The sequence below is a fragment of the Callithrix jacchus genome, chromosome 20 (assembly GCF_049354715.1).
Source record: "Callithrix jacchus isolate 240 chromosome 20, calJac240_pri, whole genome shotgun sequence".
In the NCBI taxonomy this organism is placed as follows: domain Eukaryota; kingdom Metazoa; phylum Chordata; class Mammalia; order Primates; family Cebidae; genus Callithrix; species Callithrix jacchus.
Genome location: NC_133521.1, coordinates 35,284,525 through 35,548,354, shown reverse-complemented (window position 1 = coordinate 35,548,354; position 263,830 = coordinate 35,284,525). Strand labels below are relative to the sequence as shown.

Below are 263,830 nucleotides of genomic sequence, written 5' to 3'. Positions count from 1 at the left end.
AGGAAGAGAAAGAAAGAAAAGAAAAAGAAAGAGAGAAAGAAAGAACGAACTTCAAAAGTGTAGCAAGCTCTCTTTAAAAGGAAAAAAAAGAACATTTATTTAGGAAGCATCTAAAATGTGCCAGGATTCTATTTCACATTTGCTGTACATACTGTAATCATAAAATATAATTATGATGATGGCTTTCTGCCCATTCCAGGGTGTTAAGAGCAAAATGAAGAATAGATATGACCCTTTGTTCTCTCCATTCAGAATTTCCTCCTCTTAGACTTCCACATGGCTGGCTCTTTCTCATCCTTTAGTTGGCTGCTTAAATATCATACTCAGAGAGGTCTCTGACCACAGACTTTCAGTCCTCTCCCATTCCCATCCTAACTACAAACTTCCTTGATACCTGCTAACATTTTCTATTTTCTTTATGGAAAGCATTTATAGTGAGAAGTATTTGCTCCTTCTTTCTTGTTCTGTTCCTACTGCTATAGCATAAGATCCCATCTTGTATATTCAGTGTTTCACTGACTAGCACAGTTTGTGATCTGAAACCAAAATAAGTTCTAGGTCAAAACACTTAAAATTTCATCAGAAAGTCTCATGTGCCAAACCGCTGTGTTCCCACAGGACATCTTGAGTCGTAGCAGCCTGCTGAAATTGAACACACCCCTACCCCAGATTTATAATCCCCATGCCATTTCCTGCTTTCCCATTCTTTTCTTGATGCTACTGCTATTTTATCATTTTTCAGGTTTACAAAAATTTTCCTAGAGTTTTCCTAAGTCACTGAATACTGCTGTGATCATTTTGTCTCACATTTGGAAACATATTTTCCAGGTTACAAATGTTTTTACATTTCCCACTGCTTTTGCTCATTACACATACCTGAGAGGTACCATTACTACCATTTTTATGAACAAGGTCAATGACAATCAAATAAAGAATTTTTCCCAAGGTCCCATACCTAGTAAGTGGCAGAACCAGGATGCTAACATGTCCTTTGACGTCTGCTGGTGCTGGTAAAACTATGCACCAGCTGCTTCTAGTGAAAAGGCAGGCCCCTCCCATTTCTCTCCACAGTCATAACATTAGAGTACACCACTATTATTTTATACTTCTGCTGCTATAAGTGTGGCTGCCACAAAAGTACTCAGTGTGTTCTCTTTTTGAAAATCACTTCCACTTACCACAACACTAAACTCCATTGTTGTTATTACAGTCCCACATAGTTACTACTCCCCAAGTTTCTTTCTTAACCTAAAATGTTCATTGTAGATCTATACTGGACAATCAAAATATATAAACATACTAAAATCCCAGCATTATCTTTTCAAGTTCCAATTTCAACAAAGGCCTAGGCAGGTGGATCACTTGAGGTCAGAAGTTGAAGACCAGACTGGCCAACATGGTGAAACCCCATCTCTACTAAAAACACAAAAATTAACCAGGTGTGGTGGTGGACACCTACAATCCCAGCTACTTGGGAGGCTGAGGCATGAGAATCACTTGAACCCGGGAGGCAGAGGTTGCAGGGAGCCGAGATAGTCATGCATTCCTGTGTGAGCAGCAGAGTGAGGCTCTGTTTAAAAAAAAAAAAATAGACTGCACCCTTCATATGCATTTTTAAATTATTACTCTTTCACAAACAAAATTTTAAATAACTGCTTAATCATTACTTCTACCCTTCACCAACAATTGTAAGAAATTTAGTTACCTTCCTGAGTTCTTGTCAAAATCATGCTGAGAAAGTATTTTTGTCAGTCTGCATGATGGGTTTCCTGAAGCAGAGAGCCAGATTCCTAACTCTCTTGCTCTTTCCTCATGGGTAATGAAGACCATCTTCCGCCAAGCCTTCAACACCTACAAGATGGACACGGACCGCAAGCAAGGGACACTGCAGTACCTGTGTGCAGTGCAGCCCAGCAGAAGGCTCTCTGAGATCTGGCTCTCCCACAGACTGGCCACTGCCACCTATATCCAGGGCAAAGGCAAGGTGCTTGTTGTGTATACAATTTTTCTTTCGGTGCTGCAAAGAAGAATTAGTAATGGGACAAAGGATTTCCCAGCACAGCGATTCTTTTTACTTCCTGCAGAAAGGGCACTCCCACTAGCAATCTTGCCCCAAGAGTACAACGAACTAACAAGAGCAGACATATTTATTTCTCGTGCATTTGGGGTTATCCTTACTGTTGTGTCTGATCTCTGTGGGCTGGAGCCAGACCTCACAATGGAAACTAAAATCTGATTGGCTAACAACTTGAAACTTTTCTAAACAGGTCAAAGCCATGGGGAGAAAAAAAAAAAAAAAAAAAGTTCAAATAAGAAAGCGGCATAGGCTGTGAGCTGGGACATGCCTATGAGCACATCCAGCACAGATATCTTGATTAAAGTTCTAAGACGAGGAGGGACTCAAGATGGCATGGTGAGAATGACCCAGGATTGAAGCTCTCGGTGAACGCACAGAGGGTGAGTCAGGGCCGCATTTCCAGACGGATCTTTGTTGCCCACAGAATGGGGAAATTCCCAGGTATAAAAGAGACGCGGGACACCAGGCAGAGGTTTTGGCTGGTGCAGCCGGCAGTCGGCAGCCAGTGCAGCCGGCGGCTGGTGCTGTAGCACAGCGGCGCTCCACAGCACTCCGCACAAAGCACACTGGTCTGGGTGCCCTGTTTAACCAGCAATCTGAGACTTGAGAGGGCAGATTGGCATATCTATCTGACTGAACGGGACTTGGACAGTGAGCCAGGCCAGGAGATTCCAGGGAAACAGCATTTGGGGTAGTGCAGTGGGACAAACAAAACGGCGATTCCAAACGCTCCAGGTGGAGAGTTTCACTGCGGGCACAGCTGAACCCAGGATGGTGCAGCTTGGTGGGGGAGGGGCATCTGCCATTACCAAGGCAACCTGCCCCTACTGAGGAACACACCCATTGTTGATGCAGCCTGCCATTGCCAAGGCAACCCACCATAACAGAGAGACTCCGCCACAGGGCATAGCCCATGGCAGCAGGGCGGAGATCGCAGCAGCAGGGCAGAGCCTGCAGCAACAAGGTGAACCTCACACCAGCAGGGCGGAGCCTCGGCAGGCAAATAGTGATGAGACTGCCTCATAGCTGGGCAGGACAGCACAACGGACACTCACAAAGAAAGCCCCAAATCCCCAAGACAGAGCATCTGAGAAAAAAAGTGTTTTTTTTTAAATGAGTTCTGCTGCAGCAGAATTAAACGTAGCAGCCTAACAGCCCTGAATGAACAACAGAGCTCACAGCTCAGCACTTGAGCTCCTATAAAGTACAGACTGTCCCCTCAAGCAGCTCCCTGACCCCTCTATATCCAAAAGACTGACATTTGGCAGACATCATTCTGGGACAAAGATAGCAGAAAAAGAAACTGGTAGCATACCTCACTGTTCCACGGCTGCTATAGGTGCACCCTAGACAAGCAGGCCTGGAGTGGACCTCAGCAGTCATACAGTAGAGGGGCTAGACTGGTGGAAGGAAAACCAAGTAACAGAAATACTTCATCAACAATCTGGGCATCCACTCAGAGACCCAATCGAAAAGTCAGCAACTACTCAGACGACAAGTGGATAAATCCACAAAGATGGGAAGAAACCAGCACAAAAAGGAGGGAAACACCTGAAACCAGAACACCTCGTCTCCTAGAAAGGAGGGAACAAAGCTGGATGGAGAATGACTGTGACGAAATGACGGAATTAGACTTCAGAAGGTGGATAATGAGAAACTTTTGTGAGCTAAAAGAACATGTTTTAAATCAATGCAAAGAAACTAAGAACCTTGAAAAAAGATTTGAAAAAAGATTCAAGGAAATGATAACAAGAATGGATAACTTAGAGAGGAATATGAATGAATTAAAGGAGCTGAAAAACACAATACGAGAACTTCGCGAAGCATGCACAAGTTTTAACAGCCAAACTGACCAAGCAGAAGAAAGAATATCAGAAGTCAAAGATCAACTCAATGAAATAAAACGAGAAACCAAGATTAGAGAAAAAAGCGCAAAAAGGAATAAACAAAGTCTCCAAGAAATGTGGGACTATGTGAAGAGATTTAACCTACGTTTCATAGGTGTACCAGAATGTGATGAAGAGAATGAATCCAAGCTGGAAAATACTCTTCAGGACATTATCCAGGAAAATTTCCCCCAACTAGCAAGACAGGCCAACACTCAAATGCAGGAAATACAAAGAACACCACAAAGATATTCTGCAAGAAGAGCAACCCCAAGGCACATAATCGTCAGATTCAACAAGATTGAAATAAAGGAGAAAATACTAAGGGCAGCCAGAGAGAAAGGTCGGGTAACCAACAAAGGGAAACCCATGAGACTCACAGCAGATCTCTTGGCAGAAACACTACAAGCCAGAAGAGAGTGGGGGCCAATATTCAACATCCTTAAAGAAAAGAATTTTCAACCCAGAATTTCATATCCAGCCAAACTGAGCTTCATAAGTGAAGGAAAAATAAAATCCTTTGCAAACAAGCAAGTACTCAGAGAGTTTGTCACCACCAGGCCTGCTTTACAAGAGCTCCTAAAAGAGGCACTACACATAGAAAGGAACAACCAGTACCAGCCATTCCAAATTCACACTAAATGCTAAAGAGCATCAACATAATGAAGAATCTACAACAACTAACGGGCAAAGCGGCCAGCTAGCATCAAAATGGCAGTATCAAATTCACACATAACAATATTAACCCTAAATGTTAATGGACTAAATGCACCAATCAAAAGGCACAGACTGGCAAATTGGATAAAAATCCAAAACCCATCAGTGTGCTGTATCCAGGAAACCCATCTCACATGCAAGGATACACAAAGGCTCAAAATAAAGGGATGGAGGAAGATTTACCAAGCAAATGGAGAGCAAAAAAAAGCAGGAGTTGCAATTCTCATCTCTGATAAAATAGACTTTAAAGCAACAAAGATCAAAAGAGACAAAGAAGACCATTACATAATGGTGAAAGGATTGATACAACAAGAAGAGCTAACGATCCGAAACATATATGGACCCAACACAGGAGCACCCAGATACATAAGGCAAGTTCTTAATGACTTACAAAGAGACTTAGACTCCCACACAATAATAGTGGGAGACTTTAACACTCCACTGTCAATATTAGACAGATCAACCAGACAGAAAATCAACAAGGATATCCAGGGCTTGAACTCAGACCTGGAGCAAGCAAACCTGATAGACATTTACAGAACTCTCCACCCCAAATCCACAGAATATACATTCTTCTCAGCACCACATCACACCTACTCAAAAATTGACCACATAATTGGAAGTAAAGCACTACTCAACAAATGCAAAACAACTGAAATCATAACAAACAGCCTCTCAGACCATAGTGCAATCAAGTTAGAACTCAGAATCCAGAAACCAACCCAGAACCGCACAGCTTCATGGAAACTGAACAACTGGCTCTTGAATGTTGACTGGGTAAACAACGAAATGAAGGCAGAAATAAAGAAGTTCTTCGAAACCAATGAGAATGAAGACACAACATGCCAGAACCTCTGGGACACATTTAAAGCAGTCTCTAGAGGAAAGTATATAGCAATAAGTGCCCATATGAGGAGAATGGAGAGATCCAAAATTGACACCCTATCGTCAAAACTGAAAGAGCTAGAGGAGCAAGATCAAAAAAACTCAAAACCCAGCAGAAGACAAGAAATAACTAAGATCAGAGCTGAACTGAAGGAGATTGAGATACGAAAAACCCTTCAAAAAAATCAATAAATCCAAGAGCTGGTTTTTTGAAAAGATCAACAAAATAGACAGACCGCTAGCCAGATTGATTAAAAATAAAAGAGAGAACAACCAAATAGATGCAATAAAAAATGATAAAGGGGAAATCACCACAGATTCCACAGAAATTCAAACCATCATCAGAGAATATTACAAACAACTCTATGCACATAAACTATTAAACCTGGAAGAAATGGATAAATTCCTGGACTCCTGTGTCCTCCCAAGCCTTAACCAGGAGGAAGGTGAAACTATGAATAGACCAATAACAAGGTCAGAAGTCGAGGCAGCAATTAAGAGCCTACCACACAAAAAAAGCCCAGGTCCAGATGGGTTCACAGCCGAATTCTACCAGATACACAAAGAGGAGCTGGTACCATTCCTTCTAAAACTATTTCAAACAACCCAAAGAGAGGGAATACTTCCCAAATCATTTTACGAGACCAACATCATCCTCATACCAAAACCCGGCAGAGACCCAACAAGAAAACTTCAGGCCAATATCCATGATGAACATAGATGCAAAAATCTTCAATAAAATATTGGCAAGCCGAATGCAACAGCAAATCAAAAAACTTATTCACCATGATCAAGTAGGATTCATCCCGGGGATGCAAGGCTGGTTCAACATACGCAAGTCTATAAACATAATTCACCACATAAACAGAACCAAAAACAAAACCACATGATTATCTCAATTGACGCAGAGAAGGCATTTGACAAAATACAGCAGCCCTTTATGCTAAAATCCCTCAATAAACTCGGTATCGATGGAACGTATCTCAAAGTAATAAAAGCTATTTATGACAAACCAACAGCCAATATCATACTGAATGGGCAAAAACTGGAAGCATTCCCTTTGAAATCCGGCACTAGACAAGGATGCCCTCTTTCACCACTCCTATTCAATATAGTTCTGGAAGTTCTAGCCAGAGCAATCAGGCAAGAAAAAGAAATAAAGGGTATTCAAATAGGAAAGGTGGAAGCCAAATTGTCTCTATTTGCAGACGACGTGATAGTATATCTAGAAGACCCCATCGCCTCAGCCCAAAAACTCCTGAAACTGATAAGCAACTTCAGCAAAGTCTCAGGATATAAAATCAATGTGAAAAAATCACAAGCATTCGTCTACACCAATAACAGACTTAAAGAAAGCCAAATCAAGAACGAACTGCCATTCACAATTACTACAAAGAGAATAAAATACCTTGGAATACAACTCACAAGGAACGTAAGGGACCTCCTCAAGGAGAACTACAAACCACTGCTCAATGAAATCAGAGAGGACACAAACAGATGGAGAAACATTCCATGTTCATGGTTAGGAAGAATTAATATCGTGAAAATGGCTATAGTGCCCAAAGTAATTTACATAATCAATGCTATCCCCATCAAGCTACCATTGACTTTCTTCACAGAACTGGAAAAAACCACCATGAACTTCATATGGAACCAAAAGAGAGCTCAGATAGCCAAGTCAATTCTAAGCAAAAAGAACACAGCGGGGGCATCACACTACCGGATTTCAAACTATACTACAAGGCTACAGTAATCAAAACAGCATGGTACTGGTACCAAAACAGAGATATAGACCAATGGAACAAAACAGAGGCACCGGAGGCAACACAACATATCTACAACTATACAATCTTTGATAAACCTGACAAAAACAAGCAAGGCGGAAAGGATTCCCTGTTTAACAAATGGTGTTGGGAAAACTGGCTAGCCATGTGCAGAAAGCAGAAACTGGACCCCTTCCTGACACCTCACACTAAAATTAACTCCAGATGGATTAAAGACTTAAACATAAGACCTGGCACCATAAAAACCCTAGAAGGAAATCTAGGCAAAACTATCCAGGACATAGGAGTAGGCAAGGACTTTATGAACAAAACACCAAAAGCATTGGCAACAAAAGCCAAAATAGACAAATGGGACCTAATGAAACTCCATAGCTTCTGCACAGCAAAAGAAACAGTAACTAGAGTGGATCGGCAACCAACAGAATGGGAAAAAATGTTTGCAGTTTACCCATCTAACAAAGGGCTGATATCCAGAATTTACAAAGAACTCAAACGGATTTACAGGAAAAAAACAAACAAGCCCATTCAAAAGTGGGCAAATGATATGAACAGACACTTTACGAAAGAAGACATATATGAGGCCAACAATCATATGAAAAAATGCTCATCGTCACTGGTCATCAGAGAGATGCAAATCAAAACCACATTGAGATACCATCTCACGCCAGTTAGAATGGCGATCATTAAAAAATCTGGAGACAACAGATGCTGGAGAGGATGTGGAGAAAAAGGAACACTTTTACACTGTTGGTGGGAGTGTAAATTAGTTCAACCATTGTGGAAGACAGTGTGGCGATTCCTCAAGGCCTTAGAAATAGAAATTCCATTTGAACCAGCAATCCCATTACTGGGTATATATCCAAAGGACTATAAATCGTTCTACTATAAGGACACATGCACACGAATGTTCATTGCAACACTGTTTACAATAGCGAAGACCTGGAATCAACCCAAATGCCCATTGATGATAGACTGGATTGGGAAAATGTGGCACATATACACCATGGAATATTATGCAGCAATCAGAATTGATGAGTTCGTGTTGTTTGTAGGGACATGGATGAATCTGGAGAACATCATTCTCAGCAAACTGTCACAAGAACAGAAAATGAAATACCGCATATTCTCACTCATAGGTGGGTGAGGAAAAATGAGAACACATGGACACAGGGAGAGGAGTACTAAACACTGGGGTCTATTGGGGGGAAAAGGGGAGGGCCAGCCTGGGGGGAGGTGGGGAGGGATAGCCTGGGGAGAAATGCCAAAGGTGGGTGAAGGGGAGAAAGGAAGCAAAACACACTGCCATGTGTGTACCTATGCAACTGTCTTGCATGTTCTGCACATGTACCCCAAAACCTAAAATGCAATAAAAAATTAAAAAAATAAAAAATTAAAAATAAATAAATAAATAAAAGCACACACACACACGCGCGCACACACACACACACACACACAAAATGCTAAGACATAGAATGTACTACGTGCCTGTAAGCATGTCTAACAGCTACGTAGTATAGGGCTTTTAGCAACAAGGCAAGAAGGCTTTTGAAGAAAATGTTTAAAACAAACTATTATTTCTAACACTTATGAATTTTTCTTAACCAAGAAAGGAAACATTAAAGAGGAACTTTTCTACTTCCCACAGCAGTGACTGTGGAGAGGGAAGTAACCCAAGTCCTCAGCTTCAACACAGGTGAGGCACCGTGCAGGTCAGCTTCCAAATAGCTGTCTAGAATGTGCACCTGGTGGTCTAGAATAGCTCCTGAATAGTTGACTGGGAGTGGGTTGGGGAAATGACAGGAGCAGACACACGTGTTAGACAAGCAGGTTCAAGGGACTGTCTGTCTTCCTGGGTAGATTATAAATTCTTCTAGAGCAGAGTTTTTAGAGGCAGTAAGACGTAATGGTGTCTGCCACTTGCTGCTCCTCAATTCTAAACCTTTCTCTGCCTGTGTTTCCTCATCTATATGATGGGGATATTAATAGTATATTCATGGCCGGGCACAGTGGCCCATGACTGTAATCCCAGCACTTTGGGAGGCAGAGGCAGGTATATCAGGAGGTCAGGAGATGGAGACCATCCTGGCTTACATGGTGAAACCCAGTCTCTACTAAAAACACAAAAGATTGGCTGGGTGTGGTGGCATGTGCCTGTAGTCCCAGCTACTCGGGAGGCTGAGGCAAGAGAATTGCTTGAACCTGGGAGGCAGAGGTTGCAGTGAACCGAGATCACGCCACTGTTCTCCAGCCTGGGTGACAGTGACTCCATCTCAAAACAAACCAACAAACCATCAAAAAGAAATAACAGGAGAAATAGTAATGTCTCAGCAAGAGGGAGTGTGGCTGGTTCCTGGAATAAACTGGAGTAGAACAGTCTTTCCTCAGTACCTGCATATAACTGTCATTTCATTCATACTGGTAGATGAACTGGCTTCCAAGGCCAACACTCTTTTACTCTGTTTGCTCCTCAACCAAAAAAATCAAAAGTCCTCCAGACCCACTTTAATGCCAGCTGAAAAATAAACGTACATGTGCAAACCGAGATAAGGCATTAACAGGCAGACCTATTGAAATAAACATATTGAAATAAATAGGAGAATGTTTTATAATTCATTTTTTCTGTTATTGAAGCAAATATTGAACTTTCACTGCTTACATTAATTTTAGCTTAATGGTTTAAAATATTCTGGCTTCTGCAATTTACACTGTAAATTTCTCCTATGTGTTTGCTTCCCTGTATGAAGCAATGTTACAGTAAAGCTAAAGTCACCATTCAAGACATTACTGACAGGCTGGATATGTGGAGAGACTAATGAGTGGACCAAAAAGTTGAGGGGCGGATCAGGTAGTAATGGACAGCTGGACAGATGCAGAGAAACAGAGGGATGGGGAGATGAACTCATAAAGCTGTGAATGCTGGATTAAGAAGAGGCTACATTGCATAGTAGTTAAAGGTTCAAATACCAGCTCTGACGTTTACTGGGTCGCCCTGGGCAAGTTACTTAATCCCTCCATGTCTCCATTTGTTCGTAAAAATAAAGGCAATGTGGCCGTGCATGGTGGCTCATGTCTGCAGTTCCAGCACTTTGGGGAGGCTGACATGGGAGGATTGCTTGAGGCCAGGAGTGTGAGACTGGCCTGGGAAACATGGAAAGACCCTATCTCTACAAAAAAGTTAGCCAGGCATGGATTTTATAGATAGGCTGGAGGAGGCAGAGTCTGATTTAGATAGGGCCCACAGATAGGTTGCACCAGGTGTGATGTTTACATATTGCATAGGGAAGGTTGGCCACCCCACCCTAATCTTATTATGCAAATAGACTTTTCACTTGGCCAGGGTCATGTCGTCTGCTCTCTACTGCACACCTGGTTGAAAAGGAAAAAAGATGGAGCTACCATGTTGAAGATGCCTAGTCCCAGATAGCCTTTCCTATTGGCACAGCTGCCAGCGTTCACTTGTACAAGCTTCTAGCTTGCTTGTCTGTTTTTCTAGCTCAAAAGAAAATGATTTGGGGGCTGCTTTTCATGAAAAGGAAAACCTTACCAAGGTTTCCTGTATCCTCTCTGCCTAAATAATTTTTCTTTCTTTCTTTTTCTTGTAAGGCATATACAAGGAGACAGAACAATAGAAAAATTGAAGATGTAAACTGGCCTCTTTAGGAACTTGTCTATTTTTCTTTCTAATGATTTTTAGGAAGGTCAGACAAAAACTTAGTTTAGGTTTGGTGACACGAAACTTTAGCATGAGTGACTCTTCTGGTTTTTAATCAATTCTGTTGGGGCCTAGTGCAGGAGCTTAGTTAAAAACAATGGCCTCACAATTTTTATCTAACGGAAGTACCCTTCATATTATTCTAACAGAATGCAGGTCCGTGATGCTTGCCATTTGCAGAATTCAATTAACAAAAGCAAGCTGTAATACAAAGAAAGTGACTTTATTAACCAAAACTATTGAAGGGGAAGCACAGGATTCCTATCCAAAGTAACTCCTTCAGCTGTGGTTGAGGGGGAAGGCAGGTGTTTTGAAAAGCGATACCTTGATAGGGAAGGCATGCAAGAATTGGGCTGAGTACAATATCCATGTGTCTTGTTCTGGTGGCCATCTTGAGTCCCAGTCCACTTGGACATTAGGCTGACATCATCTCAACAATGGCCAGGTTGTTAATTCGCCACCTTGAAGCCATCTCTGGAACTTTGCAACTGGGTCTCCAGGCTTGGTCTGTCTGTTTCAAGATTAGCTCCTAGAACTTCTAAGAAGACACATAATTAGAAACTAGCATACAGTTAGATAAATGTGAAGAGTGTATATACAGTTATAATGTGAAGGATGTGGAGTCTCTTTTAAAAATAAGAAAAGGCTTCTGCAGTTTCCCTGAAGGTTGTATCTTGAAACCCAAGAGAAAGGAAAAATAAAAATGTTTAATGCATCTTCAGGCTAAGTTGGCTGACTATATTATGTCTATTTCACCAAATACCTTTTCCTGCACTATTTACTGATCCATCTGATTCATTTTAATACCTAAGCCCTTATACTACAGTAGTTAATATTTTCATCAATATTATCCAATGCTTGGTACAGAATAGAAAACTTAATAGAAAGTAACGACTGTCATTGTTACTATTGGGACGGTCATTATAATGTAAAAAGACTTCAAACTGTAGACAAGATTGAATGACAAACAAGAGGCTGTCTTTATACCAATATTTGAGTCTCCAGAGTCACCATATTACAATCAGGAGAATTAAAACATGATCTGTAATTGCTCAGTAATGAGTTTATCACTTATAAAATACTCACCCATAAAACATATCTTCGTTATTGACAGTAACTTCTGATTTATCCCTGACCATTATCAATATCTTTTTGATTGACTTGATAGTCAACATCTAGCAATACAATGCAAGTCCAATCAATGTAAATAGATTGCAAAGCAGAAGCGCAACTCTCTCCAAAAGTGTGGGCTCTCATAAAATCAGTTCCGGTGATGTCAGAGAACTGTTTCAATTACAGGCAAAGGAACTCACAGAAATAAACTAGTTAGCAATCGAGTTAAATAAAGGACAATGATGGACATGTAAAAAATATATATTTGAATTGAAGAGTTGGAAAAAAGCCACTGTTAAAAATTCATGAAGTTTTTTTTTTTTTTCCCAATGGGGGATGGTGTCTTGCTCTGTTGCCCAGGCTGGAGTGTAGTGGCATGAACTCAGCTCCCTGAAACCTCTGCCTCTCAGTTTCAAGTGATTCTCCTGCCTTGGCCTCCCAATTAGCTGGGACTACAAGCTTGTGCCACCACACCCGGTGGATTTTTTGTATTTTTAGTAGAGAAGGTGTTTCACCAGGTTAGCCAGGATGGTCTTGATCTCTTGACCTTGTAATCTGCCTGCCTCAGCCTCTCAAAGTGCTGGCATTATAGGCTGATGAAGTTCTTGACTATGCCTTTGCAAACAGGACCCTCTTTATGATGTTAATGTTCAAGTCACCCATGAATGGTGAGGTCTGTAATGCTGTCACACAATTTTGTAGAGAAAATTAACCATCTCTTCAAAAAACTTACATTTTATTCATTTTTTATTCTACAATTCAGTTAAGTTGCTATTATGAACTACATTTGGATAAATATAAAATGAGCTTATTCTCATAATTTATAGCTACAGCTTTTCTTCTATTTATAACAAAACATTGGTTACCTTTTAATAGGTTGTACGGCCTTTCTTTGAGAGAACAAGTAATTTTGCCATAATGAAGATCTCTAGTATGTTAAAATGATGGTGCTGCCAGGCCTGGTGGCTCGAGTCTCTAATCCCAGCACTTTGGGAGGCGAAAGTGGGTGGATTATTTGAGGTCAGGAGTTTGAGACCAGCCTGGCCAACATGGCGAAATGCCATCTCTACTAAAACGATACAAAAATTAGCCAGGCATGCTGGTAGTGAATGTGTGTAATCCCAGCTACTTGTGGGGATGAGGCAGGAGGATCATTTGAACCCAGAAGAGGGAGGTTGCAGTAAGCTGAGATCACACCACTGCACTCCAGCCTGGGTGACAGTCAGACTCCATTTCAGTAAAATAAAATGATTATGAAGATTGTCTAGAAATGTGGTTGATGCTCTGTAATATGATGCCAAGTGTCAAACAGCGGGCGCCAAAGACTAGTAAAGATAATTATAGTCATGTAAATATATATATATGCATTTGGACAAGAGCTAAAGACAAAATTTAAAATGCATGTTAGTGTGGAGGAATTAAAGATAATTTCCTTCCTTCTTTTCTTATCTCCCCCCAATATATTTTATTCTTAATAATTTTTGGCCAACTAAACAATAAGCTCAGAAAAATAATCCAATATGCATTTGGTCATTTAGTCTGGAATCTTAGTAATGCTGCATGTTAAGGACATCCCTGACTTAATGTTCAAAGGGTATAAAAGACAGCCTCCAATGACCCTACCCCCTGGGATTCATGCCCTTGAAATGCCCTCTTCTTGCATGTGGGCTGGACTGACTGACACTCTCCTTGTGTAAAGAACAGGGATAAGAAATGGAATAGCACCTCCAAGATTAGGTCATAAAAAGTCTGCAGCGTGTACTCAGGAGGCTGAGGCAGGAGAATTGTGAATTGCTTGAACCCAGGAGGTAGAGGTTGCACTGAGCCAAGACCATGCCACTACACTCAAGCCTGAGCTATAAGAGCAAAACTTTGTCTGAAGAAAAAAAAATGTCTGTGGCTTCCGTCTTGGGTACTCCACCTCTCTGGCTCTTTGCTCACTCACTCTGAAAGAAGCCAGGGGTCACACAGTGAGCTGTTCTACAGAGAGGCACATGGAGCAAGGAACTTATATCTTCTGCCAAGAGTCACATAAGTGAGCTTGGAAACTGAGTCACACCCTGCACATTCATGTACACAAGGATTCAGTTAAGCCTTGAGATGACTACATCCCTTGCCAACACCTTAATTGCCACCTTGTGAGAGACCCAAAGTCAGAAGCAATCAGCTCAGCCTTCCTGGATCCCTGACAATTCTATTTTCTTAACTGACATACTAAGCACATACAACTTTAATTGACCCCCACAAAAAAAGTACCAAATGTACAAGTGAAAAAAATCCAGTTTGTAAGAAGAAAAGTTCCTCTCCAAAGTTTCCTTTCTTGTTAAAGAATAAATCGTGTTAGAAATAATAGTTGGTTTTAAGACTTTCTTCATAGCCTTCTTGCTTTTTGCTAATAACTCTTTAAGCCCTATCCTATGTAGCTGTTACACATGCTCAGACACCTAGTACATTCTATGTCCTTGTACTTTAACCAAGATATTGATGCTATTACTTTTCTAAGTCTTTTTGCAAGCAACTTCCTGTCCCTTCCTTATTTAGACTTCCTCTTTTCCTTTTGTTCTCCATTGCCTTTACCTATTCAAGAAAGTTTTAAGTTATTAGCCAATCAGGTTCAGTTTTAGATTGTGAAGTCTGGCTCCAACCAACAGAGATCAGACACAGCAGTAAGGATGACCCCAAATGCATAAAAGATAAGTATGTCTGCTTTTCCTTTGTTTGTTGTACTCTTGTGGCAAGATGGCTAACAGGAGCACCCTGCCTGCAGAAAGTAAAATTGTCTTGCTAAGAGGTCCTTTGTCTCAGTGCCCATTGTTCTTGCAGCACAGAGCATCTGTTTCCAACACAGTTCATACAAGCTTAATATCAGCTGTTTTTATATACAGCTGTATTCTTGCAAAAAAGCTATCCTATATGTATATACAAAAGTTGTTTACATAGGTCTGTACAGAGATAATGGAAAGGCAAAGAAAATGGACATCATAAATGCCGTTTTAAGCTACTAATTTGTGGGGGCCATTTGTTATACAGCAATCAATAGCACATATAGAAATTTATATTCAAATCTCTGGAAGTTTGTCCTTTATGAGGACATGATAATTTACTTGATTTACTATTATTGTGCTTATAAACATTTTTAATATCTCTGATTGAGAGTTACAGACTGCTTTTTTGGAAACAAATAAAAGAAGTTGGAGTGTATAGAGGAAAGGATTATTATTAGCCAAATGATTAGGGTGACCTCTAGGAGCTGAAAAAGGCCAGGAAGGCCGGGCGCAATGGCTCATGCCTGTATTCTCAGCACTTTGGAGGTTGAGGCAGGTGGATCACCTGAGGTCAGGAGTTCATTACCAGCCTGGCTAACATGGTGAAACCCATTTCTACTAAAAATACAAAAATTTACTGGACATGGTGGCACACATCTGTAATCTTAGCTGCTCAGGAAGGCTGAGACACGAGGATTGCTTGAACCCAGAAAGCGGAGGTTGCAGTGAGCCAAGATTGCACCACTGCACCCCAGCCTGGGTGACAGAGTGAGACTCCATCTAAAAAATGAAAAGGAGAGGGGAAAAAAAAGGCAAGGAAACAAACTCTCCCCTCAGAATTTCAGAAGGAACCAATTCTACTGACACCTTGATTTTAGTCCAAGGCGACTGACTTTGGATGTCTGACCTCCCACACCATAAGATAATAACTTTGTGTTGTATTAACCCACAGAGTTTGCAGCCATTTGTGACAGCAGTGATGGGAAACAAATAAAGCTGATTGAGCTTTAACAGTACAACTGTTTCCTCATCTGTAAAATGAGGATCTTAACAGTGTCTGCCTCCCAGAGCTGAGGAGAGGGAGTCAATATGTATGTAGTTTATAGACGGGTCCTGCACCAGCTCTGAGAGCGTGAACTCCATTTCAGGCCTTTTTCTAGTCATTGGGCTATGGACTTTATCCAGCTGTGTCCTGCAGGAAAAATTAGCCCTCCAGAAAATTATTGCAGTGACCATTTTCTCATTCCTGCCAGGGATGACACAGTGATGGTACCCTAGATACGTAGGGAAGCAGCTCATTCATTTCATGCTCAGGAGCATAAGAGTTAAAGAATGAGGAAAGAAACATGAAAAGTGGCTTAACAATCAAAACCAGGCTTATTCTCCAAAACTGAAGAACTCTCCCACCACCTCAGCAGGAACTAGCCAGAAAGAACATGTTGCCCCTCGTCCTTTTTTATAACTATAGGGACTGGATTGACAGAGTAGGAGCATCGTGCGTCACCATCTTGGACAAACATCACCATTCTAATTTTCCCATGATTAAAAAAAAAAAAAAAAAGCCGGCCGGGCGCAGTGGCTCACGCCTGTAATCCCAGCACTTTGGGAGGCCGAGGCAGGTGGATCACGAGGTCAAGAGATCTAGACCATCCTGGTCAACATGGTGAAACCCCGTCTTTACTAAAAATACAAAAATTGGGCACGGTGGCGCGTGCCTGTAATCCCAGCTACTCAGGAGGCTAAGCCAGGAGAATTGCCTGAACCCAGGAGGCAGAGGTTTCAGTGAGCCAAGATAGCGCCATTGCACTCCAGCCTGGGTAACAAGAGCGAAACTCCATCTCAAAAAAAAAAAATCCAGCCCCCAAACATCAGCCTAATGGCTAAATGTCAACATAACCGGAACGATTCGAACCTTAAGATAAATGTTTCTCCAACCAGAAACATGCCAACCCAGAGATAGCCTCCCCTCTTACCAGAGACATTGCTACTCCGCAATAAACTTTTCATAGACACATTCTGAACCTACTAGAAAGTCTCTGCTTCCTAAACCCTTAAGTATCCTTAGTCTGTAAAAGAGAATGCTCCTGACTGAAATAGGCTGGAAGCTCCATCTATTTTGGAGAATAAACCTGTCTTTGCCTGTTAAGCCGCTTTTCGCGTTTCTATCGTCTTTCTCTAACTCTTACAAGGGCTATTTATTGGGGGTTATTTTCTCAGGGAAACCATTTGAGAGGTGTTGCATAGAAAATGTGGAGGTGACGAATGTGCCTTGTTCTAATTAGTTCACAGTTAAATAGATACAGGTGGAGTATTTATAATCTGAAACGCTTGGGACAGGAAGTGTTTCGCATTTTTTTTTATTTTGGAATATTTGGGTATATATAATGAGATAACTTGGGGATGGGACCCAAGACTAAACATGAAATATATTTATGTCTCATATACACTTTACACACATGGCCTGAAGCTAATTTTATAAAATAAATATGTGCATGAAATATATGATCCATCATAGGAGGTCAGCTATGGAGTTTTTCACTTGTGGCATTGTGTTGGCACTCAGAAAGTTTTAGATTTTGGAGCATTTTGGATGTGGGGATGCTCAACCTGTAACAAAACTAACGGAAAAGTTTGATTAAAAAAAAAAAAAAATGAAGGCCAGGTGAGGTGGCTATGCCTGTAATCTCAGCACTTTGGGAGGTTAAAGTAGAATCGCTCAGACCCAAGAGTTTGAGTGCAACCTGGACAGCTAATGATGCTTCTATTTCTATTAAAAGAACAAAAAAAGATTTCCAAATTGCCGGGACCCCAAGGCTTATGGAGGTGGGGCGATGGGAGTGGAGCCCACTTTGCAAGCTCCAGGGGAGGGGTCTGATAAATTGAAAAATGACTTTTACATTAAGATGTTTAACTGAAATCAGCAGGGGGTAAAGGACAACTTTTCCCCACCCACAAGTCCTATGGTATATGAAGGCTGGTTTCATAAAATTTTGAATAAAGGAGAAGGAGTTAAGGGTACTTCAGTGGGATATGCTACAGCAAGGAGATTAATGTTGCTTTCCAATTGTTCCTGAAAACCTTGACTTCAGAATAGTTAAGAAGAATACTTAGAAGAAAGAATACTTATGAGAAAGACGGTAGCGTAGAATTACGAACTAATTCATTATAAACAGCTACAGCGAATTTCGCTACAGAAGAAAATGCAAATTTGCAGCAAGTTCAGTAAGGGCAAGGGGAGTTGAAGGAAACAGAAAATACTTGCCATTTTGTTTCTTTGACTTATTTTTTGGCTGGCTGTACCTGAGAAAATGAGTTTCTCTCTTTCTTTCCTCTCCCTTTGTCTGCGTGTGCACCTTTACCTTGGAAGGAAAAAAGAACTTGTCCAAATTTCCTAACTTGTAGAATAGAAATAATTGTCACCTTGGAAGATCATTAGGATAATTTAGAACAAAAACTTCACAATCCTAGTAGTAGGTAGACAATACAGGGTTTGTTTTACCTTTCGCTTCTCAAGTTTTCTTTCCTGAAGCTTAAAAATTGCCCTAACTTAAAAAGCTGTGTCAGCTACACCGTAATACTGAGCAGTAGAAAATTACCTAGTAGCAATGTTGGGGGAAAAGACTATATCCAAGAACACCAGAAAAGTCAGTAAGCTTACTCCCAATGTCTGGCCATGGGAGATCGAAGCAGAAGACTTACTTGAAGTGGGTTTCTCTGATACTGTCTTTTCCTTTTTCTGAGGCGGAGTCTAGCTCCGGAGTGCAGTGGTGCAGTGTGGGTTTACTGCAATCTCCACCTCTCAGGTGCAAGCAATTCTCCTGCCTCAGCCTCCCGAGAGGGTAGGATTGCAGGTGCTTGACACCATGCCCTGCTAATTTTTTGTTTTTTTTTTTAGTAGAGACGGTTCTCACTATCTTGGCCAGAATGATCGTGCTCTCTTGACCTCGTGATCCGCCCACCTCGGCTTCCCAAAGTGCTGGAATTACAGGGGTGTGCCAATGCAACCGGCCAATGCTAAAAAGTGTACTTATATTTTATTCAATGTGATCATGAAAAAGCAGGATTTGCATCACCTGAGTAGCTAGTTAGAAATACAAATTTTAAATTAGCTAGGCGTGGTGGTGTGTGCTGGTAGTCTCAGATACTTGGAAGGCTGAAGTGGGAGAACTGCTTGAACCTGGGAGGTCGAGGCTGTAGTGAACCAAGATTCTCTACTATGTTAGGTTTTCCTGTTTCTTTTGTTGACAAAGATTATTTCCTGGACCAAACTTGAATCGGACTTCTCTAAACCCTTTCTCCTTAAGCCCTGACTTTTGGGCTTCCATTTTCTTCTCTGCATTGTCCAATTTTGGCCGGAATCCTGCTACGTCAGTTTGCCAGAATCCCCCATCCTGGTTATCTGATCTGGTCCTTCCTCCTCCACTATCTCCAGGAGATACCTATCCTGATCTGCTTTCAGCAAAAATTCTGTTAAGTAGTTTAGGCAGAATACTCTTGCCATAAATGTTGACTTTTTCCTTTTTTTCCTTCTGAGATGAAGTCTCACTCCATTGCCCAGGCCAGAGTGCAGTAGTGCGATCTTGGCTCAGTGCAACCTCTGCTTCCCTGGTTTAAGCAATTCTTGTGCATCAGCCTCCCAACTGGCTGGGATCATAAGTGTGTGCCACCATGCCTGGCTACCTTTTGTATTTTTAATAGACGTGAGGTTTCACCATGTTGGCTAGGCTAGTCTGGAACTCCTGACCTCAAGTAATCCACCCTCTTCAGCCTCCCAAAGTGCTGGGATTACAGGTGTGAGCCACTGTGCTTGGCTGACCCTAGATGTTTTCGGTTAGTAATTTCTCATTCACTGACTCCCTCACCCTTAGGAAGTCAAGGGATAGATCTTTGACTATAAATTCGCACCTGTTTTTTTGTATTTGGAGTGGAGGTCAGTTTTCTTGACTACAGAACCCCATTGCAGTGGTTCCCATACCTATTGCAATGGTTCTATCTAACATCTGCTTTCATGTTCTTTAAGTGTCTTGAGGAATTTTTTTCAACACATACTGTAGCTTTTAAAAGGAAGTAACTGCACAGTCCACAGTTGACTGTGGGGTTGTGTGACCTTGAGAGTGAAATAAGGACATAAATTAACTAGAATTACTATAGGTATTTTTAAATATACTTTTATTTCCCTTACAACTCCTTCAGCATAACAAAGGATTAAGTGTTTTTGAATGGAAGAATAGAGACATTTTAAAAGAAGCACTCATAAAAGAGCAATCTTTGTACTCTGAAACACTGCAGAACAGAATTTTAAAATGTAGTTACCCTTGATGGCAGTGTGTTACACTGACGAAACTAACAATGATCTTTGGAAGTTGAGTATGCATTTATAGGATCTGTTTACTAAAATGAGGACATTTATTAAGAATTACCAATTATGGCTGGGCACTGTGGCTCATGCCTGTAATCCCAGCACTTCTGGAGGCCGAGGCGGGTGGATTACTTGAGGTCAGGAGATCGAGACCATCTTGACCAACATGGTGAAACTCTCCCATGTCTACTAAAAATACAATAACTAGCTGGTTGTGGTGGCCATGCCTGTAGTCCTAGCTACTTGGGAGGCTGAGGCAGGAGAATCACTTGAACGCAGGCGGAGGTCGCGGTGAGCCGAGATTGCACTGTTGCACTCCAGCCTGGACAACAGAAGCGAAACTGTCTCAAAATAAAATTATCAAACCAATATCTTTTTTGTCATATTAGAAGTTTTACTAAAACTCAAATAGTGACTGATGAAGGTTTTTTGTCTATGTATAAATTATGCAACAGAGCAAGCATACATAAGAGCAGAGGGAGAAAAATAGAATCCAGGAAATACACAGAATTTTAGCTGAGCAATACTTTATGACTGACATGCAGCATGGATCATTAAATGCAAGTGAGGAGAGCCCCAGTTTCCCTTGACAATAACAGAAGGAAACAAAGGCAGTCTTCTGGGCTTCCATGTAGACCCAAGTTAGCAATCTATGGTGTGTAGGTCAAATCTGCCAGCTGCCTGTTTTAGTAAAGCTTTATTGGAACAGTCATATTTATTTGCTGACATATTATCTATGTTTGCGTCAGCACTGCAATTCCCTCTTGGAAGGAGATGGTCTCTACTGCTTAAGAAATACATGGAATGTAACCAGACCCTTTATGATCTGAGGATTAGAGAAAAGCTGTGCAATTCTTTTATGTGGATTTGCTGAGAGGGCTGGGCTCTGACCTGGAGCGTGGAACTAGAATGAGTAGGATTCCCGGGGCTGACTGGCCTCTTGGTTGGCGACACTGAATGGGAACTGAAAGAATTGCACCCAGTATTGCAGCTGCAGGTGTCCCCAGAGCAGCTCAGTGCTCAAGGAGTGAGTGTGCCTTCCCTGCAGGAGCCCATGCTGGGGTCTGCCCAGGTTCGCCTAGTCCTTGTGGGAGCTAAGTTCCTTCAATCTGGCTGCCTGTTTCTGAATATATCATGGGCCAGCAAGAAGCAGGGGGAGAAATAGGATGCTCACACCTTATCTCCCTCTGCTAGGGCTGTATCAGTTTAGTGAATCACTTTTTCTTCCGGAAGTAAAGATAGAAACAGATCCTTTTTCCTTCAAAATGAATAATGCTGAGGACTCAGCCTTATGTGGTCAAACACATGCAACCTTGAATGCCGCTTTTCCTCATCAGACCCATCAGGGAAGAAAGAAGATCCCTAGCCAAAGATGAGAGTAGCTCAGAGAATGGTATACACAACACGGGTAGAGGAGAAAGGGCTGAACTGCTGTGACAGCCTGCAGGTGTCTCTGAAGTGTTTCCCAACTCTGGGACATCAATGGGGTGCCAAACAATTCAATTCAGTTCTGGTACTACCCAAAATTACTGCAGACTACACAGGTCAAGGGCTAAGTCACTTAAATATGCCCCACTTAGACACTAGCTGCAAAATGGGGTGCCCAAGCTACCCACACTTAGGCCCAGTCAGATTCAAATTTGGGGGGGTTTCCATGATCTCTTCCCCTCCCCCAGATCATGACTCTTAAAAACTCAGGAAAATACTTACATTTGCTAGTTTATGATAAAGGATATTCGGGAACAGCTAATGGGAAGAGATGCATAGGGCAGGACATGGAGTTGGGAACATGTGGAGTTTTCATGTTATCTCCATGTGCCTTACCCCCTCAACATCTCAATGTGTTAACTAACATGGAAGCTCTCCCAGTCTCTTGTAAGACAAGGTCTTGCTTGTCACCTAGGTTGGAGTGCAATGGTGCAATCTTAGCTCACTGTAGCCTCGAACTCCTGGGCTGAAGCCATCCTCCTGCCTTGGCCTCCCAAAGTGCGGCAATTACAGGTGTGAGCCACTACACCCAACCCAAATCTTACTATTTAGGCATTTTAATAGAGGTGTTATTATCTTGGTGGAATTGATTTAAATTATGGCCATAGATAAATAGACTCAAATCGACTCAGTCTCTGGTCCTTCTCTCTTCCCCAGAGGGATCAGTACTTCCATGAGGTGTGAGTTCCTGACAGCCTGAACTCTTACCACAACGTCACACAATCAGATTTGGACTGCCCGGGAATAAGTAAACCATTTATCCTTTACAGACATCCTGCTAAAGACCAATGACACCCAAACAGTTCAAAAACAGAATTGGTCCCTGGACTCAAAATCCCATATATGGTTGACTTTTGTGTTGATTGTCTATAGACGTTAGCTACCTTAGGGGACTGTCTAGAGACCAAAGAAAATCTAGTCTCTACAGTGCTCACATTGAAGGTGATGGAGACTCCCAGAGACCATTGTCTTGAGGACTTCTATCAAGAAAAAAGCTTAAGCCAGACTAACAACCTTGTTTTCTTTGGGCTATGTAAACATCTATAGTTTCCATACAGCTAGTGAGGCTAGAAACGTGACACTTCAAAAGATGTTTCATTTAAAGTGGGTGAGCGAAGTAACTGAGCTTTGCAATGAGAGCTTTGGCTCTTTTGTCCTGCTCGTGAATGGCTAATGTACATGCCATCTCTGTTCAGACAACACCTAATGTGTGTGAGATGATGGATTGGTTTCTGGATAAAGGATAATGGATTTGATCAATTTCATTTGAAATGATCAATGTTTTGTCTAAAGATGAAGCTTTTCTGGGTTAGTGCCAAGGCATGTTCATTGCATTACACAAATTGATTAGAGAAGTCTTAGTCCCTCACACTTGCTATGCTGACAATTCAGCCTGTCAGGGTGCCATTGTGCAGTCGGGTGGGAAGATCACCTTGGCCATATGTCCTGGAGGCCACCTGGCTGAGAGCTCTCTGTACGCAGGTTTCCAGAGGCAAAACTGACTGGTCTATGGGCCATTAATGAGCTGCTAATCAACCTTCCATCTTATAATGGAGTGGATGAATGAAATGAAATAGGAAATATCCTCTTCTAGGCATAGTGGCTCACACCTGATCCCAGCACTTTGGGAGGCTGAGGCAGGAGGGTCACCTGAGGCTAGGAATCGTAGGCCAGCCTGGGCAGTACAGCAAGACCTCATCTCTATAAAACTAAAAGCAGATGCTGTGGCATATACCTGTGGTCTCAGCTACTTTGGAGGCCGAGGTGGGAGGATCATTGAGCCTGGATGGATGGTCAAGGCTTCTGTGGGTGACAAAGTGAGACTCTGACTCAATAATACAGAAGACAGCATGGCAAGCATATAAATCTTGGTATTTTGGGAGTCTTGATCTCCTTAGAAGGACACAGCTGAGTCTTCAAAATCGATGCAATTGAACCTTTTGCACCTGTTACCAGAAGTCCATAATGTGTTGAGGAACATCTGTTAAGGCTACGAGGTTTAGACTGAGAGCTTAAATGGATTAAAAGACGGGATTCTAAACTGGAGTTTACAAGACCCCTAACATTGTGTGAAGTAGTTTGTGTGTCTATGTCTGTACCTCATGGAGGACAGCTCAAGCTTCCCTGATGGGCTTTGTATTATTCCACAAAACAGAATTAGTACAAAAACCTCCCCTTTTCCACTCATATCTCCACTTCTTGATTTTTTTCCTGATTATGTTAACAACTGCTCTTGGGTTGATACCTACTATCAGTCAGAGGATTCTAGTGCTACGCATGGGTGGAAAAAATGAAAAATCCCAATCCACGTTATTGTTGCGGCACCAGTGGGAGTAAGACCTGGGGCTCAGGGTGTAGGTCGCAGGCTTTGTGGGTTAGGTGGAGTCCACAGAACCCGGGAGGCAGAGGTTGCAGTGGGCCAAGATGGTGCCACTGCACTCCAGCCTGGGCAACAGAACAGACTCCATCTCAGAAAAAGTAAAATAAAACGAATGCAATCTGTAACCTCAATGGGTCTACAGTCACTTTGGGGCCTAAATTAAAGAGAAAGCAGGTGCAGTGTCTCACGCCCTGTATTCTCAGCACTTTGGGAGGCAAAGGCAGGCAGATAAGCTGAGGTCAGGAGGTTGAGACTAGTCTGGCCAACAGGGTGAAACCCTGTCTCTACTAAAAATACAAAAATTAGCTGAGTGTGATGGTGGGCACCTGTAATCCCAGCTACTTGGAAGGTTGAGGCAGGAAAATCACTTAACCCAGGAGCCAGAGGTTGCTGTGAGCCAAGATTGCTACTGCAGTCCAGCCAGAGCAACAAGAGCAAAAATCTGTGTCAAAGATAAATAACAAAAAGAGAAAGCAAAGACTTTTTAAGTGGGTTTTTGTGTGTGTGTGTGTGTGTGTGTGTGCCAGGCTCTTAGAAACATACATTCCCCTATTAGTCTCTGAGCAGTCTGAGGTTATGATCATCCACCTCCTCCACCAAGTTTTTTTTTTAACCAGAACATGAAAGCTTATCCTTGATGATGTAGAAACTAAGTGCTAAAGACAGAGATGGGGGAACAACACACCCTGGGGGCTGTTGGGGGTTTCAGTGGGAGGAGAGAGTATCAGGTTAAATAGCTAATGCATTCGGGACATAATAACTAAGTGATGTGTTGACAGGTTCAGCAAACCACACATTTACTTATGTTACCTGCATGTCCAGCACTTCTAGCCCAGAACTTAAAATATAGGTAAAATGATAAAGCATATTTAATAAACGCCATGTACGTCCTTGTTCTTCATACTGGGAGGTTCTTAAGGAATTCTCCGTAAACCCTGGAAAGTCCTTCTAACTTTAACCGAGAGAGGAGGACTGTCAGCATCCCAGGGGTGGAAATATCAGAGGGGGATGAGTAAGAGGGAGCTGAGCAAGGACCCTCTACTTTTTCCCTCCTGCCAGCCATTCTGCTTATTTTAGAAAAAAAGGTTAATTCTGACTAGCATGGTAGAATTTTCAGAATTGAGAGATTTGAGTGGAGTAATACACTAGAATTTCCTTTGTTCTGGAAAGGAAACCGAAACCTGAGAGAAACGGACTCTCAATGTCATCCATACAATTTGTGACTAATGTGTCCCTTTCCAGTCTGACCTCATGTTGACGTGCTTCTAAAGCATCTTTGTCTTGCTGCCTCTTATTTCTAGAATGTCAAAGCATGATCAGGGCTTGTGACTGAATAATTTGCTGTGGAGTAACACATGCTGTGTTTGAATAAAATTTCCACCTTCTGAGTGTATCTTTACCTATTGGATTACACTGAAAGCACTACAAAAGGGTCTGGATGGGGAGAGCTCAGGGAAAGGTCATCCCAAAACTCAGGGCTAGGAAGGAGACCAGTGCTAACTGAACATCTCCTTTGGGCAAAGCCCTGCATTTCACACATCCACATCTCATTCCATTTAATCTTCAGTAATCCTCTGAGCTTGGTACAAGCACACACAATTTGCGGAGGAGGATAAGTTTCTGAGAAGTTAAGACATTTACCTAATCTCACCTGGTCCCTAATTATTGATGGAACCCATATGTGAACTCAATTGGCCAATTTCTACTCTTTGTCCTCTACAGCGGGCTCCCTGCCAGAGTTTGTCATGGAAGATCAGCACACAGGTAAGTTGATCTGAGGATCTGATCTCCAGGGATCTTCCCCCCCCACCCCCCCACCCCGCTATTTCTGTTCCCCTTGGAGGATTCAGCAGATGCCTAGAGTTGGAGAATAATGGGAGGGAGTCATGGTCTTCACATTTGGGAAAATGAGCTTACATGAAATGATGCAAAGGACAAAAATAGTTGACCAGGCACGGTGACTCACACCTGTAATCTCACCACTTTGGGAGGCCGAGCCGGGTGGATCCCCTGAAGTCAGGAGTTCAAGACCAGCTGAAACTCCGTCTCTACTGAAAATACAAAAATTAGCTGGGTGTGGTGGCAGGGACCTGTAGTCCCCACTACTTGGGAAGCTGAGACAGAAGTGATGGAACCTGGGAGGCGGAGTCAAGATTGTGCCACTGCACTCCAGCCTGGGTGATGCAGTGAGACGCCATCTTAAAAAACAAAAGAAAACAAAGAAGTCGGCATTCAATTCATTGCATACATCTGTGCGTTGGCGAAGGGATCTATCAACATTACTATTTAATTCTCCCAATAACCCAGAAAGTTAAGTACCCTAACAATTCCCACCTGTAGATAAGCTAAGCGCTCGTTAACTTGTACCAGTCTGGTAGCTAACTAAGTAAAGGGTCCTTAATTCATACCCGGGTCTGAGTTCTGAGCCTTACCTGGTCGTATTGCATCTGGTGTTGAGAGTGATTATTCTGCTCCCATCAAGTGGTAGGTCACAGAAATCTTTTATTTATGGGCAGTTCAGGCAAGTAAATTTTATTGTCTAATGACACAGCTCTTTTTGTTTAGAGCTGTCAATGTGAGATAACCTCCCATTCTGCTATGTTGGTAGTTACTCATTTACACAGGCATGCTGTTCATTTAATTGTTCAACCTTTTGACCACCATAAAGTTAATCTGATTAAAAAATTCTTCATATAGAAAATTGCTAATAAATACCAAAAGCGCTAGGTCAACAAAGCCAGGCATGCTTGATTAAATATCCATGGAGCTTATGAAATGTCTGCGTAGGTCTGGCGTTTGTAAAGAGACATTTAAGATGCTGGCACAATCTTTGCTGTCATTGGGCTATTGCTAACATATCAGTCTTATCTTGACCATCAACTTTGACTTTTCCCCTGGAAAAACAACTTAAGCTTTCTACATTTGCTACATTTCTGACACCATACAGAATTCATGCATTTTAAGACATACGCTTTTGCAGAAAATGAGACTTTTAAGAGGCTAAAATGATATGAATACTGCATATTTTAAAATCTCTAAAGCAACATAAACCTTCCAAAGGGGACAGGGAAAAGAAGGCTTCAAAGCAGGAGGAATGTACATTAAACGTGAAAGGGGATTTCCTGTCTCTGAGATTGCAGGACAATGTTTGCCAAGAATGTCTTTCTTTGAAGATGCCTGTGAAGAGAGTCGGTTTCTTCTCTGCAGTAGTTTTGGATGCAGGGAAAGAGTCTTTTGAATTTTTACATTTTCATTTCGTATATTCTTAAATCTATTGACTGAGGTCTTTGGCGGTGTTGTATGAATTGTCAGGCAAAAGCAACTTGGTGAAAAATATCTGAAAAAACTGAAAGGAGAAAGTATGAAGTTGTTCTGCTTCTGGTGAGAATTCCCCAATGCAATTTCCACATGTGAATACTACGTTGTGTTCCACTGTTCTGAGGTTGAGTATCCAGTCATATCGACTCCCTGTATTTGAAGTTGTTCTGCTTCTGGTGAGAATTCCCCAATGCAATTTCCACATGTGAATACTACGTTGTGTTCCACTGTTCTGAGGTTGAGTACCCAGTCATATCGACTCCCTGTATTATAATTTGGGATGAAAGCTGGTCTCTGGGTAACAGATGCATTTTACTGGCAAATGCAAAAGTTAAGATGAGTCCTTCGCTTCATGTAACTTTTCTGTCCTCAACCCCCTTTACTTGAATTTGTGAAGGGGGCACTCTAGCTGTTGAAAAACCTTTCTAATAAGGTGGGCTGAAATTTAATGGAAATCTTGCATTACTGAAATACAAGCTCTGAAGTCAGTAGGATGTGTCTAACAAGTACCAAAGTATTAGAATAAGTTAGTGCATTGAAGTCCAGTTACACAGATAAAATATGGTTCTTGATTTAAAAGTAATATATGCTCCTCGTACCAAGTGTGAAATAAGGAAAAAAAAATCACCCCCATTATCATGTCATCCAGAGGGAACCTATGAACCATTTAATGCAGTTCCCTTCAATCATCTGTGTTTAATGGCTGCCTGTCTCAAAATGTGGAATAGTGCCTGATATGCCAGAAACTGAAATGATCTTGTCCATATACTACAAATATTATGTGTTTCATTTGACCAGAGTTTGTTTTGCTTTTGATTACTGTGAAACTTACTGAAGTTACAGCTGGAAGCAACGTTAACCCGTTTTGCGACTTACTCCCGCTTGGTACTTGATTTTTGGGGGGATGTTTTGTCTTTGACTTGGAGAATCTGCTCTTTAGACTTATCTACGTAAATATGAGAGCTTGCATTACTAAAGCTAATAGAATAATTCAGTGACATCGTTAGTTTTAATAGGTAAAACACAACCTAAAGGGCACTGGCCCTGGACTTAGGCACATCTGGAGCCCAGTCCTGGCTCTGCGATTTCAAACCTGTGCAGCCTTAAGCAAATCGCCCAACTCAAATCTCTATGATCCTTAATTTCCTCATCACTAAAATGACGGTAAAAACCCACATCATATGATTATTGTGAGATAAAAATATGAATATTCAAAGAAAATCACCAGATAAACTTGAGTCGTCACACAGTGTGACAGAATTCTTCTAAAAAATCAACGCTTATCATGCCATGTAAGTTTTTCTAAGTGAAAAAGCCATACTGTTAAAACGTTAAATGGTACCCAGCCTTTTATTTTTCCTACAAATGATACTGTGCTAAAAGACAAACCTAAAATGAAGAGTGTTCACTTTTTGAAGGGAAACTCTAGGGCTGATTCAGGTTGTTTGTTCTAGTTAAATCTATACCTTGGAAAATTACTGTCATTTTAATTTCCTTCCCATTGTTCTTTGAGTACTCAAAGTTCTTACAGCCACCTGATATTTCATTTTTGAGCAAGTGCTTCTAAAATTATGAAGGTGTCTTTTATCTCTACTTCTTAGAAATCAGTTTGCAGCTGGTAGTAATTTTAATTTGCCAAGCACCTCTTATGAGCAACAGACTTTCAATGCCCTTCTACCTATGTTATCTAATGGTTGCAAAAATTTGAATGAAGCAGGAATATGATTCCAGTTTCTACATGTTCTTCTATTTTTATTTTTGAGATGGCTGGAGTGCAGTGGCATGACCTTGGCTCACTGCGACCTCTGCCCTGTCCCCTTGGCTTGAGCAATTCTCCTGCCTCAGCCTCCCAAGTAGCTGGGATTACAGGTGGCTAATTTTTGTATTTTTAGTACAGATGGGATTTCACCATGTTGGCTAGGCTGGTCTTGAGCTTCTGACCTCGTGATCCACCAGCTTCAACCTCTCAAAGTGCTGGGATTACAGACATGAGCCACCATGCCCCGTTCTTTTGTCATGTTCATCCTGTCAATGTTTTATGTTCCTTTACCATGTTGACCTTCAGTTGACATTTTGTCATATTTTCAGAAATGATGCGGTTTCTCTGCTTATTATATATGTTACCTATCTAGATATAAGCTTTGTGAGAACAGAAGTCCTGTCTGAGTTTAGCTCATCTGTATCTCCAAAAGCTAGCACAGGGTAGGACTCAGCTCAGTCAGACACTTGCTGAAGAAATTGCAAGAATGGAAGCTCGCTTCTCCCACAACATCCCCTATTATTACCGGAAATTAACCCATTAGTCTCATCAGGAAATAAAATGCTAGAGCAATAGTTCTTGGCTGGGTGATTTTTTTGCTTCCCGAGGTGACATTTGGCAATATCTGGAGATACTTTTGGTTGTCACGATTGGGACACGCTAGCAGCATGCAATGGGCAGAGGCCAGGAAGGTTGCTAAACATCATATAATGCACAGGACAGCCCCAACCTACTCCACCTGCTGACAAAGAGTCACCAGATCCTAAATGTCAACAGTGCCAAGCTTGAGAAACTGCTAGAGAGAGTGAATGACGTCGGTTTGCTCGTTTTAAAGTTTTCATTTGGGTAATTTGAAATGATCTCAAACATACAGAAAAAGTTGCAAGAAAAATACAAAAAATGACCTTCACCCAGATTCTCCTGTTGATATAGTACCTTATTACATTATCCTTTTCTCCATATACATCTAATTCTTTTTTCTTTTTTTTTTTTGAGATGGAGTTTCGCTCTTGTTACCCAGGCTGGAGTGCAATGGCGCCATCTCGGCTCACCGCAACCTCCGCCTCCTGGGTTCAGGCAATTCTCCTGCCTCAGCCTCCTGAGTAGCTGGGATTACAGGCACGCGCCACCATGCCCAGCTAATTTTTTGTATTTTTAGTAGAGACGGGGTTTCACCATGTTGACCAGGATGGTCTCGATCTCTTGACCTCATGATTCACCCCCCTTGGCCTCCCAAAGTGCTGGGATTACAGGCTTGAGCCACCGCGCCCGGCCCTATTTTTTCTTCTTGAAGTACTTAAGGGCAAGTTACAGACATGATGTCCTGTTACCTCTATGTAAATCAGTGTGTACTTACACAGCACAGTTATCAAAATTACAATGACCCAATAACACCTTAGTCATATTTCACATATTATCCCAATTGTGTGTCAAGCAAGTGTTTTAATCCTGTTGGACTTGGGATGAGTCTGGAGCTGGAGTCCCTGGCTCTAATCCATCTCAATGTTACTTAATAAGAATTAAAGCTTTAGGCCAAGCACGGTGGCTCACACCTGGAATCTCAGCACTTTGGGAGGCCGAGGTGAGCAGATCCCCAAGGTCAGAAGTTTGAGAACGACTTGGTTAACATGGCGAAACCCCATCTCTACTAAAAACACAAAAAATTAGCTGGTCATGGTGGTGCATGACTGTAATCCCAGATACTCGAGGCTGAAGCAGGAGAATGACTTGAAACTGGGAGGTGGAGGTTGCAGTGAGATCACGCCATTGCACTCCAGCCGGGGTGACAGAGGTGGGACTCTGTCCCAAAAGAAACCTTTTAAATAAAATATCCTGGAACCTAACACTGATATTGAACTCCTGCAATTCACCACCATTGTTTGGTTGAGTTTGGCCATTGGATATCACTCTGAGTGATACCTTAGACATGGCGTCTGGACCTGTCTATCAGTGGAATTTTGTGCAGTGAGGATGGTACCATAACTCCTTCTGCCTTCCAGCTGGAGTGTCGCATCCTGCTCCAGCACCAGACACATCCCTGACAAATGCAAAGCTTTGCAATAATGGCTTCTATCAGGAACTAGTATCTCCCAAATTGAGGATTCTTCACTCAGCATTAACCTGAACAATAACAGAAATCCTTCAAAGGGCTTTTTAGGTTAAGTGCTCCCTAGTGACAGCGTAATCTGCCACTCTCTTTCTCTCTGCCTTGCTTCCATAATCTTTCTTGATATTTCAAATGAATTCTGCCTGCAATCCATGGACCAACTTTCAATAGTAAAGGTTTGTAAGTGAATATTCTTCATCAGATATTAGGTATTTGTTAGAAATTATTTAGGGCATAAGATTTCATAAGACTTACTGGATGTTGTTTTGTTACTTCCCTTTTTAATTTTCCTTTGATTCTGCTGCCGCACAGTTTTCTTCTTCCATCCTAAGGAGACCAGTGTTAGAGGCACGTTTCAGGTGCTACATACATGATGGCTATTATTAGTGATGTGTTGCTACAACTGTAGCTAATGGATTAGTTCCCTGGGGCTGCTGTGACAAATGACCGCATACTGGGTGGCTTCAAAATAAGACAGTAGCTGGACGTGGTGGCTCACAGCACTTTGGGAGGTAATCCCAGCACTTTGCGAGGCCAAGGCAGGGGGATCACGAGATTGAGATTTTGAGACCAGCCTGGCTAACATGGTGAAACACTGTCTCTACTAAAAATACAAAAAAAAAAAAAAAAAAAAAAGCCAGGACTGGTGGCGAATGCCTGTGATCCCAGGTACATGGGAGGCTGAGGCAGAATCACTTGAACCTGGGAGGTGGAGGTTGCAGTGAGCCTCAAACGGGCCACTGCACTCCAGCCTTGCCACAGAGTGAGACTCCGACTCAAACAGAAAGAAAAAGACGTGTATTCTGCTGTGGTTTAGGAGTCCAGAAGTCCAAAATCAACATGTTGGGAGTGCTGGCTCCTTATGGAGGCTCTGAGAATCAATTCCATGCCTCTTTCCTGGCTTCTGGTAGTTGCTGGTGATCCCTGAGGTGCCTTGGCTTGGTGTTGTATCACCCTAGCCTCTGCTCCATTGCTACCTGCCTTTCTTCTCCGTGTGTACATCTGAGTCTCTTCCTACAAGAACATCAATTTTTGGACTTAGAGTCCATGCTAATCCAGTATGACCTGATTTTAACATGTTTTATTTGTGTCATAGCCCCTCAAATCCCCGTTGAAGTCCTGATCCCTGTACCTCAAAATGTGCCTGAACAGTCCTGGGCTGCATACCGACATTTCAGTCAGTGACGGACCACATCCACGACTGTGGTTCCGTAAGATAATACCATATTTTTACTGTACCTTTCCTGCATTTAGGTAAGGTTAGAACACAAATACTTGACAATGTGTCACAATTGCCTGCAGAAGTCAGTACAGCAACCCACTCTACAGGTTTGTAGCTTAGGAGCACTAGGCTATACCACATGGCCTAGGTGTGCAGTACGCAATACCACCTAGGTTTGTGTAAGTCCACTCTGATGTTTGCACAGAGAAAATTGCCTAATGTCACATTGCTTAGAACATAACCCCGTGGTTAAGTGATCCATGGCTGTGTTTGGAGACTAGGGCCTTAAAAGAGATATTTAGGGTGAACGAGTTCATAGGGCAAGATCCTAACCCAATATAACTTATGCCTTTATTTTAATTTTCATTTTTTTGAATCAGAGTTTTGCTCTGTCACCCAGCCTGGAGTGCAGTGGTGTGATCTCGGCTCACTGCAACCTCTGCCTCCCGGGTTCAAGCAATTCTCCTGCCTCAGCCTCCTGAGTAGTTAGCACTACCGGTGCATGCCACCACATCCGGCTAATTTTTGTATTTTTAGTAAACATAGATTTTTACCATGTTAGCCAGGATGGTCTTGATCTCCTTACCTCGTGATCCACCCGCCTCGCTCTCCTGAAGTGCTGGGAATACAGGTGTGAGCCCCTGCGCCTGGCCCAACTTAGGCCCTTATAAGAAGAGTTGAAGACACAGACACACATAGAAAAGACTGTGAAGATAGCAGAAGATGGCCAGCTACAGGCTGACACTTTGATCTTGGACTTACAGACTCCAAAATATACTTTATATTTCTGTTTAAACCACCTGCTCTGTGGTATGGTGCTAGGAAAGTCCCAGCAAACTAATTCAGTCTGCAAAGACCCTATTTCTGGCTGGGTGTGGTGGTTCGTGCCTGTAATCCCAGCACTTCGGGAGGTTTAGATGGGAGGATTCCCTTTGAGTTCAGGAGTTTGAGGCATTGTAGTGAGTTCTTGTCTCTACAAAACCTTGAAAATGAGCTGAGCCCTGGAAGTTGAGGCTGCATTGAGCTGTGATCATGCCGCTACACTCCAGCCTGGTCACAAAGTAAGATTCTGCCTCTAAAAAGAAGACCCTATTCCCTAATAAGCTTGCATTTGGACGTTCTGGATGGAAATGAATTTTGGGGTCCCTACTAAACCCACTATACACAGTACAAGTGAAACAGTGTACTGAGAAATAAGGCTAGAGAGATAGTGTAAGACTAGATTATGGACAACCTTGAATGCCAGGATCAGCGTGTCTGGCCTTCTTTTCTAGGTGTACCAAAATCTGCCAAACTGAGGATGAACATGTGAAAAGCTTGGAGAGGAACCACAATGAGTAGATATGGAAGGCTTGTTGTAATTTCTAGATCATCTACTCCTCCTCTCAAAGAGCATCCATGGTGTGAAAGAGTTAGGGAACTGGCGACCTTGAATTGGTGGGAAAGGCTTTCAGCGTGCTCATAACCCCAAGGAGCAATGACTGTGTTCTCCTGTGCCAATCCTGATTACCATGTGCTGGCTGCTGGGATTCCTCCCCTGAAAAGGACTGTTGGGATGAATTAGGGATGTCTGTTGTGGCCAAGGGAGGGGGAAATTGGGGCTGCTATGGTTTGAACGTTTGTTCCTTCCAAAACACTTGTTGAAATTCAGTGTCCATTGTAACAGTATGGAAGGTGGCACCTTTAAGAGATGATTAGGCTGTGAGAGGTCTGCCCTTATGAATGAGATTAATGCCTTTATAAAAGGGCAAGTCCAGCCCCCTACTTGAGCTATCTCTTATGCCCTTTCTTGTCCTCCTTACATATTAAGCCTCTACCTAAATGTCAGATAATTCTCTGGAAATACGATAAACAAAAACCAGTTCTAGTTCTGACCTCTTGGAGTTTATAGTATAATAAGAGAAACATAAACATAAAATCACATGTGAAAATTCAAACAAGCAGGAGGTATTGGTCCTGTGGGAATTTACAAGGGGATTTGATTCTGGCAGAGCCTGTTACTTAAAAACTTTCTATTAACAGAATCCTCATTTTACTTGGGGTGCCAAATATACAATAAAATATTTCCTTTTCCAGCCTTTCATGGGGTTAGGGCATCCATAGAGCAGAGTTCTAACCAACGAAACAAACTGCAGCCTGCTGGAGAGTATTGGTTATAACAGGGGCAAACCAGGCTGCTGATGCTATTCCATGTCTCTTCTTACCTTGACTGTAGATGTGTGTCTGGAGTTGCAGCAAATAACAGGATTACAAGAAAAGGCCAGCAGAATTGCAGAAATATCAGTCCTGGCCTTCATGATTATTTTGAAACAAAGCATGCTGCAACTGCTCGCTTTGGGACTTCTTGTGATATCATAAAAATTGCTATTTGCTTAATCCAGTGTTAGTCATATCTTTATTTACTTGCAGTCAAGTGCATTCTTTTTTTTTTTTTTTTTTTGTACTTTAAGTTCTGGGGTACATACACAGAACATGTAGGTTTATTTCATAGGTATACATGTGCTATGGTGGTTGGCTGCATCCATCACTCTGTCACTTACCTTAGGTATTTCTCCTGATGCTGTCTCCCTAGCCCCCCACCCCCTGACAGTCCCTGGCATGTGATGTTCCCCTCCCTGTGTCCATGTGTTCTTCCTTTTCAACTCCCACTCACGAGTGAGAACATACGATGTTTGGTTTACTGTTCTTGTTAGTTTGCTGAGAATGATGGTTTCCAGCTTCATCCGTATCCCTGCAAAGGACATGAACTCATCCTTTTTTGCCACTGCATAGTATTCCATGGAGTATATATGCCACATTTTCTTTGTCCATTCTATCACTGGGCATTTGGATTGGTTCCAATTCTTTGCTGTTGTAAACAGTGCCACAATAAACATGTGTGCATGTGTCTTTATGATAGAATGATTTATGATTCTTTGGGTATATACCCAGTAATGGGATAGCTGGGTCAAATGTTTTTTCTAGCTCTAGATCCTTGAGGAATCACCACACTGTTTTCCATACTGGTTGAACTAATTTACACTCCCACCAATAGTGTAAAAGCATTCCTCTTTCTCCACATCCTCTCCAGCATCTGTTGACTTTTAAATGATCACTATTCTAACTGGCATGAGATGGTATCTCAATGCGGTTTTGATTTGCATTTCTCTAATGACCAATGATAATGAGCTTTTTTTATCATGTGTTTTTTGGCCACATAAATGTCATCTTTTGAGAAGTGCCTGTTCATATCCTTCACCCACTCTTTAATGTTTTTTTTCCCCCTGTAAATTTAAGTTGTTTATAGATTTTGGATATTAGCCCTTTGTCAGATGGGTAGAAGGGAAAATTTTCTCAATTCTGTATGTTGCCTATTCACCCTGATGACAGTTTCTTTTGCTGTGCAGAAGCTCTTTAATTAGATCCCATTTTTCTATTTTGGCTTTTGTTGCCATTGCTTTTGGTGATTTTGCCATGAAGTCTTTGCCTATGCCTATGTCCTGAATGATATTTCCTGGATTTTCTTCCAGGGTTTTTATGGTGTTAGATCTTATGTTTAAATCTTTAATCCATCTTGAGTTAATTTTTGTATGAGGTGTAAGGAAGAGATCCAGTTTCAGCTTTCTGCACATGGCTAGCCAGTTTTCCCAACATCATTTATTAAATAGGGAATCCTTTACCCTTTGCTTGTTTTTGTCAGGTTTGTCAAAGATCAGATGTTTGTAGGTGTGTGGTGTTATTTCTGAGGGCTCTGTTCGGTTCCATTGGCCTATCTCTGTTTTGGTATTAGTACCATGCTGTTTTGATTACAGTAGTCATGTAGTATAGTTTGGAGTCAGATAGTATAATGCCTCCAGCTTTGTTTTTTTGCTTAGAATTGTCTTGGCTATGCAGGATCTTTTTTGGTTCCATATGAAGTTTAAGGTGTTTTTTTCCAATTCTGTGAAGAAAGTCAATGGTAGCTTGATAGGTATAGCATTGAATCTATTAATTACTTTGGGCAGTGTGGACATTTTCACAATATTGATGGTTCCTAATGATGAGCATGGAATGTTTTTCCATTTGTTTGTGTCCTCTCTGATTTCCTTGAGCAGCAGTTTGTAGTTCTTGGAGTTCCTTCACATCCCTTGTAAGATGTATTCCTAGGTATTAACTCTCTTTGTAGCAATTGTGAATGAGAGTTCACTCATGATTGGGCTCTCTGTTTGTCTGTTACTGGTGTATAGGAGTGCTTGTGTGTTTTGCACATTGATTTTGTATCCTGAAATTTTACTGAAGATGCTTACCAGCTTAAGAAGATTTTGGGCTGAGACAATGGGGTCTTCTAAATATACAATCATGATGTCTGCAAATAGAGACAATTTGACTTCCTCTTTTCCTAATTGAATATGCTTTATTTCTTTTTCTTGCCTGATTGCCTTGGCCAGAACTTCCAATACTATGTTTAATAGGAGTGATGAGAGAGGGTATCCTTGTATTGTGCTGGTTTTCAAAGGCAATTCTCCAGTTTTTGCCCTTTCAGTATGATACTGGCTGTGAGTTTGTCATAAATAGCTCTTATTTTGGGATACATTCCATTGATATCTAGTTTACTGAGCGTATTTAGCATGAAGGGATGTTGAATTTTTGTTGAATGCCTTCTCTGAATCTATTGAGATGATCACGTGGTTTTTGTCATTGGTTCTTTTTATGTGATGGATTACATTTATTGATTTGCATATGTTGAACCAGCCCTGCATCCCAGGGATGAAGCTGACATGCCCCAGAGACGAAATTTTAGGGGTTTCATTTGTTAGATGTCCTTTTTTGGTGATATTATGGAAGTTCTTGCTAACCTGAGAAAAAAACACTTAATATTTCTATTTCTTATTTTATTACCGTCTTTTGAGATGGAGCTTCACTATGTTGCCTGGGCTAGAGTGCAGTGGCTATTCACAGGTGCAACTGTCGTACTGTCACCTCAAACTCCTGGCCTCCTATCTTCCAGAAGATGTCAGTTACACTCAAAGTTACATCACCTGACACTTACATGATACAATGGTGTCTTCCTCTGACCATGACCTTGTGGGGGAGACATTGCTAATTGCTTATATTGTTCTTTCTACCAGGCTTCAGGATGCTTCTGTGTACTGTAGTCCAGACAGCTTTTATTGAGGTGTAAGAGTTGGCCAGAGGCTGGGAGCATCGGTTCACGCCTGTAATCCTTGGAAGGCTGAGGCGAGATTGTCTGAGCCCAGGAGTTCTAGACCAGCCTGGGCAACATGGCAAGACCCCTGTCTCTACAAAAATAGAAGAAAATTGGCTTGGTGTCACATGCCTGTGGTCCCAGCTACTTAGGAGTCTGTGGTGAGACGATTACTTGAATTCAGGAGGTTGAGGCTGCAATGAGTCATGTTTATGTGTTTGTGCCATTGCACTCCAGCCTGGGTGACAGAGCAAGGCCCTGCCTCAAAAAAAAAAATTGACCTGAAAATTAAAAATGATTTATCATTCCTGCCTGAAGATCAGTTGTTCGTCAGATAGTACCCAACAGGCAACAGAGACGAAAGAGAAGTGTAGGTTAGGGACTCTCGTGGGTGTGGCCTTCGATTGGTGTTGACCAAGTAACAAAGTGAAGGTCATGAGTTAGACCCAGGAACAAACCAGGTAATCTCTTAATCCATTCCTTCCGCTTTTGCTCTTTCCCACAATCTGCACATTGTCTTGCTAATGGATCTTGATGTTAGCTAACCCTTATCTTGATATAACTAATCTTCATCTATTCCTTTGAGTTAACTTATTCTCTTGGACTTGTTAGGGCACTTTGTGAAGGATTGTTTTACCTAATGAATCATCTTCAAATGTTGGTTGTCCTTTTTTTTTTTTTTTAAGAGATAGGGTCTCATTCTGTTGTCCAGGCTGGAATGAAGTGGTACAATCATAGCTCATTGTAGCCTCGAACTCCTGGGCTCAAGCAATCCCTCTGCCTCAGCCCCCTGCAAGTAGCTGGGACCACAGGCATGTGCCACCACACCTGGCTAGTTTAAAACAATTTTTTTTGTAGAGACTGTCTTGCTGTGTTACCCAGGCTGGTCTTGGGCTCCCAGCCTCAAGTGATCCTCCCACCTCAGCCTCAGTGTCACTGGGATTAGAGGCTTGAGCCACCATGCTCAGTAATGTTGGTTGTCTTTGTCTTTATTTGGGCCCTTGCAAAGCAAGAAGGAAAAACACCTTCTGTCAAGTGGTCTTAGACTGAACGCTTCTCAAGATCAGCTGTTTCTCCAAATTGTTCCCTCACCTAAGGAACTGAGAAACCATTAGAATCTGTGCTTATTGCCTGTCCGAATGGGCTTCTCCTTTTATTGCTCCCCATGGTTGCTAAGTATACAGTTCCAGTGACTGTCCCACTATTTGCTGGCATGTCACTTAGGGCACTGTATCTTTTTTTTCCTTCTGTAATATGAAATGATTGAGAGCCTAATTCTTATGGTTGTTCTGAAAAAGATGAATAAGAATTATCTAAGACCTACCACCTGAAATGTGAGGAGAATGCCCTGCTTATCAGTGTCCACCCATTTCCTTGTGGTCCTTACCTTTACAAAGACTACGGTTATGTTGGAGTCTGGAGTTGGCCAAGGTCAACCAGATAGAATTGCAGCTTCTTTTTTTGTTTTGAGACAAGGTCTCTCATCTAGGCTGGAGTGCGGCAGCACAATTTCAGCTCACTGTAGCCTCAGACTTCTGGGTTCAAGAAATCCTGCCACCTCAGTCTCCTAAGTAGTTGGGACCATAGGCGAGCCTTACCATGCCTCACTAATTTTTGTAGAGTCAGGGTTTTGTCGTGTTGTCCAGGCTGGTCTTGAACACTTGAGCTCAAGTGATCTGCTCACCTCAGCCTCCCAAAGTACTGGGATTACAGGCATGAGCCACTGTGCCCAGCCTCTGTAGCTACAATTTTTTTAAAGTTGCCTTCCTCTAGCTAGCTTGTACCTCTTTGTTACCAGGTAAAATTGTTCTGCCTATATTCGAATCGCCAGTTTGATTAAATCCAGGGAAATCCCCCTCAAACTCTGCCAAGTTTAATATAAACCAACATAGTTTGAAAAACTGTAATTAACATTCAAACGCATTTTCTATTGATCAGAATTCAGGCTTTATTATTGAAAAATGAAAAGAGCTAAAACTTAATTCCAAGCATGTGTAGTTGAAGTTTGCAAAGCAGGATATTGTTCACAAAACACATTCAATATTTCAAAAATACTTATTTGAAGAACAGAATATATCGAAAATTGTTTGCTTCTAAAAAGCCCATTTTCCCGCCAAGTCTAAACTTTGTAATTTAATATTAATCATGACGTTATTTTGTACAATCTAGTTAAACAATGTAATGGGAATAGCAGTTGGCAGAATAAAAAGTTTTGTAATTATATGCAGTTTTCCAAAATAGTGTTCTATAAATTCAGTTTTCAGCTTCCAAAGATTCGTTGCCCGTAATAGACTTAAATATATAACGATGGCTAAAAAATACAAGCACACAAAAGTGTAGAAAAGAAACCAACCAAAGTGCACTCTCAAGCTCATAAAAGGTGAGTATGGATGCTAAAGCCACATGAATGTAAGTTGTGTTTTCTCTGTTTTCTTTTAACATGCAATTTGCTTCTTTGTTCCGCATTAGGGTTACCCATTTAAGTTACAGGTTATAGTGCATAGCTGGGAATGAAAATTGATCAGATATGCACCTTGTCATTTCCTTTTAAATTGTGGTTTTAAACTTCCAAAGAGGGGGTAGGCATGAAGAAAAACAAATAGGAACCTCTTCAGAGATTTATGTTTTGACAGAGGAGACAAGATACAAGTCCCGCCAAGAGACGCAGCAATTCAAAAGGATAATGGGCTAACAAGGTATTGTTGCCATCGTGGGACAGAACGAGCAACAGGCTGAGAAGTTTTTGGATTATATAGCACCTAGAATCTTTGATTTAGGGAATTCTCGTTAGTAAAATACACACTCAATTTCCAAGGGAAAACCTTTCAGGTAGCCCAAGGTTGGTTTTCTGGAGTGATGAGATGCATGATTACTGTGGTTTGTTTTTAAAAACAGACGGGGTTTATACAAGTGAGAAAGACTAGGAAAGAGCAAGATGTTAGTGCATTTTGCAGAAGCCTTTTTATCTGTGTGGACATGGCTGGATCATTATTTCTGATCCCCCAGACCCCAGAAAGGACAAAATCCCAAAGAAATGTGTTGGCGAAATTGACTGACTTTGTCATATTGCTATGGAGATTGATCCTGTGTTGCAATTTTTCAATAAGTAAAATTTTTATTATTCTTACAAGTCATCAACCTGTAAGTCAGGACGAATCTTGCCTGGAGGACACGCTGGAGAAGAGCCTATGAAGGGATGGTGAACTCACAGATGTACCTCTTGCTGCTGCGACAGGCCTCATCACTCCATTTGCCTTGAGCTGACTGGGAGAACAGGACACAGTTTTCCCGCTTGCCACCGTCAGGCTGTGCACGGTCCCAGTTGAGGAAGGAGATGGCAGCTCCATTGACATCAACAAACTTGCCTTCCGTGACCATATCATTGATGCCCAGCCAAAAGTCATTGACACCTGGCAGGCTCCTCTTACCATAGTCTCGGAGGGCATTGATTTCGTCGGAGTTCCTGGGGATAACCAGGATTCCTCCTTTGGAAATACAGTCTTCGTTAGCCTCATGGAACTGCTTCAAGCCTTCTGAAGCAAGGTAGCATTTCTTGTGAACTTTTGTGCCTCGGAGACAGACTGTGAAGACGTGAAATTTAACATATTAAGATGCATGTTGAGTGTATTATGGCTAGGGCTGGACCTGGCAAATAGCAAGAAATATTTGTGGAATGAAGTATGATAATGATGAGACAACGATTTTGTATGCGCCGGACAACATGCTAAGCAGTTTGCGTAAATTAAGCCACGTGATCTTGACAACCCCATGAAGTTGTATTTTATTACCCCTATTTTCACATGTCAGGATATTTAGGCTTAGAGAAGTTCTTACTTGTAACAACTCAGCATTTTTTTTTAAAGAGGTAATTTATACAGCTTGTGAGACTATAGCTACCCAAAGCCAGGTCTGCTGTACTTCAAGACATGGCCTTAAACGTCATGCTGTTCTGATACACACATGCTTGCTAATCTGTGTAGCTCCATTATGTGCTGGATTTCCTTGACAGTTTTGAAACTAGAGAGTATTTCATATCTATTTGAAAAAGCCTGGGGATGGTGGCTCACACCTGTAATCCCAACACTTTGGAAGGCCAAGGTGGGCCGATCCATGGGGCCAGGAGTTCGAGACCAGCTGGACCAACATGGTGAAAACCTGTTTCTACTAAAAATACAAAAATTAGCCAGGTATGGTGGTGCATGCCTGTAATCCCAGCTACTTTGGAGGCTGAGGCAGGAGAATCGCTTGAACCAGGGTTGCAGAAGTTGCAGTGAGCCGAGATTACGCCACTGTACTCCAACCCCGGGTGATAATGTGAGACTGTGTCTCAAAAACAAACAAATAAAAAACAAAAAAACCTAGGTTGGCATGTGGAGAGAGTGATTTTCTTAAGCAGATAACTGAGCCTTGGTAATGCTGTTTAGATTATTCAGGATAAACCAAACTTAAAGATAGTTTTAGGCCACCGTGTTGACAAGTCAGGCCTCAGAAACATAGTGCCTGAGTTTCGGTCTCCCCGCTGACATTTAACTAGCTGGGTACATCTTGAACAAATTAACTTCTTTGGGCCTCAGTTTCCTCATCTGTAAAATGAGGATAATAGTAATAGCATAAGTTCTTAGAGGAGTCAATGTAAGTTGTTGAAGGATTGATGGATTTTGTTTATAAAGAATTGCTAGTACCTGAATGTGGGTAAAGGATGAACAAAACTTGCCTTCTGCATAAGCATTTGATCATCTTTTAACTTTCTAATTCTGCTCCCCTGGAAACCTGATAAAGGGAGGATGTCACCCTTGTTACTAGGCGACATTGCTTACAGTAAAAATGACCCCACATTGGTAATGTGCATCTGGCCTGGGAGTTACAAATACTTGATGGAAAGCCATAACTTCAGTGTTCCCTGAAGGCTGTTACTTGCAACTAGACGGGTCTCCTGTGGGGACCCTGGACGCCCTGCTTTTGAAATTGCTACAAAGAATATTAGCTCCTTGGGGAATGATACTTGTAAACCAAGGCTGTTCCTGAACCTGCCCAGCATGACTCACTTCTCACCCCTTGGAGAAGAGCTTGCGGGCAGTGTTGCACATAGCCAGGTGTGGTGGCATGCGCCTTTTGTCTCAGCTACTTGGGAGGCTGAGGCAAGAGAATCGCTTGAACCCAGGAGGCAGAGGTTGCAGTGAGCCAAGACTGCATCTGCACTCCAGCTGTGGGGAGGAACACTTGCGCTGCTCTGTTGGGAAGCTGAGGTTCTGACCCACATCCTTCCAGCATCTGATGCTGGCTATGGCCCAAGTGAGTCCTGGATGCCTGATAGGCACTTAGTTAACATCCGATAAATGTTAATCATTTTAGTTATTTCATGCTTGCTTCATTCTATTTCATTTCCCTTTAGGGAATAAGTGTGGACCGACTTTTCAGATGCATTCCTGAACTATTTTTATTTCTATACCATCCATATATAGGAGAGTGGGGTTGTAAATGAAGCTGATTTCCTAAAACAATCATCTCCCAGTGTTTGCGTCTTCTTATTGGCCCCGTTGCTGATTTGTCAATGTTCCTTTTAAAAAGATGTCCCCCAAGGCCGGGTGCAGTGGCTCATGCCTAAAAAACCCAGCACTTTGGAAAGCCAATGGTGAGCAGATCCATGGGGTCAGGAGTTCAAGACCAGCTGATCAACATGGTGAAACCCCATTTCTACTAAAATTACAAAATTAGCCTGGTATAGTGGCACATGCCTGTAATCCCAGCTACTCGGGAGGCTGAGGCAGGAGAATCTCTTGAACCTGGGAGGCAGAGGTTGCAGTGAGCTGAGATTATGCCACTGCGCTCCAGCCTGGGTGACAGAGCGAGACTCCATCTCAAAAAAAGAACAAAGTCACCCAGAAATTGACCCAGAAATGTTCCTGTCTACTTTGGGATGAGGCAGTGACAAAGCCACTTACCTGTCTGCAGGGCTTGTATTTCCTTCAGGGCATTGACTTCTCTCCAGAGCTTTTCAATTTGAGTCTTCAGATCTCCATCCTTTTCTGGGGGAAATTTTAGGGTGGGATGGGGTAGATGAAATGAAAAGCATAGGATTAAAATAAAATGAAGCTTTGGAATGTAGGATCTAAGGTGATAGTGGTTTTGATGAAACTGAGCTCAATGTAGACAAAAATAATGCGTGAAAATAACTTGTGGCTGGGCGTGGTGTCTCACGGCTGTAATCCCACCACTTTGGGAGACCGAGGCAGGTGGATCACTTGAGGTCAGGAGCTGGCGACCAGCCTGGCCAACATAGCAAAACTCCATCTCTACCGAAAATACAAAAATTAGCTGGGCATGCTGTTGAGTGCCTGTAACTTCGGCTATTTGGGAGGCTGAGGCATGAGAATTGCTTGACCTTGGGGAGCAGAGGTTGCAGAGAGCTGAGATCATGCCACTGTACTCCAGCGTGAGTAAAGGGAGTGAGACTTTGTCTCAACCAAAAAAAAAAAAAAATGAAAGAAGGAAAGGAGGAAAAATTGGACAAGAAGATTACTAAGAGCTTGAGGGCAATCGTAATTCTAGAAGGCCCTTCTATGAGATGGGAGGGCTCCTCTCCAGTTCCATCCTGTAACTCTAGGCTTTTGATCTTTCAGGGTCACCTGAGAGTGAGCTCTGTCCCTTTTTTCCTCTGTGTTCCTTCTGCTGGGATCGCTCTTGCTCCAGCTCTTCCCTGTCTTCTTACCAAGCTTAACTCTCTCCTCTTCTGCTTAGACTTTCCTTGTTATCCCGTAATTTAGTATCCCTTCTGCTAATCTATCTTTGAAACCTATTATTCATTCTCTAGTCTCTACTCACATTTTATTCCATTTTTTACGGAATATTCTCTATATTTTCTGTTCTCTATTTTATTTCATCTGACTTGCTGTTCATGGTGCTTCTGATGCTTAACATGATGCTTGGCACATAATAGGTACTCATAGTATTGTCTAGGGAATGCGCACTTTATGGTATACAAGATGGTTATTTTCACATGGTCTTCAAACATAGCTATGAGGGGACAACAACTAGATTCCCATTGACAAATGAGGAATTAGAGAAGTAACTTGATAGATATTTGGCAGAATTCATACTCAAACGTATTTGGGTCCCCAAGTCCCCTGTTGGCAGTGTTCCTACTCAACCCATGCCTCAGGTGTGGTGGCTTCTAGCAGGGTGAAGTGCTAAAGGCTCATGTAGAAATATATCTGTATTGGGTATTAGCAACTTGTTCAGTCTTGCATGTTCCTGGATGAGGCTAAAGGATCTTCATGGCTGTCCTTGACCAATCTTGGCTATAAGAAAGTGGCAGAAAACAAAAGACCTTGGCTAAATCAAAATTTCAGGCCTAATAAGGATTCTCTTAGAGACTGGCAGCTCATGAACTGTCCAAAGACATTAATTAAAAATCATAAATAATGAAGTATTAAAAGCCACCATATACTGTTTGTCAGAGATCAGTTCTTTCCGTAGTGTTTTGAGAGACATGCTACCCTTGTCTCCATTCTACAGAAGAAACAGAGGCCCAGAAAGCTGACTGCACCTGCCGAAGGTCACCCAGAATCAGGATTTGAATTTGCCCAGCTCCAGGCCCATTCTCTGTTCATCCCTCCAATCTGCTTCTCACAGTGAGTGCCTCTACCTTCTCCGACCCTAGCACATGTAGACAGAGAACATACTTAAAGCTTGGTAGAACCGTCCGCAGTTGCTGCTTTGTGGGGTTGTCGTAGATTGAATCTGTGTTTGGTATTGGATTTTTCAGGGCAGTCTCAAATTCACATGTGCTAATTAACTGTCTTCTGAAACATGTGCTTCATAAGCCAGATGTTGCCTCGTTTGGGTTAGGAAACTGTCTTCTGGAATATCTAGGGGTGGTCCCCGATTCTTGTGTAGTTAATGCTGCATGTCAATTTTCAAAACACCCCATAGCTCAGCAGCTCAGCTCAGATATACAATAACTCAAGGATTTTATTGATGTGATCATTTAATCCAGAGAAAAAGAAAAGGGTACATTTAGACTTGCAAATTCATCAGCTACTGGGGGGCTGGGCTTGCAAACGCTACTGAAGTCTTGCTTCCAAAATATAAGCAGTCACCTCCACACATGTCATCCCCCATCCCTCTCAGCTTCCTGCTCCATTCTCCTTAAATAAGTGGTCTCCACTGGGAGATGGTGAACATTGTAATTAACATGGAGACGCATGAATGAATATTAGGCTCCTGGGAGATGGTTGTGAAATTCATTATCCGGGGACTGGGCTGTAGCTTCCATCCTTTGTAGCTGATGTAGATGTCTTTCGTGTACATCAGAGGGAATATGTGGAACAACTGCTGTGCTGTAAAAGTTTCATTATATTCAGGAATGCAACACATACATTGGTGAGACCTAGGAAGTAACTACCAGGGAGATCTTGTGTTTGAAGCTAAATTTTTCGATGGCTATTCTGAGTCCCCCAATAGGCTCCCTTTCGTTTTATTGTTGCTCTCCAGAAGTAGACACAGTGTAGAAACACAAAAAGAATTCCCAAAAGAAAGGGCCAATGAAACCATTATATGCTGTTGGGTTTTCAAGGTGTATGAGTATGGGTACTCCCATATACTGAAGACGGGAAGATGGAAAGATGGGAAGATGGGTTGGTGTTACATTTGGAGAGACAGTTAGAAAGTATGATTAAAGTGTAATTTTAGTTTGGGAAATGTATCATAACAGCCTAACATGAGGAGCAATATATGTGTGCAAAGCAGTTACTTGGGGCTATTGAATCAAAAAGAGAGGTATTGGGGAGCTCAGCAAGAAGTCATGGCCCACCCAAACAATGGAATATTACACAGCTGTTAAAATGAATAAAGCATTGCTTACACTGGTAACTACCCAAGATTTAGTTGGTGAAATAAATTCATTTACCTGCCAACCTGCCAAACATTTTGCATAGGCAATTCTTTGTTAAAAATATCTTTTAACTGTGCATTTTTAACACTCTGGGAATAGGCCAGCTGTGGTGGCTCACATCTGTAATCTCAGTACTTTGGGAGGCCGAGGCAGGCAGCTCACTTGAGGACAGGAGTTTGAGACCAGCCTGCCCAAGCCTGCCCAACATGGTGAAACCCCATCACTACTAAAGTGTGTACACACACACACACACACACAGAGAGAGAGAGAGAGAGAGAGAGAGAGAGAAATTAAATTAGCTGGGCATGGTGACAAGTACCAGTAATCCCAGCTACTTAGGAGGCTGAGGCACTAGAATCATTTGAACCTGGGAGGTAGAGGTTGCAGTGGGCTGAGATCACACCACTGCACTCCAGCCTTGGTGACAGAGTGAGACTGTCTCAAAACAAACAACCCCACAAAAAACAAAATGCGAAACTTCTGGGAATAGTATTATCCAATAGTTAATACTGGATAATTTTGTGATGAGGATTGGGAGAGAGAAGATGGCTTTCACTTTTGATCTCATAAACATTGGTATTACACTTCAGGTACTTAAAGTATTTCATAAGTATGTGGATGGGTGGGGATATCATTGCTTGACAGGTTCAGGTTTATTTCTTCACCTACTTTCTTGGTGAAGTAGAATCTACTTTCTTGGACCTAATGGTAAAAAGGAGCAAAAACTGTTATGAAGGAAGGACACTGAAGAGGCGTGTACACAGTCCGTTTTTTTTTTTAAATAAGTGCATATGCACATGTGGTTATGAGGAAAGGGATTGGGGAAGAAGGGGGGAAAGAAATGGGGAGAAAAGATGGGGAGAGAGAAGAGAGTGAGAGGAGAAGGGAGGGAGGCCTGTGGATAACCTGGATGTGACCTAAGCTGTGATTACTTCGGGAGCACCCACACGGCACCCACATGCAGACGTGATCACATTCATACCCTCTTTGCACATTGCTACTGGGTGAGCAGCACTCTCACCAGGAGTGCCACTCCATTCAGTGGTGAAGGAATGCCACAGAAACGTGCCCGTCACTCAGCCTCTTCTCTCTCCCACCTTCTTTGATGCTATCTTCAGCAATATGTTTACACATCTACGTATGAAAAATATTTTAAACTTTAACTAAAAGAAGTATTACATTTTGAAAGGGAAAACGATTCCACTTAACCTTGCATCAGACCTAAATTTTGTAAACGCCCCTGAAAAGGAATACTTCATAATCATGAAAGCACAAGATCACTATTTACCCACAGCCATCTGTGTCATGTCAGACTCTAACCTCGTTGAAATTTGTGCGTGCATGTGTGTGTGTGTGTGTTTGTGGGGTGGGACGGTTACTAATGAAGTGAAAATGATAAGGAGATAGTGTCATAATAGCTGGAAATATCCTCATATGAAAACGATGCAGAGGATGAGATGAAACACGACCCTGTGTCTGGCTGTTTTCTTTTGCTTTGGATTCAGCATATTGCAACTACATTGCTGTCATCTTTGTTGTTAAATTGTTTAACCTGTTAACCCAATTCGAACCACTCAAAATTTGAGGTTGCCTGGAGATTGATCAACTTTTGCATCACAGTGCCTTCAAATACTATATGACTTTGAATCTCCCCAACTTAAAGTCAATATGCAATCTCTCTATGGCATGAAAGAGTTAAAATATATGGTATAGACTGTCCGTATACTGCTGAGGATATGGAAATACAAGCTAATGAAAACTAATGAAAAAAGAAGTCACAATTACCAAAAGCTCTATCTACCGCTACAGATTGAATAAGATTATAGTTATGTTAAAAATATAACTGAATCCAGTTACTCCATAGCTACTAGTGAAACTGTCCTCTGTTAATGCATTCTTCCTGCCCCCTATTAATAACACCAGATATTCAGAATCCAGCTGAGCTTTCTCTGAAGCACTTAATATTTAAGCCCACCTAACAAAAAATATGTAATACAGAACTTTTTATTGCCAATTTTTTCCCTGTTTATAAATTTTTTAAAAGCCCAGCAGCATGGTTTCTTTAAGATCAAACTATCCCAGAGAATTAAACGGTCACTTAATCTGGAAATGCCATATAGGCATGAAGGCTTGGTGCCGTCACCAAAGACAGTCTCTTGGAGGAGTGTGGAAATTGACATTGTCCCGCTCCCTTTACTGTGGAAGGCTAGAATTGGGCTTGACTGAGAAGCCCCCTTACCTTTCACTCTGCGTTTGCTGTGTTTCCTGGCTTTTAATCTGGACGTGTGGCTGGTGGTCTGGTCCAGGAGTAAGGTGATCACCAAGATGCAAATTACAAGTCCATTCTTTGCCATGGCTCTGGGGCAAGTCTGCCGAGCCACGTTCCCAGCCCCCCTGAAGCAGCTCTGCAGAGGTAGACTACACAGCTACATCTTGCTCTGGAATGCCTAGGGCTGGCTTATAAAAGTGAGCTTTGGAGGTTGGCTGGAATCCTGCTGACGAAATGTTTGGATGCCTCTGCTGGCCACAGCATAAGGTGGCCCCTTGTTCTCATGCCTCATTTTAGGCTTATTTATTTCTGCTGCATTTCCTAGTGATTTGCCTTTTTGGAGTGTGTCAATGTTAACTTCAGGTTTTGCCTACTTGCTTTCTGTTTTAAAGTCTGAGAAGCTTGGGGTCTTTGTGAAAACCTAATATTTAACTCTTTGATTTGGAGCTCTGAATTTTACTAAATGTTCTGGAAAATAGATTCAATTTAGTTTTCAGGGCAGGAAAAGGAAAGTGACCACATGCGTGTGTGTGTGTGTGTGTGTGTGTGTGTGTGTGATGCTATAGCACCATTCATTTAAGCCAGTGTGTCCACTCACACTTGTGTGTCTGCACAGCTCAAGTGGAGCTTGGAAATGGTTTGCTCAATGGGATTTACGGAGACTGTGGAAATAGATACTCGATGATAAAATACGAGGTTGCAAAGACCTTTTGCCATTTCTAAATCATTTCTAAGTCTCTTCCCACACCCCCACTGTGCTTTTCCTCATGTGTTTTCTCTGTTATTCCACTCTATCCCTTCCCAAAATCAATCTCTTGGTGTGAGCTATTTTGTATGTGGCCTACTCCATCTTGTCCTTTGGGTCTGAACTCACATTGCCACCTCCACAGAGATGCCTTCTCTGGGTGCCTTACCTAGGAGGGTCCTGCTCTGTGGTTCTCCATCAAAGTACCCTGCTTCCTTGATATCCTTCATCACAATTCAGCTCTCATTTAAACTGGGGTCACACTAAGAAATCATCTCTCTCAGTGCTGGTGAAGCCCTGGTTGTCTTGTGGGTTCTTGGCTGCAAGGCCAGGCAGGGACGGAAGTGGTCCTTTAACTTGTCTTCCTCCTGCAGGAATTCCAACTCCAGCTTATTCTTCAGGGAAAAACCAGAGAAAATTAAATAAACTAAATGGCTGACCAGATTGGCTATGAGAAGAGAAAATGGGATGAGGGTATGTGGATGGTGACGGATCTGCGAATATTCTCAAGTGCAAGTTTTTGTTTCTGTCACAAATGCTGACAGACATGGCCTTCCCATTTAGGTGAGCCTGCTCCCCCCAAATCTTAACAGGAAAAGCACCTGGGATGGCAGTGACCTGAAAAAAAAAATCACATAAAAAAAAATCACACACATCAAAGATAACAGGGCGGAATGGCCCCTGCCCCACCTTGTCCTTGAGGAAGGCAGGCCTCACTGTTTTATTGGAGGCTGAACAATTCCGTTTTTGTAGAGCAGGATGATGTCACCATCTTGTGTCCTGGGCTGGACTTGGGCTTCTGTAAGGACTATTTAAGAAAAAACACCACATTTATAGCTGGGGATAGACACTATAAAAATACTGCCTTTAGACAAAAAGCATTTTGATGAGAATTTTTAAACTGTCACCAGGGTTTTATTTTCTTTAATAAATGGCTGTTTGCAACACATTCCCTGACCACCCTGTGCCATTGGTGTGTTTATTCCACTGGTTGCTATTTTAAATTCACCCTAAGCTGTTTTCCAGAGTCTCAAGTTCTAATAAACAAATCTATCTGGCCTCATGGTTATTTCTCCATGAATACCCAAGGCCAAACACGTTTAAAGGCTGAGTTCAGAGATTCCAGAGCAGCATTTAAAGGAAGCGATAGGACTGGACTAGATTCCTCAAGGCTGAACTGCTTATAGGAGAGATAGGTTTCAGGGTATGTGCAAAGCTGCCTTTGGCTTTCCCCTTCAGTGTCTACTGTGGTTATTACTCGTAGCCGTGGCTGCCAAAAGTGTTAAAGAATTTACAGAAAGGGATGGTGATGGGTTTCGGAAGGTTCCAACGGAGCAGTGTTGCATACAGACCAAGAGCAAGAGCTCAGAGTTTGGGACTGAGGTCTCAGATGTGTCATTGAGTGGCTGTGCGACAGGGTTGGACTTCCTCGTGTCTCTGAACCTTGACGTTCTGATCCCTTTTGCAGCTAGCTGAGGAAACCAGAGCATGTGTCTACAACACAGCCACATTTGGTCCCAGTAGGTGACGAATCAAAGGGCGTTTGGGTTTCCTTCAGTTCCATCCTACAGGTAAACAAGGCCTCCTACTCTCATAAGGTCCTCAGACTTGCCGCTGCCCTGACCCCAACCTCACAGATTCAGTTCCATGTGCACCTGTGATAAACCCATTGCTGTTGGAGAAATTCTAAAACATGCAATTATTTTACATCACCCCCCACCCTTGGCCAAAGATCTGGCCTTAGACAGCACCTTGTCTTCATCTCTTATTTTCTAGACCAGTGCTGTCCAGTAAAAGTGCTGGGTGACCACATGTGGCCAGCGGCTGCCGTACTTGTTAGCATAGTTTTGGTGCCCAGCAGATGGACTAATATTTAGGGGAGGTACTTTGTAAACGGGTATTACATAAAAATGTTCAACCTAGAAGTTTTGTAGTCAATAGATTGGTAACTTAGATTCAATTCATCTTATCCTTAGTGTTAACCTAGGCCCTCTGCTAGGAAATTTTAAATGTAAATCTAGTAAGAAAGTCATTATTAGCTTTGTCTCAAAAAGATGAGACCCAGCCTTAGTGAAGCGAATGTTCTTAGACTTCTCAGCTTCTAAGAGTTAGTCAAACACGGCTCTCCCATATCAGGGCTTGGCTGAGGGGTGAGGCCCATCCGGTGGGGAGGGGATATGGGGCTCCGTGGGCTTACCTAGGAGGTCAGTGTGAAATTCCAGGTAAAGTCAGCGCAGTGAAATGAGAACAATGGAATCTCAAGTTTAGGAAAGGCTGGAGTCAGCATATTCCCTTTGCTGCTTGCATCCCTGATGCAACGGCCGGCAAGTCTCTGAACATTTCCACTGATGGAAAATTCACTACCCAGCCGCAAGGCAGCTGGTTCTACTGCCTTACCCAGAAGGCTTTCCTCCTTCTCTTCTGTCTGCTTTACTGACTTATTATGACCAGCCCCCTTTCTTGAAAACCTGTAAGGAAAGATTACAGCCCCCGATTTTAACTCAGGAAGCTCCCCTGACGTTGCCATGCTTGACTTGCTGTGTTTCCACCACTTCAGCCGTTACTCTATGCATGTGGTTGTCACCTCTCTGAGCTGGTATCTAATGTATGATCTCATCTTAAACCAGCTCCCTCCCCTCATCTGGGACCCAGTGTTCTCCTGGCTCCTTCCCACCAGACATGATGCTGAGGCCACCGTTGCCTTGGCCCCACACAGACAGACACCTCACTTCTTTACTTCCCAAAGCAACATGTACTCGCAGAAAAATGCACAAATGACATCACAGAGACCTGGAGTTGAACTGTGGTGCTCACATTTGCCAATTCTGTGATTTCCGGCAAGCTTGCGAACCTCTCTGAGCCTCACATTCCTCTATATGGGGAATCATAAAGATTATTTACCAAAAATGTGGGGGAGATTAAACAGATGCTCTGAGAACAGTTAGAATAGTGGCCGATATCCATTCTAGATATTTAATAAGTGGAATTTCTGCTAATAATCATTATTATCATCATAGTTCTAATAATATCTTAGCTCTTACCAACTTCACCCTGAAGTCCATTCCTGTCCAGGCATCCCGCCTGTCCCCATCTGGTTGTCCCCTCTAACCTGTCCTCCAGCACTGTCTGCAGTGAACAGTCTATTTTTTAAGGAAGGCAAGCATTTGGTTGATGTGTTATTCTTAGATGTACTGACATTTTAAATTTATTGTGAGTTTTGCCTGGCCCTGCTGCCAGATACTCCAAGAAGACAAAAAAAGCCAGTATTCCTTTCCCTTCCACCAAGAGCAAGGGCAACTCACAGTGGAAAAACCTTCCCAATTCCTCTCTGTGGCCCTCCCAAGTTTAGACTTGGTAGAAACAGTTTTTGGCCTTCAGGTGACAACAACAGGGTCTTTGTTCTTCCTCCAAATTCAGAGGCTTGCTGGCTCTAACGGGGCTTGGAGCAAGATGACTGCAGGTTGCAGAGTGGACCACTGGGAAAGTTTGCCTTTCTGGGGATTAACTAATTTTCCAACCATTATGCTGGTGGAAACTGAGTGATGGAATGAAGGTCATGTGGTGTTAATAAACAGTAAAGCTATTCCTTTTTATTCAGTTTACATTAAAAAAGGTTGATATTTGGTCACCTTTCCATCAAGTGCTTCCTGAGTCTGAAAACCTTAATGGAGAAATTGAGGAAATTGTTCTTAACAGGTAAACCAAGGAAATTGTGTCCCTGATCCCTGTTTCTTACCAAGAATAGGAAAAGGAACCAGACAGTTAGATGAATTGTTGGCATAAGGTATTATGTATACTTGTTTAAGTTCTGAGGTTAGTAAAGAGAAAAAGAAAAAGGCCAGGCATGGTGGCTCATGCCTGTAATCCCAGCATTTCAGGAGGCTGGGGTGGGCAGATCACTTGAGGTTAGGAGTTCAAGACCAGCCATGGACAACATAGCAAAACCCCATCTCTACTAAATAAAGAAAAGTTAGCCAGGTGTGGTTGTGTGTATTTGTAATCCCAGCTCCTCAGGAGGCTGAGACATGAGAATTGCTTGAACCCAGGAGGCAGAGGTTTCAGTGAGCCGAGATGTCAGCCTGGGTGACACAGCAAGACTTTGTCTCCAAAAAAAGGAGAAAGCAACAGATGGGGAGAATGATGGAATGATGGAGAAAATTTGGTATTGCACAAGTTGATCTGAAGGATTTTGTGGGACATGCAGCTGGATTTGTTTAGTTGATGATTAAAAATAAATGTTGGGTATATAAATGAGGTTCAAAGAGAGTTGGATTAGTAAATGAATTATTGTTAATAGAGAATTAATATACTAATAGTGGGAAACCTTGGTCATGGGTTTGAAGCCAGGATACATGTGGAGGAAAAATCTCTGAGGATTCAGGTATTTGAGAGGTGAGTAAAGGCAGCCAGAAAAGATGCAGTGGTCAGGAAAGCCAGAGGAAAAACTGCTTTTCTCTCTATTGTTTCAAGAAAGAGCTTTTTGAACATGAGATGAAAGTTTTTAGGGAGGAGCGGGGAGACAGAACTGGCAATTACATCAAAGAAGCAAAATAGAAAAGAAATATAAACCTTGGTTTTGGGACTTAGAAAGTGACTTAAAATAACTTTTCTAATGCATTGGATGTGGAAGCCAGATTGCAGTGAGGAAAATCCTAAGTAGATGTTAAAGAGGTGACTTTAAAGTTAAAAAGCTGTGTTACAGGAAAATATCTTGGACACAAGGGCAGAGAAGACCTTCTGAAACAAGCCACGAAGAGGGAAACCATAAAAGAAAAACTGAGAAGTTTCACCATATCAAAATTAAAGTGTTTGACATGATGGAAGTTTTTGTAAAGTTAAAACAAACAAACAAAAAAACCCATAGGAGAAAATATTAGCAATGCAACATGAAAGGAATTATGATTCAGACTATATAAGAACTCTTATAAACATATTGGGACAGGAATTTTTTAAAAGAAAAATGGGCGAGAATATGAGTAGGCAATACACAAAAGACAATATCAAAATGGGAAAAAATGAAACAAAACAAAACTAAGGTAAGAGCTTACTAACAAGCAGGAAATGTATGTTAAAACAGTAGCTTTGGGCCAGGTGTGGTGGCTCATGCCTGTAATCCCACCACGGTGGGAGGCCGGGGTGGGCAGATCATGAGGTCAGGAGTTCAAGATCAACCTGACCAACATGTCAGGTTGATCTCGAAAATCAACCTGAAAAAACCCCGTCTCTACTAAAAATACAAAAATTAGCTGAGTGTGGTGGTGCTCGCCTGTAATCCCAGCTACTCTGGAGGCTGAGGCAGAAGAATCGCTTGAACCTGGGAGGCAAAAGTTGCAGTGAGCCGAGATTGTGCCACTGCACTCCGGCCTGGGCAACAGAGTGAGATTCTACCTGAAAACAACACAAAAAACAGTGGTTCCATCATTTATTAATCTTAGGGTGGTGATGAGTGTGGTGAGTTTGATTATATTGAGTACTGAGGACCTATGACAACTATTTTCACACATATTGGGGCAAATGTAAATTGATGTGGCTGCTTTGAAGTCTAATAATAAAGCAAACAATGTGTATGCTGATCCTCTAAGACTAGAGAAACATTTGCACATGTACACATACAAAAAGGCATGTAAAAGGGTGGTTACTGCAACATGGATTCAATATGAAGAAGCTAGAAACCACATATCCATTGTTCGATATAGTAGGGAGCGGCTCAGTATAGGTGGGTATTTTCCTACTGTGGAAAACTCTGAAGCCATCCCAAAGAAGTAGGAAGATCTCAATGTTCCAACATGAGCCAGGTGGAGTGGAGAACACCTATAATCCTAGCAACCCAGGATGGTTGAGGCTGAGACAAGAGGATCACTTGAAGACAGGGGTTTGACCAGCCTGGGCAACAGAGCAAGACCTCATCTCTCAAAAACAATTTTTTTTAATTAGCTGAGCAATGTGGTGAGTGTCTGTAGTCCTAATTACAGACCCAGGAGGCTGAAGTGGGAGGATCACTTGAGTCTAAGAGTTGGAGGCTACACTGAGCTGTAATAGTGTCACTGTACTTCAGCCTGGGTGACAGAATGAGAGCCCATCTCTGAAAATACAAAAATAAATAGATGTTCCACCATGGACAGACCTGTAAGACACACTGTAGAGTAAAAATAACATCAGAACACAATACATGGTCTGGTATCATCCATGTAGGACACACATAAATACTTAGTTCTTTCTGTGGATGTCTGCGTGTTCAGGGATGTCTGCTTGTATTTTGGGAGCAGGTGGCAAGGGTGTGTTCTGGGTGGAATCGGTCCTTTTGCAATCTCCAGCCCCAGTTCCCACCATTACCCCATTTCCTACATAAGCCCAGCTCCAGACTCAAAAGTTTGAATGTACCTCACTCTTCAAGCCAGAAATGTGCCAGCCACAGGGCCACACCCATCCATGCCCACAGGTCGGCGGGCAGAACGTAGCTCTAACCACAGGCTGTGCTGGAATGGCTGTGTGGGGTAGTGGTTAAGTTGCAGACCCTGGAACTAGATGGGCCTTGGTTTGAATCCTGGCTTTCTTGCTGCTTAGCTGTGTGCTGTTACCCTGCCTCCTATCTCACAGGAAGAGAGGGTAATAAGTGTAACTACCTCCCAGGTAGAGATTAAATTTGTGAATACACACAAAATTTCTCGGAACAATGCTTGCCCTATAGAAAGTGCTAACAATGGGCCAGGTGCGGCGGTTCACGACTGTAACCTCACACTTTGGGAGGCCAAGGTGAGCGGATCACCTAAGGTCAGGAGTTCAAAACCAGCCTGGCCAGTGGGGTGAAACCCCATCTCTACTAAAAATACAAAAATTAGCCGGTGGTGTGGGCCTGTAGTCCCAGCTACTCCAGAGGCTGAGGCAGGAGAATTGCTTGAACTTGGAAGATCAAGGTTACAGTGAGCTGAGATCATGCCGTTGCACTCCAGCTTGAGCAACAGAGCAAGACTCCGTCTCTCTCTCTCTCTCACACACACACACAACTACTAACAGTGTTCATTAAATAGATGGTAGTGTTGAACAGTTTTCATCGTGGTTTGAAGTTTTTGTCAAGGGTGAAGCTAACAGTCTATTTAGTGAGTTCTCCTAGGGCATCTGTAGGAAACCTTGCCTCCTGATTCTCTCCTAATGTGACTGGGTTGGTAGGAAGCTGAGTGAAGGCTCACAGGAGCCCTGCTTTCTGTATTCCACATAAGCTTTCATTGGTGAGCAGTAGCCACAGGTTCACAACTGTTAGTATGCTGACAATGCAGGTAATCGAATACCATTTTAATAGATATATAATACTCATGTACCTTACTTAACCTTCCCAATTGTTTAATTACCAACTTTTCCTCTACTGTAAATAATGAGATGAACATCTTTGTGTGTCAATATTTTTTCTATACTCTAGGTAATTTGCTTAGAGCACATGGTTCTTGAAGGGGATTGATTGAAAGGCAGCGTAGTCTAATAGTTAACAACCCAGACTGGAGCTGCATCATCTGGGATCAAATCTAGGCTCACTATTGGCTGTTGCATCAGGTTTCCCCATCTATCAAATAGGGGCAATAGTAGGATTTAAAGTGCAGAGCTACTGGGGACTTAAATAAAATGATGCTTATGAAGTACCTGCTTAGAACAATGTCTGGCCTGTAATAAGCATGAGTAGAGAATAATTACTGGGCGAAAGGAAGTGAATAGTTTAAGATTCTCAATACATATTCTCAATTTTATGTTTGATAGGAAAGAAGAGGTCTTAGCCTGTCTCCTTCCCAGGAGGAAGGGATACTGATTGGACTGGGTCAATTTTTTTATTATTATGCTTTAAGTACTGGGATACATGTATGGAACGTGCAGGTTGGTTACATAGGTATACACATGCCATGGTGGTGTGCTGCATCCATCACCCCGTTTTCTACATTAGGTATTTCTCCTAATGCTATCCCTCCCCTATCTGGTGTTCACAAATAGCAAAGACTTGAAACCAACCCAAATGTCTATCAATGATAGACTGGGTGAAGAAAATATAGCACATATATACTGTGGAATACTATGCAGCCGTAAAAAAGGATGAGTTCATGTCCTTTTCAGGGACTGGATTGGGTCAATTTTTAGGACAGTGATTGGGCCACATGGATCAGCATGGGAAGTTACCTGCTCTTAAAAGGGCTCTACAGGGCCTCTTTGAGCTTTCCTTCTGCTCTGTTTCTCTGTGATACACAACTGAATGGATGGTGACAAGGTCCTGAAATACAGGTTTAGACTTAGAAAGATGTGAAGGCTCCTTCCTTTTTTTTTTTTTTTTTTTACCCGCCTCGGCCTCCCAAAGTGCTGGGATTACAGGCGTGAGGTGAAGGCTCCTAAGTTTGGGGAGATACTCTGTATTCTGTGTTCTAGCCCAGCACACTGTAGAGTTCTCTGCAGTGAGGTTTGAGGCACAAGCTCTTTACTAGCAAAGCTGGACTGTATGTCACTTTGCCATTGTCTCTGTGCATGGAGGGAGGAGGGCTGGATGGGCCAAGGCAGGATTTAGGGATGGTTGTGTTCCCCGATATAATTTTTTTTTTTTTTTTTTTTTGAGACAGAGTCTTGCTCTGTCACCCAGGCTGGAGTGCAGTAGCGTGATCTCAGCTCACCACAACGTCTGACTCCCAGGTTCAAGCAATTCTCCTGCTTCAGCCTCCTGAGTAATTAGGATTACAGGCATGCACCACCATGACCAGCTAATTGTCATTTTTTGTGTGTTTTTTTTAGTAGAGACTGGGTTTGCCATGTTGGCCAGGCTGGTCTCGAACTCCTGACCTCAAGTGATCTGCCCATCTCGGCCCCCTAAAATGCTAGGATTATAGGTGTGAGCCTCAGTGCCTGGCCTGTGCTCCCTGATAAAATGTAATGATGCCCCAAATGTCACCATCATATGTAATTGCATATTAAAAAGGGATATGCCAATTTTCCCACCAGGAAAAAAACATGCGTAAGAGGTAGCCTTCAATTTTATTTCACCTCTCAGATGTGTGGAGAGGTCCCTGCAGGCTAGGGAGGAAGATGGCAGGCTTAATGGAGAGTTACTGGCATCTGGAAAAACTACTCTTTTTCTCAGAGGCGAGAGCCTTGAGGGCTTCAGAATGTGAGACAACTTTTCTTTCCACTGCCGGCACATCCATTTTGAATGTCTGGTAAACAGCGACAGAGTTAGTGTTTTATTAGTGTTTATTAGTGTCTCATTTTCATTTCAGGAGGCTTTTTTAGCTTTTGCTTTTTCCCTGATCAGCAGAGGGGCTGTCCAATTTGCATTGGATGCTGTTTTTCGCTAAAGGGTTTCTTCAAGTGGAAACCAGACAGGAAACGCTCGCAGAGCCTGGCCATTTAGGTGTGGAGACATGAAGTCCAGGAGACGGGCTGATGCCTCTGAAAGTCCCACATTCTCCACGCCTGGCTTCTTCCTGTAATTTATTTCTGCCCAGAGAGACTAGGCTACCCTCCAAAATATATACCAGATAGCTCGGATTGTGTCTGAAAAACCTAGTACTTGCCTTTGAGTATCCCGTATTGAAAATAGAGAAACACAGCCTCTGGCTTTTTTGATGGTAGTTCAGAAGGAGTCAGAAAAAGAATTACTTCTAACCAAAAATTAAAAGGGTATTACTCAAAGGGGATTAATATATTGGAATTCTAAACCATCATTAAAATTCTGCTGTAAAAGAATATGGATCAATGCAGAAAATGCCCATAAAATATTTCCAAAGGGGAGGAAAGGCAATTTATCAGAAACAATGCAAGGGCTGGGCATGGTGGCTCACTCCTATAATCCTAGCACTTGGGGAGGCCGAGGTGGATGGATCACCTGAGGTCAGGAGTTCTTAGAGACCAGCCTGACCAACATGGTGAAACCTTGTCTCTGCTAAGACCACGAAACCTTTAGGTGGGCCTGGTGGCATGCACCTGTAGTTCCAGCTACTCAGGAGCCTGAGACAGAATTGCTTGAACCTGGGAGGTGGAGGGTGAAGTAAGCTGACATTGTGTGACTGCCCTCCAGCCTGAGTGACAGAGCAAGACTCCGCCTGAGGAGAAACAGGTGGTGGAGCGCCATGGGTAGAGGGGTGTGTGCGCATGAGTATCTGTATGTTAGGGATAGGGCAAAATAATAGTGGTTCCTTTGAGAGGCTGCGATGATTGTTTATTTTCTCATATGTTTTATGCGGAGGACTTAGAAAACCGATGTTTTAAATAGACATTTTATTGAAATACAAACACAAAAACAGGCCCAAATTGGAAGCATACAACATTCGGATTTTTCGTAAACATGAATGTGCCACTAGACCTCAGTGAAAGCTAGCCGGGCACCTGCAGCACTCCAGACATGTCATGGTGCCTGTTGTAGCCATGACTCCATGAAGGGAGTGCATCTTCAGTGGCTTGGGAAGGTGTCACTTGGCAAGGCTCAACTGTGCCCCAGACTTCCCTGTGTGTGTGTGTCTGGTTATGGAGAGCCATCAGCTTTCTCTGCAAGATGCCCACAGCACCAGGCTGTGAGAGATGTCCGTCTCCGTGGCTAGCCCTGCGGACCCCCAGGGCCAGCATCAGATCTTCATAGACAGCAGTTTACAGACTGCTTAACCAGTGTGCACAATCGCATAAGTCAAGTCCCTGTAATAAACCCTTTACAGTGTGTGCATGTGTGTGCTCAGCACGGTGGGTGACACCTGCAATCCCAGCACTTTGAGATGCCGGGGCAGGCAGATTGCCTGAGCTCAGGATTTGGAGACCAACATGGGAAACATGGTGAAACCCCGTATCTACTAAAAACACATACAGAAATAGATGTGGTGATATGTGCCTGTAATCCCAGCTACTCTGGAGACTAAGGCATGAGTATCACTTGAACCAGGGAGGTGGAGTTTGCAGTGAGCTGACCGAGATCGTGCCACTCTACTCCAGCTTGGGTGACAGAGTGGGACTCCGTCTCCAAAAAAAAAAATGGAGTTAAATTTAAAAAGTGTGTGTGTACATGCACACGTGGGTACCTCCTGATGGGTTTGTTTCTCTGACTGAGTTCTGTGTGACACAGCATTAAAGGGTGGGTAGTGGGTGGTGGTGAACCAGTTGGTTCCCAGCAACTGGTCCATCCTTGATACTCACTCTTACTTACATGGTCTCCTTACACTGAACAGTACAACCTGTGTAATGGATAGGATATTGAGGAAATGGGAATATGTGACCTCCGAGAAAATGTCATCCAAAGTATTATAACTTCCACTACTCTCTTGGATTGCTTGCTCTGGGGGAAGCCAGCAGCCATGCCACGAGGTCATTCAGCCAGAAACACCCAGCTAAACCACTCCCAAATTTCTGACCCATAGAAGACACTAAGTGCTGATCATTATTTTGAGTTGCCGGATTTTGGAGTAATTGTTTTTGTTGTATTTTGTAGAGACATGGTCTCATTCTGTTTTCCAGGCTGAAGTGTAGTGGTACGATCACAGTTCACTGCAACCCTGAATTGCTGGGCTCAAGTGCTCCTTCTCCCTCAGCCTCCAAAGTAGCTGGAACTTAAAAGTGTGCACTGCCATACCTGGCTAATTTTTTAAAAGTCTACTGTAGAAACGTGGTCTCCCTATGTTGCCCAGGCTTCTCTCGAACTCCTGGTCTCAGGCAATCCTTCCCCCTCAGCCTCCCAAGGCCCTGGAATTACAGGTAAGAGAGAGTGCACTTGGCCCGGGGCTAACTTACACACAGCATGAGACCCCACAAACTGAACAAATGATCGGCTGGTTTGTTATCTAAAAATAGATAGAAAAATAATTTCTAAAATCCTGACAGTCATGCTACAAATCTAAATCGGTTCATTATATGTTCTGCAGTAAATAGCAGAAAGTCCAGGCCCAGGATGGTAGCTCATGCCTGTAATCTCAGCAATTTGGCAGGCTGACGTGGATGGATCACTTGAGGTCAGGAGTTCAAGACCAGCCTGGCCAACATGGTAAAACGCTGTCTCAACTAAAAACACAAAAATTAGCCTGGAGTGGTGGCAGGTACCTGTAATCCCAGCTACTCAGAAGAGTGAGGCACCAGAATAGCTTAAACCCAGGAGGCAGAGGTTGCAGTGAGCTGAGAGTGAAACTCCATCTCAAACAAAACAAACAAGTGTTCTGTTAACAAGAGAATTGGCTGGGGCAGCTTTTAGATAGGCAGGTAGTAGGGTGTGCCAGAGAGTATTTACCTGACAAAATCCTACACATTTTTTTTTTTTTGAGACGGAGTTTCGCTCTTGTTACCCAGGCTGGAGTGCAATGGCACGATCTCGGCTCACCGCAACCTCCGCCTCCTGGGTTCAGGCAATTCTCCTGCCTCAGCCTCCTGAGTAGCTGGGATTACAGGTACGCGCCACCATGCCCAGCTAATTTTTTGTATTTTTAGTAGAGACGGGGTTTCACCTTGTTGACCAGGATGGTCTCGATCTCTTGACCTCGTGATCCACCCGCCTTGGCCTCCCAAAGTGTTGGGATTACAGGCTTGAGCCATCGCACCTGGCCAAAATCCTCCAAATTTTTATCCATTAGATCACAACCTTTTCAGGAAGGACTCTTCTGACTGTGTCAGCACTTTCTTATAAACTTTTTGGGGAAACATGGAGCACTGAGTACTTTCTCTTTGGAACCCGAATCCCTGTGCTTGGGATAATTTGTTATTTAACAGTGGCTGTATTTTTGGCTAGACCACACATCTCAGGAATGGGATCTGAACTCATCAGAGTGGATCTCTGATTCCTGGCTGAGGATATAGCATCTGGCACACATGACTCCAATTTCATTCTCCTCCTCTGCCCCTCTTACTGTTTGTTACTTCTAGTCAATAGGAACCATTCTGAGAAAGTCAAAATCTGGTTTTCTGCTAATTTTTTTTTTTTTTTTAAAACAGGGTCTTGCTCCGATCCAGGTTGGAGTGTGGTGGCATGATCGTAATTCCCCATAGCCTCAACGTCTAGACTCGAGAAATCCTCCCACCTCATCCTCTCGAGTAGCTGGCACTACAGGGATGTGACACCATGCCTGGCTGATTTAAAATTTTTTTGGTAGAGATGAGGTCTCGCTTTGTTGCCTAGGCTGATCTCAAACCCCTGACTTCAAATGATCCTTCTGTCTTGGCCTCCCAAAGTGCTGAGATGATAGGTGTGAGCCACTGTGCTCGGCCTAGTTGTAAATGTGTCCTAGGGATGCTGAATGGTCTCGTCGAGTATAACTGTTTAGTAAAGCAAGGTGTTGGCTGTTTAGCAATGAAATGTTCCACTCTGAATGGAAGTCCCAAGATGAGAATTGGGTTTCTCCTTAACTTTATATACCTGCCAATGCTTGGTTAAATATTAGTCAGACACTCCTAGAGATGGGCCTGAGTGTAGCGATATCATTGTGTCTCATAGTCACAGTTTAGGACTCATGCTCCTTCCTGCGTCCTCTGGAATAATACCATTTGCCTAAACGCTTGTCAAATTGAGGAGAGTAGGTAGGTAGAGGTGACAGGAAGACATTCGATCAAATCTGGTTTGCTGAGCCATGAATAGAGAGAACCACTGAGGAGTTTTGACTGGGCCACAATACCCCTCTGTCTACCCTCATTTAGGTTTGTTTATCTGTTAATTATTGGTTGGCCCTACTATGTGCCAGAAAGTATCCTAGGTGCAAGGATACGAGAGTCAACCTCACAGGCAAACATCCCTGCCCTCAGAGAGCTTACATTCTAGTGTTTACTGACACCTACTCTTTTGAGAGCTATTCCATGAATTTTTAATTAATGCCCACTATTAGCTGTGAGATAAAATTTATTTCACACGAAGCAGATCCATACAGCTTTCTTTCTGCCCAGCATATATATATATATTTTTTTTTACACCTAGATACGAAACCTCTGTTGTGAGAAATGCATTCTTAGTGGTTTGGGTGGAGATGAACAGCTCCTGTACCAGTGTTCAGAGGTGGACAAGTGAACCACATATGAACACCCAGAGCAGCTTATCTCTGGGTCAAGCTAGAGGCCTTTCTGGGTATGAAGCATCGGAACTATCAATAAGGCTTTATTTTCTCGCTGTTGAGCTTGCTAAGGAGTCACTGGTGCTGAAGGTTCACATCCTATCTCACCCCCACAGAGAGGGGGAAACAGTGTAACAGCTTTGGAGGTCCTGAGTTCACCGGTGCTAAAGTCAGCTGTCTTACAGAATGGACCCACCTGCTTACTGTTTCCTCTGCCATTTCCCTCCCTTTCTACTTTCCTTTTATCTCTCTGGTTTTCAGTATGTATTGAATACTGTTTCCTATTGCTGTGTAACAGATAACCACAAACTCTAAGGCTTATGATATGATCATGTTTATTGTCTCAGTTTGTTCTTTTTTTTTCTTTTTTTTGAGACAGTCTTGCTGTGTCTTCCGTCTCTCAGGCTGGAGTGCAGTGGCACAATCTTGGCTCACTGCAATCTCCACCTCCCAGGTTCAAGCAATTCTCCTGCCTCGGCCTCCCAAGTAGCTGGGATTACAGGCACACACCACCACGCCTGGCTAATGTTTTGTATTTTTAGTAGAAACAGGGTTTCACCGTGTTAGCCAGGCTGGTCTAAATCTCCTGACCTCGTGATCCTCCCACCTTCGCCTCCCAAAGTACTGGGATTATAGGCGTGAGCCTCTGTGCCTGGCCTATAATCTCAGTTTCTGCAGGTCAAAAGTCTGGGCTTATCTTGTCCCCTGCCCAGAGTTTCACTCAGTCCTCCAGACTGGAGTGCAGTGGCATTGATTTCGGAACACTGTAGCCTCTGCCTCTGAGGTTCAAGTGTTTCTCAGGCCTCAGCCTCCCGAGTAGCTGGAATTACAGGTATGCACCAGCACCACACCCAGCTAAGTTTTGTATTTTTAGTAGAGACGGGGTTTCACCATGTTGGCTAGGCTGGCCTGGAAATTCTGGCCTCAAGCAGTCCTCCTGCCTTGGCCTCCCAAAGTACTGGGATTACAGGAGTGAGCCACACTGTGCCTGGCTGGGAAAAAGATATTTTAAGCGAGTTACCAGAGTTGATGAAGAACCCTGTGTAAGCCACATTCCCTGCTCCCAGGGCTCTGTTTCACCACTGGGAATGACTTGACTTAATGCCAACCGATTCTTTTCTGTGCTATAAGACGAAGTGGTTCTTTTTTTTTTTCTTATTTTTTTATTGCATTTTAGGTTTTGGGGTACATGTGCAGAGCATGCAATACAGTTGCATAGGTACACACATGGCAGTGTGTTCTGTTTGCTTTCACCCCTTCACCCACATTTGGCGTTTCTCCCCAGGCTATCCCTCCCCACCTCCCCTTCCCACTGGCCCTCCCCTTTTCCCCCCAATAGACCCCAGTGTTTAGTACTCCCTTCTCTGTGTCCATGTGTTCTCATTTTTCATCACCCACCTATGAGTGAGAATATGCGGTATTTCATTTTCTGTTCTTGTGTCAGTTTGCTGAGAATGATGTTCTCCAGATTCATCCATGTCCCTACAAACGACATGAACTCATCATTTCTGATTGCTGCATAATATTCCATGGTGTATATGTGCCACATTTTCCCAGTCCAGTCTATCATCAATGGGCATTTGGGTTGATTCCAGGTCTTTGCTATTGTAAACAGTGCTGCAATAAACATTCGTGTGCATGTGTCCTTATAGTAGAATGATTTATAGTCCTTTGGGTATATACCCAGTAATGGGATTGCTCGGTCAAATGGAATTTCTATTTCTAAGGCCTTGAGGAATCGCCACACTGTCTTCCACAATGGTTGGACTAATTTACACTCCCACCAACAGTGTAAAAGTGTTCCTTTTTCTCCACATCCTCTCCAGCATCTGTTGTCTCCAGATTTTTTAATGATCGCCATTCTAACTGGCGTGAGATGGTATCTCAATGTGGTTTTGATTTGCATCTCTCTGATGACCAGTGACGATGAGCATTTTTTCATATGATTGTTGGCCTCATATATGTCTTCTTTCGTAAAGTGTCTGTTCATATCCTTTGCCCACTTTTGAATGGGCTTGTTTGTTTTTTTCTTGTAAATCTGTTTGAGTTCTTTGTAAATTCTGGATATCAGCCCTTTGTAAGATGGGTAAACTGCAAAAATTTTTTCCCATTCTGTTGGTTGCCGATTCACTCTAGTGACTGTTTCTTTTGCCGTGCAGAAGCTGTGGAGTTTGATTAGGTCCCATTTGTCTATTTTGGCTTTTGTTGCCAATGCTTTTGGTGTTTTGTTCATGAAGTCCTTGCCTACTCCTATGTCCTGGATAGTTTTGCCTAGATTTCCTTCTAGGGTTTTTATCGTGCCAAAAATCACAAGCATTCGTCTACACCAATAACAGACTTAAAGAAAGCCAAATCAAGAACGAACTGCCATTCACAATTGCTACAAAAAGAATAAAATACCTTGGAATACAACTCACAAGGAACGTAAAGAGACCTCTTCAAGGAGAACTACAAGCCACTGCTCAACGAAATCAGAGAGGACACAAACAGATGGAGAAACATTCCATGTTCATGGTTAGGAAGAATTAATATCGTGAAAATGGCTATACTGCCCAAAGTAATTTACAGAATCGACGAAGTGGTTCTTACCTTCAGGGCCCAGCAAAGAGCCTGGCACCAGTGTCCGCTGGGTCAACCAATGAGAGTGGAGTGGAGATGAACAAAAATTAACTGTGTGTCCAGGATTGACCACTAGGTGGCAGGAGGCTCACGCCAAGTCCAAGCTTGGTACTGGGTTGCTGGCTGGCTGGGAGCCTTCATGGGGGAGCCTTGAATGTCCTTCTAGGCTGGGGATCGTTATGGGGGTGGAGGTGGGTGAAGGGAGGGAGGTAGAAGGTGAGGAGGTCTCTTTCTCAAAAGGCCTGACACTTAGTCTTTCCCCTTTATCGTCCAATGAATTTATTTTCTTTGTTATAGAAATTCACAGGTAGGATTGAAAAATTAAAATTACTTTTCATGCAACTGTAGATTGGTATATTTTTATAAATTTAGCATTTTGTAGTTTTAAAAAATATATTGAAAAATCTCAGAAGTGGTAAGCTCTTCCTCCCCTTCCCATCAGCCATCCTACACCCCTGACCTACAGACCCAGGTATAAAACACGGCGTCCCCTGTCATGGTAAGATGACCTTTGGCTGTCCAGCCTCAGAGATCATTTCCATCGCAGGAGGGGCCCGGCTCCCAACCAGCACTTGTCAGAATGCGGCAGAATCACCTGGGGCTGCTGTGTGTAAAAATGCAGATTCCCAGGGGTCCTCAGACTCCATACATCAGAATCTCTGGGAGTGCTTCAGTCTGCAATTGTGTTGGCTTTTCACGAGGCTCACATGATTTTCACGTACAATTGAAGTTTCAGAAACACTCCCTTAGGCTTTCTCCGGAGTCTTTCTGGGGCTCTCATCAGCCCTCTTGGAGGTCCAGTGACGCTGCAGCCACCTCCAGCCTCTCTCACACATTGTGTGCACACGTGTGAATATGTACACACACATACAACACGTTTTTTTCCAGATTACGTACACAATGATGCATGTTCATTTAAACAAAACATAGATTACAAAAGTGAATCATGAAGGAAGTAGAAATCCTTTATGATATCACAGACTGGGGAGAGCTGCCATTAGTGATTGCTATTTTACTGCCCGATGGATCCCTCCATTTAGGTATTAAAAATGTAGCAGGTTTTTTTTCTCCCAGGAAAGCTTCATAAAAGCAAAATAAGGGCCGGGCGCGGTGGCTCAAGCCTGTAATCCCAGCACTTTGGGAGGCCGAGGCGGGTGGATCACGAGGTCAGCAGATCGGGACCATCCTGGTCAACATGGTGAAACCCCGTCTCTACTAAAAATACAAAAAATTAGCTGGGCACGGTGGTGCGTGCCTGTAATCCCAGCTACTCGGGAGGCTGAGGCAGGAGAATTGCCTGAACCCAGGAGGCGGAGGTTGCGGTGAGCCGAGATTGCGCCATTGCACTCCAGCCTGGGTAACAAGAGCGAAACTCCGTCTCAAAAAAAAAAAAAAAAAAAAAAAGCAAAATAGGGTGCCCACCCTCAGCTAAAATCTCATGGTTTCTTTAAGACCAAATAAGTTTTCTCCCCCGCTCCTGGAGAAATCAAATGTCAGTGTGGACCTGTAGCACTATGGGGTCAAGTTCTCTCCTCCTGAAGGCGAAGAGCAGGGCTCTTGTACTAGTTCAAGGATTTTCAGGCCGGGCATGGTGGCTCATGCCTGTGATCCCAGCACTTTGGGAGGCTGAGGTGGGAGGATCACGAGGTCGGAAAATCGAGACCATCCTGACAAATGTGGTGGAATCCCGTCTCTACTAAAAAAATACAAATATTAGCTGGGTGTAGTGGCAGGCGCCTGTAGTCCCAGATACTTGGGAGGCTGAGGCAGGAGAATTGTTTGAACCTGGGAGGCAGAGGTTGCAGTGAGCCGAGATTGTGCCATTGCCCATTGCACTGCAGTCTGGGCAACAAAAGAGAAGCTCTGACTCAAAAAAGGATTTTCAAGGAGGTGCACCAGTACCTGCAATGCAGGCTCACCGAGTCAGCTCCCACAGGAGACTGTCTTACCAGGAAACAGTCCAGAGTCTAAGGTCAAGGATTTCTAAGAACGTTTTTTCTTACTTTACAGTGCGGTTTAAAGTTTGTGCAATAGGTACTTGTTACTGTGATCTTTTGAGACTTCCTTTTCTTACTGAGGCTAAAATTGTCCAGCTATGCTAATGAGCTGATGGGTTTTGAGCTCCATGAGCCAAACACTCAGCTAAATGCTTTACATATATGATCTCGATTCTCTTGACAACCTAATAGGCTGGCAGCTATCATCCTCATTCTATGTAAAAGGAAAATGGTGTGGTTACATGAGGTTGTGACAAGCCTGCCCAAGGTTCCACAGATTGTAAATCAGCGGTAGAGCCAGGATGTATGAAATCCATGCATTTCGACTCTACAGCCATGTCCTTCATCAGTATAATATACTGGCCATTCAACTTTGTTTCATGACCTGCCCATGAAGAATCTTGGTAAATATTTGCTATTCTTAGGAAGAATTGGTAGCTTGCTCATTACGTAGGATTTCTTATTTAATTTTCTTCACAATATTGCAAGGTGGGTTAAGCTCCTCCCACGAAAATGGGAAACATCTCCACTGGACGAGATGATCCTAGATCAGGGTTCCCGAGTGTGTTCCCCAGAGTTCTAATAAAAGCCTCCATGGGAATTGAGTGTTAGAATTCACCTCAGAAGGTCACAGGGCAGCCACTAGGGAGGAAAGGCTTTGAGAAGGTCTGTCATTAAAAGAAAGAAAATCTTTGGTACCATTACCATGAATAATATCAAAGTATCATTAAAGGAACTGAGAGTATGATAGGCATAGTTTGAAGTTGATTACCCTACCCTCCCTCCCATGGGTATGTACATTTGTGTTAGTCTCTTTCCACGCTGCTGATAAAGGCATACCCAAGATGGGGCAATTTTCCAAAGAAAGAGGTTTCATTGGACTTACAGTTTCATGTGGCTGGGAAGCCTCACAATCATGGTGGAAAAGAAGGAGGAGCAAGTCACATCTTATGTGGACGGCAGGCAAGCAAAATGAGAGAACCTGTGCAGGGGAACTCCTCTTTATATTTTTATTTCTTTTTATTAAATTTATTATACTTTAAGTTCTGGGATACATGTGTAGAACATCCAGGATTGTTACATACATATACACGTGCCATGGTAGTTTGCTGCATCCATCCCCCCATCATCCACATTGGGTATTTCTCCTAATGCTATCCCTCCCCAATGCCCCAGCCCCTGCTGTCCCTCCCCTAGTCCCTCACCCACCGATAGGCCCCAGTGTGTGATGTTCCCCTCCCTGTGTCCATGTGTTCTCATTGTTCAACACTCACTTACCAGTGAAAACATGCAGTATTTGGTTTTCTGTTCTTGTGTCAGTTAGCTGAGAACAATGGCTTTCAGCTTCATCCATGTCCCTGCAAAGGATATGAACTCATCCTTTTTTATGGCTGCATAGTATTCCATGGTGTATATGTGCCATATTTTCTTTATCCTGTCTATCATTGATGGGCATTTGGATTGGTTCTAAGTCTTTGCTATTGTGAACAGTGCTGCAATAAATGTTCATGGGCATATGTCTTCATAATAGAATGATTTCTAATCCTTTAGGTATATATCCAGTAATGAGATTCCTGGATCAAATGGTATTTCTAGTTCTAGGTCCTTGAGAAATCACCACACTGTCTTCCACAATGGTTGAACTAACTTACACTCCCACCATCAGTGTAAAAGTGTTCCTTTTTCTCCACATCCTCCCCAGCATGTTGTCTCCTGATTTTTTTAATGATCATTCTAAATGATGTAAGATGGCATCTCAATGTGGTTTTGATTTGGATATTTCTAATGACCAGTGAGGATGAGCTTTTCTTCATACGTTTGTTGGCTGCATAAATGTCTTCTTTTGAAAAGTCTCTTCATGTCTTTCACCCACTTTTTGTTGGGGTTCTTTCTTTTTTTCTTGTAAATTTGTTTTAGTTCTTTGTAGATTCTGGTTGTTAGCCCTTTGTCAGATGAATAGATTGCAAAAATTTCTTCCCATTCTGTTGGTTGTTGGTTCACTTTAATGATAGTTTCTTTTGCTGTTCGGAAGCTCTTTAGTTTAATTAGATCCAGTTTATCTATTTTAGCTTTTGTTGCCATTGCTTTTGGTGTTTTGGTCATGAAGTCCTTGCCCATGCTTATGTCCTGAATAGTATTCCCTAGGTTTTCTAATAGGGTTTTTACGGTGTTAGGTCTTATGTTTAAATCTTTAATCTATCTGGAGTTAATTTTGTGTAAGGTGAAGGAAGGGATCCAGTTTTAGCTTTCTGCATGTAGCTAGCCAGTTTTCCCAACACCATTACTTAAGAAATCCTTTTGCCATTGCTTGTTTTTGTCAGGTTTGTCAAAGATCAGATGGTTGTAGATGTGTGGTGTTATTTCTCAGATCTCTGTTCTGTTCCATTTGTCTATATATCTGTTTTGGTACCAGTACCATGAGTACCATGCTGTTTTGATTATTGTATTCTTGAAGTATAGTTTGAAGTCAGGTAGTGTGATGACTCCAACTTTGTTCTTTTTGCTTAGGATTGTCTTGGCTATGTGGGCTCTTTTTTGGTTCCATATGAAGTTTAAGGTGGTTTTTTCCAGTTCTGTGAAGAAGATCAGTGGTAGCTTGATGGGGATAGCATTGATTCTATAAATTACTTTGGGCAGTATGGCCATTTTCACAATATTGATTCTTCCTAATTATGAGCATGGAATGTTTTTCCATCTGTTTTTGTCCTCTCTTATTTCCTTGAGTAGTGGTTTGTAGTTCTTCATGAAGAGGTTCTTAGTTACCTTGTAGCATTTGTGAATGGCAGTTCACCCATGATTTGGCTCTCTGTCTGTTACTGGTATATAGGAATACTTGTGATTTTTGCACATTGTTTTTGTATCCTGTGACTTTCCTGAAGTTGCTTAATAGCTTAAGGAGATTTTGGGCTGAGATGATGGGATCCTGAGATATCTCCTAAATATACAATCATGTGATCTGCATATAGAGACAATTTGACTTCTTTTTATAATTGAATATCCTTTATTTCTTTTTCTTGCCTGATTGCCTCGGCCAGAACTTCCAATACAGGTGTTCTTTAGAGTGGTAAGAGAGGGCATCCTTGTCTAGTGCCAGTTTTCACAGGGAATGCTTCCAGTTTTTGCCCATTCAGTATGATGTTGGTTGTGGGTTTATCATAAATAGCTACGGTTCTTACTATTTTGAGATCAGTTCCAAGGTCATTTCACACAGCTAAGCAGCAGCCACTCTACTGTTAGCTCCAGATAAATTGAGGGATATACCCGGCTCTGCCCATACTAGTGATATGGGAGGCAGGCAGGGAAATGCTAGGTAGAGAAGGGCAGGGTCCCTGGTGAGGGTTTCACCCTTTGGCTTGTGCCCATGGACCTGAGTGAGAACAGGCACTGCTGTTTTCACACCCAAATGTTGCATTTTCCAAGACCACTCTGGCCTGCCACACTTCATCCTGGGCCCATAAAAACCTGAGACCTTTGTGGGCACAGGTACAAGCACCTGGACATCAAGAGGGAGCAGAAACACACAGACAGGTGCACCTGCAGACACCGGCAGGACATCAAGGCAGGATGATGTGGAATTCATCTGGGGCAGTCAGACTCCAGCCACTGGGTGGCCCAACTCCCAGGGAAGATCATCTTCCCACTCCATCCCCCTCTGGCTCCCCATCCACCTCACTGAGAGCTACCTCCAACCCTCAGTAAAACACTGCACCATCTTCCAAGCCCACATGTGATCTGATTTTTCTGGTATACTAGGGCAAGCACCTGGGATAAAGAAAGCCCTCTGTATTTGTTTGTTCTTTGCGATAAGGCATAAGGTGTAATTGAGCTGAGAAATACAAACCACCTGCAGACGGCAGAACTGAAAGAGTGCACTGTAATACACGCCCACTGGGACTTGGGAAGCTGTAAACATTCAACCCCAGACACTGCTTTGGGTCAGAGCCCAAAAACACTCCTCACAACCTGCCTGTCTGCATGGTCTCTCTAGGGGTTTGAGTAGCGGGGGCATCGAAGAAGCAAGCCGCACCTCTGTCCCACACTCTGCAAGAGGAATAAGGGAAAAGTCCCGTTTCACTAGTCTAGAGCCCAGCATGTGGCCAGAGCACGGTCAAAACGTGCTGACCAAATGAAGGCAGGTGTGAGCCCAGGTCTGTCTGTCTCCTTGCATCGCACCATGCTTACCTCCCTACCCTAACATTCTGGGTCATGTCCTGCACCGGAGCTGTGTGTCTGTGAGGCAAGCACACCTTACCTTTAAACTTAATCTTCAGTTCATCAGTAAGTCTGCAAATATTTACTGTGTGTGACTAGATGCTCTGCCTGACTTGGGAAAACAGGAAAAAGATGTAGCTCTTGCCATGAAATAGATGAATTTTGTCTGAAGAGATAAATGACCATGAAGCGATCTCGATTACAAGAGTCGGGTATGTTGAGGTGAGCCGTTGTGTGTGCAGACCACTTCCCCAGCTACAGGCTTTGGCACTGACACAAGGGGCCGTCTAATCCATGTGCCAATTGCAGAGATTGACCGTGACTTTGAGGAAATGGCACCTCACATGGACGTCCACTTCTATATGGCTGTTTCATAAATATTTAGTCAGGTATTCTTTAGGGTGGAAGTAAGTGTAGGAATTTCTGGGCCAAATTTTTTTTTTAATCAACACACCTTCCCAGAGCTCTTCCTCTCTAGTGGCTGCCCTATGACCTGGGATTTACACTAATCCTCAGTTCCTATGGAGGATTTTGGCTGAGAATTCTGGGGAATACACTCTGGGGAAACCTGATCTAGGATCATCCAGTTGAATGATTTTTTTCCCCATTACCATTTTAAACTTATTATTGTACTTATAAATTAAGGGAGGCTGAGACAGGTGGATCACTTGAGGTCAGGAGTTTGAGACTCAGCCTGGCTAACATAGCGAAATCTCGTCTCTACTAAAAATACAAAAATCAGCCGGGCATGCTGGTGCACACCTCTAATCCCAGCTACTCGGGAGGCTGAGGCATGAGAATTGCTTAAACCCAGGAAGTGGTTGGGTACAGTGAGCCAAGATGACACCACTGCGCTCCAGCCTAGGTGACAGAATGAGACTCCATCTCAAATAGTAAAATAAAAATTAAGGTATAATTCAGCTATCATAAAATTAACTGTTATATAATGTACAAGGCAGTGTTTCTTACTATATTAATGAGTTGTGCAACCATCACTACTATCAAATTCCATAACATTTTCATTGCCTTAAAGGGAAATCCATACCTATTGAGCAGTCACTCCTCATTCCTCCTCCCTGTATCTCCTTATCCACCCATTGTTTGTATAGATTAATCTCAATATTTCATATTAATGGAAACAGAGAATATGTTAACTTTTGTCTTCGGCTTCTTTCAATTAGCATCTACTTTTCCAGATTCAATGATCTGGTTGGTTTTAAATTTCAGGATGCATCAGAACCGCTTGGGGATTTTATTAAAATGCAGTTTTTCTGGCTCCTCTAAAATTGATGGTTTGGCTGGTCTGGGGTGAGAATTAAGAATCTATGTGTTTGGGCTGGGAGCTGTGGTCATATCTGTAATACTGTAATCCCAGCACTTTGGGAGGCCAAAGTGGGAGGATCACTTGAGGTCAGGAGTTTGAGACCAGCCTGGCCAACATGGCAAAACCCCGTCTCTACTAGAAATAAAAAAATTAGCTGGGCATGTTGGCAGGTGCCTATAGTCCCAGCTATTTGGGAGGCTGAGGCAGGAGAATCACTTGAACCTGGGAGGTAGAGGTTGCAGTGAGCTGAGATCTTGCCACTGCATCCCGGCCTGGGCAACAAACAGAGTGGGACTCTGTCTCAAAAAAAAAAAAAAAAAAAAAAAGAATCTCCTTGTTCGACAAGTTCTCTGGGTGACTCTCATGCAGGCAGCCAGGGGACCAACTTTGAGATCCTCCAGCTTAGTTCGATGCTATCCTTTTGGGTTTGAGGCTCAGGGAGGAAAAGTGATGTCTTGCGGGTCACACAGCTGACAACACTCCATCCAGGGCTTGTCCTGGGTTTGAGAGTGAGGCTCAGGCTTCAGTCTCACTCACGGACCCAGTACTGTAGTGATTTAGGAGTTAAGAAGATTACTTAGATGTTGAGGGTATGGAAGTCCTTGGTAAGGTTTTTCTTTTAATGATAAGCAGCGCCCAAATCATTTTATTTCCTAACAGAGCAGCCTATAAAATGGAGCTGCAGACTTAAGCAAGCTGGAAGCTTGCATGGGTGAATGGCAGCAGTTGTGTGCATAGGAATAGGCTACCTGGGAATAGTCATGTTCAAAATGGTGGCCCCCTCTTTTATCTTTTGCCAGCCACGTGTAGAAGGAGCAGACAAGATGGCCCAGCCCAATTGGAAATCTCATTTGCATAATAAGATTAGGGTGGGGTGACCAGCCTTTCCCCCATGCCATGGAAACATCACACCTGGTCACACCAATCTGTAAGTTCTGTGTAAATCAGACACTGCTGGCTCAAGCCTGCCTGTAAAATCTGCTCTCTGCTGACTTAGCCCTTTTTTTCTTAATGACTCTGTCACAAGGGGCTGCTCTCTTCTTTCTCCTTTCTTCTGCCTGTTAACCTTTCCACTCCTTAACCTACCCAGATGTGTCCATGTCCTTAATTTTCTTGGAGTGAGATGACCACCCCCCGGGCTTGTACCCTAGACAACAGTGCTGCTTTCAGTCGCTTTTCCCACAGATAACCCTGTTGGTTCTTTACAATAATTGCTTGTGGGATCCTCTGGCATCTTGCTAGAACTCAGGTACCGCCATCCCACCAAAGCCTCAAAATTCAAAAACCTGAAGGTTATTAGGCACGTAGACATATGAGAAGGGTTACAGAAGATGTCGGGCCTCCATGTGCAAGCTCGGATCCAGACAGTCTAAAGTCCTGCCTGCCTCAGCTGATCACCCCCCACCTCCCGCCTGCATTCGCCATTATCCCTGATCACCCTGTGGAGCTTTCCCTCACTCCACCCTGCCATCTTAACTGTTATTATGATAACGTATGTGAATATTCCTCACCCCATCCTGCCATCTTAACTACACTTATGCCTTAGCTCACCCACCTGAACTTATGTAATGAACTTTTATGTAATGAACTTATGTGACTGAACTTATGATAATGTATATACTCCCTGCCCCTATGTCCACCACTGTAGCTGATCTTACTCTGTAAGTTTCCACCGCCCACCCCAAACCTATAAAACCAACTCCTATCCCACTGCCCTTTGCTAACGCCCTTTTTCGGCCTTATCCCACCTTAACCCAGGTGAGTAAACAGCCATGTTGGCTGTATGGGGATCTCTTCCTTCAAAGTGCACATTTTAACTGATTCCAAAGGTGTAGTTACGTCTTGTGGCCTAATAGTGAAGCTACATACCTTCTGAGCTAGGGGGCTGCACAGGTTTGGGTCTTAACTGGTATAGGGTTTCCAGATTAAGCAGTTAAAAATACAGATTGGCTGGATGCCCAGTTACATTGAAATTTCAGATAAACAATAACTTTTGTGGTATAAGTATGTATCATGTTATATTTGGAACACAATTATATTGAAAAAGTATTTACCCACTGTTGGTGTGAAATTCCAATATAACTGCATATTCCATTTTTTAGTTGGCCATCTGCCAGCAAGATGACTCATAGTGGTTGATAGTGGCTGAGCATATGGATCTGGAGGCAGACAGCTTGGATCTGAATCCTGGTACCAGGCAGCTGGCTGAAGGACCAGAATGAGTTGGTTAACTTTTCCTAGCCTCAGTTTCTTCATATACAAAATGAAAGCAGAGTCTCGTGTGATGTTACCGAAAAGGGGTCCTAATGCAGGACCCAAGAGAGGGTTCTCGGACCTCGCGAAAAGAAAGAATTCAGGGCGAGTTCACAGTGCAAAGCAAAAGCAAGTTTATTAAGAAAGTAAACTGGTGAAAGTACAGCTTCTCCATAAACAGAGTAGGGCAGTCCCTAAATCAGGAGGAGGAATGCATCCATGTAGGTACAATACTTGTATGTGTGTGTGCGTGTGTGTGTGTGCAAAGAAAAGATCATGGGGAGACATGCTCTGCTACAATGGTTTGTGATAACAGATTAATTTTCTTAATTACTCTATTTTGCAAGAATCAATATTACCTTTAAAGCAAAATTAGGAATGCTTCTGTTCTCAAGATAAGGGGATATCAGAACACTCCCAAGTCTGGGTCTGTTGAGTAAACACTGTGAATGTGTTCCCTTAACCATAAACATCTAGAGGCTAGGAATACCTAACTTCCTGGGAATGCAGCCCGGCAAGTCCCAGCCTCATTTCCTAGCCCTCACTCAACATGGAGTCACTCCGCTTCAAACTCCTGACAGTGAGAGGATTAAATGAAATAATCTATAAAGATTGCTTAGCAGGGATTCTTCCTGGTGGTAACAGATAAATAAAAATGACTGTAGATTCCTGGTATTCTCTCAGTACTATATTAAGAATTCAATGAGGGTTGCTTTGGTAGTTGATGGAAGCTTAGCCATTTCAAAGTACTGAGACCATTTTGGGGGGACATTTCAAGGGGTCCTATCAATTTTGGAACTGCAGATGCTTGGCAGCTGGAAATGGACTACAGGAGTGGTGGGCAGATGGTGTCTCTTTCCATTTGGGTCTCCTGATGTGGGGAAAACAGAACTTCTCTCCTGGTGACTCATTGTTGAAGCTGGGTTTAGCCAGCATTTAAATAGAAACTCCTGGCTGCAGAAAATATTGTCACCACCCAAAAGTGAGATCTGTTTCAAAACTGTTTGGAGCAAAGTGGATTTCTAACAGGCAAAACCCATGTGTTAAATTTAACACACTGTCACGTCTTCTCAGCCAAGAGCTCTGCAAAAAAGTCCGGCTGCTCTGGCCTCCTGCCTTCCCTGGTTTTAGCTGCTCAACGGATCAGAGTTTCTGCAAGCCTCATTTGCTTGAGAGGAGGTTTCCCTTAGGTTAAGTGTTCTTACCACCGGCACACATATATTAAAGGGCTTGGGATCACATGGGGGAAATGTTTTTTCTTTTCCACTGCTCTCCAAACCTTGATTATAGTGTCAAGGACGCACTTTTATCTTGATGTTGGTGTGCCTTTTAAAATCTCTCTAAAATGTGCTGATTTCTTTTTTATTAAGAAACTGGTCTCCAGCTTTGGAGACTAACTTCCCACTGAGGATTAAGCGCTGATTTTTTTTCTTGCCCAAATATCTAAGGGATCTGGGAAGTCATGCCCTGCAAACCATAAATTCTCATCAGATGGGTTTTATTTAACCCCATTTATCATGACTTAAGTTTCCAATCTAACTTGGGCATAACATTATGTGACAAAGAATAAAATAAAAATATTTTACCCCAAAGCGTGTTTCCTTGCCGTGTCTTAAAATGGCTCTGCAAAGCTGTCCTTTGTGGGGGAAAACTTAAATCTGTAAAGAATCATTTTTTTGAGACTGAGTCTCACTCTGTCACCCAGGCTGGAGTGCAGTGGCACAATCGCAGTCTCCACCTCCGTAGTTTAAGGGATTCTCCTGCCTCGGCCTCCCAAGTAGCTGGGATTACAGGTGCATGCCACCACACCCACTAATATAGGTATTTTTAGTAGAGATGGGGTTTCACCATGTTGGCTAGGCTGGTCTCGAACTTCTGACCTCAAGTGATCCACCTGCCTCGGCCTCCCAAAGTACTGGGATTATAGGCATGAACCACCATGCCCGGCCAAGAATCTCTTAACGTAGCTAGATGTTTTTCTTCCAAGCCCTCCCAATATGAAAGAGATTAACTGAGAGTCTAGCACCTTTTAAAGGTCTTGAATAGGAAATCTTTATCATCATCTATTGTCTCTAAAGGCAGCCTCTGTGAGACTTAAAAAGAACCCTGGTCTCCACAATCTTTTATCTTAACCTAAACATTTCCTTTCTGTTGATTCCAGGTCTTTAGACAAACTCAACCAGCTGTCAACTGGAAAATGTTTAAATTTACCTATAGCCTGGAAGCCCCCTCACTTTGTACAGCCTTTCGGGACCAAACCATCCTCAAAAGTATTTGATGGATGTCTCATGCCTCCCTAAAATATGTACAACCAAGCTGCACCCCACCACCTGAGGCACATGTTCTCAGGACCTCCCGACAGCTGTGTCCAGGGCCATGGTCACTCATATTTGGCCGAAAATAAATCTCTTGAAATACTGTATAAAGATTGATGCTTGCTGGGCGCGGTGGCTCACGCCTGTAATCCCAGCACTTTGGGAGGCTGAGGCGGGTGGATCACAAGGTCAAGAGATCAAGACCATCCTGGTCAACATGGTGAAACCCTGTCTCTACTAAAAATACAAAAAAATTAGCTGGGCACGGTGGCGCGTGCCTGTAATCCCAGCTACTCAGGAGGCTGAGGCAGGAGAATTGCCTGAACCCAGGAGGCGGAGGTTGCGGTGAGCCGAGATGGCGCCATTGCACTCCAGCCTGGGTAACAAGAGCGAAAATCCATCTCAAAAAAAAAAAAAGATTGATTCTTTCATTGACAACTTTAATAACATGTTTTATTAATTTTGTTAGTGTTTTTTGGTAACATTTTATGATTTTCAGCTTATTGAAAAGTTGCAAAAATTGTATAAGGACCCCTTTTTATCCTGTATCCAGATTCACCTCCTCACTACATTTTACCCCATTTGTTTTATAATCTTCATTCTGTCTCTTGATGCATGTTATTTCTTTTGGAACCCTGAGAAAATTAATGCTGAAGACATCAGTCTTCTTTACACCTAAATACAGAAGTGTGTATTTCCTGAATCGTGATGGTAATGTAATGCTATGCTCTAATCTAGTTCATACTCAGATTTCGTCAATCGTCCTGATGATGTTCTGTATAGCTCCTCCCCATCACTAATGCCTCAGTCCAGAATTCAGTCCAGGATCACACATTGTATTTAGCTGTCTTGTCTACTATTTGGACTCTTTAAATCTATAACAATTCTTTGGCCTTTCTTTGGCCCTCTTGATTTTGTCGTGTTTGAAGAGTACAGGCCATTTTGGTTTTTTTTTTTTTTTAGAATGTTGTACAGATTGGGTTCGCCTGGTATCTTTTTTCCTGAGTAAATTTAGCTGTGCCTATTTTGGCGGGAATATTAAGAAAGCGATGTTGAGTCCCTCTGAGTGCATCCTTTCAGGAAGCAGCTAGTGTCGGCTGGTCCATGTTGGTGGTGTCGCCTTTGATTCTCTTGTTAAGATGTTGCCAGCTGGGCTTCTCAACAATAAACTTACCAGTTTTCACTTTGTAATTAATTGGTAATTTGTGGGGAAGTATCTTGAGCTAGGAAAATAATCTGCTACTCATTGAACTTACACCGACTTCTTGATTTTCTAACTCCATTTTTTTGGTATTTCCTTGTTGGCATTTGACTATAATTACATATTAGTTATTGGCTGGCTCGTGGGTTTTTTATTCATGGGTATGATCTATTTTGTGCTCAAACTGTCCCATGTTTGACCAGTGGGATTCCCTAACCTTGCTCCATGGTATTAACATTTACGATTGCTTTTTATTTATGGAAAGTGGTATTTATTTTCCATTTATGGTAGTCATAGAATTTGAAAATATATTTATGACTTTAAAAGTGGGTTGATATAAAGAGAAACATTAATGATGTAATGGGGTATGTGTTGAGGGGGAGGTGTGTATATGTATATATGTGTACATATATCTACATATATACATTTAAAAATTTAATGATACCTGGGACCTAGGTATGACAAAAATCACAAAATGGTACACAAAAAATTAAAATTTGGCAAATACTGCTCTTGATCCAAGAATATGTTGGCTTTTTTTTTTTTTGTACTTCAAATATTTGACCATTATGTCTTAATGAAAAACTTGGACTGTTTCAGGAAGGACTATAGTTAGGCATTCATACTCTTATGCTGCTCTTATCACCGATTTGCAATAAAAAGCCTTTGCCAGCTATGTGTTCTTAACCTTTTTAAAATAAATGTGCTTTTTATATGGATATAACCCGGAAGTGGAACCATCTGAGTTATAACCCTAGCAAGTGATCCAAGACCCAGTTCAAAGGCTCTCTTTTTATCAGGGTTCTTTGGTTGCATGTAACAGAAATCAGGTCTGGCTAACTCAAGCTTACAGAATCCAATTCTGAACATCTGGTCTCAGAAAAAAATAGAAACTCAAGAGGCTTGGGGATCTGGGTATCAGGAATTCATGGAGAGTATCTTTAGGACACATTTTTAGAATGAATGAGCTCTATCCATTTAACTATGTTTGTATCTTCATTACTAGAACATTATTTGACCTTCCCTGGGTCATGAGCCTCATTTGAATAAACAAGGGCTAAGCACCTTGATTTACAGAAACCCCAACACAATATACAAAGTATGTGTCTTTCTCCAAAGGAAAACCGGATACAATGAAGAAAATATATCACAATTACAATTGCTTATTATGTACCAGGCTCTCACATAAGCATCTCACATGTATTGACTCATGTAATATACACTGTAACCTGATAACTTTTTAGTGTCATCATACCCTTTTACAAAGGAGGCAATAAAGGTCTAGAGATCAAATAACTCGGTCAAGGTCATCCAGTTGGTAACTACACAGCTGGTCAGGATTCAAACCCAGACCATCCATCTGTCATCAGAGTCTATGCTTTTGACCACACAGCTATAAGCCAAATTAGGCGGGTAAAACCAAGAGGGTCCATCTCACCTCTATTCCATAGAGCTTCTTTATCCTCTATCCAAATACCACATCTTCCAGTGTTGCACACCTGAGCCCCATGCATCTTTTTATGCTGCTGGCTCTTTCCTCGTGATAGATGTCCCTGTCTCACGCCATCTTCTCAACCATGGGCTTTTGGCCAGTAATGGCCAGGCTGTGTTTATCGCTAACTCCTTCACAACACACAAAACAGGACCATGCACATAGCCAAGGCTTAGTAATATTTGTAGAACTGAATCGAATCTCTTTAATAATATTTACAGTAGGAGAGAGAGAACAAGAGAGAAAATGAGAGGTCCTGAGAAAGAATAAGAGTTCTAAAAATATACTCTGAATTTATCTAATTAATGAAATTATCTAAGTGTCAATTTAGTGATAGACTGACCTCCTTCATTGCCAGTTGATTCATCTCAAAGGACTGTTGAGATAATTAAACTTCTGCCTCCAAACAAAGACAGGCAGAACAGCTCTTAACGTTAGAGGTCAGCCTGAGCAGCAGCCGAGGCTCAGTAAAGCAATACTTTGTTTTAGCAAAGGGTGAGGAGACCAAATGTATTGGGATTCTCGCAGTTGCTCTGATTCCCTTTTTCCCAGTATAGCCCATTAACTCATCACTGCCGTTGAATCCTCTCCTGTTGGCCTGGGATAGAGTTCTCAAGAATCAGGAAAACAGCAATAATCCCTTCTCACTCCCTGGGCAGGCTTTTGAGACACTGAAAAGGGCTGTCCCCAGAAGTCATTTTAATTATAACACTACAGCTTTGCTTTTGAATAACGTTTTCCAGCGTAAGCCGTAATGTCTGTTTTCAGTGACTTGGGCATTAAGGAGAACTTGGCTTGGTTTCTAGGCCCAGTTCTGGAAACGCAATTGCTAGCTGTGTCGCTTGGGGCGCTGTATTTCACTTTTCTGTGCTTCGTTTTGTCATCAGTAAAATAATAGAAAGAGCATCGCTTACTTTATAGGGTTGTGAGTAACCGGCAAGTGAAGACGTGTAAAATGCTTTCTTTACTTGGGTTCTGCACTAGGGTCCCTCAAGGCAAGGACTTGGGTGGAAATGACTTATCGGGAATGTGATCTCAGAAAGCCGCAGCCGTGGCAGAATGAGCTAAGGAAGGAAGAAAAGCCAGTAACGGGTGCTGACGACTGAGCTGCCATTGTGGAGAAACTTGAATTTCATCCCGCCAAGGGGTCCTTTGAGCTGTGTGGTACATACCCCCAAATCATGAGACTAGAGGGTGGGAAATCTTGGCATTTAGCCACTGGCTGCCATCTTCCACCGGTTAAATCTGCCCCTTCCCCCACCAAAGTAATTCTCCCCACCCCCATGCATTTGTGTCCCGTAGTGATGGAGGAAGCCTGCAGGCACAGAAGAAAGACCAACACAGGTGCTCGATGTGGAAAGCTGTCCCCATCCCAGGAACTATCTATAGCTGCAGGTGAACTCTGGTGCACTAAGACACTATATGGAGGGTGTCAGTGGTGATTGCTACAGGGGTTTTAAACAGTGTCTGGCACACAGGGAGTAGTCCATACACTGTAGCTGTTGTGGACATAGGTTTAACCCTCCAGCATCACTTCCTATGAAGATCCTTCTGCAGCCTGACATGGTCCTGATTGGCTTGTCAATCAGGTTGCCGGAACCTACCACGGCCAGTCACAGGAGTGGGCATGTGACCCAGGGCTACCCAAGCAATAGCCATCCCTCTGCTTCAGTGGCTGTTTTACAGGCTGGCATGTGATCTAAGCTTGGGCTAATTGAAGCCTTCCTGAGAGCATCTTGGTTTACATTAGAGCTAGTGAAGAGAAAGTTCTTTTTCTTTGCGAGGAGGTTAAGTTGGAACTCCTCATTTCCATCTTCCTTCAGCTATTGAGAGATGCCTTTCTGTCCTATGGAGCCCTGGGTTCTAGGCTGGACATCTCTGCTTTCTGACTGAGTGAATGTGGGCAGGCCACCTAACCTCTCTGAAATCAGGGTCCTTATCTGTAAGTGGGGATGATGCCTGCTTTTCCAGGCACTGCCACAATTCAGTGAGGGTCTGTGTAAAATGCCTGGCAAGTAGCAAGTCCTCAGCAAATGCTAATTTAATTTCCATGGTTGATCTTGATTCACTTTTACTCCATGGACATCTCTCAACTCGGAGCTGGGGCACGTTTTTGAAAATGATTCAAATCTTTATGAATGTCAGTGTTTGTAAGTATGCCACGTGGATCACTTGAACTAGTTTTGACTCCCATGAATGGTGATTTGACTTTCTGAGGGCCTCTACTTCCACAGAGAAGCCTCCCCATGTCCCCAGGAAAAGGCTGAACCACCAGCCCCTCCTTGTCTCACAACTCCTGAGATGTAGAAGAGTTCTTTTGTTTCCATTCATGCCAATTCCAGAGGTGTCTTACCTTGCTTTCTTTTTTTTTTTTTTTTTTTATTTTATTTTATTTTTAAAAATTTTTTTTTTATTGGATTATAGGTTTTGGGGTACATGAGCAGAGCATGCAAGACAGTTGCGTAGGTACACACATGGCAGTGTGCTTTGTTTTTCTTCTCCCCTTCACCCACATTTGGCATTTCTCCCCAGGCTATCCCTCCCCACCTCCCCCTCCCACTGGCCCTCCCCTTTTCCCCGCAATAGACCCCAGTGTTTAGTACTCCCCTCCCTGTGTCCATGTGTTCTCATTTTTCATCACCCACCTATGAGTGAGAATATGCGGTGTTTCATTTTCTGTTCTTGTGTCAGTTTGCTGAGGATGATGTTTTCCAGATTCATCCATGTCCCTACAAACGACACGAACTCATCATTTCTGATTGCTGCATAATATTCCATGGTGTATATGTGCCACATTTTTCCAATCCAGTCTATTATCAATGGGCATTTGGGTTGATTCCAGGTCTTTGCTATTGTAAACAGTGCTGCAATGAACATTCGTGTACATGTGTCCTTATAGTAGAACGATTTATCGTCTTTTGGATATATACCCAGTAATGGGATTGCTGGGTCAAATGGAATTTCTATTTCTAAGGCCTTGAGGAATTGCCACACTGTCTTCCACAATGGTTGAACTAATTTACACTCCCACCAACAGTGTAAAAGTGTTCCTTTTTCTCCACATCCTCTCCAGCATCTGTTGTCTCCAGATTTTTTAATGATCACCATTCTAACTGGCGTGAGATGGTATCTCAATGTGGTTTTGATTTGCATCTCTCTGATGACCAGTGACGATGAGCATTTTTTCATATGATTGTTGGCCTCATATATGTCTTCTTTCGTAAAGTATCTGTTCATATCCTTTGCCCACTTTTGAATGGGCTTGTTTGTTTTTTTCCTGTAAATCTGCTTGAGTTGTTTGTAAATTCTGGATATCAGCCCTTTGTCAGATGGGTATACTGCGAAAATTTTTTCCCATTCTGTTGGTTGCCGATCCACTCTAGTGACTGTTTCTTTTGCCGTGCAGAAGCTGTGGAGTTTCATTAGGTCCCATTTGTCTATTTTGGCTTTTGTTGCCAATGCTCTTGGTGTTTTGTTCATGAAGTCCTTGCCTACTCCTATGTCCTGGATAGTTTTGCCTAGATTTCCTTCTAGGGTTTTTATGGTGCCAGGTCTTATGTTTAAGTCTTTAATTCATCTGGAGTTAATTTTAGTGTAAGGTGTCAGGAAGGGGTCCAGTTTCTGCTTTCTGCACATGGCTAGCCAGTTTTCCCAACACCATTTGTTAAACATGGAATCCTTGCCCCATTGCTTGTTTTTGTCAGGTTTATCAAAGATTGTATAGTTGTATGTATGTTGTGTTGCCTCCGGTGCCTCTGTTTTGTTCCATTGGTCTATATCTCTGTTTTGGTACCAGTACCATGCTGTTTTGATTACTGTAGCCTTGTAGATACCTTGCTTTCTGACTGAGTGAATGTCGGAAACATTCTTGTGTACCTCGTGACTACATGGACAATGGATGGATGCTGGGAGACTGGCCAAGGAACTGTTCTTCCAATATGGCACCTTCATCTGTTCCACCTCCCACAGCCGGAGCTAGTACAATAGTAAAGTTCATTCTGGGAAGACTTCCCATGGTCTTCTCTTGCTTGAGACCCTCTCTAGTGATCCCATGATTCATCCCTCAATGAATGATTCTGCTTTCAGTATAAAATCTGGAACCCTTAAAGTGAAATCCATGGATTTCCATAATCCAGTCCTATTGATTTTCTACGTTTTCTCTTGATGCATGCAGTCGTAAAGTGGACCATTCCATGAACCTAGCCTGGGCTTCCTCACTGATGTACCTAATGGTAGTTGTTTCTCCTAGATGGCTCTCTTTGCTTGCTCCTGATAGAGATTTCTCATCAGTTATAGCCTCTATGCCACTCAGCCCATATAGATGCCCAGTATCAAGGCAGGTTCTATGAACAAATTGCCATTTATATAATATATAAAACGTATTTATTACCACACCATTAAACTGAATTCCTGAATGGCAGGGGCTATGCATTTATTTTTGCAGCCAAGACACTAAAAATATTATGCCTGGGACATACTAGGCATTTGATCAGTGTTTGAATGAGTGGAGAAACCTGGTTTTGGAGGCATTTGTTACCTGGCTTTCGGACCGGAACTTGTGGGTCATAATTTTTGCTGGGTTACACCTACACTGTTACTTTTGATCTTCTGTGATATATACAATATGATCTCCATTTTGATAGGAGAAAGCTCAGCTGCCAAGCAAATTCCCCAAGTTCAATCCCTGGCTTGAAAGATTCCAGGGCTAGTGCTCTTGCGAATTTGCGAGTGTGCACTCCTGTGCTGTGCTGATGTTATAGCTCCTCCCATCTGAGTTTCTACTTTGTTTCAGTGTTTGGGTGCCAATTTGAATAAGATATTTCCCAGCATCTTTGCCTGGCTGGCAATAGGAGTTCTGCTCATGGCCGAGAATACAAAAACATGTATTTTATTTTCTCCCACAAACAAATCTGGAAGCAAAATATCGACATCTATATAGTCTCTGTTTTAAAAGTAGAAAAAAGAAACAACTGAGTTTTTCCCAAGCCTCCCTTTCTTCCCAGCATTGGCAAATGGAGGTAGGGAAAGAGAACTAATGTTTACGGAGGGCTTGCGGTGTGCCAGGCACAACCCCTGTGCTTAAAGTAACTCACTCTCCTGGGAACATGTGCTCAACTTGCACGACTTCACTCAAGCATCACCTCCTCTGTCTGCTTTCCTTGCCATCCTCTCCCTACTTTCCACCTTCATTATGCCCTCAACCATCGCATCTTTAAAGCTATGTTTATATCTTGCAGTCCATTCCTGCCCTTCCTCTAGACCTGCCTGTCCAAAATCGTAGCCATCGGTCACAGGTGCTACTGAACGTTTAAAGTGTGTGTGGTCAAAGGTGAGATGTGCCGTTAAGTGTAAAATACAAACCAGGGCCAGGTGTGGGAGCTCATCCCTGTAATCTCAGCACGTTGGGAGCCTGAGGCATCATTTGCTTGCAGGAGCTGGAGGCTGCAATGACATGATCATGCCACTGCATTTCAGCCTGTACAACAGTGAGACCCTGTCTCTCTGTAAAATACACACCATATTTTGGAGTGTTCGTATGAAGAATAGAACATAAACTATGGCATTAATAACCTTTCTGTTGATTACATGTTGAAATGACAACATTCTGTATACATTGGGCTAAATTATATTAAAATCTGTTTCTCTTTACTCATCTAATGTGACTACTAGAAAATTTAACTTTGTATGTTGCTCATGTTATATTTCTATTGGATAGCACAGCTCTAGACTGAATTTCTTGAGGCAGAATCTGTCTTATTTTGTTTCCATTTCTTTCTATTTCTATGACCTGGAACAGGGTTTTGTGTCTAGTAAATGCTCATTTAATCTGTGTTGAACAAACACATAGAATTGTGTGATGGAGAGCCCAGATTTATCTGGTCCCATGAAGAAGGGGACCTACAATTCGTCGGGAAGATCCCAATGAAGGAACACATCCTGATGAGCTGGCAAGGCATTTTGGCTATCTCCTCTGAGCAGAAACTATTCTCCAAGTGAAGAGACCCACTGACAGAATGAAATGTAAAAAAAAATGTTGGTGTGAGGTGATGGAACATAGCTGGAGTAGTTACTAAGACTGAAACCTAGTTTGTGGAAAGCTTCAAAAACTTTCTCCATTAACTTCAGAATAAAAAGGAAGCTCTCGAGACAAGTTACAATAGGAGCTGTGGCGCTGCTTCCATATCCGCTCTCAGTTCCCATACAGACCAAGGGCTTCTTGTGGCTTCCCAAGGCCGTTGACTGGCCACAGCAGTGTGCTTGGTTCATACGGGGGGCCAAGTCAGGAAGGGAAGGAAAGAAATGAACACCTTGTGGAGAGCAGTCCCCAACCAACGATGCATGGGAATTGATGGGTAATCGTGACTGCATCCTTATCCTTCACGTGGGACCATTCTGATCAGGCCTGCAGTGTCTTGTACTGGTTGCCTGCTCACCAACACAGCCTGAATTGGCTGCTTTCCTCTGCTGTCCTACTTTCCCTACCTCCTGCTCTCTGTGCTTCCTGGGGTCACCACCTCCCCAACACAACTTATAGTCAAATCCTTGTTTCAATATCTGATTCTGGAAGACCCAAACCAAGGCACAAGGAGTCAAGGCATTTGACGTCTGGCCCCTTGGCCACCTATGGGCTCTTATTTCTCCTCCCATGAAACCCAGCACCCACCTTCAGAAATTGCCTCCCAAGCTTTTACATCATACCATTCATTGCATGGCCTTGTTCCTCTCCTTAACATTGAAGAGGACCAGCTTCGCACTCCACGGCTCCCAGACCTGGTGCTGACTTCCCGTAGTGCCCATCTCCTGCTCCATTTCTTCCCCTAAATTTTGTATTTCAGCTACACTGTTGTATTCTCTGCTTCTAAAATTTTTCTCCTCCCTGCTCATACACAAATGTTTCCTATGCCCCAATGGCTTTTGAAATGTTACTATACCCTCACCTCCTTCAAACTTTTTAAAAACTAATTTGGGTTGGGCAGGGTGGCTCACATCTGTAATCCCAGCACTTTGGGAGGCTCAGGTGGGAGTACTGCTTGAGCTCAGGAGTTCCTGAGCAGCCTGGGCTATATAGTGAGACCCCTTCTCTCCATAAAATTAGTTAGCTGGGTGTGGGGGCACACACCTGTAATCCTAGCTACTGGGGAAGCTAAGGTGAGAGGGATTGCTCGAGTCTGGGAGGTGGAGGCTGCAGTGAGTGGAGATCATGCCGCTATACTCCAGCCTGGGTGACAGTGAGACCTTGTCTCAAAACAAAAAACAAGAAACAAATAACTTCGAACTCCTAGTAGACCTCTTTCTCATTTCCATTTATAAGTGAGGATGTGGATTTAGTTTAGATTCTAGTGTTAGTGGCTGAGCCATTGTTAAATGTGACAGTGCACCAGCACTAGCTGGGTGCAGCCATGGGATTCATACAGAGAATATGAGCATTAAATAAGAGTATACAGCACTTTGAGAGGCCAAGGTAGGTGAATCACTTGAGGCCAGGAGTTCTGGACCAGCCTGGCCAACATGGTGAAACCCTGTCTCTACTAAAAATATAACAACTAGCCAGGCATGGTGGTGTGCCCCTATAATCCCAGCTTCTCGGGAGACTGAGGCAGGAGAGTTGCTTGAACCTAGGAGATGAAGGTTGCAGTGAGCCAAGATCATATGACTGGGCTCCAGCCTGGGTGATGGTGAGATTTGGTCACACACACACACACACACACACACACACACACACGTCAAATGCAGTGGCTCATGCCTGTAATCCCAGCACTTTGGGAGATGAAGGCTTGAGCATAGAAGTATGAGACCAGCCTGGGTAACATAGGGAGACCCCTGTCTTTACAAAAAATGAAAAAGAACCTGGGCATGGTGGCTCATGCCTGTAATTCCAGCACTTTGAGAGGCTGAGGCAGGCAGATCACTTCAGGTCAGGAGTTTGAGACCAGCCTGACCAACATAGAGAAACCCCATCTCTACAAAAATTACAAAAAAATTAGCCTGCTGTGGTGGCACATGCCTGTGATCCCAGCTACTTGGGAGGCTGAGGTAGGAGAATTGCTTGAACCTGGGAAGTGGAGGTTACAGTGAGCTGAGATGGACCATGGCACTCCTACCTGGGTAACAAGAGTGATACTCTGTCTCAAAAAAAAAAAAAAATCAAAATAATAATACAAAAAGCTAGCTGGGTATGGTGGCATGGGTCTGTGGTCTCAGCTTCTTGGGAGGCTAAGGTGGGAGGACTGCTTGAACCCTGGAGGTTGAGGCTTCAGTGAGGTGTCATTTTGCCCCTGGACTCCAGCTTGGACAGCAGAGCAAGGCCCAATCTCAAAACAAAACAAAAGCAAAAAACAAGAAACTTGGTAGTGTGTGACTTCATAAGAACTTCACTGACAGCGTGACTTCCTACTTTCTCAATTCTAGTTTATACACGTGGTGTTTAATTGACATAGACTTGACTGTTTTGTTGGCTTTCTGCTGAGAATTACAGTAAAACACAATACACCCTCCACAGCCATGAATTGTGCTTTCGTGAAACCCTAGCTTTTGGATGTTTACTTTTGTCTATCTCTTTGGTGACCTGGAGGATTTTAGATCATGAAAATGAAAACTATTGATGAGACCTGTGGGTTTCAAAATCAGTATGTCACCGAACATGTACATGGGAGACTGGAAAAATAAATATACTTCTGGACATGCATATTATTTGCTACCAAGCAAGACAAATATATAAGCATATCCTTGAAATCAGAGAAAACCGAATCCCTAATGGGTTTCAGGTGAACAAGGGATCGCTGATTTGAAATGCATTGCATTTTACCCTTATGTGAGGTTCAGGGTAGCATGATCAGGTGGTGGAGAGAATGCATTCTGGAGGTAAGAGTATGCTTTGAAACTGGTGAGTTCTAGCTCTGTCACTTACTAGCATGTGACCTTAGGCAAGGGCACAAGCTCCCTGCATTTCAGTCTTGTCATCTGTATGTGGACATAATGATAGACCTTACCTCTTAGAGCTGTGGGGGCAGCATGTGAATTAATAAGTGGACAGTTTTTAGCAACACATGGTAGGTTGCCTTATAACTGTTTGACATTATTGTTATTCTATGCTTATTGTTATCTGGATCATCACTGTCATCCTGATCATAAGATAGTTTTTATGGTTTGGTTTTGTTTTGTTGAGACAGAGTCTCGTTCTGTTGCCCAGGCTGGAGTGCAGTGGTGTGATCTCGATTCTCTGCAACCTCTGCCTTTTGGGTTCAAGTGATTCTCCTGCCTCAGCCTCCCGAGTAGCTGGGATTACAGGCATATACCACCACACCCAGATACTTTTTGTATTTTTGGTAGAGATGGGGTTGTACCATGTTGGCCAGGCTGGTCTCGAACTGTTGAACTCAAGTGATCCACCGGTGTTGGCTTCCCAAAGTGGTGGGCCTACAGGTGTGAGACACTGTACCTGGCCCATACGATGTTTTCAATAGGTTTTTTTTTTTTTTTCCTTTTACCTAATGGTTTTACTTTCTAGCTGGAGAGAACCTGAATTGGTTTTAAAGCCTTTTCTCCTCTTAACTCCTGCTTTCTTTATGGGGTCTTTAGTTTCTCATCTAGAGATGATCCTACCAGGTTTTTAGCTTTTCCTTTTTCAGTTCCCCATTCTTTGCATATTTAATAGTCCGACTGCTTATCCAGCAATGATGTATGTATCCAGCAATGATGTATGTGGAATAACAGATGCCAGGCAAGGTTTGGCTATGCTGAATACTTTATATTTTTGTGTAAACATAATTTGCTTTGTAGGCACAATATAACAAAAGCTCTAAAGCCACGAAGACATTAGACAATGTTTCAGTTCACTTCAATCAAGCTTAAATTACAGAGAAGCCTTCACAGTTCCTTTAAGGCAGACTGAGACATTCTTTACACTTCCTTCAGAAATGACAATCAAGGGACAGGGAAGAAGGTACTTAAAATGAGAGCACGTTGAACAATGAACTTATGCCCCCCCATTCTTCACGGCAGAAATTGGTCTTAATGGTTAAACTCTAATTTTCTCATTCTGTATCGAGAGGAATGGGTTTTCCTTAACCACCTGGCATAATTTGTGATTACTGGATTAACTTTGCTAGCTGAACAAACCCAAACGAAGTTGATTTGGAGGGGATGCCTTTTATACCTCTCCTCTGCACATAACGAAGGAGATGTGAATTCTGAATGTAGCTGAGTTCCCACTTTTCTGGAGGAGGACAGCCCTGACATGGCCAATGGCTCTTTACTTCTTCAGCTCTGGAAAATGCCACTTCAGCCCAACTTACTAGGAATGCCACTTGGATGACAGTTCTCCTTAGGGGACTCCCTTTTCAGCATGGTTATGGGAGAAATAACCAATAATATAGCACTTAGCAAAGGTAATAGGGGAATAAACGCCCCATTATCTGAATGGCCCAGAACTGGAATATTGGTGAGTGCTGGAGTAGGAAGGAAAGGTGACGTTGGTGTCCTCTTTTGGGATACTCCCATCACTTGGTTCCTCAGATGACAGCACCCTTTCTGGTCTTCATATTTTATACACACATTCATGAGGAGAAACTCTTCAGATAAATATTTGGCATACATATGTCATCATAAGCTTAGGATAGGAAAAAAGAACATGATGAATGAGGTGACATTTACTACAGTGGGACTTTGGAAATCAGACAGGAAATTGCTAAGATGCATTCATTCCTACCACCAGGGAAAGGGCTGGGTCCACCCTAAGGCTTGTTGGTGGAGAAACTGGGCAACGTGAAAGCCCTTTGATATTTTTCAGAACACAAAGAAAGTTGGGGTACCAATCCATGAGCTCCTAGTATTTCAGATTGGTCTGTGACTGATAGAGTTAACCATTTTAGCCAAAAGGACTGGAAGGAGGGAATGAGGAGCTCCACTGGGGGAGAAACTGGGATTCCTTCTCTTTCTCAAGGGTAGGTATATTCATCTCTCGAGCACAGTTAAATGGCATGGGAGTGGGGTTTCTTAGGAGCTGAAAACCTGAACAAGATGTGTAAGCAGGTGGCTTCGTCCTTGGTTCCCCAGGACAAGGGCACTGAAGATTCTGCACCAGAGGTTTATATATGGGAGGGGAGGAACTGTACATCTGGCACCAGATGCTGAATATACACCTTTTGTGTCACCAGAGTTGGTTACATGTTGGCACATGCTTTGGCACGGAAGGAGATACTTATTGATTTTTCTACCTGTGGTCTGCAAGGGAACTCTTCCTTGGGGGATCCATGGTCAAAATGGTCACTTTCCAGCAGCAATTGAAAATTGCAGAATTTGTAATGCAGGTGGCAAGTGTGCAAACACCAGCAATTCTCAGGAATGACTTCTGAATGCGTCTTGTATGTGGTGAGTTTTCTTAAAATAAATACGGAGCAGAAAGAATCCTGCTCATGGGATGTGTTTTGGAGGACACATCTCCATGGCAGGTCCTCAAACTCATTCTGTTAACCCACTGTCTACTGTAAAAAAATCTATACCTGCCTCCCGGTGTTTATGGATAAGAACCAGTGGAAGGGTCAAACACTGAAGCGGGGTAGAAGAGAATGGCTCAAACTTTTGACCATAGTTGTCTCTTAAATGGAGAGAGAAAAAGTACTACTAGGAGAGTTTCTAGATCTGTGGGCTCATGAAAACATCTCCTGGCCTACTCTCTTTCTGCCAGCCAAATTGGCAAGTGTTCTCATCAGAGGCAAGGGTGGCTGGCAGTGAAAAAGTGTCATTGGCCTGAAGAGTTCTAGGAGCTAGACAGGGCTCTGTGATAACACCTTTCCATCCAAACTTGTCTTTCCCCATGTCTGGTCTCTTAGGCATAGAGCTCAGGGCTTGTATTAATTTGCAAGGCTGTTCTAGAACTGTCAAGAAGAACCCACAGACAGACGGTTTTGATACAGGGGAGAGGGGTGTGTAATACGCAGATAGAGGGACATAATACTGCATGGAATGGGATTGGCACTTAATTTCAAAAAACAACAGTGATCAACAGCTTTTTAGCTCAGCTGACTGCAGACAAACACGACACGCACTGGACTACAGCATTTGTTCACTGGGGCACAGAAGAGTTTGCTCAGCCGGGTCCTCTTCTTCCAAACCGTCTTTCACATTCTCTCATCTGGGTTCCTGGGTTACTGGATAAAGGGCATCCGCTCCTTGTTCTCGCTGTCTCCCTCGTGGTCCTCTTCCTCTTCCCCTGCTTCACTGGTCTCTGTGCTGTCATTGGCCATCTGTAATTCAAAAGAGGATGTTAGTGAGGGCTGTGCAACCCGGCCCCGTCATATCTGAGCATCTGAGGAAGTCCCATGGGAGGACTTCTTGGGGGCTGCGAGCTGGGGTTGCTTGTTTCCTTGGAAGGCAGTGTGGGATTAGCCGTCACACCATGGGCATCCCAAGAGACGGTACTAAGATAAGGATTTGAATGTAAGTATCTGGAATTTAGGAGATGATCCCAGGAAGCACTAACAGGGGAGTGAAGAAATGAGACCAAAAAGGGGAAGAATCCAAGGCAGGGTATGTAGGTAAGTTGGTTCCTGTGTTGGCAGTGGGACTGAGTCCTGCTGGGGACCTCTGAGAGACCCTATGGGGCACATCTTAGAGTCTGCCCTTCTGAGGGAGGAGGAAACGTCAGTACGGCTAAGGTTTGTTCTCAGGGAGGTGAGTTATCTCTCAGTATCTCACGCAGGTTCTATGCAAATAAAGCATGCTCTGGTGACCAGAGTTAGCTCTGAGGCAGTCGGGGGGCAGGTGCCCACGAAAGGAAGCTCCTGGAGTGCAGGGGACTCGACTGCCAAGGGAAGATGGGAGGGGTATCCAGAACATCAGCTGCACTGAGCCACCAGGGTGGAAGTCCTGATGCTGTCACTTAGGAAGAGCAGATACAACAACCAGAATGAAGGTGTATTTATCTACTCTTAGGCTTCTGTTCCCACCGGAATACAGTTTCTGGGAGGAGGTGGGTTTTGCCTGGATCCTTTTCTTTTGCTGATCCCTGGCACCTGGCATAGTTAGGATTGCCCCTCTGGGCCTTCCTTTCCTCTGTCATTACAGTGGCGGAAAATCCACCTGCCTTATAAAGTTGTTATAAGAACCAGGTGAAAGAACACGGAGAAATGTCTCTAAAGAGTCTAGCAAAGGGCTGAGCATGAGAGTCTCCAAACAAATGAGTTCTGTTCATTAACATCCCCTGCAAGAGCTGTGCCTCAGACTTCTTTTCTGTTCTAAGCTCCCAGATCTAGGTTGGGCCCCAGGTCTCCCAAACTTGAGTCCCCACCTGCATCATGGCTTATTCCGACAAACAGGAATTTGGTCCCTGAATTTCAGCCCACCCCGTGTTCTCTAACCTGAAGCTGGGCTTTCCCCCTAGACCACGCATGTGCAATGCCTTCTCCCTGGAATGTCATCCCTCCACTCCATCAGCCCAGTCCATGCCTACTTTTCCGTTAGAGCTGATCCTACTTCCTTGGGAAAGCCTTTCCAAAGTTCCCTAACTGGAACAATCTCCCTATTATGAGCTTTCGTGGCCCAAACACCTCTTCTCTGTAGCACTGATCAAGAGTTGCAGTGTCCCATTTATACGAATGGCTCATGGACCAGTGTCCAACTGCCCCTGCCAAACTGTAGGCACCGCAGGAGAGGACCAGGTCTCTGCAGTTTTCTTCCCTACAACTAGGTACCTGTGCAGTAAGCGCTTTCAGGGTAACGTAGAACTAACTATGGGAGGGGAAGAACTGTACCTGTCCCTTAGTAGCCTATTATAATGCATAGTCACCAATATGCCAATTTGCTCACAAACACTGGTCCTTTTAATCTTCTCAATGACTCTATGAAGTTGTAGCAATAGTCGTAATTATTCTTAGTTCTGTTCTACAGCAGTGGAAAGGGAGACACTGAGGTTATGTAGCCACAGATGTTGTAAGAGCAGCAGAGCTCAGGAGCCTTCAGGAAAGGCCACCCTTATTCTCCAGGGCACTGGTCAGATGGCCAGGACTGGGGCAGGGCTGCCCTCTGGTACTGTGAGGTCTGGAGGCAGTAGTTCTGCCTCTGCTCTGACTCCATGACCCATCATAGGATGAGTTCCGACTTCGCTTTTGCCCCGCCTCATCAAGAGGAGGCTCTGAGCAGGAGAGACTCCACTCTTAGGGCTTCCCAGGAAATTTGCATCTGGAACTGCCAATAGCAATCGACTTCCCCTGCCTGGGTGCTGGCCACATGCCTTGTAGCCCAGACTATTCTAGAGGAGCGGTGTGTCCTGCAGCATGCTGGCTTAGCAGATTCAAGGCTGAGGGAGGGCTGAGAGTGGTCATGGTCAGGCATGGTGCCTGACGCCTATAATCCTAGCACTTTGGGAGGCCGAGATGGGCAGATAACTTGGGGTCAAGATTGCAAGACCAACCTCGCCAATATGGTGAAACCCCATCTCTTCTAAAAATACAAAATTTAGCCAGGCATGGTGGTGCACACCTGTAATCCCATCTACTTGGGTTGGGGAGGCAGGAGAATCACTTGAACCTGGGACGTGAAGGTTGCAGTGAGCCAAGATTGCACCACTGCACTCCAGCCTGGGCAACAGAGTGAGACACTTTTGTTTTTTTTTGAGACAGGGTGGACATTGCACTAGGAGAAAGCACCTCTGCAGGTGCCTCCGACCCCTCCTCCAACAGCTGCTGAGTGGACAGTGACACATCCTCGTGAGCCTGGCTCTTGTGTCGTTTCCTCTTCCTTCAAGTGCTAACCCTAAAATGACCTCACTGGATCCCTCCTGCATCTCCACATCTTCCATTTAACCTGACTACACGCTCCCTCTCCTTCAAGTCTACTCTTTGCCTAGATGGGCCACGGGTCTACCCCATGGTTGCTCCGAATACCCACTCTCTACCATCTTTTTGTTTCTTTCAGTCCCAGGGATAAAAGCCTTCAGGAGGGTCAGGCACAGGGCTCACACCTGTCATCCCAGCACTTTGGGAGGCTGAGGTGGGTGGATCACTTGAGGTCAGCTGTTTGAGACAAGCCTGGCCAACATGGTGAAACTCTGTCTCTACTAAAAATACAAAAATTAGCTCGGTATGGTGGTGAATGCCTGTAATTCTGGCTACTTGGGAAGCTGAGGCAGGAGGATCACAGGAAGCGAGGAGGCAGAAGTTGCAGTGGGTTGAGATCGTGCCATTGCCCTCGAGCCTGGGCGACTGAGTGAGACTCCATCTCAAAAAAGAAAAAAGCCTTCAGGGCGTTCAGAAACAAGGACAATGACATTGTCACCCCCACACATGTCGTGTGTGGCACAGGTAGATCCTGTGCTTTCACCCAGAAAGGTGAGCTTCTCAGCATCTGCTCTGGTAAGAATCCCCACTCGGTAAGACAGGCCTTTCTACCAGCCCAAGGACTTGGCAGCAACTCGTGTGTGATGAACACAGGAGCATCCCGGAGTGGGAAATTGGTGCCAATGTTTTGCTTGAAAGCAGTAAATTTCTAGGATGGCCCTAGAGCCTGTCTGCCTTCTACAAATGGGGCTGAAATGCACTTGGTCATATGTTTGAAGGGTATACAGTAGGTGTACAGGAGACTCAGGATCCTTGCCAGCCCCTCCCCAAGCTTGTCCTCTAATCTGCTTTGAACAGTCCCGGAACTTAGTAAGCATTTAATAAGCTACAGCCATATAGTATCAGTCACTTAATGAGAGGGCATCTCACCATGGTGAAGTTGTCCTTCATTGAATGAAATGACTGTCATACCCAAACTACATCATGGTTACAAAAGTCATGGAAATAGTTTTAAAAATACACACATTGGCGAGCACGGTGGCTCATGCCTGTAATCCCAGCACCTTAGGAGGCCAAGGCGGGCGGATCACCTGAGGTTGGGAGTTCAAGACCAGCCTGACCAACATACAGAAACCCCGTCTCTACTAAAAAATACAAAATTAGCTGGACATGGTGGCACATGCCTGTCATCCCAGCTACTTGGGAGGCTAAGGCAGGAGAATAGCTTGCACCAGGAAGATGGAGGTTGCAGTGAGCCGAGATCATGCCACTGCACTCCAGCCTGGGGCAACAAGAGTGAAACTCCATCTCATAAAACAAACAAACAAAAAAACACTTTGGATGACAATATGCAAAAGTTTTAGTTCATTCTGGTTTTTTTTTTTTGTTTTTTTTTTTTTGAGACAGAGTTTCGCTCTTGTTACCCAGGCTGGGGTGCAATGGCGTGATCTCGGCTCACTGCAACCTCCGCCTCCTGGGTTCAGGCAATTCTCCTGCCTCAGCCTCCTGAGTAGCTGGGATTACAGGCACACATCACCATGCCCAGCTGTTTTTGTATCTTTAGTAGAGATGGGGTTTCACCATGTTGACCAGGATGGTCTCGATATCTTGACCTCGTGATCCACCCGCCTCGGCCTCCCAAAGTGCTGGGATTACAGGCTTGAGCCACTGCACCCGGCTAGGTCTGTCGTTTCTATGCTTTCATAGAAACAAATGCCTGTGCCTTCAGATTGCTTTTGATATCCACTCACGGAAGCACTGGCCTTTCCTTTTCAGCATTCATCTCAGTTTGTGGTTAATCCCTCATGTGTGAAATCATTTGATTACCCCTAGTCCCCTCCACTAGCCCACAAGCTACTTGTACTTCCTTCTACCTGCTCTGTGCTGCACCTGATTAACCCGTGGTGCATCTCTCATGTGGAACTGAACAGTCTCCTCTTGCTTTTCACTTACCAGAGGAGTTGGAGTCTTTTCTACATCCAGAATTAACTTGCCAATGTTCCCTCGGTCATGGATCCGCTGCATGGCCTCTTTGACCTGCGGGACAAGGTAACAAACAGGTGCTGGTTAGGTGAGATGTGGCCCAGGTAAAAAGGGGGCTTGGACAACGCAAACTGTCGAGTGACCATCAGAGGGCGCTGTGGCTCAAGCTTAGAGGATAGAGGGCATTGTTGGATGGTAGGGTGCAAATAAATTCTGGCTGTGCCATTCACACACTCTGATCTTGTGCAAACATCTTCTGGGTCGATAAAACGAGGGTGACAGCTCTTGAAATAAGTAGATACACATTTCTCTAAAAGGCTGGGGGGAAGGTTCTCTGGAGTTCTGGGAGTTACATGCTGCAGGGTGGCGGGGTGCATTGGTCAGATTACATTTTGACCAATACAAATACTTTCTGAAAGTCATTTGTGCCCTGATTACGTCAATGTTGTTCAATTCTGATGCACATGTGGGCTAAGTGGACCCATTACCCAAGGCTGAACTGCACTGAGGAAAATTCTCATGATTCTGGTTACTGGGAGCTATTCTCTGCCTCAGTGGCATTTTCCCCGAACACTCTAGAATTCTCCCCAGAAAAGAGGGCCTACCGTTGCCTTTCAAATGTTAGGGGCCTTGCCAAGCCAACAGGTGGCTCCTGGGACCCTCTGAAATAGCAAAGGTGTTGCAGAATCCAATTTGCATTTTGAGGATCTCATTCTATTGCCACGTGGAATTCCAACTGTTGAGGTGGGGTTGGGGAGGCATGAGAGTTAAATGAAATCCAGAAAAGGCAACATGGAGCTGGGTACTTGGCCCAGGCCCATGCTCCACATCTCAGTGAAACCTATAGAAATGCCACATTGCTTAATTAAGAAAAAAAAAAAAAAAAGCCAGGTGTGATGGCTCACGCCTGTAATCCCAGCCCGTTGAGAGGCTGAGGCGGGTGGATTACAAGGTCAAGAGATTAAGACCATCCTGGCCAACATGGTGAAACCCTGTCTCTACTAAAGGCACACACACACACAAAATTAGCTGGGCCTGGTGGCACACGCCTGTAGTCCCAGCTACTCGGGAGGCTGAAGCAGGAGAATTGCTTGAACTGCGGAGGTGGAGAGGCAGTGAGCCAAGATCGCGCCATCGCACTCCAGCTTGGTGACAGGGCAAGACTCCGTCTCAACAAAGAAAAAACAATGAAAAGAAAAATAAGTTTTAATAGATCTAGCCTAAATATTTTTTCTGAAGTCTCAAGTTTTTAAGTATGTGTGCTCATATATTCAGTCCACACATATTCATTAAAATGTTGCTTCTAGGCCAGACACTATGGTCAAAAAAATTAAAACGTAAGATAGTGCCTGCCTTTGAGGAACTCACCCTGGCTGACTGACAGAGCAGCGTTTGCCTGTGTGAAAACCAGAGCCTTGTCACTTGGATAGCAACGTGACACAGCCTTTAAAATCTCTGCATTCTAATTGCTTTTCTGGAACTTTATCCTAAAGACGTAATTCAAATTAGGGGAAAAAAAACTTACTACACAAAAGATAACACAAGTACAGTATTGCTTTTATGGCAAAACATTGAAGCAACTTACATGTCCCAGAGTTAAGGGGATGGGTAAGTAAAGAATAGCTCTCACTTATATACTGAAGGGAAATTAGACATGGCAGTTGAAGGATATAAAAAGCCGGGCGCGGTGGCTCAAGCCTGTAATCCCAGCACTTTGGGAGGCCGAGGTGGATGGATCACGAGGTCAAGAGATCGAGACCATCCTGGTCAACAAGGTGAAACCCCGTCTCTAGTAAAAATACAAAAATTAGCTGGGCATGGTGGTGTGCGCCTGTAGTCCCAGCTACTCAGGAGGCTGAGGCAGGAGAATTGCTTGAACCCAGAAGGTGGAGGTTGCAGTGAGCCGAGATCGCGCCATTGCTCTCCAGTCTGGGTAACAACAGTGAAACTCCGTCTCAAAAAAAAAAAAAGATATAAAGATACCTAGAGCTAATTACAGAGACCACACAGCACGATTAAATATTGTAATATGGCTAAGTGAGAACTGACATGATGTTTAAAATATTTTAATCTATATTTCCATAAAAATACACATACGCTAACATAACTAGAATGGGATATGGACACCTGATAAAACATTATGTAGAAGAAATGGATGCCTTCTAGCTTTAGTGTTTGGTAACATGTTATCAAATCAGTATTTAAATTAAAGGCATTTTTAAATGCAGTCTTTGGATAACTTGGCAATGGTCAGAATCAACCCATTTTTGGGGGGGACAAGGACGGTCTGTTGCTTTGGCTGGAGTACAGGGGTGTGATCCCAGATGACTGCAGGTTTGACCCATTTTTGGGGGGGACAAGGACGGTCTGTTGCTTTGGCTGGAGTACAGGGGTGCGATTCCAGATGACTACAGGTTTGACCTCCTGGGCTCAAGCCATCCTCTTACCTCAGCCTCCCGAGTAGCTGGGACTACAGACAAGCATCACCATGAGCTCAGCTAATTTGATTTTTCCTTTTTTTTTTTTTTAGTAGAGATAATGGTTTTGCCCTTTTGCCCAGGCTGCTCATGAGCTCTTGGCCTCAAGTGATCCTCCCCACTTGGCCTCCCATAAGTGCTGAGATTACAGGCATGACGCACAGTGCCCGGCCTTGATCTCTGACTAATAATGACATATGATTGTTAAATTTCTTGGCCCTAATGCATAATCCAGTACATTGCTGTTATTTCTATAGTGAACACTGCTTTTCTTTTTCTTTTTCTTTTTTTGAGACAAAGTCTGGCTCTTATTGCCCAGGCTGGAGTGTAATGGTACGATTTTGGCTCCCTACAACCTCCCCCTTCCAGGTTCCAGTGATTCTCCTGCCTCAGCCTCCCAAGTAGCTGGAACTAAAGGTACATGCCACCAAACCCAGCTATTTTTTTTTTTTGTATTTTTTGTAGAGATGAGTTTCACCATATTGGCCAGGCTTGTCTCGAACGCCTGACCTTGTGATCCGCTCATCTTGGCCTCCTAAAGTGCTGGGATTACAGGCGTGAGCCACTGTGCCCAGCCGTGAACACTGCTTTTAAAAGTGTTTTCACATTTGTTCATAATAACAGCTGCTACTCACTGAGAATCTTCGTATATTGTAACGGACAGCTTCTAAAATGGTCGTCAGTAACCCCCACTGCCTGGTCCTCATCCCCTTCCTTTGAATGTAGGCTGGACCTAGTGACTTGCTTCTAAGCAACAGAATAGAGCAGAAGTGATTGTATGTCGGTATTACCGACCATGACTTCCATCTTGCAGTCCCTCTTCCTCTGACGATTGATGCTTCCTTGTTCTGATGACTTGAACTGCCATGTTGTGAGCTGCCCTATGGAGAGGTCCACATGGCAAGAAGCTGAGGGCGGACCCCAGCAAACAGTCAATGAGGAACAGATACCCTCAGTCCAAAGGCCCCTGAGGAACTGAATCCTGCCGACAACCGCTGACAGAGCTTGGAAGCAGACCCTTCCCAGTTGAGACCACAGCCCCAGCTCAGAGGCATTTGAAGCAGAGCAACTCTATTCTGAGTGAGGGCTAGGAAATGAGGCTGGGACTTGCTGGGCTGCATTCCCAGGAAGTTAGGTATTCCTAGCCTCTAGATGTTTATGGTTAAGGGAACAGATTCATAGTGTTTACTCAACAGACCCAGACTTGAGAATGTCAATACCTTGATATCTTTAGCAGAAGCATTCCTAATTTTGCTTTAAAGATAATATCAGACTGGACACAATGGCTCACGCCTATAATCCCAACACTTTGGGAGGCCAAGGTGGGCAAATCACTTGAGGTCACGAGTTCGAGACTAGCCTGACCAACATGGCGAAATCCCATCTCTACTAAAAATACAAAAATTAGCTGGTTGTGGTGGTGCACACCTATAATCCCAACTACTAGGGAGGCGGAGGCAAGAGAATTGCTTGAACCCAAGAAGTGGACGTTGCAGTGGGCTGAGATTGTACCACTGTACTCCAGCCTGGGAGACAGAGAGAGACTGTTTAAAATATATGTAATCTTGCAAAATACAGTAATCAAGAAACTTAATCCTTGCTGGGTGCCAAGGCTCACACCTGTAATTCTAGTACTTTGGAAGGCTGAGGTGGGTGGATTGCCTGAGCAGGACCAGCCTGGACAACACGGTGAAAACCCGTCTCTACTAAAATATGCCTGTAGTCCCAACTACTAAGGAGGCTGAGGCAGAATTGCTTGAACCTGGGAGGCAGATGTTGCAGTGAGCCGAGACTGTGCCATTGCACTCCAGCCTGGGTGACAGAGTGAGACTGTCTCAAAAAAAAATTCTTTATTACAAACCCTTGTAACGGAGCATGTGTCTCCATGATATTTTTTTTATCCTGATATTAACAGGCATTGCACCCAGGGTGAGCATGTTCCCCTTACTTTCAGGAGTGCCCTGCTCTGTCTATGGAGTAGCTATTGTTTCACTTCTTTACTTTCTTAACAAACTTGCTTTGCTTTGCACTGTGGAGTCGCCCCGAATTCTTTCTTGTGTGAGACCCAAGAGCCCTCTCTTGGGTCTGGATCAGGACCCGTTTCCCATGACTGCAGCCTTGTGAGAATCAAATGAACCAATGAAGCCATGCCCAGATTGCTCACCCACAGAAACTGGGAGATCCGAAGTGCCTCTGTTTTGCGAGGGTAAATGCAGTAATAGATAGCTAATAGATTCTAATCTTATGTGCATAATTCTTAATTTGAAAAATATATACCCATTTTGCAGATGAGTACCCTGATGCTCAAAAACAGAAGCAATATGTCCCAAGATGAAGTAGTCATTTGTGACAGAATTGTGGTTGAAACTCACGGCTGCCAGATTTCAAAACCAAAGCTCTTTCCCAATTCTGCCCAGTCTGTACTGCCTCATTGGGCTCTCAAAGGCAGAGGAACATGGTAAGAACATCATGGCTCCCCAGCACTCAGTTATTTGTCACCCTGGCAAGTCATTAGCATCTGAAAACTCCTTGGAGACTAGGAACAACTTTTAAGCTGCCTCTCCAATAAGACGGAGCCCAGGGAAATGGAAAAGCTGTTTTCTCACCAATTAAAGCTTATTGTGATGCCAGGAGAGAGAGCCCCCTGCAGGGCAGCATCTAATCTGCATGGTGTTTGGATATTTCTTTCTGAAATGAACTGACTCCTTGAAGTCCCTTATGGAAAAGATGGATAAAGGATTACGAGTATTTCCAAGAGGCTATTTAATTAGCCTGACCCCCTAGTCACGCTGTTTGCATTTCTATCCTCTTCTTAGGCTGCTCTTGGAGATGGAAAAAAGAGCCTTTCTGATGACGATGTTGAAGGAAAGAAATGATACTGTTTCCGATTAATTCTTTCTTAGGCCACCCTGTGAAGCACTTTGCATAAGTTGCTTCCTTTTATCCACACACCAAGCCTTTTAGCTGAGTGTATGCTTTAGTTTCACAGATGAGAAACTCGATGATAAGCTGAGTTAAGTATCACAATAATTAGCTGAGTTAAGCAACACAGTTTCACACATGAGACGTCCAATGATTAAAAACTCCAAGGGTCTTGCCTCAGGTGGTGAGAATCGGGGGAATTGAGAGGGCAGCTTCCCCTTGACAGGGCTGTTATCGACACCCCAAACTGCTCTCAAATAACACCCTGGCAAAGCAAAGTCTGCAAAAAGAGGCATTGCTCCCAAATTACCATTTATAAGTGGAGGCACCCCGGCAGGGGTGACAGTGCCCAGAAGGTGGTGGTAACGGCCTCCAGAAAGCTCATGGCAGATCTGTCTTCTCCATTGCAACTGTCAGAGGTGTTTTTTTTTTAAAGTACTCTTCTGCTTAAAAATCTTTCCCCACTATATTAAAGAGAATCGTCTAGTAGATAGATCGACATTGCCTAACACTATAGCCACTAGTCAATGTGGCAAGTGAGCATTTGAAATTTGGTTAGTAAAAACTGCCAATGTACTGTCAGTATAAAATTCACAGCAGACTTCACAGACGTCATCATCATAGTGAAGAGGCAAACCATCTCAGTAAGAACTGCTGATATTTATTTCATGATGAAATAGCAATTATTAAATTGTTTGAGTTTTTTTCCTTTTGAGACGGGGTTTCACTCCATCGCCAGCCTGGAGTGCAGTGGCATGGTATCAGCTGCAACCTCCACCTCCTGGGTTCAAGGGATTCTCTTGCCTGAGTCTCCCAAGTAGCTGGGACTACAGGCGCATGCCACCACACCCGGCTAATTTTTCAATTTTTAGTAGAGTCAGGGTTTCAGCATGTTGGCCAGGATGGTCTCAATCTCCTGACCTCGTGATCCGCCTACCTCAGTCCCCCAAAATGCTGGGATTACAGGCATGAGCCACCGTGCCCGGACCTGTTTGTAGTTTTTAAACATGGCTAGAAACCAGAAAATTTAAAACTTTGCATGTGGCTCACATTAAAATTCTGCTGAACAGCACTGGACTACATATTTCTGGAGCTGGTAACTGCTTTTTCTAGCTTTATTGCTTTTCTTCATCTCTTCATGCACTTTCATGCCCACCCTCTACAACTTACCTGAAGTTCACTGGGCGCTCTGCACTGTCTCTGTATACACTGGGTCCCTTCCTGGAGTGCCCTGGTCCTGAGATATCTTGGATTGGTCTCGCAGCTGTTGACTTGGATGTGAGCTCTTCCAAGCATTTGCCCTCACCCCCAGCCTCTCAGTCTGGCACAAGCACTTCTCCCTTCACACCTCAGACAGCTAGTGATGGCAACCCTACCCCAGCCTTGTCAGTTACACATCAGCCTCTGCTCTCCATTGCAAATCAATAGAACGGCGCCATCAAAAATACAAAGCAAACCACAAACGTGGCTAAAATTTTCTATTTAACCAGTTAAGAAATGTAAAAAACTGGTGAAATTTAATAACATATTTTCTTTAACCAAATATATCCAACATGTTATTTCAATGTATACTCAAGTAATAATTTACACTTTTGGGGGGGATTGTCTAGAATCTAGGGTATATTTTACACTGAGTAAATCTCAATTCAGAAAAGCCACACTTGAAATGCTCGGTGGCTTCCCATGGCTCAGAGCTCTTAGCTACTATATTGGGGATTGCAGTTCTATATGGGCAGGGCAATGGTGTCTACCTCAGAGTCACAGTACAAAGAAGCATCTGTCACATAATAGCTTCTAGGATGAATCAATGAATGAACAAGTGGATATGTGGAGAAAGCGAAATGCCATGTGGCTGAGCCTCACCTAGAAGCCTTTGTGTTGTCTACCCCACATCCAAGAGAGCCCCTGGCCTGGGCAGCTATCTCTTGGTGGCCTGCTCAGTGCAGCCTGGGTGGCTCAGCGGAGTCTGTTCATAATCAGGATGATGGTCCCACACACAGTCTGGGACACCGCTGCCAGCTGCGTGGCTGGGCAGATCTGGTCTCGGCAGCTGGATTTTCCAGGGCTGGGATTCTGCATGGACTTAGGCCATCCCCAACAGAGCTGGTTTCCCATCCAGACAGTGGAGAGAGGAAATCTGAGTCATGTTATTCAAGTACCTCAAGATGCCAACATTCTAAGCTCAGAGGACATCTGGACTTTCTCTGACACTTCTGGTCTCTGGGAGGCCACTTTGACAGCATCCCAAGTGGATGGTGGCAGGAGGCAGTGGGAACATTCCAGGGCTGAATCCTGGCTCTGCTCGACTTGGTAATTCATTCTGACAAGTGGCTTCTTCTCTCTGCATCTCATCTTTCTTATGTTAATGATAATAGCTATACTGCTTCATTCATTCATTTGTTCAGTCATTCAACAGAACCAAAGCCCTGGGCCAGGAGCTGGGAGAAACGGATGTGCTCTGTCTGTCCTGGTGGAATCAGTTTCCCTTAATAGGCTTATCATAATCATAAAAAAATGTGCTGCAAAGGGAGTAGGCATTGCTCCATGATGGAGAATAGATGGTGAGGGGTCGGGGGAGAGTGACCCACTTAAGATCCCTCGGGTAGGCAGACAGAATGACCTCACACTCCCAAGACATCCATTCACTCATCTCCAGAGCCTGAGGATGTGTTTGTTACCCGACTTGGCAAAAGGGACTTTGTAGAAATGATTGAGCTAAAAATATGAGATGGAGGATTATTCTGGATTATCTGAGGGCCCCATGGAATCACAATCATTCTTGCAAGAGGGAGGCAGGAGGGTTAGGCTCAGAAAGCATATGATGGGACAGGGAACCGGAGGTTGGAGTGATGCCCTGTCAGGAGGGGACATGAGGAAAGAAAAAATGCATGTGGCCTCTGGAAGCTAAAGAAGGGAAAGAAATAAATTCCCCCCCAGAGCCTCCATGAGGAACGCAGCCGCGCTGACACCTTGATGTTGGGGCTTTCAGAACTGTAAGACAATACATTTATGTTACTTAAGCCTTTGCTTTTGTGGTCATTTGTAACAGCAACTTACAGGACACAGATACAGGTGGGTTTAAGGAGGTGATGGGTGAGACCTGAAGAGCAGGGAGGAGTGAGCTGAGGAAACAGCTGAGCGCTAGGGATTCAGGGAGAGTGGGGAGCATGTGCTTTGGCTCCAGGTGAGTCTGAATCCCAAGGGGGATTCTCTAAGAGGAGGCCACAGTGGTGGAGAGAAAAACAAAGGCAGAGGCCGCATCCTGGTGTCTGGAAGTGGACAGTGTGGTGGACCTTGAGGTCCCTAACCAGCCACTATTTGCACCACGGAAGACCCTTTTGTAAGACTTTGGGTTTTGCTCTGAAGGTCTTCACGTATTGCTAAGGTACCTCTTTACTTCTGACATAGCTCATCTCTGATGGCTTCAAATCATTTCTGTGCTGGGAAGTATCCCAGAGAAGTGAACATCACTTTCCCATGACTTCACCAATATTCCCCTGTTTACCAATTGCATGCCTTTCCTGTGAGGCCATCAGCCTGTGCTGTGAAGCCATGGGAGTCTAAGAAGGGATCCAGGCTACTGCATTCTCTGACTGTGTGACTTCGGGCAGGTCACCCAGCCTCTCTGTGACACTCTGGGTTTTCTTTTCCCCCTTTACTTTCTGCAAAGTGGAGGTAAGTTTCTGTATTAGTTTCCTGATTTCCAGGAGGAATTTGTTATACTTGCTGGAATAAATGACCACCAATAGTGACTTGAAACACAGATTTATCATCTTACCATTCTGGAGGTCAAAAGTTTGAAATGGGTTTTACAGGGTTAACATAAAGGCTCCAGGAGGACTGCATTCCTTTCTGGATTTCTTTCCAGGGAAGAATTCATTTCCTCGACTTTCTCATTTTTTTTTTTTTTTAAAGAGATGGGTTTCACCATGCTGGCTGGGCTGGTCTCGAACTCCTGACCTGAGGTGACACGACCACCTCGGCCTCCCAAAGTGCTGGGATTACAGGTGTGAACCACCGTGCCTGGCAGACTTTACCATCCTTACAAGAAGCCCTTGCATTTCATTGCTTGCAGTTTCCTCCCTCTTTTTTCAAAGTCAGCAGGGTAGACCTTTAGATCTCTCTGACTCTGCCACTCCTCCTGCCTCCCTCTTTTAAGGACCCAGGAGAACCTTCCCATCCCCAAATCCTTCACTTAATCTGATCTACAAAGTCTATTTTTCTATGTGAGGTTCCAGATTCACAGGTTCTGGGGATGAGGATGTGGGCATGTTTGGGTGGTATTATTCCGTCAGCCCCAGGTTCTCACCCACCTCATGGAACTGTCATAAAGATTGAGGGTTGATGTCTGTTAAGCATCTGACAGTTACTGGCTCCACTAGAACCTTTTTTAAGAGAAAACTTGAGGGCCCAGTGCCCTCTGCTGGATTTCTGAAAGCCATCTCTGTCATCCTCGCCCAGAACCCTAAGATTGTTTCTTGTTCTTGTTTTTGAGGCAGGATCACTAACTGTTGTCCAGGCTGGAGTGTAGTAGCCTGATCACAACCCCCGACAGCCTCTGTCTCTCAGGCTTAAGCAATCGCCCTGTCTCAGCCTCCCAAGTAGCTGAGAGTACAGGCACAAGTCACCATGCCTAGCTTTTTTTTAGTAAACACACAAGGTCTTGCTATGTTGCCCAGGCTGGTCTTGAACTCCTGGACTCAAGTAATCCTCCTGCCTTGGCCTACCAATGTGTTGAGATTACAGGCATGAGCCACTGCTCTTGGCCTGTTTCTTTATAGGATGGTCCAACCTGCAGTATACTCAAGGCCACTTAATAAAAGGTGGACTCCAATTGGGTTCTGTTGGACTCCCAAGTCCAGAGGAGAGGTCTACTCTGAGACCTGGGCTTCACTTAGAGGGGGTTACCCTGGCCTTCCTCTGCCCGCACCCCTACTTATGGCTCATTTGGTTGGAGCCAAAGGGACAGCCACGCAAAGTAAGCAGCCTCCCCCAGCACAGACACGTCTAGACCATGTTTTGGGTTCCTGGCCTTCCAGAATTCTATTCTCAAATTGCCCCAAGACCACATAGGGGAATTTTTCCCACTATGTTGGCAAGACCCCTCCTGGTGGTGTGAGTGGGACTCTGGGGTGGAGACAGAAAGGGGCTGACCATGGGCTGGGATCCTCCATTTGAACTCTTGCCCAGGGCCCTGCAGATGTGAGGGGTGGGCTTGGCTACAGGACACAGTGATGATGTGGCATGACTGGCAGGTTCTGGAAATGAGGATGTGGGTATGACTAGAGACTGAGGAGAGAAAGAATTAAAGATGATTCACAGCTGACCAGGAGGACTATGACACTTGAGATGCTAGTCCAGTCAGAATGGAGCACCCAGTGAGGGATGTGGCACAATGCAGTGATAGGGACAAAAATGATGACAACAATATTCACATCTGTACAGCACTCCCGTCGTCTTTGCTGAGCTTTATTTTGAAACAATAAACCTTAGGTTTCAAGATGCTAAGTGTTTCACCTAAGGTCACATAGCTGAAAGTGCAGGAGCTGAGAGCAGGGTCAGAAGACAGGGGGGCAGGCCCAGGCATTCTCATTAGCCCTGGTTTTCTCTCCAAGAAGAAGAGGCTGTATTCAAGTCTAGTGCTGTGTTTGAGATCCTGGCTGGGCGTCCAGGGGAAAATGGCAGGAAATGCCTGAGTATGGGGCTTAGGATAGAGAATGAAGTTGAAGAGGCCAATCTGGGATAATCCTAAGTCAAATAAATAAGCATGGTGCTGCCTGGATGTGGTGAGTCATGGACTGACCCAGTCCCCAGTGAGAAGCGGGCCATGGAAACCTTGGAGATCATTGGTTTCTTCTCCTACCTCCATCTCCAAAATGTAGGTCAGAGACTGAAACAGGCCCAGGGATCTAAGAGCCAGGAGTAGGGCACGGTAAGGGAACCAGAAGGTGAACAGATCCGAGGGAGGAAGGAGAAAGACTGGCAGAAGGCAGTTGAACCTGGTTCATGGTGATTTAGAAAAAGCTGACTCAGCAAAGTGGAGTGGGCATGAGCTAGAGCACAGTGCACCACAGAGAGCACCCCCGGGGGGCCCCGTGGAACTCCTGTCTCCAACTCTTCTGCTTCTCTGTGAATAGATGCACAACCAACAAAGACACTTGTTTCCCAAGCCCACCCTTTTTGAAAACTGCCCCAGCTGTTTCTCTCAAGGTTAAAGACAGACAGCAGCACAGAGGCTACAGTATTTTAAGAGATGCTCTCAGAATAATTAATTTACAACTATTTCATTCTGTGTTGCTAGACTCATTAATGCAGAGTTCCTGGTTTCTTTATTTAGTCCCAGTGGATTGCAACCCATTGGAGTTGAACTCCTGCCATCAGTTCATGCTCGCAATGAAGTCAGCTGGTGGTGAAGACTCAGCGCGTGACCCATGGGGAAGATTTAATTGGCTCACCCCATGCAAGCAGAGGAGCAGTGGTCACAGTCATTTCTGTCTGCAATGGAATTAGGAGAGGTGGAGTTCCTCAAAGCCTCAGTTAGGGCTGAGGAGGGCTCATGGGCTGCAACCTTGGGGTCTTGATTATCATTAAGGGGTTCCTTCCCTCATCCTTTTTCTGGCCTCTGTTCATTCCCCCACGGACTGTATCTCCTGAGCTCCTTGTGCCATGGTTTCCGGTTGGCTTTGGCCAATGAGAGATCCTGGTAGATTGGAAAACAGGAGGAAGGAGAATGAAGATACTTCCTCCTCCATTCCTGCCTTGTAATAGGTCTTTTCCTCTTGACAACTACAGCTTGTACAAGGTCCTAGCTTTTTCTCTGCAATCGGTTAATGCCTTTCCTTCCTCATGCCCCTTCAGGCCCAGGGTGGCTAATGCCTTGCTATTGTTGTTAATTTCTGGGTATTTCAACAACCCTGTTGGTTTCCTTAACTCTGATTTCTTTAGAACGCCAGCTAAGTGTGTTGCTTGCCTCCTGCCAGCGCACTGACTGATATATTTGTCTTCACGCTTTTTTATTCAACAAATACACTGAGTGTGCACTAACTATTAAGTCCTGGGAAGACAATGGCAAGCAACCAAAATATCTACAAGACCCCCTGAGCTGGTGAGGCTTACAGTCTCATGGAGGCATGGGTTTCATCAAAGAATGACTGAGACAAATGAACATTACCACTTGGTAAGATGGTGTTATGAGGATGTGGATGGGGATTTACCTGGTTGGGAAGATCAGGGAGTGACTGAAGAAATGATAGTTGAGCTGGGATTTAAAGAACGAATGGGATTTAGCTATGGCAAGAGGAGAGAGAAGACCGTTCCAAGCAGAGGAAGAAGACTGTGAAGGGAGAGACTGAAAAAGCCAATGGCCTTGGGGACGAAAGAGCAAAAGTTGATGTGGGACAAAATTCCGGAAAGGAAGTTGGGGTTACTACATTCCAAAAAGTTTCCACGAATATAGTTGCAAATCTAGAACTTCCTTCCATCCCCCTTCACCTTCTGCGTTCACACTGGGCCGTGAGGGTTCATAATCCTCGGTCTTTGTTTGGGGTTTCATTTAACGATTCCTAATGGCCAACTTCCTCTTCAATGGTGTGAAAGGCACAAAGTCATTAGGGTACAAATGACACCACTTAATAACCGTAGCACTTGGCTTGTGCTATGAATAGTAATAAGCGTAGCCATGTAAAAAACGGAAAAAAAATCGAGATGGATGATTCCATGGGCCCCTACGTCTGTTAGATGATAAATTAAATGCTTTGAAAAAGAAATGAATAATACTATAATTAAGAAGCACATCTACCAAAGTCATCTGTGAGATATTCTTCATATTAATATCCATCTTTGGGAGGGATTAATGATTATCTAAAATATAAAGTGGGTGTTTAAATGTAACACATTCGTTGCAAGTAGGTTTGAGCTCTGGAATTTCTGGCTTTTGCCAAGTAGCTTCTGGACTAAAGTGTGTGAGCCCTAAGATTTTGACCCAAAGGGAAGAGTGACTGGAAAAGTAGAATGTCAGGAACCATGAATTAATCCACTAGAAGGGTTGGGTAGAGAAAGGATTCAACCACTCAACTCCTTTTTAGACCAGCTGCATACTGGGTCTTTGCAATAATGCAGGGCATAGACTGGGGGGTTGGCAAAGGAGGTGACTGGGGTGCAACTTTTAAGGAGGTGTCCATTCTCTGAGTCACACAAGTGCAGGGTAAGCACCTGAAAGTGAGCGCTGCCTTACATTTTATACCCTAGCTGCTTCTCTTGACTCATCCTAGTCTTGGTCCTGCAAGGATGGTTATTATTTTTAAAGGAAGGGGGAAACATCTAACCAGCTGGTATAAGGGAGGTACCTACTTGGCAACAGGATAACTAATGGGATTCTCCAAGAAGATTGTTTTAAAAAGGAGCTATTAGTAGGAACGCTGGCTTACAAGGGACAGAATGTTCTTCGAGGGAGAAGAGAAAGCAAAAAGCAAGGCATCGTAATCAGGATGAGCATCTGTTCCTTTTGTGCTGCAGATGATGTTACTGATTGATACTGATTCTTTTGATCAAATATACATCGTGGTCATAAAGGGTTCCAATGAATTAAACACTGAACCAAGAGACAGAATGTTCTGCAGAAATCTAATTCATAACGAAACCAAACTATATATTCTTGTCCTGGTGGATTTTAAACTAAAGCAGATGAAAAAAAATTCTGGTGAATTCCGTCCAATGTTTGTCTTAATGAACAATGCTACACAGTGCTGGATTTGGGCGGTTGAGTAGAACGGAAGTGGACACTCAGGGAATGCTGATTCCAACATGGGAGTGAGACCTGGGGAAGAGGATAAAAGACACGCGAGATACTTTCTCTTCTGGAGATGCTCAGTCTCTCAGAAAGACCTGCAGAAAAATATCTGTTGTGCAATGTATAAGACAGATGCTTGAAATGTGATGGCACGGGACAGGAAGCAATTTATTTGGTATGGGAGGAGGATGAGGACCAGAGGAAGCTATTGAGAGGAAGTGACTTTCAGTTTGGGACTGGAAGGTTGAGTAGAAGTTTGTCACTGAGCCAGACAGAGGGAGATATACATAACCCAAGAAGGCCGGGCACGGTGGTTCATGCCTGTAATCCCAGAGGCTGAGGCAGTTTGGTAACTTGAGCTCAAAAATTTGAGGCCAGCCTGGCCAACACAGCACACCATCACCTCCACAAAAAATACAAAAACTAGCCAGGCATGGTGGCACATGCCTGTAGTCCCAGCTACTTGGAAGGCAGAGGAGGGAGAACCGTTTGAGGCTGGGAGGCAGAGGTTGCAGTGAGCCAAGATCACACCACTGTACTCCAGGCTGGGTGACAGAGCAAGACCCTGTCTCAAAAACAAATAATAACTCAAGGAAACACTGCTGTCCTCAGAGAATGAGGGGTTAAAGTAAGAACTCGAGCTCCCACCAGTCCTGAAACTCCACGACAATGGTAGAACTTAAAAAATAGATTTTAAACTGGGTTTTTTGTTTTTTTTTTGGCTTTGAATCTTTTAGCAAAATCTTCAAGTCAGGAAGAAAGACACCATATTTCTGCATGGAGGACTCTAGGTCTTTACTAATGATGTGATTACCTTGCTTCCAGATTCCATTGGTTTTATTTATTCGCAGATGGTTAACTGTGTCATTCCATAATATCTGAAGGTTTTCACTCAGAATTGTCAAACAAGAGAATTCATGGAAAAGGGCTAAAATATAAGGAGTCGAAAGACCCTTCAAAGTCTTGAAAGTTCCCAAGTGGGTAACTATCTTTGAAAAGGATGAGAGCCAGACCCAGTTACATTTGGGATAGTACCATTTGTTAAGTTGTTGCAAAGGAATTATGATTTTGCCCTTCTTTCCTTTTTTTTTTTTTTTGAGACGGAGTTTCGCTCTTGTTACCCAGGCTGGAGTGCAATGGCGCGATCTCGGTTCACCGCAACCTCTGCCCCCTGGGTTCAGGCAATTCTCCTGCCTCAGCCTCCTGAGTAGCTGGGATTACAGGCACGCGCCACCATGCCCAGCTAATTTTTTGTATTTTTAGTAGAGACGGGGTTTCACCATGTTGACCAGGATGGTCTCGATCTCTTGACCTCGTGATCCACTCGCCTCGGCCTCCCAAAGTGCTGTGATTACCGGCGTGAGCCACCGTGCCCGGTGATTTTGCCCTTATTTTCAATGGCAAAACCCACAATTATGTTAATAGAAGTCAGAGGCGATCATTTCTTAGGCTTGGAGAGAAAGAGCTGGTTTGCAGGAATAGGTGGTATTTTTAGTACCTAAGAGAATTGAGATACGTTGACTATGTAATCTATATACAACTGCTGTCTAGACGAATACTAGAATTCCTAGCCTGTAAAATTGGAGTCAGCCAGCAGAGACAGAGGCCAAGCCTGGGATAAAGAGTCTGGGAACAGACTAAAGTATAGAGTGTAAGTAAAAGAGCGATTCTATTTTCTTAAGAAGCATTTGTAACCAAAAGCCAGTTCTCCCCCACTTTGTCTAACTGGGGTATACATTAGATCCTCCCACTTGGATAGGAAGGCTAGGAGAGCAAGCTATGGGCTCTGGACCTGAGAATGTAGTAATATGAGTGTTACCAGATGCCCATAGGTTGTCATGGGAGAATATAAGTCTCAGGGAAAGAGATGAACCCCAAATTGGGTAATTGTTAAGGACAAGGCAAAAGTGGTGAATTCATGGGGTGGTGGAGGACGCTGCTTGTGATTATTGCAGCGGCTGACATATGACAAGTGCTTACCAGGTGCTGTCACGGAGCAAAGCACCTCACATTCATGACCTCATTTCGTTGCATCAACCCAATGAAGTAAGTGGGAGTTTGTCAGGCTGTCAATCAGGGGTACATAAAAATAGGCCCCCTATTTTTCTGAGTCTCTGTTACTCATAGAGGAGGGTTGAGATGAGAATGAGGTTCAGTAAGGTTACTGGCTTGTGCAAGGTTTTTTTTATTATTATTAAAAATTGAAACAATTGTTTTTTTTTTTTTTGAGATGGAGTTTTGCTGTTGTCACCCAGGCTGGAGAGCAATGGCGCGATCTTGGCTCACCGCAACCTCCGCCTCCTGGGTTCAGGCAATTCTCCTGCCTCAGCCTCCCGAGTAGCTGGGATTACAAGCACGCACCACCATGCTCAGCTAATTTTTGTGTTTTTAGTAGAGACAGGGTTTCACCATGTTGACCAGGATGGTCTCGATCTCTTGACCTCGTGATCCACCCGCCTCGGCCTCCCAAAGTGCTGGGATTATAGGCGTGAGCCACCACGCCTGGCCAAAACCCCATCTCTTAAAACAAAAAACACATTTGGCTTAAATATCCTGGCATGTTGGAAAGCAGCAGAGAGCCGTAACTACAACCCTTTTCACTCCAGGGCAACAAGAAATCGGATCTCAGCTTTGGTTCTGTGCAAGTGTCAACTTGAGTTCCTCTCAGTGTGTGAAGAAACCTTCAGGATATTGTTTCTCTGTTAATTGAACCCATTCACTGTCTCCATGTGGGCCCGCAAAATACCCAGCAGCTGTTTCATCTGCTGATGGTTTCGGGAATGAATCTCAGTGGTGCTGGGGTCACAGGATGTGTGTGAGAAGTTAGAATCAGCAGATTACTAGAGCAACCCACAATTTGTGGTCTAATGAGCCAGATCTTAGTGCAACATGAACAGGAAAGTCAGAAGCAAAGTTGCATGCTGGAAATGCAGTAGGCGGTCTTGTTTCTTTCGAAGGAAGGAAACAGCACGATCTAGTGTGAACCAACACCTAGTAGAGATACACATGCTCGAATTAAGGAATGCAAATCAGCCAGACAAGATGGCTCATGCCCATAATCCCCACACTTTGGAAGGTCAAGGTGGGAGGATTGCTTGAGTCCAGGAGTTCCAGACCAGCTTTGGCAGTGAAAACCAGTTGGTAATGGTGGCACACACCTGTAATCCTAGCCACGTGGGAGGCTGTAGTGAGCCATGATTGCACCACTAAGCTCCGGCCTGGGTGAGACTCTTTATCAAAAAAATAAAAACTAAACAAACAGAAATATAAATCAGTGTTCTGCCAAATGAATAAAAGTCCAGAAATAAAACTGGATTGGGCTATAACTTCAAGTAAACAATTGTTTGCATACGGACAAGGACTAGAAATAATGCTTTAACAAACCATATCCAGCCTTCAGCTAAACTAATCATTCTTTTCATTAAAAAATTATGAGCACATGGTAATGTTTGGGTAATACATGAGTTTCCTGGGGTTGCTGTCAAAGTACCACAAACCAGGAGGCTAAAACAACAGAAACTTTATTTTGAGATGGAGCCACCTAGGCTAGAGTGCAGTGGTGCGATCTTGGCTCACCTCAACCTCTGCCTCCCAGGTTCAAGCGATTCTCCTGCCTCAGCCTCCTGAATAGCTGGGACTACAGGCATGTACCACCACACCTGGCTAATTTTTGTATTTTTAGTAGAGACTGGGTTTTGCCATGTTGACCAGGCTGGTCTCCGTCTCAAACTCCTGACCTCAGGGGATCTGCCCACCTTGACCTCCCAAAGTACTGGGATTACAGGCATGAGCTACCACGGGCTCATAGTTCTGCAGGCTTTATGGGAAGCCTAGTGCCAGCATATGCTCAGATTCTAGGGAGGTCTCAAAGGCGGGAGCAGGAATGTCACCTGGCAAAAGCAAATGCAGGTGAGGGGTGGTGGTGGGGGCACAGGGAGGAGGTGCTCCACACTTTTTTTTTTTTTGAGACGGAGTTTCCCCCTTGTTACCCAGGCTGGAGTGCAATGGCATGATCTCGGCTCACCGCAACCTCCGCCTCCTGGGTTTAGGCAATTCTCCTGCCTCAGACTCCTGAGTAGCTGGGATTACAGGCACACACCACCGTGCCCAGCTAATTTTCTTGCATTTTTAGTAGAGACAGGTTTTCACCATGTTGACCAGGATGGTCTCAATCTCTTGACCTTGTGATCCACCCGCCTCGACATCCCAAAGTGCTGGGATTACAGGTGTGAGCCACCGCGCCCGGCCGGTGCTCCACACTTTTAAACAACCAGATCTGGTGTGAACTAAGAGCGAGATCGGTTCATGCGGGACCGGCTCCCATAATCCAAACGCCTCCACCAGGCCCCACCTCCAACACTGGGGATTACATTTCACTGTGAGATTTGGGTTGAGACACAGATCCAGACTATACTGGCGGGTTTCTTCCTGACTGTAGGTCCCTAATCCTCCCTTTCCTTGGAGCATTTACTTAAGACACTTGCTACCGTAAATTATTTTTGCTTCTTTAAGATGTAAATCTTCTACAGCCCGGGAATGTCTTTCTCAAGGACTTGGGAACCATCCCTTCAAAATGTAATCAAGAAAGATAATGGCATCCCTGTCTCCTAGTCTCTGGGAAGGGTAGCCTAACTTCTATAAGCACCAATTAGCAAACACAGGTGAGCTGATGTGATTAGGCCATCTGTCTTCTTCCCACAGTCTCCTCCTCATGCTTACACATTCTCTACTTTTCCTTTCAAAGGAATTGAGTTCAATCTCTCCGCCCTGTTGAAATAATCTTGCCTAGTAACAGCTTTCAAAATTTGTTTCTTATTTTTGTCTTTGATTTTAAACGTTTTAAAAGTATAAAACACAGATACAGAAAACTACACCAATACGTAAAAGTAGAACTTTGTCAGCCACTCCCAAGTACTGTGTACCTAGTGCTCATCTCACCTTCCCCTTGTTCAAATGTCATCGGCTCAATCCTGACTTTCAGAGTAATCACTTCCTTGAATTTCCTTAGATTCACCCAAGTGGGCATTCTAGGCATCATAGTTTCATCTTGCTCATTAAAAAAATACATGTACGGCCGGGCGCAGTGGCTCAAGCCTGTAATCCCAGCACTTTGGGAGGCCGAGGCAGGTGGATCACGAGGTCAAGAGATCGAGACCATCCTGGTCAACATGGTGAAACCCTGTCTCTACGAAAAATACAAAAAATTAGCTGGGCACGGTGGCGTGTGCCTATAAACCCAGCTACTCAGGAGGCTGAGGCAGGAGAATTGCCTGAACCCAGGAGGCGGAGGTTGCGGTGAGCCAAGATCACGCCATTGCACTCCAGCCTGGGTAACAAGAGCAAAACTCCGTCTCAAAAAAAAAAAAAATACATGTACACACTCATGCTTTTAAGTCCTTATTTATTTATTTCTTTTTGAGATGGGGTCTCCATTGCCCTGGCTGGAGTGCAGTGGGGTGATCTCGGCTCATCACAACCTCTACTTCCTGGGTTCAGGAGATTCTCCTGCCTCAACCTCCCGTGTAGCTGGGACTATAGGATCCCACTATCATGCCTGGCTATTTTTTGTATTTTAGTGGAGATGAAGTTTCATCATGTTGCCCGGGCTGGTCTCAAAGTCCTCACCTCAAATGGTCTGCCTGCCTCAGCCTCCCAAAATGCTGGGATTATAGGTGTGGGCCACCATGCCTGGCCCTTAAGTCCTTTTAAAACTACAAGTGATCCTTCCATTTTGCTGTTGTTCCCTGCAAGCTGTACTGAAGAACTCCGATTGTTGAGCTTTGTAGAATTTCACACCCTGTGGATTTTCCAGATTTCGGACAGCCAGTGCAGCCAATGTATCTCTCCATTCTCTGTACGTCCTTCAGGTGGGTGGGAGGTTTGACCAGGTTCGTATATTTTCCTTGCCAAGACCATGGGTGCTGCTGTGTCCTTTCTCCAGAACCTATTCAATGACTGGCTGGCTCTTTCCAGGATGCTAGCTTAATGCCTAAACCCAGTAATTTTCCAGGGAGATAAATATAGTCATGTTCATTTATTAGCTGCCATAATTTTATAAGGAGACATTTCCCTTCATCCATTATTTGATTACCAGTGATAAACAGTTTATATATAGGAAAGGGAGGATAAATAATCAGTTCTTTCATTATGTTTGCCAGTAGAAACAGCCTTTTAAAAGGAGAAAAATTAAAGAAATGGAATAAAGCTGTATAATAAAACATTCACTAATTTAACAGTTCAATATTTATCTTATTCAATATTTAAAAGCAAAAAAACTATTCAAATATGTTAATATTTAAAAGCAAAAACCTAGAGCAAAATGTCGATCAGGATTCGCATGGTTGAGGGCATCACAGGGCGTCCCTGAAGATCACTGCTTCCTATTTCTCATAAACCTGATAAGCAGAATAAGATATTGTCTGTTCAGCATGACCTTATCTATGTAAAATATATATTAATGCAAATTATAGGTTGTATCAACCACCCAACCTTGGCTATATCTGAGTAATAGGGTTAGGGGCTAGTTTTCATTTTCTTGATCATAATTGTGTGTGTGTGTGTGTGTGTGTGTGTGTGTGTGTGTGTGTGTGTGTGTTTTGATGGAATCTTGTCCTGTTGCCCAGGCTGGAGTGCAGTGGCATGATCTCAGCTCACTATAACCTCTGCCTCCCCAGTTCAAGTGATTCTCCTGCCTCAGCTTCCTGAGTACCTGGATTATAGGCGCCCACCCTCATACCTGGCTAATTTTTGTATTTTTAGTAGAGACACGGTTTCCCCATGTTGGCCAGTCTGGTCTTGAACTCCTGACCTCAAGTGATCCACTGACCTTGGCCTTCCAAAGTGCTGGGATTACAGGCATGAGCCATCGCAGCTGGCCAATTTTTTTGTGTTTTGAAAAATGAACGTGAGTGTACGTTTGTTGGATAATAAGTTACTAAAAGTGGTGATGAGGAAACCATTTCACTTTTATCACCATAGCAGTGAAATGAGGCTACTGAGCCGTGGCTGAGGGAAAGCTTAGGGGTAGGGTCCTCTGGAATCTTTCCCTGGAAGCTGCATAAGTAACACCAAAATGAAACTGATAGCCAACTGTCTAGGAGGAGTCACGAGCACAAGCATTGCCGTGTTACGATCGGCAGCCTCGCTTGCTATGTTAGTCTCTTTGTGTTGCTGTAAAAGAATACCTGAAACTGGGTAATTTATCAAGAAAGTAAGAGTCATTTGGTCCATGATTCTGGAGGCTGGAAGATTGGGCATCTAGTGCAAGCCCCAGGCTGCTTCTGCTCACGGCAGAAGGTACAAGGGAGCCGGCACATGCAGAGACCACACAGCCAGAGAGGAAGTAAGACAGAGAGAAGAGGTGCCAGGATCTTTTTTAGCAACCAGCTCTGGCAGGAACTATGAGAAATCACTCTCCATCCCTAAAGGGAGGGCATTCATCTATTCATGTGGGATGCACTCCTTGGCCCAAACACCTCTCATTTGGCCCCACCTCCAACACTGGGATCAAATTTCTACATGAGGTTTGGGGAACAAGCATCCATACTTAGCACATGCCTACTCTTTTTTTTTTTTTGAGACAGAGTTTCTTGCTCTTGTTGCCCAAGCTGGAGTGCAGTGGTGCAATCCTGGCTTACCACAACCTCCACCTCCAGGGTTCAAGCGATTTCCCAGGCTGGTCTCAAAGTCCTGACCTCAGATGATCTTCCTGCTTCAGCCTCCCAAAGTGCTGCGATTATGGGCATGAGATACCACGCCCAAGCCTCTCAACTAGCTGTGATCATAGGCTTGTGCCACCACGCCTGACTAATTTTGTGTTTTTAGTAGAGACGGGGTTTCTCCATGTTGGTCAGGCTGGTCTCGAACTCCCAACCTCAGGTAATCTGCCCACCTCAGCCTCCCAAAGTGCTGGGATTACAGGCGTGAGCCAACATGCCCAGCCATGCCTACCGTTTTTTCTTGAACTACACATGATCTTAGCCAAGAGGCCGAGAAGCGATTACCCTTTTTTCTAGGATGCCCCATCATAGGATGCACTATCAGTACCCCAGAGACCATGATCCTAGGAAGAAGAAACTCATTATCTCCCATTGCCTCCACCTCCCTTGACTTACTCCCTCCTGGCCACCAGAAGGTAGACTTGACCTTTAATTGCAGAAGAACATCTGCTTGCTGCACCCAAGTCAATCAGAGGTCTTAGCTCTAGTCTCCCCATGTGTACTGCCTCCATTCTGTTGCCGTATCATTCACGATCTCATCATCTTCCTGTAGTATTCTTTTTTTTAGCCTACTCTTTGTTCTGTGAAGGTCCCAGCTTTTTCATGCTCCAATCTACCTGCATTCTGCTGCCACAGTCATGCATACTGATAGATACAGATTACTAACAGATCTTACATCTTTCAGGTCCCAAGGGCTTCGTGCTGTGGTATACATTGAGTAAAGATAAGTGACAGTGATTCTGATGGCTAACGCTGTCCCCTTAGCACATGAGCTGAGTGCATGCTAAGCGTCAAGTATTCTCCAAGAAATAGTCCCTTCACTCATTATAATCCTATGAGGAATGTACCATAATTATTCTCATTTTACATACATAGAAGATGAACATTAGAGAGGTTAATTAACCTGCCTAAGGTCAGACATAGAATGTCAAAAAGCTAGGATTTTAACTTAGACTGTTTCTGGCATATTTACAGATGAAATAATATTATGTCTGGATTTACTTTAAAATACCCCAGAAAAATAGTGAGAAAGGGAAGGCAATGATGAAAACATCAACCAAACACTAATCATTGTGGAAACTTGGGGACAGGGAAGGAGTATGGGTGCATGGGGTGTCAGTATCCTATCATTGATGCCTTAAAATGTTTGACATTTTCCAAAAAGTTTATAAAATGTGAACTTTGAACTTTCTTCCCCAAACAACTGTAACAGTAGTTTCAGCACCCAAAGCTCAACTGTGACACCATATTGCTAGGAACCCAGCATATGTTTGACGACAGTGTTGCAAATGAGGGATTTGGATTTCCTAGGCGTTCGGTGCTAAGGAAGTTCAGAGCGTTATTCTCATTTCCCAGATAGACAAGTGTACCCTTTCAGTCAAATGGCAGGTGTTTGTGGGGTAATAACCTCCATCTACTCCATGCCAGGCAGCATGCAGAGATGAACACAGACAGCCCCTGCCCTTGAGAAGCCAGGATAGGAGGGAAGGTGGCCATGGAAATGGTCAAATCCAACAGAGTCAACAGTGGGAGGGCTGTAGCCTAGTTACAGATGGAGAGGTGCGTGAGTCCCGTGGAGGAAATGACCCAGTTTAGAGAAAAATGACATTTGTTTCGGGTTTTAAGAGAAACTGTGTGCCCTCAGGTAAGAGAACAGAGTGTTGAAAGGAAAGTATTGCTCATTCAGGGGACTGAGAGTCAGTGACGGTGGCACTGTGTGTCTTGGGGATATGTGCTGGGCAAGGTCAGCTGGGCTCTGTTCCATGAGCATTAGGGAACTGGACATGGCCTTCACTTGGATGCAACCAGAAATGCATTTCAGGAAGATGACCCCGAGAGTCATGTTGGTCAGTGGGCCGTGGATGGGGAGAAACTGGGAGACCAGTGACAATTGGGAATTAGGGATGTTGGTGAGGTGAAACTGACAAGATTTGAGGTCGGATGCTGAGACATGCTGTTAAAATCCACTTCATCTTTACAATTATTGCAGGTTTTTTAGAAGCCAGATAATTCCCCAAAGGGTGAAAGGATTCCCTAAAATGACCTACGCTTTCAGAGATTCTCTATCAGGGAGAGATGAGATCCGGGGTAATTTGATTTATTTTTATCCACTTTAATTAGCACAAGAAGCAGATGGTCTTGTGAGCCCAGGAATCCTCCTTATGTTCCCTCCATCAGTGTCAGTGTGACTTTAAAGTTTAATTTTTAATTATCTCTGCTCATTTGCAGAGGCATGGAAGGGAAACAGAAAAGGACTCACCTTTTCCTTCCTGTGTCCTTCCCACTTGCCTATCAGCTCAGTGTTTTCCTTTAAGTGGCAGGGAATATCCATCAGCCTTGAGGCTGTGTTGCCATGGTAATGAGATAAAAACAGGCTCAACAGGGAGTTAAGGTAAGTGCTTGAGGGACGTGCTGTCTTCCAGCAACTTTCCCTTCCTGCTCAGAGGCCGATTAGGAACGGAGTAGCCAGACTTCAGCCACTCTTGTCTGAGCCTGGGCTTCACTGGTATCTCAAATGGGACTGATCCCAGAGGGGTGGCTTTGGACAGAAGTCGGGTCCTCTGGAGTCATGTGGAAGGGTGGATCTAAGAGAAGTCCCCATAACCAAGAGTTTGATAAGTAGGGGAGGGAGGTGGCAATTCACCCCACTAAGACTAAAGTGAAGTCACATCCACACTAAGCAGTGTCGGAAATGTTTGCAGAGTCTTTAAAAGGTGTTTAAAACACTTTGCACAGTCTTGAAAATTCTGTGACCTAGCAATTCTGAGAATGTATCTCAAAGAAATAAACCTCTAATTGGAATTTTATTTAAAAAGTATGTATATCTAAAAGGTTTGTTGTAGCTATACCAACAAGAATGAACTGGGAAGGTTGATGTCCAGAACGGGGAGTGGTTGAGTAAACTCTGTTACAGCTGTTTGTTAGAATAGTATGTAGCCATTGTAGTTTAAAATGCTTATGAGTGGGCCGGGCGCGGTGGCTCACGCCTGTAATCCCAGCACTTTGGGAGGCCAAGGCGGGTGGATCACGAGGTCAACAGATCGAGACCATCCTGGTCAACATGGTGAAACCCCATCTCTACTAAAAATACAAAAAATTATCTGGGCATGGTGGTGCATGCCTGTAATCCCAGCTACTCAGGAGGCTGAGGCAGGAAAATTGCCTGAACCCAGGGGGCGGAGGTTGCGGTGAGCCGAGATTGCGCCATTGCACTCCAGCCTGGGTAACAAGAGCGAAACTCCGTCTCAAAAAAAAAAAAAAAAAAAATGCTTATGAGTGTCGAAGAGGAAGAGAAAAGGCAGTCCACAAAATGTTTTGCACAATTTGATGATAATCTCTAAAAAATGTCCAGCTCCTAAAGAAATCAAAAGCAAAAACAAATCCCCATGTCCAAAAAGAAAATACTGGAGGAAAAACAACTCACACACAGGGTTATTGTTAGTAATGGGAGTGTAACTTTTTTTGCCTTAAAGGGACATACTTTCAAATGTCTCTATTGAATATGTGCTACTTTTCTTATCAGGAAAAATAACAATTGAAAAAAGTTTTAGCCAGGTTTGGTGGCTAACACCTATAATCCCAGTGCTTTGGGAGGCTGAGGCAGGACAATCACTTAAGGCCAGGAATTCAAGACCAGCTTTGGCAATATAGCAAGAGCCTGTCTCAAAAACTACATATAAAATTGATACGGGCCTGATGGTGAGTGCCTATAATCTCAACTACTCAGGAGGCTGAGGTGCTAAGATCACGTGAGCCTGGGAGTTCAGGGTGCAGAGAGCTATGACTGTATCACTGTACTCCAGCATGAATGACAGAGTGAGACACACACATGCACTGTCTCTCAAAAAAAAAAAAAGTTTACAGTCTGGAATTGGCCATTCCAAGTGAGTCAATGGTCTCACTAAGCACAGATTCCACAAGCCACTTTTTTTTGTGCTCTTATGTGCCAGAACAGTTCTTGGCTCTATGCAAACTATAAAACCAAATGACACAGCATCTTTGCCCTCACAGATTTGACAGACTAGGTCTGATAGCTTCTGGATGGTTCTGAAATGGAACACTCTGAATGGCCTGTGGCTCAAGCTGGATCATCTGTATGAACACACAACTGACAGGCTTTTGTACCGTGGTGAACCTATAATTAGCCTCATCATTCTTCATTACGTGGGCTTCCACGCAGGCTTTAAAGAAATTATCCCATGGATGAAGACAGCTTGGAAGAGTGTTTAGTGTCTGTGTGTGTGTGTGGTGGGGGGCGGATTAGGAGAAAGCTGGCCCCTGAAGATTCCATCTGTTTGGACTGTTTTCCTTTATTGCTGTTCACCGTTCTGCAGAGTCTTGGCACAGAGAAAAGACAGGTACATGTGCCTCTCAGCCACCCACAACTGTTTAAGGAACTATAATAGACCTAAAAGACTAATTCTGATGGAAATAGCTATTTGGGCTCCGACTGCCGTAACAGAATGATAGCAATGGTAATGATGATAACGGTTGTGTTTGTTGAGAACCTAACACTATGCCAGCAGTGACTGGCTAACTGGCTTACAGGGATTACCTCCCCTAATCTTCACAACCACTTTATACAAGACAGGTTCATTGTTTTTACTGTTGAAGAAGTTGAGGATCCTGGCAATTAATATGCTCATGGTCACAGAGCTAAAAAAAAAAAAAAAGTGGAAAAGCTAGGATTTAAAGATGGGAATTGGACTGTTTGAAATCTGTTCTACCATACCTATTACCCTTCAGTCATTCATTGCTTTAACAGGTCAGAGCCATCACTGTGCCTCTGCCTGGCAAGTGTAAGATTTAGCTGCAATCTTTAGGGGCTGTGCTACTCCTCCTTAGGATGGTAGCCTAAGGAATTTCTCCAGTACTCCAGTAAACACATCTTTCAGAGGGACCAAGCTTCCTTCATCCTTAGAGCAGGCTTTGTTATTCTCGGCATGGTGGCATTTTGGGCTGGATAATTCTTTGTTGCAGGAGACCATCCTGTGTATCGTGAGGTGTTTAGCACCATCCCTGGCCCCCATTTGCTAGATGCCAGTCACACTTTCCCAGTTGTTAGAACCAAAAATGTCTCCAGACATTGCCAATTGTCCCCCCAAAGGACAAAACTGCTCCCAGTGGAGAAGCCCAGCCTTTGATGTAGCATTAGAAATGGAAGGTTGGAGGACAGCCAGGTCTGTGGACAAGCACTAGGTAGGCAAAGACAGGTAGCATCAAGCTCTAAAGATACATCCTCTTTGAAACTTTTCTTTAAACAATGCTCACGTGCTCTGGTTCTGCAGCTGCCGGTATGGGGGAAACAGGGTTATGCTAACTGTATCCTAATAACTGCCATATGCTATGTGAGATCCCTATGCTCTGTGTTCCTAGAAATTTTATTGCTTCAAGGCTAAGTGACTTGGCTGAGACCACACAGCTAGTGAATGCTTGGGCTAGTTTAAGAATACAGGGTGGTAGGCTGGGTGCAGTGGCTCACATCTGTAATCCCAGCACTTTGGGAGGCCGAGGTGGGCGGATCATGAGGTCAGGAGTTCAAGACCAGACTGGCCAACATGGTGAAACCCCTGTCTGTACTAAAAAATACAAAAATTAGCTGGGCATGGTGGCTTGTGCCTGTAATCCCAGATATTTTGGAGGCTGAGGTAGGAGAACTGCTTGAACTAGGACCCAGGAGGCAGAGGTTGCAGTGAGCTGAGACTGCGCCACTGCACTCTAGCCTGGGCTACAAAGTAAGACTACATCTTAAAAAAAATAAAAATAAAAAAACAAGAATACAGGGTTGGCTGGGAGCAGTGGCTCACACCTGTAATCCCAGCACTCTGGGAGGCTGAGGTGGCTGGATCACAAGGTCAGGAGTTCAAGACCAGCCTGGCCAACATAATGAAATCCCACCTCTACTAAAAATACAAAAAAAATTAGCCAGGCATGGTGGCAGGCTCCTGTAGTCCCAGCTACTGGGGAGGCTGAGGCTGGAGAATTGCTTGAACCAAGGAGGTGGATGTTGCAGTGAGCCAAGATTTCACCACTACACTCCAGCCTAGGTGACACAGTGAGACTCTGTGGCAAAAAAAAAAAAAAAAAAAAAAAAGTAAAAAAGAAAAGAAAATTCAGGTGGTTACTGAATTCAACCCCCTGCTCTATCTACACATGCAAGTGACCCTGGGGTCTCCCTCAGCTTGCTCCTTCTCTGTTGGGAGAGTCAGTAATTGAGAAAGAGAAACGAGACAACTATGGATGCAAGATTTGTTTCTCCAAATCATTGTCTCTTCAAAGTTGTAAGAACATATGAAAAAAAAAAGCTGAACATCACTGATTGATATGGTTTGAATGTGTCCCCACCCAACGCTCGTCTTGAACTCTAGTTCCCACATTTTCCATGTGTTGTGGGAGGGACCTGGGGGGAGGTAACTGAATCATGGGCGAGGGTCTTTCCTATGCTATTCTCATGATAGTGACTAAGTCTGATGAGATCTGATGGTTTTATAAAGGGGAGTTTCCCTGCACAGGTTATCTTTTGCCTGCCACCATGTAAGACATGCCTTTCATCTTCCACCATGATTATGAGACCTTCCCAGCCACGTGGAACTGTGAGTCCATTAAACTTTTTTTCTTTATAAATTACCCAGTCTCATGTATGTATTTATCAGCAGTATGAAAACAGAATAATACACTGATCATTAGAGAAATGTAAATCAAAACCACAGTGAGATAACAGCTCACACCAGTCAGAATGGCTCTGATTAAAAGGTAAAAAATTAACAGATGCTGGCAAGGTTGCAGAGAAAAAGAAACACTTATAAACTGTTGTGTAAATTAGTTCAACCATTATAGAAAGCAGTGTGGTGGGCTCACACCCATAATCCCAGCACTCTGGGAAGCCGAGGCAGGTAGATTACCTGAGGTCGGGAGTTTGAGACCAGCCTGGCCAACATGGTAAAACCCCAACTCTACCAAAAATACAAAAAAATTATCCAGGCAGGGTGGCCTGGTGCATATAATCCCAGATACTCGCTAGGCTGAGGCAAGAGAATTGCTTGAACCCACATGGTGGAGGTAGCCGTGAGCCGCGATCACACCATTGCACTCCAGTCTGGAAAACAAGAGCAGGATTCTCTCTCTCTCTGTCTCTCAAAAACAACAACAACAACAACAACAAGGCAGTGTGGTAATTTCTCAAAGAGCTAAAAACAGAACTACCATTTCACCCAGCAGTCCCATTACTGTGTGTATACCCAAATGAATATAAATCATTCTGTCATAAAGACACATGAATGTATATGTTCATTGTCTGGCTGATAGCGTGAAATCAGCCATGGTGGAAAGATTTACACTATGGAAATTGGCAATGGATACAAGTGAGCAACTGCTGACACAAATCAGCATGCGATAGCACATCATAACTGAGTCTAAATCTGTTGGGGAGAGTAGGATGAATGGCAGTAGGAGGTTCTAAAGGAAGAGAGTTACTGCTAATGCTACAGGCTCCCACTGGGTATTTCTGCCTCCAAAAGGCCCCGCTAGCATACCCCACAAGAAGCTGGGCCTCATCTTCTGAGAAGCAAGTGACTTTTGCTTATTCCAGGTGCCACCTTAGTATAAGAAACATATTACCTGACATAACATAATTAAAGAAAAACCCCACTCTGCTTCCATAAATAGAAAAAAAAATCTATTTGTCATAGGTGGCTGAACATAATAAGCAGAATGAAAAGAAACAATTCTAATACATTCTAGCTTGATAGTGTTGCCTGCCTGAAGATTCTGAACTTGAAGCCTGCTCCTTCTTTGTTGAAAAGGAAGAGAGATAAGTGCTGAGCAGGTGTTGAAGCAGAGTAGTATCCCACTGAGACCTCAATGTTAATATAATTGGGAAGATTAAGAGGGAGAAATGCAAAGGAAACTATATAAGGCTATCCCATGTCCCAGCCCCCAACCCAGTCATCACACGTAAGAGCAGAGCTGTCTTTTAGAAACATACATTAGGTGATGCTGGAAGATTTGAAGACAGACAGAAAACTGTGATTTTTTAAACTAAGTATGGGTGGAAATTAAGCTGAGTGCAAAATTACTATTAACTTTTTTTTTTTTTTTAATTAAGATGGAGTCTTGCTCTGTCGCCAGGCTGGAGTGCAGTGACGTGATCCCAGATCACTGCAACCTCCACCTCCCAGGTTTTTGATTCTTCTGCCTCAGGCTCCTGAGTAGCTGGAACTACAGGCATGCACCACCACACCCCGCACATTTTTATATTTTTAGTAGAGATGGGGTTTCACCATGTTGGCCAGGATGGTCTCGATCTCTTGACTTTGTGATCCACCCGCCTCGGCTTCCCAAAGTCCTGGGATTACAGGAGTGAACCACTGTGCCGGCCTAATATTAATTTTTAAGGTAAAGACAGTGGTGTGTTAGACCTGGCTTTTAGTAGCTCATGAGAATCAATAGCTAAATTTTCAGAATACAGTAAGTCAGTTGACAACACATTTGTAGCTTAAAATTGGCCATGGTAGAAACCTTGATGCTCTGGAGGTTGGCAAATGCTGTACAACAGAGTTCTCCCCACCCCTAAGATTTGGTTGTTAAAACATTAACTAGCATATCACTGGCCAAAGCTTTCATGACGTTTTGAGCTTGTTTAAACAATTTAGACCATAGTCTTTTTTTTTTTTTTTTGAGACGGAGTTTCACTCTTGTTACCCAGGCTGGAGTGCAATGGCGCAATCTCAGCTCACTGCAACCTCCACCTCCTGGGTTCAGCCAATTCTCCTGTCTCAGCCTCCTGAGTAGCTGGGATTACAGGCACATGCCACTGTGCCTAGCTAATTTTTTGTATTTTTAGTAGAGATGGGGTTTCACCATGTTGACCAGGATGGTCTCAATCTCTTCACCTTGTGATCCACCCACCTCAGGCTCCCAAAGTGCTGGGATGACAGGAGTGAGCCACTGTGCCTGGCCCTTAGACCAGTCTTAGACATCTGGGAATGTCCATTGTCTTTCTCCTGCCCTAGGAAATTTGTGTGCAAAGCCCTGATGCACTGAAAAACGTCCTTAAGTCTGATGATCTCATTTCTGTTACCGCATCTTAAAGAAGAGTAATAGAAACTACGGCTGAGAAATTTGCTGTAATTGATCATCGTATATAAAGTAGACTAACAAGCCTTCTTTCCAACCCACACTCTTTAATGAGCTATTTTATTGCTAGCCCTGCTAAGTGTTTGAAATTTATAATGCTCTGGACACTCATCAGTTTCTGAGGGTGTAATGATTATTAGAAAAAATAAACCTCAAGATATAAGACAATAAATTGAGTGCAGGATTTTTTCACCCTTTGTATTCCTTCAAGTCACTACTGTCTATTTTAATCCAAGCCTCTCTGTGTATCTTTTTTGGTTTAGAATCTCAAACCCTTTGTTAGCAAGAGGGTTTGAGATTCTCTTGCATCCAGAAAGCAGGAGAAGAACCAAACCCAGATTACTGGATTTAGGGAAAGAGCTTTGGAGTTATGTTCCTCTGTGGCTGTTTCTAGCACGTAAGTGTTACTACTGATGTGATGGTCAATATGTAACAACAGATCTCTAGAGGGAGCCCTGACGTGTAGCACTTGCTGAGTTACCACAGTCCGTGGTGTAACTACTCCCACCCCTGCTGGTTTAAGCTATGATATAGCACCACTGATGCCTCGCTGGAGAAAAAATGCACACAAACGATTGGCTCTCAGGAGCTGGTGCATACTGGCTCCAGCACACTACAGAGTGTTGCTCAAATAAATCTCCAGTCTTTCCAGTGTTTGAGAATTGGTAAGTGTTCAGTCCTACTGAGAGGTATAGAAAAACACTTTGCCAGCTAACTCTGGGAATTCCATCTAGCTGGCAGAGGAAGGGTTACTCCCATCCAGTGGGTGGAGCACCTAGGAACTGGGAGGGCAACAGAACACTCAGGGCAGGATGCAGCTAGATGTGGGAAGCCCCAATCTGAGCAGTCCAGGTTGGTACAGACAGGAAAGGTTTAAAGCCTCATTTCCTGGAGTGGAGAGAAGCTCCAGAGACACACCGCTCAAGCCACTCCTCTCTCCCATCCCCACACTACGGTTTCACCTTTTATCTTCCTCTCTAAAAAAAAAGCATCTAATATAAAGTGAGAAATGATTTACTTGCTAGATTTATTGCTTATGATTTTCCTTCCCCACTCACCTATTTGTACTGTATTAGTCTGTTCTCACACTGCTATAAAATACCTGAGACTGGGTAATTTATAAAGAAAAGAAGTTTAATTGGCTCACAGTTCTGCAGCCTGTACAGGAAGCATGATGCTGGCATCTGCTTGGCTTCTAGGAAGGCCTCAGGAAACTTAGCATCATGGCAGAAGGTGAGGGGGAAGCAGGCATGTCTGACACAGCTGGGGCAGAAGCAAGAGACAGAATGGGGCAGGGGAGGTGCCACATACTTTTAAACAACCGGATCTCATGAGAACTCAATATATAGGACCAAGGGGGGATTGTGCTAAACCATTCATGAGAACTCCACCCCCATGATCCAGTCACCTCCCACCACAACCCTCCTCCAACAATGTGGATTAACATGAGATTTAGTGGGGACACACTGGATTTTCTGGGGTGGAGGATGGAATTTCGCTTTTGTTGCCCAGGCTGGAGTGCAATGGCACAATTTCAGCTCACTGCAACCTCTGCCTCCCAGGTTCAAGTGATTCTTCTGCCTCAGCCTCTCAAAGAGCTAGGATTACAGGCATGTGCCACCATGCCAGACAATTTTGTATTTTTAGTAGGCACGGGGTTTCACCATGTTGGCCAGGATGGTTTCAAACCCCTTACCTTAGGTGATCCACCCGTCTCAGTCTCCCAAAGTGTTGGGATTAAAGGCATGAGCTATTGCACCCTGCCAAAAGGAAGATAGGTCTTTCTAAAAGGGATAAGGAGTGTGGGCTATGGGCATTGGTTGGTGGTTCATTTGGAAATAAGATGTCTTTTCTGGAAAGGCATGTAGGAAGAAACATATATCATGCTGAAGGAGGACAATGACTTGGAGAACTAGCTATGTTGTTTAGGCTAGTCTCAAACTCCTGCATTCAAGTGATCCTCCTGCTGAGGCCTCCCAAAGTGCTGGGATTACACACCCAGCCAGAGGGCAATTTTTGAATTACTGTGCTCATTTCAAATACCAGTTCTCCTACTTGTTAGCTGAGTCTCCTCAGACAGTTTGCTTAACCTGTAAATGTTTCATCGACTATAAAAGGGGGATAATTCCAACATTTACCTGATGTCACTTTGTGAGTATTTAAGCACGTAGTGAGGGGCAGAGTGGCCTTTGTTTCTTTCTGTGAGGGCTCTCTATCTCACCAAAGCATTACCATCTGACTCCCTGTCACCCTCTCCATCCTAAAAATGTTAGTGTCTTGAGATATGTTGACTATTTGGAAAAATGGAGCTCTTTTCTTCCGCTTGAAATTACATTTATATTTCATTTATTTATTTTTTTTGCATTTTAGGTTTTGGGGTGCATGTGAAGAACATGCAAGATTGTTGCATAAGTACACACATGGCAGTGTGGTTTGCTGCCTTCCTCCCCATCACCTATATCTGGCATTTCTCCCCATGCCATCCCTCCCCAACTCCCCACCACCCGCTGTCCCTCCCCTAGTTCCCCCTCCACAGACCCCAGTGTGTAGTGCTCCCCTCCCCGTGTCCATGTGTTCTCATTGTTTAACACCTGCCTATGAGTTTAACACCTGCCTATGAGTTTCTGTTGTTGTGTCAGTTTGCTGAGAATGATGATTTTAAATGTTTTCTGGAATATATCCATGATTTGCTGGAGCTGAGAACCGCTACTGAGGTTTTACTTATGAAGTATTAAACACTGAAGGGAATTCAGCTTGTCTTGAAACTCCTTAGGGCATGATACAAATATACGTAGTTAAAAACACATGCACAGAGAATTCATGTAACTCCTTTATCTACCAATGTTGAGAAAGGCTGCCAATCTTTCTCTTACTAATGATCCCTGCCTGGAAGAGAGTATCCCATTGTTCAGGCAGAGACTAATTTTTGAAGGAGAGGGGGAGTTTCTGGAGACAAAGAAAGATGTCGCATTCCATCAGTCTAGAGAATGCAGAACTCAACTGGAGAGTATTCAAAGTACATCAGTATCACGCAATATAAAAAGAAAAAAAAAAAGCAGAGCATCCTGGCACAGTGACCTGAAAGACTTCAACACTCATTTTTTTACATTTCTTTCCTGACTCCCCCAACAATTTAAGACATTTTGTGTAATTGTTTTTGATACTGGTTGTAGTGAGTAACATTTAGGAGGGGCTTGCTTCCAAATCTTATTTCCTTGATTATAGAGATTTCTTTAAATATCATTATGGTCAGGGGGAGGGGGTACAAATAGCTTATTTAAGAGGAAATGTTGGATGTCACATCCAAAATAGAAGTTTCCGAGATGACAATTATGGAACATTCAGCTACGACTTCTGTCTCACATAATAGTGTTATGAAAAATCTGGATTGGAAAAATGTGGCACATATACACCATGGAATATTATGCAGCAATCAGAAATGATGAGTTTGTGTCGTTTGTAGGGACATGGATGAATCTGGAGAACATCATCCTCAGCAAACTGACACAAGAACAGAAATTGAAACACCGCATATTTTCACTCATAGACGGGTGATGAAAAATGAGAACACATGGACACAGGGAGGGGAGTACTAAACACTGGGGTCTATTGGAGGGAAAAGGGGAGGGCCAGTGGGAGGGGGAGGTGGGGAGGGATAGCCTGGGGAGAAATGCCAAACGTGGGTGAAGGGGAAAAGGAAAGCAAAGCACACCGCCATGTGTGTACCTACGCAACTGTCTTGCATGCTCCACTCATGTACCCCAAAACCTAAAATCCAATAAAAAATTAAAAAAAAAAACTACTATTTTTAAATAAAAGTATTTTATCATAAAAAAAAAGAAAAATCTCTATACTTGATCTTTTAAAGGATGAGAGACCACCTCCCTTCATCCCTGAACCCTTCCCCAACCATGATGGAATAATCATGAGAGAAATAATAGCAGTCACAATAGCAGGATTAGTAAAAGGCTGATGAGTTTTTACAAGTGTGCTAAGTGATTATATAACTTCTCATTTAGTGTCCTCCACACACACATTTGTTAGAGAGAATCCTGGTGACCAAAGAAATCTCAGCTTCCCGGGAACCTCCCAGGTAACTAATGAGCCAGAGCCAGGTCTTGCTGTTCTTAAATCTTTACAACAGGAGGCCAGCTCTGGGGTCCTTGATGGAGCTCAACAATGAAAATGGTCCACTTGAGCCCAGTAGACACTGAAGATACTGCATTGTTGCATTATTCTGATATTGTACGGAAGAGGCATCCCATCCTAATGGGAAGGACCGAATTATAGGTCAAATGACTTTTGATTTCCATGAAGAAAGAGAATCAGAACTATAGATCAGGGATACTAATGATAAGAATTTTCAAAGGAAATGGAAAAGTTTTTTTTATTTTTGTTTTTTGAACTGCAAATCAGGACAGGTGGCCAGATGTAGATGAATGGGTGTACCTAGGGTAGCCACAGGATGACTACAAAAGCTAGTGGCTAAAGAGTGCTAGTTCTGGAGATGGATCGAGTGGTTTTGATCCTGTTTCTACTTCTCACTAGTTCCATCACCTTCATCAAGGTATTTAACCTTGCTGAGCCTCAGCTGCTTCATCTGTAAAGTAGGGACAACACTAGTACTCACCATATGCAACGTCCTCCTAACAGTGTTGGTGTGTACTAATTCTTCAGGAAATGGCTAACGATTCTTATGTGGTCTCATAGATTCCTGAGCAGACAGGTAGCATATGGAAATCTGTAATGGTCCTTGACAATCTGGAGGAAGTGATTGGTTGATTACTAACTTCAGGAGTGGCCACGGTAGAGGGATCCAAGGAGACAGAGTCTCTTTCTAGGTCACATGTGGAAGCAGGGAGGGTGTCCTCACCAAGGGAGACTGCAAGTAGAATGGGACATGTCTCTGTCTCAGGGCTGGAAACAAAGGCTCAGCCAGAGTTCCAGAGGGGGCAGTGATATGCTTAGAAGAGTCATTAATGGGCCATGGAGGTTGGTGAGGACTGTGAGGTCAACCTTAGTTTTCATCCTGAAATTCTTTTTAGAAAATCTGGCCATACTTCCATGTCCTTAATCGACCACCATATCTTTTTAATATTTCCCTACTCCTTTTTTTTTTTTTTTTTTTTGAGATGGAGTCTTCCTCTGTCACCCAGGCTGGAATGCATGGTATGGTTTCGGCTCACTGCAACCTCTGCCTCCTGGGTTCAAGTGATTCTCCTGCTTCAGTCTCTTGAGTAACTGGGATTACAGGCCCCTGTCACCACACCTGGCTAATTTTTATATTTTTAGTAATGGGTTTCACCATGTTGGCCAGGCTGGTTTTGAACTCCTGACCTCAAGCAATCTGCCTGCCTCAGCCTCCCAAAGTGCTGGGATTACAGGTGTGCACCACCCCACCTGGCCCGGCTCCTGTTTTTTAATGACACATCATTGGCAGGAAAGGATTGAAAGCATAGGTACCATTGATGACTCAAGGACCCAACACAGCACCTAGGCAACTTCCTGGTCAAGGACTTTCAAAGCCAGAAGCAGGGGAGGTTGAGCAGAATTAAAGGAAGATGATGCTTCTGGCTTTTTTTTTTTTTTTTTTGAGATGGAGTTTCGCTCTTGTTACCCAGGTTGGAGTGCAATGGCGCGATCTCGGCTCACCGCAACCTCCGCCTCCTGGGTTCAGGCAATTCTCCTGCCTCAGCCTCCTGAGTAGCTGGGATTACAGGCACGCACCACCATGCCCAGCTAATTTTTTGTATTTTTAGTAGAGACGGGGTTTCACCATGTTGACCAGGATGGTCTCGATCTCTTGACCTCGTGATCCATCCGCCTCGGCCTCCCAAAGTGCTGGGATTACAGGCGTGAGCCACCGCGCCCGGCCGCTTCTGGCTTTTTATGTTGTGTTATAGATTGCTCAAAAGGCACTGTTCTGTGACTCAGCAACAGCTCTGCAGGGTCGCCATCTATTTTGTTCTTTCAATTTCCTGTAGTCTCTCTAGCTTTTACATCATCTGCAGAACCAGGGAAAAGTGAAATTGATTTTATGAAGGAAAACTGTGAAAAACAGTTCTGGCCTAGTCTCATCTCCTGCTGCGTTCCTTTTATTAAATGAAGCAGTGAAAATGCTAGAACCCAGAAAGCTGAAATAATCTTTTTTACTTATTTTGACTCTGGGCAGAGAAAAGCAATAGTGATTGAATGAAGTGGTATTGCATATATGGGCATCTTTAATGCCCTGAAACATTAAAGTTTAAAACATTAAAATAATGCCTCTTCCAGTAAGAGGTATTATTAACTCGATTTTATAAATAGTAGGCTGAAACTCAAGTAACTTGATTGATGTCAAATAGTGACTATTTAGTAAAGCTCGGATCGAATTCACATTTTTTAGATTCAGATAACCAGAAGGATGGTTTGGTCAACTCTGTTACCAGGGTCAGGACTAGGCAAGAGAAAGACTGGGGGCCGGGGGCAGGGAGTGGGCTGCACGTGAACCTGACAGTGAGTGCTTTCTGAGCTTTTGCACACTAGGTGCCTTGCTTGTTTTAGCCCAGTCTGCTCTGGCTGTAACCATTGGTTGGTGCTAGGGAAGGCAAATTCCTTACCTAGCTTTGAGAGCCACCTATGAGCTGAACATGCCATGAGGAGCTTTACATAACGGACCACCCATTTTCTCAAAAGCCTTGTGGGCGGGTATTCTTACCTTTAATGCGTGCACGATTAGACAGAGATAGTTTGACATATCGTAATTCTTATGGAAAGGACCATGTAATTGGAAAGAAATCCTTAGTAAAATGAAAACATACAGAGACTGAGCTGACTCTCTCCCTACCCAGGGCTTAGGTAAATTATTTGCTGATATTCTTAAGGGTCTTAAGAGAAAGGAAGAAATTACCCTGCTAGACAGAGTGGGGAAAATGTGAAGGTCTTGGAGCCTGGGTTGAGGGGATGTGAAAACAAGGGGCAGTGGGCCAGGGTGCAGTGGCTCATACCTGTAATCCCAAGCACTTTGGGAAGCCAAGGCGGGGGAAATCGCTTCAGGTTGGGAGTTCGCAGGAGTTCAAGACCAGCCTGGCTAACATGGTGAAATGCCATCTCTACTAAAAATACAAAAAATTAGCTGGGTGTGGTGGCACACGCCTGTAATCCCAGTTACTTGGGACACTGAGGCAGGAGAATCACATGAACCTGGAAGGAGGAGGTTGCAGTCAGTTGAGATAGTGCCACTGTGCTCTAGCCTAGGTGACACAGCAAGACTCTGTCTTAGAAAAAAAAAATAATAATAATAAAAGAAAATTAAAATAAGGGGAAGTGGGTGCAAACTTGGAGAAGCTGGGGGTTCGTGCATTTTGATGTGCTCTTTCCCACCTCTCATGCACCAAAGCTCAGAATGCTTGATACCCGTGTGCCAGGGAGGGGCATCTTAGAGGTCCCAGTGAAGGGGCTGAGCTTGATGCTGGGGTGGTCCCGGCTGAATCAAAGACCCTGCCTGCAGTCACAAGGAAAAGCTCTAGATCATAAGTCCTAGGAAACAGCAAAGATTAAAGGAAGAGTTTCAGACTTTCGAAGACCACGAGCTTGAGCTAGGGTATCTGAGTCAATATAGCTTCTTCCAGACAAAGGGGGATGCCGGCTGACATCTGTATTATATACAAATGAGGACGAGGAGGTTCAGAAACATTGAATCAGTTGCTCAGTGTCTCACAGCTGGTAAGAAACAGTAGAGATGCAACTTCTGGTGTCTAGTGTCAGAGCTGCATACACAGATTTCCTCAACTTTACTGGGGGAAGGCAGACCCCAAACCATGAGGGAGAAATCGAGGCTTGTGGAGAGACAGCCAGCTTGACAAATGGGTCTCAGACACGCCAGTGTGTGGGCTGTTAAGCTCATATGAGCTGTCCTGGGATGGTTTTCACAGCAGCCTTTTTTTTTTTTTTTTCTCCAATGAAGGCACTTTGTTTTTAAAAACTGCGGAACCAGTCTGGATGCAAACTTTGAGAAAAAAGCAGGCTTGGGAGATGCCTTTGTCTATCTCCTTCATTTTACAGACTGGGAAACTGAGGCCTGGAGGAGCAAGCTATGTGACTCTGCAGGACACTGGCTTCTGAAAAATGCCAAAGAAATTTTACAGAAGTCCAATAGAGAGCAAAAAAAAAAAAACCTGCCAGGTGAAGATGCTGGCTTAACTTTGCTTGGATCAGTCTTTCCAGGGATCAGGATTTTAAGACCTGATTCTGAGCCCCTGAGGTTATTCCTTTTAATGAATGTTCAGAATTGCCCTCCAGAAGCCAAAGTTCAGAGGGTCACACAGGTTGCAGGGTCCGCTGCTGAAGGAGAAATTGAGAGTTGGGGGGAACTCTTCTCCAAAGCCCACCACTGTGGCAAGGAACTGCTGGCTTTTAACAGGCTGCAGGGTACAGTGGTAGCTCTCAAGATTTAGTCCATGTACGAGTCAACCAAGATTGAACCCAACAGGTCTGGGCTGAGGTCCCAGAATCTGCATTATAAAGCTCCCCAGGAATTCCAACTCACAGCACTGGCACAGTGAGAGTGGCATGGGTTGGGAAGCCTGGCGAAGTTAGGTTTAAACCCTGGCTCCGTGGGGAAGAGGTTTCAGCCCTCTGTTCCTCAACGATTTTATCCATCAAATGTGAAGCATTTGGGGAGCATGTAAGCTTAAAGGGAGTTTCTAAAAAGTGCCTATAACAGTGCCAGGCACATAGTAAGAGTGGAATTCACTTGAATATCGTTCTCTCTGTTTGCCGCATTTTCCAGGCTGCTTCCCTACTTCTCCACTGCGTAAGTCCTGTCCTTGCTGGCACATGTCACAGCACCTCCCTTTTTATCACATGCCCCGCTGTGACAAGCCACCAGCAGCTGCCTGTCTTTTCGTCATTAAGAATTAATCTCCTTGTATTCTGAGGCCGAGGCAGGAAAAGAATGTTCCTTTGCAGCTATTAATAAGCAGCACATTTCTAACAATGGCTGAGCCTCCCTTTGTCTGTTCAACTGAAATGTGTCTACCTCTGCTGCCTTGATGGAACTGGCCTTGGTAATTACTATAATTCTGCGGCTCTGAGAAGCTCAGCTTGAACACAGTGCTTTTTAATTCCAAGACCTAATAAGAACCACGTGGATGCTATACATGCATGTGGACACATAGACACACAGACATAGACAGATACACAGAGATAAATACATACACCACCCCCATCCCCACCCCTACCCCCTGCCATCCCAAACTCACACAGGGAAAGATTCTTCATTCATCAAACACAATATCCACATACTTAAATTTGCCAGATAGTAACAACTTGTCTCAATAGGTGCTAACTTGAAAAAAAGGTTTTTCTGAAATACATATGGCTGGGTGCAATGGCTCATGCCTGTAATCCCAACACTTTGGGAGGCTGAGGCAGGAGGATTGTTTGAGCCCAGGGCTTCAAGACCAGCCTGGGCAACATAGTGAGACCTTGTCACCACAAAAAAATTATAAAAATTACCCAGGTGTGGTGGCATGTACCTGTAGTCCTAGCTACATGGAGGCTGAAGTGGGATGATTGCTTCAGCCTGGGAGGCGGAGGCTGCAGTGAGCTGTGATTGTTTCACTACACTCCAGCCTGGGCAACAGAGCAAGATCCTGTATCAAAAAGAAAAAAGTGTTCACGTTGCCTTGATTTTACTTATTCCAGTTGGATTTGAGGTGACTTACAAAATACAAGTGCCTGAAAGTCACAAATAATGTGACCAAATTAGGACTAAGGGAAAATATGAATAGATGCATAAAATTAAGTCACAGATAAGAACAGATAAAATATATACAAGAGGTCCTGCATAGCTTTACAGGAGAGTGCATATCTGGCTTCCACAGCTTTGCAAAGAGAGGAATGTAACTAATTAAAGGATCTGTGGTCCACAGAAGATCAGAGAAAACACATTTCTCAAGAGAAACATAGTTTTTTTCTCCCACTGGATGTGTTTCTTCCATGGGCTTTCAAAAGGAGAATCACATTGGTGGATAAAATTTTCAAGCACCCCTATGAGATACATAATAGAGATTCTTCTTATTGCAACATGTCTTAATGCAAAGACAGGGAAATGTCAACATATTGGTCAGTAAAAGCAATTCCCTGAGGAGTCAGAGGAATAGTCCTGATTTATAGCGTTCTTGGACTATGACTTATTCCATGTGGAAAGAGAGGAAGACTGGCCAGCTTCCTTGCCAAGCCCCATGACGCTATTCCTGTCAGTAATAGCCCTTCTTACCTTTAAGATAAGACTTTGGCATCAGAATCCTTGTGCAAACAGATTTCCAGGTAGCCCCTGTCAATCCACTGAAATTGGCACTGAGATAAAGCTGATTTGCCAGTGCTGATCTAGTATAGCGGATACTTGTGTTGACTTCTGATGAATTCTCTGTATTTATGTATGTGTACATATATATGCACATACACACTACATACACACAGTCATATGTCACCTAATGATGAGGATACATTCTGAGAAATGCATGGTTGGGGGTTCTGTCATTGTGTGGACATCACAGAATGTACTTACACAAACCTAGATGGTATAGACTGCTATACACCTAGGCTATATGGTATAGGTTATTGCTCCTAGGCTACAAATCTGCACAGCATGTTACTTGGCTGAATACTGTAGACAACTGTAACACAATGGTAAGCCTGTATTTAAACATTGATATACGAAAGGCACAGTAAAAACATGGTATTGTAGTTTTATGGGACCACAGTCTTAAGCAAAATCTGTCGACTGAAATGTCATTATAAAGAATATGACTATATATACACATATTTATATATCATATATTCATATAAATATTTAGACATATGTATACATGTATATATTTAGATATTCAGTCTTCTGAGTATAATTTAGGGAGCATTTTCAAGTGCTGATGAGGTGTATGGAGTTGTTTTGTTCCTACTAAAAATGGCAGCTATGTTTTGATGAGTCCTTAGAAAGGCATTTTAGAAGTCTAATGCTGCTTCCTTCTCCTGCGTCGCTCAGGATCTCTTGCTACAGGCTATCGCTTTCGGCAGTTTTAAACGCACCTGCCTCTATCAGTTTCCTCCACCTTTTGAACATTCATAACTCACACCAGATCAGATTAGACACAGCCAAGATTTGCAATGGCCAGACTTGCATGAAAAGCAAAAAGTTCCCAGGACTGACAAACAGCCACGGTAAGCTCGTGAGAGAGAGAACTTATTCCACTAACTAGGTCCTGATTGAATGAGCATATGCTTGGCAGCTCTGTGCAATCCTTACAGTAATCCCTTTGCTTTTCCTTCTGGAATTTGGTTTGTATTTGGATATCATTTGATTTTTTTTTTTTTGGCAGAGTCTTCCTTTATAGCCCAGGCTACAGTGCAGTGGTACCATCTTGGCTCACTGCACTCTCCGCCTCCCAGGTTCAAGTGATTCTCGTGCCTCAGCGTCAGCCTCCTAAGAAGCTGGGATTACAGGCACCTTCCACCACACTAGGCTAATTTTTTTTTTTTTAAGAGATGGGCTCTTCCCCCACCGCCCCACCATGTTAGCCAGCTGGTCTCAAACTCCTGACCTTAAGTGATCTGTCTGTCTCAGCCTCCCAAAGTGCTGGGATTACAAGTACGAGCCACCATGCCCAGCCAACGTTTGATTTTTAGATAAATGAGACATATTCAACCTTCCTTAATAGTAACCGGCATCTCTTGCTCTCTGAATTCTCACTTTCTGAATTCTTGCTCTGCAAACTCTGGAGCCAAGGGCATTTAGAAAGCAAGGGATATTTTGTAATTTATTTGTCTTTCTCTATCACAGTCATCTTTCCTCTGTTTCAAATATTCACTCACTTTAGCTCATCTGCCTGAGAGCTACCGATTGAAAGAAATGGGATCTGAGAAGGCAGTTCAAACTCGCTCAGGAACTCTTGCAAATTCCCACATCCTGTTCATCCTACCCCAGCTCTCCTAAGCAGGGAAGGGGGTGGTGTTTCTCAGTTCCATGCATCTCTACCTCTAATTAATTTTAAATACGCTGCCTGGCAACACTGTTGCTGAACACTTCACATTCCAGCTCCAGCTTCTATTTCTGTTAATTGGAGAATGTTTTGTTTCAACTAATCAGTCCTGCATCCTTTCCAATCAAAACAGCATCCTGGTCTAGGCACAACACCTGTCACTGAAAGGCAAGGTCTGGTTTGCAAATCACCAAGCACAAGGGGCTCTCTGTTTTCCCCTAGACACCTAGGTTGCAGAGAAAGCTCCTGAAACACACACAAACACATGCACACACATGCATGCACACACCCCCTCAAAACTCCAAAAGGACTTTTAGCCTTTCATTAGATTCAATGCCCTTCCCCTTCCACATTGGCACAGCCTCTACTGCAAAATGCTTCAGCACTATTTATATAGTCAAGACACTCTTGAATAAATAAGAAGCTAGATAAGAAAGAATGATGGATGGTGCCTGTTTCCTGAGCAACTTAATTTTAACTAATAGCCATGGTAAGCTCATGAGAGAGAGAACTTATTCCACTGAACAAACATTTATTGGGAGCCTATCTGGGGGTGGGCATTCTGCTATGCATTCTGAACCTTCAGATGAGTAAGGGAAGGCTCCTGCCTCCAAGGAGCTCAGAGTTGGAAGAAGGAACAAAATGGGCAAAGTAAGAATTAGATATGATAAGCTTGAGAGGGCTGATGCATTCATTGCCTTCCCATATTAAACCTACAGTTTCTGGGATAAAGCTGGATATTGAGAAACGATTGGAAGATGAGACTTTTCCTTCTTACAGCACAGGTCAGCCAAATGCATTATGGGTAGCGCACTCCCAGCAGATACTGGGGCCTGACATTTCTAGTGTTGGTCACAGCAAGATGAGGAGAGCAAGGGTTGAGGGGGAGGGGACAAGGACAACGGGAGACAGGTAGCCAGCGAAGGAGTCTAACTGCAGGACAATGGCAGGTGGAATTACAGCAGGCCCTGTGGAAGGAAGAGAAAGGACTAGATTCAAGAGACATTTAGAGAGAAGAAGGGAAGATAGATGTGTTTGAATATGTGCCTGCTGAGGAGAAGAACTTTCTACCTTGGTTTCCCGCATGGATTCGGATATCACAGGAAAAATGTTTCTGAATCTTTGAATCGGGAATTATCTTACAGGGCTCACTGTATCGCCTTTTCCTGGCTTCTGAGACAGCACAAAATAAACAGCTTGCTGGGCCAGCTGGTGTGGTATCAGTGAGAGGAAATTCCAGTCTCTTGAGCCAATTAGCAAGTTCTTTAATGCTTTTAATTTGCATCCCTACACCTCCCCGTTCACACACTTACTGGATATGAAATTCTTCAAAATGTTTCTTTTTGATAAAAAAGATTCAGGCTGTGTCTCTGCTCTTTCCTCCCCTATTTCCCTGTCTAGCTGGGTGACAAATAATGGATGGTTTCCCAGAGTGAAGGGAAGGGGAAGTCCAGACCTAGAGAGTCTTGTATATCCAGAACTTCATTGTCTGGCCTCAACTGATTTCCATCTCTTGGGCTCCCCTAAGTACAAAACCAGGGAGGTCTAGGGATTCAGAATCTGTCCCCTCAAAGACAGACGAGATCATATACTTTCCTTATTACTTTTTTTTTTTTTTAGACGAAGTTTCGCTGTTGTTACCCAGACTGGAGTGCAGTGGCACGATCTCAGCTCACTGCAACCTCCACCTCCTGGGTTCAAGCAATTCTCCTGCCTCAGCCTCCCGAGTAGCTGGGACTACAGGCGTACACCACCATGCCCAGCTAATTTTTGTATTTTTAGTAGAGATGGGGTTTCACCTTGTTGACCAGGATGGTCTCGATCTCTTGACCTCGTGATCCACCTGCCTCGGCCTCCCAAAGTGCTGGGATTATAGGTGTGAACCACCGTGTCCAGCCCCTTCCTTATTACTTTTTAGTGTACTCTGGTAATAATCTCTCCTACATTCTCCAGAATTTACTGGAACCAGAAAGGCAAGGCAGCAGAGTGAGGGAACCTTCAATTATTCAGATAGAATCTAAATCTCTACTCCATCCTCTACTAGTTCTTTTGAGCCTCAGTTTTCTTATCTGTAGCTCTGTAAATTGCCTATGAATGGAAGCTACAAACAAATCAAAACAAACTGTGGTTTATTCTCTGAGCTGAATTAAAAAGTGCTTTTAAAATTGCAATGATTTGAAGTTGAACAGGGACCATTGAGACTGAATTAGGATGAATTAATTATCTCTGTTACATTTGCACTGAGACCTGAGTCCCTTCAGCAGTTTTTATTTTTCAGTATTAAAGATAACATGGTTAAGGGCAGTACTTTAATAAAAGGTAAAATCATTGAAATTATGGAGCACAGATATGCCTTTCTACATAATGGCTACATCTTTAGAGCTCAGGATAGCTTGCCCTTTCCTTTTTAATTTCTTCCAATTTTTCTCCCCTTCTGGTCCCATCTCCTGTCTCTAATCTTACTGCTAACTGGGAGGATGAGCTTAGATTTCTTCTGACCTTTCCTTTTCCCCCCTCTTATCATGTCTCCAAATTGGTCTTCATTTAAGAATGTGAGGCCTTCACGGTGACTCTGAGCATTTAGGTTATGTATCAGAGGCTCCATTAGGCTAAGAGACAAATTACTCAACAATATCTCTTATTTAAATCCTTCAAATGCTGGTTGATGAATAATACACTTTGATCACTGAAGTAATACACAAGGACGATTTTTGAAAAATCAAGTGTCTGTTAGAACTCTTGACTGGCATGCCTGTTGCTGTGAAAATGACTAATACCACCATGAGTGCAATCGCTACTCATCAGAGGGCACTCTTTGCAAAAGATGCCAACAACGGAGTGGGAGAATGACAGGGGTGGCTTTGAAGATGTGTCTGACTTAGAAAAAAAGAGGAGCCAAGATCAGTGTAGCATAAGAAGGCTTCCTGTAGGAGTAGATTTAAAAAGCAACAACAAAAGACAATTGCAGCATAGATTCTTTGGAAAACCTCATTTTTTCTTTGACATTCTACATGTGTTAAAAAAAAATAACAAAATACCAATTTACGAAACACTCTTATATATAATTTTTTAATGCTCAGACCAACTTAAAGGGAGCCAAGCACAGTTTGCAAGTCTAGAGTCCCAGCTACTAGGGAGAATGGCTTGAGGCCCAGAGTTTGAGACCAGCCTGGTCAACATATCAAGACTCCATCTCCAAAACAACAAATAAACAAAAATTAAAATAAAAAAAAACCAAGTGGGGAGAGAGTAGTAATATTCCTGTTTTACAAAAGAGGAGAAGATGAGCTTCACCACCGTACAGCTACTCAGTGGCTCAGGTGGGGCTTGAACTCTGATCTTCTTAACCTTAGCCCCTTGCACCATACCATGTTGTAAGGATGCTATCTAGAGGAGGCAGCATTTCCAAGGACACTTCTTTGCTCAAGGACACACAGTGAGTCCCCATTGTTGAGTGCACTAAGCCTAAACTTACTTCGCATTGCAAGATGCAAAGAGGCTGGATCATTTAGCAAAGAGGCTGGATCACGTTTAAATGACTGTGCTGCCCCTTTCACATCAAAGAACTACTCGGTCAATGAAGGCCGAGCCTGCCTCTCTCGTCTCTCTATCTGGCTGGCAGGGAAGGAAGGAACTTACATGTTGGTGAAGGAAGAAGTAGGGTGGAAGAAGTGGGGTGGGAGGACAGTGAAATCTAGAGTAAAACCAGGCTGGCCCAGGCGTCCTGCAGGCTGTAATGCAGTTTAATCAGAGTGCCATTTTTTTTTTTTTTTTTTTTGGTTCAAATGATTGTAATTGTTGGAATGCACAGTTTTTAAAATACGCAAGTAAAAAGTTAAAAACTTAAGAAGGTAATTTCCCTGGCCATGGCCCCCTTGTGTACAGACCCTACAGTGCTACTACTCCTATTTCTTCACCTAACGGCTTTCTCTGGCTGATGCTGCCTGCACAGCAGGCCAGAAATGTCAGGAAATTAATGTTCTCCATTCCCAGCTCTCAATGAATGATTTTTGGGAGTTGATGCTTAAGTATGCCAGCTCCTCTTCCCTGGTGGGTGGCTCAGAGCTGGGTGTTGTGCACTGCCTCTCACAGGGCCCCAGCAGGATTAACCTCCACTTACTCGTAGGAGTAGTGGGCTTGACAATGCACCTCACAGAAGTTGCCTTCCCTTCCTTGTCCACCTTTCCTGCCTCTTCCACCAGTGTGCTCTGGGGTTGCAAATACAAATCCTGCACATGATTCTCTGTCTCAGGGTCAGCTTCTGCTTTGTGAGACCTTCTATCTGGTTCCATCTTGTATCCAGCCTCACTTGTCATTAGTTCTCCATTGGTTCATTCATTCCCGTAGGTGTGGTCTTGAAATTTATGTAGTGATGGAACACCAACAGCAGGTCCTCCTGCCTCTAGGTCTTGCCTTAAGCAGTTTTTACCTATGATTTACATGTTTTACACTTTATTCAAGGTTTTGCTCAAATCTCACTCCTCTGGGGAAGCCTTCTTGGTGACTCACACATAGGTAAACCAAGTCACAGGCCTTTTGTGACATTTCCCTACACTTAACAATGTCATATACTGCCTTGTCCTCTAACTCTGATTTTATCCATACCGTTTGTTTCCCCACAGATGGACTTTAAACATCTGTGAGTCAAGATCATGCTCACAGAGCTTGTGAGTTGGTATGAGCCAGATCCAGCATATGCTCCATCTATTTTGTAATTCAGATTGTCTAACATGATTCTGGGCTGCAGTAAAAGCTCTCTGAATATTTGCTGTGTGAATGAGAGGCTTTAGTTTTCAAAAGAACAGATGACCAAAGAGCTTGAGAAAATAAGGCAGCCTTCACACATTTTCTCAATGTTGTGGCTGAATAACAGCCTCTCTACCAAGAGGTAACCCTCCATATCCTCATGAGGTTCATAGACTTGGTCCTGGCTCTTTTGCCTTACCTAACTTACATCCCTAAATTTACTGTGTTTCTTTTGTTGTCGTTGTTTTTTGAGATGGAGTCTCGCTCTATCTCCAGCCTGGAGTACAGTGGCGTGATCTCAGCTTACTGCAACCTCTGACTTCGGATTCAAGCTATTCTCCTGTCTCAGCCTCCTTAGTAGCTCAGGTTACAGGTGCCCACCACCATGCCTGGCTAATTTTTTTTTATTTTTAATAGAGACAGGGTTTAACCATGTTGGCCAGGATGGTCTTGATCTCCTTACCTTGTGATCCACCTGCCTGGGCCTCCCAAAGTCCTGGGATTACAGGTATGAGCCACCACACCCGGCTTATTGTATTTCTTATGTCCTAATTCTATGTCTGACTAGGATCTGAAACTTACCGTATATATCTGAGGTTCCAATATTGTCTCAGGCAATTCCTAGCCTTGGTTACAAATCTACGTATGGACTATGTGTCCCTCCAGCCATGTCAAGGAGTAACCTGACCCAGTCTAGGTGCCAACATGTCCCAGAGTTGAGTCTCAAGAACTGAGTCCTGGGACATTGCAAGATAAAGTGGCCAACAATGGAAACTAACAAGCAAGGAAGGGTGTCCGAGAAGCCAACTCAAGGGAGCATCACGGTAGAGGGAGGGGTCTGTATCACGATGATGAGGATTGAGAGCTGATCACTGGATTGAACTGTGTGTTGCGGAGCCAACGCCCTGTTGACTTTGACAGGAGGGGGGTTGGTAGAATGTGGGGGCAGGAGTTTGCTTGGACTAAAGTTAAATGAGAATAGAAAAAAGAATTAGAGACAAAAAGCATAGACAACTCCAATGGGTATAGAGTTTTAGAGTTGCAAGACAAAAAGTTACTGAGATGTGATATATAATGATGCACATATCGTTACCATTTTGCTATAAACTTAAAAGTTTAAGAGGGTAAATGTATGTGTTTTACCACAATAAAAATGTTATTTTCAAGTGAAATTAAAATTAAATCATTTAATTCAAAAAAAGCCTAGACAACTTTTTTTTTTCTTTTTTTTTTGAGATGGAGTTTTGCTCTTATTGCCCAGGCTGGAGTGCACTGGTGCAATCTCGGCTCACTGCAACATTTCGCCTCCCAGGTTCAAGCAATTCTCCTGCCTCAGCCTCCCCAGTAGCTGGGATTACAGGTGCAAGACTCCATACCTGGCTAATTTTTTGTATTTTTAATAGAGACAAGGTTTGTTGGTAAGGCTGGTCTCAAACTCCCGACCTCAGGTGATCCACCTGCTTCAGCCTCCCAAAGTGCTGGCATTACAGGCATGAGCCACTGTGCCTGGCAACAACTCTTTTGAAATGTTTTGTAGCAGAGAGGGTCAGAGAAAAAGAGCAAAAGCTGCTATAGACTGAATGCCTATGACCTCCCCGCCCACCCCGCAAATGCGTATATTGAAGCCCTAACACCCTTGACAAATATACCATCATCAAACCTAGGAAGACCAAATTCCCATTTCGAATTCTCATCCTCCCGAGTTCTATGCCAGAGGTGGGGAGTGAGGACAGCTGACCCCACCCTGGGGGTCCCTTTTTTCCCATCTCAGCCCCGTCCATCCCTATGGGGTGCCTTGTGTACACTGATGTGGACACCCAGCCTACACGTCCAAGCCCTTTCCCCAACTCCCACAAATAGCCATTCCTCATGCTTTGGGAAGTGCAGTCTGGTGGCACATTTGACCCACAGGAAGATGGGCTAGAAAAGAAGCTTGTGAAGACACTGCAAGAGTGCTCAGGGGCATTTGGTCATGGGATCCTGAAGCCTTGACCTTGTAGATTAGCAAGGGTAAGCCTGGGGGAGGGTCCATATAGGGTGCTATAAGGCACAGGGCCTTGGGCTGGGGCCCATTTTTATGAATTTAAGGGAAGTACTGAATCCTCAGTACTGCGCAGGGTACCAAGCCACAGGATGAGAAGCTCTGGTCTGATAGTGGGGAAAATGATCAAGTAATTAAAATCACCAATCAACTCATTTTTTGCGCCTCATCATCATAACCAAGGACCTTGGTTGCTTACAATGTATATTCTCCTTTTTCTTCCCAACTGGGACACTGGGATAACCAACGATGTTGCACTTCTGAATCGTAGGTTGTGTTTTTCATGGTGAATCAACTAGGATTCTAGTTTGAACACTGGTCTTACTGGGTGATACGGGTTGGTGTACACTGGCAAGTCACTGTGAACCAGTTCAGGGTCCCTGCTTGTGGGATGATAGTGAATGTTTGCATGTAGTGGTTACAAGCCCGGCTGCTTGGGTTCAGGTCCCTTCTGTGCTGCTCATTAGCAGTGTGACTCTGGGGAAGTTAGTTTCTCTATTCTTTTGCCTCATCTATAAAATGGGGACAGCAATTGCATCTTTTTTTTTTTTTTTTTTTGAGACGGAGTTTCGCTCTTGTTACCTAGGCTGGAGTGCAATGGCGCAATCTCGGCTCACCGCAACCTCGGCCTCCTGGGTTCAGGCAATTCTCCTGCCTCAGCCTCCTGAGTAGCTGGGATTACAGGCATGCACCACCATGCCCAGCTAATTTTTTGTATTTTTAGTAGAGACGAGGTTTCACCATGTTGGCCAGGATGGTCTCGATCTCTTGACCTCTTGATCCACCCGCCTCGCCCTCCCAAAGTGCTGGGATTACAGGCGTGAGCCACCGGGCCCAGCCCCGCAATCACATCTTACAGGGTTGTTTAAGATGTAATGTTGTAATGCTCTTGGCACAATGCCTGGCATATAGCACATATTCAAATAATGTATAATAATAATGCGGATGCACTAACAATTTTGAGAAGTGGTAGCTTAACCAATGAGACTTCTTAAATGCAGCGCTTCTCAGAGTCCTTTAGATGTTCTGATGCCTCGTGTTGTCTTAAGAAGTGAAACTGTATAATGAATTTCCAAACGACTGGGATTCACGTTTGTGAAACATACTCCGAGAAGCTCGTTTTAGCTTTAACTGACAATCTGTGAAATGTCCCTTCACCAGAAAAAGAGCAGCTGCCACATCCCAAGTTTTCAATCGCTCTTCTCAAAGCAGACATGCTATCCATGCTTACGTATCAGGTTCTGGGACCCTAGCCAGAGTCTACCGGAATCAAGTAGGACCTCAGGGATCCCTCTTTCCCTTAGGAGAATAATTTGTATGTTTGCAAAGAATATTCCAACTCTAATTGAATTTCACCTTAAAGGGTATTCTTGTTTTCTAAAAAGAAATGAGGTTTCCTAAAACTGCCCTCGTTAGCAATTTGGCTGTTGTCACATTCTTGAAAAGTGGTTTCAAATTGAATTCCTTTACAGGCTTGTGATGGTCTCATAAGAACCGCTCTTAGGAAGTAAGAAGGGAGGGTGAGCAGATTAGACTGGGTTGAAGGGCAGGGATGTGTATGCAGGAATGGAAAAATTCAGTGATGTCAGTTCAAATCCCAGGTCCTCCATTGAGCAGATGTGTGATCCCTGGACAAGCTACTGAACCCCTCTGAAACCCTGGCTCCTTACCTACCAAAGTTTGATTGGTTGTGGGTGGATTGCACAAGAAAATACAGGCAGACTGCTCAGCACTCAGCAGCTCAGGAAGTCTTTTTTTTTTTTTTTTTTTTTGAGACAGAGTCTCTCTCTGTCGACCAGGCTGGAGTGCAGTGGCGCAATTTCAGCTCACTGCAACTTCTGCCTCCTGGATTCAAATGATTTTCCTGCCTCCGCCTCCTGAGTAGCTGGGATTACAGGTGCATGCCACCATGCCTGGCTAATTTTTGTATTTTTATTAGAGACAGCGTTTCACCATGTTGACTAGGCTGGTCTCCAATTCCTGACCTCAAGTGATCCACACTCCTAGGCTTCCCAAAGTGCTGGGATTATAAGCATGAGCCACTGCACCTGGCCAAGAATCCTTTACAGTCCTTACTGCACAGAGGCAAGGAAAAGAAGTGCAGAGGAGGTAAGGTATAGAAGAAATAGACAGCTTATGACAGAATGTCATCACCTAATTTTCAAAAACCGTTTAAGTTTCTGTCTTTCATGTCTCACTGTGTGACTTCAGGCAAGCGACTTTATTCCTCTATGCTTTATTTTCTTTAATTCATAGGGATAAAAAATATCATCTACTTCTTATGGTTATTGTGAGGATTAAATGAAATACGGTCCATAGGAAATATTTAGGACAGTGTCCAGTACATGGGTCAGTGCTCAACGTGTGTTGATTATTATCATCATTGCTCCATGTTATTGTCCTGGTATTATCATCCTTTGTCCACATTCCACTGCTTCTCCCTTTCCTCCTACTCAGTTCTACTCTCCTTTTCCTGTCTTGAGCCATTGAAATGAAAGATCATGGCTATCAGACAATGACCACCTACTCATCTGCAGGTTCAGGAGGTGTTCTTGATTTTTTCTAAACTCCAACAGTGCCTATTATCTGAGCTTTTTACTTGACAAGTTATCATAAAGAGCCTTGTGATGGCTTATTTTCTTTTTTTGTTTTTGTTTTTGTTTTTAGACAGAATCTCACTCTTGTGCCCCAGGCTGGAGAGCAGTGGTGCAATTTCGGCTCACTGCAACTTATGCCTTTGGGGTTCAAGACAAATTATCATGCCTCAGCCTCCCAAGTAGCAGGGATTACAGGCACCCACCACCACACCCAGCTAATTTCTTTTGTATCTTTAGTAGAGATGGGGTTTACCATGTCAGTCAGGCTGGTCTTGAACTCCTTATCTCAGGTGATCTGCCCACCTCAGTCTCCCAAAGTGCTGGGGTTACTGGTGTGAGCTCCCACACCTGGCCCTTGTGATGGTGTTTCTATCATTTTCTGAAGTGGATATTTCAATCTTTCACTATGAGTCTATGCTTTTATTATGATTATCTCTAAACAGGCACTAAAATCATGGATGATAAGAAACATAGCTAAGGGCTTTTGCTTTTGATAGACCTCAGCTGTCCAGCTCAGGGGCAAATCTAGCACTTGGCATCACTCCTCCCTTAAGGAGAGGGAGGAGGAGAATTATTAATGAGGTTTTGAGTACTGTGCTCATACATTAACTGTTGGGGATATAAAACTCAATATGATATCTACACCTGCCTTTAGGAAGCTTATAGCTTAATGGAAAATATGGACAATAAAAAGACAATTGTGTCTTTGTAAGTACAGGGTAGTGGGGGTACAGAGGAGGGGCTTGAGTTGGGCATGGGGTGTCCAAGAAATGGGAGCAAACCAGAGACCTAAAGAATTATGCAGCAGTGGACCTAAGGCAGGCCTGATGCCTAGGGCTGCTGAGAGAGGTTCTGCCTGGATATTAATTTCTTTATGCAGCCTCACAGCAAAAAATTCTGAATGTTCTGAGATTTTCCCCCGTTCTATTATACCAGGCTGTTTAACACGGACATAGCCAGGGTCTCTGCACACAGGAGACCAGCAAAAGTGAGCTCCATGCCCAGTGGAATCTGCTCTTCAAGCCACTGTCTTGTCAGCCAACCCTGTGGAACTAGAGTCCAGGGAATATGTATGGGGCGCTTGCTCCGAGAGCTATTGCACACATCTCTTCCCAACTCTGTATTCAGTGACGTTGTGTTGGTAACTTGTTATTGGTCATAATGAGAGTATTTACAGCATGGAAATTGGCAGATGCTACACAGCAGGAATTTTTTTTTTTCCAAGCCAGTCGTTAAAATACTTACCTGCACTTGACTGTGTAGACCTCTAATTAGAAGCTTTCTCTGCTGCTTCCTGCAAGATGTAACCAACTTCATAGGTCTCTATATCTTTTTCCATTCCAAACTTAAATCCACTGTATTGAATACCTATTCTACATTGCTGTGAATCTTCTGGGCCCCTTTATACTCTAGCTATTCTTGCGAGGGCCAGTTCTGCACAGACTTTGGTCAACTTCATGCATGTGCAAGATGGTGGTTCCTTGGGACCTGCCTGTAGCTCTGCTTCACCCAGAGATATCTCTGATGTGAGAGTAGGGCATCCTATTCACATGCATGCACAACCCGAAAATAATGGGAGTCAGTGCTTTGGGGCCACCCTTGACTGATGGGGAGTGACCATCAATGACAAATGCTTCTGCGCTTAGTTTTCCAAGAAGACAGTTCTGAGTTGCGTCTTCTTACTTTTCCCAGGGATTGGGATCAAACACGCCGCTTCACTCACAGCAGTAGCTGCCTTTGATGACCCATCCTTCCTTCCTTTTCTTTTTTTTTTTTTTTTGAGACGGAGTTTCGCTCTTGTTACCCAGGCTGAAGGGCAATGGTGGGATCTCAGCTCACCGCAACCTCCGCCTCCTGGGTTCAGGCAAGTCTTCTGCCTCAGCCTCCTGAGTAGCTGGGATTACAGGCATGGGCCACCATGCCCAGCTAATTTTTTGTATTTTTAGTAGAGACGGGGTTTCACCATGTTGACCAGGATGGTCTCAATCTCTTGACCTGGTGATCCACCCGCCTTGGCCTCCCAAAGTGCTGGGATTACAGGCGTGAGCCACCGTGCCCGGCCCCTTCCTTCCTTTTCTAAATGCTGCTCTTCCCCTCACTTTTTCTTTGGGATCATTCCTCAAATAAGTTCCTGCACAGAAGCCTGTATCCCAGGTTCCGATTTGAGGAGATCACAAACTAAGTGTTGACATCTGTCCATCAATCATATGACCATCCTATTGCACAAGTCACCATCTAAGATGTTAAGTATGCTGGTGATGGAGAACCAGGTAAAGCTCAACTTCATCTTTGAAGTCTTGCTTGATGTTTGCCCTAGACCTGGTAATGTTTTGCTCCCAACGAAGCTCTGAAAGCACTCTCCACATAGCTCTGTATTATCAAATGAGTTTAAACATCAAATCTCTTCCCCCTCCAGGCTCTCCACATGAAGACAAAGGGGCTTTGCTGTCTTTACCTGACAACATCCCCTAGCACAGAGTAGGTGACAAACTTTTTGATGAGTGAATAAAGAAGGCACTTTAAAGAACTTTTAAACACATCTGGGAAGAATTCATTCATTCAACACTCATTACTGGGAGTACTATGGTGAAATGAGTTCTTTGTGTGAGCCAAGACCTTGCAAAATTCAGGAGTGATGGTGAGGTGAACCTCAAACAGCAAGGAAGGTTTAGGTAAGGAAACCTAAAAAAATTAGGCAAGGGTAAGTAAACATTTAAGTCTACAGTAAATATAAGCCTAAACCTCCTAGATCCGACGGAATGCCTGGAATGTCAAGGAGAGATGCAAAAGCTATTGACTATTTGTAATGACTGTTTTTTTGAAAGCATGTTTCTCAACCCTGCAGGCCTATGATAAGCTTATAAACACTTCTGAGGAAGCGCAAACCTGGGTGATGAAAGTTAGGCGCAGTGAGTCATATTTGCAAAGCAAATGCCGTATGATGCTGTAGCACAACAAACCTACGTTGCATCTAATGATATAAACAGAGTAATGATGCAGGGAAGGCTGCCAAGCTAGAAAATGAAACAAGGAAAGTCAACCTGTGAATAATGGTACAACAGAGGACACTTAAAAACAGCAGCCAGGTGGAAACCTGAAGCAGGAAAACAATCGCATAAAAATTGATCTGAACAGAAAAATGACCTCAGCAGGGGTGGCAGGGCTACTCCACGTTTGCACTCAGGAGCTGCCTTCAGGGAACTTCTGAAAAAACCTCCTTGTCAAATTTTTAAGTGTGAAAAATAAGGTTAGAATCTTGGCAAGAAGAAAAGGTCAGCAAGAATCACTTCAGGCATCTCCTCTCAGCTATTGCTTTTCTTTCTTGATTTTGCTACAATTTCTTTTCTTCTTTGAAGACAATCAAGGCATGTCAAGAAACTTAATTTTCTCCTTATTTTTCTTTTAGCTACAGGAAAATTACGCAAGGCTTGGTGTATCTAAAACATTCAGTTTCTTAATTTTCTCCTTATTTTTCTTTTAGCCTTATTTCTTTTCTAATAGGAAAATTACTGCAAGGTTTGGTGTCTCTAAAACATTCCGTTTCTTTACAGGTTGCCAACATGTGGCATAGAAATAATGCCCAATATATTGATGGATAGGGGGTGGCTTATAAGGGTCTTTCCTAACCACATCAGGCAGAGCTGAGTTCCTGCTATTTGATAGTTATTTCTTACGAACGTCTCTCCTTACTGAGATTGCAACACTATATTTTAATCACTGGTTTATATTTCTAGTTTACCACCAGCTGTTTTTTTACTTGAGGTATTTTGATTTTCTGACTCTTCAGGGCCTTGTCCCAGGCTTGGTATAAGCAGTAGGTGCTCGATGAAGACAAATACATTTCATTATAGATGAATGAAAAACATGAAGCGCAACCGTGTGTAAATTGAAAAAAAAATTTCTTATATAAAAATAGGGGCCAAGGAAGGAATCCATATGCTGCCCAAACAATATTTAAACCACGTTTCTTGGCCCAAAGTTCTTATATCAGAAAGAAAAGAATGCTCTGAATCTCTGCCTAGGGAATTTAGGAAGTGTTATAGATTGACTGATTGTTTCCCCAGAATTCATATGTTGAAGCCTTAAACCTCAACACGATGGTTAGAGACAGAGGCTTTAGGAGGCATGGGAAGCACTAAGGGTTAGATGAGTTCATAATGGCAGGGCCCCCATGATGGGATTAGTGCCCTTTAAGAAGAGACTCCACAGAATGAGAGGACAGAAAGTCTACAAGCCAGAAAGAGCCCTTAGGAGGAACCAAATCAGCTGACACTTTGATTTTGAAATTCCCCCAAAAGCTTGAGAAGCAGATTTCTACTGTTTATGCCATTCAGTCTATGATACTTTGTTATGACAGCCTGGGAAGACTAATACAGGAAGGAAATAAAGCAATAAGCTACAAATCATGCTAACAGTAAAAACCATTAAAAAAGAAGCAGGATGTAAATGAAACCTCAGAACAGACAAACCACATGGATACACCCTTGGTGCCTTTAATGGAAAAAAAAAAAAAAAAAGCAAATCAATAACACCAGGAATAAAATAGAGGAGTGTAAAATAATACATACAGAAGCATTAATCTTTTATGTGTTAAATTGGTGCAAAAGTAACTGCACTTTCTGTCATTACTTTTAATGGCAGAAACCGCAATGACTTTGGCACCAACCTAATAATTTTAAATGTCAGGTGGCACTGAATGATCATTTCTAAAAATAGAAAAACACCCAAGGTTGTCTCCAAAGAATCAGAATTTCCGAGTCTAGATAGTGTGGTTATACCCAATTTCTCTGTAAGATATTTCAGACTGTGTTTTCTCCATTTTTGTATATGCTAGTCCAGTCCAATGCTTGGCTTTAGAATAGGTCTTCGGTAACTAGTCGTGCTATCATTATTTTTACTATCTATTATAGGTGTTATGTGTATTAATTTTCACTCAGAAACTCAGGCTCAGCAAGACTGTATTATATATAATAGCTACCTGTTGCAAAGTATATTACCAAAATTATTTTAAGAAGCCAAATGTGGGGCCGGGCGCGGTGGCTCATGCCTATAATCCCAGCACTTTGGGAGGCCGAGGCGGGTGGATCACGAGGTCAAGAGATCGAGACCATCCTGGTCAACATGGTGAAACCCCGTCTCTACTAAAAATACAAAAAATTAGCTGAGTGTGGTGGTGTGTGCCTGTAATCCCAGCTACTCAGGAGGCTGAGGCAGGAGAATTGCCTGAACCCAGGAGGCGGAGGTTGCGGTGAGCCGAGATCGCGCCATTGCACTCCAGCCTGGGTAACAAGAGCGAAACTCTGTCTCAAAAAAAAAAAAATCCAAATGCATTTTTAAGCCTTGGACTCAAAATGAAAAAAATAACCAAAAGCAAATCAAAGGTAGGGCTTACATAGCAGGGGGTAATATCATATATTCTGTGTGCTTGTCATACATCTGTTGTCATTCAACCCAAATGTACAGGTGAGAAAACTCCAGTGAGCTTAAGTTTCTTGGTGAATTCTCATTTATTAAATAAGATCTGAAACTAAACCCAGGAGATGTCTATTAGAAACAAAGATGCATTATTCTTAAAGACATTTTTAAGGAAGGGAATGCCACACATTAAAAGCATGATCTACTATAAGAGTATAAGGTATAATCTTTCTCCTCGGTTCTAGTGATTCTCCTGCTTCAGTCTCCTGTGTAGCTGGGATTACAGGAGTGGACTACCACTCCCAGCTAGGTTTTTGTGGTATTTTTAGTGGAGACGAGATGTTGCCATGTTGGCCAGTTGAGTCTCAAACTCCTTACCTCAGTTGATCCAGCCTCCTGGCCTCCCAAAGTGCTGGGATTACAGGAATGAGCCACCACACATGAGCTTTTTATTCCTTTGATTTATTTATTTTCTTTGTTAGCACTTCTTCCGGTAGGGGCCATCCTTATCTTGTATAGCTTGTTGAGGGTCTTACATTGTTCTACTAAATATAATATTGTTTGGCATTTAAATTCCCTTTTAAACTATTTAAAATTGGTTCTGGTTTTACTTCTATTTTAAAGCATTTATTGGGTTAAGAAAAAACTTAGTGACTGAACAAAATAATAGCTGCTGAATTTCATCAAATGCCTTGGCATCTACCAAGATAACTACTCAATGTTTTTAAGGTAATGTGATAAATTATATAAACAACCCAATTCACTGTTGTCCCCTGACATACACAGGTGAGGTTGATTATTCAAATGAAAATTATTGTGCAGTTCTTGTATCACACATGGCCTTCTTTTTGGCTGATTAGAATCAGGAATAAAGAAAGGAATAAGATGAGCTCATCAACCAGTAATGTCTAGGGCTGTGTATGCTTTTTTGTTTTCTAATAGAATTTCAGTAGATTATAAACCTAAAAAGTTTGGATTTTTAATATACAGCACATTGAAAGACCTGAAATAACTGGTGTTTCTATGATGTGAAAACACTGTCACAAACAAATCAGTTAAGAAAAGGGTGAATGACTTTGGACTGAAAAACTGGCGGTCAGCTTCTCTAAAACGCCTGTTAAGACTGCCACTTCCTCAGCAAACCATAATAAACGAGGTGAATATTATCCTGAGAAATAGCAAGAACAAGACGACCATGGAGAGCTGTTCTTGAGACTGGTGGTTCTTCTCTGCCCAGTTTTGTTGGGCTGGACGTTGGTTAGGTTATTTCAGATTAGGAGCAGGGGTGAGCAACAGTGGTTCATTTAATGTAACTTCTCTGATTAGAGTGGAGTGGGATGTTGTGCTGAGAGCGATCTGACGCCAGGTGGGATTGATTGGTGATGTCTGCCGTGGGGTGCAGGAGGAAGTGCTGATGGCCTGCACACTTGGGAGTTTGCCACTTGTCTAAAGAGAAATATATTCCACTTGTTCTGATAAGAGAATAAGCAAGAGGCATTTGATAGGACTTGGGTAACAATTCTTTTAAATGATTCTGTGACGATGGAGGAAAACCAGCAAAAAATATATTACATACTGACTAAAAGGTAAACTACTGGACACACACACCCAACGCCATCTTGGTTGTCTATCTGAACAACGGCCCCACCTCTGGGCCCTCTGGCTATCTCTTGCTGTGTGCTCTCCCCTTCCAGTCCTTGTTCACCCTTTGAACTCGATGCTTGCCAGCCATGCACTTCCTCCCTATTGCTCTGTCAACAATGCCAGCCTGAAGCAAATGCCTCTTGCATTTTGCTGTGACCCCATGTCCCTGCTTAGAAAAGCATCATAACATGCCCTTAATTTGCTCATACAGGCTCATGAGCAGACTTGGAGCATTTATAATGATGACTGTGGGGGTTGGTGAGAGAGGGAAAAGATGTACGGGAATAAAGCCAGGAATGGTGTACATTCTGACAATAACAATGTTTTTGTTTAGGGTGGCACAATTATGGGCGATCTTTTTGCCTTTTTTCTATTTTCTTTTTGAGACAGAGTCTCACTCTGCCACTGAGGCTGGAGTGCAGTGGCACACTTTCAGCTTACTTCAACCTCCACCTCCCAGGCTCAAGCGATTTTCGTGCCTCAGCTTCCCAAGTAGCTGGAACTACAGGTGTGTGCCACCATGCCTGGCTAATTTGTATATTTTTAGTAGAGACAGGGTTTCACCATGGTGGCCAGGCTGGTCTCAAACTCCTGACCTCAAGTGATCTGCTCACCTCACCCTCCCAAAGTGCTGGGATTACAGGCATGAACCACCATGCCTGGTCTTTTTTCAATTTTCTAAGTGTTTTATATTGTAGTTAAATATTTATGTAATATATTTCAATTGCAAGAAAAAAAATATGCTGGGGAAAAGGGAAAAATAAGCACATAAGCGAAGCACACAAATACACATAAATATAAGCAAACACATAGTCACATGATCTCCAGAATAAAGAATGTGGCTTGGATTCCCAGTTCTACCTTGTGCAATGCACATAATACCTGTCCTGCCTATCTCTGTGGGTTTACTATGGGGCTTGATCCCCACAAAGGCAAGTAAATGCTATGCAAATAGAAGCTGGAGAGTCAGGTATAGCCTCTCCGAATTGTCACCTCTGCACTTCCCAGCACAGTCTTGAGCATGGTAGCTTGGGAGGAAAATATGCTCATGTGGAGCATGTCCAACTGCCAAACAATAAAAATGCAATGAAATTGGAGCCCAACTAGTTGGTAATTTGTAGCCATTTGGGTGAGGATGAAAGGGAGGTGTTGAGGCTCAAGCACTGGCCTTCAAGTCAAGGGGATCTGTGCTGCTGCTTAGCAGAGCTGAGTGTCTTGGGGAAGGCATCAGCTCTCCTCATCTTGGTCTTCTTATCAATCCTGGAAAGGTTGGGTGAGCATCATTTGGTTTTCAGCTGCTGATAATGGGAAAAGAGCTTAATCACCATGTCCCCATCCTGACTCAGCTGGTGTCGTTGAGCAAACTCACTGAATGATAATATGTGTGAATGTGCTAGGGAAGCTATGAAAATGACATACGTTTTGGAAGGGAGGTGGAAAGGAAGAAGCAAACTAAAGTTGTATCAAGCACCCACTCTGTGGCATTTCTCTACACAGCACGTGGTTTACAGTTTACACATTGCTTGCAATAGACTTGGAAACAGGCAGGAAGAACAAGGGTTACAGATGCAGAAAACTAAGGTTTGAGATGCAATGTCAGCTGTCTAATCACAGAGGTTAGGAACAAATGAACCAGGGTGTTCAAGCCAATCTCCCCATCTAGCCAAATCAGGATGCATCCAAATGCAGAGATGGGGCAACCAGGTTGAAGAGCTCAGGACAAAGTCATCGCCGATCCTGGAGGGAGTTGTGGCCTTAGTGACAAGCACAGCTTCAGGAGACAGCCAGTCTGAGAGCTGAGTTTTGGCTCCACTACTTTTTGTCTGTGTGACCTTGACCAGGTCACTTAATGCTCTAAGACTTAGTTCTCTCATCTGTAAAACGGGGTCAACAATAGTTCTATCCCTATAGGATTGTCTTGAGTATGGATGAGCTAATGCACATAGAGAGCTCAGCACAGATCCTGGCTCTGGGCAGCCATCACACTTTAGCCATGATCGCCACTGTGTCATTTGTCCACGGATCCACAGGCAGCTGCTCACTTAGAGTTTATTAAATGACTAACTGGAGCGTGGTACTTGCCTGGCAGCACCTCCCAAAACAAGCTAACAGTTTAGTAATGAGAGACTAGATGGTTGGAGGACTGGAGGAATGCAAACACCAGCGTGTGTTTATCATTTGTGCTGTTCGGAGCTTCTGTTCCATAAAGCAGCTCCCACAGATCTTTGGAAATGAGTACAAGCACGAGGAAAGGGCACTGGTAAGCCTGTTTCCACCATAGCAGTGGCACATCAGGGAGGAAACCAGCTCTTGGAGGTTTGCCTGCAAGGTGGTGGAAAGGCAGGGCTCCACACACCCCACCTCTTCTGATCTGATAACAGAGGCTGGCTTGTACTGGGAGCCAGGGCATGCCCTAGGCCCTGCATGCACAGCCTCACGATGTTTTCACAGCAACCTCACAGAGGAGGCCCTGCTATCATCCTCATTTCACAGATAGCAAAAGCAAGGCATAGGGAAGAAGCGAAGACAGTCTTCCAAGAAATCCCAGCTATAACTGGAGGAGGGGAACTTGAACTCAATCTGGAGACTGCCCTTTTAACCCTTACACAAAATTGTATCTCTTTAGCCCTTTATAATTTGCAAGGCATCTTTCATTGTTTATTATATCTGACTCACAATTTGTTATGGATGAAACCGTGTCTGTCCCCTCTTCCCAAATATTGGTATATTGAAATCCTAACTCCCAGGAACTCTACTACAACCTTATTTAGAAATGGGGGTTTTGGAGATGTAATTAGTTAAGAGGAGATTATGCTGAAGTAGGGTGGACTCTAATCCAACACTAATGTTCCTATAAAGTGGGGGAATTTTGGAGATAGATGCACTGAGAGAATGCCTTGTGAAGATGAGGCACAGATAGGGGTGAAGTGTCTAAAGCCAAAGAACACCAAACATTGCCAGGATCTAGGAGAGAGGCATAGAACAGATTCTTACAGAACCCTCAGAAGGAATGGACCCTGCAGATACATTGGTCTTGACACTTCCAGCCTCCAGAATGGTGAGACAACACGTTGCCGTTTTGTAAGCCACTTGGCTTGCGGTACTTTGTTAAAACAGCCCTGGCAAACTCATACACAACTGTTTTGGGAAATAAAGTCAGCTATTACTATTTTGTAGGGGAGGAAAATGGGGAAGAGAAAAATGAAGTGCTAAAGACTTGTGCTACCAAACAACTAGAAGCGGAAGGATTAAGAAACCTAGTTTGGGCCTATCATGGTGGCTCACACCTGGAATCCTAGCACTTTGGGAGGCCGAAGTGGGTGGATCACTTAAGGGCAGGAGTTTAAGACCAGCCTGGCCAACATGGTGAAACCCGATGCCTGCTAAAAATACAAAAATTATCTGGGCGTGGTGGTTGGTGCTTGTGATCCCAGTTACTCAGGAGGCTGAGGCAGGATCATTGCCCGAACCTGGGAGGCGGAGGTTGCAGTGAGCTGAGATTGCGCCATTGTACTCCAGCCTGGGTGACAAGAGAGAAACTCAGTCTAAAATACAAAAAAAAAAAACAAAAAAAACAAACAACCCAGTTTGTTGGACCAAGTATTTATTTGCCCCATCTAATCAGAGCTGCTTCTGCACATTATGCCTCATGTCAGCAGAGTGGTTTACAGTGTATAAGAGTTCACATACGGACTCAGCTGATCGCACAATAATCATAAAATCCTAGGCAATAACAGGGAACATGGTAGTATCACCATTTGTAATGGCAGAAACTGATGCTCTGACAGGAGTGTGGATTCCGGAGGTCGAAGTAGTGGTAATATCCCCAGCATGTTTATCTGATGATATGTGACCTTTTATTCATGCATTCTCTGATTTAAATGTATGTCCCAAGATTCATGAATCTTGATCTAAAGCAGTTATCTCTTTTATCCAGCAAATAAAGAATCTGTGATTAACATATCAGTACAGGTATCTTGGAAAATTCTTGAAATTGGTCCGCTGTTGCCTTTCTGCAAATAAGATATATAAAGCAATTTCTCCATCAACCTCAAAGGCAAATGGAACCTTTCCGGTCTCTGGAAACAGATCAGCAGAATCCTGGTCTGTGTCTTTTAAAACAAAGCCAAGAGCAGGGCGAGTTGACTCTGTCCCTGGCACATAAGGAGATCCAGTTTTGTAAAGCATTTTCAGCTGAATGACAGGCGTAAAGGCAAGGGCAAGCATTTTCTTTGTAGCAGGAATATATTCAGAGCTGAGGTCCCAGAGTCCTCACAAGCAGTGCTGAGCTGTGAATAAACCTAATCCTGCAACACGCTGGTCTCTGGTATAGATGAAATTGTCTGCTTAGAACCTTGATGGGAGATGCTGCACCAGGCTGATGAAAATGTGTGCCCTGAGGCCCCAGCAATCTTTTGTGGGGCACATCCTGTGTTCTCCTCCCTTGGCACCTTGCCACAGAGTCCCTGACCTAAAATATCTCAACTCTCTGGGGGAAATGCATTTGCAATGCACTGTAATGATAACAGGTAACGTTGAGCACTTACTCTCTGTCAGTCGTTAAGCTAAGTACCTTTTGTACATTAGGTCATTTAATCCCTCCAAATAGAAATCGAAGGAAGGTAGCATTCTTTCCATTTTTTCACAGGAAATTGCCAATGCACATGTCACTGAGGAAGGCAAGCCCATGGGATCTAAAAGCAGTAATTCCCTACTTGGGGTTGGGATAATGGCAAGAGAGGGGAATGGTTTTGCAGAAGAGTCAACACCAGGGCTGAGTCTTAAAAAGTGACCAGGAATTTTGCAGGAGGACAAGGATGGCTACATTCCCTGACTGAAGGACCGCCCACAAACGCCCTCCAGCCAAAGTTTTGTTATTTGCCCTCCAATTCACCAACAGATCATGACTCTTGTTCCATGGAGGCAATAAGGGAGAGGAATTGGGGTCGAGTCCTCATGGGGGTGGCTCTTCCACCTCCCCAACTGCATCAGTGGAAAGTAGAAACTGTGGTCCCAGAAATCTTACCCATCATTACCTAACTTGGCCATAACAGGTCAAATTAACAGCTGGAATAAAGGCAGGGAGGCGCAGAGACTCAGATTTCTGAAAACCACAGTGGTCCAAAAGGCCAGAGAGATGCATATATTCTAGCAGTTGGCAGGAGTTCCTCCTATCCCATCTCTTCTCCCCTCCATTCAAGGTCAGCCTCCCCATCACTCTGTGCTCAGTCTGATGAACCTTTTTCCTGTCCTTGAATGTACCATCCTCCATCTCTCTCTCCAGCTTCCAGGCCTTTGCCCAGGCTGTGGCACAGGCCTGGTTCTCACCCCTGCCCAGCTCTCTTCCACCAGGCTTTACTTCCTGCTTGTATAATTGTCTGACTGTTCACTTCCATCATCCTGGCTGCCCCTCAACAGAGGCCCAGGTCTTCTCACTTGCAACTGTGTTTGCAAATCCCAGCATGGTACTTGGCATGCAGCATGCAGGCACTCTGTAAGGATTTGTTGAGTGGTATTAGTGGTATGTATTAGTTTTCAGTTGTTGCTATAACACATTGCCTCAAATTAAGGTGAAACAAAAATTTATTTCATTTTTGAGACGGATTCTCTCTCTGTTGCCAGGTTGGAGTGCAGTGGTGCGATCTTGGCTCACTGCAACCTCCGCCTCCCAGGTTCAAGTGATTCTCCTGCCTCAGCCTCCTAAGTAGCTGGAATTACAAGCACACACCACCACGCTTAGCAAATTTATGTATTTTTAGTAGAGACGGGGTTTCACCATGTTGACCAGGATGATCTCAATCTCCTGATCTCATAATCCACCCACCCTGGCCTTCCAAAGTGCTGGGATCACAGGTGTGAGTCACCACGCAGGGCCAACTTATTCTCTCACAGTTCTGCAAGTCAGAAGCCTGAAAATGTCTCCTTAGGGCTAACATCATGGTGTCAGCATGGCTGGTTCCTTCTGGAGGCTCCAGGGGAGAATCTGAATTTCTGTGCCTTTTCTAGCTTCTACATGCTCTTCCTATCCCCAGTATCACATCACCCTTCTTCCCCTGCTTCTGCCGTCACATCTCCTCCTCTGATTCCAACCTTCCTGCCTCTGTCTTACAGAGACTATCGTGATTGTATTGGGTCCATCTGCATGATCCCGGGTCATGTCCTTGTCTCAGGATCTTTCATTTAATCACACCTGCAGGGTCCCTTTTGCCATTTGAGGTAACATGTTCACAGATTCCAGGGATTAGGATATGGACGTCTTTAGGGGGCCATTATTCAGCCTCTCACAGATGGATACACTGAGGCAGTGCCGTGCCTTAATTTCTGTGGTCTGTTGGGCAGCTTGGAGCAGGGCTGGCTGCAAAGACATGGCAGGGCCTAGGGGCATGATGGTGCTGGTAAGTTTGAGCTGTAGAAAAACACATGAGACTAAGGCCAGCTGGGAGAATGTGCATGGAAATCAAATGTGGGTGTGAGGGCAAGTGGGTGGTGATGACACTGTACTGAAAAATCTACACTTCCACTTGAGGGCAAGAGTTCACACAGGAAGGAAAAATGAAGGGTAGGGACCTACAGCAAACACAGCAGTGACTTCTGGAGCCCCATTTTGCTCATCTGAAAACTGGGAGAATGGACCAGGTGGGATGGTTTTCCAAGGCTATGCAGCAGGATATTAATAAGGACCGGCCAGGGAGTCTAAGGCTGTGAATTGAAGAGATTCTAAGGCTGTGCCTCTTTCCCCATCTCCCAAGTTCCCCTGATCCCAGCATTAAATAGCCCTTCAGTCTCTCCCTTTCTTATGTGTAATGTATGTGTATACTAGCATGTCTATCTTAGCATATATATATCTGTATATTGGCTTTATATATAATTTATATACCGTATAATTGACCCACTTAAAGTATATGATTCAATGTTTTTTTTTTTGCATAGAGTTGCGAAATTATCACTATTATTAATTTTAGAACATTTTTGTCTCTCCAAAAAGAAATGCCGTGCCTGTTAGCAGTTCCTCTCCATTTTCTCTCCAAGACCCCCAGACCTAGGCAACCACAAGTTGACTTTCCAGATAGCCCTTGTGGCTCCTCTGTTCCTCCTGGCTGTGTTCTGGGCATTTGTGCTGTTCAACGCCAGGTGGGAGGCTCGTACTGGCTGTTGGCCTGTCCTCCCCGAACCTTCCCTTCCCGAACCTCTGCATTCAGACTTCTGCCCCCATCATTCTACTGGCACTAGTTTCTGAAAGGTCAACAATGAGGCGGGGCCAAACCCTAAGGCTCTTTATGCACTTCCTGGCTTGCCAGCAGCTGCCAACACTAATGACCTGTCAGATGGCCGTGGTGGTCCCTTTACTGCTGCCTGTCTGTGGATGTCTCATCCTCTGCCCAAGGACGAAGGACTCACAGACAAGCAGCAATAACGAGGGGGCTTTAGGGTTCTGGTCTTTCCCACTGTAGCGGAGACGCTAATGTCCATGGCATAGACTCAAGGATTCAAGAGCCAAACTGCCTAGGTCTCATGCTGGCTTTTCCATGCAATGACCGTGTGACTTTGGACAACTTATTCCTCTCTGAATGCCTTCATTCCCTCATTTGTATCACAATTCGAGTAACAATAATCACCACTGGGGGTAATCATGAGGATTTAATGAGTTAATAAATGCAAGGTACTTGGCACATATAAACATGCTATGCTAAGCATTTCCTAATAGAATTATTTTACTCATTTTTTTTTTGTTCAGTGAGTTTATTTATTACCCCTTTCCAAAAACTTCTATGCATCTGACTTTCCTGGGGTTTAAATTTCTATCACATTCAATGGTAAGCATGGACAACAGGCAAGAATAATCTCTCTAGAGCCTCATTTTTGCTGTCTGTAAGATGGGGATAATAATACCTGGATATGCGGTGGCTCATGCCTGTAATCCCAGCACTTTGGGAGGCTGAGGCAGGTGGACCACCTGAGGTCAGTAGTTTGAGACCAACCTAGCCAACATAGTGAAACCCAGTCTCTGCTAAACATACAAAAATCAGCTGGGTATGGTGGCACAGGCCTGTAGGCCCCAGCTACTGAGGAGGCTGAGGCAGGAGACTCGCTTGAACCCAGGAGGCAGAGGTTGCAATGAGATTCAATTGCACTGTAGCCTGGGAGACAGAACAAGACTCCATCTCAAAAAAAAAAAAAAAAAAAAAAAATTAAACATTAATGTAATTTAAAATATTAATCATTTACCATTTTCTTATTTGTGCTATCAATTTATTTTAATTTTGGGTTTTTTACTGGGCTGCTTATATAATTGAAGATCAATAAAAGAAAAATTAAAAGAAAAAAAGAATAATAATACCTGGATACTATTGTGTTGTTGGGAGTTTAGACCAGTTAACCCGTAAAGCACTTAGAACAATGCCTAGTACTTAGTGAATCCTCCAGAAGTGTTAGTACTGTAGCAACAGGAGCAGTAGCAGTATCGGTAGTAATTATCCAGTCTTCTCTCACCTCAATGTGGTTGAGGGTTTGACTTGTCTGTGGACACCTCTACCTGCATGTCCTACTATGACTTTAAAGCAAACTTACATCTAAGCTCATCAGTTTTTTTACACCAATATGTATCCCTGCTAACTAAAACGGCACTCCTGGCTTCCCTGTTCCTGACCTCCCAGGTCGAAGACCCTTGGTTATTTCTGACTCTTGCTTCCCCTTTGTCAAAGGACAATGGGAATTCCTTTGTGATTTCCTTTCTCTCAGTGGCTGAGATGATTTCTTCTCTCCCATCCCACACCCCCACTTTGCTTGGTGGCTAACCTATATTCATGCCTCCAAAACTGCCACAGCCTCCCAGCCAGAGCAGCTGCTACCAGTTCACCCTCCAAACCACTGTGCTCATGACACAACACACACAGCCTGCTTCTGCAAGATGCTTTTTTGTTGTTGTTAACTAGTTTTTGTTTCATAATCATAAACTTCACTCTGCAATCCAGCTAGGCATGGAAAGGAGTAAGAAAAACATGGAACCCAAAGGGAACTGCAGTGAGAGCACAAGGATGATAGGACACGGAGAGCAAATGGGGTGGAGGGTGCTCTCCTGAGCTACGGAAGGAATGGTCTGGTGGTGAAGACAGAACACAAGTCAAACTTACTGGACCTGTCCACAGTCAGCAATGGTGATCTTGCTGGTCTTACCATTCCTGGACCCAAAGCGCTCCATGGCCTCCACAATCCTCAGGCCTTCTTTCACCTTGCCAGAGACCACATGCTGGCCATCCAACCACTCAGTCTGGGCAGTGCAGATGAAAAACTGGGAACCGTTTGTGTTGGGTCCAACATTTGCCATGGACAAGATGCCAGGACCTGTATGCTTCAGGATGAAATTCTCATCATCAAATTTCTTCCCATAGGTGGAGTTGCCACCAGTGCCATAATGACGTGTAAAGTCACCACCCTGACACATACACCCTGGAATAATTCTGTAAAAGCAGGAACCCTTATAACCAAATCCTTTCTCTCCAGCGCTTAGAGAATGGAAGTTTTTTGCTGGCTTTGGAAACTTGTCTGCAAACAGCTCAAAAGAGACGCAGCCCAAGGGCTCACCATCAACAGCACTGTCAACCCCAACACAGAGGGGTTGACCATGGTGCGGGGCGGTATCTGCAAAGTCGGGAGATGCTTTTAAATACTCACCCCACCCTGTGCTCAGTGCCTCAGAAGGAGCTTCTAAGTCTTTCAAGAGGGTCCATGCCAGCTAGTTGCAATCTGCCATAGTGACGGGGACTTCCCACAGTTTCTCCTTAGTCTTTGCCTCTAGTTTGGGATGGGGTATCTGTTTTGCATGCTTGGCCTCATTCATCCTCTCTGTCCCCTTCCCAATCTGGTGCTGGAGTGGAAGTTTCTTCAGAACTGACAGTCACATCCCCACACAGCCTTGGCTCGGGTCATTCCACCCTCTCTGTCCTTGGTGTCCGACCTTAATTTTTTTTTAAATCAAGTTACCCTATTGTCCAGGGACAGATAAAGATCCCTATCAAGCTCAGTATCACATTTTCTTCCTTCGTTTATTCTTTCAGACCAATCTAACTCTGTCCAGGTTTAGTGATGGCTTAGAATGAAAAACACAGACCTAATTAAACTATGTGATTAACATGGAGTTAAAAATGCAGGAGACTCAAAGAGACTGATGACATTTCCATCCAATAAGTGACTACATTTGGGCAATGAACTTCCCTGCAGCCAACGTGAAGGAGACGCACGGTTTCTCCTACCTTCCAACAAAAGGATGATATCATCTCATAGACCAGCTTCGACAGAACTTCGTGCAATGGTGGAATGGTTCTTCTATGGCTGTGCTGTACTGGGTACTTGAAATGTGCTTTGGTGAACTGAGGAACTAAATTTTTAATTTGACCTAATTTAAATTAGCTTAAATTTAAATAGCTATACGTGACCAGTGGTATCGTACTGGAGAGTGTAGCCATTGACTTTTATATAAATAATGTAACATAATAAGAAAATGTCTTTTTTTTTTTTTTTTTTTTTTTTGAGACAGTGTCTTGCTCTGTCACCCGAGCTAGTGGTGCAGTGGTGTGATCTCAGCTCACTGCAAACTCCACCCGCTGGACTCAAGTGATCCTCCTGTCTCAGCCTCCTGAGTAGCTGGGACCACAGGTGTGCTGCCATACCTGGCTAATACTTTGTATTTGTAGTAGGGCTGGGGTCTCACCATGCTGCCCAGGCTGATCTCGAACTCCTAGGCTCAAACAATCTGCCCACCTTGGCCTCCCAAAGTGCTGGGATTATAGGTGTTAGTCACTGTGCCTGGCCCAGATCATGTCTTTAATAAAGGTTTTAAAACCTGTTGAGCTCTCTATGTAGCCCTCTGTGTACTATGAAGTGGCAGATGTGGGAAGGCAATTTTAATCAGAGGCCACAACTATATCTTAGTTCGAATCTTAACAGTGATCATACTTGGGGCCAGGGTGGACCTCAGGGAAAGGAGAAGATGAAGTGCTGTGATGCTTCTTAGACCCCATAGTGTCTAACAGCAATCCCCCAACCCAGATGTCAGCTCAAATCCTCTGCCTGGCAGCAAAGGGGTCCATGATTTGACTTCATTGACCAGATCAACCTTACTTTCTCTCCTCCGCAGCCGGCAAACCTCTGCTTTGTTTAGCTCAGACTTTTCTCTCTGCCCCACCTACACCATATGCATGCTCACTTCTGTGATGTTCATATTGTCCCTCCTGTTTGTAATATCTATTTTTGGTAACTCCAGTATCATTCAAATATTTCCTATCCTTCCCATCCCAAGCAAGCCCCAGCTCATCCATAAAACCAGCTCTCAACATTTGGGCTCTTTTTTTTTTTTTTTCTTGAAACAGAGTCTTGCTCTATTGCCCAGGCTGGAGTGGCACAATCTTGGCACACAGCAACCTCCACCTCTCGGGTTCAAGTGATTCTCCTGCCTCAGCATCTGGAAAAGCTGGGCCTGTAGGCACTGCCACCATGCCTGGCTAATTTTTTGTATTTTTAGTAGAAATGGGGTTTCACCCTGTTGGCCAGGCTGGTCTTAAACTCCTGATCTCAAGCAATCTGCCTGCCTCAGCCTCCCAAAGGGCTGGGATTACAGGCATGAACCATCACGCCTGGCCAACATTCACTCTTAACATTGTTCTCTCTTGTTTTCAAACCCAGTTGCCGTTGAAATTAATACTCTGTGATAATTTAACTAAGTTATTGTCTAATTGCTTCATAGATTTTATTTTTGTCTCAGAAATTAAATTATAAACTCAAGGGCAGGAAACACATTGTCTATGATTTGTAGATTTTACATTCAGGATTATTATGTAGCATACACATAGCAGGTGCTTAGCAATGTTACTGCTGATTCGTTGACAAATGCAAGTATTAACATGTTGTCTATGACGTCTGCAGACTTGACATCCTAAAACAGGATGAGCACACAGCACACAGTAGGCACTCAACAGTGTTATTGCTGCGTGGTGGAAAAATGCAAGTATTTTTAATTTCTTTTCCATCTCTTAAACTGTTTGCTGAGACTAACTTTCTTCCAACCTAATGTACAGCTGCACATTTAGTATTTGGAAGCAAACCCGATGCTGCAGTAGACCCACTTTGCTTTGTGAATTAAATTTACGATAAAGTCAAAGACAGATGGCTCAGAAGGAACTTTAATCGTCTCTGATATTATTAAATCTTCTAGTGTGAGGCTCAGAGAGCCCAGGAAGATTTTCTTTGAATCCCTATGGGCTTTATATTCCGTAGATGAAGTTAGAGAGCTGGCTTGAGAAGCAATTTTGTAGAATCATTTACCAAAGGGGAGGGGAAAAATCATTATAACCCTTCAGAGGTTTGCAAGTAATAAACATGCTATACTCTCCTTAAGCCCAGAAGAGCTGCGTGGGCTTGATAAATAGCCACATTTGGTCCAACTGCGGCTCTAAACAGATGTCTGTAAATATTGCAGAAAGCCGGCAGAACGTTGGTGGGTGTTCTTGAGTGGCTGTGGGTGCTGTTGTTGGCAAACAGGTTACAGCTATCTGTCTCCTTTCTGTGGAAGGCTGTTCTGCAACAGGAACCTTGAATTGCTTTGTCTTGCTACTGAATGTGACTGTCTTTGCCATCATAGCTTCTTCTTCTTTTTTTTTTTGATATGGAGTCTCGCTCTGTTACCCAGCCTGGAGTGCAGTGGCATGATCTTGGCTCACTGCAACCTCTGCCTCCTGGGTTAAAGAGATTATCCTGCCTCAGCCTGCCAAGGAGCTGGGACTATAGGCATGCATCAGCACACCCAGCTATTTTTTTTGTTTGTTTAATGGAGTCTCATTGTGTCACCCAGGCTGGAGTACAGTGGCGTGATCTTGGTTCACTACAACCTCTGCCTCCCGAGTTCAACTGATTCTCCTGCCTCAGCATCCCGAGTAGCTGGGACTACAGGCACAAGCCACCACAACCAGCTAATTTTTGTATTATTAGTGGAGATGGGGTTTCACCCGTCAGGATGGTCTCAAACGCCTGACCTTGTGATCCGCCCACCTTAGCCTCCCAAAATGTTGGGATTACAGGCGTGAGCCACCGTGCCCAGCCCATGGCTTCTTTAAAAGCAGTGGTTCTCAAGTAGAAGTGGTTTTGCCCCCATTCTTGTCCTACCCAGAAGACATGTGACAATGTCTGGGGACATTTTCTATTGCCACCCCTGGCCGTATGGGAGTAGAGGCCAGGGAGGATGCTCACCATTCTACAGTGCACAGGGAAGTCCCTCCCTACCCGACAAAAAAATTTCAGCTCAAAATCTCAGTCATGCCCAGGCTGAGAAACCCTTTTATTTACTTACTTACTTTGAGAAACCTTGTCTTAACATAATCTTTTAAAATTATAGCTTGTTCATTCATTCGTTCATTCACTCATTCAAAAATTGTGAAACACAGAAAAGATGTAACTAGTCATCTTTCTCTGTGTTGATGGATTAATTGATTGTTTCATTCACCTAATAAGTATGTATTGAGCATCTACTCCATGCCAGGCACTGGAATCTGGAAGAATATAATCCAGGTCTTCCTCCATGTAGGGTTTCAATTCTAGTGGAAGGGAGGCGAGAGTCTAAACAAGTTAACAAAGGAAAGAACAAGATCATTTCAACTGGCAGTAAGTCCAATGAAGAGTATCAAATGGGGCAAAGAGAGAGAGAACGGCCTGGGCTGCAGTGGCTTGCAGGATGCTACTTTCAAGAGTGGGATTGGGAAGACTTCTGTGTACAGGCCATATTGAGGCTGAGACCTGAAGTCAAAGACAGATGGCTAACAAGGAACTTTAATCATCTCTGATATTATTAAATCTTCTAGTTTGAGGGTCAGAGAGCCCAAGAAAATTTTCTTTGAATCCCCAGCTGGCTTCAGAAGCAATTTTGTAGAATCATTTACAAAGAGGAGGGGAAAAATCATTATAGTCCTTCAGAGGTTTGCAAGTAGTAAAACCTCTGGGAAGAAGAGTGTTCCAAAACTGGGAAGAGGAGTGTTCAAAACAGAAGCAGCAACACGTTCAAAGACAGGGAAGGCCTGAGTGGGCTCAAGGACCAGAAACGTACATGCTACTGAAGCTTGTGTGGAGGAGGTGAGGTTGGAGGAGGAGGTGAGGGTAATGGACGGGCAGGAGTCAGACAGGTCCTGAGAGACCACAACGAGGAATTCAGACTGCATTTCAGGTAGAGCAGGAAGCTGTGGGAAGATTTTGAGCAAGGTGGGCATGATCTGGTTTAGGTATTTCTTGAGTCCACCCAGCTTAGATGACAGCACTAAGCATAGATAGGGAAGGAAGTATGTTCAAGGTAAAGTCCCAGACTTGCTTGCATATGATCCATGACTCAGTCAAGCAAGCTGCCAGTCTGAGATTTCTCATCTCTCATTAGTGCTGGTCCTGAGTACCTTTGCTCTGCATCCTTAGTGAACTCAGTTTTTGCGCCAGTGCTGACAACCCCAGCATGCAGGAAGCTCCATTTCCCCCAGCACTGTGGGTTGGAGATGAGTCTTGCTGCCTCACATGCACCATCTGTGCCTGGTCAGACCCTCCTTAATGCTAGCTGAGCTTCCCCATTGTGAGGCTTCCTGCTCTATAGTTAGCGTGCCTTTCCTATTCCTTAGCTGGATTGAGATCTTCCTTGAATATCAGACTTCTGTAGTTGGCTAGTTGCCCAGGAGCCTAGCTGGCAATTTCAGCTTCTGTCCTGATGGATAACACCTTTGGGACCAGGATGTGGCACCTCCTGACTCTGACCCTATAGCAGCCCCCATGCCGCTTAGAGTAAAACCCGAATTTCCATCCAGCCCTTGCTGACCCACTCAGACTCTCCTTGTACCATTTCCTCCTTGACTCACAATAATCCACCTTTGGCATTCGCCAGGATCTTTTGTTCCTTGCCCCTTTGTTTTTGGGGGTCTCTCCCTGCGTCGAATTCTCTCCCTTTAGTTTCTTGCCTCCTTCATGTTCCAGCTCAAATGACACCTACTCAGAGAAACCTTCCTTCTTTAAAGTTTCTCTACAGCATGCATTCTCAATAAGCCTGATATCATCCCTGAGGGGTGAACACTGGCTCTTGGAAGATAAAAAAAATTGCTCTTCTAATATAGAAAATACGGATGTACATACAGGACATCAAAACATACACATACATGTACATATACACATGCATATATGGTAGTAAAACTTCATAGGTTTATTGATAAGGCAAAATAATATCTAAAAAATCTCTTCAGAGGAGCAACAATGAAAAAGAGGTTAAGCAACATTGCTGTGGAACCTAAATCTCCCCCCTCCACTCACCAACTTACATCCTAATTTATCTCCTTCCAGTAATTTATTACAACAGGCAAGTACCTTGCTTGTTATTATTTCAGTATTTCTGTCTTCTCCTACTCCCCTGAATGTAAACTCCACGAAGTCTTGGGATCTTGGCCATTTGTTCACCACTGTATCTCCAGCATTTGCCCAGTACTGGGCACACAGTAGTTATTTACAAGTATTTGGTGATTCAATTACCATTGCAACCAAGGGGTGACTTCAAATACTAGAACAGGAACCCACTGGGCCAAGTGGACCCCTCTTGTATTTCAAGTCTCACTCAAATGCTACCAGATTTGTTGGGTCCTTTTGGGCACTGAGTTCAAGTACGAGTCACCTTTTCTGCCCCATGGACAAGTTTATCTCTTAGCTTTTTTCTTGATGATTCTGTTTTCCCTCCTTCCTGACCATTGAGAGATGAGTAATGAGGTAGCCCAGCCCTTTTCCTGTTCCAGTGAGATTTGATAGTGAGGGAATACCACAGGGGTGTCTGACTCATTGAAAACGTTTAAAGAAAAGTACAGCAATAAGCTGGCTATATTGGCAGTGACACAGCAGAAGGCATGCACGACTATCTGATTTGATTTAGCACTAAATTGAATCACGGCCAGCATCTGCAATAGAAAAAAGACTCGAAGGAAGTAAACCAAAACGTTAACAATGTTATCCTTCTCTGGAATGTGGCCTTGCAGTTTATTTTCTCCTTGTTTTTGGTTAATGTAGGAATTTCTGTAATGAGGATGTATTTATTTTCTCACAAGAAACAAGGTTTCTGGTGGCTAGAGGTTTTAAGCCCATATATGACACTGCAGTATTAGAGAGATATAGGCACATTCCTGGTCCATTGATCTAGGACCAGTTGTATTTAAATATACAGTGACCCCCCAGTGAGCCTTTCTAGTGGTATTTTTGTGCTTAGAGAAGTCATTGCGTTTGGGCCAATGTAATCTTTCAGGCAAACAGCCACTTTCAGGAGAACAGCCATTTTGCCAGAAGCACATCCACTAAAACTTCAGTACTTATTATATAGAGAGAGAGTTTCACACTTGTTGTCCAGGCTGGAGTGCAGTGGCACCATCTCAGCTCACCACAACCTCTATCTCCTGGGTTCAAGCAATTCTGTCTCAACCTCCCGAGTAAGCTGGGATTACAGGCATGCACCACCATGCCCAGCTAATTTTGTATTTTTAATACAGACAGGGTTTCTCCATGTTGGTCAGGCTGGTCTTCAACTCCCAACCTCAGGTGATCTGCCCACCTCGGCCTCCCAAAGTGCTGGGATTACAGGTGTGAGCCACTGTGCCCAGCCCTTGTTATATTTTTTAAAGGTTTTGTGACTCCCAACCTGAGGTGATCCACCAGCCTCAGCCTCCCAAAGTGCTCGGATTACAGTCATGAGCCACCGTGTCTGGCCCTTGTTATATTTTTAAAAGTTATTTCTGACTTGCAAAAGTACAATAAGGTAGTTGTACTATAAGGCACTTCCCTCACACAAAATGCAAAACAAACAAACAAAAAATCCAGCATATTTAAAAATAGTTCTCAGGGGCTTCATGTCTCCTTGAAGCCAAGGTTACAAAATCTTGACTTAGGTTGCTTAGTGAAAGGCCTCTTAAAATCCATCTCTTCATTTCTTCTATAAGCACCTGCCATTAACTGACTTCCTAAAGGCCCAAACCTTGCCCTTACTTGAATTTTCTAGACCCTGAGTCCTCCTACCAAGGGACATATGAACCAATACAACCAGTTCATGCTTCAGTATCCTTCAAGGCTACAGTAGGGCTTCTTGATGTTCTTGTGATCAAGGAGTGCTTTCAAATCCTTTAACTTTTGGAAGATCAACTAACAAGACTCAATCCAACCTAAGACCCAACAATTCAGCAGTAATTCTAAAGTCCATCGTGACAGCTAATATCTCCCTGGGGCTCAGAGCATCCAGCTGAGCACACAAATCATTTTAGCACAGGGCCACTGTCTGCTCTGACAGTGATCTCTTATTTACTCACAAGGTGACAATATATATGATGCCGCAACAATGTACACATGGTCATGTGACCACACCGAATTGTAGACATCCATCAAAATTTGGTGGCCTGATCTGAAAAGGGTTCACAGCACAAATTGGTGTGATACGGCACGTGGTTTGCAAATCACCAAAGAACTGAAAGTATTTCTTACATCCACAGTGTGCTCTATGGTGCAGTGACTTTCAGGACCCTCATTTAAAAGAAATCCATCTGGGAAAAAAACCATTTAGTAGAAGACTGTATTTGGCTGCCCAAACCTTCCTGAGTTAGAAAGAGGCGTTTGTTTGCAGAGGAAAAGCACCATACTTACCTCCTCCAGAGCCCACAAGGAGTCCACCACGGGCTTTATCTTCTTCTGGTTGTAGAGCCCTATGAGTTTTTCCACGACTCCTCGAATGAGGCCCGCCCGGCCTTGTTTGAAGAGCAGATTTAAAAGGGAAAACCCAGCGATGACTTTGTTCTCCTCATACAGCTTGATGGGGTTCACTTTCTCCACCTGCCACCACTGCAAAGAGAGGTGGTGTCAGGTTACAGGAACTCAATACCAGGGTTAAGGCTGCCTTTGCAGCTTAACTTTGCAGCTAAAGTTATCAGCTACTACATGGGGAGCATGGGGCTGCAGCTAAGCAGACTCCAGCTGGCCAAGGAGTTGCTTTTGGTGGTGTTTTTTTGTTTGTTTGTTTTTTGTTTTTGAGACAGAGTCTCGCTCTGTTGCCCAGGCTGAAGTGCCGTGGGGATAGCTTGGCTCACTGCAATCTCTGTCTCCCAGGATCAAGCGATTCTCTTCCTGAGCCTCCCAAGTAGCTGGGATTCCAGGTGCCCACCACCACGCCTCGCTAATTTTTGTATTTTTAATAGAGACAGTTTCACCATCTTGGCCAGGCTGGTCTTGAACTCCTGACCTCGTGATTCACCCGCCTCGGCTGGGGGTGTATTTTTTTTTAAAGCATCTATTTTGCTAGGCACTGTTGCAAGTGCATGGGAAGCAATGCAAGGTGATGCGTATGAGACACTCAGATCTAAGTGGGAGAGAGAGAGCAAAACTAACTGCAAGGCCACACATAGTTGAAACATTAAGTACATGGTCAGGATCATCAGCTCCGGAGTTGAATCGTGGCTCTACAATGTACTCTGTTGTTATGTGTAAAGCACTTGGCTCAGTGAAACGTGGTGGTGACAATGGAGTTGGTGAAGAAAGGATGGCAGAGAGGTTTACATAGTGTGGTAGGGGACACGATGGAGGTGGCCACTCTGACTGCAGGAGCAGCTTTCCTGGGTGAGTGATTTTAAGTGTGAATCTGGGGAGGTGGGTAGGGATCCCTCGGATAAAGAAGAGGGAGGAGGGGTGATTTGGGGGGATTTAGGAAGAAGGGACAGCGTGAAGAAGCAATGAAGCCAAAGTGTTGGGACTGAATCAGTGGTTCTAAACTGGGGGTACATTTGATAGTGTTGGGGGATTTTTGTTTGTTTGTGATGAATGAAGAGGGAGGAGGTGCTACTGGCATCTAGAGGGTGGAAGCCAGGGAGGCTGCTAAACATCCCACAATGCTCAGAACAAAGAATACTCACAGCAAAGAATAATCCACAACAAAGAATTACCCAGCCCCAAATATCCACAGCACTAAAGCCGAGGCACCCTAGACTAAAGTTCTGGGTGGAATACCTACAAACTGTGAAATGCGGCCGTCTCTTTTCCAGTCTCTCATCTTCCCCCTTCAGATATCAAAATAAGTTAATAATCCACTAGAAACTTAGAGAAATGGGTATCCATCTGCTTTGTTGTGATTTCATTGCTTTTCCTTTGATGCTGGCTGTAGGTTAGAAACCCAAACGCCCAGTTTCTGGGGGATTCTAGGAGGTAAGATGTTTAATATCATCTCAATATAGGATACAAAGAAGAATGTGATGGGTGCTTAGAAACACTGATAGTATTTATGCCATCAATGTGCTTGTTTATATCCTGTCTCTTCCCAAAAAGAATTAAGGAGACTCACTAAAGTGAAAATTTTTGATTTTTTTAAATTGGGAAACTCATGTCATTAGGAGAATAAATGTGGAAAAGACAGGTTGAAATCAGTGATGCGGTTCTTATGCAAAATTCTATAGAAAAGCACATTCACAGAGGACCTGGGGGCCAAGAGAGCCATGCATTTGACCGTGGGCTTCTTGGCTTCAAATTTCGATGGTCTTACCTGGCAAGGGTTCGTGGCACACATTGGTGTGGTAAGGCCGGTGGTTTGAAAACCACCAAAGAATTTAAAATATTCCTTACATCCAAAATACTATTCTATGGGACAATGAATTTAAACCCCTTGTTTAAAACAAACCAACTTGGGGCCGAGCGCGGTGGCTCACACCTGTAATCCCAGCACTTTGGGAGGCCGAGGCGGGTAGATCACGAGGTCAGGAGATCGAGACCATCCCAGCCAACATGGTGAAAACCCGTCTCTACTAACTAAACACAAAAAATTAGCCGGATATGGTGGTGCATGCCTGTAGTCCCAGCTATGCGGAAGGTGGAGGCAGGGGAATCACTTGAACCTGGGAGACAGAGACCGTAGGGAGCCAAGATCTTGCCACTGCCTTTCAACAGGGGTGACAGAGTGATATTCCCTCCCAAAAAACAAAAACAAAACCAACTTGGGAAGTACCGCAAATACAGAAAAACAATAACTTGATTCACAGTGTATCTGCAATGCCTTAGTGAATGTTTGTGGAATGAATGCCTGCTGCAAACGTACAATCGCTGCGCAGTTGTGGTTGAGAGGATTATAGAGCTCAATGCCTAGTTTTGAATCCCAGCTTTGTCACTTACTAGCTGTGTGATTTTAGGCAAATCACTTAACCTCTCCGCGCTCAGTTTCCTTACTGTTCCTCATGGGGTGGTTGTGAGGAGTAAGTGTGTTAATGCATATGAAGTACTTAGCACAGTGTCTGTGATGTACGAGGTGCTCTATAAACATATACATTATTAGCATCTTAATTTGAACAGGATGTTTTCGGTTTAGTGAATAAGAGCTGCAAATTTGGAGTCAGATTGCTCTGTAAATGTTAACTTCCTCTATTAGTATCAACATCGTGATGGTGTGAAAGAAAATGGCATGTTTGACAAACAGTGAGGCACAAGCTCGGCAGCAGTTTGAAGATGCAACATCATTAAGATAGCTCAGCAGGAGATTTCTATATCATTCCAATCAGCCTTTCATTTCGAAGCCTCTCCTGAATACATTGAAAAAAATTTTTCTAGAACTTTTCAGAGAAAAATTCCACCTCTCGGTATGTCCTCTTTTCATTTCTCTTCCAAATGACCCTTAGTGTTTGAGCAGGTCTCCAAAAGAAAACATTCTCAGCCAGGCACAGTGGCTCGCGCCTGTAATCCCAGCACTTTGGGAGGCTGTGGCAGGTGGATCACAAGGTCAGGAGTTCAAGACCAGCCTGACCAATATGGTGAAACCCCATCTCTACTAAATACAAAAATTAACTGGGCGTGGTGGCATGCACCTGTAATCCCAGCTACTCAGGAGGCTGAGGCTGAAGAATCACTTGAACCCGGGAGGCGGAGTTGCCGTAAGCTGAGATTGTGCCACTGCACTCCAGCCTGGGCGACAGAGCAAGACTCCGTCTCACCAAAAAAAAGAAAAAAAAATTCTCATTCTGGACCTCCAGCTACAAAGCATTCTGGTAATGGGAATTCCTGCTTTGGGCAGAGGAATCTCCATCTCCGTCCTGGCTGTGCTTTTACGAATGCCTTCATTGAGCATGGGCACGCTGCAATTATTTCATTAACACTGTGTATTGGAATTGTGCATTTAGGGGAGAAAGGGAAAACACTTCTTACAGTTGTATGCAATTTGGGACCAGTGTGGTTACCCACAGCAGTCTGTCAGCATCATGTTAATTACAGCCACAGCAACATAGCAGCTGTGTATGGCACAAAGCCTGTCTTCAGGGGATACACTCCAGACAGCATCCTTCATTAGACTCCATTCTTGCTCCTTCTGTAGTCAGGATGATCTTTGACCCATATTTTAAAGCCCAAATGCAAAGAGAGGACCTTTGATTCAAACCTGACAAGTGCAGGAAGTATTATCTATTCCAGAATGTTTGGGGTTGAAGTTTCTAGCAGCTGATGTTGGCACTTGGAGGGCATATGAATACTCCATAGTGCCATACTTAGAACGAAATCCAAACTCCTTGCCATAGTTTTCCCTGGCCACCTTGTTTTAATTGTCTGCACCCATCCTGGTATTTTCTATTTTAGCACTCTGTTTTTATCCCCTTCAAAGGTTTAATAGACATTTATAATCATGATATTAACATATGATCTTATTTTGGATTTGTTTCCCTCATTAGTATGTAAGAACCAAAAAAGGCCCAAAGTGTACTATCTTATTTACTGTGATAGCCCAGTGCTTGGCACAATACCACATATACCAGGTGCTCAAAAAATGTTTTTCGAGTGGGCGGATCAATCGATGCTACACTGGCAATTAGAAGCCCAAAAGTAGAGGGGGCAAAAACAAACATTTGTGAAAAGCAGCTGTTGGGGTAGGGCAAAAGTAAAAGTTCCTACCGTTAACCCAGCAATCCCATTACTGGGTATATAGCCAAAAGAAAGTAAATCGTTCTATCAGAAAGACACATGCACTTGTATGTTTAATGCCATTCTATTTACAGTAGCAAACACATGGAATCAACCTAGGTGCCCATCAATGGTGGACTGAATAAATAAAATTTGAGACATATACACCATGGAATAATACTATGCAGCCATAAAAAAGAATGGAATCTACTTTGCAGCAGCCTGGATTCAGCCGGAGCCCATCTTCCTAAGCAAATTAATGCAGAAACATAAAAGCAAATACTGCATGTTCTCACTTCTAAGTGAGAGCTAAACACGGGGTATTTATGGACATAAAGATGGCAACAGTTAACACTGGGGACCACTAAAGGGGGCTAGGAGGGGGACAAGGGTTGAAATACCGACTATTGGGTACTGTGCTCACTATCTGAATGACAGGATCATTTGTATCTTAGACCTCAGTGTCATACAATATACTCAGGCAAAAAAACCTGCATATGTACCTCCTGAATCTAAAAAGTTGAAATTATTAAAAAAAATAAAGGCCCTGGAACGTGCAAAAAAAAAAAAAAAAGAATGATAAAGAATGTGGGCTGGTGTTGGGGTGCTGGTAGTTCATTTCAAGGAAGAATAGGAATTTGGGCTGGGGAAGAAGGGGTGTTGAAATTATATTTTAAAAATTAAGTTTGGTCAGGTGCAATGGTTTGCGCCTATAATTCCAGCACTTTGGCAGGACAAGGCAAGCAGATTCCTTGAGCCCAGGAATTTGAGACCAGCTTGGGTGACGTGGTGAAACCTTGTCTCTACATGCATACATACATAAGTTGGGTGTAGTGGCATGCACCTGTAATCCCAGCTACTTGGGAGGCTGAAGCAGGAGGGTTGCTTGAGCACAGGAGGAGGAGGTTGCAGTGAGCCAAGATCATGCCACTGCATTGCAACCTGGGTGACAGAGCTAGACCTTGTCTCAAAAAAGTTTAAGCCCACATTAGTATAATTCTAGCAAGTACAGCTCCAGATAGGAATATAGATTGGAGTCAGTTTATAGTGAGATGAACGCCTAGGGATGTTGCCTCGCTTTGGCTAAAAAACTAACCACCATGGCTGGGCACGGTGGCTCAAGCCTGTATCCCAGCACTTTGGGAGGCCAAGGCGGGTGGATCACGAGGTCAACAGATCGAGACCATCCTGGTCAACATGGTGAAACCCCGTCTCTACTAAAAATACAAAAAATTAGCTGGGCACCGTGGCGCATGCCTGTAATCCCAGGAGGCTGAGGCAGGAGAATTGCCTGAACCCAGGAGGCCGAGGTTGCAGTGAGCCGAGATCGCGCCATTGCACTCCAGCCTGGGTAACAAGAGCGAAACTCCGTCTCAAAAAAATAAAAAATAAAAAATAACTACCATATTCAAAGCATGATCACCCAAGGTGGTGGTTCATGAACTTGTCCGAGTAATGATGAAAATGAAAGACAAGATTAGATGAATGCCTTATGATGGAAGAGCTCACAACTTGAGAATCAACATGCCACTGCAATCCATCAGATGTGTTTGGATACTTACTGATTTTGCAAAGCTGAAAAAGCTCTTGGTCTCTCCAGTTACCATGTTAGATGAGCCTGCAAATGCAAGATTCCCACATCAAGCAACTGTTAATGAAAACTGACATCTTGTTATGCATGAAAAAAAATGGCAATTGTTTGGTCCAGAACTGGCAAAATCTTGAAAGCAAATTTAATTAAGCCTTGGCAAAGTGAGGGGGATAAGAATGAGTCATCAGGTTGACTATTTTAGCTGGATGTCTCTGATCCAAGAGAAATTGACATTTCTCATGGTGACTGTTTCATTACTTTGAAAAATTGGGGATGTAGCAAAAACGCGATATAGGTCAACATTTGAACAAAATGATGAGTTGCTGAAATGTCTTTTTGGGTCTGTTCTTTGAGACTGAGAAGGGAATTCCTTAGTGAACCTACTTTGTGATTCTGAATTGGATTCCCCAGCAAGTGAGGGGCTTGGGGCTCTGACCTGGGCTGGGTACTTAACTGGTGGGAGAGGTAGAACAGAGTTAAAACACAGATGGATTGGAAAAAAACGGGCATAGAAGCTCACAGGTGAGAATGAAAAGAGGTCCAGGGACCTAAAGAAATGGTGAGACCCATGTGTCAGCTCCAAAGAGGTCTGAGACAAGTGTCACAAGAAACTGAGCTTTGCCAGTTAGGCAAGCAATATTCAGAGGGCAGATGGGAGGTGGAATTAGGAAAGATTCTCATAAGGAGAGAAGAGACCCTTTACAGGGTTTGGGGGCAAGGGAGGGGGAATGAGAGAGCTCTTAACAGTATGGGGAATATTCAAATATCATACAGGTGCTTTTTCAGTGACTTTCCTGCGTTGTCTCTAAAGATCTGGGAATAAGTTCTTCTCAAAGAGGAGTTATTTAATAAAATAATCATGTGTATTTTAAACTAACTATTTAGTCTGGGTAAACTAGTAGCCAGTTTCAGGTTGGTGCAAAAGTAATCGTGGGTTTTGTCATTACTTTTTTTTTTTTTTTGGGACAGAGTCTCATTCTGTTGCCCAGGCTGGAGGGCAGTGGCAGTCTTGACTCATGGCAACCTCTGCCTCCTGGGTTCAAGCAGTTCTTCTGCCTCGGCCTCCCAAGTAGCTTGGACTACATACAGGTGCATGCCACCACACCCGGCTAAATTTTGTATTTTTAGTAGAGATGGAGTTTCACTATGTGGGCCAGGCTGGTATTGAGCTCCACACCTCATGATCCGCCCACCTCAGCCTCCAAAAGTGCCGGGATTACAGGCATGAGCCACCGCGCCCGGCCCCCAGTTGTTTTTCATACATCTCTTCCAGTCCTAAGAGCACAGAAGTGGATGTAGAAATAGATGATAATGGATATGTGCTCCATCTATCCCAGGCTCCATCTTGAGCGGGACACTCAGGAGTAGTTGAGGGGACAAAGGGCATGTACTTCTCAACTTCTTCTCCAATAGTGAAGATCCTCCCTTAAAGCCCCCACATCTGAGCCACCCTTCCCTATCCTACTGTGGATCCTTCATGCCTTCTGTATTTTTGAATGTTCTTTGAAGTCATTAATATTTTCTACCTGTGCTGCCTATGGGTGATAACCCTTAATAGTTCTACTCAAATCAGTGACTACATTGGCTTGGTCTTACTTTATCCCACTTGAAATAATAGGATATAGGATGTTACGTTATTTTATAATTGAAAAGAAATCACAGCAACAGAAACATAGGAAACATTAAAAAGTGAAACTCCCCAATCCTACTATCCCAACATGACAGCATAATTCACTTTTCAGAGCCGTTGCAGACACACATGCAGTTATCTGTTGCTGACCACATCCCTGCTGCTGTTCAGCACTCACCGTATAAAATGTAGGTTCCCAAGGGTTTGAGAAGACTGAGACCTTTTCCAGTGTTGTCTCCACAGAGGCAATCCAAAACGATGTCCACGCCATCAGCAGAGATTCTAAATGGTGAGAAGGCAAAGCAAAATCCTGTGACCTGTCAGGGGCCAGACCACCAATCCCTTTCGTTTTCTGCATCATATTGTTTGATTCCCAGCATAAGGAACCCTGAGAGCTCCAGGAGTAGCTGTAAATAGGGCAGTTGCCCATGAGGTAGATTTATCTTCCTGGATCCGGTGATAAAATTTCACAAAGCCGGGGGCAGCTAAGAGTCTGGTTGGCAGCTGGCACTGGGAACCAGCCTGGGCTGGAGGAATGAACATGAGGTCAGTGGGTCTGAGTTTGCATCTAGCTTCTTCACTCAAATTCTGTAGCTTCGGCTTTCTCCTTTGTAAAGTGAAGCTAGTATGTTGTGTTTTTTTTTTGTGGTAAGAATGGAGGCTCAGGCTTGTCACAGAACAGTCGTTCAGTATCTCAGCAATTCCTATTTGTAGAGCAAGAGTTAGTTGCCTGGCACTGTTCAAGGTGCTGGTGATGGAATGAAACAAACTAGTATGCTCCCTGATTTCATGGGGCTGCAGCTCTAGCAGGGGCTGACCTTCCTCCCTCCCAACCTCCCTTTAAGGTGAGGACATAAAGCACGTTAACCTAACTTGTCAGCTTCTGTTCCTCCAATGTCCAGGTCCAACCTAAAACTGACTCTGAGAGGAAGAGGGTTAAATAGAGATGAACTTCCTCCAGCAATGGGAGGCTGTGGAGTAGAAAGAAGCCACATTTGTATTGCATTAGACAAAGCATTCTTGATCTCTTCTCCTATTCATTTATTTATACATTCATTGATTCACTCACTCACTCATTAATGCATGTAAGCAACTTTTGCTGGGCTCCTATTGTTAGAAGTTCATGCAGGAGGGGCCTATAGAACAGGAAGGCTCTGGAGACTGTGGGGAAGATATTCATGCCATGCCCACGGAGATCCCTATTCTGGCAGATCCCTGCTCTGTTCAGATGAGAACGGCATTTTCTTGTGTTTGCAAGTTTGCAGGATTATCTTGTCTTAGCAAATACCTCAATGTTTCTACCTCCAAGTTCACCCTAGCAAAATTTAGGCATTGCAGCACGTGTCAACACAGCTGGGTCCTGTGTCCATAATGTCACTAACTAGGAAACTGCATGTACATGTCCTGAGTACAGAGACTAAATTGGCTTCCCCATGCAGCTGCGGCTTTATGTGACGGTGCCCTTCAAATGCCCTCATGTCACGCCCAAAATGCAGCCCACTAGCAAGGGGCATCCCACATGATCAGCTTAGCTTCCTGCCTAATAGAGCTCTTATCTGCACAGGGCTGTCCCCTGAGAGTTCAAAACAAGGGAATGAGGACAGTGGATCTCAAACCTAAGTGTGTACTGTAATAACCCGCAGGGTTTGTTAAAACGGATTGCAATCCTCCCCTTCTCTGATTCTGTAGGTCTGTGATGGGGATTTGCATTTCTAATGTTTCCAGGTCATGCTGCTGATAATTCCAGCTCTACACTCCGAGAATTACTGATCTAAGCCAGTTACTCAGGAGCCAAACTGGCATTTTTTTTTTAAACAAATTAACTAATTTGTTCATTAGATATCCAGGACTGGGCGCTGCAGTAGGCACTGGGGGATGTACTGGTGAGCCCAAATAGATGTGCTTTCTCCTCTTTTTGGAGCGTGTAAGAAGCAGATATTTACCAATAATTACACAAATAAATGTTAAGTTGAAACGTGGTCTCATGCCACTAAGGGACTCTAAAATTGTGTAAATTGACAATTTTTCCCAATCAGGGCTATCAGAGAGGCATCCCTAGGGAGGGAAGGAGTTGCGTAGGTAAAGAGTAACAGGAATGGTGTCCTAGGCAGAGGGAAGAGCATGTGCAAAGGCCCTGTGGTGGGAGGCAGCCTGGGAAGCAGCCAGTGTGGCTTAAGTAAAAAAACAAAGGGGCACTTGCTTCGAGGTTGGGCTGGAGTGCCAGGTGGGTGTTAGAGCACACGGACTCTTGGTTGGTGGGCTTCAGGTTGGTGGTGAGGTCTTCACTTTGCATTATGGGCTGGGTAATTGTGCTCCTGTTACCAACACTTCTGCCCAGGTCTGTTTTTTGCCCAGTTTGCTCACTCTTGTGGGAGTGAGGTCCTGCTCTGCTTTTACCAGCCAGGCCTCCTGAGCCATCAAGTCTCCTAGTGAACTGCATTTCCCCAAGACCTCTCCCCTTGCCTGCAGGATGCCCACCTGTGGTCAGAGGCAGCCTCACCAATATGAGGCCACGCGTACCTCCTGCTGTACCCCTGAAGGGTCTGCCAAGCCTTGGATTTTCATCCTCTTATGCTCCTCCCATCTGCATTCCACTTGGCGAGCCACATTCTCTCCCACAAACTGCCAGTCGTATCTCCTTGTATTCGTCCCACCTTGACCTATTGCTCTGTCCACTGGACTCTGCTTCTGCAGAAATGCAGGGCATGCCCAGAGCCAGCAGTGGCCCATAAACTCCTGTGCATGTCCCCATCTTCACCTCCCACTGACAGCTCAAGGCATTTGGCCTTTTGATCGTCCCTAGAGCTTTCTGACCTCAGGGCCTTTGCATGTGCTGTCATCTGTGTCTGGACAGCCTTTCCCCTGCTCTCCTTAGAACTGGCGCCTTCTCATCCTCTTCAGATCTCACTCACAAAGGATCTTCCCAGAGGAGCTATAACTAATCACTCCACCTGAAACAAATCTCCATTGCAGTTTCCTTTATGCTTCAGTGTCTACACCGGAGATACCTTTTAGTACCTATCAGAGGTTACAATTATTGATTGATTGATTTTCTCTCCCACCAAAATTTAGGCCCCATGAGTCACAGACCATGTTTGTGCTGCTTATAATGATATCTACAGCCCTTCTCTTCCTGCTGGATATAGTGTGGCTTCTCAAGAAAGAGTGATTGACCAGAGGAGTGCTCAAGTGCCTTAATGAATGGGTAACTGAATGAATGAAAGACAGTGAAGAAAACAGTTTAAGACTGCTACTCCGTGTCTCTATATGTGTGCTTCCTTGGAAAGGAAACTCATATTTCAGAGCTCTCCTATATAACGGCTATTCCATAATTAACCCTCACAAAAAGCCTGCAAGGCAGGCATTTTAACTCCACTTTTAAAAAAATGAAATCAAGGTTTACAGATGCAGCCATCTTGCCCAAGCTTACCAACTAGCACAGCTGGAATTCAATTCTAGGTTTAGTTTAACTCCAAAGATGGTGGCCTTTTCACCACTCTGAATTTAAGACTTAATACATGTTCAGCCAGTGTTAAGTATGGAAGCATCACTTTATTAAGCAGCTCTGAGAAGCAGCCAATTTAATGCAGTCTTTGGAGAAATCAGGCTTAAATTTCATCTTGAAATAAATACACGTACATTGAGAGTCGTAGGTTTGATCAAAGTTTGACCTGGATCAAACATCTAGACCAAAAGATTTCTCTTTTCAAGCTGGTTTCTCCCCAGAGTTTATAGGAGAGACCTAAGGTCAGAGTCCCACAGATTTACTCTTCATTTCCAGCCACTGGATAACTGTTTGCTAAGTGTTTACTTCGCGTTAGGCACTGTCATGCTGAGTTGGGAATACACAGAGAAGGCTGAAGTTTGCCCTGACCATCCAGGAGCTCATGGGCTACAAGTGGAGACATCTAAATAGACCAAACACACAGTGATCGCCGCTGTAATAGAGCAACTTGGGGGTTTTGGAAGATGACCCTCTGTTGAGGACTGGCAGATGACCAGGGGACAAAGGGAAGGCATTTCTCAGAGAATTGTATAACAGCTTGACCTAGGACAGTGAGAGGGTTTTGGGACACTAATCATGGCAATGAGGAGGCCTGGCCACTGACTCCTTCTGGAAGGACCCTAAGAGTGGCTGTCACAACCAACAGCTAACATGGAGGTGGGTAGGCAGGGGGGAGGCAAGGGCAACATAGCGCTGGGCTTAGGAATATAAATTTTATTTTAGTGTTAAGCATTTAGTCCTGCTACTTACATGCTGTGTGACCTTAGGTGAGTTACTTAGCCTCTCTGTGCCTCCTTTCCTCAACTGTGGAAGGGGATGATGGTGATAACACGTACGTTTTCTTTATGAAGCTTGAATGACTTGATGCAAATGGAACACAGAGCCCAGCTCATGGTAAGCTCTGGGTCCATGGTAGCTTTGATTGATTTCCATTTTTTCAGAATGGCTCAACTTCCAGTCTTTTGGTTGGGAAGAGGGCATGAAAAGAAAGTACATAAAACCTCTTCAACTCAACCATCAATCTAAGCAACCTCAGGGTGGGTGGAAACACCAGCCCAGAAACCACTGGAGCTGAGGCTTGCTGCTCTTGACCTTCCGAGAAGAGTGTGTGACACTCTTGAGCACTTACTATGTCCCAGATGGAGTGCCGAGAACTTCTAAGTGTTTAATCCTTGAGACTGGGTCCTGCTCTGCTGACCAGGCTTACATTCATGCGTCATGCCAATCCTCTGACCTGGGCTGTCATTATCCGCATTTGATAGATGAGGAAATTGAGGCTCACTGAGGTCAGGTGACTCGCCCCAAGGCCTACTGCACAGAGTAGGAAGATCTTAGTTTGTTCCATCACATCTAGAAACTAGGCAAGGGCATCCAAGGTGAAGTAGGGTTTCACAGGGTAAGTAGTGGCCAAGCCCGAGTTGACCACCAATGCCACTTCTATGCCATGAAGGTCCCCAGCAGAGATGGGCAAAGCTGGGGGCTGCTCCCTTGGGCTTAATACTAGAAGTAGATACTTGTGGGTCTCCTTCATATTCAGGCCACCAGCCCCTTTCCCATGCCCCTCCCCTCTGTCGCCTCTCTCTTGGCATTTCTACAGTCGAATCACATGCATATCCAGGGGTCAGAAGAACCACAGATCCTCTCCTTCCTGCCGTCATTGCATCTTTTTGAAGATCAGTGGTCGGGTGGAGGTTGCGAGAGGGGAGGGGAGGTGGATTCTGAGGGGGAGAAGTTGGGCAGAGGCAGATATCATTCTCAGGACCTGAGGGTAAGGAGGAGGCTTTGCTCTGTCAAACCATCCCAGCAGCTATTGTACCTTTCAAGGGAAGAAATGTTTCCTTGGGTAAGAATTTCAAAATTGAAAAGTGCTCTTTTCAATCTGAACCCTCTTCAATCATGGCAAACCCCATAAAAGGATCATACCGAACTGGACTCAGTTGGGTCTATTTAGAATGTTCCCGGTCCCATAAGCACCCTGTCTCAGTGACATCCACATTGAAAAGCACTGCAGTAGCTCTTTTAATGAAATAATCATGAAAATCACAAGTGCTTGGAGCTGGAAGTCTCATCAGAGAAACAGGGGCCACGCTCTGTGCCCCCCTGACTCTGGTTTCTGGGGGTGTTCACCACTGTCTGCATATATATATAAAATAATTATTACATGAAAGCACAGAGGGTGGGGCAGAAGGCCAAATGCAGCAGTTCCTTTGTGTGCTTTTTCCTGCTGCCATAAATCTCTGAGGATTTAAAAAGCAAACACAAATAGCCCCAGCTTGGGGATTGTATGAGCCAAATTCAGCAGCAAGACACTTTGGAGTTGCTGATCCAAGACCTTCATGTCTGTCCTTCCTGTGTCCTCATCCCTGATCCCTGGATGGTGAATGCTGCTTCTTTCTTTCTTGCCCACACAGATCAGGGAAGAATTCCTTTTGAGTGGTGGTAGGTTCCAGCAGAGCCAGTACTGGGAGAGAAACCCTTCGGCCTTGCCAAGAAATGAATTCCCCTTTATCGTGACTTTGCTGTCCAGCTGGGTCTTTGGCTCTCCACTCAGTTTTCTCTTTCTGAATCTCTTTTTCTGAGAATTCATCTGTGCCATAGCTTTAACCATCACAGCATGAGACAATTTCTGAGTGTCTGGCACTTAGTAGGCTTTTCACAGGGTGCCAAGCACCATGCCTGGCACACAATAGGCTTCTTATAGAGGATGGGACACAGTGCCTACTCTACCATAGGCTTCTCACAGAGTGCCAAGCACAGCACCCAGCACATGATAGGTTTCTTCCAGGGGACCAAGCATAGTGCTGATGTGTGGTAGGTTTCAACAGAGTACCAAGCACAGCACCCAGCACATGATAGGTTTCTCACAGGGGGCCAAGCACAGTGCTGATATTTGGTAGGTTTCAACAGAATGCCAAGCACAGCACCCAGCACATGATAGGTTTCTCATAGGGGCCAAGCATAGTGCTGATGTGTGGTAGCTTTCAACAGAGGGCCAAACACAGCACCCAGCACATGATAGGTTTCTCACAGGGGGCCAAGCACAGTGCTGATGTGGTAGGATTCTTGGTGTTTACTCTTTGTAATCCCTTTGTCCCTATTCCCTCCAGGTGATTAAACTCTTACTAATTTCCACCAGTTTTAAAATAAGCTCCCATTATGTGCCTGGCCCTGTGCTAGAAGTGCAGGAGGTCGGTCTGATCTCTGCCTTTTCTGAGTGTATACCCCTTGGTGTCTCCTATCTGTGGAATCTGCAAGATTCAAGTCATTTGAACAAGTAGCTGCTCCCCCTCGATCGGGCGCTGGATTCCTTTCTCCGTGGGCTTCGTGGTCATCTGGCTAGAGACTGTGCTTTAACTCAGGTCCCTAACTTCCAGTCTGTCAGTTGGAAAATGCTCAAAAGGGGTGCTTTTTTAAATCATTAAGACCGGATCTTGTTCTGCTGCCCAGGTGCAGTGCAGTGGCATGATCCTAGCTCACTGCAGCCTCAAACTCCTAGGCTCAAGAGATCCTCCTGCCTCAGCCTCCCAAGTAGCTGGGACTACAGGTATATAACCACTACACGCAACAAATTGTTTTTTAGAGATGGGGGTCTCACTATGTTGCCCACGGTGGTCTCAAACTCCTGGTCTCAAGCGATCCTCCTGCCTTGGCCTCCTAAAGTGCTGGGATTATAGGCGTGAACAACCATACCCAGCCTAAGGGAGTGGCTTTGTACTCACTGGGGCTCCAGTCCCATTTTCCCTGGCCTGTTATGCAGGCCCCTGGAGTTCTCACTCTCACACTATTTTTATCTTGTCTAAAGGAAGTCATTACAGCTTCCAGTGCTCATTGTCTAACAATAACAAAAACGAGAAGAGGTCTTGGTCTCATCTTGCAGTATTTTCCCTAGTCATCGGTCACTGTCTGGTTCTCCTTCAAAATCTCTATAGGCACCGCCTCTCCCTTGCCCCTTCCGCTACTTGTTCTCCTGATTTTGGAGCTCTCTTCTCCTACGCATCCTGTACACAGCAGCCAGATCAGTTTTCTTTAGATCCGCCTTTCAAAACAGTGCTTTACTGCTTCAAATCTGCAAAGAAGTCTCAGTTTCTGACATAATCCACTGTTTACTCCATTTAAGGACTTTCAAGAGCCTCATCAATCTAGTCCAGTTCTTCACCAGGGTCTGGAGATGTTTTATATTTTCATGGCTTGAAGGGCAGGGGGGTGCTACTGGCATTTAATGGGTAGAGACCAGGGATGCTGCTCGACAACTGCAGTGCACAAGGCAGCCGCCCCGACGACAGAACGACCCTGCCCCAGATGGCCACAGTGCTAAGGTTGGAAGCTCTGATCTAACCCCTTCCTACCAGCCAAGCAGCTTGCAAAACCACATGCTTAATACAGGCAACCTGGCTTCCTCCATGTTGGAGGGGCAAGCCGCCCTCACTGCCTGAGAGTGTGTGTGGGTGCTAGAAAGATCACAGGCGCTGGAACCACAGCCAATGGAGACTGAGTCCCGCCCCATATATTTGCATGACATTTACTTAACCAGGCTTGCCTTCCCTCCCTTTGAAAAACGAGGACAGTATTCACTTCAGAAAATGTGTAAGACCTAAAAGAGAGCTCTTACGTGTTCTTCAGGCTTCCATTTAGGCATTGCTCCCCTGTGCCCCCGCAGTTCTCTGCCCTTCCCTATCAGCTGCCAACCCCATTGTCTTGCATGGGGATGTACTTGCTCTGCTAACCATTGTATCTTCATAGTCTGTTTGCAGACATCAATACTATAGATGGTCCTCCGTGTACAAAGGTCTCACTTAATAATGTTTCATCTGTGTGATGTACCCATACAACTGTTCAGTTTCTCAGTCTCAGTACAGCATTTAGTAAGCATGAAAAACCCTGAGTTGTATGTACCTGACTGCACACAACGCGAGGTTTTCAACTCTTAAAAGTGTTGAAATTTTCAATATTTTATTGTAAAATAGGCTTTGTGTTAGATTGTTTTGCCCAACTGTAGTCTAAGGTAAATTTAGGGTAGGCTAAGCTAAGCCATGATATTCGGTAGGTAAGGTGTATTAAATACATTTTTGACTCGCGATATTTTAAACTTATGAGTTTACAAGGATGTAACGCCATTGTAAGTTGAGAGGCATCTGTACATGAATAAATGAAAAAAACAAAAGGTCTGAAATAATTTTTATACCCATTTCCCACCCAATGAAATTTAAAAATGTTGTGTTTTGTGGGTTTTTTGTTGTTCTTCTTGTTGTTGTTTTGAGACAGTCTCGCTCTTCCACCCAGGCTTGAGTGCAGTGCTATAATGTCAGCTCACTGGAGCCTCCACCTCCTGGGTTCAAGCAATCCTCCTGCCTCAGCCACCCGAGTAGCTGGGATTACAGGTGTGTACCACCACGCCCAGCTAATTTTTGTATTTTTAGTAAAGACGGGGTTTTACCATATTGGCCAGGCTGATCTTTAACTCCTGACTTCAAGTAATCCTCCCACCTCAGCCTCCCCAAAGTTCTGGATTTGTAGGTGTGAGCCACCCTGCCTGGCCTTACATACATTTTTGACTCATGATATTTTAAACTTCTGATGGGTTTACGGAGATATAACTCCACTGTAAGTGATGAAGCATCTCTATATGAATGAATGAATGAATGAACAAAAGGTCTGAAACAATATTGTGTACCCATTTCCCACCCAATGAAGTTTTAAAATGTTGTTTGATTTTTTTTTTAAGGCAGGTTTTTTTTTATAGCTTTATTGAGATATAATTGACATACAATAAACTGTACATATTGAAAGTGTTACAATTTGGTGAGAGATGAAATATGTTCACACCTGTGAAACCCTCACCACCGTCCACGTAATGAACATACCCTTCACGTCTGAAAGTCTCCTTGAGTCCTCTTGTAAACCAAGAGAAGTTTTGCAGAATAGAAAGCTCATAGAATCGAACACCTCCGAGGCCAAATCTGCTCCTACCTCTCAGTCTCCTTATCTGTAAAATGAGGAATGCTCACCTTGTAGGATTGTCTCAGTGCACAAAAAATGGTCTAACTGAACTCGTAGCAGGGCAGTAGGAGATCAACAAAGCGTGGCTGTTATTATCTGCCCTGTTCTGTCCAAGATTCCCTTGTGTGGATTCTCTCGCACTTCCCTCCACCTACTGAAATCGATCGCACCCTTCAAGTGCACCTGAGGGGCTGTCCATCTTGACGTGCTCTCTCTGATCTTTCTCTTTCCCTTATTTCTAAAGCCCTTGCAGTCAGGTTCACACAACTCAAGGTTTCTAATGCTTTGGCTTGGTTTCACTCATAATCATCTCTCTCCTCATACAGAGAGAGAAAGAAACTAATGTAAAGGTTAGGTCTGTATTATAAATATGTATTTTTTCTATTCCTTTTACAATACCTGCCTCAAGGCTGAGAATGTGTTCAAAGGAGGCTTCCCGATTGACTGGCTTATAAAAGAGTTTTCAACTCAAGAAAATTTTATCTTTTTATTTTTTTCTGGTTCATTGTATGCATAACAGTTTAACAATATCTGTGATCAAAAAATAAAGAGAAACCACTCTGCATTCCACTCCTATTCCATGTTAGTGGTTGTATTTTTTGCCTTTCCTTTCATTTTATGTCTATGTGCATGGAGAATTTGTACAAAGCTGTGATCACGGAGTAGAAGGAATTTGGCATTCTGCTTTTTTCACTCATTGTGCTACCATGGGCATTTTTTTCATTTTGTGGCCATCTTGATAATTATCATTTTTTAAGGGCCTGCACAATACTCAAGTATGTGGGTGTAGCATAATCTACTGAACTGTTTCCCTTCTGTTGATTGTGGAGGCTCGTTCTGAATTTTCACTATTGCAGACAATGCTATAATTCATTCTTTCAATATGTGCTGAGCGCTTAGAATGAAGCAGAGGCAGGGCTTGGCTCTGCAGCAGGCAGCCTCGTACCTACAGCTTTGCTCTTCTTATTTCCTGAGGGTAGGTCTGCTGGGATGGGGGTTCATGTCAACATATTTCTAACTTGCTGGGCATTTTGAGTGTAATCCCAAGGTCTCTACTGAAAAACACAATGAGGCTGGGTGTGGTGATCCATGCCTGTAATCCCAGTAGTTTGGGAGGTCGAGGCAGGTGGATCATCTGAGGTCAGGAGTTCGAGACTAGCCTGGCCAACATGTTGAAACTTTGTCTTTACCAAAAATACAAAAATTAGCTGGGTATGGTGGCAGTTGCTTGTAATCCCAGCTGCTTGGGAGGCTGAGGCAGAAGAATCGCTTGAACCGGGTAGGCAAAGATTGCAGTGAGCCGAGATCGCACCACTGCATGCCAGCCTGGGTGACGAGTAAAACTCTGTCTCAAAAGAAAACAACAACAATGAACTGCGGAAAGTCACATTTGTAGGAAGGTGAGGGTGAGGGGGGTCTCAAATGCCTTTTGCTCCTCTGACATCAGGAGAAATCGGTGATTCAGGGGCTAAGAGAGTAGATGTAGGGGCAGTGGGAAGCTGAGAGGATGGGGCGGATGCTGAGGAAATGGGGCAGGCAGGAGTTCCCTGGTTATGGGCTATTACTGTTTCAGAAGAGATACCATCTCCCTTCTCTTCCCACCTCCTACATTCTGCCAGCTGGACTGGCCTCCTTTCAGGTTCTTAAGTTCAAACTTTTCCTGACCCAGGATCCTAGCCCATGGCATCCCCGGATAGTTAGAAATACCCTTCCTTTGACCAGCTTCTCACCCCTCAACTCTCAGCCAAAATGCCACTCTGTGATTGACAAGGTTTCTGATTTCTCCATCAGTAAGTATTCACTAGCACGTTGCATTTCGGTACCAGAGCATATGTCAAAAATGTGAATCAGTTACTTCTCTTTATAGTTTTTATTTTTGTCCCCTCTCTCCCCTGTTAAGACTCTATGATTCATGAGGACAGTGACACTCAAGGTGGCACTGCTGGATCTCTTGCCCTGGTACAGTCTCCAGGCCGTCACAGACACAAAGCACAGATGTATTAAGCAATCACGTATTTGAATACGTGAAAGAATGCTTGCAAAAATACTACATAAGGGAGTCAAAGAAAAAGTTACTGAAGGGACAATGATAGCTCATTTTACAGACCACAGCTTAAGAGCCTCGAGTTAAAGATAGGAAGACCTACCGAGGGCTATGGAACTGGGCAACTGGATGTCTTCAAAATTAGCCTGCAGCCTGTAGACATCTGAGAAAGAGGGTCAGCTTTGAACATCTAGCTTTAAGCTTTCCTTTCACATCCTGATTGAACTATGGGGACAACCTTAAATTATATGCAATGCCCTGCATTCAAACTTTAAAAACAAATCTGAAAACTTGGACCATCAGAACCCCCTCTTTTTAAAGAAACTTCCCAAGTTTCACCAAATCAGTTCTAGAACTGTCATCTCAAGTAACCAGCTCTCCCATCCACTTGTCCTTCAGTTTTCCCACCTTCATCCGTGATTTGAAGAAAATTGTTTCCTTTTTGAGAAAGGCTCTTGCTGTCATCCATGCTGGAGTGCAGTGGCATGATCTCAGCTCATTCTAACGTCTGCCTCCCAGACTCAAGCAATCCACTCACCTCAGCCTCCTGAGTAGCTGAGATTATAGGCATGCAATACCATGCTCAGCTAAGTTTTGTATTTTGGGGGGGATGTGGGTAGAGACAGGGCATCACCATGTTGGCCAGGCTGGTCTCAAACTCCTGGGCTCAAGTGATACGCCCTCCTTAGCCTTCCAAAGTGCTGAGATTACAGGCATAAGCCACTGTGCCCAGCCTTATTTCTTTATTGTGATACTATCTGGACAACCTAATACTTTTGTACATAACAATTTTGTGTTGTAAAATGAGAATGCCAAAACAATGGCTCTGACCCAAATCTGAATCCTCTCAGGAGCCGTGAGTGGCATGGACCCTGAGAACAAGTGTGGAGCCCAGAGCAATAGCCAGAGTGAGACACACAAATCATCTGAAACCATGGTGACAGCTGGGTTTCCATCTGATTCCATATATTGACACACACGGCCATGATCAATAACTTCAGAATCACAGGTTATAAACCATCATGCTCCCAGGTGACGGCAACAGCCAGCAAATGATCTTGCAGCCCCAGCCTCCCTCCTCCCGTCCATCCTCTCCACACCACCAGTGACTGTTCAAAACTGAAATCAATCATAGCACCACTTTGGTCCTGCAGTGGCTCTTGGTCTCACCCAGGTTGGAGTCCAGCCCACATTTCCTAGATTGGTGTATGCGGTCTTTATGTGCATCTGACCCTTGTCTCCTTGCCCAGCCTCACCTCATGCTCCTCCTTCCCTTTTCCCCCAGGTGTCCCTTTGCCAATATCTATAATCAGATGAGATAACAAGACATCCCTGGACTTGCACCCCAGTAAGCCTTGTATTTCTCCCAGCCTCAGAGGCACTTCCATTCCTCAGTATGCACGCACCTGGCTTTCCCTTCCCAGAGCAGCCCCCTCCTTGCCCCTTTCTTCTTATGGGTAATTTTGGCTCATGCTTCACTCTTCGGAGAGGTGCTGTCTGTACAGGAAAATCATGGGCTCCAAATGTGAAATGCCTGGCTTGACTCCAGGCTCCACCCTTTACTGCCAGTGCCAGGTGCCTCTGGGTGCATGCACTGGCAAGGTTTCTCAGTTTGCTTTCAGTAAGGGGTAGCCCATGACCTTAGCAGTAGTGCTAGAATATGAGCAGAGTGTGTTCTTTCTGGGACTGGCTCATAAAACCTCCGATTCATGACCATTTGGAGCTCTCTCCCCATTTGCTGGCTAGAAGCAAAGGACCTTAAGACCCAAGACAATAGTGGAACCATAAGATGAAAAGAGCTTGAGTCTCTGAATGTTCTTACAGAAGATCATCCACCAAATATCCACCTTAAGCTGTCATGTGAATGAATGAGAAACAAACTTCTAGGTGTTAAGATGGTCGAATAGGAGCTAGCCTAACTTTAATAGCTTTAAATAATTAGCTTTGCAAGTTACTTAGCCGATTTGTCCTTTGGTGATAATGGCGAAGTTGCTAAGAGGATTAAATGAACTAATACATGTGAAGTATTTGGCACAAAGCTAGTACTACTAAGCCCCCAATATACTTTTGCTATGTATTATGATGATGATGATCCCTCCTTTAAATAACTGCTACTGCTCTGTGAGAGCAGAGCAAGGGCCAGCCTGCTGCTTTTCAAAAGCAAACATCTTACCTTTTAACTTCTTGCACATAGTCTGCATTTCTGTCAAAGAGATGGGTCACAGAGTCTTTGATTGCTTCATGCTTGAAAGTAGAGGCTGTTCCGAAAACAGTCACATTGGGGACAGTGGAACACAGCTGAGCCACAGCTTGGCCCTGGAACGAAAAGACAATAGATACGTCACACATAGGAGCCACCATATCACAGCCAGTCTTGCTGGGTGTAGAGCAGCATATCTCCATTGGCACTATTGCCATTGTTTTTGAGATGGAGTCTCGCTCTGTTGCCCAGGCTGGAGTGCAATGGTGAGATCTTGGCTCACTGCAACCTCTGCCTCCCGGGTTCTAGCGATTCTCTTACCTCAGCCTCCAGAGTAGCTGGGACTACACGTGCATGCCGCCATGCCCAGCTACTTTTTTATATTTTTAGTAGAGATGGGGTTTCGCCATGTGGCTCAGGCTGTTCTCAAACTCCTGATCTCAGGCAATCTACCCAACTCGGCCTCCCAAAGTGCTAGGATTACAAGCGTGAACCATCGTGACTGGCCAGCATTTTTAAGGTTGGATCAGTCTTTGTTGCAGGAGAACATACTATGCATTGTAGATGTTTAGCACGCCTGACCTCTACCTACTACATGCCAGTGCATCTTCCCAGTTGTGACAACCACAGATGTGTCCAGATATTGCAAAATGTCCCCTGGATGGAAGGACAAAATCTCCTGTGGTTGAGAATCACTGGCATAGTGGAAAGACGGTGTCAATCAGACGAATGCAAGCACCAAGACTTAACAACTGTTATCTAACCACACTGAGCTGCCCATGGCAGTGATGCCACCTACTCCACAGGGCTCTGGCAGATCTCTTAGTTTAGGTCCCCCAGAAGCCAAACCTGAGATAAGGATTCGAATGTAGCTATTTTGTCTGGACAGTGATCTCAGGAAATAACATGGCATTAAGAGAGTATAAAAGATGTGTTATCAACGCCATATCTACCATGCATAACTGGAGCTCAATTCCCCTAAGGAATCCTGTAAGCAAGTGCAGAATATGCCTCTGAGTTATCCCGACCATGGTTAAGGAAGCTGGAGTATTTATCCAGCACATTTCCAGCTGATACCTGAGGGCTGCTCCTGCAATGGTAATTCTTGTGCCTGTCTGGCTGCTCTGGTCAAGCGTGCTCCCACTTAGCAACCTTCAGCATGTTAAAGATAGGGTGTGGCTGACAGCATCTTCTATAGAGAGGTGTTAAATAAGGTATTATGTAACACAGGTCAAGGACCTGGCACAGAATGTGACTTAGAGACTCAACGCATCCTAATCACCTTTTCCCTTTAGGGCCTTATGATATCCATTGCTGAGCTGTCCTGTCATATAAAGAAAAGGTCAACGCAAGCTTTAAATATTAAATGGTCCAGGGGAAATCACAAATGCAGTTAGGAGTAGGTTCATTTTACCATATCCTTTTTCAATATGGTCAAAATTGAAGTCATTGGACAAAATATCATGGTCATGTGTATTCAGACATTTTCCAGTAAAACCTAATTTTCTGGTAATGACGATACATTCTAAAACCAAGTGTTGTCTCTTTCTGGTGTTCCATCTGCCATTTTAAGGAGGGAAAATATTCTGCCAGAGTCATCTGTGATGTTAATTTCTGCCTATCATCTTATGTTCATGTCTTCATGCTGGCGGACTAAATTAGGTTGGCAGGTCAATTTATGGAAATGTTATCTTATCACCAGTTGCAATTAAAGGCAACATTGAGAGAATCATAGAATGTCAGGGCTGGAAGATCATCTAATTACCCCCTCCCCATAACTGCTCAAGAGTTGAAGGAGAAGACATTCAGAAAGGTTAAGGTTACCCACTTTTTCAGAGGCAAATCTGGGATTCAAAGTAAGGTCTCCTGGTTTCCAGTTATTTCCATTTTCTATTGTGTTATGCTGTCTATTTATTTTGACATTTTAAGCTAAGCAGGCTCTAAAGTTCCTACCTAAAATAGACGTGTTGCTGGCACACTCCCTTGGAGGTCAACATTTCAGAATATGGGTGTGAACCTGAGACTCTGGACAGGCTATAGTTCTCTGTCCTAAGAATAGCTTTGACATTTGTTTAATTCTCCTGCCTCCCATGTTTTATAAAACAAAGAGAGGACTCTCTTTTCTAGTGAGTGTAAATATCAGCAACCAATGCAGAAATTCTCTAAAATTTGCTGGCTTCAGATATGTCATAGTTACAGCTCCATATGGACAGGGCTTGAGCTAACCTTCTTAGTACTGGGATGGAAAATTAGAATTCGTTCCAGTATCCCTATAGTCCTTTCTGTCCTCTGTCCTTAGGCAAATATGACATTTCTTCATTCAACTACTTTTCAACTTTCTATTCTGTACTGCTTGCACTGTGCAATGGGTGCCTGAGTGTCCAAAATGATTGGTGTGTGTTAATCTCCAGTCCCAAGCTACCCACCAAGTCCTGGACTTGCATCTCTATCATTTTGGCACTTGTCCCCACCTGGCTGTCCCAAAAGCAACACGTCACACTCAGCTGATCCAAAACCTAACTTGTGGCCATCTCTGAATGAGTTACTCCCTGAGTCAGTTTCCTAGGGCTGCTGTAACAAAGTCCCACAGACCCAGTGGCTTAAACATCAGAAGTTTCTTTTCTCGCAGTTCCAGAGTTTCAAAGTCTAAAATCAAGGTATTGGCAGGGTTGGTCCCTTCCGAGGGCTGTGAGCGAAAGATCTATTCCAGGCCTTTCTCCTCGGCTCGTAGATGTGCGTCTTCTCCTTGCGTCTCTCCACACCATCTTCCCTCTATGATGTTCTGTGTCTGACTTTCATCTTCTCATAAGGACACCAGCCCTATTGGATGAGAACCCACTCTAATGACCTCAGTTTAACTTGATTGCCTTTGTAAAGACCCTATGTTCAAATAAAGCGACATTCTGAGGTGCTGGGGATTAGGGCTCCAACAGATGAATCTGGAGTGGTGGAGGTAGGATGCAATTCAACCCATAAGATTCTTCTTACTGTGTTTCCTGCTTCAGTGGATGGACGGCACCATTCCCTGGCACTGAAGCCAGGAATCTGGATGGCGTCCTGGCCTCGTCTTCCTCCCGTACCCCTACGTCCCATTATTCAGCAAGTGTGTTATCTCTGTCTCCTCAACAGCTCTTATGACTATCGCTTCTTAGTCTGGGTCATCACATTTTTCGCCCTGAACAATGACAACACTCCTCCACCTGACCTGGGTGTTCCCTGAAGGTCTTCTGTGATCAGAGGGATGTTTCTCAAACACTGAGTATGTCACTTTATTTTGGAATTCCCAATGTCCATCACAGCTTTCAGAATAGAATGCACACCACCTAGTTGGTCACACAAGGCTGGCCCCTGTTATCTCACCCAGTCTGCCTCATTCACTTATTTCCTCCACTTTTCCAATCTCTACCCCTTAACACACATGGAACTTCAGCCACTACTGGTTAGCATTTGCCACGGGCATGGCATTATGCTGCTCTCAACCCTGGCACTCTCAAAGTGACCTTTTATCTTATTTTTGTTTCTTATTAGAGACAGGGTCTCACTCATCACCCAGGTTGGAGTGTAGTGGCTCAATGATTGCTCATTGCAGCCTTGAACTCCTGGGCTCAAGTGATCCTCCTGCCTCAGACTCCCCAGTAGCTGGGACTACAGGTGCATGCCACCGCACCCAAATAGTTTTTTTAAACACTTTTTTTGTAAAAATGGGATCTCACTCCATTACCCAGGCTGGACTAGAATTTCTGGCCTCAAGTGATCCACCTGTCTTGGCTTCCCAAAGCACTAGGATTATAGGTGTGAGCCACTGTGCCCAGCCTCACCTTATTTTCTGAGGAAGAAGCTGAGGTTTACAGAGGCTAGGTGTCTGCTCCAGCACCACTAGAGTAACAGCTGGATCTGCTTCTCTCCTGGCTGCCACACTTACCAGATGAGCAATGTATTGGCACCTCTGTTCACTCGTCTAAAACATATAGATAGTGATACTCTACAGGGTCTAGGTTTACTGTGGGATTACATGATAGAATGCATCAAAATGCCTAGAACAATAAATGCTCAATACATACTAGCTATCACTACTCCTAAGTCCACTCTTCCTATTTTTCTTGGTCTTATTATATTCACAGTAGCAGCATATCCACTCTCCTACCATCAGATCCTGCTTGACTGTGCTATTTTAGCATCAATGCCAGTTTCCCCACATGCTTTCCTCCTTCCCATTATGCCCACCATTCCTCTTTCTTCTTCCAATTGGAGCCATTCCCGCTTAGACATCTCCATCCCCAGGAACCCTTTCCAGCATCCCAGGTGGAGTCAGTTGCCCTCCTTTGTGCCCCTGTTGACTTGTGGTTCCTCCCTCCCGAAGCGTGGCCACTACAGCCTCTGTGGCTTCTGCCTGCCCCATCTGTGAGCTCTGAGGGCAGGGACTGTGTCTCCACCGATTCTCTGCTCCTGTGCCCAGTGCAGAGCCTGGCACATAGTAAATGTCTGTAAAATTTGTGGACAGATGCACGAGAACTGGAGGAGTTGAGCATATGGGGCAGCCCTTCCCAATCATTTTGTAGACTTCATGTCCTTCAGTATTGTACAGTTGGAATAAAGTATAGATTTAATTAATCTATAATAAAGTATAGATTTAACCTATGCAGGTTCCAACCCAAGCAGAACTTCACTATTTCTATTTTAAAGAAAAATATGCACAGAGTAAAAAAAAAAAGAGAGAGAGAGATAATATAGGTAATCCAGATCACTTATCTATTTATATTATTATATAACATATAATATGTGGGTACTATATGTAATAGATAATAAATTTATAATACTTATAATTAGAATAATGTACAATTAATATATATATAGCCATGATGTGTATATGTATAATTAATTTTATATATACATACATAATACATACTACTATTTAATAAGTAATATAGAAATAGAATTATGAATAACAATTAAAATTAATATGCTGTATAAGTCATATGTATAATATATAATGATTTATGCCATAATATAAATCTTAATGGATGGTAAACAAATTCATCACATATCTATTTGCAGCCTTTCCATTCTCCATCACCTGTCTTAGGCAATGAGAGACCCTTATAACATCTTCAGTAAGTGTTAAAATAAATAATGCTCAGTATTCTGTATTTAAGCAGAAAAGTGTCTTCCCTCACATTTATAGAAAATCAGTATTGGGGAGTGCAGGATCAGCAGCTCATTTATAATTTTTTCTCCTACATGCCTAGCAAATAGCAGGGACTCAATAAACATTTGTGGAAGACAGAATGAACTTTCAATAAAAAGGACTTTGCAATTTACCTCCGGACCCAGAACGTAAAATGAACATGACAATCCCTTCCCCCAGTCACTGCAGTAAATGACGATTTGCATGCACTTATTTTTAATGGACTTTTTTTCCTTCTTTTGACCGTGAGAATTCTGCACCACACCTGCCCTTCTCTTCCCTGTGGCTAAGAATACAGCATTAATAGCCGCTGCAGCTGCTTTTGTCCCACCATGGGGCAGATACTGTACTAAAGTGCTTCATTAAATCCTTAAACCACCTTTCGTGTAATATTTTTGTCTTCTTTTCATACCTAAACATGGAGATTCAGAGAGAAAAAGAAAGTTGGCCAAGGTTACCTGGCTTGTAAATGATAAAGATGGGAGTCAAATCCAGGTATCCCTGACTAAGGCCACTCTGCCATTAATCTTGTCTGTGCAGCTAAGCACTCGAGTTGCCATCTTAGAGAGAACCACGGGTCTTTGCCATCAATTACTTTTTGGATGGCTTTGTCTCAGGTTCATATGGGCAAAGAGATTTTCAAACAGATGTTAATCAACTCAATCCTTATTGCAGAACTGCTAGAGTCTCCTTAAGTAGAGCAGAAGCAGCAGGAAATCCAGGGACTGTGGTAACAAGGGAGCTGATTGTGGTAACAGGGTCCCTGAAATATGACCCTGACTGACAGACTGGCAGTTTAAAGCAAGTAGGTGAATGATTAGAGAAGTGAATCCATCTCTTTAAAGGCTTACTACACTGCCTGGTACATATTAAGTACTAAATAAGTAGCAGTTTTTGGGATTGGGATGGAGCCCAGTTCAAATTCTGTTCACCCACTAAGTGGGAATTTAGGATAGATAATCCTACCAGTGCACCGAGATTCAGGACTTAGCATCAGAAACTCTAGTAAGTAGGGACAGAGAATAGATGGCTTAGGAAAATCTCTATAATGTAAATACTGTCTACTCCTCGAGCCTTGTTTCTCCACATATTCCAGAACTCTACCATGACCACAGGGAAAAACACTCAGTTCTTCCTCTTTCCTGTCTTTTCTCCCAGTTTATTCCTTATGTCCTTTGAATCTCAGCCTCTCTGTGTTACTTCATTGAGTCCTTCATTCCATCACTACAGTGCTATTTAATGAGTGTCTCTACCGCATCAAACATTATCAGAGGTGCCGGAAATATAAACAAGTTATTCCTATATATGGTCCCTGTCTTGGAACTTGCATTGTAATGAAGATGACAGTTACTGATGAAATAAATAAATCATTAAAAGTACAATTATACACCTAATCCATGAGAATAAGAATACCAATTCCATGGAACCACTAGCAATAGACCACGTTGGCGGACCATGTTTTCGCACATATGCAGACAATGAGGGGCATGCATTGTGGAGTGTGCTGGCGTGTCAGGGGGAGATAGATAAGGAAAAGGAAAGGGCTCATCTGTGGTCAAGTTTCTCAAATGGGTTGTGTGACTAGGGACAAGCTCACTTTTCTGTGCCTTGGTTTCACATTTTTAAAGTGGGAACTTGGACTTAATGATTCTATGGTCTCTTCAGTTCTAAGATTTCCCGATCACATTGACTAGTTATGTACCTGGGCCAAAAACAGTCTATTTGGAGAAATCTCCCAAAAAGTATGAAAGTTGAGTCACTATCCCAAGTTTGATGAAGATGGAACTTTCTATTACTAACTTGACCATTTTCAAGATCATCTTAGAAACAGAATTGTGTGCATCTCTTCTAAAAGTCACTGCTAAACAGCTCATGAAAGCCACAGACCATGAATGTGGTCAGAGAATGGCAGCGGATTAGCAGAAGGAGCTTATGAATGTTTGGAGAGAAGGGCTGGAGGAGATGGCGACGTACGACTTCCTTCATCCAAAAAGCTGGCATTTTTGCATCTTCATCGACACAGAGGTACTTAGATGAGCAAAAATCACTGAAAATTATCACAACATCGGGTCATTGGGCGCATGAGCAATACTTACGTTTTTCTTACGACAATACAAACTCCCACACTGAGGTTTAGACACAGGGTCAGAGACGCTTTTCTCAGATCATGCTGTCCTTTGTCTGCTCAGTAATTCAGTGACTCAACTGTTCTAAGAGGAAATTCAAATCCCACTGTGTGGGCTGATACACGTGACCTGCCACCAAAGGCAGCAAAGACTATTCTAGGTTCTCACCTACAATGCTTTTTCTTTTTTCTTTGTTTGTCACTGCAAAGCTGTTGACCTACGCGTGACATGCGCTGTGACACACAGGTACTGAGAATTTCAATGGCAAGAAGTTACAGGGGTGCACAGCTCAGATAACACAGGGGGAAGAAAAATTGAAAAGAGTGGGACAGGCATTCTTCAATTGCTCAAAATATAAGTATGGACAATGTTTTCTAATCCCCAAAAGAAGTAGACAGAGCTTGGTGGTTGGTGTCTTATTTTTTTCTCTTTTATTTATTGTGTGGATCCGTGCTTCTTAGTGTGTGGTGCCAGAGCCACCGGCCTCAACATCACCTGGGGACTTGCTGTAATGCAGATTCCCAGGCTCCAACCCAGACCTATGGAATCAGAAACTCCCAGGGTGGGGCCCTGCAGCCTGAGTTTAAACAGGCCCTCTAGGGGATTCTGATGCAGCTCAAGCTGAGAACCACTGATGTCAATCATCCTTATTGGCACGTTCCCTGTAATTTAGATGAGATGGGCCCTATGATGCTCAGAATATCTGATAATCAGATATATATATATATAAATTTAAAACCTGGATGGGGCCTGACTATTCGTATATAATGACACGTTCCCTAGAGAATTATACTGTGCTGACAGCGCTGAGATCCACTGCTCGGAAGTCATCCTTCTTCTAATTTGCTCAATTATGGCACTGGAACAATCCGCTTCCTCTTTTCCTAGTTGAGGCTGACCCACAGTCCATGGATTCACTGTGTGGGATCCTGTAGATCAGGGCGTGACCAACACAGTCTTCTGTGACTAACAGAAGCAGGAAGAGAAAATCAGCCCGCCTCCCCATTAGCAGGATGTGAGGCTCTTCATGGTCGGCCATGGTGCACGGGGTTTTCCTAGCCTATCACAGCTTTGCTCCAGCAACTGACTGCAAAGATGACAATTTAAACCTTTTCCTCTACTTAGACTGCCCTGAGCTCATTGCTGAGGTACTGGATTAAGTAGCAAGTGAGACAAAATGGTGAAGCGTATAGGTTGATTCATTAAACTCCAGCCGCACAGAGCTTACTGTGTGCCAGACAGGGCTCAACATGCTCTATAAATCATAGCTCATTCGACCCTCATCACAATCTTTATGAGGTAGGTACTAGTTCATCTTCACAGAGAAGTTAGGTAACAGCCTAAAGTCACACAGCAATAGCAGGGAGAAGATCTGAATCCAAGTAGTCTGGCTCCAGCTTCCAGAATCTTAACCACTGCCCTATGCTACAGGACAGTTGTGGGTTTGTAGGCTAAAAGGAGAGAAGGAAAGGGAACCAACCACCTCTCCATGGTAAGTTACTCTTTGTCAAGCATGGTGTTGGGCACTTTACACACATCTCATTCTATTCACCCAACATCATATTGTCATCAGGAAGGAAGGCTCAGAAAGAGCAAGGGAACTCACTCAGGGTCATCTTGCCAGAATCATTGGAAACAGAGGCTCAGAAAGTCTAAGCACTAGCAACTGGAAGTGGTGAGGTTTCAGTGCAAGCCTCCTTATCGCTAAGCCCAAGTTCTTTGTGCTTTGTTTCTGACCTCCAAGGCAATGAAACAGAAAATGCAATGATGCAGAAGCTGCCTAGCGAGGTAAAGCTCCTGGCTCTCACGCCAGATCAGTCCTGGACTCTCATTACCTGGGTGATCTTGGGCAAGTGGAGCCTTAGCTGAGCCTCAGATTCCTCCTCTTTAGATCAAGGATGATAATGGCTACTCCACAAGGCCAGGTGTGGGTCAGTGTAGGTAACACATGTGATGTGTTCACCCAGGGATGGCCCAGAGCAGGTGCTAATAATCTGGTTTCTTCCCCTTTGTCCTCCAAGACCACTTTTTCCAGAAAGCCTTCCCAGAGTCTCCCCAGAAGAGTTAATCTCTTTCTGTTTTGCTCCAGACTCACTCACATTGTGACCCAACCATCCTTTACTCTGTACCTAATTCTCCTCTCCTGTTTGCTTCTCTTCTCTTGTTTTTTTTTTTTTTTTTTTTTTTGCCCTCCCCCTCCTCCCTTTCTTCTCCTCCCTTCTCTCCTCTGTCTCTCTCTTCTTTAAAAATTTCTTTTGTATCTCCCATTAGGCTGTAAGCTCCCTGTATTAGTCTGTTCTCATGCTGCTAATAAAGACATACCTGAGACCGGGTAATCTGTAATGGAAGGAGGTTCAATGGACTGCCAGGCACAGTGGACGTGCTCAGATGCTCGGTAGACTTTAGGGCCTTGCGCTCTCTCTCTCTTTAATTCAGGTTTTCACTCTGTTGCCAGCCTGATGTGCAGTGGCATGATCATATCTCACAGCAACCTCAAACTCCTGCTCCAGCAGTCCTTCCACCTCAGCCTCTCAAATAGCTGTGACTACAGACACTTGCCGCCATGTCTGGGAAATTTTAAAAATATACATTTTTTTTGTAGAGACATGGTCTCACTCTGTTGTTCAGGCTGATCTTGAGCTCCTGGCCTCAAGCAATCCCTTCACCTCGGCTTCCCAAAGCACTGGGATTACAGGCATGAGCCACCATGCCTGGAGCTCTGCTCTTCCTACCCTAAAGACTGTGCCATTCTGTGTTATGATCTTCAGTCTACTAATTCCAGGTTAAATAGCTTTTGTTTTTCCAGGCCCTCTGGTATTTCTGATTGTCAGTGGCAGGGCAGGGTTGGAAAGGTTTAATCTGTAACTATGGCCGACCCAGCTCTACCCTACCACCGTTTTGTGTGAATTAGAAAGACAGGCTCATATCTCTTTCCAGGCAAAGTTGTGAGCCTTAGCAACGAGTGTGTAGAGATCTCTTGCTTGCCTCATGGTTTGGTATTTTTGTGCAGTGTACAGCCTGCCCAACTGCCCATGGTAACTCTGCTAATCAACCCTTGCAGAGACCATAGCAAGGCTTGTGTCTGTCATTACAAATATTCTTCAAGTGAGGGACCCCATGCCTGGCCACAGGACAACCCATAGCCCACAGACTGACACGTTGCTTCAGAGTTGGACTCCAGCAACCATGGAGCAGTCCAGTCCACCAGATGGCAAAGTCCCCTTCACAGGGCTCAAAATCAAGGAGTGTAGGAGTATTAGAGTCACTTCCAGGCTGGCTGCCTTTCATGTAGTGCATTTGGATAAATTTCCTGGATGATTATATTTGCATAGTAGGATGCCGGATTCTCATTTCCAGCCAAATTATGATTTGTACCCATAGTTTGAAGTTGTGATTTTGATGAATGCATCTCTTTCAACCAAAAACAACAATAACAACAACAAAAACCCAAACGACTCTAGCTACTATTGTGTAGGGTGACCATATAATTTATTACCTAAACTGGGACTCTTTTTGAGAATGAAAAGAGATGCCATTGTTAATTCACCTTAATCAACAGTCACAAACTGTGTCTTAGGCAAACTGGGTCATAGAGTCATCCTAAGATTAAGTCAAGGAAAATATTAGGGTGGCCAGGAGGGAAGGGCAAAGGGGCAGCATCAGTGGGACTTGGATTCTGATCTTGGATCTGCTGCTAAGTACTTAGGGAACCTGAGCTTGTTATTCTGAATTGACAGCCTTAGCTATAAAGTTGGGACGATATTACCTACCTCGTCAGGTTATCATGATGAGTGTGCAATAGACAAATGTGCATAGAGCCTTGCACAGAATCAAACACAAAGTGGCGGCTTAGGAAATGTAAGCTCAAGTCCCCTACTCCTGTCTTTACCCATCTCCTACAATGCCTGTTCCCTAAACACAGGATTTGTAAATAAGCATGCAACAGTGCCTGCCAGAGAGTAAATGCGCTTACTTGCGATGATCGTTTTCACAGCTCAGCAGTGTGCCTTCCTGCCTGGCTCGGGCATCCATGTTTGCCGTGTTTGCCGAAGGCACCTAATTAACAAGGCCTCTCAACAGGCAGGAGCCTGACCTTGGTTTCAGCACCTTCTGATGTGATCAACAATTCCGGTTCAAAGCACCTGCCCTGAACATGAATGACTCACACACTGAAATCATTGCTTCGTTCCTACCAGTCCTCAGAGATCAGACATCAGGACTCTTTCTGTGACTTCAAATCCTGTGGCTGAGGTTCTGATCCGGGCGGGACAGGACCCATCACAGCTGGAAGGTGACATCGGAGGCTTCTGGATCAGAGTACATTTTAACTACCAGTCCTGTAGGGAACTGACACGCAGTGGCCAGATCACCAGATAGAAATTCCTACTGAGATGTTTAGTTCTATTCAGTTCACCTTTGCTACCTTCCCATTCTCCCACCTGCTTTCTTTGTAGGACAAGATCCTTTTCAAAGCTCTTTGTCCTGTTGTTACCTATCAATGGCAAACTTTCAAAGTTAACTGGCTTTCTTTGTGAATGTAGCAAACGTATTTCACTCTTAATATTGTTTACCAAGCCATCTCCCTTGCTCAAAGAGCGGCATCACCAGGACCAATGCTGTCTTCAGTCACCTCTTATCTAGAGCCCCTGGTATGCAGCCAGGCACATAGAATTTGTTCATAAAAACGTGGAGATGAATGAATTAATGGATGAACAAATGATGATCTCTTTACAGTTTCCCCTCCTTCGACATTCTTAGTAATGCAACACCCTGTTTCTTTCATGGTATCCTCTCTGTCTCACAAATTTTGAATACTTGTTTCTTATTCAGTGGACATTTATGTGCCATGTACCTAAGTGCCATGGACTGTGCACCTACTTTTTGCCACACACTATGCTGGGTAGGTTCTAGAAACACTAGGTGGCATATTCTAGAGGCAGAGCACCTGCAGAAGTACCCACAATTACATTTACCAGACAGCTGACATTGAGCAAATCACGTAAGCATTCACAACTTTTGTTTTTGCCTTTGTGCACAGTGATGGTGCCCCCTAAAGGTGGGGATAAGGAGTGAAGGACATGATCGTAACGATTGTTATGGCTGCGTAGTATTCCATATTGTCTATGTGCCACATATTCTTTATCCAGTCTATCATTGATGGGCATTTGGGTTGGTTCCAAGTCTTTGCTATTGTGAACAATGCTGCAATAAACATACGTATGCGTGTGTCTTTATAATAGAATGATTTATCATCCTTTGGGTATATACCCAGTAATGGGATTGCTGGGTCAAATGGTATTTCTAGTTCTAGATCCTTGAGGAATCGCCACACTGTCTTCCACAATGGTTGAACTAATTTACACTCCCACCAACAGTGTAAAAGCGTTCCTATTTCTCCACAAAACCATCATTCTCAGCAAACTGACACAAGAACAGAAAACCAAACACTGCATGTTCTCACTCATAAGTGGGTGTTGAACAATATAATACGTGGACACAAGGAGGGGAACATCACACACCAGGGCCGGTTGGGGATGGGGGTCTAGGGGAGGGATATCACTAGGAGAAATACCTGGGCTGGGCACAGTGGCTCACACCTGTAATCCCAGCACTTTGGGAGGCTGAGGTGAGTGGATCACAAGGTCAGGAGATCAAGACCATCCTGGCCAACATGGTGAAATCCCTTCTTTACTAAAAATACAAAAATTACCTGGGTGTGGTGCATGCCTATAATCCCAGCTACTCGGGAGGCTGAGGTAGGAGAATCGTTTGAACCAGGGAGTCAGAGGTCGCAGTGAGCCGAGATTATGCCACTGCACTCTAGCCTGTGACAGAGGGAGATTCTGTCTCAAAAAAAAAGGAGAAATACCTAATGTAGATGATAAGGTGATGGATGCAGCAAACCACCATGGCATGTGTATACCTATGTAACAAACATGCACGTTCTGCACGTGTACCCCAGAACAAGTATAATAAAAAAAATTAAAAAAAAGAAAATACAGAACATTATTGTTGTGGAAACTAACAACAACCACAAAAAGGAGTGAAGGAGATGACTCTAGTAAGGACTTAACACCCTGCCTGGTACCAGCCAATATTAATGGTAAGCACTTCAGCTCCTTACCTGTCTCTCCAACAAGATCATGGACCAGGCATGGTCCCACATGGAGGTCCAAGATGGAGGCAACAGGAGGAGCATTGAATACACAGCTCTGGAGACTCTTAGGACCCAAAATGTCCTTGGAGTCATCCACTCCAACCTCCTACCTGGCGCAGCAGGAGCTTCCTGACTCAGCTTCCTCCTGCAATATTTCCAGGATGAAAACTAATGAGGTGGAAATGGAGCACTAACTGCTTCTCTAGTCAGCACGTTCTATTTTGAGGCACCCCTAATTGTTAGAAGGTCTTATTTATAATATGTTATCCATAGCCTTCCTGTAAATTTTGCTCTTAGGAGGCAGGGCACACAAAACTGTAGGCTTGTATGTCTCATCTCCCTTCTTATTACCCTGTTGATATTTCCAATGGCTCCTGCATCATAGATCTTCTGTTTCCCACTCTGAGCATGTTTAATCTCTTCAACTCTTCTCTTGGGCAAATGCCACTACATCCAAAAGACAGTGGCCTGCCAAGTGATAACCCTCTTAAAAATGGCACAGCAGAACCATCTCCTTCCACCTGGACATCAGCTGTTCTTGATATTTCTTTATTCACAGCCTACTTTTGGATAATACAGTTTTGGGTAGCACACTTGAGTGATAAAAGATCCAAATAATGGGGCCAGGCGCGGTGGCTTGCACCTGTAATCCCAGCACTTTGGGAGGCCAAGGCGGGTGTATCACAAGGTCAAGAGATCGAGATCATCCTGGTCAACATGGACCCCGTCTCTACTAAAAATACAAAAATTAGCTGGGCATGGTTGCGCGTGCCTGTAATCCCAGCTACTCAGGAGGCTGAGGCAGGAGAATTGCCTGAACCCAGGAGGCAGAGGTTGCGGTGAGCCGAGATTGCACACTCCAGCCTGGGTGACAAAAGTGAAACTCCATCTCAAAAAAAATAAATAAATACAAAAAATTAGCTGGGCATGATGGTGGGTGCCTGTAATCCAAGCTACTTGGGAGGCTAAGCCAGGAGAAACACTTGAACCTGAGAGGCGGAGGTTGCAGTGAGCTGAAATCGCGCCACTGCCTGGCAGCCTGAGCGACAGAGCAAGACTCCCTCTCAAAAAAAGAAAAATTCAAATAATGTCAGGGCACAGTGGCTCATGCCTGTAATCCCAGCACTTTGGGAGGCCAAGGCGGCCAGATCACCTGAGGTCAGGAGTTCAAGACCAGCTTGACCAACATGGAGAAACTCCCTCTCTACTAAGAATACAAAATTGGCTGGGTATGGTGGTGCATGCCTGTCAGCTACTCGGGAGGCTGAGGCAGGAACATCACTTGAACCTGGGAGGCAGAGGTTGCAGTGAGCTGAGATCGTACCATTGCACTCCAGCCTGGGCAACAAAAGCGAAACTTTATCTCAAAAAAAAAAAAATTCAAATAACACTTAAAATGTAGGCAAGATTACCTTGCCATTCACAACCACAGCATAGCAACATCTGCCAGTCTCTACAATGACACTTACTGTCATTGACGCTTAGTATTCCCCTTGACTTTAGAACTTCTTAGTGGTCCGACCTGGCTCTTTTGATGCATGTGAACAAGATGAATTTCTTACATGGTCCAGGAAAAGGGTGATCTTCCTCAGTCAACAGCCTCAATTTAGCTTTTTCCTTTTATTCAAAGCAAGTGGTATTGCACGTTGCACTGCTTCTTTGAGCTCTATCATGTCCACGCTCCGATGGACAGGTAGGACATGCGCACTCAGTTTTACCAAAAATGAAGTGTACACATGGGTTTAAATATAGTGGTCCACTTTGCCAAAGCTTTGAAGTGCACAGCTAGCGCAGGATGAGGGCCACCACAGGTGTATGCATCAGAAGCGCAGGGAGACGGAGGGAGAGGTGACTGGTTTGTTTTCTGTCTTGCTTCCTCCTCCCATACACCCACTGCTTTTGTTCACTATTGAGTGGTTGCAGGTCACAATCAACAGAAGAAGTAAAGGCACATCAGTCACAGTTTAAGAGTCTGTTGTTGTTGTTGTTGTTTTCCTGCCTTCTCATTCCTAAAAAGCTCTTGGCATGACTGAAAGCCGTGACTTCTCCAAGAGCAGCAAAAGTTCTGAACACGTACTAATCGGTTCTCTTGATACACCTAAACATCAGAGAAGGAAAGGCTGCATTTTGCAGAAGGACCCACTCTGACCTCTACTAAGCTCTTTTTAAAAAGTATTATTATGAAAGCAACATGTGTATGCTATTGTAAAGAATGAAATTTGGAAAACACAGACAACTACAAAAATGTCAACTATAACACCATAACTCAGAGATCAACATTCAAAATAATTGGGCTTATTCCATTACAGTCATTTTCTAATAGGTATTATCCATATTTTCTTACACACAGAATTGGAATCACACTGAGTACACCACTATGTGCCCTGATTATCTTTTTCTTTCTAAGCTCACATTGTGAGCATTATTATAGGTCATGACAAATTTTGAATGTCACCACCATTTTGAATGGCTGTGGAATATTGTATAAGATATGCTATAATTCCTTTTAACCAACTATCTTAGAAGAAATTATGGTGTTATACTATTTTTTTGTTTGTTTGTTTGTTTGGTTTTTTTTTTTTTTTGAGGCGGAGTTTCGCTCTTGTTACCCAGGCTGGAGTGCAATGGCGCAATCTCGGCTCACCGCAACCTCCGCCTCCTGGGTTCAGGCAATTCTCCTGCCTCAGCCTCCTGAGTAGCTGGGATTACAGGCACGCGCCACCATGCCCAGCTAATTTTTTGTATTTTTAGTAGAGACGGGGTTTCACCATGTTTACCAGGATGGTCTCGATCTCTTGATCTCGTGATCCACCCGCCTTGGCCTCCCAAAGTGCTGGGATTAAAGGCTTGAGCCACCGTGCCCAGCCAGTGTTATGCTATTATAAACTGTATTGCAGTGAACATTTTTGCATAAAGATTTTTGTAAGTTTCAGAACACAGAGTCTAAGTCCATCTTATCTATGGCTGTATACTTTGTGTGTAGGATGTTGTCGGAGGAACTGCTGATGCTTAGTGTTTGTGTAGAGACCGGCTGGCTTATTAACTCTCTGGTTGTCTCTTTAGAAGGTATTGCCAGTACTGAGGGTTGCATCCTGTATTTTATTAGCATATGGCAGCCCTACCAGTATGGAATTGTGAGGTCAAAGGGACCAGTAAGATTCTAAAGAAAAGATTTGGGGCAGCAAAGCAAGAATTTCTGTCATTGTGGTTCACAGAGGGATCAAGTGGAAGCTGCTGGGGGCTGTCTCTGCTTCGGCGTTGGGAAATTAAACACAGTTACTGGTTTAATGACTTACAAGTTGTTTTAAGTCATAAAATCGTGTCTACATGTAGCTCACATTTCGATGATAATGTACTCATTTATTCTACATACCAATGTATCCTCCCCTGTGTAATTAAGAACCTCATTATCATTACATAGGATAGGTAAAGTTCATCCATTTAATTTGAGCCAACACTTGCCAAACACCCACTCCATTCCAGAGCCTGTGCTATGTGGTGGAAGCACAGAGATGCTGAGGCCCACTCTGATTTCAAGAAGACCCCTCTAGCACAGGAAGACCCGGGATAACTGTACATATTAGTGTCTGGCATATAGAGGCAGTTAATATGTAGCTGCTGGATGGATGGATGGATGGACAGACGGACGGAGGGATAAATGGATGGATGGATGGAAGCATAGATAGTTGAATCTAGTGAGGGTAATATTAGAAAGACTATGTAGAGGGCATAGAGGCAGGAGAGCAGGAGGGGCTTGCAAGAGGAAGTGACATTTAAATGATGACTAGAAAGTTGCCAGGCAGAGGAACAAGGGGAGCTAGTATGACTCTCAGGTTTTCGGAAGGTTGGACAGTGCAGAATTACATGGAGAGGATGAGCGGACAGGCCTGGCTGGAGAGAAAACGACTGGGGAAGGGAATTATGAAGAGAGGTGTTTGTGTTCATCTTGGATGATCATGAAAGACTTGTCCAGAGGGTTTGAATTTCCTCAAAAGTGGACCCTAGGGTAAAAATATGGGTGCATGTAGTTTAGTTGGGATGGGTCTCAGGAAGTAAGATGAAGGGGTCAGGACGGTGGTGAGGCAGGGAAGGGAGGAAAGCCTAAGTGGCTTACCCCATGAACAGCAAAGCTCTGTTCTAGTGGGTTCCCTCTGAGAGGTGATAAAGAACATACCTCCTAACCCTCCCATGGAGGGGGAGCAAGCTCAGGAGTGTATCCCCCCACTCTTATCCCGTACCTGCTGAGGGATGCTCCTGCAACCTGCAAACCAGGAAACAAACTCAGGCAGTGCTGCAGGCATCTGCCTGTGTGAACGGGGACTGTCAGCGCCCACCTCGGAGATGGGTATATGGCTGTATCTGCTACGCAGCCCAGGGGCCAGCAGGCTAGATCTCAGCAAGCAAGCTCTGTGACTAGGCAGAAAATCCTCTTCTAACGGCTTAATCTCGATGGCAAGTCCTGCCTGAGATGTTTGCAATTTCCCAAAGCCTAGAAGAGTTCTCTCTTCCTGCTTTTCACATAACTGCCTCCTTGTCTCTGCTTAAATGTGATGCATCCTTACCACCCTGCCCGGCCCATGAGCTTCACCCCTGCCCTCCTATTGCCCAGCTGGCGTCTCAGAGGCCAACATGACCATATATACCATTGAAAAAGACAGCCCGTAGCAAGGTCACTTTGATGCTCCCAAAATAGTTGAGTGGGCAGAGGCAAGGAGCAGATGGGTAGAGGCAGACCCATACTTGCCCTCTCCCTCCTTGATGATTTAATGTACAGTAGGTCTCTGCCTAATAGTCTCTATTCCTGTATACGTATTCTCTGTGATAGCATCTTGATACTTTCATACACATACACATTTATCACATGTGTACATATGTGTATATGTTTGTGTATATATATAGCCATCCCTGGTATCCTCGTGCGATTGGTTCCAGAAGCCCTCTGCAGATACCAAAATCTATAGATGTTCAAGTCTCTGTTATAAACTGGTAGCCCAGGTACGGTGACTCATGCCTATAATCCAAGCACTTTGGGAGACTGAGGCGGCTGGATCACCTGAGGTCAGGAGTTTGAGACCAGCCTAACAAACATGGTGAAATCTCGTTTCTACTAAAAATACAAAAAGTAGCCAGGTGTGGTGGTGGGCGTCTGCAGTCCCAGCTACTCAAGAGGCCGAGGCGGGAGAATCGTTTGAACCGGAGAGGTAGAGGATGCAGGGAGCCGAGATCGTGCCACTGCACTCCAGCCTGGACGACAGAGCAAGACTCTGTCTCAGAAAAAATAAAAAGTAAATAAACTGGTGTAATATTTACAATATTACCTATGCACATCTTCCTGTATACTTTAAATCATCTCTAAATTACTTATAATACTTAGTACAATGTCAATGTTATGTATATGAGCAGTTATACTATATTGTTTAGGGAGTAATGACAAGGAAAAAGTCTGTACATGTTTAGTACAGATGCAACTATCCATTTTCTAAAAGCATTTTTGACCTCTGGTTGGCTGAATCCACAGATACAAAACCCATGATATAACGGCTGGCAATATCTTATTTATACACACGTACTATCTGTATAATGTGTGTGTGTGTGTGTGTGCGTGTGTGTGTGTGTATTTGTTTGCTGTATGGCTATGTGCCTCTATTCCTTATAGATGGTCCTTGATGACAGTTGTTTGCCATTGTTGTTTGCCATTGCATTCCAGATACCTAGCATGCCACCTGGCACATAGCACGTGCTCAATAAAGATCTGTGGGGTGACCCAATAAGGTCCACCACCTGTCTCCTGCTCTCTCTGGCAGAGGAAGGCAGAGGCAGGTTGGTCTTCCTTCTGGTCCTCCCCCACAAGCCCAGGCCTCTGGGTTTAAATGTCTCTGCATGCTGCAGGGTCATGTGGCTGGGGAGGTACCCTGAGTGAGCACAGTTGTATGCAAATGTGACATCAGTTTATATCAGGGAGCAGTTTATGTCAGGAATACGGAGTGGACTGGCCTCTGTTCGGCCCTGTGAAAGGGGGTCCACGTCTGGCACTGAACACACAGGCTTTTTCACATCATGGGATGAGCTCTAGAGAACAGGGCTCCTTTTAGCTGCTGCTCTTGAGGCTTAAAATATTTGCCGTTCTTAACGCATTCCTGACTGGATGTGTCTCCTAATCAACTCAAATCTGGGCTTTCCGCCTCACTGGTGTAATTAATTCCCTGGAAGGTTTAGAACTTTCTGTAGGAGAACTCAGGGGTTCCTGGGAAGTATGGTTTGCCAGATAAAATTTGTATTTGCTAAATCCAGCACTGTCTCCCAGGGTCAACCTTCTGTTGGGGCTCTGGAGATCTGCGCGTAACGGACCCACCTCTTTAAGCTGGGGCGTCTTGATGCATCCTCACCACTCTGCCAGCCCCAGGAGCTTCACCCCTGCCTTCCCACTGCCCAGCTGGCTTCTCAGAGGCCAACATGACCCTATATACCATTAAAAAAGACATCCTGTAGCAAGGTCACTTTGATGCTCCCAAAATAGTTGAGCGGGAAGAAGCAATGAGCAGATGGGTAAATCCATACCTGCTGTCTCCTTCCTCATTTCCTGACCTATCTTTGTGGCTTGAAACACAGGCTTTGAGAAGGACCCCTTTGAGTGTGAATTCTACCTCCATCTTTGCCAATTATGTGACTTAGGGCAACTGGCTTTATTTCAGTAAGTTCTGAGTTTTTAAATCTGAAAACGAGTTGATGAGAATAGTCTATATCTCAGAGTTGTGAGCAGAAATAAAATAATAAAATCATGAATACAAAGCACTGAGCAGCATGCCTGTCAAACACGAAACATGGAAAAATACATTTCCTTGCTTAATTTTACATATATATTACGCATATAAATTTACATGGTAAAATTTGAAAAATCGCTGGTTGGTATTATCTTGGAATTCATTCATCCATCAATTTATCCATTCAAGGAGTTATGAATAAAGCTCTATTATTGGCCGGGCATGGTAGCTTATGCCTGTAATCCCAGCATTTAGGGAGGCTGAAGCAGGCAGATCACCTGTGTTCGGGAGTTCGAGACCAGCCTGACCAACATGGAGAAACCCTCTCTCTACTAAAAATACAAAATTAGCCAGGCATGGTGGTGCATGCCTGTAACCCTAGCTATTCGGGAGACTGAGGCAGGAGAATCACTTGAACCCAGGAGGTGGAGGTTGTGGTGAGCTGAGATCACACCATTGCACTCCAGCCTGGGCCACATGAGTGAAACTCCATCTCAACAACAAAACAGGCCGGGCATGGTAGCTCATGCATGTAACCCCAGCACTTCGGGAGGCTGAGGCGGGTGAATCACGAGGTCAAAAGATGGAGACCATCCTGGCCAACATGGTGAAACCCCATCTCAACTAAAATTACAAAAAATTAGCTGGGCACGGTGGTGCGTGCCTGTAATCCCAGCTGCTCGGGAGGCTGAGGCAGGAGAATTGCCTGAACCCAGGAGGCGGAGATTGCGGTGAGCCAAGATCACACCATTGCACTCCAGCCTGGGTAACAAGAGTGAAACTCCGTCTCAAAAAAAAAAAAAAAAAAAAAAAAATAGCTAAGTATGCACAACTTTCTAGACTCTATGGATTAAATGAGTTTTTACAAAAGAGGAAGCTGAGACTTCGAGACGTGAAGGAATGTGCCCCAGCTCTCACAATCATCAAATAGCAGGGTCAGGAATCAAACCCATATCTTCCAAGTCCAGAGCCCTAACCACTGTGTCCTCCTACCATGGGAGTAAACATATTCATTACTAAGTTGCTGTGTATTTTACAAGTACAACTTGTCTGTAGTAATTTCTCCTGACGTGCAAAACCAAATGAATGTTCCTAGGTTGAGGAACACAGATCGGAATGCCAGACAGATTTTATGAACACACACAAAGAAGAAACAGAAGAAGATGAGCAGCATCTAGATACTCCTTATGGGTTGTTTCTCTTGTCATATTATACCATGGAATACTCCTGATACTCTAACTACTGGCTTTATGCTACAGTGAGAGGCCAGCCCTTCCACCAGCTGTGCCAGCATGCAGAGATGTTTAAAAGGGGAAGACGTCATAGGTTTGGTTTTGAAAGATTTTGAAGTAACCATTCAAGTGTGCCCTTTTATGAGGACTTCCCTACCTGCCTCTTCACCTAATATGCTGGACTGCCCATCTGCTTTTATGAGCAAACACTAAAACGTGTGTAAGATAATGATTCTTTACCTACGATCTCTGACGTAGAACATGATATTGGCATAACACAGGCGCCATTCACTGGCAGGCTCTCTTGGAGCAGGAGCCGTGCTAATGATTCCATAGATTATCTCATTAAACTTCACAGCAACCTTACCATGGTAAGTGTTTTGCCAATTTTACACATGAGGAAACTGAGTCTTAGAGAGATGAAGCAGCTTGATTAAGATCACCCAGCAAGGGGCAGAAGCTAAGATGGAAATATAGGTCAGTCTCTCCCGAAAGACTCTTTTTAAAATTATTATTATACTTTAACTTCTGGGGTACATGCACAGAATGTGCAGGTTTGTTACATAGTTGTACATGTGCCGTGGTGGTTTGCTGTGTCCATCACCCCGTCATCTACGTTAGGTATTTCTCCTAATTCTATCCCTCCCCTAGCCCCTCACTCCCCGGGACTCTTAATTCTGTGGCATCATAGACATAAATGAACATATACTAATTGAGGGATTGGCATGCATCACAAAACATTTTTAAAATATATATTTAATGTGCTTTACATATTCTAAAGCACCTCCGTGCAATGAGGGTGATATTTAACTCTTATTGAACTGCTGAGCATCAGGTTCTGTTCTAAGTGCCCTGCGTCAGTGGTTCTCAAGCTTGAGCATGCATCAGAGTCTCCTGGAGGGTCCATGACAACATGGATTGCTGACCCCACCCCAAGGTTGTGGACCAGCCAGTCACTTACTGTCGTTTCTTTCTGTGTTCTCCTTCTCACTTGTCATATTCTGGTCGGTTTGTCAAATGCCCAGGTCTCACGTTGTTGCCCATTCTTATAACACTCTATCCTTTCCCCCTTCGTTCCCTCCTCCTTCAGACACCAGTCCTCCGTTTAGTCCCTGAGCACGGTCATCTTGGGTCCTCTAGACCAGGTGCTTACGTCCCTGTGTTCTGCGGCAGCTTTTACTCCTCCCTCTAGTACCAATCACCACTGCCATTGACGACTAATGTGCCTGTTTGTAAGTCTGTATCATCTCCACAGCACTGCAGGCTTCAGGAGGATGGAATGAGACCTGAGTTTGCTCACTCTGGAATACCCAGGGACCAACACAGTTTCCCCAGGGCTGTATTTGACAGATGCTGAAAGAAAAAGATGGGGGTAGGGGAAGAGAAAGAGAATAAAGGGGAGGAAGGGAAGAAGGAGAGAGAGAAGGAAAAGAGGGAAGAAGGAAAGAAATAAAAGAAAAAGAAGTAAGGAAGGAAGGAGAGAAGGGAAGAGAAAAGAGGGAGACAGAAAAAGAGCAAAAAAAGGGGAGAGACGGAAATGAACAGAAAGACAAAGGGACAGAGAGAGGTGGTGAGGGAAAGGAGGAGGGAAAGGGAAGGAGACAGGAAGTATAAATAAGTTTATTGGGGTGGAGTGGGGAGAGGTACGTAGCTTGTGTGAGGGACAGGGAGCACTCATAGTTCCTCTCCCTATTCTGTCACGGAGTCAGAATCCCAGGCATATTGAAAGCAGGGGGTAAATGCATGGAAAAGGGAAACTGCTGAATTTGCCATGAGGTGAGCTGCAGGATGAACACCATCAGAGTGACCTGTGTCCAGCCTGGGGGATGGGGACCAGCACTGACAGTCTGGTGGGTGTCGGTGGGAAGAGACCACGCACCTCAAAGGCAATGAGGCTGCTTCTTGCTACACACATCCCTTTCCCAGCGGAACTGATTTTTCTTCTTAATAAAGACAATAATAATCTGAAAAGCAACTGTGGCCTTTCGGGTATGTCACTGGGAAAGTGGATGGGTCCCCAGAGTCATATAAACCTGGCGAAGAGTAGTCCCTGTGTTTGGAGTTCTCAGCATGTATCCAACAGGTCAGAACTATAGAGCTAAATTTTCCTTAAAGTCTAATTGGTTCATGTGTGGCCAAGGAAAGCGATGATTGGCAAGGGCTTGAGACAATTTCAGCAGTTCATGAGTACAGAGCAGCAGCTGTCGGGGAAGACAGACCAAGGGAGCTGAGATCGGCTTTCTCTGCCCCTCACTCTAGATTTCAACCATCAACCAGTTAGCTGATCTGTTTACTTTTGGCTGTAAATGCCACAGTATCGTTGAGTAATATCGTCTAATCAGACAATGATGATAATAATGATATTAATAGGAATAATGGCAGCTAACATTTGAATTTTCTTTTTTTTCTTTTTGAGATGGAGTCTTGCTCTGTCACCAGCCTGGAGTGCAGTGGTGCGATCTTGGCTCACTGCAACCTCCGCCTCCCAGGTTCAAGCGATTCTCCTGCCTTAGTCTCCTGAGTAGCTGGGACTACAGGCATGTGCCGCCATGCCCAGCTAATTTTTGTATTTTTAGTAGAGACGGGATTTCACCATGTTGGCCAGGTTGATCTTGATCTCCTGACCTCAGGTGATATGTCTGCCTCAGCCTCCCAAACTGTTGTGTGAGCCACCACGCCCAGCCATGAACAGCATTTTTGAAAAGCCTAGTACATAGTACTTGATTGACCAAAGTGAGTGTTTGTCTTCATTCCCTTCTAATTATGAGATTCCATGCATGTGCCTGCTAGTTGTGGCCTTGAAGGAAATGGATTCAGCATAGCTGGACCATGGGATGATGGATGCAGTGATGCTGGGACAGCCACAGGGGCCATGAAAAGAGGAAAGGGAACCTCATTTAATGGATATTACATATCAGAGGCAGCCACAAAATCTAGGAAGAATGTTCAGACTGTTGGAGAGCATGAGAAAGAACCCCAAAGACCGCTTAATGGATTTAAATTCACAAGATTGCTGGGAACGATTTTTCCTCCCCCCCCCCCCAGGATTAACTCAGTTGACAGGACTCTGCTTAGCTTAGCAAATAACTCTTCGAGAATATAGGAAAAAAAAGATGACTCATGACAGATTTTTGATTTGCAAGTATTTCCTGCATTTACTGTGTGGTAGGCACCAGACACAAAAAGAGTAAGAACCAGTTGCTTTGAATGGAGAGGCTTATAGGTTTGGAGAAATAAAATAAAGAAAAAAGAGAAAAGCAAACCAACACTTAATAGTAATAGCAATGATAATGATAGCTGACACTTGAATGCCCGGCCCTATTTAGTATCTCTCAAGCATCAGCTCATTTAACATACACAGAGACTCTCTGAGGAATAAATGCATTGCTTACTCCCATTACATGAATGAGGAACCTGAGAAGTACTTTGCCCAAGGCAGTAAGTTTTGGACATGGACAGACTCCAGAGCCCAGGCCATTCATCTTAGGAAAATGGACAGATGAGGAGAATGCAGTCTGGGATGCAGAAGAGTGTAATACATGGTATATGAAGTCAAGGGAATCCTAGCGCTGGGACAGGTCATGCCTGGAATCTCAGTGGTTCAAGGTAACAGAATTTTCTCGTTTTCTCCTTTGCTCACATAAACTTCGAATGCAGGGACTGGATAGAGATGAGGGATAGAAGAGAGTGAAGTTATTCAGGGTCTCAGGCTGATGAAGGCTCTGTAATCTTTTCTTTTTCTTGAGATGGAATCTCACTCTGTGTCACCCAGGCTGGAGTGCAGTGGCACGATCTTGGCTCACAGCAACTTCCACCTCCCATGTTCAAATGATTCTCCTGCCTCAGCTTCCTGAGTAGCTGAAATTACAGGCGCGAGCCACCACGCCTGTCTTATTTTTGTATTTTTAGTAGAGAAGAGGTTTCACCATGTTGGTTAGGCTGGTCTTGAACTCCTGACCTCGTGATCCACCCTTCTCGGCCTGCCAAAGTGCTGGGGTTACAGGCATAAGCCACTGCATCTGGCCAAGGCTCTGTAATCTTTAACCTGGGCTTCCCAGCTTGACTTCAACACCTACCAGAAAACTGGAGAGAAAGAAAGAGAGATCATGGAGGATCTCACAGACCCGGGCAGGCCTGGAAGTGATTGGCCCAAATTCAGATGCATGGCCCCTGCTAGGTGCTGGGGCAGGGGGCAGGGCGGATGGTTTAAAAATGCAGTCTCTGGCTGGGCAGCTGCTTACCAGCAGCAATTCTGTCCACAGAAGCAGATTACAAAGCTTCTATAGAAAAGGGAAGGGCTGGAAGTCCTTCAGTATTACTGAAGTAAGGAGAAATAGAGGGCAAGTGGCTAGAGAGAGAGACAGAGAAAGGAAGGCAAGTGCTTGCATAATGAGAGCCATGTCCAGAAGCTAAGGGGACTGAACTTGTCCCCAGAACAATGGGAGCCACCGTGGATTAGCAACTGGAAGTGACAAGAGCAGATTGGGTTGTGTGGAGAACCATTCTGGCTACAAGCGAGGAGTGAAAAGAATAAGGAGAGGAAACTGTGAGCAGGAGGCCTGTCTTGTTGAACAGCTGCAGCATTCACCTGGTGAGAGATGCTGGTGCCAGAAGTAAAACAGCAGTGGATGGAAGAGAGAAGTCATATAAGACACCCTACTGGCCAGGCACGGTGTCTCACGTCTGTAATCCCAGCACTTTGGGAGGCCAAGGTGGGCGAATCACTTGAGTTCAGGAGTTTGAGACCAGCCTGGCCAACACAGAGATACTTCATCTCTACTAAAAATACAAAAATTAGCTGGGTATGGTGGCAGGTGCGTGAACCTGGGAGGTGGAGGTTGCAGTGAGCCGAAGTTGCACCTCCGCACTCCAGCCTGAGCAACACGGTGAGACCCTGATTCAAAAAAAAAAAAAAGGAAAGAAAGAAAAAAGAAAAACACCCTGCTGTCTGGAATTCCTTATATGAAGGCCTACCTCCATTCCACTTCCCAGCCCAGCCCACCTCTACTTCTAACAAAGCCCCCCTCACCTCTCATGAATTCCCATTCCCACTTCCACTTTGCATGAAGACCCTCTACCCTCCACCCTTGTTCAGTTTACCTGCTTCTCATTACATGCCACTTCCTTGGGGAAGCCTTCCCTGATTCCACTCCTCACCTCCTCTAGTGCTGGTCAGATCTCTGTTGTAAATACTCACATCGCCTTGTATCTCCCTTGTGTAGCACTTGGCCAAGTTATCCACGTGACTATTTGATTTATATGCCCTTCAGTGTATAGGGCTTCTCACTGAAAGAAGAGAATCTGTCTTGTTCTCTATTGAATTCCCAGTGCCTGATTCAAAGTCTTGAACAGAGTATTCCCTCACTGCATATGTGCTGAATGACTGAATAAGCAAGTGAATGAAATCACGGGATTTGGAAACTTGCACCATGCTGAAGAAGAACGAACCATGATTCTTGGGTTGCTGGCTTGAGCAACTGGGTAGATGTTGGTGCCTTTTAGGGTCAATGACGGTTTTCTTTTCAACAAAATATACTCCTGTGGGGATACTGTAGTTGGTTTTGTCTTTCCTGCTATGACTGTTGTATGACTGTATTCTCCACGTCCAAATCCTTAACACACTGAAGATCCTTACTCAACCCATGCTCTTGTGGTTTAACGTTAAGATGGTGTTGGTTCCCGGAGGACCATGAGTGCTCAGGCACATAGATGGTGCGGAAAGGCCTCATAATGCCCCTTTTATATCTTCTACCCCTCCCTTCTGTGGTTTATCCTTTTAAATAGTTTGAATGACACTAGAAAAAGCCTCCTCCATCTGAAAGTTAAGCTCTGCTTTCCTTTCCAAGGTCTATGGCCCAGTCCGGGCTGTTGTGATCAGAGAAACTTCTCTCAGCCTGCTTAGTGTTTTCCCCAAATGTCTTAGCTGGATGCCTGTGGAGAAAACATCATTTGGGCCTAGGAGAGATTCAGGGATACTTTTTCCAGCCCTTCCTGTAACTTGCAATTGGGGCCAGAGTAGAGGAAGCTACAGCCATCTTCAGGTTGTCCGAAACTGTCCTCATGGCAGGGAAAGCTAGGACCACATCATGGCAGAGGTGGAGGATATGCCTAGAGGTAAAAGAATCTGAAAACTCATTTGCCTTCATGGAATCCCTTGGCTAAAATAGCCCATCTCTCTGTGTTTCTCTCCAGCTCTTTATCTTGGAATGACTTTAGTTTTACAGAGAAGATGAAAAGACAATCCAGAGATTTCCAAGATACCGTTTGCCCATATTTCCTTAAGGCAACACCTCACATTGCTATGGTAAACATCAAAACTAAAGAAACAACACTGGTACCAAATGGTTAATCAAACTGCAGACTTTATTCTGATTCCACGTTTTTCCATTAATGGCCCTTTTCAGTCCAGAAAACCACGTGTTGCGTGTATCTGTCATGGTTCCTTTGTCTCCTCCCATCTGTGATGGTTCCTCATAGGAAGCTATGGTTTTCATTACTGTGGCAGGTTTGAGGAGTACTGCTCAGGTATTTTATAGAATTTCTCTCAATTTGGGCTTGTACTATGTTTTAATCATGATTAAGTCGGGGTTATGGGTTTGGGGAAAGAAAATTAGAAAGGTAAAATGTCACTCTCATCATCTCGGGGAGTACAACGCATACATGGAAGCAGCACCTTTTTTTGCATCTAATATGTGGCCAGGAGTAATTCAGTAAACATTTACTCAGCCACTGTTAAGTGCCCAGTACTATGAATATAAGAAATCTCTCCCTCCCTTCTGTTCTCTCTCTCCTCCACTGTATCCCCTCTCTCTTTACCATTTATAGACTAGACGTCAGGTATTCTGCTAAGCCCTTTGTTTCACACTTAATCCTTATGTGAGGGAAATGTTCCCGTTTCTGTTTTATAGAAACTAAGTTCTTTGCCTAAAGTTTTTCCCCCCACCCCACCACCTACTGAATGGCAAGAGCTAAAGGCTGGATTCAGGTGTGCCTATCTTCTTCCTATCAAGCAACCCAGCCCTCAGTAAATGGTAACTCTGCCCATGAAATGTTGCTGGGAGGATGAACCATGTATTATTCTGTTCTCACACTATTGTGTGATAAAGAAATACCCAAGACTGGGTAACTTATCAAGAATAAGAGGTTTGGCCGGGTGTGGTGGCTCATACCTGTAATCCCAGCACTTTGGGAGGCTGAGTCAGGTGGATCACCTGAGGTCGGGAGTCTGAGACCAACCTGGCCAACATGGTGAAACCCTGTCTCTACTAAAAATACAAAAACGAGCTGGGCGTGGTGGCGTGCACCTATAATCCCAGCTAATCGGGAGGTTGAGGCATGAGAATCGCTTGAAACCAGGAGGTGGAGGCTGCAGTGAGCTGAGATCGCACCACAGCACTCTGGCCTGGGAGACAGAGCGAGACTCCATCTCAACAACAACAATGATAAACAATAAGAAGTTTAATGGACCCCCAGTTCCATGTGGCTGGGGAGGCCTCACAATCACAGTGGAAGGCAAAGGAAGAGCAAACTCACGTCTTACATGACAGCAGGGAAGAGAGCTTGTGCAGAAAAACTCCCCTTTATAAAACCATCAGATCTTGAGAGACTGATTCAGTATCATAAGAACATAAGAACAGCATGAGAAGGACCAGGCCCCTTGAGTCAATTACCTCCCACTGGGTCCCTCCCACAACATGTGGGAATGCTGGGACCCATAATTCAAGATAAGATTTGGGTGGAGACACAGTCAAACCATATCAAACCATAAGCAAATGAAAGGCTGTAAAGATTCTCCTATAGCTTTTATTAAAGGGCTAAGGTTACCCAGACAAGAGTATGGCTTCCCACGGGAGTGGACATCTGAATTTGGAGAGAAGACCATTTTGGAAAGAAAAAAAAAACAGCATGTGAAAAGGCACAGAGGTTCAGAAGTTCAAATTTTTCTTTACTTTGATGCTATTAGATTACATTAGGCGCACACCATAAGATAAAGTGTTCTGGGAAGAGTGAGAAGGTCATGGGGGCTGGAGAGGAGAGTGCTGATCTTGCCTTATCTTCCCAGAGACAGTTTCTGAAAAGGCACGAATAGAGTTGCATCTCATCTCCCTCGAGGCGCTGGCTGGGGGTGGTGGAGCAGTGATAGCATGAAATGGACTCAGGAAGCCAGGGCACATGCTGCCACTTAGGTTCACTTCATCTTCTCTCTCTCTCTCTCTCTTTTTTTTGAGACAGAGTCTTGCTCTTTCACCAGGCTGGAGTGCAGTGGCACAATCTTGGCTCACGGCAACCTCTGTCTCCATAATTCAAGCAATTCTCCTGCCTCAGCCTCCTGACTAGCTGGGACTACAGGCAAGTGCCACCATGCCAGGCTAATTTTTTGTATTTTAGTAGAGACAAGGTTTCACCGTGGCCAGGATGGTCTTGATATCCTGACCTCATGATCTGCCCGCCTCAGCTTCCCAAAGTGCTGGGATTACAGGTGTGAGCCACCGCGCCCATCCCATTTCATCTTCTCTAACCATCAGCTTCTGTAAAATGGGAATGATGCTTGATCACTGCCTATAGTAATCTCTGCTCAGATATCATGATAAAGTTAAGAGGATTCTGAAAACTACATAGCATCACATGTCAGACAAACCCAAATAACCTCACAGGAACAGTAATGCCACTCTCCAGAGACTGAGCACACCTGGATCACAAGGCTTAGAGTCGTAGCAACTTCAGGGACAGGGTTCATTAAATGGGATTGGCAACAAAACTCCTGAGGTCCCAACATGAGTCTCATTCTGTTACTTATTTTGTTACTTTTCTTTTTTTTTTTTTTTTTTTGAGACGGAGTTTCGCTTTTGTTACCCAGGCAGGAGTGCAATGTGGGATCTTGGCTAACTGCAACCTCCGCCTCCTGGGTTCAGGTAATTCTCCTGCCTCAGCCTCCTGAGTAGCTGGGATTCCAGGCACATGCCACCATGCCCAGCTAATTTTTTGTATTTTTAGTAGAGACGGGGTTTCACCATGTTGACCAGGATGGTCTCGATCTCTTGACCTCATGATCCACCCACCTCGGCCTCCCAATACTTTTCATTTAAAGGTTTGTATGCCAATTTTCAACCAGGTTCTAAAGATCTTACTAACAGCATTACCATTTGGGGCCATCTGGTCATGCTATTGTCAGAGGAAAGCGGTGTCCTCAGAGATATGACAGAGCATGGAGGCAGCGGACAATTCCAAGAGTGTATCCTGCTCTGGATTGAAGAATTTGTCCATGCTACCTTCAAGTTTCTTTAAAACCGTAGCTCAGTGTGGTACTCCTCACATGCTGTCTGCAAATTTCCCATCCCAGCCTTTGATGAAACTCAGACAGAAGTCTTGGTGCCATTAGGGCTACACACTTTGTATAACCCTATTTAGGAAATTTTATCCCAGCTGTGACTAGGTTTAATCCTCTTCATCATCTCATCAACATCAAGTTAGGAAATGTGTACCTGAGCCATCTTTGGGATCTTGAAAACATCTATGCTGAGTACTGGGTGGAGGGTGGACAAATATTTGTTAAATGAAGGACTGAATGATCTGGGCTGGCTCTCTCAGCATTTTGGGCTGTTGAATGGAAAAGGAAGGGGGTTCGGAATCAGCTAAATTGGGGTACGAATCCTAGTTCTGCAATTTGCTACTTTTATGTTCCTCAGGCCTCTGCGGGCTCACTGTAATGAAAAGGGAGGGAGAAAGGCAGCCTGGGGAAAGTGGCAGTTATCTGTTTCCCTTTGCTGTGTAACAAATTAACACAAACTTAGTGGCTCAAAACACAGATTTATTACACTAAAGTTCTAGAGGTCCGAAGTACAAAATGGATTTCACTGGGTAAAATCAAGGTCTTAGCAGGGTTGTGTTCCTTCTGGAAGCTGTAGAGGGGAATCCACCTCCTGTCTCTTCCAGCATCTAGAGGCCACCTGCTTCCTTGGCTCACAGCCTCTTCCTCCATCACAGCCAGCAGTGTAATTTCCCTAAATCTCTCTCTGGTTCTTCTGCTTCCCACTCCCACCTTTAAGGACACTTGTGATGACACTGGGTCATGCTGAATAGTCCAGGATAATCTCCTTATCTCAAGGTCAGTACGTTTCTTTTGCCATGTAAGGTAACATACAGGTGCCAGGGACTCACTGGACGTTCCCCTGCAGGGGAGTGTGATGCTGTGAGCTCTCGGCAGGACTCCTTGGTTTTTGTAAGACAATGCCCAAAACCATCCCAGCTCAGTGGAGTGTTCACATATGTGGTTCTGCACTTGGCCGAAACTGTCTTCTCTAACGGCAACCTTGAACAGCAGTACCACTCCCTATCAAATGTTGGTTGAGAGACACATTCTTCAAAGAGGCCAGCCCTCCTGAGAGATGGGTCCAACTGCGCTTTTCAACTCTGTCTGGAAATTAAACCAGACCACATCCTTCTGGCCCCCAGAATATATGCTTTCACTAAATTTTGCTTTCCTTTGATGCACTTAGATTACATTAGGAGCGCACCATAAGAAAAAACATCCTGGGAAGAGTTGCATTTGCTGCAACAGCTCTGCTGAGGATGTTTATTGCATTTCTGCATATACATTCCTTATGAGAAACCACAGAGAAAGAGTCCTTTGGTCCCCGAAACCAGCGTTAGTTATGGTTACCCCTAGTAACTGCTTTATTTCAATCAAATGAACACTAGTTCACATGGATGGCCATTTTTCCCTATTTTTACTCACTATTAGAAAGCTGAGAGGCGAGATTGTTGTTCATCTTCAGCAAAGCTTTAGGACAGCCTAGCCTGTACTATGTACATTGACTCATTTTCCAACTCCCGTTGTCCACTCTACTCCGTTCCTTCATCTGTTTTATACTTTAGCTAGTATTGCTGGTAGCATCCGTAAGCCCAGAATAAAGCATGGTAAAAACGTTTTTTATTTCCCAAGATTATATTCTGTTTTCTAAGACACATGCCCCGATACATTCTTCTTTGCTCTAAGAACAACAAAAAATAAATAAAAGGATATCACATAGGTGCCAATGCGTAAACATGACTTCTCAGCAGAACTGAGTCCAGCACTGTTGTAAAGACTGAAGCTTATGCTGATAATATGAAAACAAGTCTCTAGTGCTTTGTATGCTGAGCATACTAAGATCATAAATGCCAGCATTCTAAATGGCTTGCTTATTGTTAGCAGATTCACTGGAACTGAAAGCCATTTCTTTTGTAAGGGATGCTTAGCTTTTATTATGTCTTTATTCATGGTCAAAAGACATCAGCAAATTTGCTAAAGTGATTGAAGATATTCTTCTTGAGGCATTCTTAAAGTTTCCTATCTTTGCCCTCATAGTTTTGGATGTGAACTTGTTTTCTTACATAGAAACAATGGAAATGTGCTCTACACTGTGTAGGGTTTTGATAGTTACAGAAAACCAAGTTTTTTAAAAAACCAATGCTATGCCAGCAAAACCCTCAGTGAAATATCTCTGAGCTGCATCTAATCATAAGAGTTTATTTCTGAGTTTATCAAACCACAGAATCAGTGACTCTGAGAACCTCTCAAACCCTATAAGATAGAGTATTAATCTGTATATCCACAGATTCTAGAAGATATTTGCTGTATGTTTAATAAATATCTTGTGAACTAGTGGGTAGGACCTTCCACTCTCAGAAACACCAATATTCCACCCAAACCCCAGAAGACCAATGACAGACATATGGTGCTTGCCATGTAGTGGGCATGCAATATACACTGAATGACTGGCACTGAGACACAGACAAATCATGGGAGAAATTTATGCCATCCCTGAAATCCAGAGCTGAAATTCGATTTCCATCATTTCCCTCCTTGGCACAGACACACCTGGCAGATGACATTGACAAGTGCAACCACTTTCATGAATGTACTTAGGTTTATGTATTATTTCCAGTGTGCCAGTATAATCTCGGCCCACCTTTCCCCCACTCAAGAAAATATAGCAGAATACAAATGAATGAGAATGTCATTAATATGGAAACCATCAAGTCCACTGCAATGTATTGAAAAAACTAAATCACTGGCAAAATGACCATTTTTTGTCATTTCAAATAATAGCAGGAGTAGATGACTTGTGACATATCTTACAATGATTGACACAACTTTTCATCATGATACCAAGACTGTTGAGAATGCTTCTCAACAGGAACCATCTCTGAGAGCCACTGTGTCCTCACAGGCCATTTTGTTGACCTTCCCAAACTCCAGAGAAACCATCTCTCAGGCTTATCCTATCCTCGATTGCAATCATCTATAGGGGCTCTGCTGTCCATATGAACTCTACCAGAACCACAGAGGTTATTCCTACTAAAAGACATAGCTCAAATAAGATCTTAGGAGCATGTCACTCCACTTCCACCATCATAAACTTCAGGAAGAGAAATTAAAACAGCTGACTTACCACGCCACCACCAGCTGAGTGCACAAGCACAGACATCCCTTCCCGGAGGTTGGCAACTTCAAACAGCATCACGTAGGCCGTGACGAAGTTCATGGGGAATGCGGCAGCCTCAGAGAAGCTCATGTCATCTGGGATCTTGTAGACAAACTCCACTGGTGTGCAGACCACCTCTGCCCAGGCATTGTAATTGACAAATGCCATGACACGGTCCCCAATCTGGGCATAGGAAAATACAGAGTTAGTGGAAGCTACCTCATGACAGAGGCTCAAGGAGAGAATAGAATTACTGGGAGCTGGCCAAGTAGTGTGGCTCTTGTCTGTAATCCCAGCACTTTGGGAGGTTAAGGCAGGTGAGTCCCCTGAAGTCATGAGTTGGAGACCAGCCTGGCCAACATGGTAAAATCCTGTCTCTACTAAAAATATAAAAATTCACTGGGCATGGTGGTGCATGCCTGTAGTCCCAGCTACTCAGGAGGCTGAGGCAGGAGAGCTGCTTGAACCCAGGAGGTGGAGGTTGCAGTGAGCTGAGATTGCACGTTACACTCCAGCCTGGGCAACAAAGCAAGACTCCCTTTCCCTGCCTCCCCAGCAAGACAAGCATTATTGGGAGCTATCCATGGTACAAACACATTGATTCTCCTAACTCATACACTTGTGAACGTGTGGCCTCTGTCCAAATTTTTGAGTATCACAATCATTTTTTCATACTTTGATATAGCTAATACATTTCACAAGTCATACAACTGATAAAATATACCATTGATCGCTGTGTATTTCTTGTCCACAGATCTTCAGCCACTACCCTCTCCTCTCCAGAACCAGCTAAGTTGGTTAGTAAGAACCCATTCCTTGAAACCCTGGACACTATTTAGGTGGTAGCAAAAGTCCTGGGAAGTGTCAGTGCATCTAAGGAAGGTAGCAAAACGATGCAGAGCCCTCCTTCATTCTTTTGAAACCACCTTTCACCTGGCAAACTTGTGACCTTCCTTTAGGACTTCTCAAAAATCTAGTCCCCATAGCCAAGCAAGAGGAACTTACAGCATGGCTGGAGGATGGATTTCTCCCCATGAGAGGTTTTTCTATATGTACATTGGATCACTAGAAAATTTATGATTTACTGAACAATCATAATGTACTAGACTATAATCTTCATTTTGTCAGTTATTTAATCCACATGAATGCTTAATAGGGTATCATTTTTATTATAATATGAAGAAACTGAGACTAAGAATGGGTGGGTAGCTTACCTAATGACATACAGAGTAAAGCCTGTCTAATTACAAATATTTTTCCATGACATCACAGTGAGCGCCCGCCATGTTTACATATGAAGCCCCTTCTTGATCTTAGGTTCTAGGCATTGGAAATATAACTGTAAATGAGGTACAGGACATGCTTTCGGATTACTCATATTCCCTGATTTTTTCATATGGAAAGTGTTATGAGTGATAGGGCTTAGAGGCAAATCTACTTGGAAGGGATAATGTTTCAGCAGAGAATGCAGTCATAAGGCAAAAGCACGGAACTATGATCGTGATGTTTCAGATATCGGTCCAAAGATAACAGAGTTGATTTTTTGGGTGTGGGAATGGTGGGTGGGGTCAAGGGATGTCAGAGTAGCCTGGAGGTGAGCTCCCAAAGCCTTGGGGATTTTCCAGGTTGGCCAGTTCTGTGTATTTTGGAATAGAGCTGCTTCAGCCTCAGTGTGTGTCTGGAATGGGATCCAGAGGACTTGACGGTCCATTTGGCTACAGGATGATACAGTATAAAGACAACAGCCTGATCTTGGCACCATTCAGACATGGGTGATGAGGAGTTCAGGTGAATAAGACAGTTGGGGACAGCGTTAACAACAATGTTCTAAGTGAGCCTGGCCACCTCTGTTCCAGGTGACAGGGCAGCTCTGTCAGGGGGTTTGGGTACCTAATTCAGAAAAGACACCTGAATCACAGAATCAAATTGCTCTGCCCCAGTGTGTCTTCTGGGGCTCTCCTAACAGCAACAGGAGCAAGGTAAAGCAGAATGTGCTTGCTCTAAGAGGCAAGTAATTAATCAACATGATGATCTGACAGCTGGGCAAGGAGGACATTCTCACGTCTCACCTCCTCGCGTCTCCTTTCCTTATCCTTGGGAAGCGTGGCATAAACCTAAGCATGTTTTTTCCTCTCTGAATCCTCTCAAGGCTACTGGAGAGGGAGAATTCCTTGCCTAGCCTTACCCATATGTTATCTGTGGCTCAGCCCCCACCTGCCCTCTTCTCTACCCTCCCCAAACCCGTGAATGACCCTAGACTTCTTGGATACCAGAAGAGGTTGGTTCTCCACACTGGTGGTGACAGCAGTCTGTCCAGGAGAGGGGACCATTACGAATAAAACATCAGCCAACAATAAAAAGTGGCAGCAGTAGGTGGGAGTTCAGTGTGAATGAAGGAGAAGGGAAAGCTCAGCCTCTGTCTTCCTTATGGCCATGCTGGAAAAGCAGCAGGAAATACGGGCAAGTGCATGCTCACCCCCTCATGCCTTTGTATCTGCTATTTCTGCAGCTGGCACTTTCTTCCTTTTGGGAAAATATTTGATTTTCCTTTAAAGCTCAGCTCAAAGTTCTTTTCTCCAAAACTTTCCCTGATGACCACCCTTCCCCTACAAAAGCAGGACTGACATCTCTTCTTACTGCTATAGTCTTTGTGATTACTGAGTGCTGCTTGTGTGCTGGCACTGAGTACACAGCAAATTACATTAATGCATTTAATTCTTATGTCAACCCTATGTGGTAGCTTTTATTATTGCTCTCATTTTACAGACTGGAACCTAAAGCTCAGAGCAATTAAATAACTTGCCCAACACCACACAGTTGTAAGTGGTGAAGACAAGATTTCAGGCTGGGTGTGGTTCTTACACCTATAATCTGAGCACTATGGGAGGCTGAGGTGGGCAGATCACTTGAGGTCAGGAGTTTGAGACCAGCCTGGCCAACATGGCAAAACCCCGTCTCTACTAAAAATACCAAAAATTAGCTGGGCGTGGTGGCACTTGCCTGCAATCTCAGCTACTTGGGAGGCTGAGGCAGAAGAATTGCTTGAACCTGGGAGGTGGAGGTTGCAGTGAGCAGAGATTGTGCCACTGCACTCCAGCCTGGGCAACAGAGTGAGACTCCATTTCAAAAATAAAAAAAAAGACAAGATTTCAACGAAAGTCCACTTGATTTCTTACATGATCCTTCATCATTGTGCAGATCCCATTATATTGGCTTATCCTTTTACATGACTAGCTCCCCTGCTAAATGGGGAGCTCTCAGAGGGCAGAGGCTGGGTCTTACTGATTTATGGATTCTCAATGCATGACCCAATGTTTGGTGAATAGTGAGTTGTGGGTTGATGGATGATTACAGGTAACCGAACCTTATCTAACTTCTCCATGGGTGGGAAGTGGGAGAGAATAAGGGAAGAAATTCAATCCTGGAGAAGTTTTCAATAGTCTAATAGGAAACATCTTTAGGTCTAAAGGGGAAAATCAGTGTCCGCAATGGACTACAATGCACTGCTGGGGCAGGGACTGCTGGGGCAGGGAAATTCTGCTGGGGCAGGGGCTGCTAGGAGCTGTTGTTATTGATAATAAATGGCATTTACCAAAACAAAAACTAATATGTTTCTGAATCTGGGCTAAATGCCTTTGTTTACATGACCTTATATAATTCCCACAAGAACTCCATGAAGTTCTTGAATTTCATGACTAATAATGATCTATCACTGTGCCCTTTATATAGATGGGAAAATTGAGGCTAGAAGGTGAAGGAGCCTTTGAAGAGCGGAAGCAGAAGGCTTCCAGTTCAGATCTGTCTGCCTGCAGAGCTCTCCCTTGTTCTAGCCAGTTCGCATTTTCTTGGTGTTAGTAAGACAAGCTGTAACTAAGAGGAGGCCATCCTAACTGACAGCCCATGCTGGTTTGAGGGTTCTTCTCTTATTCTGCAGGAAAAGATAGAACAAGAATGGGAAACTACCCTACAGAGCTGGAGCTTGAGCATGTGAGCATCGATAAACTTTCCTTTTCTTGGCAAGGGTTTGATCTTCAGCTGAATATGTGTTCTCACTGATTTTAGGGGAATTCTAAAGCAGCACTGGTTCATGCACCTGGCAGTAGCCTCCGCCAAGGCCATGGTGAGTTTTCTTAGTGCTAAGACATTTGTAGAGGGAGAGTCACGGAAACACTGGGAGTCACCATGACTAATGCCATCTCCTCCTAATGTTACGTAAAAGTTCAATCTGACCAGGTGTGGGAGCCCACCTTGAAACCATGAAATAAATGGCCTCAGATAGTCTGATTCCAGATACAAATAATTCATTACACCTGAGATAAGTGATCCGAAGGAAACATAAAGTTACGTAAGGGTGCATAACAGGGGAACCTACAAAGTGTGGAAATAGTACTTGAACTTTGCAGAGCTCAGTCTCCTCAGCTCTGAAATGTGCATATTAGTAAAGAGTCCTTATGAAAACTAAATGGCATAACACACACATAAGGCACTTAACGTGGTGCACAGAAAATAAGGAGAGAGCAATCCACGTTAGCTCTTTAAAAGAACAGATTGGTCAGGCGCAGTGGTTCACGCTTGTAATTCTCGCACTTTGGGAAGCCAAGGAGGACGAATCACCTGAGGTTGGGAGTTTGAGACCAGTCTGGCCAACATGGAGAAACCCTGTCTGTACTAAAAAAAAAACAAAATTAGCTGGGCATGGTGGCACATGCCTATAATCCTAGCTACTCTGGAGTAGGAGTATTGCTTGAACCCAGGAGGCAGAGGTTGTGGTGAGCCAAGATCTGTACTCAAGACTGGGCAACAAGACTGAAACTCCATGCCAAAAAAAAAGAAAAGATTAGATTGGTTCCCAACCTGATGGAATTCACAGTTTAGCAATCAGCAGTTTAATACTGACTCATTGTATTTCGGGAAGCAGGAGGCATAGCTGTCTGAAGAAGAAACTGAGGGGAAAGAGAGTCTGTCCCACTGTCAGTGAGTGTCCCAATCACTGGAATGGGTGAAGACCAATAGATGAATGTGAAAAATATCATCTTCAGGCCAGGTGCAGTGGCTCACATCTGTAATCCCAGCACTTCGGGAGGCTGAGGCAGGCAGATTACCTGAGGTCAGGATTTTGAGACTAGCCTGGCCAACATGGTAAAATCTCGTCTCTATTAAAAATACAAAAAATTAGCCAGGCATGGTGGTGCATACCTGTAGTCCCAGCTACTTGGGAGGCTGAGGCAGGAGAATCACTTGAACCTGGGAGGCAGAGGTTGCAATGAGCCAAGATCGTGCCATTGCACTCCAGCCTGGGCCACACAGTGAGATTCCATTTCAAAAGAAAAATAAAGACTATCTTCAATGCAAGGCTTTGGATCAGAAGATAACTATGGTCTAACATTAGCATCCTCTTCATAGAATCTCAAAAACCCAAAGACACAGCCTCAGTACCACAGAGTAGCTGATGGCCTCCAGGGTCAGCAGAGTGTAAGGAACAGAATATTTCAACAGTGGTGCTCATGGCCATCACAGCAGGGCTGGCTGCTCCCACATCTCTCCTTTGACTTTGCTCCATGACTTCCATTTCATTATCAAAATAGTCGGTATATCCAAGGCATAGGTTCAGTTCCAGCCTCAGAGTCCAGAGGCAAGCAGATTGAAAACACATCCAATTCATCTCATTATTTGATTCTGCTAAGAAAAAAAATCAGTCCTGACCAAATGCACCCATTATTATTCCTTTGCTACTGGGCCTCCGGTGACGACTTTTCATCGTTTTTTGCAATCTGTCAAACCAAGAGAGCTGTTTTTACAGTTTAGTTTACAGCGCACTGCTGTAAGGAATTCCATCTCCAACATGACTGAAGATCCGAAGTCAAAATTATAGGGGGACAGTTTTCTCCCATATCACATCCTAACCAGAAACAAGCAGATGACTTATTTATTTGTGCAGCTACAAGTCATTGGAAGGGAGAGGGTTTGAAGGGTGGGCTTGGTAGCAAACAAGCCAGGGCAAATTAGCAAAAGATAAGTCATATTGAAAGGAAAAACACACATAATCAAGCATAGTAAGTTCTCCCTCAAAACCAAGTCCAACAATGTCCCTGTTTCCTGTTATATTCTAAAGTAATTGGTTATTTATTCAATGCTCGGGGTTAACCGAGTGAACTGCATGATCTTTTCTTCGGGAGCCATGTGGAGGATTGAAAAGAAGATAGTATTTCTTATGTGCAGCACTTTCAGGGTGAGATAGTACACCTCTGGTTATGCTGCTTACCTGGGGACAGAAAAATGTAAATTCATATAAAACAAAAGAAAAGGCTCATTTACTGCGTCTTTCTTTTCTTTTTTTTTTTGAGACGGAGTTTCGCTCTTGTTACCCAGGCTGGAGTGCAATGGCGCGATCTCGGCTCACCGCAACCTCTGCCTCCTGGGTTCAGGCAATTCTCCTGCCTCAGCCTCCTGAGTAGCTGGGATTACAGGCATGTGCCACCGTGCCCAGCTAATTTTTTGTAGAGACGGGGTTTTACCATGTTGACCAGGATGGTCTTGATCTCTTGACCTCGTGATCCACCTGCCTCAGCCTCCCAAAGTGCTGGAATTACAGGCGTGAGCCACCGCGCCCGGCCTATGGCCTCTTTCTCAACGTTTATCTGCTGTCTTATCTGGACACCATTGGTGAAAATGCTGACACATGGGATGAGACTTCCAGACATTCTCCATAATGAATTTGGAGGATTTTGATGTTTTCACAGGATATTGAGGCTCAGACACACTCAGATGGAGAAGCAGGCTCAAATTCAATTTCAAGGGCATTTTGGCAGTGCATTTTATAGGATTCTTCTTTAGTTCTCCTGTCCTGCATTTATTATCGCGGTATTTGGGGGATGGGGAGTGGGAGCTGGCTGTGGATTGATGGCTTTGCAAGTAGGGAAATGGGCAAAAAGGTTTATTAAATTACACTGACTACTTTTGTACATTTTCAAAATTCTCCCTAATAAAAATTTTTTAATTTGTAAAAAGATGTATGAAAAGATACAGAACTCAGATCGTGAGACTAGGAAGGATAGAAAAAGCTCTGGTAATGTAAATCGAGGTTCTCCTAGTACCAGCTACCCTTCTGACCTCACGGAAAATGACTGAACCCTCTCAAACCTCATCTGCAAGGGGATAATAACAACCTTTGCCTTGCAGGGTTTTGGTGGAGCTGACAAAACCTAACTTCCCTGTGGTTCTGGTTATAGTGGGTTCGCAGATATTCATTCCTCCCTAGGGGAGCACTTCATTATGAGTATGAGCTCTTGTACCTGATTTGCATTGGTTTTTCTGACTCCAAACTACGGCAGTTTTGTGCAATTGACTTGTGCACAGGTTTTCAGTTTTTATAGACTGGTTTCTACTTGATTTGTGTTATCATAGTAGGAAGAGTCATACATCATTTTACAAATTAAAAAGTGTTTTATTATGGAGAATGTTGAACACATAAAAAGTGTAGTCAGTATAATATAATAAACCCTTTTGCCCGTTTCCCTGCTTCTAAAGCCGTCAATCCACGGCCGATTCTGTTCTACTTATCAGGTTCCTCCACTCTTTTACTTAAATATCTTCTTCATCCAAAGTGCTACTTCCCCAATTCCTGACATAGTTAGGGATTTATAAGTGATCAACTTAAACGTACTATTAAATGAATATTTGAAGGAACCAAATTATAAAATAGGGAGCCTGTTTCCTCCAGACTTCAATGTTTTGTAGTTGTATTTTGAGCTGAAGATGATGAGAAAATAGGAGTTCTGGATATGGGAAGAGGGTATGCTCACTTAGCTAATCCAACGCCAAATACTTCAATAGCTGCATGACATGAATTGAGGGGAAGACGAGATTGGTCCTGCCCACTGCACCAGCATGCTGCCAGGAGCAACCAAGATAGTACGTAAGAAAGGCATGAGACCTTAATGACTATAAACATTGCTAACAGTCCATGTAAGACAATAATACTAATGCACACCCTAGGTTATTTCAAACACTGCTTTCTGCATCATCTTTTATTGTCTCAATGGATTCCAGATGACTATCACTCTTTAAGTAAGAGTCAGAACATTACCTCATATCCTTTCACGCTGTCCCCCAGAGCTTCAACAATCCCAGAACACTCAAATCCTGGCACCAGGGGAGTCTTGGGAGGATTGTCAATATTCCCTTGTCGCACCATCAAGTCAATGAAGTTTAGACCACTGTGAAGAGCAAATATGAAAGGAGAGAAATTCAAAATGAGATCCAAAAGAACGCACTCACCTGGTTTTCTTTTCCTCCCTTTTATTCTCTTCCTTTCCTCCCTCCCATCTTTACTCCTTTCTGTCTTTTTTTTTCCTTTTTGGCAAAATATCCGTAATAGTAATGCCACTTAGCTATATGTCACCAATAAAGCAAAATTCAGTTATCTCTATGCAGATAAGTTACATTTATGGCAATGAAAACAGTACTTGCAGAGTTTACATTGATTTAAGAGATGGCCCCTTTGTCTTCTCTCAGAGCCTGTTTATGCTTACTCTGAAAACACACTGACTAGCCTGGTTGTTAGACATCCTAGTACTTAAGCAAAGGTAGGAAGTTTACCAGGAAGTGGTTATAAACAGACACATGGAAAGCAGCCAGATCCAGTGGCCACCAGCCAGTGCCTGAGAAAGAGAAAAAAGACCTAACTAAAAAGGTCTCCAACCAACCAACCATTGCCCCTCAATCATCACACACACTTAGAGCAGCACTGTGCATAAACAGCTCCCATAATGGTGAATATGAGCCATCAGGAGATTACATTATGTTCCACTGGAGGACAGGAGAGAGTTCCACTGGAGAGAGATCAAAGGAATGGCCCAATAGCTATGAGAATACTGAAGTATTTCAAAAATCTAAGTTATTTCCAGATGAGAGATATTATTAGATGTTTTCAATTAACACATTACTTTTGGAATAAGAAAGTTATTAAAATATATCAAGGTCATGATCATGAAAAACCATATACTTGATTCCAATGATGTTATTAGCAATGCTCCTGGACTCTTTTTATTTTATCAGAACGACTCCTGGGACTTCCATTTAACACCCATTTGCTCATCACATGGGAAAACACATCCCACTGAGCACACATTTTTCCCAACAGATGTGGTTCTAATGTACTTTCTGGGCTGTTTTGTTTGTTTGAGATGGAGTTTTGCTTTTGTTGCCGACAGTGAGACTACATCTAAAAAAAAAAAAGCAGTCAAAGAATGTTTGGAATAATGGATACATTTCTAAATTATATGTGTAGGTTCCCAAAGGTCCTACTTGAATGGTTAGTGGTTATCCAGGTCATTTATTAACTGAAATGTTATCCAGTAATATGGCCAGTTCCTTCAGAGCTTGGGGAGACTGGGGTACAAATCCCAATTCCACCACTTCTACCTATATAACCTGGGAAAAGTTACGTAACTTCACTGTGACTCAGTTTACACATCTGTAAGGTAGGAGTCGTGATAGTACCCACTTCACGGAATTTTCGTTGAAAATTAATGCAAGTAAAGCACTGACATGTGGTGCCAGGTGTGCAGTCAGTATTCGATACATGATAGCCTTGAAATTTGCATCTTCTGTTAAGAAGGCAGAAGTATGTGATATATTTTAGGAAGACACTCATGTAAAAAAGGGTTAAACAGTTTCAGAGCTGATAAGGGAAAGCTCCAGCTATCTCTAAACTTGACTTATATAAAATGGCCTATTTTCGGATGCAACCAAATAAAGAAAGCACCGCTGTGTAACACTGAAGGAAATTACTACATCCCGAATCAAGTACTCCATCTCATTTGATGTATATTTTAGCTCACTGTGTTTTTCTTTGCATGAAAACCAATGATTTACCAGTGCCCTGTTGGAAAAATGCTAGAAGAAATTAGTTTCCATTTCCGCAAACATGACAGCCCCCTGGAGAAGGCCTCATCTTTGACACTTATGCTGCTCAGCTGGGCTGCCTTCATTTGCCAACCCATGTGAACTGGGCCCAGTGATGGCAAACTGAGAGCCAGCTACTTATAATTCCAGTGAGAAGAGGCTAAGACTGACTTTTCCAAAGCCTGTAGCACCCTGTTTCCTCAGTGAGGCATTCAGCGATTCTGTCAGTCATGGGGGATGCCTCCTGTTTTCAGGAAGCAGGTGTATTTTGGAGATGGAGACTAGGATGGGTCAGTATTGATCATCTCCACCCAAAGGGTATGTAAACAGTTGTAAATAGAGTTTCCTCAAGTGTTGGATCCCACCTGTTTCTCCTGAGATGGATATAGCTAGCTTTTACTGAGGGTTTAGTTTGTGTCAGGAACTGTGCTAAGTGCTTTACTTTTGTTATTTAAAACTCATCTACAGGGCGCGGTGTCTCACGCCTGAAATCCCAGCACTTTGGGAGGCTGAGACAGGAGGATCATGAGGTCAGGAGATCAAGATCATCCTGGTTAACATGGCAAAACCCCATCTCCACTAAAACACAATAAATAAATAAAAATAAAATCAGCCAGGTGTGGTGCGCACCTGTAGTCCCAGCTCCTCCAGAGGCTGAGGCAGTGGAATCCCTCGAACTTGTGAGGCAGAGGTTACAGTGAGCCGAGATTGTGCCACTGCACTCCAACCTGGAGACACAGCGAGACTCCATCTCAAAAAAAAGCCTCATCGATACTCCTCCTGTGAGGTATGGAACTATCATACCAATTTTTCAGATCAGAAAACTGAGACCCAGAGAGCTTAAGTAACCTGCTTGCCATCACATCTTTTCAAAGTGTCAAAATCAGGATGTGAATTCAAGCAAAGTCTAGAACCTGACCCCTTAGGCAACACACTTTCCCTCTTTATGGGGAACTTCTCTATGCCCTGCCCTTGCACATACAAGAGCCAAGTTTGTAGCTCTTTATATCTTCCGCCTTGCAGACGGTTGATGGCACCAATGTGGGCCCCATATTGGAGGAGCGACCATTCATAATCTAGATAGGAACCCATTCCTTAAACTGAATAAATGAGCTGGTCCAAGAACTGGGTATTCTCTCTAAAACTATGAATTGGGAAACACACATCAAGAGAATGACTTAGCAACAGAAAGGACGTCAAAAGACAGAAGTTAGTGAGAGAGACCTAGCTGACCTGAGCTTTGCGGAAGCATGCATGCAAAAGCCAATAGATGAAAGAATTAAAAGAAAAAGCATGAAGAGCAACAGAGTCAACCCAACACCCTGCACCAGGGTGAGGCTTTGCAGACTTCCATTGCTGGGTTCCCTAGAATTAGCAGAGGTCCAGTCTCTGGGCCTGGGGAGGTCCAGCTCCATCACACCTCCTTATCTCTGATTTCCATGAGTTCCTGCATTACTTCACACATGTATTCACAGCAGAACCTCTTTGCTTGGGTTACCCGTGTGGTTCTGCCGCATGAAATCCAAAAGATACAAACTCAAATGAATACCATAATCGACCAGTCCCAGTCACCCATTGGGACAGACGTTATTGACGCTGTTTATCTTCAGACAATACAAATAACTTTGTTTGTTTAGAGAGAAGTTACTTACCCAAGGCCACACAGATAGTAAATAGAGAAATCTATGGACTCAAAAACTTGGGTCTAATCCTTTCCTTTTTCCACAACAGAAAAACAAACAAACAGGGGCTTTTCAAGCTATACGTCTGCACAACTGCAGTTTCCACTATTCGCTAGGATAATTTGACTTTTACTTAGAATGTTTGTGGGGGTGGCAATGACTATGCCTGATGACTCAGGCCCACAAAGGGAGTAAAATTTTTATACAGCTTTTAAACATTTGAGATAGTTGCACACACACACACACACACACACACACAAATGGTGTTGGAAAATGCCTGAAATAAAGCTCTGCTAGGTAATCCTATTTTTCTCAAAGATTGGTATGATTTTAATAAATAATACAAGACTTTCTTAGCTTTCCTCCCACGTTAAATTATTAGTCAGAGGCTAGGTTTAAAGAGTATTGTTGGGCCAGGCGCGGTGGCTCACGCCTGTAATCCCAGCACTTTGGGAGGCCGAGGCGGGTGGATCACGCCTCTCTATCAGTCAAGAGATAGAGACCAACCTGGTCAACATGGTGAAACCCCATCTCTACTAAAAATACAAAAAATTAGCTGGTCATGGTGGTGCGTGCCTGTAATCCCAGCTACTCAGAAGGCTGGGGCGGGAGAATTGCCCGAACCCAGGAGGCGGAGGTTGTGGTGAGCCGAGATCGCGCCATTGCACTCCAGCCTGGGTAATAATAGTGAAACTCCGTCTCAAAAAAATAAATAAATAAAATAAAGAGTACTGTTGACACATAGCATCCTGAAGGAATGAAGACAGAGGTTTAAAAAAGAGACCCTGAAAAGCACAGAACATAGAATGAGGGATCTGAAGATATGTGAGGGAAGAAGATACAGGAAAACTGGGGGACGGTTCCTTAAAATAGTAACAGTTTCTTATGTTTGTATAGCACTGAGGTTTACAATGTGCTTTCATACACATCTCATTGAACTTTGTGACCAGTTGAGAAAAGCAAGAAACGAAGTCCTGAGGTCTTCTCCAGCTCCCATACTCTGTTTCTTTGATGGTCCTTTATCCTATGGGCTCTGTTTCAAATATTATCAAAATCAAAGCTTAGATTGAGAGGGTGGCCTTGAGAAAAAGACATTGACTTGCATGCTTAGACTCTGTATAGGAGGTAAAAGCTAGCCTGGGCTTCTATACTTTCTTTTCTGTTATCTAATAAGTGAGGAATATCACCCTGTAACATCTCCTGAGAGACGTTTAGCTGCCTTTATTTTTGTCCTACCAAAGTCAACAAACACTGCTCCCAGGATAATACTGCTACATGTTAGGTATTAAAGGATGGAGTGTTTTAATCTCTTATTTTGTGCAAAAGGAAGGTGAGACTTAGAGAGAATAGAGTACCTTGTCCAAGGTTACAGAGTTGGTACCAGAACTGGGAATCTAAGCTCTTTTTACATGACTGCCAAGCTTGAGCTCTGCATACCAGGCTGGAGTGCAGTCATTATGTCATCTAGAAACCATGGCAGGCTGCTATGTCTTCTTGTCCCCAAAGCCTATCATTTGGAGTTTTTTTTTTGGTTATGCTAACAATATCATATGAAGACACACTTCATTTCTTAAAAGACATTACTCAGTGGATAACAAAAGAATCAGCCCAGCTATAGCTTATTAGTTTTCCGATTTGAGGTGAAAATGAACTCAGAAGGAGTTTAGCAAGGAGGATACAGGGAGGACTGAGATGCTCCCTTGCCTTTTACTCTCTTGGTAAAGGAAGGCAGGGGTTGCTCTTATGAAAAGATCTTAGGCCTCTTGCTCTCCTGTTCCTTCCTCACATTGTCAGTATCCTCAGCAGCAATCACGAAAATCCAAACAGTGTCAGATCATTAAACAAATATGTCTCTTCCGAAGCCTACTTCTCTATTGATGCAGATTATAGGACCCCATCCTATATTTTCGTATTACACTCAATAGAAATCCCAAGTCTTGCTCTGTTATTAGCTCAATTAAGAGACAGATTGCTAAAGAATCTTCAGAAACCCATTGTTTTATTAGATTGGTGCAAAAGTAATTGTGGTTTTTGCCATTACTTTCAATACTTACTGTAGGGATTTTGTTAGCTGTGTAATTTGTTACAACATATATTTATAACTTTATGAAGATAGTACTTTTCCTCAAATCTCAGCACAAGGATTGGCTTTATGAATCTTATAGGGCCAGTACAGTATAAACACTGGTTATGTTTCTTTCTTTGCATTGGCTGTTAGGAAGCTCTGAGCTAAATTTGTCACATTCATTCTCTCTATCATCTTTTCGTTGTCGTTGTTTTTGAGACAGAGTCTAGCTCTGTCACCCAGGCTAGAGTGCAGTGGTGTGAACATGGCTCACTGCAGTTTTGACCTCCTGGGCTCAAGTGATCCTCACACCCTGGCTTCCCAAAGTGATGGAAAGTGCCAGGCCACTGTCCCTGGCCTCTATAGCATCACAATACTCAACTTCATCTTCACCTCTGACTACTTTGGAGTTTCCATTTTTTTAATCCTTACATTCCATTACCAGTATTACTAGTGTTGTGAGTCGTCCTCAAACTTTATTCATCAGAATTTCTAGCAGGGCTGGTTAAAACACAGATTGTTGGGCCCCACCTCTAAGTTCTGGACTCAAGTAGAATTGGGGTGAGGTCTCAATTTTTTCATTTCTAAGTTTCTAAGTTATGCTGATGTTGCTGACCTGAGAACCACATTTAGAGAATCACTGATTTTTTTTTTTATTTTGTAAAGCTAATTCCAGTCTTTTCCCAAATGAGACAGTAAAAATTAAATGGTTAAATAGAAAGCAGATGAAAAGATCTCATTGTCCTCTAGGGCAGTTGAATTTTTTGTCCCAGTCCAGAGGATTACAGTTATCCTTGCTAGATTTGGTGTTTTTAGATAAAGTCCATCACTCTAATTTGTCTGTTTCTTGAATCCTCACTCTTTCATCAAAAAAATTAATTCTCCCTCCTGAATTTGTATCCTCCAAAAATGTGGTTATCATGGCTTCTACATCCAACTTGCTTATAAAAGTATCAGATAGGCTGCCCCATTCCTGGGTTACTAAGGATGTTTGTGAAGACCATAAAAGATGTCATAGAGGAAATTTAAAACACAAGACTAGCTGACATGCTTTCTTCTAATCCTGAGCGCTCATGCTTCTATGAAATAGCTCCAAGACACCTTGAAGTTGTGTGCAGTAAACTCAATAAAGACTATGATGAGCCCTCTTTCTTTGTGGACGATGGCAGTAGAGCCCCTCCCTCTGCCCATAGCATCAGTTGCTGAGAAGACAGGGTGAGACTTGAGCACAATCATGTTTTTAATGCATGCCAGGATCATCATGACATTTATTTTTTTCTGAATGTGCATATCCTGGCCCCAGCTCTGAGAATCTCTTTAGTGAAAGCACACACTCTCATGTGCTGTCGGGGTTGCAAAGGACTGCTTGAGTAGCCCAATGTCAGCTGTTCTCATGGAAAAAAAAGGATGGACACTTTCTGAGAGGGCTTGCCTACAGGGCTTTGTGACTGTTGGAGGCATCTCCATGAAGCAAACAGGAATCTAACCATTCTAATTTATCTGATGATGGAGGATGATAAGGAAAAGGACTGATTTGTGGCTAGTAATTGTCATAGGTAACTTTTTTTTTTTTGAGATAGAGTCTTGCTCTGTCGCCCAGGCTGGAGTGCAGTGGCTCAATCTTGGCTCACTGCAACCTCTGCCTCCGGGTTCATATGATTCTCCTGCCTCAGCCTCCTGAGCAGTTGGGACTACAGGCATGTGCCACCACATGCAGCTAATTTTCATATTTTTAGAAGAGATGGGGTTTCTCCATATTGACCAGGCTGGTGTCAAACTCCTCACCTCAGGCGATCCACCCACCTCAGTCTCCCAAAGTGCTGGGATTACAGGCGTGAGCCGCCACACCCGGCCATAATAGGTAACTTTTACGGGGTGCTTTCTATGTATCAGGCATGGTGTTAAGCGTCATTTCATTTTACAACAACCACAAAGAAAGCTAAGAGATCAACAAAATTACCCCATTTTACAGAGAACAAAACCAAGGCACACTGAGGTTTACAAAGTATCGGCCGGGCGCGGTGGCTCACGCCTATAATCCCAGCACTTTGGGAGGCCAAGGCGGGTGGATCACGAGGTCAAGAGATCGAAACCATCCTGGTCAACTAGGTGAAACCCTGTCTCTACTAAAAATACAAAAATTAGCTGGGCATAGTGGTGCGCGCCTGTAGTACCAGCTACTCAGGAGGCTGAGGCAGGAGAATTGCTTGAACCCAGGAGGCGGAGGTTGTTGCGGTGAGCCGAGATCGCGCCATTGCACTCCAGCGAAACTCCGTCTCAAAAAAAAAAAAACCGAAAACAAAAAAACACAAAGTATCGGATTTACCTGGTTTACATTGCTTGTGAAAGCAAACGATGTAAACCCAGGCCCTGTGCTCTTGACTACTGTACTTTGCTCTCCTAGAGAAAGATAATCACTCAGTTTTCCCAGTTACAAACACAGGACCTCTCCACTCAGCTAGCACATTGAGCACTCACTGTATACTATGCCGTATGTTAGGCAGTGGATGCCCAAAGTTAACAAGGGGCTCCAAATTCTCATGGGGAAACAGAATCACAAAAGCTGATCACAATACAATGATGAGTGGTCTTCTAGAACGATGGTCTCCAACCTTTCTGGCACCAGGGACCAGTTTGATGGAAGACATTTTTTAACATGGAGCAGGGGTGTGGGGATGGTTTCGAGATGATTCAAGCACATTACATTTCTTATGCACTTTATTTCTATTATTATTACAGTGTAATATATAATGAAATAATTACACATCTCAGCATAAAGTAGAATCAAGTGGGAACCCAGAGCTTGTTTTCCTGCAACTAGACGGTCCCATTTGTGGGTGATGGGAGACTGTGACAGATCATCGGGCATTAGGTTCTCATAAGAAGTGCACAGCCTAGATCCCTCGCACGTGCAGTGCACAATAGGGTTCATGCTCCTCTGAGAATCTGATGCTGCCACTGATCTAGCAGGAGGTGGAGCTCAGGGGGTACCACGAGTGATGCAGAATGGTTCCAGATAGAGATGAAGCTTCACTCGCTTGCCCGCTGATCACCTCCTGCTTGGTGGCCCAGGTCCTAACAGGCCACGGACCAGTACTGGTCATGGCCCAGGGACCCCTGTTCTAGAGCGTAGGCAAGTGATCATCTAGCCACTACGGAACATGCTAATGTACAATATAACCATGAAGTCCAAACATCAACCTCCAGAAAATTCTCCCCAAAGATGTTTTCCTAGTACTCCTCTGCAATCACCAAAGCTAAGTTTAAATCTTTAGCTTTAGCTGTCTGGCTCCTCCTCAGGTGGATTGCTTGACTTTGGCCCCTAGTTTTTTCATCTCAACAATGGGATAGTAACATACCCACCTTATGGGGTGTTGGGTGGATTGCATGTGACATTGTATGTAAAACAGAGTACCTCGTACAGTAAATGCTCAATGAATATGAGCTGCTATTGCATCACTGTCATCACTATAACACAAAGAAAATGCTATAGGTCAGGCTCCCCGGAAAACAGACTCCGAGACTGAGATTTGCAGTAAGAGATCTGATAGGGAGTTCTAGAGGACAACTGGATGGGAAGCGGGGGAGCTGGATGGGGGAGAGGGAGAAGTTGAACTCTAACATACTAGTGAAGAGGTCTCAGTTCATCCTTAGAAAGTACCAGACATAGCATGGTTCCTTGAGTAATTCTGAATCAAGGCAAAGGGGACTGGGCCTTTGTACCCCCCACATTAACTGGTCAGGAACAAGGGCTGCCCCCAGGGAGGGAGTGCAGACTTGGGAAAGGAGACTTCCTTTGGCTGAGAACAATTCCTCAGGAGAAACCAGCTGTGAGCTGTCAGCTGCCATCACTCCTGGTAGCTGGGGCAGTGAGTGCTGAGATTCTAAAAGGATGCTTTGGGGTGGTGCACATGAGCGCATCCGCTACAAGGAGAGTGGTGTCATCTCTCCTTTCAGGGTTTATTCCCTTGTGATCACAGAGCAGCTGTCGCTGATGGTGAATTTTTATGAGACTACTTTGCACGGTGGTCCCTGAGGAGGAAAGATTGAGTGTTTCTTATAATGAATGGTGCAAAGGCAGGAAAAAGAATGAGATCTTTAAATAAAAACCTGAAAGAATGAGAGGAAAGGGAAAAAGCCTGCTGCAGTCAGGTGCTTCTCACAAGTATCCCTTAGGAATGGGTGTGCCTCTTGCTCCCAGTCTCTCAGCCTCTCTGGCACCATCCTGCCTTTCCATGGAGGGGAGAAGACAGCAGAGTGGTCACGGCTTGATTTCTTCCTGGAGCCACCAAGGACCAGCATCCCCATGGAAAAACAGTCCGTTTTTGTTATGACATGACAGCTGTTTCCTAAGATATGTCTGCTGATAAAAGTAATGTTTAGTAAAAAACAGTTGTTTCTATAGAAAAAAAAGAAAATGAAGATTAGAAAAATAAAAAGATCAAGACATTTTTAAAAGGCGGGGGGAGGGGGCGGCGGGCAGAGGCCGTGCACAGTGGTTCACGCCTGTAACCTCAGCACTTTGGGAGGCTGAGGTGGGAGGATTACCTGAGGTCAGCAGTTTGAGACCAGCCTGACCAACATGGTGAAATCCTCTACCAAAAATACGAAAATTAGCCGGGCGTGGTAGCACGTGCCTGTAATCCCAACTACTCAGGAGGCTGAGGCAGAAGAATTGCTAGAACCTGGGAGGCGGAGGTTGCAGTGAGCTGAGATGGGGCCAGTGAAATCCAGCCGGGGTGACAGAGCAAGGCGCTATTAAAAAAAAAAAAGACAGAGACTAAGGAAAAATAAAACAGGAAAAGGAACAAGTAGATAAACTACCAAATAGATAAGCTACCAAAATACATGCTGCATTGGTAAACTGCTTGGGGAAAATCTATGAACAATCGCACTCAGGGCTTTCTGGGTGTCTGTGGGAAGTCGGAGGTCACAATGCTGGTGGAGAGGCAGGTACTGGGGAAAACGCCATTGAATTCCCAATAGGAAGCTTTCACCAGCCCTCTGCCTGGGAACTTTAACCAGCCCCGCATTCATGGCTGCCAGTTCTGGGCAGAGCCAAGCAGACCTCATGTAAGGCTTTTTGCCAAGCAAAAGCAGCAAGGGAAGGTGCGCTCTTTGGTTATTCTCCTCTCGTCTTGCTGATAATATGTTCATCAAAGCACTTCACTCCCAACCCACGAGGGGTCAAAGAAGCAGATGTTTGATTCATTTTCTCATTGCCCCAGAACTGAAGCTTTTGTTTTTGTTTTTAATCTCAATTGAAAACTTGAAAATGCCTAGGAAAATAGGCATTGATCTTAGAAAATCTACGATACAAATCTTCTTTTTTCTTTTCTGATTTGCTCAAGTGCCCGTTTTGTTATCTCAAGACCGTGAGGACAGACTGACACAAATTTTCTAGGGAAGAGAAAGCTTGCAGTGGCCAAAGCAAGGACACCATTTACGCAAATCTCAGATGGCAGCTCTTATTCGAGAAAAGCCATTATTGTCTCAGATCGGTCTTAGGATTCACCAGAAGAATCCACCTGTGTTCAATTAGAGCCTGGAGAGGGTACAGTGGGATGCTTAGGCTCCCCTCCCAAATAGCTGGCCCGTGGCTCTTGACACTGGTCCCCTTGGTGACCAGTTCCACAAAACCCTGCCCACTCTCTCTGACCACTGTTGTAAGGTAAACAAGCCACTGTAGCCATGGGAGACACCTAAGAGTTTTCCGACCCATTTGTTTTCATCATTTACCACTTTACATGAGTAGTGCTGGTGTTGCCCCACCAAGATCCCTTTCTCCATCACCTATGCTGAGAGAAAACTGGGAGAAAAAAGTTCCCTTTGCACTGGGAGTTGATACATTTGTACACAGCAGCGGGAGCTAAAGACCACCACCTTTTCCAGCTTCATGAAGGAAGCTCATTGTAGTAAAAGCACAGGAAGCTAACCCATGAGGAGAGAGAGCATACAAGATGGAAGGGAAAGGAGAGGGGTAAGCCTAGAATCCCAGGGGCAAGCTCATCATGATGGCCAGCATGGCTGAAATAAAAAGAGAGGTGAGGGAGGAAGTGACTTGCAGTGATGGTAAGGGTAAGACAGCTTGGGATACAGTTGTATGAGTTATTTGTTTCTACAGTGTCTGAGAAAAGAAATACATTCAGATCACATGTCCAAATTAGTATTCAAAACACACCTCAGTAGTATTTCCAACAGAGAACAAAACGGCCAAGGAGGCATACTGAGAATCTAAATGTCTCGAGCCAGTTTTCAGCAGAGACAGAAAAGCAGGGTCCGAAAGGGTCCGAAAGAAGCATTCCTTGATGCTGAGACTAACTCTTTTGACTTTGAGACCCGGTTATTTACTCTCAGCCCCATCTTGGGACACAGCAGGAGGTATTTATTCCTAAGGTTCCTGAAAAGGTTAACATTTTATGCTCCATGATTGATGTCGACCACGGCCTTGACTCCAAACAGGTGCTCAGCAGTGACTGGTTGCATAGAGCATTTAATGTCACTGAATTTGAATCCAGCAGACCCCTCTGTGTTTTGGGGATTGGCTAGGCACTAATGTCACAACAGTGACAGTGATATCTCTGCTTTCCAGGACTCAGAGATCAACAAAGGAACGGCTACACAGCGTGACAGTTCCACATGAGGAGGCTATACAAGAGTCACAGCTGGCTTAGAGAGGGTAGTTCTTAACTCACATGGCTGGCATCAGGTTCTTCTCACAGTATCACTGAATGGGCATGCCCCTTACTCCTGTTCTCTCAGCCTCTCCAGCCCCATCTCACCTCTCCATGGAGGGGAGAAGATAGAGTGATTATGGCTTGATTTCTCCTCGGAGCCAAAGAAGGACAGGGTCCCCATGGAGAAACAGTCCATTTTTGCTACAACGCGACAGCTATTTCCTAAGACATTGCTGCTGACAAAAAAGAATGTTTGGTAAAATGATTGTTTCAACAGGAAAAAAAAAGGAGGTGAAGACTTGAACAGCCGTGTCCGACAGAACACTCTGCCATGATGGAAATGTTCTGTCCCTGCTGCTGTCCAAGGTGGTGGCCACTTGGCCACATGTGGTATTGAACACTTGAGACGTAACTAGTGTGACTAAGGAACTGAACTTTTAATTTTAGTTAAGTCATATTCTAGTCTAATGGAGCATAAGAAGGAGGCAGTAGCAGCATCCTACCCTATTATCCTCCCTGTAGACTATGAGCAACTTTAGGGCACAGGTCTTGTCTTAAAATCCACCTTTCAACGTTCAGTGCTTAGCACAGGGTACATTAAAGGAACAAAAATTTCTACACTGAAGATGTAAGCAGGAAAATACCTAGGAATGATCTGAGCTGTCGTCTTTCTTCCCAGTAAAGAAATCACCTCTTAGCCGTGCTTGGCTGGCAGCCCTGCTGTGTCCACTGCTGTCACAGTGAGAAGGAAACCGAGAAGATCAAAGACCTGCCTGATTGATGCGCTTCTAAAAAAAAGCAAGGATTTACTTCTGGCAGATAAAAGACTAGATATGAAAGGTGAACAAAGATGGCCAAGAGATGGCAAAAGCAAGGATTGAAAGTCTGGAAGAGTCTGAAGAGAGCAGGAGAGAGCAGCAGCACCTACGGGATATACACGGGAAAAGAAAATGTTTGAGGAGATTTTTGTCCGTGCCGTGGATCAACTTTAGTGTCTTCTAAAGGACTCAAGCCTTTGACAGTGCTTTTCAATCGTTTTGGAAGCTGAGTCTCCATTCAAGAGCAAAAGGGCCCAGCTATCTGAAGGATACAAAGGGAAAAAAGACTAGGAAAAGGAAAGAAAACGGCTAAAAATGCAAAAGGAAGATGTGGAGTCTCCCAGGCGTGCTGCTGGCTGAAGACAGAGAGGCTGAGGCTCAAAGCGGTGTCAGGGTGAAAACTGCCTTTGCTGCTCATTTCTTATGAAGCAGTCGTCCCAGAGACATGGACTGTCTATCTCTCCTCCCAAGTAAGAGAAAGCCTTCAAATCTGAAAGGACTGTTTCAGGAAGGTGGGCGCATCGATGGCTGCATTTATGCATCCCAGGTTCTGGCTGTGAAACCTTGAATCAGAGTTTATTACAAGGTCCCTAGTTGGAACCATTTTAGTGAGTTTAACTGACAGGATAAAGGGAAGCCAATTAGAAAATCATTCAGACCAATCATAGGAATAGTAGGTTTAATAGCCCCCCATTAGCTGATTGAACTAGGCATAGCGTAGATTAATGAAAAGCATTTCTTTCTGATCCTAGATGAGGGATGCTTTTTGTTGTTATGAAAGTGTGTACTTTGATGGATAGTCTGGTCAAAGATACAAGTGTGTCTGTGTTGGGAGGAGGGGCAGGAGCTATGGAGATTGCAGTTTAAAAGCCTCAGTAGAGGCCAGGCACGGTGGCTCATGCCTGTAATCCTAGCACTTTGGGAAACCGAGGTGGGCAGATCATGAGGTCAGGAGATCGAGACCATCCTGGCCAATATGGTGAAACCCCAACTCTACTAAAAATACAAAAAAATTAGCTGAGCGTGGTGGTGCACACCTGTAGTCCCAGCTACTCAGGAGGATGAGGCAGGAGAATTGCTTGAACCCAGGAGGCGGAGATTGCAGTGAGCCAAGATAGCGCCACTGCACTACAGCCTGGGTGACAGAGTGAGACTCTGTCTCAAAAAAAGTCTCACCAGAGCTCCCTTGAATCATATGGCTCAGACTATCTGGGCCAGGGGGGCTGCCCTGCAATGTGTCTATTTGCATGATGGGCAACTATGTCTTCTGGGAACAACAAACCTCATCCTAAGTGAAGAGTGAGTTGGAGAATATAGCCCTGGATGAAGCTGGCTGGGGTCTAACAGTGGAGAGCTGGATTCTGAACCTTGTTATTTCCTATCACTCAGGCTCCCTTTCAGTTCGAAGGGCTCCTATCCAGAACAGAGCAGGAAGAAGCGTGAAAAGTGTGGGTCCTGGAAAGTGACAAACTGGTTTGAAGCCAAGCTTTCTGTAGCTTATTTGTGTGATCGTTAGCAAGTTCCTTCACCTCCTTGATCCTGTTTTTCATCTGTAAAATGCTTGGTATCACAGAGCTTACCATAAAACACTTAGCATAGAGCTAGCTTGTGGTGCATGGAAAGTACTCAATAAAGGCTATTATGGGGCCAGGCGAAATGGTTCACACATGTAATCCCAGCAATTTGGGAGGCCAAGGCGGGCAGATCACTTGAGGTCAGGAGTTTGAGACCAACCTGGCCAACATGGTAAAATGCCATCTTTACTAAAATATAAAAATTAGCCAGGCGTGGTAGTGCATGCCTGTAATCCCAGCTACTAGGAAGGCTGAGGCAGGAGAATCACTTTAACCTGGGAGGCAGAGGTTGCAGTGAACTGAGATCGCACCACTGCACTCCACCCAGGGCAACATAGACTGTCTCAAAAAAACAAAACAAAAATAAGGCTATTATGATAATGGTGAAATATAATTAATATATCTTTCCTATTAACTCCAAACAGTGGGAGCATTAAATATACAAGGTAGCATGTGCTGCTTTGTAACCTGTATTAGGGGGAAATAAGCCACAACCCAAGCAGGGAGCCTGACTTTCTATCTGGAACAGGGAGAAAATGGGGACATATTCTGGGTGGCTTTAGTGTATGGCAGCAGGAAGAGAACAAGGCAATAGGAAAGGTTTAGGATCATTTGGGGAACCAGGAGAACTGTGTTTCTGAGGACCTGTGCAGCACCTTCTAGGCTACCCTTGAAACTATCTGTGGGTATTGAAGGGTACAGTTTGGGGGGCCTGGCATCCACAAAAGGTAGGGACATAGTTGTAGAAATATGGTTTGTTTTATGATTTTAACATGCAGATTGGTAGGCCTTAGAGTCCCCAGGTATACATTACAATCCCATGTATTGCGGGATGCAATACATGGAGGAAGAGAGGGAGAGCTCCAGGAGCTGGTATGTGATTTGCAAAGGACCAATCCAATTCCTTCCTTAATACATGAAAACTGGGAGAAAATAAGTACTGGGTCTTGCTAAATTTGTACAAGGCAGCTGCAGCTAAAGGCCACCACCTTTTCCAGCCTCAGGAGCATGTGAAACTAACTCATGAGGGGAGGAAGAATAAAAGATGGAAGGGGAAGGAGAGGAGAAAGCCTAGAATCCCAGGGACAAACTTATCACGATGGCCAGCAGGGCTGAAATAAAGAGAGAAGTCAGGGAGGAAAACAGTGGCCTTCCTTCTAAAGATCTCTAAGCCTGGTCCAGTTTCCAGCACACAGTAGGAGCACAGTGTAGTTTGGTTCCATTTCCTCTCTTGTTCCTTCAGGAATCAATCTTGATCTTCTTGTATATGTCATGACACAGTGGCACATCCCGCTTGAGCTACTTTTGATATCAGGGTTTGTACTCTTTGGAAGAGACAGGTGGAGTCTGAATGAGGGACTCCATTCAAAAAACTTTATGAAGCATGGAGGGACCTTTTAATGTCCTATTTCTTTGTACCTCCTCCGCACCATGAATACCTATCAAACACATCTTATTTGACACACACTTCTTTTATTCATTCATTCAACAAATATGAAAAGTGTCAACATCCTTGGTAGGCACGTTAGGTGCATTATCTTTCTCTATACCCACCCAAAAAATTTTACCCCATACATGGTATTATTGTACCCATATTACAGGTGAGCAAACTGAGATTTGAAAAGACTAAATCATTTTTCTAAGGTTATACAGGTTGCTAAAATGATCAGAGCCAGGATTTGAATCCAGGCTTGCTGTAGTTCACACATTTACTATTTTATAACTAAGAAACATACTGCCTTTCATCTGGTTTGGGTGTATGGCCAGTGCCAGGTTAAGAAATGAATCACTGTCGTCCCTTGCTCAGAAGATAATTATCCTGGATTAGGCTCTGGGGACCATAGTTATTTAGCGAAGTCAGGAGTGAGAGGACCCAATGCTTTGGCTTTGGGTTTTGTTTGGTGAAGGACTGTTTAGTATTTCCCTGGCTCCAGGAAAATGCCGGGGAGGAGGCGTCGGGGGTCATTGACAGGAGATTGAGGACAGACACTGACTGCACGCTCTCATCAAGAAAATATCACATTCAAAGATGAAATAGCCTCTTTCACTGGAACAATGATTATGTTCTTCTGGGCCTTCCAACATAAAATTCACTCATTTTCATACCATGGCTCCAACTGATTTTCTGTATGAGTTCACACACAGAGGAATCAAACTAATTTGAGATTACATGCTCGCCACCCTTTCCTGTGAAGAGTCTCTTCTTTCTTCTTCTTATTCTCTTTCTTCTGTGACAAATGCCAAGATGTCCAAAAGGCTCTCTTAGGAAAAGGAAGTCCCAGGAACTTGAGTGTCACTGGGGCACTATTTCTTCATGCCTGGGTGAGCTCTGCTGTCAGTGTGGAGTGTCAGTGATGTGCCCACAGTGTGGGATTTGACTCCTTTGAATGAGAGTGAACCAAGCTCCAGAGGCTGGATTGTCTACACACACCCATCTAGCAAAGAAATCCCTGCAGCAACCCATGGGTGGGGATGCAGGAAGCTGGTGGGCGGACAGCAATATGTAAGTCAAAATCGATTCCCAACCCTGAAAATTGGATGGCTTTGAAAGCCAGCATCCCTTAAAAAAAAATTGCAGGGCACAGTGGCTCATACTTGTAATCCAAGCACTTTGGGAGGCCAAGGCAGGGGGATCACCTGAGGTCGGGAGTTCAATGGTGAAACCCTGTCTCTGCTAAAAATACAAAAATTAGCCAGGTGTGGTGGTGCATGCCTGTAATCCCAGCTACTCAGGAGGCTGAGCCAGGAGAATCACTTGAACCTGAGAGGCGGAGATTGCAGTGAGGTGAGATTGCACCATTGCACTCCAGCCTGGGCAACAAGAATGAAACTCTGTCTCAAAAAAAAAAAAAGAAAAAGAAAAAAATTGCCAGGTGGCGTGGCTTATGCCTGTAATCCCAGCACTTTGGGAGGCCGAACGGCAGGCAGATCACCTGACATCAGGAGTTCGAGACCAGCCTGGCCAACATGGTGAAACCCAGTCTCTACTAAAAATATAAAAATTAGCTGAGAATGGTGGCAGGCGCCTGTAATCCCTGCTACTTGTGGGGCTGAGGCAGGAGAATCACTTGAACTTGATAGGTGGAGGTTGTGGTGAGCTGAAATTGTGCCACTGCACTCCAGCTTGGGCGACAGAGTGAGACTCTGTCTCAAAAAATAAAAAATAAAAAAAGGGAGCTAAGCAACTTGCTCGAACACACATGGTTAATAAAGGGCAAAGCAAAATTTTAACCCATGTCTGTCTGCCTGAAACCAAAGCCCAGCACTTTACAAAGGACAGGCAACTTCCTACTCATCTGCATGGATTCCCTGCCAATGCTAGCTGACCAACTAGGTGGAACGAATGAACCTTTTCTGAACGGACCCATCCACCTTCATTCCTGCTTTTCCTTCAGGCTCTTCCTTTTGATCCCAGCTTATTTTTAATTCCATACTTTCAACCGCCCAAAAGTTTTAATCCTGAGGAAATACCTACTACAAACAAGTCATCAGAATTATGACAACAGTGTTGATTTTTAGCAAATTAAAATGTTCTAAATGGCATATTTAGGCTATTTATTGTTAAGCTGTTAATAAGCTGTTAAGCTATTTGCCATTTACTTCACTTTTATTTTCTGAAATTATTTCTACTTGGATGAATCCTATTTCATGTAAAGTATTATTATAACAAATCTTAATTCCTGAATCTTTTTTCCCCTCCATTGTAAATTCTACCAATTGTTGCTTCTGTTAGTGGGGTTATTCTTTGGTGGGTATTATTATTATTTTTTAGCAGCAGAATGGAAAAATTGGAAGACAGAAATATGTGAAGATACAGACTGAGGGAGAAGGGACACAAAAAAGGGAAAAAACAAAGGCTTCTGTAGTGATAGTGAGATCAAAATATTCTCAGGGGGCAAGATGGTTAAGTATAAACAGTGGGCTCAAGTGAAGGGGTCAGAGCATATTTCTTTGTTCTTATGAGATAAAAGAATCACTGATTCTAGGTTTCCTTTTCTCTTCAAATCACCAGGAAAGCAAGAAGTCCAATTCCATTATTGGATGAAGAGTGGATGGTGTCACTGTCCCCAGTCTTCATCCACAAGGACTCAGTTGATAATGAGAATGCAAATTTCATTAAATAAAAATGACCCCAGAGCTAGCACATCCATGTTCACATCATCAAATGAGGCTTAAATGTGACTCAGCATGGAGTCATCCTTTCCTGTCAAATCCTGACGCTTCCATCCAATACAGAGTGATTCAGAACACATTGTTCCAATCTCCATGTCAGAGCGGCTCCTGGCTTGGCTATTAGAAACCCTCTGAGCAATGTCTCAGTTTTACAAACATCTGTGTCACTTAACCTCATGGACTCTGCTTGTTTATCTGAATGAACACAGGGAATATCATGTTGGCCATGTTTCATTGCATCAACCTTACTAGTGACAGTTTAATGCTCTGCTGTTTTGGGATAACTTATACTGAATTTGCCAATGTAGCAATGGCCTGGTCAAGGTAAAGGAGGCAGAGGAAGAAACGCCAATCTCTTGAGTGGATTCAAGGAGTGGCGATTGTGTTTAATCAGCACGGGTGTTCTGGGTCAACGGTCATAGGAACTCCATCTAGATGGATCCCCCAGAGCATCCCACATACTATATCCCACGAGTGTAGACAAAATGCATGTGGTGCAGAGACACAGTGGCTGTTTTGGGGTGGGAGGCAGGATGGAACTGTGCATTTTGAGTCTTACCCGTTATACTTCAAATCAGTCAAATACATTCCTGGCTCTTTTTCTGTATTCCTATCTCTGTGTCTGTCTGCCTCTTGGTGTCTCTTGGTCTCTCATGATTTGTGTGTGTCTCTCTCTGTCTCTTTCTCGTTTATGTCTTTGTCACTGTGTCTCTCTGATTCTCCAAAATGTAAAGAACCCAGGAAGAAGGCACACTCGGGTTTTCACATGGCTCTTGCATTTAGTGGTTTGTGATCCCGATGTGTCTGTGAATGTCAGTTTTCTCAGCTTTAATTGGAGATGGCAATACTGATTTTGTTGAATTGCCATTAGGATGAAATAAAACAAGGAGTATATTACAACCAGCTCATTTCCTGGCTCATAATAACTTGCCAATGCGGTTTGTTTCTTCCCTATCTCCCATTTACTGTACCCTCATGACATATGTATTAGAATCCCACCAATCTGGTAGCTTTCTTCTGGGGTGGCCTGCCCTCAGCCCATTTTTACATCAGCCAATGGAACCAAGACTGGCTGGAACCATTTTTCAGCCAATTGTCTCTTTCCAGCAGTTTCATGTAGCCTCTTGCTGTAAATCATTCTGGGAAAATTAATGTCCCTAATCCATTAGTGCCCTTCTACTGCAAGCCAATTTAACAACCAGAGAAGGTTTGTTAATGGCCACTTAAATACATTCCTGCAGCCCAACCTGGAGACCCTCTGCCAGCCTAAAATCCTAGCAGCCCCTGTCCAAGAGACACTCGACTGTGACAAGACTGATGTCAGCATGGCACAGTTCTGACTCGTATCTGTTAGGGGCAAACCACGCACCTTAAGACAGTCCCAGTTTATGACTGTAGCTTCTCCTCTCTAGGAGTAATTCTAAATAGTGCCCCATTTGCTTTCAGATGAGGTCCAGTTTGTTTGAGACCAGCCTGAGCAACATAGTGAGACTCTGCCTCTACAAAAAAATGCATTAAAAAAAATTCGCTGGGCATGGCACATGCTTGTGGTCCCACCCACACAGGAAGCCAAGACAGTGGAGGATCACTTGGGCCAGGGAGATCGAGGTGGAGTGAATCATGATCGCACACTGAGCTTCAGCATGAGTGACAGAGCAAGACCTTGTCTCAAAATACGAGTTCCAGTTTGAATCATAAACTATTACAAAGTATCTATGGCAACCTTAAGTTAAAATTTAGATAATAATAGTTACCATTTTTTTACTACTTGCTATGCCTGTCTCAAAATATAAGAGTTCCAGTTTGAATAATAAACTATAAAGTATCTATGGCAACCAAAAGTAAAAGTTTAGATAATAACAGTTAACATTTTTTGACTACTTTCTATGCACCAGGCATCCTTATACGGGTCTTTGTATATGGCCTGTCATTTAAATTTCATTACAATATTATGAAGGGGGATGCTATTATTATCTCCATTTTATAGTCCAGGAAACAGAAGTTTGTTAACATGTTCTTAACAACAACATGGCCAAGGCCAACCAGAAGGCATTGTTTGTACCTCACCCAGTTCCCATCTACGGGTAGTGTGCCCATCCCCAAACTGCTCGAAGTGTTGGCTGCTCGAGGCTCAGAGCCATCCCCTTCGCTAGGGAATTTTGCTCAGTCAAATGGAAGCCAATTCTGCTTGAGAGGCTCCATGTCCCCACTCAGAAAGCAGCCCACAGCCAATGACACACAAGCTTCCCTCTGTTCCTTGCTTTAAGGTAGAACTGCCTGTAGTGAGATCCAGCTAAGACCACATCCTTGCTTAGCTCCGTCCTCTGCTCTAGCCTGCTTCCCTTGCTCTCATAATCCTAAAAGCATGCTTTCAATAAGCCACCTGAGACCTAAGACATCCAGTTAGCAAGCAGCAGAGCTGGGACTCATATCTAGGAAGTGCTCTTAATCACTAAGCAGATGTGACATGATATTGCCTATACATGATTAAAATGATGGCCTCCAAGTTGTCAGGTCACCAAGCAGCATATACCACATTGGTCTAGGAGATATGGCAACAACAATAGTCACAAAGAATACTACTTATCATATGCTGACAGCAGGCCAGTCTCTTTATTGCATCTGACTCTTTCAGCAACTCCATGAGGTTCATCTTATTATCCCCACTTTCAGATAATGTATGGGAAGTTTGGAGACATCGAGACATGTCCCCCAATGTTACATGGACAGGAAGGGGGAGGCTTAAGCTTAAATCCAAGTCCATGTTTCTTCAAAGGCCACATGCTTTTTCCACCTGATCACTTAAGCCTCTTGTGGCATAAAGTATTCAGTGAATAATTGGTGAAATTGATCTGCCATCAAAACTGACATTCCAGAAAAAATTTACACAGAAGACTCTGCTATCCCTCCAACCTTGGCCCCAGCAACAGTTCTTCTTGAGCCGCATTTGACCAAAATGTCTCTGCTTTCCGGAGAAAACCATACTATGTTGGGAATAGCCAGAGAATATTCTCTTAAGCCAGACATAAAAAGAGCAAAGGAACCATCTTTGGTGGAGAAAGGAACGAAAGTGAGACTACATGCTAAAGGAAGAATCGCATTTCTTATGGCTTTTCCACCAAACGAGACAAACTGGAATAAAAGGAAAACAGCAAAGATTTAAGGAGAAGAGGATTCAAAACCTAACTCTACTATTGTGTAATGTTTTTGGCAAATGACTCAATGTTTCCAAGCCTCAATTTGCTCTTCTGTTCTATAGGAAATACCCATCTCATTGGCCCATGAACGAAAGAGGGTAAATGATACAAAATAGATATTTCTTTGTGCCTCATCTCTTCCATTTTAATAAAATTTGTAGCCAACTGGGACCGTCATTCCAGGTTTAACTAATACTGGTTCAAATGGACTACGCTTTACTCTAAGAAAAAAGCATATCCTATTATGACAAAAAGGTTTCTGTTAAAAGTAGAGAGCAGATAAAAGGGAGACCTTCATCCAGGAAGCCATCAGCTGATTCATAAAAATACAGAATGAGTCATCCTGGTCCCAAGGCTAAAACTTATAATCAACGGGCATGTCTGACCAGCCAATCCCAGCCCAGGGGAGAAGGAGCTGCCCAGTGGGCCATCTTTACAAGCCTATTCCAATCCTTCCTTGTAAAACCATTAACTCTGCTTCCAGCTTGGTGAAAAGAAAATCAATCTGGGCTATTTGCAACACTGTATTGCAAATGTACCAGCAGCCTGGTTGGCTTTCTAAACAACTGGGGTGGGGGAAGTGCAGTGATTCCTCTGTGCGTGCGTGTGTGTGTGTGTGTGTGTGTGTGTGTGTGTGTGTGTGTGTTCAGCTCCACTGAAGATCAGGCTTGTGCGTCTGGCTTTGAAAATCAATCTCTTGGCCTTCATCTTGATATGTATTATTTCAAAATGCTTCAGTTCCTATCAGCAATTATGCTATTAGCATAAGACTGGAAGACACAGACCCATGTGTACTGCAGATGATGCTCTTTCCTTTAAAAAGCAGTTTTATCATTTTCACTCTCTCTATATATACTTTAACATAGAATCCTAGATGCCAATCCTCATTTTGGATGAAGAGTCATAAATTACATACACATACATAAGTAACTGTATGTATAATTGTATATACGTATATACATATATATGTATAACTGTGTGTATACAGATAATATTTTTTATGAAGTGGTTAAGGAAGGAGAATTCTAAATACATGGTTTTAATTTTACTAAGCAAAAGCTCTTCCACCAGCAAGTGAAGAAAAATAATGACCCAACAATCCCCCTCCAGGCTCTTTCCTCAATCCATTCATTCTGCGGTAACTTACTTAGGATATGAGTGAGCCAAACAGCGTGCTAGGCCTTGTGGGGTAGGGGAGTGGGTTAGGCTTTGGAGATTTAACTGCCAAAATGGCAGTATAAGCTCTCCTCTGGGATCAAACAACTTGGTTCAATAAGAGTTCATTGTATAGGATCCCCCGGTTTGCAAAAGCCTCTTCCCTTACCCTGAATTTCCCACAGAGGCGCACGAGTGGTGTTCAGAGTCAAACCTGACCAGCTGCATACGTGAGCAGCAAGGCAGGGATCAGCGCCTGCCTCTCCCACTAGCTGCCTTCTGATCTGGCAAATGAAACCTGCGTGTGCTCTCAAGGTGGTGAAGGGGAGGGGACTCTCCTTTGCATTTCTCTTGCCTCTAGATCAGGTCTAGATCTTGGGTTTCTGATGTAACCTAAGAGCTCGCGAGGTGGCTGATGCTTTGGAGAGCTGTGTATTGGGGTTTCGGGGAGGGACTCAAGGAATAGGCTCGTCTTACCGTGATAACAGCAAGTTCCCCTTACAAGTTTAACATGCAAACCTAGTATTGAGTTAAGTCCGCCTCTGCTGGGTAAGCCCTTTCCAGAACTTCCGTGAAATGATCTTACAGTGCCCGCACACAGAGACGCTTCGACTCTCCCGGGGAACCTTGGCTGAGCGTGAGGGACTAGAGAAGTTCCCCCAGGGCGAATGGAGAGTAGAGGGCAGGTTAAAGAGTTGAGCTCCTTCTGAGACGGGCGCAGGAATTCCGGGGAGACTGATCATGGTTTTTTCCCCTCTCGGAAAAACAGAGAATGCATAGGGGGATGGAGAGGGTTGTGCTGCAGCCCCGGCCTCCCCCCTCACCAAGCTAGGATGCACCATACGAACCCTCTTCCTTCCTAGTTCCTTTCTCCGCCAGGCTACGGGAAAGAAAGAGTGCAGGACACGAGACCCAGCTCTACACCCTGTCCCAGGCCTGTCAGGACAACAGCATAGAGGTGATAAAAAGATCGGGTATCAAATTCCCGGCCAAGCCACTTAGAGGCAGCTGAGTGATCTTGGGCGAATCACTCATTCTCTCTGACAGGCGGCTTTCTTACCTGTAAGGGGATCATGATGGCACCTGACTCATTAGGTCCCAGAAAGTATTAAATAAGATCGCACGTGTTAAACTACAAAGGGCGGCTGGCACAGAGTGGGTGCGCGTTCTTAATACATGTATTTTTAATTCTGTTAACCATCAACTCCCCTATGCGGAAGCTGAGTTTTCCTCTCAGACTGAGCACTCCCGCAGCGCAATCTTCCAGACCCGGGGTGCTGGGCGCCAGCATTCTCCGCGCGCCCAGGAGCTCATATTCTCTTCCAGTCACCCCTAGATCTGGCTTGGGGAGGCCACCCCTCTGCATCCTCCCCAGCTTTGGCCGGGGGAGGCTCTGAGACCCGGGCGAGGGCGCGGAGCGGGTGCGCGCGGCTGCTCTACCGGGGCAGCATCCGCGGCTCTCCCACCCCCTCCCCAGCGCCCAGCGCGCAAAAAGAGAGAAAGCGAGAAAGGCGCGGATACTGGACCAGGCTTTGACGCGGATCTTGAGCTCGCCGTCCTGAGGCTCGGGCATGGCCTTCCTGGAGAGCCGCAGCTTGTTGAGCCCCCCGAAGCCGGCCAGCACCACCGCGCGCATCTCCTGGGCGTCCCCGAGGCGGTGCGAGCCGTCGCCGCCGCCGCCCTCCGCCGGCTCCTTGCCTGCCTCCTTCTCGATCATCTGCTCGGTCTCCTCCGCCTTCTCCACGCCTTCCTTGGCCATGGCGCTCGAGGGCGCGGGGCGCACGGGCTGCGGTGGCTGCGGCGCTGGGGGATCGGGGCTCCTCTTCCGCGGGTTCCTCCTGTTGAATGTGGGATGCTCGGCTGTGCAATGGCTGCAGCCTCTGCGAGCGCCGCCGCGGTCCACAGCCTGCACCGTAATCCTCACAAGAGCCGTGCCCCTAAGCGCTCCACCCCGCCCCACCCGTCTTTCCTGCCCAAATGAAGCCTCAACTCCAGTACCTGAAATAGTCCCGAATTAGACTCAGGATCACGGCCCCAAACCCAGATTTACCGAAGATCTGTGACTAAAACGAGCCTAGAGAGGCCACCTTGTAATCCCACCACCCGTGGCCCCAGTACTTGGTTATATACGGCACAGACTCGGGTGCCTTGAAATGGACAGAGATGAATGTCTGGGCCTGGAGGATGCCTTCCCGCGACAAGGTTGCCCTCTCTCCCTCCCATCTGCGGGGCTGGGCGGGATAGCCGGGAAATTAGGTGATTTTTCAGACAGCCAGCTCTGGATGGAAGGGCGGAGAGGTTTGGAAAGCAGGGAACTGGAGACCCGGCTCACTGCCCTGTAGAGCATAGTCCGGGGTCTTTTCACTCCAGACCTGCAGGGTCAGCCGGGATGCTCTT

At 43.9% G+C, this 263,830-nt stretch overlaps 2 protein-coding genes across 2 annotated transcripts; both read right to left on the bottom strand.

Annotated features, from left to right (window-relative positions):
• Window positions 1-39,659: 39,659 nt before the first annotated feature.
• Window positions 39,660-49,064, bottom strand: CLEC3A (C-type lectin domain family 3 member A). Its single transcript, XM_008986259.5, has 3 exons — window positions 48,869-49,064; window positions 43,679-43,762; window positions 39,660-41,317 (listed from the first exon to the last, which is right to left on the bottom strand). Exons 1-3 carry the CDS (start codon window positions 48,981-48,983, stop codon window positions 40,923-40,925), a joined length of 594 nt encoding a protein of 197 aa, XP_008984507.1. The 5' UTR covers window positions 48,984-49,064; the 3' UTR covers window positions 39,660-40,922.
• A 41,746-nt stretch (window positions 49,065-90,810) lies between these two features.
• On the bottom strand, window positions 90,811-263,280 carry VAT1L (vesicle amine transport 1 like). The gene is made up of 9 exons (XM_002761186.6): window positions 262,960-263,280; window positions 238,273-238,402; window positions 230,154-230,369; window positions 196,232-196,374; window positions 182,691-182,794; window positions 180,854-180,909; window positions 175,020-175,214; window positions 97,811-97,894; window positions 90,811-93,328 (listed from the first exon to the last, which is right to left on the bottom strand). The coding sequence occupies exons 1-9, from the start codon at window positions 263,190-263,192 to the stop codon at window positions 93,230-93,232; spliced, it is 1,260 nt and encodes a 419-aa protein (XP_002761232.4). The 5' UTR covers window positions 263,193-263,280; the 3' UTR covers window positions 90,811-93,229.
• Between the last annotated feature and the right edge of the window lie 550 nt (window positions 263,281-263,830).

Excerpts from the sequence above, each read along its gene's own strand:
- VAT1L (XM_002761186.6), bottom strand. The coding sequence starts at position 263,192 with ATGGCCAAGGAAGGCGTGGAGAAGGCGGAGGAGACCGAGCAGATGATC. Across the intron at positions 230,370-238,272 it reads ACAGCGTGAAAGGATATGAG|ATTGGGGACCGTGTCATGGC; the intron begins GTAATGTTCTGA and ends TCCTATGCCCAG. Across the intron at positions 182,795-196,231 it reads TATGTGCAAGAAGTTAAAAG|AATCTCTGCTGATGGCGTGG; the intron begins GTAAGATGTTTG and ends CTCACCATTTAG.
- CLEC3A (XM_008986259.5), bottom strand. The coding sequence starts at position 48,983 with ATGGCAAAGAATGGACTTGTAATTTGCATCTTGGTGATCACCTTACTC. Across the intron at positions 43,763-48,868 it reads CAGCAAACGCAGAGTGAAAG|AAAAGGATGGAGATCTGAAG; the intron begins GTAAGGGGGCTT and ends AATTTCCCCCAG. Across the intron at positions 41,318-43,678 it reads AATACAAGCCCTGCAGACAG|TCTGTCTCCGAGGCACAAAA; the intron begins GTAAGTGGCTTT and ends ACGTCTTCACAG.